Source organism: Sphaerodactylus townsendi, linkage group LG06, assembly GCF_021028975.2.
Source record: "Sphaerodactylus townsendi isolate TG3544 linkage group LG06, MPM_Stown_v2.3, whole genome shotgun sequence".
NCBI classification, from domain to species: domain Eukaryota; kingdom Metazoa; phylum Chordata; class Lepidosauria; order Squamata; family Sphaerodactylidae; genus Sphaerodactylus; species Sphaerodactylus townsendi.
This window is the reverse complement of record NC_059430.1, coordinates 36,501,247-36,789,604: the sequence shown is the minus strand read 5'-3', so window position 1 is coordinate 36,789,604 and position 288,358 is coordinate 36,501,247. Positions and strand designations below refer to the sequence as shown.

The window sequence follows — 288,358 nt, the reverse complement described above, 5'->3', positions numbered from 1 at the left end:
CCCTTACCCACGAAATGAAGATTGTTTGTGCGCTGCGAAGTTTCCTCCCATCCCGTTAATCGAGACTCTTCTCGAAACGTTAAGGCCAAGCGGTAATTCGGGGCAGGAAACGAACTGACGCTAGAGTCACGGTGCTGGAGGCAAAATATCACCGCGCAAGCGAGGGCCACGAGGTTCGGTTAAGGAATTCGAAGCAAAGGCAAGGCGCACGCGACCGAGACGCGTATGAAGGCGAGTGAGATGCAAAAGGAACAAAGGAATGTGCGCGCGCAGCCAGAACGCCCCGTCGCACTCCCATTGGATGGATCAGAATCCTGCGTCACACGCGGCATGGAACTCCTCGCTGTACAGCCTGATCCACTTTCGCTCCACATTTGTTTTCGCTAACTAGGCACCAAATTCTGGGGAAACTACGTTTTCCCCAAAAGTTGCGCACAAGTATCGGCGACAGGAAAAATGTGGAAGACAACGGCTGGAATGTGGCACAAAAGGGGTCGGGCAATAACATTTCGGCTTAAGTGTGTGCGAACAGATGTGTGATACTGCGACGACCTCACATGCCAGATCTGCAACAAACAGTGTGTGCGAAAACGCCCCCAGTCTGTATGGGAAGTAAGCTTTGGATTCTGGGACAAAGAAACAGATAGATTCTGATAGTATTGCGTAAAGCACCTTGGAGGGTTCTATCTGGGGATGTGAGAGCCAGTGTGATCATGTCAAACTAGAATCTGGAAAGACCCAGGTTTGAATCTATGTATCCTTGGAATATCACTGGATGAACTTGGGCTAGTCACACGGTGTCAGCCTAGCTTTTCTTACAAGGGTTATTGTAAGGATATAATGGAGTAGAGGAAAAAGATATAAGATGCTTTGGGTCCTTATTGAGTGCAGCATAAATGCAGTAAATAAATAAAATAAATCAATAATGTAGGGTAGTGGATCTGCAGTTATATACGAGTGACACCACTGCTCATGCAGTTTCAGAATAAATCCCATCACTTCTGTATCAAGTGGGCCACAACCACTGATGCATTCTTATACCTGACAAGCTGCCAGAAAATGCTGTTACAATTTTGCTTTGGTTGATGGAAAATTTCTTTTAAGACTGCTATTTTCATTTCAAACTTAACAATGGATTTGATTTATCCTATTATTTGAATAGTGTGTTCTCCCCATTGCTTACCCCTTCTGATAAAAAAGCAGGTTCAGAAAAAATAAGTTACTTGGAGAATGCACAGGTATGAGCTAGAACAGAGGCAACTTTTCTTTGTAGCCTTGTTCCAAATAAATTACAGCTTTTAACAAAACAAATCCCTGAGTCTTTGCGATAATCTTCGGTTCAGATAGGGCAGAGAGACTGTTATGACTGGATATTTGCACTTCCCCGTCCTTGGCACCACGTAGAAGTAAAACACACACACAGTAACAAAAGAGAACAGTCTTTTCTTCCCCGCCTTATCTTTCTTCAAACAGTCACACGCGTGTATATACCAGGACTTATGCCCCCAGGAGGGCAGGAAATACCGGTAGCTGACTTATCATGGGTCTTGCATTCACATGCTACCTAATCCCCAGTGTATTCAAACGCCCTCAAACTTAAGTGTGCATACAACTGCAACAGCAGAACTATTCTATTATCATGAATCGTAAACAAAGTGACACTACGCCAAACGGACCCCGCTTCCGAAAACTACACTTTTTCACTTTACGACCTGCAGGGGGCGCACGACATCTTTTGTGACAGTTCTAGCGTCGCGGTGTGTTGGCGTCATCGCGGAGAAGCCGGGCCGGAAGCTGCGGGTAGCTTTGTGGGGCGTGATTCCTCAGGTGTCGCCTGACCCTCCTCGGCCGAATCCGTCGCCATCGGGGCCCACCTGGGTCGCACAGGTGAGGCGGGGGCCTCGGGCTAGGCCTGGGACGGAGGAGGCCTCCTTCGCCTCAGTTGTTCTCGTCGCGCCGCTCTGGCCGCCTGGCGGGCCGCCGTCGTTGGGAAGGGAGGCTGGGAGGCTGAAACTAGGCCCGGCTCATGTGAGAATCAGGATCCTAACCTGGCAGGTTTCTGGTCTGTCCCTGTGATCCTCGTCCCGTGGACAACTATGACACGAGTGGACCACCTTATGCAATGCGTGGGCTGTCTGCTCTGCCTTTCTGCACGGATGGTCTTTCTAGGAAATTTCCCCGAGTAGGTCTAAGTGCCCAGGCGGTTTGTACTGAGGCCCTCCCTAAGTAACTCTGCAAACAACTGGTTTCTTTGCGGGGACTCATCTGCTAGTGGCCTACTGACACCATACTCTTCATGCTCTAAAAACTGAGCATCTGTTCACTCTTTGGATCACCATAAAATAGCTACACGGTGTGGAGGCGGGGGGGGGGGGGGGCAGGCGAGTTAGGGCAGTGTTGTAGTTAGAGGCGAGAGTGTGGCCTCATAGTTGGATTCCCAGGCAGCCATGGAAGTTCACTGACTAACACTGGGCCAATCACTATCTCAGCCTAGCCATATTACAAGTGTGGTTGTGGAAATAAAGTGAGAGGGGGTGACTTAAATCACTAATTGCTTAGTATCTAATTAAATGAGGTTGAAAGACTAGTTGGTATTTACCGGGGCATAAGCTTTCACAGATTAAAACCCCATGGGTCCACAACAAAATTCTAGAGTAAAAGCTTATTGTTGAGAAGTCGCAAGACTACTGTCTAAAATGCTGCTCTGGAATTTCAGTTTGGGAGTAATAATTGCAGTGTTGGAATGATATTTTTAATTAGACTTTTTGAGAAGTGTGGAATATTGTCCTTAAATAAACTCCTTTGGCAGCTTGAGGTGTTTTGAGAATGTGGCTGGTTTTGTACCTTTTCAGCCAGAGGTCTGAGATTAATTTTCATATACGGATGTATAGCTAACCCAGTATAAACACTGCATTACTAGAGCAAATTCTGGAGAGTATACCCTGCTCAGGATAAAGATGACAAGAAATTTGTAAATTCATTTTCCATTTCCTGAACTTTCTTTGTTCTGGGATGCTCTGCTTGGGTCCTAGTGCCGACCTAGTTCTGTCCCCAAGACACTTGGACCTAAATGGAGCATTCTAGAACAAAGATAGTCCAGGAAGAGACGGATGGATTCATGAATATCCTGTCATCTTTATCCTGAAAAAGGTATCGCTGTTCAGTATTTTGGTTATTATATCACGTTTGTAGATGTTGAGCAGGTTCTGGTGTAAGGGGAGTGTCCTACTTTTAATGGTAGTCCTAAAAACATTAAATGATACACTGCAACCTCAGTGGTTGAATTTCAGGAATGAAAGTATGACTTGCCAAACAGAAATTGAAAGGTGTATTGGTTCTAGGTTTTACATATTGCAGACTGTTTTACTGCTTTGACCATGCAAATCTAAAATACTGAAAATTGTAAAATATCAAACATTTTCTTCACAACTGTGAAGGCTAGAAAGTTAATCTTTCGTTGATTTGTGAATGGGATTCTAAGGAAGAGATGAAGATTTCCGTACGATTATTTTGAGTATCACAGGTGCTTGGTTTTGCATTTCTCAAAACTCTGATTTGAGTCTGCTGAAGTAACATGTCGCTTCTTTACAGCAAAGATGTTACAAAATAAACATGCAGAAATGAGAAAAATACTTTAATCCCATTATTTCTTTGCAAATCTATGTACACCCTTTTCCTCTTAAGTGCTAAGTTTCAAGAAACTCAATAAATAGAAGATTATTTGGAGTAGAGTAGATCTGCACAAGGAGTTAAGTGTGAGGAGGGAGGGACAGGCAATAAAAATGAAAGTGAAACCTTTTGAGAAGAATATTCCACAATTCTTGGGACTTTTGTATATACAACCTGAGGTTTATCATATTATTCTCCCTTGGAAAAGAAAATCTATAATCACAGCAGGCTGTAAAAGAGACCCGGTTTGGGAATATTTTAATGACGTTTTTCTAAGGTAGACATGTATGCACAATGCGAACACTGCAACAAAGAAACGCAAGGCTTCAAATGAAACTGGACAACACCTTGCAATAAGTTTGTAATCATCCATGTATTTCTAATGTTATAACTAAATTAGTAATTTTTTATATAACTGTAAAACTAGTCCCAAAAAAAGTTTGAGTCCAGTGGTTTCTTTAGGATCAGCAAAGCATGCACACTTCTTCTGATACCAGTCTGAAAATTTATTATAATCTGAAGTTATTCTAAAAATGAAACTTGCCTCTGTTTGTAAATATTAAGATTATACCAGCAAGAATAAGTAATTATGTAGAAAACCATTATTTAAATCTAGTCTTACTGACTAGTGATTTAAATTGTGATTTGAATCAAATTAGATAAATTTAAATCAAATCTACTCTGAAAAGAAGCAGAAGACTTTCCTGTCCTGTTTTTTATTAATTAATTGATTGATTGATTGATTATTTATTTATTTATTTATTTATTGAATTTATAGGCCGCTTCATTCCCGAAGGGATCGAGGCGGCTCACAACATAACTGTTTCCAGAACAGTAAATCAATATAACATAAAATCTAACTCATTAAAATTCAGCAGCAATTAAAACAATAAATACAGATTAAACAACAAGGTTGTGTAAAAACACACACACACAGGTGCCTGGTCTAAAGGCCAAAGGAGAAGGGAGGAGAGGCAGGGCCCAGGATGGAATCAGGGCCCTACCAGGATGGAAAAGGCAGCTTAGTTCCGGTTTCAGTGGGGGGCAATAGAACCGCGGCCAGCCCCTCCAAAAGTGGAATAGCTCCGTCTTACAGGCCCTGCGGAATTCACCAAGGTCCCGCAGGGCCCGGACAGCTGGAGGTAGAGCATTTTAGGAATTACACGTCCTATATCTGCCTCCCAAGAGAGAATAGAGATACAGGGGCACACTTCATTCTCTGCTAACTCCTCATTGTGTGTCTGTCATTTAAGGACACCTTTGAGTATAAAGATTTGATTCCACTGTTTTGGGGTTTTCTCTGTTTCCAAAGTGACTTTTTCCAGCATTCCCATTTCTTTTGACTTTTGTTCTTTGAACAGCAGTATCGGCTGCTCTGTGATTAATGCGCTCTGAATTTCTCTCCCTCCACCTGTTTTTTCTCTAGAGTTGTAGAAGATGGCAAAATTCATGACACCTGTGATTCAGGACAATCCCTCAGGCTGGGGTCCATGTGCTATACCTGAGCAGTTCAAAGATATGCCTTATCAGCCATTCAGTAAAGGAGATCGGCTAGGAAAGGTACTTTGTGTGCTCCTCTTGCTAACTCTGAAGCATTTTTCTACCCAAGATGTGTTTCTGTTCATTCTGCTGCACATTCAGCTAGTCAGTTACTGCACGGCTCTTGGCAATGTCCTCATGAGCTGCAGGAATTCATACCTCAGTTTCTATAGCGCTGTTCACACAGCAGAGATTTAACTGAAACTGAAATTACGCCATATTGCATTTTGCCTAGGATTGCCAGGCCTTGCAGGGGATTGGAAAGGGAACTACATGCATTCACCTCGTCAGCCAACGCATGAGGAATTACCTGATTTCTGTTGTAATGACTATGGAGTTTGGGGAAATTCCTAGAGCATCACTGTTACAGTGACAAGAAATGGTGTTGCTGTATCTGTGCTGTCTCTTCATCTTTTCCTGCTATCCTGCCACTCCACTGAGCAAAATTTGAAGCTTCCTCCAACGGAAGAGCCACTTCAATTAGAGAAAGGTTCTGTGGAATAAGGTACAGGTAATACTTACCAGCAAATGTCCTTTTTAGTTGATACCTGGCTTGTTGACCTCACAGTATGGATGGATAGCTCATGACAAATGGAGTCAGCCTTCTAGAACATTGCATGGCGAGTTAAGGCAGAGGATCTGAACTTTAAGTTACTGTCAAGTGAATTCATTTTAAAATATAAGATCATGTTCTTGTTGGCTCTTGTTAGGGAACAGAACCTCTGGAAATTTTTTACCAGTACTGATTTAAGACATTTCCACAGTTCTGTCCCCCTTCAGGATGTTATGGCAATCTTAGGAGTGGTGCACACATCACTTGGATAGGGATCCTGCTGAAAATGGGACTCTCAGGGTAAATTCTCTATTCTCCCAAGTGCAACATGCAGTCTTGTGGACTGTTTGATGCAAAGAGGGTTGATCAAAGATGTGCAGTAAATACCATTTTGATGTACTGTATCAAAGTGGATAATTTGAGAAATAATTTCACTTTAATGCAGTATATCACAGTGTAGTTAAATAGGATATTTAAAATGCAGATTTAAAAATGATATCAAACAGGTTTACAACCCAGTCGGCAGGTGAGGGGGATGTGCGTGTATGAATTGTGCTACAAGTGCAAGCTTGTTAGATCTGAAGATGACATACCACTGTATACTTCAAATAGTACAAAATGACTTTTGAAAATCCACACACATAATTCCTGAACAGGAATTAGATTTCCCCAAATAGACATCCATTGGAAGGTGCCAGATGCATTTCAACATCTGATTATTATTTTTTTGGTTGAGATAGAGGACCTCGTTTTTATTTAACATTTTCAGCTTGAACTCTTAAGAAGTCAAAAATGCCTTTTCTAAAAGAAGGGCAAAATGTCAGTATTCTGTAGACTCAGCCTCAGTTAGACCCTACTGTCACAGTATGAGCCTTTATGCTGCTGGCAGAGCAGGGCCCCAGAAACTCTTGCTGTGACTGCAGCAATTCCCACAGCAAGTTATGCTGTTGCATTTTACAACTGAGGTTAGGAAGATTGAGGTGTTGATGCCCTCTTAACAGGGGTCTCCTGGCAGGCATAATGTGAACTAGCTTTCTGGGGGAAGGGCTTTATGTTAAAGTTCTGACTGAATAAGCTTGGCACTTGAGCTGGCGTAATAAGTATTCTTAGCCATTCCATTGGAAATCTTGTAGACAGTCACAGACCTATTATTTTTATCTTTCGTTGGCTAGGTTGCAGATTGGACTGGAGCTACTTATCAAGATAAGAGATACACAAGTAAGTATGGTAGTGCTTGCTTTTGTGCGCTGTGCTGCAAGGGGAAGATTCTGTTAAGAGTAAGATGGATAACAGCCTGACAAATATCTGCTGGTTGTGCCAAATGGCCATTCTATCATTTCGTTGTGTAAACACAGATATTGTTGTAGACCTAAACTTTGGCTAGATAGAAATCCAGGGTATGCCTTATCTCAGTTTTGATTTAAAAAATGTAGCTGCCTTTTACTTTCTCTAGCCGTGAACAAAGAAGCTTCCATTTTCATTTTGTGATCATTGGGGATGTTTTGCAAAAAATTACACATTTGTGTTACACCTCTTGCTCTTACAAGATTTGGTTGTGTCACCTCAGGTTGTCAGTACAGGAAAAGAATTACCATTTCAGTCTTAAGAAATCCCAGTCCTGAACAGTGAAATGATTGAAGTAATTGTGTTTCCAGATAAGTATTCATCCCAGTTTGGGGGAGGCAGCCAATATGCTTATTTCCATGAGGAAGATGAGACCAGTTTCCAGCTTGTAGACACAGCAAGGACACAAAAGACTGCTTACCAGAGGAATCGCATGAGGTTTGCACAGGTATGACGGGGTTTGGTCTTTACAGCTGGGGAAATTTCAGTTCCATCTTGTGACCTCTGGAGATATATATGCTAAGCTGAGAACCTGCCTCTTAATGGACAGACTCTCATTAGGATTTGTTGAAGGTTCCCTGCCCGCCCACATTGTTCTGATTTGCCTTGTGTCTCTTATTATGCTTGGGATGACAGAGGAGAGGATTTACAGTGCCTTCCTTAGAATATTTTCTTGACAGTATAACCACTTTGAAAAGGTCTGAGAAGAATTCTGAGTGTACCAATTAATATTGCTCTTTTGGCTGACTAGTTGAAGGGTAATTATGAGATGGTGAACTTGTCACACCTCAGCTTGCTTCCTGTTGATACTGGCCTTTGGAAGGTGATTAAGAGAGCACTCCTAAGCAGGTTTATTCAGAGTCCTACTGAAATCTGTTCAGTGGGGCTTACTAATTGAAAAGTGTTCTTAATGTGGCACTGTAAGGAAACTGTTGAAGGACTGTTGGAGCGTGGGTTTGCTGACACCACAGATTGGTTTGTAATAACAAGGATTGTAACCATGTGAAGTGTATTACTCAAGAGTGGGCTACTCCGCTTTTGTATTGCACAGGCCACATTGTCAAAATCTTGATCCTTTTTCCTCAGTTCTGTTGGGATGCCACAGCTGGCATGTCCCTCTGTGTTTGTCTTGAACAAGGATGTTGACGTTCTCAGCTTACTTTGTTGCCATTTTACTCCCATTCTGACAATGGAAACCCTTTTTATTGCTGTCCTTGATCAAATGCCAAAGTGGGAAAATGCATTCATTTCATGGGGTGATTGAGACTCTGTTGGGGGAAAATGAACACCAGAGAGCTGGGTTGTTTCAGAGGGTAGCTGTGTTGGTCTGCAGTAGAACAGCTAGATTGGTCTCCAGTAGCACTTTAGAGACCCACAGGTATAATCTTGCAAGAATCAAATTCACTTCATCAGATGCAGTACAGGCATCTGGGCTTGATTTTACAGCCCTGAAAGTGGAATGTTGTAGAAAAGGACCTTGCTAACTTTAATTTGCTACATCCCATAGCAGACGCCAATTCATATTAAATGGTTAGATTATCTCAAAATAAATAAGAACATAAGAACAAGCCAGCTGGATCAGACCAAAGTCCATCTAGTCCAGCTCTCTGCTACTCGCAGTGGCCCACCAGGTGCCTTTGGGAGCTCACATGTAGGATGTGAACGCAATGGCCTTCTGCGGCTGTTGCTCCCGATCACCTGGTCTGTTAAGGCATTTGCAATCTCAGATCAAAGAGGATCAAGATTGGTAGCCATAAATCGACTTCTCCTCCATAAATCTGTCCAAGCCCCTTTTAAAGCTATCCAGGTTAGTGGCCATCACTACCTCCTGTGGCAGCATATTCCAAACACCAATCACACGTTGCGTGAAGAAGTGTTTCCTTTTATTAGTCCTAATTCTTCCCCCCAGCCTTTTCAATGAATGCCCCCTGGTTCTAGTATTGTGAGAAAGAGAGAAAAATTATCTCTGTCAACATTTTCTACCCCATGCATAATTTTGTAGACTTCAATCATATCCCCCCTCAGCCGCCTCCTCTCCAAACTAAAGAGTCCCAAACGCTGCAGCCTCTCCTCATAGGGAAGGTGCTCCAGTCCCTCAATCATCCTTGTTGCCCTTCTCTGCACTTTTTCTATCTCCTCAATATCCTTTTTTGAGATCGTGACCAGAACTGGACACAATTACTCCAAGTCTCGGTCGCACCACTGCTTTATATAAGGGCATGACAATCTTTGCAGTTTTATTCTCAATTCCTTTCCTAATTATCCCCAGCATAGAGTTTGCCTTTTTCACAGCTGCCATGCATTGAGTTGACATTCCCATGGAACTATCAACTAAGATGCCTAAATCCCTTTCCTGGTCTGTGACTGATAGCACTGACCCCTGTAGCGTGTATGTGAAGTTTAAATTTTTTGCCCCTATGTGCATCACTTTACATTTTGCTACATTGAACTGCATTTGCCATTTCTGAGCCCACTCACCTAATTTATCAAGGTCCGCTTGGAGCTCTTCGCAATCCTTTGTGGTTCTCACCACCCTACATAATTTGGTATCATCTGCAAACTTGGCCACCAGCTACCCACCCCTACTTCCAGGTCATTTATGAATGGGTTAAAGAGCACTGGTCCCAAAACGGATCCTTGGGGGACACCACTCTGACATCTCTCCATTGTGAGAATTTCCCATTTACACCCACTCTTTGTTTCCTGTTTCTCAACCAGTTTTTAATCCATAGGAGGACTTCCCCTCTTATTCCTTCATTGCTGAGTTTTCTCAACAGTCTCTGGTGAGGAACTTTGTCAAAAGCCTTTTGGAAATCCAAGTAGACAATGTCCACCGGTTCACCCCTGTCCACATGCCTGTTTACACCCTCAAAGAACTCTAGTAAGTTTGTAAGACAGGATTTGCCTCTGCAAAAGCCATGCTGACTCTTTCTCAGCAGGTCTTGCTTTTCTACATGTTTATAATTTTATCTTTAATGATAGATTCTACTAATTTACCAGGAACAGATGTCAAACTGACTGGCCTGTAATTTCCCAGGTCCCCCCTAGATCCTTTCTTAAAGATTGGTGTGACATTGGCCATCTTCCAGTCTTCAGGGATGGAGCCTGATTTCAGGGATAAGTTGCATATTAAAGTGAGAAGATCAGCAATTTCATGCTTGAGCTCTTTAAGAACTCTTGGGTGAATGCAATCTGGGCCAGGGGATTTGGTCACATTTAGTTTATCAATGGCTGCCAGAACTTCTTCCTTGTCTACCACTATCTTCGCTAGTTCCTCGGATTCGCCTCCTAAGAAGCTTGGTTCAGGTGCAGGAATGTTCCTCACCTCCTCTTAGGTGAAGACAGATGCAAAGAATTCATTCAGCTTCTCTGCAATCTCCCTGCCATCTTTTAGCACACCCTTTGTTCCTTTGTCATCTAACGGGCCTACCGCTTCCCTTGCTGGCTTCCTGCTTTTGATGTACTTGAAGAACTGTTTGTTGCTGGTCTTGATGTTCGCAGCCATGCGTTCCTCATAATCCTTTTTTGCCTCCCTTACAGCTAACTTGCTTCTCTTTTGCCACCATTTGTGTTCCCTCTCATATTCTTCATCAGCCAAACTGGACTTCCATTTTCTAAAAGACATTTTCTTTTTTCTGATAATTTCCTCATCCTCTCTTGTTAACCATGGTGGCTTTCTTTTGGACTGGGTGCTGCCTTTTCTAACCTGTGGAACACATTCCAGCTGAGCTTTTATTACTGTGTTTTTAAATAACCTCCAAGCATCCTGGACAGTTTTGACTCTCTTGATTTTCCCTTTCAGCTTCCTGCGCACTATCCCCCTCATCTTTGAGAAATTTCCTTTTCTGAAGGCAAATGTAACTACATTAGTAGTTGCCACTTGTTAGCATGCTGAGATACTGAATCTGACAGCATTGTGGTCGCTGTTCCCTATCGGCTCAACAACACTGACTTCCTGCACCAGGTCCTGGGTCCCACATAGAATTAGATCTAGGATCACCTCTCCCCTGGTTGGTTCCACAACCATCTGCTCTAAGCCACAGTCATTTAGCATATCCAGGAATGCTCTCTCCTTACTATGACCTGAACATGCATTTTTCCAGTTTATATGGGGATAGTTAAAATCACCCATTACCACTACATTTTTGTTTTTGTTGGCCTCTCTAATTTCTTTTTCCATCTCAGAATCCTCTTGTGCACTTTGGTCAGGGGGACGATAATATATTCCTAATATTAAACTGTCCTTCACACCTGGTGAAATCTTATTATAAACCAGTGTCCAGATTACCCACATAGAATCTCTAATTTTCTGGTTTGAGTTGTTTGCCATGTTTAAAGATTTACTCAAGGTTTATTCTTTTTAAAGTTTGTTTTAATTTTCCAGTGTGACAGGAAGGGGAAAATGGGAGGAGGGTTAGGATTATAACTGTACAACTGCACTTTCCTGTAAGTAAGCCCCATTAAATAACTTACTTTTGAGTAGACCTGCTTAGGCTTGCTTTTCAAGGAATTCTTTTATTTTCCCTGACTTTTATTTTCCTGGGTGTCTGCCAACTCTTGCACTTCAGACAATAATTCTAAAATAGATTATGTCATGGCCTCTTGCTTACATTAATACATTTTTCAGAGGAACCTTCGGAGAGACAAGGACCGTCGAAACATGCTTCAGTTCAACCTGCAGACGCTGCCTAAAAGTGCCAAGCAGAAGGAAAGGTGGGTTTGCTGTGCTTGTGAGTGAGAACATGCAGTTTGGACTGAGAACATGCAGTGAGTGAGAACATGCAGTTTGGACTGTTGAGCAGAGCCAGCTTAAACAGATATCTTCTCCCAAAAGAGCTCATTGGTAACCAAGTATTTAGGGGTGCCTGCTGAGATCTATTGTTCATTTTTTATTCTAGAATAGTTCCCAAATCAACTTCAGAGGCAGTCATCTGTCACTACAGTTTTGATTTATGTGGCAGTGCTGGTCATTGAATAGAGTTACGCTCTAGCCTCAAGCCCTTCTAGTGCCAAAAAGATCATCCAATATCCTTCAGTGTCTACAGTGTAGATTCTAAACTCTACTATATGAGAAGGATCTGAAAACACCAGGGCCCTGCTATCTTAATGTTTTCTGTCATTGCAGGGATAGGCTGCGTCTGCAAAAGAAGTTTCAGAAGCAGTTTGGAGTGAGGCAGAAATGGGACCAAAAATCACAGGTAATGTAAACTGCTATATAATCAGGTGAAATTCCTCTCTGCCTGATATTGCACTTAGCCTTGCGAATTTCTTGGGGTGCCACCATCTTGCTTCCTTTCAGCTCCTTCTCCCTTGTTAACAAAGGCTGTGTTGTCTCCTCCTTCCCTTCCACCCACCTGTAATTCCTGTGCCTGCATCGCAGAAGCCTCGTGACTCTTCTGTTGAAGTTCGTAGTGACTGGGAGGTGAAGGAGGAGATGGATTTCCCAAGGCTGATGAAGATGAGATATCTGGAAGTATCAGAACCTCAAGACATGTAAGTCTCTGAGCTGGCTGGTGACTTTGCAGTCCTGGAGTTGACTGTGTTTTAATTTCCACAATGAAATTAACAGTATTCCTGTGTCATCACTAGGACAGAAGCTAGTATCCAATGTCTAGTAATCCTTAACCAGTTTTAGTTGCAGGTCTTTTTCCCCCCTAATCAGTATAACTTTATGTTCTGGACATTTGAAGTGTTAGTTAATGTTACTTTAGGTCTTTCAAGTGTTCATTGTGGGCAGAAAGGACTGAATGATAGGAACAAAAGCTTGGAAACTGGGCCGTAGGCTGAGATTGACACAGTAGGCATGCACACGGAGCCCTGTTCTTTATAGTGTGGCTGCTTGGAGGATGGACCTAGTCCCTCAACCATGATTTAGTCAGCATAAAATCAGAGTGGGGTGGATATGTGCTACCTTGTTAGATTTTGACTGCTGGATTTTTATCTCGCCCTGAGAAGAACATGGTGACATTAAGCATTTTAATGTCATGCCTTGATGTTGTTGAGCTTTTTTTGTTTTGTCTGTGAATTCTCTATTGAGAAGCAAGAACTGGACATTGTTATGGGGTGCTGGAAGACATTGAAATAAGCTGCTTGAGTTATGTGTGAAAGGATAATCAGAACAAGAAACGGGGGAGGCACAAAGTAGGAAATGAAAGAGAGAGATGCTAATACTGGGGAAGTTGTGTATATGTGTTCATGTTTCTGCACCTATCTTGGATCCAAACCTATTAAAGTGTTTAAATAATTGAATTACTGATATATAAATAAATAAAATGGAACGATTGTTGGTTTAAAACAGAAGGGTAAAACAACTTTTAGTCTTGAAAAAATTTACTACAGCTATAAAAAAATAATAGTGATTATTTGATTTATTTTCTGTCTGCTTTTTGGGACTGGCTGCTCTGCTTTTGGCCGTTTCTATTTTCCCTTGACGATTTTTTGTACTTGCAGAGAGTGCTGTGGGGGTCTGGAATACTATGACAAAGGCTTTGACCGCATCACCACAAGAAATGAGAAGACCCTTCGTAGCATCAAGCGCATCTTCCATACTGTAACCACTACCGATGATCCTGTCATCCGCAAGGTTTGCCTCTTGGATCTGTTATACACAGTAGCTGTCTCCTCTTAGAAGGCACTGGTTAAAAGGGGGTGGGTCAGTGCAGCTAGTGCCTGACGCTTTGGTGAGCGAGGAAGCTGTGTCTGTTGCAGACAGAAGCACTCACAACAGCTAAAGTTCAGCCAATAAAAACAGCAAACAGAAATAGAAATGATAAAATGCAAAGCTTAGAAATTAGTGAACCTTGCTTGTGATTGAAAGCTGGTGAAGTACGACAGACATGCCTGGTGCCTGCAAGATTTGCACAGGCACCAGGTGACTCTTGAGTAGGCGTTGCACAATCTGGGCATCTCCACTGTGCAGGCCCGCTCTTGAGTAACCACTGCCTCACCTCTGAAGAAGCATCCGCTGATGCATACCTTAATCGAGAGACAGGTTCCTATGGATGGATTAAGGGAGAAGGTTAAATGTTTGTGGAAAGACTTAGTGACCTGGTATTTCACGTGAACCTCGGAGCAGCCTTCAAGATAAAAGTCTAGTTAAGGAAGGGGTTGTGAAGGTTTCTGAATATTTCTTTCCTGGACTGGAGAAATCATTTTCATTTCAGAGCTCCTCTATTTTCCCTCATTTTATAAATGCCGGAAGATAGAATAATCTTGGAAATGGCAGCTTGGACACAGTTACAACATTCTCTTCTACAGAGGCCAAATGCTGCTTTGATCATTATGTAGCCCCAGGGGGGTGGGGGTGGGGGTGGATTCACATTCTTTTTCAGACTTGGGTGCTGTGTGGTTTCCGGGCTGTATGGTCATGTTCTAGCAGCATTCTCTCCTGACGTTTCGCTTGCATCTGTGGCTGGCATCTGGCTGCATCTGCATCTGTGGCTGGCATCTTCAGAGGATCATGACTTTTTCTGACTGTTCTCTGTTTACAGCTGGCCAAGACTCAGGGAAATGTATTTGCTACCGATGCTATCCTGGCCACACTCATGGCCTGTACCCGTTCGGTGTATTCCTGGGACATCATTGTTCAGCGAGTTGGATCCAAGCTCTTCTTTGACAAGAGAGACAATTCTGATTTTGGTGAGTCTCTAGTGTGGTACAATTGAGCAGTGATGACGGTGGTGCATGGACATTTTGGATTTTGTCTTTATTGACTGAGGGAAATCCTAGTTTAGGAACAAGCGTGGCCTGGAAAAACAGGTTGCTGCGATGTCTGAGCCATATTACTTTATTGTATTGGCTTGGCTCAGAACCCTTGTGATGTTTTGAATGTCCTGATGTTTTCTGCTATGCTGTATCCTCAGATCTCCTAACTGTGAGCGAGACTGCTAATGAGCCACCACAGGATGAAGGCAATTCCTTCAATTCACCCCGCAACCTTGCTATGGAAGCCACCTACATCAACCACAATTTCTCCCAGCAGTGCCTGAGGATGGTAAGAGGAAAGGATGGACTTGAATCATTCGACATTGAGCAAGGATTTGATTGGAGGGGAGCTCCTGTGACTCTTTAGAGCTACTTTCCTGCAAGAGGATCCTCTTTCTTAGCAAGCAGAAATGGGATCATATCTGCTTAAAAGGACTTGCCTTGTTCATAGTCACCTGGAAGTGTTTCTCCAGAAAGGCAAATGATAACAATTTTAATTAAAATAGAGGTCCTCTGGATTTGTTCTGCGAGATTAGTATGCACATTGGGAAATGCAGGAGAAAATATGGGTGAGGTAGTCATAAGGGAAGTGTCTGGCTACTCAAGCTGTGCGAGAAAGGGCTTGGTGATGAAAGAAAGGCTTTATATTTCTTATCCCAAAGATGAATGTTGGGAGACTTCTTATCTGAACCCCAAGTTCTTATGTCATTCATTTGGTAAAATATCTTGCATGGCTTCTTTTACAGGGGAAAGAAAAATACAAATTCCCTAATCCAAATCCATTTGTGGAAGATGACATGGATAAGAATGAGGTGGCTTCTGTTGCATACCGGTAGGTGGTTATTTCTAGCTTGCAAAGAGTTTGGGGTGGGGCCACATTGCCTGTGTGGGGGACTTCCAGGCTCGTTGGAGACTTCATGAACATTCACTGTCGTTGGTATATCTTGTCATGATGATAGAACCTGACCTGGGTTTGAATTAATCGCTGAAGGTAATGCTACTGACCAGTATTCTTGGTGTAGGTATCGAAGGTGGAAGCTGGGAGATGACATAGATCTGATTGTACGTTGTGAACATGATGGAGTGATGACTGGAGCCAATGGAGAAGTGTCATTCATAAACATTAAAACATTGAATGAATGGGATTCAAGGGTGAGGAAAATCCAGAGCTTTAAGTTTTTTATGTCTGTTGTCTGTTTTATAATGTCTTGAGAGCCAGCGTCGTGTAGTGGTTAAGAGCAGGTGTATACTAATCTGGAGAACCGTGTTTGATTCCCCGCTCTGCCACTTGAGCTGTGGAGGCTTATCTGGTGAGCCAGATTAGCTTGTACACTCCAGTACATGCCAACTGGGTGACCTTGGGCTAGTCACAGTTCTTCGGAGCTCTCTCAGCCCCACCCACCTCACCGGGTGTTTGTTGTGAGGGGGGAAGGGAAAGGAGTTTGTAAGCCCCTTTGAGTCTCCTTACAGGACAGAAAGGGGGATATAAATCCAAACTCTTCTCTTCTTGTTGCTAAGTTCAGTGTATGAGACACAAAACCATCTAACTGCTATATCTCTGACTTCTTCACAAGAGCATTTTGTAAGTCATCTGGCTGCTTGCGACTTGTTTGTGCTGACCAGGTTTACATGGTTTTTGCTCTAATTATGTATGGCAGCCAATGTATTTTCCCCTCTCCTCTGAAGGGAGTTGTTTAAAGCACTGACTTCTTCCTCCCATTGGTCTGTGATGGAGGAAGGACCCCAGAGCCCTATTTAAAGAACTCACAGGGTGTTAGTTAGAAACATGGGTTGTCACATCCATATTTGACAGTGAGAACCATTATGAAATCAGTGGAAGAACTTTATGTCTATATCCTGCTTTCCTCCCCAATGAGGATCAAACAGTTGTTCTTCCTCACAACAGCTCTATGAGTTAGGCTGGGCTGAGAGTGAGAGGCCCAAAGTTACGCAGTGAACTTAAATGGCAGAGTGAGAATTTGAACTAGAGTGTCCTAGATCCTAAATGCTAACCACTGCGCCAAACTGAGTGAAATCTTCATAGCTGTACCTACTTTTCCAGCATTGCAATGGAGTTGACTGGCGTCAGAAACTGGACTCTCAGAGAGGGGCTGTGATTGCCACTGAACTGAAAAACAACAGCTACAAACTTGCCCGTTGGACGTGTTGTGCACTGCTGGCTGGATCCGAATACCTAAAACTTGGGTGAGACCAAGAATAAATGTCTTTTGAATATTTTTTGTGTGGTTTGAAGATTGGGTGTGTAAGCCTTTGTCAGGGCACTGAGTGCTAAAATGTAAAGTCAGAATTGCAGCAATGACTTGATACTTCTTCCAAAGAAACAGAAATTTGATTTATTGTATTGGGAAGAGATACTAAATGATCAGCCTCCGAGTGAAAATTTGAAATATTCACAGCACAGGGCATATCTTAAAATGGTGTAAGACTGTCATATAATGGTTGCCTCTGTGAGCAATAGAGACTTGGTTTTTGAAGCTTCACTTGGAGCCTGATGTGCCTAATGAAATATTGGGAACCACATGAGCTATCGTTCAGAGCTATACTCCATTGTCTGTTTGTCAAGTAATGTATAGCTGCTTTGACAGCTTTTATAACAGATATACACAATAGAAACATTGTGGAGAACCTAATAGCTGTTTTTTAAAAAACCTGTTACTAAAAGAGCAATCTAAAACAAGAGGGGGATTCTCCAAAGGTACCAGGTAGCATTGTTTTTATAGGAGATTCTCTGTCTCAAGTGCAAGCGTACGTTGCCATCTTATAGGGCATCGTCAATTAGTCTCCTTGGCCCCATTAGTGCCAGTGTTAATTGGGTCCCTAGTGCTTTGGGGCATGTCTAATGATGTTCATTTATCCTTGCTTACAAGTGCACACAGAGAGCACAAGGTCACAATTGGTATGTTGCCGGTATTGCACACCTCCTTGGAGAAGCACAACATTGCTGAAGTCTCAGCTCCTCTATTTGTGCTGCGTTAGCACAGGAATGCATCGTGCTGCTGCAGGCGTAAATTCGCTGTGTTCAGTGGCTGTTGCATCCATTCATTTTCAAGGCATTCAGTGTGATTTTGTTTTTGTTTTGACAAATCACAGGGTAGGACGTGCTGACTTGAGCATTCTTCCGAGGTTGCTGGATAGTGTAGAATGCAGAGCTATAGCCCTTTTTATCTTCTCACATGAACTAAATCTCATAATTTCTGGGCACAGCTGCTGTATATAATCATAAGGTACTTTGAATTGGTTTCCTGGCTTATAGCTTCCGAAGCTCCAGACTTTGGGAAAGCTGCTGCTTTGGCAGAGTACTCCAGTTATTTTCACATTCGTTCTCGTGATCTGGAAACGACTGGGCACCTTGAATAGAATGAACGGACAGGAATCCATGCTGAGACAAATGATACCAATTAGTCTAAAAGTAAAGGTTGAGTATAGTAGTTGTTACACTAAAACGCACACATAGAATAGCCTCTGGATAGTCAAGACATATAAGCTGTCTTGGAAATCATTCTTAGTGATGGTAAATAAAACAGATATTTCATGTCCTAACCACAAAGAACTGGTTAAGAATGGCAGACTCTAATCTGGAGAACTGGATTCAATTCTCCATTTTTCCACATGAAACTTGGGCCAGGCATAGTTTTCTCAGAACTCTCTCAGCCCACGCAGAGGCAGACAGCGGCAAAACACATCAGAAGGTCTCTTGCCTTGAATGCGCTACGAGGTTGCCATCTCAACTGTGACTTGGCCACACAGTCACAAAGCAGCTGCGTATGTCAGCAGGAAGCTAACACATCCCTACTGTTTTGGGTTGTTTTTCATCAGAAATTTACATTTCAGAAGCACGACCTGATTAATTCAAGAGGAGTGATTTTCAAATAGATGTTTAAAGAATGGGTTTAGCAGTACCCTTTGTATAAGGCTAAGATGGAAGTGACGACTCTCAGAACTAAGCATGGGGGATGAACTGTGAACTTCAGTTAAAACACTTAAATGAATCCCCTGGATATTCTTATTGTCTACCCATATCTGTAGCACTTGACTGTATCACTGCCTTTCCTTACACTCCTTTGGCTGTCCTTCCAGGTATGTGTCCCGCTACCATGTCAAAGACTCCGCGCGGCACGTGATCCTGGGCACACAGCAGTTCAAACCCAATGAATTTGCCAGCCAAATTAATTTAAGCATGGAGAATGCCTGGGGCATCTTGCGCTGTGTTATTGACATCTGCATGAAACTGGATGAGGGCAAGTACCTCATCTTGAAAGACCCAAACAAGCAAGTCATTCGCGTCTACAGTCTGCCTGATGGTACCTTCAGCTCTGATGAAGAGGAGGACGAGGAAGAAGAGGAGGAGGAAGAGGAAGGTTTGTAGAATATTACATTTCAGATGCCTGCTAGCTTGGTCACAGGATAAGAGATAAAGAATGAAACTTAGAAACAGCAGAGTCACGGGAGACTGCTTTTCCCATTCTTTAGTCTCAGCAAGAGTGACCCGATAAAATCATTAAGGAAAACTGCAGTTTTGTCACATCTCATGTAAAAAGAAAAGTCAAAACCATGTGCATATTCATGAGTGACAGTCAGGAACATCTGAAATGGGTTTAATCCCTTTTACTGAACCTGTAAGGGGAAGGGCAGCCTATAAATGAATGTAATGAATAAATATTTAAGAACATAGGAAATCAAAGTAGGAGTTGCTGTTAGAATTGATATGACATGGAGGATTTTCCTCCTCATTCCACTCCGCACTTGCCCTTTTTTGTATTCAGTAGGCGAAGGACATATCCAACGATGTTACTGAAGTTCAGTTTCTGTAGAAAAAAATCTCATATCTTTAAATGTCTGTGCTCTCCTGCCACTGGGCACAGTTAGTAATCTTTGGAGAATTCTATATATGATGAATGTGGAGTATCCTCCTGCCTTTCTCTCCCACCCCTTTTTTTGCTAGATCTTTGAAAATGGGCAGCAGAAAGAGAAGGACTGCGGTTGCTCAAAATAATTGCATGCTCTCTTAAAAAATACTTAGTATGGGCAGTTAACAGAGAAAAAGTTGGAGCATACAGTGGAGATGTGAAAGTCACAGAGTCTGCATCACAGAGAGAAACAGTTATTACCGTGACGTGCCTCTGAAGATGCAAGTCATAGATGGAGACAAAATCTTAACAAAAACTACCAGATTACAGCCACAAAGCCCAAAAAACCCGCAACACCTTCAACAATACATTTAAAGGCAGTTAATCAGGATTTCCTGTTGAGGGTGTACCAGTGTAGCTACAGCTGGAGCTTGAGTACAGTATTCAATAGTGAAAGGATGTGTTGAAGAAACTAATGCTGCCTAATTGTAAAAAGGTAAGTTTATGAGGCCATAGATTTCAGTATATTTTTGGGTAGCATTTGCACACAGACCTTATTGGAGTGTATCAGTTTCTGAAAGATTGTGGCTATGCTTTTCCCTTTTGGATGTTGTTTGCATTGTGGCCTGGCTTGGGATGGAAAGATATGTTCTACTTCAATTTCTCTTTTGTGTTCCAGAGGAAGAGAGCTGAACATTGTGCCAGACATCAAAATGACAGTGAGGAGAAAGCACACTCAAGTCATAGTGTACTCAAGTAGACGGATCAGACCTGAATCTGTGCCTACACTTACTTGCATCCTAAAATAATACAATAAAATCAGTTCTCCTAATGAGTTTTTCCTTTTGTCTAATTGGTAAAGATATTGCCGGGGTGGAGGAGTGGGGTCGACTGATCTGATATAAAGCGTTTCCTTTCCATTTTAAAGTCTGAATTGCATGATACTGCTTTTCCTGGACCTGTATTACTTCAGACTGCAAGTGAGGAATTGCATGAATGTTCACTTGTGGAAGGAAAATATAGAAAACTGCCAGTGCAATGCAGTGGTTAAGAGCAGCAGACTTTAATTGGGAGAACTAGGTTGGATCCTCTATTCCTCCTTCTGGGTGGCCTTGGGCCAGTTCTCTCAGAACTCTTTCAGCCTCACCTACTTCACAAGGTGTCTGTTGTCAGGAGGAGAAGGCGATTGTAAGCTGTTGTGAGACTCCTTACAGATAGAGAAAAGCAGGATACAAATAACCAGTTCTTCATATTGGGTAGCTATGTTAGAATCATTTTCTCTAATGACTTTCTGTGCGCAGAGAGGCTACGAAGTCCCTGACTACAATCTAATGTTTTGGGTAAGAAATCTGCATTGGGTGGTTCATTAATATGTAGGGTGGCTGTGGTCATGCTCACATAATGTAAGTGAAATTGAAAGGGTTTGTAAAATTACCTGCTCTGAAATTTTGTTTGGGAATGTGCCATCATTGCAAAGAAACGTGTAAAGAACCCCTTTCTTTTTGGTCCCCTTCTCATGGCATCCACACCAAAGGCACCATTTCAGATGTAATTTCTGTAGAATCTTCCTTGTGCACTGTTAGCCTCTAGCTGAGATCTCCACTCGTGGGAATTATACGCATTTTCTTCCTACAGCCTCTCCAGGGACTGAATTCAACCATAACATCTTTTCCCCTGCTGACCAATTACAATAAACCTATTAAAAGCTATTATCATCAGTAATATTTTAATGGATGGAGTCTGTCCTCTTCCGTTGCCAAAAGCGTGCCTTGGATGAAGGCCTCGCAAAGGGAGCTGCTCCCTGTCAATGAAATGAATTTTTATGCTGCAGAGCTGGAGGGGCAATTGCTTGAACCTCCGTGTGCTGCTCATTAATGGCCTTGGCAGGCAGACCTGGCTAGATGAGGGTACTGCAGGGTTTTCTCTAATCATATTCCAATAGCTCCCACGTGGCCTTATCTCTTCCCAGCTGCTGCAGAGAGGCATACGTGTGAAGCCTGGTGATCCGTTGGAAGAACTGGGTGTTCCGTTACAAGTGTTTCCACTGTTGAGAGCCTGGAGTCCCACCGAGTTCATTATCATCTTAGATCCTCAAAGTCCTTCACAAAATAATAAACAGCATTGCTTGCCCTGCCACAGCCTCTTTAACAATGCACAGCAGGGAGGCAATGCACCACTGGCTGGTGCATCACTTCTTGCTGCTGTAGCAACAACAGAAGCTGTTCTTTTTTCCCCCTGCTGGGTGAACAAGGACCAACAGTGTGCATCTTGGAGGAATGTGTGTGACTGGTCAGAGTGAATGTGTCTTAGGACGTCCAAAGTAACAGCACCAAATAGCAGGTATTTTAGAGTCATTTTTTTTCCCAGTTAGATCTTGGATTATTTTTGGTTTACGCTGGATTCAGCCAATGAACATGAACAGAGACCCCAGTTTGGATTGTCACTTTGCCATGGAAGATTGCTGGGAGACCCTGGGCCAGTCACTCAGTCTAACTTACCTCACAAGGTGGTTGTTAGGATAAAATAGCAGGAAATGTATGCTGTTTCGAGCAAAGTGAAGTGTAATTGAAGTAAGTAAATTAGCTGTGGTAAATATGGTTAGCAGTTTTGCAGCACAATTCCATGCAAACTTAAGACTATCCCACTAGTTCTCCTTGTGCGTGTATGCATGATTGCAGCGTTAGTACATAAATACATTTTGGTTTTATCTTGTTCCAGCTTGCTAATTCAACATGTTCATGTATGGGATAAACTTTCTGTCGAGAGTGAAGGGTGAAAAAGGCCATGACAATGGATAAAAACACTGGTTAGTGGTGGTGAACTTTTGGCACTCCAGATGTTATGGACTACAATTCCCATCAGCCCCTGCCAGCATGGCCAATTCCTGATGGGAATTGTAGTCCATAACATCTGGGGGCTGATGGGAATTGTAGTCCATAACATCTGGAGTGCCAAAGGTTCGCCACCACGGGCATAAATCTCATTTTAAAAAATCCCCTGAAAAACAGGAGGTAAAAGCAAATTAATTAAATGCTCAAAACAGGATCAAAATGCATTAATCTGTGATCAGATCTATTCAATCGCCAATTAATTTACAAACAAGACACATATGCAAAAATATATCATTTCCTTATTGAATACCCATTATACAATTAGGTAAAATTCTCAAATGCATTATCAAAAGAAATTCAAGAACTTTCTAAGTTCAATGTATAATAAAACATGTAGAAAATACATGTAGAAAACAGATAATGTATTGTTTCACAATGCAAAAATCTTCCAACTGACACATCCCAGTGAATCATAATACGTTTGAAAATTAGATACATTATGCATGAACCTTTTTAATAAATATGTATTCATATATAAAATACCAAATACTTGATCAACATGCAGCTTGATCTGTAGTGTGCGTGTGCTTTATTGTTTTGGGTAATTCACGTTTTTAGAAAGGCCATACACAATATACACACAACATTTTTGCTTAAATAGCAAAAAGTAAAATGAGTTTAAAGATATATAAAATGACCAAGGAACAGCTACCATAGGGATAACAAAAACATGCTGTTAACTGTAAATGAAATGTGAACCACAGAGAGCTTTTTCCAATCATTTAGTCAATAAAAAATGGATAACAGCCTGGTAAGTTGTGACAGCGAGAGATTCAGTGGAATTTCAGCCCATCACTTAGCAGCTAAAGTTGAGAATCAGATCTGTATACTTTTGCATGCCTTCTCCCCACTGCTCTCATAGGTCTCTTGACTAAAACTGGATAAATGATAAATGTTACATCCTAATACACATCCATCCCACTTGAGAACAGATACTTAACACAGTACCAGCTGTATGTTTCGGCTTCTTTGTCATACGGCGCTACTCCTACAATTACAGATGCCAGATTCCAGGTGGGGCCTGGGATTCACCAGAATTACTCATCTCCAGAATACAGACACCAGTACCCTTGGGATGCTTTGGAGTGTGGCCTCTGCGACACTGCACCCCAATGTAGTCCCTGTCCTCCAAATCTCCAGGGGTTTCCCAATCTGGAACTGGCAATCCTAAACCACCAGTGGCCAAGAAGGACCTGGCAACCCGACTTACAATAGATGAATGTTTATTTAATATAGGCATATATTTAGGTTTAATAAGTTCATTAATATGTGCTAGCACATAATTGTATGGAATACTAAAAGGTAGAAGATGTCAAGACACAGACCAAGAACTTTGGAGCTGAACATAGTAAAATAATTCATTCATTCATTCGATTTACTAGACCACTCTCCCCCAAAGGGCTCAGAGCAGTGTACAAGTCAAATAAAACAACAGTGTGCAAAGACCAATCGAATACAACATTAAAATGTATAAAATCAGTTGAAATGGTAGCAGCAATACAATACAGTACATCCCACCCACAATTTAATGGATGGCGTCCGATTCTAACTCTGGGAGGGGACCGGAAGAAGCCAAAGTAAACATGTGGTAAATGGAGCATCAATCACTAGACTACTGTGCCTGTTGCTGTCCTTCTAACCTTGGGGCCATGGAAGAACATATACTTCACTCTTTCACAGTCTTACAAACAATGCTGTAAGGGCAGTATTATCTCCATATTAATCATAAGGAACTCACATAACAATAGCGATTATTAATAACAGTCTTCCACTAGTTACTGCTGCTATTAATGTACTTTCGTAAAATAAGTTTGCATAGTTACAGAAATGGCACAGACTGGATCTCTTGCATTTCAGGGTTTTTTCAGCCACTATTTACAATTTTCTTTGAATCCAAGCACATTCATAATTATACACATCACGTATCTAATCCTGTAGATCTATGAAAGCTTATGCTACATTTGCTAGTGCTCAAAGTGGCACAACATTTTAATTTTTGCTGCAAAAGACTAACCAGAGCTACCCCACTGGAATTTATGTACAGCCTTCACAGCTTTGCTATGCTGCCTTAATATATGTGGGGGAAGATAAATCAAACTGGTTTAGAAATTCTGGTGCAGCGTTTCACGCTGGACTCTGCTTTTGAAGTTTTTGTTGTTGAAAATAGCACTGTGCTGCAGACCTCAAGACACACACACACACACTCGACGTGAAATAGAAACGTAAGTGTTAAAACAGTTGTACTGGGGTTCATAAGCAACTCTGATCCCATTCATGTACGCTTGATCAACTGTGTTGTCGTCACTTGCTGCGGTGAACGGTCTGCACGCTTTTAAAGGTCTGGCATATAAACGTCAAAGTCTGCACCTCTCCAATTTAAATCCCAACTGAGCCTATGGTACACCACTTTCTTCTCTACGCCCAGATACCACCTGTCGATGCACTTCATGCATCAGATTAAGCGAACCCCGTAAAGTCACCGCAACTATCAATTCTTAGAGGTGCCACAACACGCTCCCCTATTTGGAGCTTTCACGTGTGCCAAAGAATGGTTGGGGGCTGTCGCTTTAAGAGCAACGAGCTTCCGCCCTCATCTCAGCACGTGACCAGGGCTCTCTGCGGAAGCGATGGCACCAAGGCGATCACGTGACACGTCTGGCAGCAGAGGCGCGAAGCGGCGGAGCGCTTTTCTTTAGGTCGGCACAGGCCACGCTACCAGAGACTCTCGTTGGTTTGCAGGGTTGCTCACTGGAGGACTGGGGCGGCACAGCTTCTACGGTGCGGGTTCAGCGTGCGCCGCTGCCGCCAAGCCCCAGCTGCTCGTTTCGCAGCGGAGAGCCGCGCCAGGTACGTCAGTGCGTCACGCCGCCGACCGTCACGCGGCTGGTCTCACTCCCTTTTCCCATTGGACGGTAAAAGAGGGTCATTCGATGTCACGCCTGTTTCCCTCCGCGTCGTGACCGATAGAGGGCGCACCGCGATGACAAGGAAGGAGAAAGTTCCCAGTCTCTGACCCCGAGCGGGCTGCAGGTTCAGCTCCTTTTAACATGGCTTCATTTTCCAGCCCAGCCTTTTCTGGTAACGCCCCTTTGGTCCATCCTGACCCCTCTGTCTGGGGGGCAGAAGCAGCATGAAAGGTGCCCCTGTTTTGTCGTCCTGTGTCTGTGTAAAATGATGGCCGTCAATTTCGCATGGTCAAAAACAGAATCTGCAAAATATCGTTTATCCAGGCCACATTGGGTTGATAGCCAAACTGGCCAGTTTCCTGGTATGCTTTCAGTCAAACAAGGTATGCCAGACAGGAGGAAGGTCTTCAGTCGAATATAGGGGGCTCCAGCAAGCGGAAGGTTGTCGTTTTTAGCTTAAATACTTAGGCAAGCAAGTACAAGAAATAATAGCTGTGAAACTAGGGCTTGGAATGTAAAAGGGAAGGTACAATGTGATATTGTGGCCTATGGTCTAGTACTTCAGAATAACAATACCATTCCTCTTTCTTAAAGAATGTCAAGGCTGTTGCTATGGAGATGTGGCCAAGCAGCCCAGCCACCCAGATAAGATGAAAACATAGAAAGTAGGCTGAGAAAAGTTTTAATATATGATGAACAGAAAACTCTGGCCCCCAGAGACTGAGCTAAAAATGGATAAAAGATCTGGCCTCCAGAGACTTAAGCTATGACGAAGAATCACAGCCGTTCAAAGGGCAAGTCTACCTCCTATTAAAAAGCAATGGGTAGGCCTGTCCTCTGTGGAGGGCTGGCTTATGCATGATTGCTTCTTCATGGGAGGTAGACCTGCTCTCTGAACAGTTTCAATTTTTCGATGGTGTCATCGTAGCTACAAAGACACCTCCCTCAAAACAAAACAAAAAAGGAAAAAAACAGCACGTGTATAGGATCACCAGGAAAAACAAACTTTACTCATCGACTTTTTAGAGTGAAATGGCCATTGGATGAGCTGCTAGCAGACAAAACTCCTGGCAACATTTTGCAACTGGCAGCGGCAGCAGATAGGCTCCTGAAGCTGACACAAAATGATGGGTGCTATACTCTTTTCCACTGAAAGATGATAGTAGAATTGAATATTAATCTACCATTTCCTGGACCGTCTTTGTTTAGAATGCTCTGCTTGGGTCCCAGTGCCTATCTAGTTTTGTTCTCCCCCCCTCCCCGGCTCCACTAGGACCCAAGAAGAGCATACTATGATGGTCATCAATTTGGAAGCAACGATCAGGCAAAGGAGATACGGAGGGATGAACCTTCGTTGAGCTGTTAGGGCAATAGTGCTTTGCAATGGGGTGGAGCAATAGGGATCAGTAATTTGTTTGGGTGAACATTTATCAGTCCCTGTTAGCTCCAGGGACAGACAAATGTCAGGGAAGGCCAGGTTTGAATCTCCACACTGCCATGGAAGTTGGATGTTTTCCAGGAGTGGACCTGGCAAGATTCGGATATATATCTTGGAGGAGAGGCAAGATACAGAGTTCCCTGTGTGACATACCAAGATAGGCTAGTACCAGTGAAGTCTCCTCTGGAGTTTTCAGTGGGTTGATCTGACTTTTCCTTTCTTGCCTCTTTGAAGCGCCCTGCAATGAACAGATTTGACTTGTTGTCTCCACCATGCTACCGTCTGTCTCCAAATGTGTGCAAGAACTTCTGCTGACATTTGCCTTCTGTTTGGCCCCTACTTGGGCAGATGACCTTCCAGTGTTTCCTTACCATGACTATTGCATCATTGGGGCTGGTCCCTCAGGGTTGCAAATGGCCTATTTCCTCCAACATGCAGGCCGGGACTACATGATCTTTGAACGTAGCCACATGCCAGGACATTTCTTTGCCTTGTATCCACGCCATCGCAAGCTTATCAGCATCAACAAGTGCTATACAAGCAAAGCCAACCGTGAGTTCAACCTTCGTCATGACTGGAACTCGCTAATCAGCCATGATAGTAGGCTTCTTTTCCGACACTATTCCCCTGACTACTTTCCTGATGCAGATGCCATGGTGTCTTACCTGAAGGACTTTGCTTCCCTGCTAGACCTCCAGGTACGCTACAACACATCAATTACTCACGTGATCCTGGAAAAGGACACAAAGGCATGGAATGGCCACTACTTTATCCTTACTGACCAGAATGCTCAGCTCTATAAATGCAGGTAAGTATCAAAGAAGCCCACCTAACCTGTTATGGTGGCCACATGTTGCAGTAGTTCCAGTCATGATTATGAAATAGTAATTGTCTCAAAGCACAGCTCTTCTTGGTTTTTGTCCTAGTGTAATAACTCTCTATTACACTGAGACAAAAAACAGTAGCTTGAAATGCCTCCTAACTCAAAACCAGAGGCGTAGCGCCAAGGGGAGGGGGTGCGTGACGCACCGGGCTGGTGCCCCTGAGGAGGCATTCCAGGGACGAGGCGTTCCCGGGGCTTGGAGGGGTGCACGCGTGCACCGGGCGCACTTCCCCCTCACTCCGTCCCTGCTCAAAGCTAACGCAGGTTAGTAGACGTTCCATGTAAAATTTTAAAAAGAGTGAGCTGCCACCCACTTAAAAAGTTTCATGATTCTTGGAATATTGGGCCACAGTCAGCTAGAAAGCAGGTAGCTGACCATATTTGACCAATTAATTGGCCAATCCTGTGGTGATGGAAAATGCTGTCAAGTCATTGCTGACTTCCAATGACCTCATAGATTTTCCAGGCAAGAGATACACAGAGACGATTTGCCATTTCGTGCCTCCACATAGGCTGACATACTTCTGAGAGAACTGTGACAGGCCCAACGTCACCCAGTAGGCTTCATGTGGAGGAGTGGGGAATCAAACCTTGTTCTCCAGATTACAGTCCACCATTGTAAACCATTACACCATGCTGGCTCTCATTCCAATCCAAATAATAGATGTTAATAGACCTGATCTTATCAACTTCTTGTAATAGAGAATTCCATAAATTGTGCTGTACACAAAGAGATTCTTACAACCAATTTTCTAACCCCGAGTTCTAATATTATGGAAATGAAAGAAAGATTTGAAGACGCATACTGCTCCATGCATAGTTGTATAAGCCTCTATCATTTTCTTAGTCATTATTTCAAAAACGAAAAGGTCCAAACATTTTTCATGTAGGGAAGGTTCTCCAGTACCTTGATAATGTTGATTGTCCATTTCTGTACTTTTTTGCACTCTGTGAGGTGGAATGGTCAGAACCGTTCAGAACTCCAAATGTGGTTGCACTATATTAAGGCATTATGAAACTGATCACATTATTTCCAGTCTCTTTCCAATACTGAATTAGCCTTTTCTTCCTGCTAATGCACAATGAGATGACATTTGTACAAGCCTGTGTGTAGTTCCATGCGTTGCTAGCTATTTTGTTCCTCCAGATTGTACATTATACTTGTAAGAGTAAAACTACTGAGGACTATCTGAAAGCTAATTTTAAAACTGGCAGCTTATTTTATCCATGACCATAACTTGACTAGTTTTCAGGGGGATCATTCCATATTAAATATATCTGAGATAAACCTCAATTTAAAGAAGAAGAGTTGGATTTGTATCCCCCCTTTCTCTCCTGTAAGGAGACTCAAAGGGGCTTATAAACTCCTTTCCCTTCCCCTCCCCACACAACAAACACCCTGTGAGGTGGGTGGCGCTCACAGCTCCAAAGAACTGTGACTAGGCCAAGGTCACCCAGCTGGCATGTGTTGGAGTGCACAAGCTAATCTAGTTCACCAGATAAGCCTCCACAGCTCAAGTGGCGGAGTGGGGAATCAAACCCGGTTCTCCAGATTAGTGTACACCTGCTCTTAACCACTACACCACACTGGCTCTAAAGTTGCGTGATTCTGTATAATTGACCATAGTGTAGGCAACTGATCTTTTCCTTTGTTGTGTCTGCTGAGCCTGATCTAAATCCTGGTCTTGCCTTGCAGTGTTCTGTTGGTGGCCACAGGGACATGGGTTCCTAACAAAGTAAACTTTCCCGGTTCAGAATATGTCGAGGGCTATGAGTCGGTATCTATTGACCCAAGGGACTTCATTGGCCAGTCAGTATTGATCCTGGGCCGAGGCAACTCTGCCTTTGAAACAGCTGAGAACATTTTGGGAGTCACCAATTTCATACACATGGTGAGCCGCTCTCGGGTTCGCCTCTCTTGGGCTACCCACTATGTTGGAGATCTGAGGTAAGTCTTCTTCAAAGTGAACTGTAAATATATCTAGAGCTGTTTCAAAACTGATGGAAGGGGTGCCCCATATGCCAACAGAGGAGGCAAATGCACCAGCATTGCCCCACACCACCTCCATCAGCCCATTTCTTCCCCTCTATAGGATTAGGCTGTAAATATGAGAAACAAGCAAAATGTCTTACATGGAAACTAATATCAGTACTTGTGGTGGCTGAACTCGGAATTTTTTCACAGTAAATACACATCCAGGGAGAGGCAGCAGCCATTCAGAGGTTTCAGGGGCACATAAATAATGGAGTGTGCAATCATGTGGTCTTCATGCTCTTTTTTGACCTGGAAGTGCTTTCCATTTATAAATCTGTAATGTTGTATTTCTGGCAGTGCAGCCCTTTGCAGAGTTATTCCAATTGATTTTCATGTATTCCTTTGTCTTTTGCTTGTAATAACTCTGCACAGAGATACATGGTCAGTCACTTTATTGTTGTGTGCTCAAGGTATTGTGTAATGATACAGAACAAAAAATAACACTAATTTCACCTGCAGCAGTGAAATTACTAAGGCATTAAAGCCAAAATTAGCAAAATATGGCAACATGATTAAAAAAAACTTCAAGAAATAAAAATGTTTTTTTCATCCATTGGTAAACATACAACAAAGCATCTTCTTGGATCTCATACTGTTTTCAGTGGCAGATATAATGAAGGTCCTGCTCCATCTGCTAGGCACTTTACCTTTCACTTTTAATATTAAGCAGTGCTTCTTTCTGAAGGTGCAAGAGGTTCACGTGTGTTCCTATAAGGAACTGTGAATTTCGACTCGCTTGCTCTATTTTTAGTCGACGCCAGCATGAAAGAACAGTGCATTAAATATCCCTGAGTTGCCAGTTGCTATTGTTGATTCTCTTCCAGAACATGGCAACTTTCCCTTCCCCCACCTTATTCTGGGGTTCCTGATTTTATACACTAAAGTATAAAGGCTGAGGAGCCTTGTTGAACCTTTGGACGTAACTTGAAATGAGTACAGGAAGTGGATTCCAGAACAAAATGGCTACCATAGCAGGAAACATATCTAAAATGAGTGCAACAGGAGCTCAGTACAATTACAAAATTTTGGGAGATTCTACAAAATCTTAGCCAGCTTCAAAACAAGCACCCTCATATTATGGAGGCAGCTATTTCTAATTGAGTGCTCTATGCAGGCCCAAAGATGATGGCTTTTGAGCTCTTATGAATCATCTCCTATTCCAATGAAGTGAAGAAAGCCAGAATCGATCGGGTGTTTGGGGGAAGAAGTATGTGGGCTCCAAGAAATGAATTGGCAAGTGCCACAGTGCCCACAAGCACTAGGTTGGGCATCATTGGTACAAACAGACGGACTTCTAATGTAGGAACTGACTTGCTCTTTCAAAAAATCACTTCCAGCTTTTGTGAATTTGCTACAGCTTTCAACTGAGCTGGTTGTCTGTATTCATCCTCTGTGATGTTTCCAAGTGAGACATCCCAAAAACTAAGTCTCATTCTCTTCTGGTTGTATTTTTACCTCATCCTCATTTAGAGCTATTAACAATGGGCTTTTGGACACATATCAGCTGAAATCTCTGGACGGCCTGTTGGAAGGTGACTTGGAAGACCTGGTTCTTGTCAAGGATAAAAAAGGGAAGCTGCATATCACCCTTCGGTTTTACCTGGAGAACGGCAACAGCAGTGAAGAGTCGGTTACCCTCCCGCAGGATGAACTGGACAACTTTGCCACTCGAGCACCCTACGACCGTGCCATTCGCTGCCTGGGTTGGCAGTTTGACTTCTCCATATTTAACAAGTAAGAGTGATCTGGGACCAAAGTGACAGAGAGGCTAGAGGAGAAGTGAGTGAAACAGTCTCAGCCTATTTAAAATGAGTTTGGGTTTGGATTTTGGCTGAGAAATTTTCAGCCATACCTTGCACTACCGGTATTGATATGTATGCAGCAGTGAGTGGCTAGAGAGCGAGTTGGTAGCTAATCCCTTGGTTCTGTGGTCATGACAGTCAGGTTGTTCTCCATTTCTTGGAGATAATAATTCTCACAATAGGCGGCTACAAGAACTCTACATTGGAAGTTTGGGTTGAACATCGAAACCAGGCTGGCCAGGCATGGGGGGAGTCTCAACGATTCTCTGTTGGATCACAACATAAATAACCACATCATTCTCTTAAATGGCTGCTGGGGGTTTTCTGGGCTGTGTGGCCATGGTCTGGGAGTTTTTGCTTCTAATGCTTCGTCCGCATCTGCAGCTGGCATCTTCTGGAGCATGTCATGATGAGATGTTTCTCTCACCGTGGTACATTCTCTTAAGAGTTCAAACATTGGTAATGTCTGTAAAGAGCTACCTTGTGGCTCAGGCCGTGGTTCTTTTCCATGATAGCATTGCCATCAGCTTCCTATGGAGGATATGTCTGGGTGTGGGATGGAGGAGCTCTTCTCTAAGGACCTGCTCATCACTTCTGATTCATTCTCTGTACCTGCTAGCTTTCCATTTCAACTTTCTGTGTAAGTGTGTTAAAAGCCATCAAGTCACTTATGGCGACCCTATGAATCAGTGTCCTCCTAAACATCCTAGTGTTAACAACCTTGCTCAGTCTTGATTTTGGTACCATTTCTTTTTCCTGTCCAGGTCCGTTGGGCTGATGCGTGCCAAAGGCAATAAGAAAAAATATCCTTTAATCAAGCCCAGCTATGAGGCCAAAGCGACACGAGGTCTCTTTGTATTGGGCACTGCAAGCCACTCGGTTGACTTCCGCAAAGCTGCTGGAGGTTTTATTCACGGGTTCCGATATACAGGTGAGCTTGGAGATGTCAGCTGGCAGTGTGGGAAATGAAAAGTACCAAGCCTGTTGGCAAGACTACTCTGCTATTGAGGTCTGGTTTGCGTTTAGTCATTCCTGTATTCTCCAGTAAGTTAAATGAGCAAGAAAATAACACAAGTAACATTACAGAAAGTGTTAAAGTTTGCTACCTTGCAATTTCCATGCCATATGCAACCATTTTGGGAGTTTTGTTGGCTGGAAGCAGCTGGAGTTTTGCTGCTGTTTGGAAACACATTCACATAAAAGAACTCCATCTCATTAGCTTAATTGCAGAAACATTTTTAATGAATTTATCTGCAGCCATTTCTACCCTGTAACTGTAAATACAACTGTTGGCTTTCTCCAATACCAACATTTATCCTTTTAAGTTAAAAAAAAATAGGATAGACAATGTTAAATTCTAATTGAACATAACTGAATAATAGCTAGATTGCAATCCAGTAGCACTTAAGAGCCAAAGTCCCCTTCCTCAGACCTTATAATGTCTTTCCTCAGTACAGAGAAATATTGTTGGCCTTTTTTCCGAAAGAATCAGACCTTTTCATCCTTTAGCATTAGAGTATCTGTCATTTTCTTCTCTGTTTTACTTTATTTCTCAACTGCCTTTCTAATATTAAGATTATTGGCGCCGTCCCTGGGGCACCTGCCTCGGCAGAGAGGCGATTTCACCAATGTGCAGCCACTGCAGCCCACCCCAGCACTAGGATGCAGCACTGAATGAGGTGCCAGTGTCCCAGTGCCCCTGCTGCAGGTGTAGTTGGGGCGGGCCAGGGGAGGAGCCAACTACTGTCAGCTTCCTCCCAGCTATTTGCGTTGTTATGCCAGCGGCCAGGACTTTAGACTTACAGTACCTAAAAAAGTGTAAGCTCAGTGGGGGCTTCTCAGTGGTGGGGAGGATTTTTTCCTTTGCCAGGCTCCCCCACGCCATTGGGAAGCCCCTATGGGAGTGGAATATTATTATAATCTTCCCAACTGTTTTTTATTTCTGTGAAACAAATGCCTTTCTGCATTTACAGTGTTACACTTTGGCCATGCATTATCCAATTAAGGTATATGTATGACAGCATTCTGACTGAAACTAAAATAAAGTAATACTATTTTTTCTACTCTTAAGTTTTGAAATTTGCTACTGTTAAAGGGTTTTTAGATTAAATTATACTAGGGAAAAAAAATCTGTGTTCTATAACAGTACCACAATGGGTGGTATTTTGTGCTATTTGGATTGAAGATTAACCCTGTTCAGAAATTCTAATTGATTTACTCACATCTGCTGTGGAATAAAGCATTAAATCAGCAAGCAAAATAAAAGAGATCAATCCTAAACAGGTCTGGTTGTAATTTTACTTAGGTCTAATCAGTGGGGCTTTCTCCCAAGAAAGTGTTTGTAGGATTTCATTGTTAAACTTTTATTTAACCCTAGCAATAATTATACAGCTCCTTTGCTGCTAGGGTGTTGGTTGCAGACTCACTGTCTATACCTATCACTTTAAGATCTCTTGGGAAGTAATACAGCAGTAGTTGTACACACCCTTGCCTTCTACTTGCTATGATGTAAAACTACAATTACCTTTCAAAAGGTGAAACCTTGGGTTCTCCCAGAATTACAACTAATCTCTGGACTTGAAGGATCATTTTCCCTCGAGGAAATGGCAGATTTGGAGAGTAGACTGTCTGGCAGAGTCCCCAACCTTTTTGAGCCTTTTGGAATTTGGACATACCGTGGTGGGCAAAGTCACAGAATGGCTGCCACAAAATGATTACCATGAAAGACAGAGCCAGCTACAAAATGGCTACCACAGCTTACCTTTAGTAACACAGTGAAGAGATTTGTGCTGTGGTGGCAGCTGCTAGTAAAGCAGTGATTTAAAAAAACCTGCACAGCCCCACCTGGCCTCATCCACTTCCGAAGAACACTTGGTAGGCACCAGGAAAAGTGCCAGTGGGCATCATGGTACTTATAGGCACAACATTGCGGATTCCTTCTCCAGGATATACCATAGCATCAAGGAGATATGGGAGTCTTAGAATGATTCCTGCTGAGCTCCCTTAACATGCACTTCTTGCAAATCCCCAGGAATTTCCCAAGCTGGAATTGGCAAGATTTGGTAAGGCTGATCCAGAAATTTGCTTGTTTGGCTGGTATCCATTAACTCTGCTAATGACTGCTTCTCATAAGGCAGTTGTAAGCAGAGTGACGTACTTCATTGGCTTCAGTCGCCTTCGAAGGATGTAACTCTGCTTAGGATTGTGCAGTCAGTGTCATTGTGAGGTTTAGATGTCTTGACTCGCAACCCTTCACTCATTTTTTAAAAAAATAGGGCACATCTTTCTTTCCCTCTGCACCATACAGCTCGTGTTGTTCACCGTTTATTAGAAGTGCGCCACCATAGCGTCCCATGGCCGTCCACCACCTACCCCGTTACTCAGCTAACCAACGCCATTGTCAGGCGGGTGAATGAGGCATCCGGGCTCTATCAGATGTTCACAGTGCTGGCAGATGTGATTCTGCTGAAAGAGTGAGTAATTGCCTTCTGGTGCCTTCCTCCCCTGTGGGTTGGGGTAGGGAGTGCCTTACTGCCTGAGGACTAGTGAAAAAGGATTGAATGATACAGGTTTTGCCTTGGTCTGGTTTTATGCTTCAGCAAGGGAGTGTCTTATCTCCCCATCAAATGTCTGCTCAACATTTATAATAAGAAATCATTACCATTTCAGGGCCATTCATCGGCCTGTGGGGATAAAATTAGCCCAGGAGGCAAATGTGGGAATCTGCCATTGGTATACATTGGGAATGCTGGGAATATTGGCCAGTATGTCAGAATACACAGTTTTTGAAGATGTGGAGTCTTCACCAGCGATGTAATAATATAATTATGTCACCTGTGAAACTTTAGTTTTCGGCTCAGACTCTGTGGTTTAATTGTAGAGTTTTGATTAAATACTAGAGCATTGCTGGTAATGTAGTGATGCAACCTCTGGTGTGACTGGGAGTTCCATCAGGATGTGAGGATGCCAGCGATCACTCCTCCCATTCCCCTCATGTTTCTCCTGCCCTCCAGCTGAGGAGTAGCAGGAAGGGCCTGTGAGAGGCAGGACATCTGCTCTCAGTGGAAACATGGCAACTCTAGCTCATATGGTTGTATCCATTCCTGGACTTCATGAGACACTGGCAGATTTTTAAAAAATTTAAATCATGGCTGCCTGTGAAGTACAATAATGAAATGTGTATACTCTTTTCCATCGAAATATCCAAGCAGAATTGTGACTTCATCCACCACATGCTGGACCATCTTTATATTAGAATGCTCTGCTTGGATCCTATGATTACCTAGTTCTGTTAGGTAGGCACTGGGACCCAAACAAAGCATTCTACCAGCATGTAGTAGATGAAGTCAATGGAAGTCAATTAGATCTTTCAATGGAAAAGAGTATAGCAATAAATAATAATATTAAAGTGCCTGTAGGCACTGTATGATAGGGTGGGAGAAGCAGGTGTTGCCCACTTATTGTCTTCATACCTACTTTGTTCTTTGTCTGATATGGGCAGAGGGACATGGAGGTACAGTACAGTGACTTCACAGATTCCTGAGATACAAATTGTCTTCCTTTGTGTGTTTTTTGATTCATGCAGCTTTGTTGTTTCAGCAACGTAATGAGTACACCTGCAAAAACTGTACCCTGGACTGGTGTCTGATTAATGTGATGGTTGTGCCTAGGAATGCCACTAAATTTGAGTACCTGGAGGAGTTTCCAGTCGGAGTGCTGCAAGACCTGGAATGGCGCACAGGGTGGAAAGTTCAGAATGGGCTTTTTGTCGTCATGATGGAGTATGGGAGGAACTTCTCCGGGCCTGACAAGGACGTGTTCTATTATAATCGGGCAGTGGGTGAGGCACAGCATGCTTGGCAGTCCAATTTCCTGCACCCAGTCATATATTACTACAAACGACTTCCGACTGGTAAGCACAGTGATTCTTTTTTCCTCCTCCTCCTCCTCCTCCTCACCAGTGTACTGCTTTTCATAATGTGGTCATCAGAAATGTTAGAACCCTGGAGTTTGGCAAGGAAATATTGGAGATTGAATTTCGAACCTTCAGCATACAAAACAAACATTCTGCCTTTAAACCATGGATCCTCCCTTTTGCACATTTGACAGAACCCTCTGAATTGCACGAGATGTTCTTGCTAAAAGTTTTCATTTTCACAACAAAATATTGCAGGTTGAGTCTCGGGAAAGCAAAGTTTTACACACACACAGGCTAAAAAAACTTGTGAATCGCTTGAAGGGACACTTTTTTTCTGGATAACTATACCTAAACAGGCAAATTCTAATTTTCTGCCTTTCCCCGCCCTCTCCATTGGGTTTTTGCCATGTGTGTATTTCCTCTCTCAGTAATCTGACTTGTCTCACAACAGAGCGTGAAATGAGGCTTTGTCCGCCTGACTGGCCCCTGCCCCGCCCAGACGCCATCCATCACATTGTGGAGGACTTCCTGACTGACTGGACTGCCCAGAATGCCCACATCCTCCCTCTGAGACGCTTCTTGGAGAACTGCCTTGGAATCGACTTGCGCAGGTTCTATGCAGGTAAATTGGAGGGGGCCAGAGGGAATCGGTTGGAGCGAGAGCTCAGAGGCCAGGAGCAGTGGAATGGAAGCAGTCCAATCCAGGCCTGTGGCTTGGGAATGTTAGTGATCTTATCATTACTAGGTCTGCTAAAATGAATAGGCAGCCAGGGGCTAGGCACACAAACTTCCAAGAGACACAGTTTTGTGTTGCTTTCAAACCCAACGCAGGTGATGGACTCCCAAAGTTACATCTGCCGTCCACCACCTGAGGCACCCACAATAGAGACCACCATGGACTTCAAAGTATAATGACTGCATGGTGCAGAAATCTGGTTGAACTGGACATGAGAGCTTTACAGTATCAGACCTGAGGATTCATGGCATTTTGTGTACACTCTACATGAAACATCAATATTTTGAACCAGGATGACTTCGATTTTGCACTGGAGAAAAGGCAGCTTCTGCAATGGGGGAAGGGAGTATGTACATATATAGAAAGGAGACGTACACACACTTGTAGAATGCGCACTTTATTTTGCTGATGCTGTTCCTAAGGAGGGGCAAAGGGCTTGGACTGGCTGTAGTGCTCCATGGTCTCAAGCAGAAGCCTTCCACATCATCTCCTTCCAAATATGTTAACTGGGAAGGCCAAGGATTGAATCTGGGATTCAGCAGCAGACTGTCACGTTAAAAGAGCCAAGGAGCAAGTGGAGCCAAGGGAAAAATAGTGACCACTAGTCATCCTCTATCACTGTCATTGTGACTTAATCTGGATCAGTGGGCCTCTGCAGCACTTGCAGAATGTGCTGGGAGGTTGAGCTTGCTGCAGGGCTGTTGTAACATCTCAGGCTTCACTTGGATCAGGCTGCTTCTGGCTGTCAGCGGCTCACGGGGAACTTGCCTTATAAAAGGTGAGTTCGCCCCACTGAGACATTCTCCATGGAAAGCATGTGCTTGACCGATGAGCCGCAGCCCCTTCTCAGTTTTGTGCCATAATTAAGGAACTTTCAGTCTTCTATAAGCTAACTATATTAGGGTTCCATTGGATTATTGGGGGAATGTTACTGTGCAGTCTGGAAAATTCCTTATTGAAAAAGTTTACAAGGATTGTAATTTTCCCCTCTTTTCCGTAGAGTCCTGTTTCCTCTTTGCGCTGACTCGCCAGAAGTTGCCTGTCTTCTGTGAGCAGGGATACATGAGACAACAAGGGCTGATGGGCAATGAGAGGCTTAGACAGCATGCAGTAGAAGCCGGACTGCTGGAGGACTATGCTGCTGTGGACTCTGTAACAGAGCTGGAATTGGGCAGTGCACAGTTGCATGGCCACCTGTTGGAGGATCGCGTGATACCAAACCATCAACTGCAGAATCTCATGAGCACCAAGGATGAACTTTAGCATTCCTTTGATCAAAATCTACAAAGAACTCTGGTCTTGGTGCTATGCCTAAGATCTGATGAGGAGATCTAAGTTCCAGCGTGCACAGATAGGTCCTTAACTCATCTTTCGTGGGGACTGCGACTTGCCAAAGATTTGCACTGGTCCTTTCACAGTGATGAAGGACAACGTGTTTTACGGGATCAACAAGAGCAGTCACTGGGTAGCACCGAGGCATTCCTTTGCTCACATTCGCTGCCTGCCGATGGTGTTGCATTTCTGTTGCATGAACCAGTCTCTGGTTTATCACACAAGGCAGGAAAAGTCATACTTGCATGACTTGCCAGGGAGTATTATTCTTGATTGCATGTTTTGTGGTTATCTGCAAGGGATGCTGTTTATGGATGCTGTCTGTGTCGTGTTCTTGCATATACTTGCAAATTGGTATGTGCATGAATGTATAAGCAACGTGGTGGAAGTAGCTGGGTGACAGGTGAAAATGCTGGGAACTTCCCAAAGCAGGGAAATGTGAACTGCTGCCTCCATGAGGAACCAGTGACCCTGGATCCCTCCTGTGCCGTGTGGCTCAATTGCACCCACCTCCTTAGGCATTAGTTTGTCCAATGAAAGTGGTTTTCCCACATGCCAGGTAGTCCTTCTCAGGAGGCCCCGATATCCTTACAAAGTATTTATCCTGTTTGCACTGTCCCCCTTTTGGAAAGCGTCCTTAATTTTGTTGAGTCAAAATTTAATCCTTTTTCTTATTGCAATTGTATTTTTTAAAACATCCCTGTTTTGTAGATGAGAAAGGAAGATATCTGCACTTTATTGCACACCTTTCTCACATTTCCTGCAAGTCAGGAGAAGACTGGAAGGAGTTCAAGTACTTGTCTCTGATCTTCCTATCAGGCTATAAGAGGTGGAAGAAAGGGCCTTCAAATCCTCTGTAATCTCTGCACTTGTGCTTCCTTGCTGACACCTTTCCAGCAGCTGATGCCCTAATGCCATCTTAGCTCTCTTGCTCATCTGTAAACGTCTAATCCTTCAATCTCACCTGCCACTTACTCTTGAAAGAGAAGCTGAGAAGAATCTCTTGGGTTAATAGTCCACTAGCAAAAGGGCTGCTGCAAGTCGGAATTTCTCTGGGTTGACAGGTTTAGACAGTCTCTATGACCCTGTGAGAGTTTGGAGACCACCTGATTTGCGTACAGAAGATCCCAGACCCCAGCATCACTAAATAAAACCTCTCAAGGCCTTGGAGAGCTACTGCCAGTCGGAGTAGACAATGCTGGTAAACAGAACAAGGCTCTAATGGTAAATGGGAACTTCATGTGTTTGTTGAAGTTGGGGTTTGTGTGAACCCACAAAAACAGAATCCTCAGAAGGCGCCTGCCACTAATACTTGGCTGTGTCTTTGACATTTGTGGGCTGCCTTGGTCAAAAGTTCAAAGACCTTAAAGACCTCTTAAGCAGTGAGATTTGAATTGCTTGCCTAGAGTAGTCTTTCTGCTGATGATCTCTCTTCTTCTGCCCCCCCATAATTACCCCAAAGAACCTAGTGCTATGAATTGATGATGTGTTGCCTTTAATGATTTTCTTGAACACAAAGATTTTTTGAAAGACTTTGTCCTGTTCCTGCCCTGTGTCTATGTTGCTGCTTCTCCTCAGATGGAAGCCCAGCTGCCTGCCCAGCCTGGATACAGCATTCCATTGCTTTTTCTTAGTGCCTGTCACATTCAGATATTTGCAAGGAGTGTCATGCCTCCATTCAAGATTTTATTTGATTAAGAAATATGATAGACTGTATGCCCAGCACTAATCTGTTTTTCATGGAAAAAACAGGGAATAAATATTTGTGAGTTATTTCTACTGGAAATTTAATTCTCTCAGTGCTTGCAGGATTAAGTACACAGGAGATGAAATTCCAGATCTGTAATGGGATTTAACTACAATTTACACTGCCAAAAGCCAGCACAGAAAAGAAAGAAAACAGCAGTAGCATCTACTGTATATACTCGAGTATAAGTCGACATTTTCAGCACATTTATTGGTATCTATTTTATTTTTGAAATTTACCAGTAGCTGCTGCATTTCCCACCCTAGACTTATACTAAAGTCAATAAGTTTCCCAGTTTTTTGTGGTAAAATAAGGTGCCTCGACTTATACTCGAGTATATACGGTAGTCGCTGTAGCTCAGAAAGCTAGTTACTATTCCAAGCTGACCGCCATAAATGAGCTGGGCCAAGGGTTTGGCTACGAACAATTTAATTGCTGCGGGTATAAATCCACTTCCTTATGAGTGAAAAAATCTCAGGATTGCCTGGGCCCAAGAACTTAAGGAATTAACACTCTCAACTCTCTCGACACAGATCCTTCAACTAGGTCCTCTGGAGGCAAATGGTCAGCACAATCCATCTATGATCAGCCCCATCCCTGTCAATCTTCAACAAGAGAGGAATACTAGCGACCCAATGGTGACTCGAGCTCCCATGAGAAATGGGTGTATTCTGGATGATGCAACAGGAGCCCTAAACAAAATAGAACTTTTAAATTGACAATTTTGATGATATAATGAAATATCACAGGTTGGGCATCCAAGGCCACCGATACTAATTTCATTAATTTTAAAAGCAATTTCACATTCTTTTTTTCCCCAAGAGACCTGGATGATTGATACCTTTGACATTCCAAACTTTTATTCAGTAGTATTAGAGGCAACTCCAAGTTCTAAGGAGGGTAAGCCATCAAGTGGATTGGGAATGTTTATTTCTACTTGTCTGAAGTTACATGGTAAGAGACTACCCAGCTCATTTAAGTGGGCCTTGATAACTTGGTTATCAAGTTATAACTTGGTTATCAAGCTAAGTCGTTCTATTTAAATATCAATAATATTGATATTTATTGATATTCATTTTCCTCCTCATGTCAAGGCCCAGGTGAGATCTAGCCAGAATAAAGTGGAGGGCAATGTTATCCCACCTTATAACAATCTATCCAACTGCTCATTTGACTATAGGTGAGGATTTCAATGCTAAAATGGGACAGAATGATGAAATGTTGATGGAGAAAGGTCAGCTCTGAGAATAGTGAGATTCCTTCCACTTATAGGCAAAGACTTGCTCATGGTATGGCAGTCAACTACTCAGGCGTATGCCTATATCAGGCAGCATCTAAATATAACCAAATAATTTTAAATGGGACTCAACCAGGAGACTACCCAGGCCATTTTACTTTCTGGTCAGGTATTAAGGCATCACACAATTAATTATTTTCTGGTCTTACAAGATGTACAGAATAACATCAAACATTCCACAATCAGTCCGCCAAGTAGAAAGCGATCACTTTCCTCTCATCTTGGAGTACACCATAGGTTGTGATCTCCTGACATATCCTAAGACTGAGCATATAGAGCTGGCGGTAGAAACAAACAGACTGAGACTTAAATGGAATAGCAATATGGAAAAACTGTTTACTAATTGGTTTGAGTCAGAGATGGGTAAGAGAATGCAATCAAAGTTCTTAAAGAACAGGAGAAGGTAGGGTCAATTTTAAATACTTTTGATGTACAAACTCTTAAACCTCTCCATTTGAAAAAGAGTAGAGAAGTTGTTTATCCAAGGACATATAACAAACAATGGTTCGATCAGGATTGTGTGTTAGCAAAAGAAAATCTTCTAAGACTGTTTAATGGCTTCCAAGCTGGTTTGATCCCTCAAACTCAAGTAGAAGGGAAAAGAGCTTATAAATCCCTGATTAGAGCAACAAAAAAAGGTTAGATAGACATAATAAATGGCATGCCCTAATCAGAGTGACAAATTGCAATGATACAGCAGCTTTTTGGAAGCTTTTTCTCAGAATAGTAAATTTAACAGTTTTACTATGGTCCACTTTATTTCAAGGGAGGTCTGCGAGAACTACTTTTGTGACCTCTATAAAGACCAGCGGGCATTAATATGGCACCATTCTTCTTGCCTCCATAGTAGGCTGGGCAGTTGCAATGTCTTTGGTTTTTAATCCTCCCCCCCACCCCGGCCGCCCCCGCCCCCAGTATTAGTTTTTTTAAAATAATCTTCATCAAGCAAGTGGGGAACTGATAATGCTGTTGTATTGCAAATGTATGGCTGTATTCTTAGAATGGCTGTATTCCATATGGCTGTATTCTTAGAATGAACTTTTCAAAATGGTTGCAAGCCCAGGACCTGGTGTCGTGCATTTATTTCACCAGAAGGTTGTGGCTGACCTATATGTTATGTGCTAATCAATAACATATATTTCAATCATGATACAAAATGCTCCCTCCAGTCACTTCTGTGTTGGGTTCTGCTATTCTCCAATAATCATAGTTATGACTTTGGCTGGCTTCTGGCAATAGTGTTTTCAATGCAGTGACATTTAGAGGAGGTTTGCCATTGCCAGCCTTTGCGTGGGCTGAACGAGCTCTAAGAGAACTATGACTGGCTCAAGATCACTCAGTGGGCTGCATGGAGAGGACTAGGGAACTGAATTCTGTTCTCCAGATTAGAGTCCATTGCTCTTGACCGCTACACGGTGCTGGATCTGAATGTGAGTTTAAGAAATGGCAAAACATTAAAATAGGTTTGCTGTTTGAAGGAGTAAGTAGTTCAAAAACACAGCCCTTTCAAGTTTTCTGTCTCTAGAGCGGTGTGGTCTGGAAAATCTAGCTGTTTTGCTTTTTAAATTAATCTCAGATGTTAAACAAGGCCTGCAGCTGTTGGAGAGAGCTGGAGAAAGAATGTTGCCTGCTTCTGAATGTATTCTGAATGCCTTCAGTGGCCTTGCAAAGGCTGTGGAAGAAGTCCTTTCTCTCTTATGATCCATGGAGGAAATAGAATAGAATGGGGAGTTTTGTTCACAAGGCAGCTTACAAAAGTAAAACAGCAAGTAAACAGCAGCTTTAACATCAACAGGAAAACAAGAGTATAGAAATCCAGAGGAGTAACACCAAAAACATAGGGGAGAGCAAAGGACAGAGTGAGAAAACAAGTCCAGCCAAATATAAAACAAATTAGCACAATGAAAACAATTATTGGTGTCAACGCTGAACCACAAATACATGGGAGAAATACAGATGTTTTAGTGCAATGTCTAAAACACGGCAAAGGGCTCCACAGGGTCACTTCCAAAGATGAGGTGCCACAACCTAGAAAGTTCCATCTTCAGTTGTCATTCTTCATTTGGGTAGAATCCCAACTATCAAGATAATCCCAAAATTATGATATTTGGGGAAATTTACACAAAAGCAGTCAGTCTCCATAGTGCCAGCCTAAGTAGAATTACAAATGTCTGAGTCCATTGCAGACTTAGTAGTAACTCTGCTTATGATGACACTGTTAGATGTCTTGGCCCCATGCTGTTTAGAGCTTTAAATGTGAGTATTAGCACTTTGAATTGTGCCTGGAAACAAAAAGACATTGTAGAATACAATTGTGGCAGCAAGGAGACCGGGCTGACTGCCACAAACAGAACAGCTGCACACAATTAGAATTTTAAATGCAATTCTAAATGGAGTTGCACTCTTCTGGATTTAAAAAAAGTGTAACTGTTTACATCACTAGTGCTTATACATGGGACCTAAGGGGCTTACAAACTGGTCTTATGCAGATTTAGAAGTGCCTGAGCCCATTGTTTTAGTGGCCTTAGGCATGTTATGCCCAGTCTCATTTATAAATGGCCTTGAAATTGTGTTGATGTACCTTGGTGCTGAAAATGTCAGTGTGCGAAAAGGAGATGTGCAGTGCATCTGTCCTCATGCAAATAGTTCAACTTTGAAAATAGTTGTGGATTTGAGGGCAGAGAGGTAACTTTAAAAATAAATTTTCAAACATTCTTTTGGTATGGCATGCTACAAACACTATCAAAGTAGCTTACTTGGTATTATATGGCAACATTGTGCAGTCATACACAACAGACCCTCCTCATGAACCTTGAGCTGCTGGTGATAGTGGTGGAATAAAGAGCCATCAAATCACAGCTGGCTCATGGAAACCCCACAGGGTTTTCAAGACAAAAGGTGGTTTGCCATTACCTTCCTCCAAATGTTCCTGGTATTCATTGAAGTCTCCCAGCCAAACACTTAGCTCCTGCTTAACTTTCAAGATCTGATGAGACTAAACTGCTTGGGCCATTCAGTCAGGGAACCATTCAGTCCCCCACCCCACCACAATCAAGTCATATTGGATTCATGGTGATCCTGTAGGGCTTTCACGAGAAGCCGTGTTCAGAAGCCTTGCCTGCTTCTGCATTACACCCTGGTATTCCTTAGAGGCCTCCCATGCAAATACTCTCCAGGGTTGAGGCTGAGAGGGTTTCACTGGCCCAAGGTCACCTACCAGGTTTCCATGGCAGAGTAGGAATTCGAACTTGAGTTTCCCAGATTCTCATCTGACACTTCAACCACTACACCACGCTGGTTCTCAACCACGAGAAACAAAAACTATAGAAGTCCTGTGAGCTTTCTTTACAGCACTCCACCCTCCTTCTAACTGAGATCAAACGACTCAGAGATCTCTACTTGTACCGGTATTCAATGAAGGGCACTTTGACTCGTGAAAACGTACCCCCCACCCCCCGGTCTTTTAGCTACTATTAGACTCGAAGCCAGCTGCTCTACTTCAGACTAACACAACTACCCTTTGAAAAGAGTTACACAACGAGACCCTCCAAGCGCACAGACAAATATAGACCCTCCAAGCGCACAGAGCATATGCACCGGAGACAAATTCCTTGTGTGTCCAATCACACTTGGCCAATAAAGATTCTATTCTATTCTATTCTATTCTATTCTATTCTATATGTAACAGACACTCTGCCTGGGGGCGGGGCCGTGATACCTGCCTTGCTATTGGAGAAATAAATATTAGACCGTGCAGGCGGCCTCCTTCAATAGCCAATCAGCATTCAAGCAGGAGGAAAAAGTTCTCAACGTTCGGGAGCTACTTCGTCTCCCATCTACAAGCATTCGGAAAACGCTTCCGTTCGCCTCCGACCGAAAGGCGTCTTCCCTAGCCAATCAGCTCCCAGAGTTCTCAAGGACTTCCTCTCGCTTGCCATTCATTGATTCGGCGTTTACGAAGAGACGTTCCTCCAACCAATCAGCGCCCAGGCTGCTCCAGCCGCCTCATTCCCTTGCGCGTGCCACTCTTCAGGGGGCCTGAGAGGTGAGAGGGGGAGGGAGGTCGGTCTTGTGGGTCGCTCGCCGGCCTTTCTCGCGGATCCGGCGGGTGGGGGAGGCTCGTGGTAAGAATGAGATATAAGGGGGTGTGGGTAGAGTCCGCGAACAAGACATTTTGGCGGACTAGCACAAAAGTGTAACATAGAGGCTGCCGACCGAATTCCGTGGCATGCCAGTGGGGGAAACCAAACTGGTCTTAATCTGAAATCGGTTTTTTTAGATTGGGGAATATGCAAGTGCGATACTTTGTGCATGCGCAGAGTATCTTAGCCTGCCATTAAATAACTGCAATCACCTGCTGCGCAGTTTTTAAAATCTGCAGCCTTGAAATCTGCTCGCTGATTTATGCTGGCAGGCTTCCTGTCTGCAAGGTTTAGCTCGTGAAACTTTTCTCATTACTTTTAACTTTATGCCAGAAAATAATATTTACAACGTTATAAAAGCGGTAATAATAATAAATGCTGTGACAAATATTTGTTGTTGTAACGATCAGTCAGGAAAGTAAAAGGGGTAACCCTGCCTGCAGTCTAATTTTTTTCTGTCTCTTATCAAAGTAGAGGTTAAAGGCAATAGAGCCTCAATGGAAAAAAATGCAACCTTGTTAAGGAATAAAGGTGACTTGGAAGGACAATATCCTTTATTGGTACTCTTCGATGCGTACAGTTTCTTGGGGGTGGGGTCCATATTGTGTGTATTTTTTCACTAAAGAATATTTACCTAATGCCCCTTGTTTGAATAACACTATATTGTTTGCATTCCTTAAAAAAATATCATGATTTTGTTAGTGGTGTAGTATATACGAAGCTTTGAAATTGTAAGATCTTAGTATTTTCAAATCTTAATTGTATGGAAATGTGAGAGTGATATTTAAATGTGAAAAAGTGTGTTCTGGACTTCATGAGGATATGTCAGTTTAAAAGGGCTGCATTCAAAGTGTTTTGGTAAGACATTTTTTGCTGGATCCCATGCAAGTGGCATTTGTTTACTTATCACTGTGATGACACCCAATTATCCTGCAGGTGTCTGTTTATTTATCACATCTTTGCCCTGCCTTATAAGGCTGTTTGTTTATTTTGTACATTTTTGCTCTGCCTTTCCTTCAAGGAGCTTATTGTGGTATACTCTCCACTTCTGTTTTGTTGTTACAATACCCCCATGAGAAAGGTTAGTAGTCTCTGGGCACTTTCACACATGCAGAATAATGCACTTTCAATTCACAATTGTTTGCAAGTAGATTTTGCTGTTTCGCACAGTAAAATGCAGCTGCAAAGTGGATTGAAAGTGCATTATTCTGCATGTGCAAAAGTGCCCTCTGAGATGTAAAATTTCTGGGAATTTTGAAACCGTGTAAGGCACTTTGTGGGGACTGACACATATGCAATACTTACTGTCCTGTAAAACTTAAATTTATTTTTCCGAACTAAATAAAAGCACCATTAATAACTTAGCAAAAAAATGTACTGTGGCATATGTATGGAGTTTTAAAGTATAAACATTTTAATCTTTTGTATGAACAACTCAGATATGCCCAATACTTGACAGAGCGCTTGCAAACTGTTGCTCTGTGTGTTTCCTTAGAAACGTGTCTTGCTTTTTTTGCCAATTGAGAAGTAGGAAAAAATAAAAATTGAGAGTAGAAAATGAATTTTGAAGCGAACAAAACAGGTTCTGTCATTTGGGTAGAAACACTCTTAATATAGTCACAGTAGCCGGGACTGCCAGCATATTTGAATATCATGTTATTTATAATATGAAAATAACTGAATTTTTAAATAATATATTGTCATTAAAGACAGCATATTACCAGCCTAGTATAGAGCTGACAGGCAGGCTTGTCCACAGGGCTTTTCTGTGGTGCAGGAAGCCCAAAAAAGTTTAACCCCCCCCACACACACACACACACCTCTCTCCCATAAAAGACAATTAAAATATGTCACATGTATCTCCACTGGCACACGGGGCTGATCGGGCACTGGTGCCCAACTAAGGTTGGTCCCGCGCCCCCTGACCACGCGATGGAGAATGTTTCTGGGTCAGGTGGCCATGTAGGTTGCCCTCTGCCCATGGAATTAGCACTTGTGCTGGCGTAAGGATGTGCCAGCTCCAGAGGGAATTTGATCTCCCCTTTGGATTGGGATGTAAATCATTTAAGACATAGCATATTAAATGTTGCAAATACTGTTTACATTTAAACAATAAAAATACTCTTGAATGTATTATACAGTTAATATTAGGCTCATACAATGCTATAGATTGACTTCTATAAAATAATAAAAATTTCCTGTTTGCCATTAAAAAAAACCTCATTCATTTTAAAGTGCAAAAAATGCAACGTTCCCCAAAATTTCCCAATTTTTCCACTGGTTAATTTGAGAATTTATTCAGACCTTTTCATACTGTTCATTTTGAATGTGAAAAACTTTTTCTTATGAAGCATTTCATTCATTCAAAAAAGGAAAGAGTTCACGGGAGTTCTTATTTCCAAACTTTCTGCTGTAGAAAGTTTAAAAAAAACCATTGGGGAAGATTATTTTGGGTATCACAGATGCTTGGTTTTGTAGTTCTAATAACTATGAATTTGTGTCAGCAGAGATAACATACCTCTTTTCATTAAAATACCTTAATTCCATTGTTACTGTTCAAATCTATGTCACAGAATCTACCCCTTAACTTTTAAGGGCTAAATTTCCAAAAATTCAATGAATAGAAGATTGTTTGAAGTGGAACAGATCTTCACAAGGAGCTAAGTGAAAAGAGGGGGGGGGGGGGCAAGCAATAAAAATGAAAGTGAAACCTTTTGAGCCGAATACAAGAATACTTGGAATCAATGTGTGTATAGCCTGAGGTTTATCATACTATTATCTCTCTGGATGAGAAAATCTATAAAGGCAGCGGACCGCAAAAGATACCCAATTTAGACATATTTTAATTAAGTTCCTCTATCTATTGGTAAGGCAGCCATGCGTGCAAAATGCAAACACGTCAATGAAGAAAGCCAAGACCTACTGGCCTGAATAAAACTGGAGATAGTTCACAATAATTTCATAAATATTGTGTATTTCTAATTATATTTCTGTGCATTTCTAATTGTATAAACAAATCAACTTTGATATAACTAAAACTAATCCACGAAGTTATTATTTTAAAAATGAAACCGTCATCTGTTAAGATTATACTAGCAAGAATGCGTCTTTATGTAGACAACCACGATTTAAATAAAGGCTTACTTAGTGATTTGAACTGTGATTCGAAGCATTTAGATCGATTTCATTTTAATCAAATGCACTCTGTATTGAAGTATTCCAGTTTGTTGGCTGGAGCCTGAACATTAAAGAATAAGGGTTATTCTTTTAAGATAAGAAACTTGCAATGCTATCCTACGCAGAGTTACACCCTTTTAAGTCTGTTGAAATCCTATTTAGGGTTGTGTTGTTGGTCTATCAGCTGGAGTGACCGGATTAGGCAGGGCAGAAAGGACTCACTGGTTGGAAGCTGGGCCGTGTAAAGGGGGAAGGGGCAGAAGCAGCACAGGAGAGTCAGGAATAGAGGGCAAGTGACCCTGAGTTTTAAAGTCTCTGTCTTCAGAGCTGGGGAAATGTCTAACTGTTATTTAGATCCGGCAACCTGGAGTGAGGTTGAGTCAAAGTGGAAAGAGAACTTTGTTTGGAATCCATGGAATAGGTTAGGTTATAACTCTGTTGGCAAGGCCCATCTGCCTTATTTGTGTACAGTGCCTAGACAAGGGCTGCCCCAGTGCCTGCCATATGCCAGGAATATTGGAAAGCAGCAATAAGTGTATAGTGGTGCATGGCAAAACTCTGTTGACACAGTGAAGAGCAGCCTATAAGGGGGATAGCAACGTGAGCTATGAAGCTTAAAGTGAACTACAATGGATAGAGGAACAGGGAGCCCTAGCCCAACTGAAAATGGAATGATGCAGTAGCAGAGTAATAGCTAAACTAGAAGTGAAATGTACAAACCAGGGTAGGAGGGTTGTAAGTATTCCCACTTTTGCATTTGTCCCCTGATGGCAATTTCTTGTGTGCCCCCTTTTCCTTTTTGCAGATGGCCCAGAAACTCCTCAGGCCACTACGGTCTGTCCCTCTCAAGCATCTCTCTGTGCCACTTTGGTCTCCGCCTTCGTCGCTCCTCTCCAGGGTGTCCGCTGTGCCATGCCATACCTGCTTGTGCAGTTCCTTTCCTGCTACTGCTGTACCTGCTGCAACTTCTAGGACATTTTCTACTACTCAGGTCTTCAGAAACACCTTTAATGTCCAGGATGGGGATGACTTCCAAGACAGAGTTTTGAAGAGTCAGAAGCCAGTGGTGGTAGACTTTCATGCGCAGTGAGTAGGAAATGTGCTTATGGGTATGCGCATGAGCTGGACGGAGCTGCTTTTTGAAGAGCCACAGAAGCCCAATTCTACTTGGGATCGGGGGGGGGGGGTTTCCTGCATTCTCCTTTGTGCTGCTTGCCAAACTGAAACTGGTGTGTGCATTGTTTGCCTAATTTCAGAGCAATGCATACAGCATTCCATAAATATGTAGCTCCAGAATGAAGCAATGAACACTGTCCCTGAGGGCCATTTCTTTTCAGAAAAGAGGTGTGGAGGGACAGAAGGTTGTGGGGCATAAATCTCTCCTGCTCCCCGTGCTGCTGCCCCAAGCACAGTTGGGCCCCTGCAGCTCTAAATAGCAGTTCTCCACAGCTCCAGTTTGATTGCGGGGCAAGTGAGTCCTGATTGATTAGAAGTCTCAACATCTAAATTAAACCTTTGTTGTTTTCCTAGCACTGACCTTATGTGATGCCCTGGTCAAGCCGCTGAGAGACTGGGGTGACATTCATAGAATCATAGATTTGGAAGGGGCCATACAGGCCATCTAGCCCAACCCCCTGATCAGTGCAGGATCAGCCTAGAGAGAATCCCTGGCAAGTGTTTGTCCAGTGCTGCTTAAAGATTGCCTGAGAGGGGGAGTTCACCGCCTCCTTAGGGGTCTGATTCCACTGTGGTGCAGCTCTTTCTGTAAATTTTTTCCTAATATCCAATCAGAACCTTTCCCTCTGTAAGTTATACCCATTATTGCAAGTCCAAGTTCACACTAGTCTGTCCCTCCATCCATTTTGAAGAAGTTGGCCACTGTTGTGCTTGTGTTTATATGGGGTTTTTATTTTTGAGGTTGCTGCTCCTAAAGACAGATGTCGCCAGACATGAGTTCTTAATTGCCCCTTACTGTGATAACCAGGATTTTTCCTGTTTTAGTGGAGCTTGGCCAAGGGGTTTCTTTGAAAAAAATATCTGCTTCAGGGTTAGATTATGGCTGCCCAATGTACACAGCTCCATCATTCCCCAAGTGGCCTTTTATTTATGGCTCAACAATCCTGGCCTAAAACAAGGTTACAATTCAGATCACATGAGATAGTGGTGATGTCCACTTTTCATACTACAGTATAGCAATAAATTCATTTTAAAATGCTGATACACAGTGAGGATGAGTGCCATGTAATTACTTTTTTTTTTTAAGTATTTTCCTTTTGGATTACCTCTGAGTGACTGGGACAGATTCACCTGCATGCCTCATACAGAGGGGAAAACAAATCTGTTAGAACCTCTTCAAGGCTAATGAACACAAAAACAAATCCTAGTAGTTAGGGCTAGTGCAACTTTGGCTTCATCTGGCAGATTTCAGGTAAGGCATGAGGGACTCTATGCAGTTTCCTAAATCTGAAAGTTTTATCACTAGAAGAAGACATAGAGTTTGGATTTATACCCCCCCCCCCTTTTCTCTCCCGTAAGGAGACTGAAAGGAGCTTACAAACTCCTTTCCCTTCCTCTCCTCACAACAGACACCTTGGGAGGTAGGTGGGGCTGAGAGAGTTCCAAAGAACTGTGACTAGCCTAAGGTCACCCAGCAGGCTTCGTGTGTAGGAGTGGAGAAACAACTCCAGTTCACCAAATAAGTGTCTGTGGCTCAGGTGGAGGAGTGAGTCAAACACAGTTCTTCAAATTAAAGTCTACCTGCTCTTAAGAAGAGGAGGAGTAGTTTGGATTTATACACCACCTTTCTCTCCTTTAAGGAGACTCAAGGCAGCTTACAGACGCCTTTCTCTTCCTTATCCAACAACAGGCAGCTTGTGAGGTAGGTGGGACTGAGAGAGTTCTGAATGAACTCTGACTAGCCCAAGTTCACCCAGCAGGAAGGTAGGAGTAGGGAAACACTGGTTACCAGATAAGAGTCCGCTGCTCATGTGGAGGAGTGGGGAATCAAACCAGGTTCTCCAGATAGGAGTCCACTGTTCTTAACTACTACATCACGCTGGCTTAGACTTCCACTCTGCTAGTAAGTGAAGAGAAGCACGCTGAAAACCTAAGGTATTGTTTAGGGTTATTCCTAACCACTTGGGAGGGAAAGCCCAGAAAAAGTTATTAGCCGAGCCCTTATTAAAATAGGCTATTTGTTGGATGACAAGGGATAGCTTTTTTCTTCCACTTCTGAATCTAAGAGGAAAGAAATCTCAACGGGCAGATTGCCATATAACTGTCTTGAATGTTTCTTGTTTGTAGGTCTCAGGACAGCAATAAAAAGATTAACGAGATGTACCAAAACTGCAAAGTACTTTTAAAAGCCCGTAGTATTTCAACTCCCATCATTCAGGTCCATGTAATGGGAGTGGCGGGGTATTAAATCTAAATCTAATAAAATAAAAGTAACTATTTTAAAGAACTGTGTCAATTAAAAAAATATATTCATGGGGAATACATTCAGGGTACAAATACTGAAATGAAAATAAAATGCTCACTAATAATAATCTGACAAATTCTGTATATGAATTTTGGGGATCCCATCAAAGTATGCACATTACCTTTAACTCTTTCGCTTACCATATTTTTGTAATGTAGCTTTTCAACTCTGAACAGACTCTCCAACTCTGCTGCTTGACTGCATCTTCCTTACCCAGTTGTGTCAAATGCTTTGCAATCAGAGTAGAAAGAGTAATTTGGAAATTAGGTCCGTAAGTCATATTCCAGCATTCCATTAATGAATGACAGACAGGTTTTGTTGTATTTTATGCAGTTATTGCCTGATTGATGGCTGTCAAATCCAAGTGTTGGTTATGATATAACTAGATCTACTTCATAGCAATACAGGATCACTGCAAAATCATTCTTAGCCACTTGACCTTTGGAGTCAAACAGTGTTAACTTGACTGAACTGTGCCTTTTGTTCATATCTGCATCGAGCACTTAAATCAAACTAGATTTTTTAACCTCTTTCCGTTGCTAGCAAAGGGAAGAATGAAATGGAGATTGCATGTGGGTGGTTCCCTGTGGGAACAGTGGGAGCTGATTTCCTCCGTATCTTCACTCAGAATCGGTTTATTCTCACTTAAAGAAGTTAGCTACAAAGATTAGATTCATGGAAGGATAGGTCTATCAGTGGCTACTAGCCATGGTGCAGAAAGTGAACCTTTATAGTCAGAGACAACAAAGCTCTGAAACTCCACACTAGGAGGGAGAGCCTTGGCCTCTCGGACCTGTTTATTGGCCTCTTGGGCAACTGGTTGGTTGCTGTGTGAGCCAGGATGCTGGTCTAGATGGACTACTGGTCTAATTGGACCTTACCTTTGGCAATGTAGTAGCTGCCCATTGGCTCATGTGGCCACAAGCTGTTAACTTACCCAGGTACCAACTATGGTTGAGCCAGATCAGGAAGTCCCATCCTACACTGATATTGTACCACTTGATGTGGTTGCTGGCATGGCAAGCAAGCCGCCTGTGCCTTTTATCTGGTACTTCCATACGTTGCTACTGTGTGATGAAGCCTCACCTAGCCATGTAGAGCCGAACTGGTCTACAGCAGCTACGTAATTGTGTGAGCTGGGCCTAAAGCCACTTGGCTAGGAGGAAAGAACATCTTGTTGCGGGAAGCTCTGAATCAAAACAATCAGCTTGCAAATAGACAAGGATGCAGTTTTTCTGATACTCATGTTAAAAAGTGCCTCTGTGAAGATTGAGCACTTGCTGTGGACACGGAAGACCCTTTACCCTTGATGTTTCTCCTACACAGATGTATAATTGGGGGCGGGGGGAGAGAGCTGTCTGGAGCCCCTTGGGGATAGGGCGGTATAAAAGTCTAATAAATAAATAAAAATAAATAAATATATTGCCCTGGATGAAGAGAACTGAGGCTTGGCCAGGTTCAAATCCCCACTCTACCAGGGAAGCTTACTGGATGAGTTTGGGCCCATCACACACACACTCAGCCTAACCTGTTTCACATGGTTGTTGGGAAGATAAAATGGAGGTGATAACAATGCAAGCTGCTTTAGGTCTTCATTGGGAAGAAAGGCAGGGTATAAGTGAAGTAAATAAATTGGAGTGTTTCTGCAGACAGAAGGATTTCTGCCTCTGGAACAGAACCCCCCCCCACACACACACACACACTGTAGCCCAAAGTGCTCCCTGAAATGCTGTACTTGGGAGATGGGGGACCCTACTCCATGTATCTCTACCTCCAGTGAATCCAAGCCCAAGACTGTCTTTTGCCAATTGTAAACTTGTTGGAAAGGCTTGTAACTGAGAGTTTTGCCTCTGGCAAAATAAATAGGTGTGAGTTGTAGAAGAAGAAGAGAAGAGTTGGATTTATATCCCCCCTTTATCTACTGTAAGGAGACTCAAAGGGGCTTAAAAACTCCTTTCCCTTACCCCTTACAACAAACACCCAGTGAGGTAATTGGGGCTGAGAGAATTCTAAAGAACTGTGACTAGTCCAGGGTCACCCAGCAGGAATGTAGGAGTGCGGAAACACATCTGGTTCACCAGATAAGCCTCTGCCACTCAGCTAGAGGTGTGGGGAATCAAATCCAGTTCTCCAGATTAGAGGGACCCTGCTCTTAACCACTACACCATGCTGTAGATTTATCTGAAATGTTCTAAAGAGCTCAGTATTGTTGATATCCAGTGTTCCAATCAGAGGCGTATCAGAGGGAAATGGTGCCCAGAGACAACCCCTTACTGGGCATTCCTGCCCCCCTCCCCGCACTCGGGGGTGTGGATTGGGGTGCCAAGCTCTGCCGGCCTGCACGGAGGGTGGGGGCGGGGCCACCTGCTGCCAAGCCCTGCCCCTGGCCTCCATGCAGGCCGGCAGGACCTGGGGAGGGCAAAAGCCAGCCTGCACGGAGGGCGGGGTGAGGCTGCTGCCGAGCGCCCCCCCCCCCCCCGCCCCCGGCCTCTGTACAGACTGAGCCCCACTGCAAAAGCCAGCCTGCTGAGGGGCAGGACTCGATGGTGGCGCCTGGGGTTATGGGTGACCCCATGTCCCCATAGGCCATACACCTCTGGATCAGATGAGGTGAACAGGTTTTAGATCTTCTCCTAGTTTGGTTCCCATTACTGGGTAATTGCCAAACATGAATAGTGGATTATGTAACTTCCCCTTGCTTGTTTCATTCAAAACTCCTTGGATTATTTTGTTCAGCACTTTCATATTTGGTTTGTAATATGAATGTAAAATTTACATTAATTAGACTACATGTTGGATTTAAAGGTAGCTGTATCTGAAAACAATGCTCATTTGATTTCTGTCTCAGATTAATAAAATTCACACAAGGTGCAAATAACACTAAAGAGGCGCAAACATAGCTTTTGGGGGCTATGTGTAGAAGTGCCACTGGTAGTCTGTAAATTCAAGCTTAGAAATGCTCTTGAAGCATCCTCTCACTGCAGGTGTTCAAAGCTCAGAGGTTTTCTTAGTGGTTTAACATTTAGTTCACACTTGAAGGGAATGAGGAAATGCTCAGGGTCTTGAGAACACCTCTTTGCCTGCTGCTTTTTCCTGGCTGAACACTGGTGTTCTTTCCTTCCCTCGGAGGTGGTGTGGCCCCTGCAAGATCCTAGGGCCCAGACTAGAAAAGATGGTGGCAAAGCAGAAGGGCAAAGTACTGATGGCAAAAGTGGACATTGACGACCACACAGATCTAGCCCTTGAATATGAGGTATGTGCCCCTAATACCCGTGTGGCTGTGTGAATGAATGCAAGCACGATGAATTCTTGTTTACATAACAGAAATATTGCACTTTTCCTAAAGGTGTCCATGGTGGCATACAGGTACCGGGTAGAATTGTAACTGCTGTCAGTGACATTAAGATTTATCAATATGAATATTGTGTTTGTGTGTGTTAAGTGCCCTCAAGTTGTTTCCAGCTTACGGTGATGCTAAGAATTAACAACCTTGAAAACATCCTATCGTTAACAGACTTGCTCATTCACAAAGTGGGGGCTGAGGAAAAGAAGAATAAAGTAAACAAAAACAAAGGCCCAGAAGTTGTGGATTCGAAGTATTTATTCTGAAGGCCCGACTGAAACAGTCTTGACCATCCTGCCGAACACTACCTGGATAAACTGGGTGCACTGCCCATGAAGGGGTACTCCAGAACTCTGGGGCACCTACTAACAAGACTTTGTGCTTTGAAAAAGATCAGTCTTGCCTTGTGACCTGCAGCAGGGCCTGCCCAGTTGACTTGAAGTTTTTAGATTTTATAGCAGCAGACATTCCCAGAGATTCAGGGAACACTGGCTTAGAGATGTAAAAACTAGGGAAAAACTGGAAAAATTTCGGCCGGGGGGGGGGGGGGGGGTGTTTCTGTCTCACGTAAAGCGTGAGCCCAGAAGGGACAAGATCCTTTTTTACAGTGGGAGGGAGAAAGAGAAGGTGAGACGAGGAAATTTAATACAGGAGTAGAGACGATGGGGCAGGGATGGGTTATTTGGCAGCAGACACCCAGGGGTGGACCAGGAAAGGCTTTCAGAAGGGATAAAGATAATCCCTGAGTGATTTTATCGGTCCGTCTATCTTGATATTCATTGCATTGGGAATTGAGCTGAACAAGGAAGGGCTTGGGGAGGAGGCAGCACAGGAGGGTCATGGATGGATCAGAAGACTGAAAGAATTTGAAGAGTTAAGAATTTCCTGGGGGAATATGTGCAAGAGTGCTCATGCTCTTTAAGAGAACTTCTCATTTGCAAAGCTATTTCCATGCATAAACCAGAAATTCACTTTTCAAAAAGAATGGTAACGTGTTTTTTGGGAAATCTCTTCTTAATCTGTTACTTGATTCATTGTATAGAACAGGGGTCTGCAACCTGCGACTCTCCAGATGTTCATGGACTGCAAATCCCATCAGCCCCTGCCAGCATGGCCCATGCCAGCAGAGCCGCAGGTTGCAGACCCCTGGTATAGAAAATTGCAAAGCCCATTAGTCTTTGCAACTAGTCTGTGGTTTTATGTGGAGCCCAAGACCAGCAAAATTAATTTTCATTGTCTGATCCTGAAGCATAACATGATAAGGGAAGGAGCAAAATTAGAGTGAAAGTTTTGTTTAAAAAAAACCTCACCTTACAAGAGAGTCCTTAGCTCGGTGATAGAGGACCTGTTATAAGGTATGTATCAAGGTACCATACCAGATTTGTTCTCTGCTAAACAAACAAAAACATCCAGTGTAGCAGGAACTGCACAAGCCAAGATCTTTAAAGCCATTCCTGGTCGAGAGTTGGCTGTACTGGATCAATGTTCTATCTGTCTGCCTCTCTTTTTCTCTCTCTCACACGCCCTGCCTTATATTGGATCAGACCATCTGCCCATCAGTGTCAGTATTCTCTACGTAGGTTAGAAGTAGCTCTCCAGAATCTCCGGCTGAAGTCTTTCATTTCTTAGTATCTTACTCTTGGGGTACTTCCACACATGCAGAATAATGCACTTTCAATCCACTCTGCAGCTAGATTGTGCAAAATAGCAAAATCCACTTGCAAACTACTGTGGAATTGCATTGAAAGTGGATTGAAATTGCATTATTCTGCATGTGCGAAAGTGCTCATCGTGAAGATGACATGGATTGAACTTGGGACCTTCTGCACACCAATCAGATGCTCTGTCATTTAGCCATGGCTGCTTCTCCAAAATAACCTAGAAGACATTCCACACGTAGCTTCCTTTTCTGAATCAGACCGTTCATCCATCAAAGTCAGTGTCTACTCAGACTGGCTGTGGGTCTCCAGAGTCTCGGGCAGAGATCTTGTGCATCACCTACCACCTGGTGCTTTTAACTGGAGATGCCAGGGGTTAAATGTGGAACCTTCTGCACGTTAAGCAGATGCACTATCACTGACCCACAGCCTCTCCCCGAATCCTTTGCATGGAGCTATGAACTGGACCTACAGGTCAAATCTTGCTGCTTTCATGGACTCTCGGGTCTTAAGGCCAGCCATACTCTTATCTTTGGTTCCATATTTCAAATATGGAATCGGTAACTCTGACCTTTTTTGCAGGGTGGTTTGTTAGCAAGGACTGTAACAATATATGATGTATGTGAAGTGCTTTAGACCAGTGGTTCTCAACCTGTGGGTCGTGACCCCTTTGGGGGTTGAACAACCCTTTCACAAGGGGTCACCTAAGACTCTCTGCATCAGTGTTCTCCATCTGTAAAATGGATAAATGTTAGGGTTGGGGGTCACCACAACATGAGGAACTATATTAAAAGGTCGCGGCATTAGGAAGGTTGAGAACCACTGCTTTAGACTATTCTAAGTGATTGTGGACTTACTCAGAGCAGGTTTGAAGAAAGGGGGGGGGGTTTACCGTTTACGTCTGCACCATTTTCCAGATTCACATTGCACAGCTACACCAAAGCTGATGATGGGGGGGGGGTGCTTTAGGGAAAATCGCTGATAGCAGAAGGCCGTTTTTTTAAATGAAGAAAACAGCATGGAGGGGGAAATTGTACACCTCTACCCCTTTCCAGGGTCTGCTGTGCTTCGTCCCGAAAGTAGCTTGGTGCAGCAGAAGGCCTCTGCTTGTGGTGGTCTTCATCGCAAGCCATTTGGTTTTCCCTGTGACCTTTTAAAAAAGGCTCTCTTCCTAGCCCTGTGGATTCCCTGCTGTTTGCCAGTAAACCCCCCCTCTGCTCAGCCTCCTCAGCCTTTTCCCCTCCCTCTGTTTACAAGGCATTGGCTGACTTCTCAGCCAGAACATTTCACAACTTCTTTGCAGTGGAGATGGAAAGAGAGCAAGAGACCCCCTCTGTGAGCTTTGGAATGCCTGCGCATTCTTTCGCACAAGCCCTGGCCTGCCCCTGGCTCCACACTGTCCCAGCGGAGCCTTCGTTCCCGATGCATTTTCTGGTCAGGGGAGGGAAGGCATCCTTCACAGGAACTCTTCCCAGAGCTCATCATCCCTCAGCCAGGATTTTATTTTCTGATTCTCAAGTAGGCTGGGCATCTATTTTTATATCCGGCTTCTCTCTCCAGGGGGGACCCAGAATGGTGTACATTGTTCTCCCCTCCATTTTGTCCTCACAACGGCCCTGTGAAATAGATTCATCTGAGAGAATGAGTAGCCCAAGGCTACTCAGCAAATATCTGTGGCAGAGTATGGATTTGAACCCAGGTCTCCAGAACCTCATGTGAAGTTTTAACTGTTATACTATATTCAGATTTGGATGTCTTGGGCCTTGGTTCTGCTGCTCTTCCCGCTTTTGTTGGTGGAAGGCCTGTTGTCTGGCCCTCCTGGGGGCATATAGCTCCTGGGATCAATTATTCCATTTGTTCACATGAATGACCCAAGTCTCTCCCTTTCCCTTCAGGCCGGGGCCTCTCCCTGCTATGTGACTCTTGCTGTGGTGGCCAGAAAGGCAGGAAGTGGGGCCTGCCTGAGCCTGCAGCCACTATTTTGAACTCTTTGGTGCTCGCTTTGGCTTGTGGCTACCATTCCTGTTATTCCAGCTGAGCTGAAGTTGCTTCAGAAGTGACCCTTCTCTTTCTGCTGCTGATGCACAGACTGAATTGTGGGTGGGAAAAAATTAAGGAGACTGCTGCTTCCTTTTCCCATAGCCCCGTGGTGGCAAACCTTTGGCACTCCAGATGTTATGGACTACAATTCCCATTTGGCCATGCTGGCAGGGGCTGATGGGAATTGTAGTCCGTAACACCTGGAGTGCCAAAGGTTCGCCACCACTGCCATAGCCCCTGTTTGTCACCTTGGCAGCACAACCTGCACAAATCTTGAGTGGAATAAACCACCACCATCTTCAGGCACGTGGAAGGATATGCCATCCTCTTTTGCCATCCCAGTAACAAAAATCACCTAGTGCATTTGCTCTGTTTATGCCAGTGGTTTCTCAATGTGTCACTCGTGAGCCTCGTGGTGCCTGTGTATGAGTTTCCTAATGGCCCTTTGATCCTTGGGAGGGAAAAATCCAGATTGCCTTGAATGGAAAACAAAAAATGGGAGCTTCAGATTACTCTGTACCAGTTATCTGCCTGTCAGAGCACTGACCTCCTCCTGGACAATTGTGTCACTTCTGTACACCCTGTACTTGACCACAGGTATTCACTTTATGTCTCTGGGCTTGGCAACCTCGTTCTGGGTAAAAAACCCCTCTTTTCTATGACAGAGTTAGCAGCTGAGCCATCAATCAAGTGCAGTGCGTAGTACAAATGACTGGAGCCAAGTAATTCAATCAAGGAAAGGTATATTATTGTAGTTGCATATATACAGAATAAACTGACAGAGCCTCCAGCTTGGGATCTGTCCTCAGCAAAGGACATCAGACCATTGATATCTACTACACTTATACAGTTCTATAACCAATGACTGATGCATGGACAGAGCATGTGACTATTTAACCATTTAACAAGCAATTAAATGAACCTGCAGCATCAGCTGGTTCAGTAGTTTCTGCCAGGCAGCTGTTATATTACCAAGTCCTGACATTTTAAAGAAACATGGGGCAGACTGTAAAGTAAAAAGGGAATCCTGCCCCCATCGGTTGCCATTTTGTGGTGATTCTGCCTCAATGGCAGACATTTTGTAATGGGTATGTGCTCCCTGTTCTCAAAATCTAAAGCACCTACAGGCTCAAAAAGGCCAGGGACTCCAGTTGTATTCCCTCTTCTTTTATAAGTCTTTGGGGCATTTGAGAAAGGTTTGAAGTAGACGGAGATCAGTTTGATGTAAAGCAGCTATCAATCTCTCCCTACTCTAGGAAACCATGAAGTTGTGAATAGCAAAGTGATTCAGCAGTTGTGCTATTCAGTACTAACCTGAAGTCACCTTGCTGTGTCATGGAATTCCTGTATGGCTTAGGTCTATCTTTTACTGCTTGATTTTTTTTTACGTTCCAGTCATGAGGGAAGGGAGAGCAGATGCCAAACCCTTAATCTTGATACTAATAAATTCTATCCCACACTCTCCCGTAAGCGTGTGTTCTTATGAATATTCAAGTTTTCCTCACCTCACCCCAAAGTGGAGAACGTGTTGAGGGCTTTCAGTGATGTTTTCTAACTGACCTCTAGAGGGCACTGAAGATCATCAAAGTCTGTTGATCCTTCCCTTCCTGGATAAAGAATGGGATTCCGTGTGCTGAGGGATTGCCTGTATTGGCCAGCAGAGTGGAAAGGGTGTGGCCAGTTAAAACAGCCCTTTGCTTCTGGAACGGCCTGATCTGGAAGGGCTGTCCATGGGGTGGGTTTGCATGAGGTAAATTGCTGATGGCAGCAAGAGGAGACGCAGCTGGGGAGCATGTTTGACGAGAAGGTGCATTCCAGGGATGGACAGCATTCAAGATAAGGATGAGGCATGACCCAATGGCTAAGCTGCCTAAAGATAAGGGCGCCAGAGGCACTGTGGAATGTGTTGGCCTGTTCCGAAATATTTACTAACTCCTCTCATCATTCTCTTGACTTTAAAGGGGCTTGCCCTCATGTGGCCTGTAATTTGTGCTTTTTGTTTTAGTCTTCCAGTGTTAAACCCTGCAGCGTGTGTGTGAACTGATTCTGAGCCTGATTGTGTGTTTGTCTCTTGAGTCCTGTTCCTTCTGCTCTGCTCTGATCCTCGTTCGCCATTTTATCCTTAGACAAAACAAAATAGAAACCACAGTACCAGGTAACAGTTGGTAGAGCAATACAATGAATACCCAGATAAGGTATGGAAGGACCTGGCAGAATGCTACAGGGGTAAACATTTAGGGCCCAGCTTCTGACATTTATCTTTGTCGCGCTACCAGATACCTTACTAAGTATCTGGTAGCGCAGTACTACCAGTTCTGTGTACTAAGTGGTTGCATAGGCAGCTGCAGAAAGGTGGGTCAGCGGGAGCTTGTGTCCTGCAGATTTCTTTGTTGCTCCCCATGATAAGCAGAATTAATTAAACAAAATAAGGGAGGGGCTGTGGTTCAGCGGTAGAAAATCTGCACAGTTTGCAGAAGGTGCCAAGTTTAATCGCTGGCATCTCCAATTAAAAGGATCTGGGCAATAGGTGATGTGAAATACTTCTGCCCGAGAACCCAGAAATCTGCTGCCAGTCAAAGTAGATGTGTCAGACCTTGACAAACCACAGCTCTGACTCAGTAGTGTGTTCAGCTAAATTGCTAACTTGTCTGGCCTCTTCTTTCTGGCAGAAGTCATTGATGCCCTCCTGATATTGTGGACCCCCACCCCCCTAGGGACAGGCTTGGAGTTGGTGGGTGGGGTTGGGGGGGGTCTGCAGTGAGAAAAGTACATCAACAAAGATTGTCCTCCTGCTGTTCCACGAATATAACAGGAGCTTAGAGTCTAGTCAGTGTGTGCGTAAGAGGCCATATGTTCAAGTAAAGGCCCTTGAAATGCAAGAACTGTGGCTCAGGGGTAGATTTTAAAGAAACATGGGGCAGACTGTAAAGTAAAAAGGGAATCCTGCCTCCATCGGTTGCTTTGTAAAGGCAAGGCCCCATGTTCAGTCCCTGGCACCGTCAGTTAAAGCATCTTGGATAGCAGACTTTGTTCTGCCAGATACCCTGGAGAATTGCTTGTAGGTAATACTGAATGATGGTTTGACTCAGTAAAAAGCAGCTGTATATATTGCTGCTTTTCTTTCTTGATGCGTCTGTGGATCTTGACAGCTCTCACATTTCATTGATTTCCACCTTCAGCCATTTTCTCTGTAAATGCACCTTTACGGAAAAATAAAATCTATTACCGGCATCTGCAGGAAGAGGATGTTGCTGTGTATGAGCTTGATGGTGAATGCACGCCAGAAATCAATGACTGGGAGCCCAGAGCAAGCAGCGTGAATGTTTTAGAACTGTCATTTCCAGCCATGCAATTAAGCTCTGCATTGCTTTGCTCCTGAGCAATTGCGGGAGGAGGGTGTGGCTAATGCTGGCTTAATATTATGGTCACTGGTAACAAATAACCACACAGCCGCAAGCTTCCTTGTAGTAAGCTTTTAAGCAGCTATAGAGTGTGTCCTAGCTGCCTTTCCCCACCCGTGACCATTTCTTGGAGAAATGGCAACACAGAGTGAAACATGCAGATTTCTTCGGATCTTTTTAACAGGCACCTAAAATTTCTGTTACTGGAAAACCACAAATGGTTTAGAAGGTGGACAGTTTTGGGCTTATAGGAAGAAAACAACAGCATTTTCTCTCTCGTTCGTTTCTTAGCCTTGTTATGTTCAGAGGTGTGTATATTCATAAAGTTGCATTGACTTAAGCTACCTTAGGCCTTGATGAAAAAACTGTGCCACGTGGTCCTCTAAAACCAAGCTAGCCATTATTTTCACTGGGTTTTCCAAAGATGTATTTGAACTTCAGGATCCAAGGTGCTTGAATTGTGCAGTGGCAGCTCCCTTTCCCATCATGTAAACACCTCCCTGCCATTTAATGTGACAGACATTTTTTAAAAAAACCTCTCAGAGATATGAACAATGCTGCTAAACTTCCTGCCAGCTCTCCAGTGGGGGATGGGAGGCTTAATCATTCACTTCTTTAACAAGTCTGTAGCTTTTTTAAATGTTTGCTTTTGCTGTTCCTTTTGATATGCTGTTCACAGGTCACCTGAACTCAACCGTTGTTTCTTTTGTGTCCTTGTCTTTTAAGGTTTCGGCTGTGCCTACAGTCTTGGCTCTGAAGAATGGCAGTGTGGTGGATAAATTTGTGGGGATCAAGGATGAGGATCAGCTGGAAGCCTTCCTCAAGAAACTCATTGGGCCTTGAGCAAGAAGGGCAGCAGTTACTGAGGCCTCTTGCATTTTGTCCTTCTTGTGTGATTGCTTGGAGGGGGGTGTGGGCTGGAGGGGAGTGGGCAATAACTTCTTCTCCCCTCCTGCTCGGTGGGGGGTGGGGGGCAGCAACACTCCCAAGAGGTTCTGAATTTGTTGGGAAGGCTGGTCCCTTGGTGGTGGAGGTACGGCCCACTGCTTATTATCCACTAGCCAGTGGCAAGAAAGGCAGGACTCCTGCTGAAGGAGAGAAGTCTTCTTATCCACCCTAGTTCTGGCTACAATCAACGTAGTTAATCGTTGCTGCCTATGAGAAGGGGGCAGATCTTGAACAAAATTCTGCCATCTTGCATTATCTCTCAGATGTTTGTCCTGACCTGAGCGTGGTACTGGCTGAGGTGAAATCACCTGCCTGGGGTCTTGTTTAAACTGGGCTGCAACACCTAGCTGCTTCAGGCAGCTAGAAGGCTAGTCCAGATGAGAGGCCAGGTAAATGCTAATAGCATCCATGAGCAAGTGCTTTTGCCCCGTGTTTCAGTCAGGTCTGTATTCTCTGTCTACAGGAAGTTTTAAATCAGTTTGTTGTTCTTGGTATGCTACCCAGCCCCCGTGTCTTTTCCCCCTGTCCCAGAGTGCTGCTGTTTATTTACAGAATGAAGAGAAACATGATTTGGATTTATTTGTAGATCTGCAATAAAGACTGCTGTAGTTCTTTCTGTTCTTTCTGTAGAGAATACCTTATTTGCTATGTAGGATATATTTTGGGATGCTTTAGGATGGATTGACGCTAATCTGGAGAACTGGGTTTGTTTCCCCACTCTTCCACATGAAGCTTGCTGAGTGACCTTTGGCCAGTCACAGTCCTCTCAGAACTCTCTCAGTTCCATCTGCTTCACAAGGTGCTTGTAATGGTGGGGGGAGAGGGGGTGATTGTAAGCTGCTTTAAGACTCCCTATGGTAGAGAAAAATAGGGTATTAGAACCTACTCTTCTCCATTCTGGGAGGCTCTAGATGTCATTCGTTAGCTAGGACATACTGCAGTCACCTATCAAAATGGTACCCCTGAGCCATGGTTAAAAAAAAAACAACTACTCCCAACAATTGGCAATTGTAACAGCGTTGTAAAATCTGCTTCCTGAGGTGTCTAATGCTAAGGGCTGGCTCTGTGCACCAGACCTTTTAAACCATCAAAAAGAAATACTTGTCAATGCCATACGCATAATTTATTTTTGGAACTCTAGTAAGGGATGGTGTTTTGACCAATAGTATAACCATGGGGAGAAACCTGCTGTGTAAGTCTGTTGAAAGAACAGCCATGTCTGTGAAGCGGGAGGCAAAAGGTATGCACCTTTTCCTTGGGAATATCCCTAGTAGGACAGGATGTGGAACCATGAGACTGGGCCGCGGTGGTTTAGCGGTGCCTTGTGCATTAACATGTTTCACATAAAACAAAGGGATTTGCTACTGTAGTGATGCCTTCCTGAAAGCATGCGAATGGCCGTTATTGGAGAGACTGGGCTCTTGGATAAAAATAATTATTCTAATAAAGATGTCTTAACATCTGCATGTCATGGGTCCAAGCAAATTCTTTCCTGTCGTTCTCCAAACCTAGAGCAGTGATGTCTCAGGATTTGGGACATGTGTTTTCTAGAACAGTTGGGGCCTGTAGGGAGAGCACTTGCAGGCATGGGAAAGGAGCACGGTGCTGTGGTTTTCAGAACTGAAATTCAGTGTAATTACCATTGGCTAAGCACTTCAGGAGGAAGGCAGCCAAGAGGAACCACAGCCTGTTCTTCCTTTGTCAGATGGTTTAGCGCTGGATATGCCATTTCAAGTTTTATTTGATCTTAACAAAGGAGTCATATTCTAAGCTATAAGCCTACAGGGGAGTAAAAAAAATGATGTCACACAGCAGGACTGGTCAACACATACCTTTGGCCCTTAAGTGGTGTAACCTTTCGACTGTGACAGTGGAGTTATTTATTCTTGCTTGTAATTTAATGCAGCCCCTCCCAGCTGCTACTGTTCTTTTGCCTGTTCCTTGGATCTACTTCCTTTCAAGCACGTTGTGGCCAGCGCCTGCTTCCTTAACATGGCTAGCCTCTCCACCTGCCACACCCATTTCTCTCTCTTTTTGGTGGGGGATTTGTTGCAGAGTTTACTCCCCCCCCCCCCCACTTCTAGTCACAGCAGACGATTTTGCAGCAACTCTAACTAGTCTCTTTCCTGCAACCATAATTGCCCAGACAGCAACATTCTTGCCAGATTTACCAAGCCAGGGTGCTTGTTGGACCTATATGGCTGCAGGAAATGGAACCAGGAAGAGGGAGGAGGCTGTCCTCTTCTCACATATTTTGGCTCAGTCTCTATTTGCTGTAGAGCTTTGCTGTTGAGGATTACATTGCTTTTGGAAGAGATTTTGAACCTAGTGTTTGTGGTGTTAAGGTTTCCTTGATGCATTGTGAAAGAACAAGACTTTTTCATTCTTCTGTCTTCCCTTCTTAGGTTCCCCAGCCAATGGTAGTCATCTACAGGAACTCAGAAATAGTGCCTGTTTCTTTAATGGCTGGTTAGCAGCATTCCTCAACTCACACCTCTTCTCCAGTTGCCTTCTGTCTTCTGGAGCAAATAGAGCTTCTTGTGTTCCCTCCACTAAACCGTCAGGGAAAATGGAATAACGGGGATGGAGCATGAAAAGGCAAAGTTGCCTTCTTGGTTGCAGCTATTAGTCAATTAAAGTCATAGACATGATCTCTGAGTAGCAACCTGGCAAATCCTTTCTGGTGGCTCTAAGTATTTTTAACTGATGGTTCTCATGATGTGGAAAAGGTGTCTTGGTGCTTGTTTTCTTCTCCGCTTGCTACATTTTCAGCATATTTTCAAACAGTTCTCTGTAACAATGAGGGATAGAAGCTTAGTGTTTCATGGTGTACCTTTCAGCACTGGAATCCCAGTTCTTTGCTTGCTCTGTGCCCCTTTGGAACAGGCATGTTTCCTGTCTGGAGCAAAGTGAGGCATTGTCAGCAACAGGCAGGAAAATGGGAGGGGAATAGTCCTGGTATGCTTCGGCAGTGGTTAACTTTCATGCCCTACCATAAACACCCGAACAGGAAAAAACAGCTGCAGGCGCTATGACTTTGCATTGTGTATTTAAGAGCCTGCATACATGGGCTGTTTTATCGCTTCCTCTCAAGGCTCTGGGGTCTGGGTGGTATTGTGTGCTATCAGACAAGCCAAAGATTTACTGGCAAACCTTAATAGATGCATGCCACAGTTGGCACTTCTTTTATATAGTAAGCTGAGGGGCCTGAGAATTTTGGGGGAGAAGGAAAAAGGCGACAGTTCCACAGGCGTCTGGTCCAAAAGCCCTTATAGCTTCTTTAAAAACTGCAGTGGTTTAGCAGTGCCTTGTGTGTTAACATGCTTCACATCTTCAAAGCCTGTCTCAAGGCTTTGGGAAACTCTGGAATCCTGAATTTAAATGCCTCCTCCCCCAAAAAAATGCAAGGACAAAAAGTGCAGCAAGCTTTGCCTTTTAGTTTCCCACTCTTTTTGCTGTGGTGGTGGACCTTGCTGATTCTGGAGAGAGAGAGAGAAGGAGAGAAGGAAAGCCCCCTTGGAACTGTAGGTTGATTAGACATGTCCACCCCCCGCCTCAAAGTAATATGGAAAGTTGTTCTACAGCATTACCTTTTTCTCTGAGTCATTGCAGTGGGCCTGCTTTGTCTGTTTGGGACGCCATGTATTCTGTTCTTGTTTTAATGAAAACTGCAGCATTGTCTAACGACAAAGAGGCTCTGCTCTGCTTCAGAGGTTACAGTTCACATATCATTGCACCACTGGCTTCAAAAACCTCATTCCTAAAATAGCTGAAACAAAACGTTCCTGTCTTGTCTTTCCATTCCTCATTTACCCTCAGGTAATAAGTGGTTGTCCTGGCCTGGCTGGCTTAGGCTGGTTCAGTCCAGTCAGATCTCAGAAGCTAAACAGGGTCGACCCTGGTTAGTATTTGCATGGGAGACCACCAAGGAAGTCCAGAGTTCCTACACAGAAACAAGCAAGGGCAAACCACCTCTGTCTCTTACCTTGCAAACTCTATGAGGGGTCCTGATAAGGCAGGTGTTGTTTGGCAGCACTTTACACACAGTAAGTGACTGGCTATGGCCAAGAGAGGGTAATCCAGATGCTTGGAGGAGTGAAATCTTATAGTCTATTCTAGCCCACATGCCTGCTTTCTTTTGCCTTTTCTCTTCCATTGCCCTGCTGTGGTTTCTTCTGTGAAGAACTGCTTACACGCAAAATGCCGTACAACCTAGTAGGTACAGAAGGTTTTGTGCCTAGTTGTTAGGGGATCATGGGCAGTGTCTTACACCCCAGTGAAATTTCAGGTTGGAAACTGTTCCAGCACTGTGTTTGTAAACCATTAGTTTAAAGACAATATAAGCTAAAATAAGCCTTTGTTTCCATAGGGCTTATTTGTGATCATCAAGAATTCAGATTACTATGTAACATGCTACGATAAAATTTAGCAGGTGGACTGTTGACTAGAGTAATTTGGTAAAAATGTCCGCCATTATTGTTATGTCACTACAGAACTAAAGAATTTTGTAACTGAGTTTTCATAGTAACCAAATCAGTATATTTCTCTAGTTGCAGTCTTTTGCTTGGAGAGTCCACAGGGTTCAGCCAAAGTGCTTTGATGCAGTGTGGTCACAAACACACTCCTGTGGAAAGTAAACTGTCCATTTGCCTTGTGGCCCTCTAGAAAGGGCCATGTGTTTTTGCCATGTGTTTAACAATTTAATATTTGGTCATGGGTTAGTGTGTTTTTCTTTATGTGACCTGATGGCACCATCTCTAGTGGCAGTAGAGCTGCTTGGCACACAGTGGCCCCTTCCGTACATGCAGAATAATGCACTTCCAATACACTTTCACAGTTGTTTGCAGGTGGATTTTGCTATTTTGCACAGTAAAATCCAGCTGCAAAGTGGATTGAAAGAAGGGGTCAATGAAATTCATGCTGTCAGTGTTTCTCAGTAAGAAATAATGGCTTTAGACTTGTGTAACTTTTCACATTAGTGATTGGGCATGTATCTATTTTGCTTTATCTGCACATCCTGGGAATCCCAGTTTGGCTGTAATTTCCCAATGTGTGTATACCTGTAAACCCATCACAATGCTCACTATTATAGTATTTTCCACCAAAAGAAATGTGTGGTCAGTAGTGGTGCCATGGAAGAGAGAGAGCAGCATACTTCCACAGTAGAAAATAGTCCTGAATGACTATGAGCATAGCAGAAGTGGTGGGTGAGCAAGTGTTGAGTTGAGGGGGGAGGAGGCAGGTAGGCAGGAATAGTGGCAAGGAACCAAGCAGTGAGTTGGGGCAGTGGATCGGGGAATGGTTAGGCTGTTGCCAGGCCCAGTGGGAAAGCAGCTTGCCACCACTGTCTCACCAGACGTGGTTTGATGTTTGCAGTGTTAATGGGAGGGGGAGAATGGGGAAGCTGTTACAAGGCACTAGGACCCAATGGGAGCATTCAAGATGCAGGAAGTGACAGCGGATGAATTCAAAATTTTACTTAGATCCTTCGCTGGAAAAGAGTATAGGTATTTAAAATGTTACCTGTCTTGTTCTGCAGCTCATTCATAGAGGCAAGTTCACTTTTGCCTCTCCAAAGGTAAAGTGTCTCCTATGTTCCAGCCTCCTGAGATTTTCTAGTACAAGTCCCATTCATGTTTACAAGGTGGTAATGCGCACTGATCATTCCCAAGTAGAAACCCATAGGAACGTCTGCAAGAGCTTCTCCAGTATTGTCTTAGAGCAGAAAGGATTTGCAGTCTTCTCTTATGTCTGATTTGAGCATGATGCTGATGAGGCAGAAGGAATTGTCTGCTTGACTTTACATGTGCTCAGAGTCTTATTTAAACTGGGCTGCTACCAGTGCAGATCAACTGTGTTTAGGAAAACCAGCCGCGCAGTATCTGCCCAGGCCATGAATTTCTTATGGGCTAACTAAGCACACATAACTGCTTTGAGCAGGCTTCAGTCCAATTTAAACAAGGCTGTGGCTACACGCAAAACCACACAGCTAAGTTCGTTTACCTTGCCATCATCATGTTTACATGGGTCTTCCATGCTGCACTGGGGGTATTGGTTGGTCCTGGTAAAAGGTATTATTCTACATGATTATCATAACCTGCATTGATCTGCTCTAACGTTGAGCTCTGTGCCATCTGCTGCCGCCAAGCCCATGTGGACTTTGGAGGCAGCGGGGGTGCAGAGCTGAATGCTGAATGTGGCCTGGCTGAGTGCACGTGGACTTCACAGGCAGCCGCCACCAAAGGTATTTTAAGCATTTTTTTTTTTTTAGTTTAGCTTTGCCGAATGCACACCCCAAGTTCCCAGAAAAAAGCCAGTGTGGGGATTCACCTTTTTTCAGGTTTTTCAAATGGTTCTGGACTGTTAAACCCAAACCCCCCAAAATACAGGAGGGGAAATGATGCATACCCCTAGGACCGGGCCCTGAAGATGGCTTAGCCACATGTTCTTCTCAAGCAGTAATGAGATGTGCATATTGTTTTTAACAGCACATCTGCAGGGGCATGTCTCGAAATGCTTATCTAACTTGGTTATTTTTTAATCTGGATTTTTAACAAGGTCACGTTGCCTCACAGAGATCCTCCTTCGTCCCATGCCAAGCTTCACAAGCTTAAAATTACGTTGATCAGGAAAAGGTTGCAACCATTATAAACCTTCCTGCAAAAATATTTTTTTAAAGAAAATATTGCTGATGTAATTAAGACTAGTTTAAAGCCAGAGTTTCCAGAAGTAATCACCTGGAGCAGTGATTGAAGAGTGGCAGGGAGAGAGACCAACTGGTTATGAGGGGGAGATATCTGGTGCTAATATTTAAATATTGGAATGCTGCTCTTGTTGCTAGCAGTGTTTAGGAGATAGGAACAGGAACTATTTATTTCACAACCTTTAAATGTTGTAGTGAGTGAAGCCAACTGGCCGATGCTTGTGAAATGCTTTTGAAATAGGAGTATTCTGTAGAAATTAGTAGTGCCTTTGAATAGTTTGTTGGCTTGTGAATCTTTCCTACAGCAATCTTATACAGTGTTGAGGAGGGGGAGGAATCCACTGTCAGATTTTTCATATAAAATCTTGTACCGGTAATTTAGCAGCAAACCCCAAGTAATCACGTTGCACCAGGAACAAAATCACTGGGAGCTTTTTCGTGTATTTGAACTAATATACTTCATTTATTATAGGAACACCATTTTTTGATAGAGTAAATATAGTTTCCTAAACTAGTCTAACTAACTAGGATGGAGGGAGATACAGGACTTGCATCCTGCCATCATTGCAAGATGGAAAAGAGGGCATGTGTGTAAGTTGAGGTGCAAAAAGGGGGAAGGAGGCGTTTCCCTGAGAGTAGCAATCTTCAACTCAAAGGGATAGTGTCAGAGCAGTAGAGAAAAGATGTCCAGTGCCTTGACACTGCCAGCACTCTGACTCTCTGGTCAAGTCCCTCTCTGAAGTCTGATGTGATGAGACAGTGCAAAGTCCTTCACTTCCAACATCTAGCATCTCCCTGTGAGACTGTGACTAAGACTAAATAAAATGCTCTTTGCAAGAGGCTGACTTGGGGTTAATGCAGAGAAACATCCCCGCCCCCCCTTTGCTACGTGGAGAAACTTGTCTGAAAGATGAAAATGCATTTCAACAGAGGCAGGGCAAGTAACCACATCCTCCTCTCTGAGGCTGAAATATTCCGCTTCAGTGTTAACTCTGCAGGGAACAAAGTAGATTAACTAGAACGTAAACTATGCCACATTATTTTAAAAATCAGAAACACGGTAGAAAAGCCCTTGTCCTTCAGCCTATTGATTGCAGGAAGTCCTGCAGGTGTCTGGTTTAATAGCTGCTGAAACAAGAACCACCATTGTTCAGTGTTCATAATCGTACCGTTTTGCTACTGGGCAGGAAACCCCCAAGAAGTCTGCTGTTTAGTTCTCCATATTTTTTTCCCCTTTTCTGGGATAACAGCCACCAGGCACTCGCCTTATCTCAGCACCATTTGCATATGGGCATAATTTAAATTTTATTTGCAGTTTGGGTAGAAGTCATAAGCTCACAGTGTTGTTTTCCAGCTGGGATTAGGGTAATGAAGCAAGGGGTGAGTGGCATTGAAGGAAATTAGTGTCTATGAGTGACAGCTGCATGGACTATGGGAAAGGGCCCAACTGGAATAAATTGTTGAGGTGGGAAAGATGGGTGAGGGGCCCTTTAGAACCCTGCGCCCTCCCAATTTGGTAAGTCAAAGAGATGACATTTTTAAATATACTGAGGTATGACATTTTAATTAAATATCAACTTAAGCTGTGGTAGAGTCTCATTGATGAGGAACAGCAAACACTTTGACAGTTTAAAAACCACCTCAGAACAGTTTTGAAAAACATTCTACATACAAACCTCTAGATGGCTTGCAGCACAACTGAAATTTCAGTTTCAGGATAATGCAGGTCCACAGAAGACGCCCTTGTGGTGTGTTCAGTGTGTGCACGGCTATTTAGGCTGCTTCCATACCAAAATGCTTCTGTGACTTTTTCTTGGTTATTGCCTCATGGTTTCCTTTACAAATTCTCTGTGAACTGTGTGAATTATTTCTTGCTGGGTGCTTTTGTACAGTATACCCTGTAAGATTTTATTTCTTTTGTTTAAGGTAATACCAGATAAGATTCTCTTTACAGAGCTTTCAAACAGTTGTGCTTTCTTTGGAATTAGTACGCACATGGCCCTGGCTAGCCTGATCTCATCAGATCTTGGAAGCTAAGCAAGGTTGTATTTTACGGGAGACCACCAAGGAATTTCAAGGTTAGTCCACAGAGACAGGTAGTGGCAAACCATCTCTGAAAATCTATAGAGTCACTATAAGTTGGCTGTTGACTGATGGCGAAAAAAGCACGCGCTTGAGACCCTGCTTTGGATTGAAAGAGTGAAACGGGGTTAAGCCATTTCCCTATATTGTCTTCTTGACCTGAAATACTCTTGTTCAGTTTCTGTCTTTCCTGTTGGTGCAATAAAAATGTGGGGGTAGCCATGTTAATATGTTACAGCAAAACTTTATCTGAATAGATTTGGTCCATTTATGCTCTCTGCTGTTGCGTTGGAGCTTATGGTGAAGTGGGTTTAGTTCGTTAGCTGTTTGTATTTCTCTATACGATTCTGGTAACCACTTCCATGAAGTCCTTGGAAATTACACTGCCCTCCACAAATCATACCGACTTCCCTGTCTGTTCCTGAAGCTGCACAGAACAAGTCTGTGCATTTTTATTTGTTTAGACCAGGGTAGGGAACCTGCGGCTCTCCAGATGTTCAGGAACTACAATTCCCATCAGCCTCTGTCAGCATGACCAATTGGCCATGCTGGTAGGGGCTGATGGGAATTGTAGTTCCTGAACATCTGGAGAGCCGCAGGTTCCCTACCCCTGGTTTAGACATTTATACCCTGCTTTTCTCCCCAACGGGCACAACAAAGCAGCTCACAACATCGTTCTTTTCTCCTCCATTTTATCCTTAACAAGCACATCAGGTAGATCAGGCTGAGAGGGAGCAAGAGTGACCATGCCCAGTGAGGATTTGAACCTGGATCTCCCAGATCCTAATCTGACACTCTAGTCCAGGGGTTTCCAACTAATTTGTTATGAGGTCTGGATGTGACTTGGTTGGGCTGGGCCCCATGGGAGGGGTGGCTGTATTGGCTGCCTGGACTCCAGCAGGCTCGCCAGCCCAGATCAGCACTGGGGGGGAGGGGTGGCTGCCTCAGCTACTGACCCCACAGCAGGCTCACCTGGCCAAATCAAGGCCCCTTGAGAGGGCTTATCATACTTGTGTGCCAGCTGAGGCAACCCCCCTTCCCAATCTGGCCTGGTGAGATCGGGAACAAGGGGAGGGTTGCCTCAGCTAGCTCACAGGCCTGATAAGCCCTGAATCCAGCCCCTGGGCCACCCTTGCACTAGTCACTGCTTTGCACTGGCTCAGCAGGGGCAAGGCATAAGGTGCACAACACTAGCACAATTACAAGAGCTTGCCCTTTATTACTGCCTGCCTGCTGAGTTAGTGGGGAGTCCTGGGAAAGCTAGCAGTAGAGGAAGTAGGTGGCAGGCACTTAAGACCACCCCCACCCCCAACTGAAGGCAATGGGAGTGTTTTAACTTATGCCATTTTCAGGTATCACTGAGATTGTTTGATTCCAGCTTACTATCTCCTGTCTTTCCACTGAACTACACTGCCACAAATCTCATTCAGTTATCTCAATACGTTTAGGCTTTGGAGGGTTCTATTCTAAAATCAAGACAAGCTCCAACCATATTGTACCCCGTCTGGCATGTACGATTTAATTGGCTTGTTGGAGGAAATGACATCACAACTATGCATGGCTGGTCAGTCTTGTGCCTCCAGAATCTGCATGAAGTTCCTACATTTTTGCAACATTCTTGCCTGGATAGTTGTACCAGATCCCTTCAAAGAATGTCTATTTTTCCAAGGCACTCCTCAAATATGTATAGAAGTAGCAACTGCAAACTTTGCAGTGGGAGGAAGAGCTCTGACAGACTGGGGGAACCAAGAGACCCTGCAAAGGAGGTCTTTGCTCAAGTGTACAGACTGACTCAATAGCAAGTATGGGGTGGGGGTGGAAGCTTCCTCCTCCTCCTCCTCCTCTTCTAGTTTGAGTTGTTTTGCTGCCCTTTAGGATGGGGGAGGGAAGAAAAGGACAGGAAGTCCTCTTTGCTCACAGCTCACTAATTAGACAGGAATGTTATCTCAATCTCAGATGTTTATGCTGACATCCTCCTAAAACTGCTACTGAAAAATACTGAAGAGTTGAATGCCCTTTCTTCTTAAAATAATAAAAAGGCTCTGGGGAGAGGCAGGAAAATATCTTCCTTGGGATGAAGTGAAGGGAATGCAGCCCCTGGACAATTGTTAGACCAGAGAACTAAATCAGACGAACTCTGTGGTTCTCGCACTCTTTCCACCAGCAGCCATTTTTGGAGGTTCAAGCCTTCTATCCCGAGTCTTGGCTGCAACTATTATAAAAAGTCCCAGCCACACAGCAGTTGGATGCCCAATCCATAGTGTTCTGTTGGTTGTGTGGGCAGGTATAGGCAGTGGTTAGAGCGGTTACATTATGAGGCTAGAATCGGGGATGACCCATGTTCAAATCCTCATTCTGCCATAGAAGCTTTTTTTTGCTATTGCAACTGAACTCCCAAGTGTCAGAGATCAGTTCACCTGCAGAAAATGGCCCCTTTGGAAGGTGGACTCTATCTGACATTATACCCCATCGAAGTCCCTTCCCTCCTGAGGCTCCACCTCCCACCCCCAAATCTCCTGATATTTCAAAATCCAGAGCTGGCAATCCCTATCTTTTGGTGAAGCTGGAACAGTCACTATCAGGCAAAGACCCCTCTTCAAATGGGGTTGCCAGATTCCAGGTGAGAGCTAGAGATCTCCAAGAATTACAACCGATTTCCAGACTACAGAGAGCAGTTCCTCGGGAGAATATGACTGCTTTGGAGGGTAGACTGCATGGAATTAGACCCCCTTGGCTTCACCCCAAATCTCCCAAGAATTTCCCAGCCCAGATTCTGCAACCCTATTCTCAGGGGGGTGGTTGTGAGGATAAAATGGCGACCAGGAAAACAATGTTGTAAGCCACTTTGGGACCTCAGTGAGGAGGAAAGCAAGATATAACTAAGCATCTAAATATGGGTCGGCCTTGACATCTCACCGTGGGGTGGAAAAAGTGTAGGGATGGGCTTACCGAGAATCAGTTGCTTTTCTCAACAGTATATGATGGAAGGAGTGATGTGATTCTGCCTCTCGCCTCCCTTACTGTGTTAGTTAAAAATAAGTGGGAACCGTTTGTGGTTTAACATTTTGATTCAGGAGAAAAAATGTCCAAGGCTGCATTTTAGGGCTGGGTTGGGGACTAAAAGGTCAGGTCATGGCTGTACTGCTGTTGTTCCCGCTGCTGCTACAAGAAATAATAAAAATTGTCCCTTCTGAGTGTGATGTGTTTGGTGGATTGGTAGGTTGCAACCTCCTGTTAGAGAATTTTTTTTAAAAAACCCACCAATTACAAGTGTTTTATTTATCAACTTGTGCTGAAAATGCTGGAATGCAAAGCAGAGACAATGGGGTGGCTGTTACTCTATAGCAGGGCCCCCCAACATCTTTGAATCTGTGGACACTTTTGAAATTCTGACACCGGGTGGGCGCAACAACGCAATGACTGCTGCAAGAGGTGGAGCTGCATGCAGGAAGTGCAGGGCAGAAATGGGATAATCTAAAAAAATACTTCGGGAAAGATGTGTGAAAGAGAATACAACCATCACTGGTAGCAGCTGAAGTGTTACTTTAATCTGTAAGCCAGTCAGACCTCCAGTGGCCAATCAGAATCTTTGCTGGGCAACAGCCCTACATAGCCACACCCACTTTCTAAGACCCCTTGGTGGGCACCTCATGGGGACCCCTGCTCTACAACATGTATTGGCATGGGTTTGAACACTACAAAGGTCCTGGATTCCTTTTCTCGTAGTAATGTCATTTTAGAAATATTTGGTTAGCCTATTACTCATTTATTTTTCTTTCATGCTTTCAAAGGCTATGTATTGCAGCTGTGAGACTGCAGCAGCAATGTCTGGTCCTCTCTGGGAAACAAAGGCTGTGATGTCTGTCTTTTCTCCCTGCTAACTGGAAGAGCTGTAAACCTTTATATGCTGTGAGCCTGATAGCCCGATTGCAAGGTTGCTGGAGCATAATCATAACTGGCAGATGAGTAATATAGAAGCTCCTTGACTCGGTCTAAGCTTGAATCCACAGAGAAACAAAGGGAAATTGGACCCACGGGCTGCCCAGCTGCAGACTTGCCTGAGAAGAGGTAACATATACAAAGTCATACAGGCATTCATCCTTGCATAGCTAGGAAATGTGCATCCACACAGCTGGGAACAGCCGTTGTGGGAGGTAAATGGAGGCAGCAGCATGAAGGAGCCATAAGCCTGTTCTACTGAACTAGGAGCTGGACTGGACTAGCAGTTACCAGCTGAGCACTTACACTGTTTTGTTTGACAGAGCTTCCCTGGGGGTGTCAGCGACTGCAACAACTAAAGGCGAGACACTGGACTTTTATTCCAAGAATATGGAAGCAGATCTGATGTGATGTGATTCATGCTCAGAGCTCTGATTGACTGACAAGAGTTCAGGAAGGAATTTCACGATGAGTAAAATTGTCATATTACCTAACTGTTGTTTCTTAAAATGTAAATTGTATTGGAGATAGGAAAATAATATTTGCATAATCATTGCTAGTTATGATACAAACATCTTGGGCTTCCATAAATTAGTACTGGACATAGAGATGTAATAGCCCTTTTCAAACTGCAATTACTATGACCAATATCGTGCAACATTAAACTCCTCCTTTTTTCAAGAGTGTTCCAAAAGTGACCATTTATATTAATTAGGTTGTATGATTGTTGCATTTCTTCTGTCAGCTCATGTAAATCAGTGGTCTTTAACCTCTCCAGACTCACAGAGCATGGGGCTCATTAAACCACAAGCATGTGACAGGAAGGTATCTATTATCAGAGACATGACAGGAAGAGGTGGGGTCTGAGTTAAGGCTGACCCATTGGTGTTGATGCTGGGACCTTGGGCAGCAGACCAAGAGAGATCGCGAGAAAACACAAACTGAGCATTGGAAGGAATATCTTAGTGAGGAATAAGGCAAAGTTTGGAGCTGTGGAGGAATCATCTTACTCAGTTAATGATTTTACTTCACAGTTCTGTTGCTTTGCTGGTCCACGTGCATTCAAAGAAAGATAGGCAGCATAGCAATCTTGCTTTCTACCTATGTGTCCTGGTAGCATGTCACACACGGAGCCCCTCGGCGCGCGCAAAAATGCGCGCGCAAAAATGGCACCTCCACAGGGGCTCCTGGCCCAGCTGCTAGGGCTCTGTGATCCATGTGAACAGCCTGATTCCGAAGTTGAAAAAACACTGATGTGACTGGATTTATTCTTCTCTTGTTGGTCCCTGAGGTGCTAAGGCACTTGAATCTAACTGTTCTACTGGAGACCAACACTGCTACCCTTTATAGGGGATGACGCTCTTGATACTCAGAGATGCTTCCAAATATTTATTTTTGCATTTGTGTCTAATGTTTTCTCAGAGCAGCTCAGGGCTGCATACATGGTCCTCCACCGCTCCATTTTATCTTATGACACTCCTATGTAGTTGGTCAGGCTGAGAGAATGACTGGCCCAGGGTGGCTCCATGAGCTTCAAGGCAGAACGAAAATAATAATCTGGGTCTCCCTGATCTTTAAGCCTGGCATCCAAACACCTATATCACACATGAATAAGAGCAAACTGGAATCTGAAACACACATTTTCAAGTGAGAGGCTGCAAGTAGCTGTGTTAGTCCAAAACAAAATCCAGAAAACAAACTGAAACACAATAATTTTTATGAGGAACAACCAAAATGATTCAAAGCAAGCTTTCCCAAAACTTAGTCAAGCTGGATATTAAGCAAAACAAAAAAGGTGATGCAAGAAAAGCATATATTTCAGACCATGGAATGGAAGTGCTTTGTCTGTATCCGTTCCTACATTCATTCTATGGGAAGCAGGCAAAGAGGCCTCTTAATGCCATGGATTTTGTTGTCCCTTTTATAAAAAACGTCAAGCCTGATGAAGTGTTCTGAAAAACTCAGAAATTTGCATACTGTGTTGTGTCCTTTGGGTTGGTCCTAACAAAAGCCATGCGGTACTTTTTATTTTTGGATTTTATTAAGGAATAAGTCCCACTGAACAAAACTGAATTATTAACCTAGGTTGCCGGCTTCTGAACCATCCCCTACAGCTTTGTCTTTAACAGCAATGTGATCTGCTGTGACCATCAGGACTTGGATCCATGTCCATTAAGTTTTATCTGCTTATTTCTGAATATCAAAATTGCATTTATTTGGCACAGGGCAGACCAAGACTTTTTTTTTCTGGCCAATGTTATCGCTGACCTACTGCTAGGAGAGTACAATTTACCCAACCTGGTCTGTGAGGTGGGGTTTTTTTTCCCTTCCGATAAGGGACTTCTTGGCTCACAGTTCCTCCTGGTTGAAGATGCCATTGAGCACGTGCAGAATACCTTTTCCCTCCAGGCTCAATAACCACAGTCAACTCGTACATGTTTGGAATGCAATTAGAAAGATTTCCAGATCACATTTCGCTGTTGAGAAAAGAGCATTATCTCCATTAAATAAGGGCCCAAGTCGAGGCAAAAGAAACGACTGTTTGACGGGCGCAGCCCTGCCCTCAGGCAGGCCTAAGTGGAAGAGAAGTGCCGCTTTCTTTTGTGTGATAATTTCCGGTGCAAACCAAATCTCTGGCGAAAGAGGTTCTGGTGCAACCCTGGCTTCCCGTGCGAAAAGTGTGGCACCCTCGGGAGTCAGCAGCCCGAGAGAATCATTCTTTCGCGGCTTGGGAGAGACGGGGGTGGGTGGCGCGGAGGCCCTCCTCTTTGTCGGCCTCTCAGACTCAGCGGCATCCAGCGAGGGGGTTTTCCAGGAAAGGTCATCGGGTTTGCAGCAGACCGGTGAGACGAGACGGCGCATTGCTGTCCCAGCCCTTCAGATACTCCGCCCCGCAGGACTCTGGTGCCCATATAAGGCTGCGATTGTCTCAAAAGACCCAGAAACGGTGGCGATGTTGTCATCACCTGCCTGTTTGCTGCCCCGTCGCTGAATTTGCTCAGGGCACCTCTCCAACCAAGCCAGATCCTTCCTGCCTGGCAGTTAGCAATTCCACGCTGTCCCGCCCCTGCTGAGAGCAATTCCCGAAATGGTGGGTTTCTGCATGTCTACCCTGGAGGAGATACACACACGTGCTCGCACCGGCATGACTCCTCCAGGCTTTCAACTGGGAAAACTCATCATCCCAAAGCGTTCGCGAAGCCACGTGATCTATAGCGCAGGGCCTTTTTGTTTGCTACGACCAGGATCCAAAATATCACAGAATAATGAGTGCAAGAATTCTAGTTTCCCAAGCGACATGTTAGGTAACAGAAACGTTGGGTGGGTAGGAAAAAAAAGGTGCTTTCAGGGCATGTTGGAAAAGCTTGAAAGCCTGCAACTTTCTTTAAGATCCGGCCTCCAAAACAAATAATTCCAAGGTGAGATTCTTGCCCTTCCCCCTCTACAAGTGTTGCCAAAAAAAACTCTGATAACTATCTTGGTTTATGCAAAACAATATGATATGAGGCTGTTCTTTAAAACATCAGACTTGAATCAAAAGCCCAATCTCTGGCATTTTGGAAAGCATAGATGTGTATCTACAGTCTCTTTCAAAGTAGAAATGTTCCTTCTTCCAAATGCCTTATTAGCTAAATTTGTTGGGGGTGCTCTCCATTTTGCTGCATGGTAGACTTGTGCATTGTAGTCGCTCTCATAGTAGAGTGAGTGTGGGGTAGTGGTCAGGATGCCAGAGTGAGATTGGGGAGATCTGGGCTCAAGTCCCCACTCAGCCATGAAAGTCACCTTTGGCTGTCAAGTCTAAACCTACCTCAGAGGACTGTGAAAATAAAATGAAGATGCAGTGAATAACTTTGAACTCTAAGCTCCTTGGAGGAAGGGTGAGATCAAAATAATATGTGAGTGAAGGGCACAGAGAAGTAGACAGGGCCCTTTCCAGGCCTATTTTGATTAGGGCCATGCCTGGTTGGGAAATTCCTGGATATTTTGTGATAAAGTCTGAGGAGGACTGGGTTGGGGAAAGGGAGAGGCCTCAGTGGATGTAATACCATAGAGTCCATTCTCCAAAGCAACCATTTTCTCCCGGGGGACAGATCTCTATTGTCTGGAGTTGGGTCTCTTCCAGCTGTATGATTCTAAGAAATAATGTGGGGAGGATAATAAGGGAAAATTGAGGTGTCCTCCCACCCACAAATCCTTGAGGTTTCCCTACCATGCAAGCGGGCCTGTTCCAGTGGCTCACACCGCACAACTGGACCATGGTGTCCCTAGGTAGTCTGCTGGGAAAGGCAGAGAGGGAACGCTTAAGACAAAGAAACAGATAAAGGAAGTTGGCTCTTAGGTGTGAAGGAGTTAGGGTTGCCAACTCCAGGATAGGGAATTCAAAAAAATTTGGGAGCTGTGTAGGGTGGAATTTTAGGAGGAAGGACATTAGAAGGATATAATACATAGACTCCATCCTCCAAAGCTGCCATAACCGCTTGAGGCCCAGCCAGGGCAAGCGCTGGAAGCTACTCCTCGGATTGGGTCTCAGATGCCACTGATGCTGTGGCCAGGCTCCAAGATCAGTGGTTGAGTCTGGACTTGTGCTGGCTCAGCAATGGAGGGAGGGGGGAGATAGGATTCCATCCCGCAAGGAGGCTCTCTTGTGCATATAAGTGGAACAATAAATAAATAAATAAAAATATATATTCTTGCACTGTGATCATCATTACTTATGAAATGTGGGAAATGTAAAATGCTTCGTTATGCGAGCACACCTACTGCATGACTGAAGCAATTACAATACAAAGGTCACATGAAGACCCAGTTGGCAACGTGATCCTAGAGAAGCAGAGAAATAGGACATGGCATCCCATCTCTCTCCAAATGAATCACGTATTTGCATTTCAGTTACTTCTCAAAAGGCATCCAACACAGAATTGAGAACGTTTAGGTTGTAACGACATAAAAAATACAGGCATGTAACTGAAGAAAGTAGTTTAAGCTCCAAGTTCTTTATCTAATGATTTCTAGTTTGGAAGTCGCTACATCAAACGGGAGAAAAAAGGATAGCTGTGATGGACCTGCCAAACTATCTTTACCTTTGGCTCAGTTAAAATGCTGGAAGCAAGCTTTTGATTCACAAAGAGCTATTGTTAGACTGGACAGTTAAGAAAATGAAACAAAAATGACATACTTGTGTGCCAAGTTATGGGTTCATCCAGTTTTGCCCAGCTAGCCCCATTTCAGTATGGGCATATTTTTCAGAATCTAGTCAAGAGGAAAGGAGCTGAATTAGATTACAATTAGATTACACTAAGGTTTTAAATGATGTTTCACAAGTGTCCTCCAAGGCAAAGCTATACAGGGCACATTCATTTTGGAAATATAACAACTAGGCATGAGGCATGTCTGTAATCTTCAGAATATTTTGGAATGCACAGAGCCTTGGGGAGCCTGAAAAATAGGAAGTGTTTTGTGTAGAAAGGGTGTCCCTTGATTATCTGCTTCTAGCTCCTCCCCCCTTTTCTGCAAGTCTTGGATTGTGATTTCTGCACTTGCTGGGAAGAATTGTAGTTAGTTTGGTTGTTTGCTGGCACCCTCTACAATTTTATGCCAAGCAGTGAAGTCATTCTGTTAACAACTGGGAGTTTCTTTTGCTGGGGCAAAGCACAAGGGACGCTCCCTTCTCAGCAGGATCTCCTTGAAGCTTGATATACCTGCAGGCAGGCTGAGTAACTATGCAGAGAAGCAGGAAGATAAAGGGAACATGTTACCATCAAGCAGGATCTAAACACAGGCTACATAATCAGATAAGCAGAGGGGAAAGGAAGAAAGAAAGAACTGGTTTCAGTCGCTCCTGGTTTTTATTTTCAGTTGAGATAGTTCTCTCCAGTACTGAGGCACTGGATCTAGGTTTCAAACCTTGTTCAGGTGTTCCTTGTATCTCTTACAGTGCAAGCCTATGCATGTTTACTCAGAAGCGAGTTCCAGTTTATTCAATGAAGAAAGCGTTATTAGATATTGCAGGCTGTAATTCTAGAAACACTTCCCTAGGAATAAGCCCCATTGAATCACATGGGACTTACTACTGAGTAGATCCGTTTGCCCTGGCACGGCTGGCCCAAGCTCACCAGATCTTGAAAGCTAAGCAGGGTCAACCCTCGTTAGCGCTTGAGTGGGAGATCACCAAGGAAGTCCAGGGTTGTTAAGCAGAGGCAGGCAATTGGCCAACCACCTCTGTTAGTCTTCTGCCTTGAAAACCCAATGGGGTTGCTATTAATCGGCTGCAGCTTGATAGCACTTTCCACCCCCTACCAGATCTGTTTATGATTGCTCCCACAATTGCTTATACCCAAAGGTCAAAGCTAAGATAGCATCAGTTTCTGCCTTAAAGGTGATATGCAGATATATGATATAATTTTCCTAATTATCATTCACAAGCAGAACGTGATCCTCTAGTTATAAAACTGATTTGTTTTCAATTGGAAAGGTAGAAACTGTTCTGCAATGGATGGATTCCCATGACAACAGGAGAATTGCCAGATCATCAGAAGAGTAACTGTCAACAGAAGAAAGGATTCCTAGCCTACACTGCTTAATTGGAATTCTGAGGGGTTCATTTATTTTGGTTATCATCACTTTAACTCCACAGCCTAATTAGCACTCTGAAAGGAACGTTTTGTTTAAAAGTCTGCTGTACATGAGGGAAGTATTTTGCAGGACAGGACACACTGACTTGCCTAATTAGCCTATATAAAAGGCACCCTTTTCTTAAAGTTTGCTTTACCCATGTGAAGCATGGAGATACTTCTCCAAGGCTGGTATCCTGCACACCTTATAACTCACCAAGCCAAAGGTTTGCTAACTCTGAGATGGGAAAATCCTGGAGTTTGGGTAGAGACGTACTGGACAGAAAGGGCACCCAGGGCAACATCTGCTCCCGGGGAGCAGCGCTCGGCGGTGGGCACCACAGCAGCGGGCCAGTCCAAGCCAGCCGCCGCCAAGCCCCTGCCCTTCCTGCCCTCCCTGCAGGCAGGCTCCTGCCTCCCTGGAGAAGGAAAATTGGAGGAAGGTAGACCCATACCTCGAGCTAATTGGAAGAGCTAAAGATATAATAGCTAGAAATCAAAAAATGAAAACTCCTTTTGTATATCCACTTTAAAGCCTTTTGTACAGCCACTTTAAAGCCAGACTTTTGTGTGCTTTTAATGGATGAGGAGCTTTGACCACCTTTAGAGGCCGTAACACTAATTTGGCTCTACCTTTTCAGGTTTCAGCCATATGATCAGCTTGTAAGATTTCCAGATAAGGAATCTCCATAAAGATTTGAAATCTACAAAAAAAGACATGGCAAATTATAACTTGACAAGGGAGGCAAGGGTCCTGAAGTAGAAAGGCACATAAAGACCATTTTCAAGATGAAGAGTTTGGATTTATACCCTGCCTTTCTCTCATGTAAGGAGACTCAGGGTAGCTCGCAAGCTCCTTTCCCTTCCTCTCCCCACAAGAGACATCTTGTGAGGTAGGTTGGGTTGAGAGAGTTCTGAATGAACTGTGACTAGCCCAAGGTCACTCAGCAGGGATGTAGGAGTGGAAAACAAATATGGTTCAAAGATGTCAAATGTAATAATAATTAAGTGCTGGTGAACCACTCATGGTGACCTCCAACAGGGTTTTCAAAGCAAGAGATGAGCAGAGGTGGTTTACCATTGCCTTCCTCCACATAGCAGCCTTAGCTTTCCTCAGTAGACTCCCATCAAAGCAAGGGGAGAGGTCACCTTCTATATGTATTTATGTACAGTAGTGCAGAACATTTCCATTAGAGCTGAAGTTAATAACACCATGGCTTGTCCTCTTTGTACACAAACATCAATCATAAAAAGGCAAGGCATAATACAATGATGTACGAATGTTCCGGATGGTATCAGGAAGAAACTGATGAGGCCTATAGATAGGTGCTGGGGCTCGTAAATAGGAACTAATGTGGTGATCAAAGAGAGGTAACGTGCCAGCACAATGAACCAAACTGGTGGTGGAAAGGAGCCACAGAAAACTGCATCCCTTGTTCCGGATTGATCAAGGAGAGAGGGGAGGTCACAAGTTGAAAGCCACGTAATTCTATATTTGGTGTCTTCTGTTTTGACAAATGTCTTTCTAGGATGCTAACAGTGTTAGCGTTGCTCCGCCTGTTCATGGAATAATTGAAACAGTCATTTGTCCCCCTGAGCTTCTATTCTTCTTCCGCCTCACCCGTTGTGACAAAGCTTTCGCCTCTAATGATGATAGTCTCAGTTGGAACGTCTGCACCCCTGGCTTTGATTGGGAGGAGGCTGGCATGGCAACATAGCACAGTCTGTGCCCAGAGCTGTGCTGAAGGATTCATTAACCTGGTGAGTAATCACTGAAGCTTTGCAGAAGTCCCATCTTTCTTTGGCAGATGCTACAGAACAGTGCAGGGGCCTAAGCATTTCGCAGTGCAACCCTATGCAGTTATCTCAGCCTTAATTAACGGTTTTAGACTCAAGGAACTCACATAGGATTGTACTTTCAATATCATAGTTCAAAACTTAGGGGTGCTATTCCAAGAAGATGACAATTATTCACTGATTTAAGATATTTGATAGCTTTGCAGCTAGGGTTGCCAGCTTTGGGTTGTGAACTTTTTCAAGATTTGAGGGAAGAGCCTGGAGAGGGCAGGGTTTGGGGAGGAGAGTAACAACAGCAGTGTATAATACCACAGAGCCTACTTTCCATAGCGGCCATTTTGTCTGGAGAACTGATCTGATGGGGTAGAAAATGTTGACAGAGGGACATTTTTCTCTCTTTCTTACAATACTAGAACCAGGGGGCATTCATTGAAAATGCTGGGGGGAAGAATTAGGACTAATAAAAGGAAACACTTCTTCATACAACGTGTGATTGGTGTTTGGAATATGCTGCCACAGGAGGTAATGATGGCCACTAACCTGGATAGCTTTAAAAAGGGCTTGGACAGATTTATGGAGGAGAAGTCGATCTATGGCTGCCAATCTTGATCCTCCTTGATCTCAGATTGCAAATGCCTTAGCAGACCAGGTACTCAGGAGCAGCAGCAGCAGAAGGCCATTGCTTTCATATCCTGCATGGGAGCTCCCAAAGGCACTTGGTGGGCCACTGCGATTAGCAGAGTGCTGGACAAGATGGACTCTGGTCTGATCCAGCAGGCTAGTTCTTATGTTCTTATGATCTCTGTTACCTGGAGGGCAGTTGTAATTCCAGGAGATTATCAGGCTCCACCCAGAGCATTTATGGCTTGTATTATCAAACTACCTATAAGGCCTTGCAGGGTTAAAGATTTGCAACGGTTGTGTGCTATTGTGATGACGCTTCAACTTCACTGTCATTCATGGGGAAGATTTGTTTCATTTTTGTGATCTGGCTGTAGTCAAGGCTAGGCTGATCTCGTCAGGTCTTGGCTGCTATACAGGATTGGTCCTGGTCAGTATTTCGATGAGAACCACCAAAGAATATCCACAGAGGCAAGCAATGGCAAAAACAGCTCTGAATATATTTTGCCTTGAAACCCTACAGGGTAATCAGAAGTCAGCTAAGACCTGATGGGGAGAGGGAGTGAAAAAGGATTTCACTGTAGAGGAATTCTTTGTTTTTAACTAGCATGTGATTGTAACTTGAATTCATCTTGATTTATTCTTGTATCATTTATTTTTGTAGATTTAAATATATTATCACATATTTGGGATTATCCTTCGGTAATATTTGTTTTAAAAAACCCTTATCTCAAACACCTGCTAATTATTTAGATGAATGTGAAAGAGGAAACAAAAAGCAGCTTGGGAGTTTTGACCTGATAAATGGAATTTAGAGTTACAACAATGGACTTTTGCCGAGACTGGCAGACTGAATCTGTAAGAAAACTTGGAAATAGTCTCCTTTTTCAAGAAACTCTGGGCATTTTCCCACTTACCTTCTGCCCCGCACTACTGTAGGCAAGTCCCCCGGCACTCCCCATTACAGGGGCAGCGACAATGCAGCTGCCCCAACGCTGCTGCTGTCGCGCCCCCTCAGTGCGTGACATTCCTGGTGCCTTTTGAAACAGATCCCGAGCGCGCGTCAGAAATGACGCGCACTGGGAGTAACACGCAGCAACCACTCACCCAGGTAAGTGGGGAAACGACCTCTGTGAACTGGGGTGTAAAGTTGTTCAGTTCTCAGACTTTACCAAGCTATACCCTTTTCTACCAAAAGATCTAAGTTTGGTCAGTCATGCTGCAGCGGAGGTGTGAAAGTACCATGTTTCCGCAGGTTAAAATAGTCCCAAATGTCTATGAGCATTAAAGGATCAATTTTAAGTGTAGCCTTGGTCAAAACCATAATTCTGTTCACTATTAAACATGGTAGTTTGCTAAAAGAGCATTTATATTACCTTGAATGACTATTGGCGAGACTTGCTTCCCCCCTCACCTTAGAGCCCTTACTTTCGTTTTTGTAGTGCCTGCCACTTTGAGTCAGTGTTAGAGCATCCATGCTGCCACTGTAACCCCCATGCCCAGAATGGGTTGGCCCAGAATGGGTTGACCCAGTAAGGGGGTGGAGACTCAGAGCAGCAGAAAGGCTGAAAGAGCTCTTTGCAGAAGACAAGGGTACCAGACTCGGACCTTGATTTCTATAAGCCCTTAACACCTTGTTAAGGTAATTGCAATATTGTTGGGAACCACTGGGAAGGTAGTTGTTGTTTTTGCTATGTTGTAAATGTTGGAGTTTATTGTTTCAGGGTTTTCTTTTGTGGTTGTAATGGGTGAGAGTTCTCCTGGAGACCTTCATCATGTTGCAACCTGTTCATCAAGCCCTTGGAGTCTTCAGGAGCCAGCCAACTTGCAAAGAAGAATTTGGACTTGGCAATATCAGTAGACTGTAAATAGAAGGACTTGAAATGCAACCTGAACAGGACCTTGAATTGTAACGTTAAATGTTGATGTTTTAAAAGTGTTAATTGTAAAGAAAAGTAAACCATTTTGTTGTTTAAAAATTGTTGTTGCAACTCATTCCAAGTACTGCCCCACAGAACCCACAAGCTGAGGTTACACCACCACCATTTTAAGAATGTTCCCAGGAGTTTCCCTTCTTGCAGCCCTTGTTTTGTTCCCCTTTTCCATTCAGATGCATTTTTAAAAACAATTGCCCTTACCACTTTGTAGGTGTTTGAGGATAAACCCTGGGAGAGGCACACAAAGTCCTATCTTATTTTTCTGCCTTCCTCCCCCACCGTAGAGCTCTTACTTTCTTTTTGTAGTGCCCACCATTTTGATTCAGTTTCAGGAGCCTCTGTTCTGCTGCCGCCATTTTACTAATGTTCCCAGGAGTTTTCCTGGTTGCAGGTCATCCAATGGCCATTTCAATGTAAAAAGTAGGTGAATAACATTTGTTTTTCCTGACAATCCTGCACACGTTTCCCCCTCCCCCTTTTTTTTTTGAATGAGAGAAGCTATGTCTACTACTGGTATTACACATCTGCACATTGGTGGGGATTAAATGTCTGTCCTTAATGTACATTCACAATATATTTTGCATTTGTAGATGTAGTACAAATCTAAAGCATGTTTGGGTATGCAAAGAATCTTTCAACTGAGGATGATATTTTGCAGTTCAAGGTTTTCAAAGAAAGGCATATAATTACCACACCAACACTCCGCCTCCAGTGAGGGAACTCTTAGTATAGAGCAAGAGCAAGGATAGTTGAACAAATTGTAACTATACTCTGTCCCAAACCTGGCTGAAACTATATACAGCCAGAGTGGTGTAATGGTTAGAGAGCTTGACTAGGATTGGAGACCCATGTTTGAATCCCCACTCTGCCGGGTGACTTTGGGCCAGTCATATACTCTCAGCCTCACCTGCCTCAGACTATTGTTGTGAAGAAAAAATGGAGGAGAAGAGTACAATGCAAACTGCTTTGGGTCTCCAGTGGGGAGAAAGGCAGAGTAGAAATTGGGTGGCTCTTCAGAGGCAAAATGGAAGGTAAGAAATCAAAATAGACTGTTTTGTCTAGTTGGGTGGAATCTCCTGTAGGGGACAATGATGGAATTCTAGGTTCTAAATATATTCCAAAATATAAAAAGTGTATTATTCATAGGCACATTAATCATACATTAAAAGACATCAAACATGGAGACAATATTGAAAGACATACGAACAGAAAGCATATTGAACAGGAGGTTGTTCTATGTGATAATAATTTCCATTGTGAGAAAAAGGCTCCCACAATGCAAAGGGGCATCTAGTGTGGCCATACTCTTAGAGCCAAACATGGTGAACAGGACCTGTCTTGGTTTCTCAGTTCCATGTGCTCAACAGCAGTGATTGGAAATCTATCAGCTTCCCAAAGCCACCCCAGCACTGAAGACTGCACTGATTATAGTTATAATTAGACTTTATGTAATAAATGTGTCAGAGCCCCAGACTTGTCCGATAAACAAATAGGTACTTTGAAAGCAGAATTCTTGTTTATTGATTACAAGCATAGAAAAGCTGATGATTTCTTATTGTCAGGATAGAATAAAACAGGCAAAGCATTATACCCCCACAGTAGTAATGACATTCCCACGCATGCACTCTTCTCCACCTTTGGGTGGGAAGGCACATTTACATACATTCCTCGGACAGTGAAAAACAGGGAGAATCAGACATTCAAAACTTACACACACACACACACGTCCCAGCTGCAGAAGCCGCTACAGAGCGAGATAAGAGACAGACTGGTACAAGCTGGAATCAGTGCAAACAATTCCCAAGGCTGCCCTCTAAGAGTGACCCCAAATGAAATATGGCAGGGCCCTGGTTAATGTGTTATAGGGCCATGACAAAATGTTGACGAAAATCAGAAAGATGGTCAAAAGTGCTACTTCAGGTAAAGGACAAGTGACCTGGATTTACAAAAATAGCTTCAGGGTTCCTTTCTTAGTCACTTGTGCCGAATCACTGTGAGCAAAAGGAGGAGCCTTGTATTTGTTTGCCCCTCCCCCAAAGATTACAAAAATAGTTCTGATATAATATTCGTTGCCTATTCTCTTGGATTAGGATTATAGTCCTCAGTGGCACACCCCACTAAACTTCTGGATGCTGACACAAAGCTTTGGCAAATTCCTCATTCCTGGCTTCTCTGGGTACATTGGAAAGTTCCAGACTGCATCTTATTTTTGTCCTCAGCCAAGACAGTGGAATGGAAACCACAATCTATATTTAAGCAAATATTTGGCTTTGTGTGACTGCTGCCTAAACCCAAGGTAAACATCAAAGAATGGAAACAGAGAAGAAATTGGTTGTTGGCAATCTAAGAAACCGGAGGTACTGTATTGAATGGCTGCCATGTACATAGGTATAATAAGCATAAGCATTTTTATTGTCATTGTGCACGCACAACGAAATTTACAACAAGATTTACAACATAGATTTTTTATGGGGGGAGTTGAGGGGGCCACACCCCCACCCGCCCCTGGGGCATGGCCATGCCTTCCCAAGTCCCGGCCCACCCTCAGTGGTTATAAAAGCAGACTCCCCTGCCCTGCCCTCCCCCTGCCCCCAACCAGCTGGGCTCCCAGCAGGCAGCCCCTTCTGCCCCCCTTCTGGGTAGAGGCATAGCTAGGGAAAATGGAGCCCAGTAAAAAAACTCAGTTTTGCCCCCCCCCCCCTCTCGGGCAGCCGCTGTGATGCTGGAATCCACACCCAAACAGCATCACTTTCTATTGTGTTTAAACTAGAGAGCCCAAGTTCTCCACTGAATCACCTTGAAGGTTAAAACAACATTCTCCCCCACCCTGAAACAGCATCACTTTCAATGTTTAAACTGGGGACCTCAGATTCCCCCTTTAAATCCATGCCGAAGGGGATGGATTTAAAGGGAGAATCTGGGGAAATTTGGGGGTTGCCTGCTGTCAGGGGTGCAATTGTTAAGCTGGCAGCACCAAACCTTCAGGGTATCTTTAGGAGACTCTCCTGATGATACCACCCAGGTTTGGTGAAGTTTGGTTCAGGGGGTCCAAAGTTGTGGACCCTCAAAGGTGTAGCCCCCATCTTCTATTAGCTCCCATTGGAAACAATGGGGGATGGGGCATCCCCTTTGGAAGTCCATAAATTTGAACCCCCTGGATCAAACTTTACAAACTCTGGGTGGTATCAGTAAGAGACACTGTTGCCTCCCAGGTTTGGTGACATTTGGTTCAGGGGGTCCAAAGTATGGGCTCTCAAAGTTGTAGCCTCCAACTTCTATTATCTCCCATTGGAAACAATAGAGGATGGGGGCACCCCCTTTGGAAGTCCATAATTTTGGACCCTCTGAACCAAACCTCACCAAACCTGGGTAGTATCGTCAGGAGAGTCTCCCAAAAAATCTCTGAAATTTTGGTGCTGCTAGCCTAAAAACAGTGCCCCTTGCAGGCCAAAAACCGGGAAAAAAAAACACAAATGGGGGCGGAGCTTCAGACATGTAATGCGGGGTTTGAACCCGAGAAACACTCCCCCCCATTACCTACGTCTTTGATGGCTGCCACTTTATTTTCCTTCTGTGGGAACTTTGGTACTGACCTTGTCTCTGGATCTCACAGAACAGTTCCAATTAGTCTCTACTTGACTTTTTAAATTAGCAACCGAGGAATAAAGGGACTGAGACTGAAAAGCAAATATTGCCTAACCAGTAAAGTTACCCAGAGTGATGAAGGTGGTGGTGGGGGAAACACACCAGGAGTTCAGCAAATCTGAATAAGCTGTTTCAGAGCAGGAACAGTTTTCCTCCCAAAGATCCATGTGATGGCTCAGGTTGCCAAAATGACGGGGGGATGGGGTGCCATATGAGAGGAGGTGACAGGTGTGACTTACATTTATCATTACTACCCAGATTTGGTCCCACCATGGAGCTACACGAGAGAAGGTGTGTAATCCCTCCTTACTGCAGCCATTGCTGCCTGGCTTCAACAGACTGCAAAGATTCTTTGTTCTGGGATTTCTAGGAGTGGCATGAAAGGAAGAATGCTCCTCTTGTGCTACTGCTGCTGTGTAGCTTCAACTTCATCCATCTTGCAACTGCTCATCAACAGCATAAGTTGGCTACCCTAGGGGTAGCAAAATGTTTGAAGTTAGTCCGGTCTCTCTGCCATGAATTTGGGGGCAAGTTAGGTTTTTTTTAACTGGAAGGCTGAGGATTGGTGTAGTAGACAGGGAATTGGTGCCAGGCTTAAAGTTCTACCTCTGCTTGTGTGTTCATTGGGTGGCTTTTGGAAAGTTGCCTTTTCTCTGCTTCAACGTCCCATCTGTAAAGTAGAAACAATCTGCAATCTGCTACACAGAGCTGTTACCAGGGCAAACTGAAATATTAAAATTCTGACTACATGTAGCCCATTCTTATGCATGTTTATTCAGAATAAATCTTGCTGATTTAAATCATGGCACTATATCAGAAAGCCAGTGTAGAGATTCAAGTGCTGGACATAGATTGGGGAGATCAGCATTCACATCTCTGCTCAAACAAGTACTGCAGTTGTAATAGAATGCAGCATTATACGTACGGCCAGCTGACTTAAGTTTCTTGACAAGCTTATGACTTCCAGACTTCATCACTTAGGGGGAAAAAGCATTTCAAATGTTTTAAAGAATTCAGTTAAGTAGAAATGTACTAAATGACTGGAGCCACTTCACCAGACAAAACCCAGAAACATTTACAGCTGCCAGTTCCTAGCCTTAAAGGATGAAATAATTATTTTCACTACCATTTACTTAATACTTTGGTACTATATAATATATTATAAGCAGCCTCCATTGTCTCCCAAATAAATACAAGCCCCCGTCCCTAATAACCTACAGTCAGTGAAGTTGGTTAGAAACAAGCTAACCAGACCAGTTTCTGTCCCTTTAACAAAAGTTTGATTTGCAGAAAACACCAGGTGAAGCTTTTCTCTAGCACCTGCTAATTGATGTGGAGCAAGCTTCCCTTAAAGGGACAGCTGCAGGGTCTGGTTCAAATGCTGGCTTCAGAGGAGTAAGAAGAAAGTGAGGGTAAGCAAGGGAGGTGTTAAAGGAAGCTATAGAATTAGAATGGCAGCACGCAAGTAATTAATGTATTGGTTTTAGGCAGTGATTAAAAACTTGCATCTAGCAGTCAACTTAAAATCACAGAGTTGGTTCACAGAAGCATATATGTCCCTCTATAGCTGCAACATCAAGAGATGACTAAGATGTGTGAACATCAAGCATATAAAACTAGAGGCAGAATGTTCACATCATTTTATTTAACTTAAAACACAATGCTCTTCAATGAAATCACCTTGTATGTTAATTGTTTCGTGTACATAAAAACAAGAAAGGTAAATGCATGTGTGAACAGGATTGCCAACAGGCCTACAGAAAATGTCCTGGTTCTTTAATAGAGACTTATTGTGTGGAAATGAGCACCTGAAACATTTCATGGCTTGGAGGCAAATAAAATGATCTAAGTCAATTGAAATCAACTACTGGTAATTCAGAAGAAACTTTGTTTAGGATTCACTGAACAGCCATGACTTCTTTTAGCAGATGAAGTTAAATGGTTTTACCTTTAGGAAGAGCACACTGCCCTGACCTAGACAGCCTTGGCTTGTCCAATTTTGTCAGAGCTTGGAAGTTAAGCAGCATAGCCCTGGTTAGTATTTTGATGAGAGACTACAAAGGAGTACCAGAGTTGCTACACAGAGGCAGGAAACAGAAAGCTACCTCTGAATGTATCTTGCCTTGAAAACCCTATAGGGTCGCTGTAAGTCAGTTGTGACTTGAAGGCAGAAGAAAGAAAAAGCACAGCATGGTGTTTCACTTGCTTTGAGTTCTTCAGTAATGTAGAAATCAACGACGAAATGTCAATGCAATGCAGCAACATTAAGAGGAAAAGGAACTAGGGAGAAACCAGCCAAGATAACCCACAAGTCTTCCTTTTTGTGTCCACACCCTATTGAACTTGAGTTAGTTACTATGGTGATCAGCACATTAAAAATCTATTGAGGAGATCAGATGGTGAATGTGCTCTGAAATATTTCCATCAGTGTGTTAAATTAGGTGTGTGATGTCTCTTGCCTGTGTCATATAGCTGTAATTCCATCAGATCTGAAGAAATTAATAGGTAATTTTCAAGCTGGGTGGAAGGAAAATGTATGTCAATTGTACAAGACAAGTATCTTGTCAGCAGCTGCACTTAAATACAACATGCACCAAACAGGCAACTTTCATACATCACAATAAACTATGGCTTTTGTAACAAACTATTTTGTCTGCCAAATCTAAATAGCAAAATTTCATTCGTGCATAAGCCCTGTTTCTTCCCTCACTTCCCGAATGGGTTCATCCTCCTCTAGTGTTGCTTCTGTGGAGAGGGAGAGAATTGCTACTCAGTTGTAAATTCAGATATTGCACCAAAGAACCAACTACAAGCTCTCATGATCTGAAATCCTGGTTTGGTCTGAACAAACTAACTCCAGCTTGAATGCAGATGCTTCAAGAAATAACTACCTATGGTTTGATTGGACTGTGTTTTACATACTGTGGCTTATTTTGACATCTGGATTAAGCATGCTTTACAGATGGACCTGCTCGTGTGTGTAAAGTGCCATCAAGTTGCAGCCAACTCATGGCAGCCCAGTAGGGTTTTCAAGGCAAGAGATGTTCAGAGGTGATTTGCCATTGCCTTCCTCTCCACGGTGACCCGGGTATTCCATCCAGGTGCTAGCCAGGACTGAAACTGCTTAGCTTCTGAGATCTGATGAGATTGGGCTAGCCTATACTATCCAGGTCAGGGCATGTAAAATGAGACAGGAAACTAATTTTGACATCCCTGTTTCAAATCCCATTTCTTAAACAGTCAACAGTTCAAAACAGAACCAAAGATGAAATACTCTTGCCATGACCCTGTTGTAATGTTTGCTTGCTGCTGTGCTTGAAGAAGAAAAACCACAAAGTCACTGTGGTTAGCGTTTAGCAACATATTACAAAGGTTTGCTCTTTTCCCATTCTTTTGACAAGTAAGAATCTTGCAAAAATAAAGCATATTTTTGATATCTTTCTTTGGTGTAAAAAACTGATTTGGTATGTTTATGTGCAAAAACTATAAGGATCCATGAACATCGTCATTGTGGAAGCTAGAGAGTTTTGCACTACAGCAATGCCATGTTTTTGCAAAATAATCTGAGTGTGCCAGCATGGTGATTAGATCTGTGGCCTGAAGAGTGCCGCTCTCTCTTTAAAAAAAAATTGAAATCATGCCCCAAATCTTGACTTATACAAAAACACCCGATTTTTATTGGCAATGTTTAAGGATTCATGCTTTGACTAATGTTTTTGTTCCTGTGGAGCCATGAAGAGCTTCATCTGTGACCTTCACAGTCTAGCCTGTAGATATAGACACAGACAATTATCTTGTGGTGGGTTTCAGTGCTCTGCCTATAAAAATAATACAAACATAGGTATATCCATTTAAGCTCTATAATTTATTCTCACTCAGTGCAACCCTGAGCAGAGTTACACTCTTTCAAGTCCCTTGACATCCTGTTTAGGATTGCAGACTCCTTCATAAATTTAATCCTGCTAGAAACAGAATGCTGATTTAAAGAACCTTAGTCTCAGCGAAGGCCAAGGCAATTCTTGAGCCTGACTACATGAATGAAAGAGGTTAAAATCAATGATAAAGAGTCTCAAATAATTTTAATCAAAGACAACTAAGCATTCCTAATTAAGGAATTACCCTATCTTTGAACTGCCTTAAGGCTTTCCTAACTTAAAGGGGTAAGCGGGTAAATATAACGCCTGATTCCTATGCAGGGAAGGTGAATCCGGCTGAAAATGGATGGCTCAGACTCCTTCCTTCCCTTCATTTCCCCCCACCAAGTCCCTCCAAGCCACGCCTCAGGCAGTCAGTACAACGTTCAAGATAGGCCTACAAAGAGCCCTATCCATGTTCTGTTGATTGATTGGTCGCTTCCCCTGTCAATCCACGATTTTCCCCGGCAGAAGGCCCATTGAGGCGTTCGTTTCTATAAGCAGGGGAGGGGTTAATAGAAAAGCGGGGGCTGGAGCGTCAGTTGAGGAGCTTATTAAGGGGGGGAAGCTTTACGCCTCCTCGATAGAACCGCCCTCCTTATAAATTGCCATTGGGGGAAAGGGGACCTCAGTCAGCACAAACTAGTGTTTCTATTGGCTGACCGTACAGCGAAAGGGTGTTACCGTCCTTAGCCGCGGCCGCTCCCTCCCGGCTTGAAACCTCGCTGTTGCCGGTGAGTTGGAGGCGTTGGAGCTGGAACAGCGCGGCGGGTGGGGCGCCGGGACTTCTGCTCTCTGGGTGTGAAGGTGCCGGTTACCGAGTTGCTTCCCCCCACCGTGAGGAACAGGAGCCGCGGTAGCGGCTGTACTTCCACAGGCTTTGGCCAGACTCAGGTGAAGTCCCTGCCCGGGGTGGGTGGGGGACGGGAAACGTAAAACTGACGCTTGGTTCTCAGTTTGGCGCCGGCGGGATGAGGTTCATTGGGGCGCGGGCGGGTGTGGTTTGATTTCTGCCTTCCTTTGCCAGGCGGGTTGTGGCCCAGGAAGGACCTTTGCCACCTATTCAGCCATCCGCTGTTGGGCAAGAGGGGAGGCTGCGGGTGAAGGGTGGGGACTATTTTGCAAGGGCAAAGGCATTTCTGTGCTGGGGGCCACTTCAACATGTCTCCTTTTCCTCTTGGTCCCCCAGTGTTATATTTCTTTTTCCTGCCTCCCCCTCCCTTCGTTTTCTGTTTGCAAAAAATAAAGCATGCCCAGCCTTATGCATGTTTACTGAGAAGTCCTGCTTAAGTGGACTTCTTCCCATATAAGCGTGCATAGGATCGTAGCTTAAAAAGAGCAGCCTGAGAGAGGGAGAGCAAGCAGCTGAGCTGTTGTGCTTCTCTTCCTTTTCTCCGATGCGGTCTGCAATTGACTTGTTCTTGCTGGTCCTCTTGCTGCTTTGGAAATCTGTGAACATGGGTCTCCTCCCCCCCCCCCCCAGCCTCATTTTTTTCCCCAGAGCCCCTTTCCCTGGAAGTAACGGGCTTGGCAGCTGTCAGGACTCCCGCCTGAGTCACAGGCTGGCAGTCCTGCTGCAGACCTTGCAATGGGCTTGGCTTCCACCCTCCCAGCTCGACTTCCTCATTCAGTTGGCTCTGCATGAGCCAAGCCGCCAAAGGGGGGGAGGAGGAGGAGGAGGAGGAGGGAGGGTGGGAGGGACAGGGCAAGATCAAGCTTGCAGAACGGTCTCTTGTAGCACCTATCGCTCCCCTCTTATCCGCCAAACTCACTTTCCCTTGCCAGCCTTTGCTTTTCCTCCATGACAATATAATATGCCTCTTGTTGCTTATAGTCAGTCGAGTTTCCTCCTCTGATTTCAAACTGTGAGCCTGCAGGGGCACTTTCCCCATGCTGCCAGCCTCAGTGGCGGGTGCCGGGCATCCACATCAGAAGGGGGAGGGTATCGGTTGTGGCCTTGCTGCTCCTTGTGTCTTGCAAGCGCTGTGCTGCTAGGCTGTGTGGAGGGTGATGCGTTCTGTTGATTGTAATGGAGCAGTGTTTAAAAAGCACAGAATCCGTTTTTCTTGTTCCTGATTCTTGATTGTGGTCATAATTTTCAGTCTCTTTTTTGCCATTTAGGGTTAGAACATCCTCAGAGTCTTCACGTTGTGACAGTTGTCTGCCTGTCACGCCCTCCCTGTTTCCATACAACTCTTTTTAGTTTCAAGATTGTAATGCAGGAAGGAAGCTGTTCAAGGCTGAGGTTCCCTCCTTCCTGCAATGGTCTGCCTTTCTCTCCAGCACTCAGAATAGTCCTTATTTTCCTTCTCTGCTCTTTGATATGTGCCCTTGTTTGCACATCTAAATTAGCGTAGACATTCTTCCCAAAGAAGCTTCCTTTTTGAAGGCTTCCTTGACTGTTTTGCGGATTGGAGCATCTTTCCTGTGCCTTCCTGTTTGGGAACTGTAAGGTGAAATATAATGCCATGCAGGTTTGACTTGCTGACATACCTGAGAAATATGCCATTCCAACTGCATTCAGGATTTTGTGGAATTGTCTGACTCAGACTTAGAGGAATGACTTGTGGAACTTGCCCTGTGGACCACCCATAAGGGCCCCTTATCTAAAGTCTTTGAGAGGGGCAGGTCCATAGTTCTTGCCAAAGTTGGAAATTGTTGATGTGTGGCCCTCTGGCTTGGGATTCTTCCTGAACCTTCTTGTTTGAACTGGTAGCATTTTGAGCTGTGTTGGTATTATAGTTTTAAAAGTTTGTGCTTGTATTTCTGTAGAGGCCCATTTTTCCACATAAAGTCATGCAGAACTTTCTGAACTGTTTTGGGTTAACGCATAGTCCCAACTGTTGAGGTTAAATGCAGCTCCCCCCCCCCTCCCCACATAGGTGTGTCAGAAACTTCCTAAGTAACAACTGTGTACTCAGTTACTCCTTCTAGAAAGTTGCGTTTTGTCTTAGTCATCAGGTGAAAAATGTCTGTGGATTACTTATCGCTGTCTCTGTAGTGGAAAGTGCAAACCTTTGAACAGGCTAATGCTGACTGACTCATAGGCTGTGTCTGAAGATGGGGCCCAAGACTTGTGTGCCCAATTGAAATGAAATAGCATTTTAGTAGTTCACTGGATTGGTTGGATGGTTTGGGGGCCGTAACATGCCATTTGAACTGTTTTAGGGGTATTTTAATATATGGCAGAAGTTAGCATTAGCTGACTTGTTTCTTTTGGGGTTATGAGAAGTAGTATTGGGCAGGTGAATGTAACTTAGGAACTTCCTGCTACAGGGCAATCCCAAATGTTCTTCTGGATCCATGACTGGTAGTAGGGGCACTTGCACGCATGGCCTTCCTACTACTTCATTCACCATCTAAGACCATTGCTCAAAAAGTGGTCTGGCCACAGTGATCTATGCTCTGATCATTTCCAGGCAAAAGCGCTGTATTGTTTTCTAGGAGCCGCTTCCTTGGAAAATGGCTCAGAAGCTTTGGTTAGCGTAACATGCGGCAGCCAGGCTACTGTCAGAGGTTGGCTGTAGAGATTGTATCACCCTTGTAGTGAGAGATCTGTACTGATTATCCATCTATTTCCAGGCACAATTCAAAGTGCTGATTCTTACCTTTAAATTTCTAAATTGCTGGGGCCAGGGTAATTGAAGAACCCTCTCTTCCCACACTGTCCAATCCACCGCTCAAGCCCTGCTTTGTGTGCTTGCCTTTGGACGTGAAGCAGGTGGTGACTAAAGACATTTTCTGTGGTGGCCCCTTGCCCTTGAAATTGCCTCCGCTTTGAGGCTTGTGTGACACCTACTTGCTTTTAGGCATTAGGCTAAAAAAAATGTTTTTACCCCAGGCTTTTACTTAGAGGTGTATCTTTTCAGATTTTCAGTGGTTGTCTTCTGATTTATGGCTAGCTTTTATGCTACTTATGTCTAATAACTTGGTTTTTTAATGGCATGAGGTTTTGTTATTTCGTGGTTTTTAATTGCAAGCTGCTCCAAGTAGGATTCTGAAGAAATATTCTAAGTAAATAAATAATTCAAGGCCCTATTGTGGGAGCCACATGTAAGGTTTTCATCTACAACCAACAGCTCTTTGAGACTATGAAGGACCCAGAAGGACTTGCACATGCAGGCTCCACAGGGCAGTGTACACATAGCTTCCATTGTGGCAGCGGCCGTGCACTGGGTCATTTATGGGCAGTAGAAAACCACTGCAAGCATTCAGTTTAACAACATGTTTGAATCCCTTGCCGGACATCCTGATAGCAGTTAAATTGGTATGAGAGGGGGCAGGGAGAACATCTTTCCGATTTGCCCTTGGCATATTAAGGCCTGTTCACTAACTGGCATAAATTGTGTATAAACTGGTGTTGATTACCAATATTTTTGGATTAGTGAAAACTGGGGAAATAGGCAAAGGATTTGTCTGATAATGCTATTCCCTCTTCCATCCATGAGATGTTACTCAACGTAAAAGGTACTGTCTGTAGTTAAACACCACAAAAGCTGTACAGATAGATGTTTAAGTCTTCACAGAAAATTATAGAGCATAATTTTTGAACCAGAAGCAGCTGGTAAGCGCACATTCCTTGTCCTGGATAGCCCAGTCTCTATGTAGTAACTTTGGATTTCCTTGATGGTCTTACATATAAAAGGCGTGTCATCACAGCTGACTCATGACTACCCCGTGTATATAATTTCCCCTGGAAGGGGTGGGTGGGGGTTGTGTGTGTACATACACACATCTATTCCATCCACTTAACTTGATGTTTTAGCTTTAGTTCAGAGGTTTTTCACCTCTTTTTTAAATTGCTAGTAGCTGTAATGAGAGCACCTGGGCAGCATGTGACCAAAATGAGGGAGGGAAACTAAGTTGCAGTGTAAAAATTGCAGCAAAAACATAGTGTTGATGCAGCATAAATACAGATTTGTTTGCTTTGTGCATCCCCTTCTTTTCCCCTCCCCTTCTGTTTGCTCCTTTCCTTTTAAGGATATCATTCAGATATGACCCCCATAAGGGTCACATAATTGTTTAAATTACAGCAATACTTGGCATCTCTTAAATGTTGTATTGCACAATGCAGTTAGATTCTAGCTAAGAGAGAGCCTTAGAAACATACTGGAAAACTCCTTTGTGCTTAGTTATATTTTATTTTTCTGGGTGGTTACCTCCTTTTTGTAACTGTGCAGGACCATGTCTCAGTGGCTTTCTGCCACCAGTGTAGCTTGGTAAGCAGTGTGGCTTGATGCAGGTGATTGTTTCAACTCTGATAGAAGGTCCTGGGTAAGACTTGAGTGCCTCCTGTACTTGTGGAAAGCACTTCTGTCCATGCATGGAGGAGAGGCACTTTTTGTGTTTAGTAGGTAATGACAGCCTGTTGTGTCTTATATGGGGGCCCTCTGACCTTGGGAGGGGGGAAGTAGATGCTTGTTAAATGGTGCATTTTAACCCCTCACCAGAACGCCTATCTGGATGAATTTGCATACTGGCCATCAAAACTGTCCTCTCCTTCTGCAGGCCATAGTAATCCTTCTGGTTTCTGGAAGCTCCCACTGGATGAGAGTTCTGAGTTCTTCCTCCAGTTATAGGAAGGGAGTGCTTGCATTCCTGTGAGCTGTGTGTGTCTAATTTGCTGTGTGTACTTAAACACCACAAAAGTGGTCAGGTATGTCAGAAGCATTCAGGCATGAAAACATTTTGCTTGGGGGCTGGCATTTGTGTTGCTGCAGCGGGCAAAGTGCTATGTTTTTTGGAAGTACTAGTAAATGACATATTTCCGAATAATGGCCAACTTTGAGTGAATCCATTTAGAATAAAGTTGGTGTGATGCAGGTAAAGGGTGCATGCTTGGAACATGGCATCATTTGAATTTCCATTGGTAGGAAGCTTCTGACTTAAAACTTTTTAGTTAGTCTGCCATCTGAATTGGCCTTTTTCATCTATTTAGGTATGAGATTGGGGACTCCCCCCATTTGCACTGGTACCCTCTTGTGCAAGGCCTAAACCAATTGAAATCTCTTGGGGAAGTACTGGCACTTCCAACTGTAGTTAGTCATATGTGATAAGGAGATCTTGTGACTAATAAACTCTTCCTTGGAGAACACTGTACTTTGTCAGAGAACCTGTGATGTAATCCTAAAAGGCAGATATAAAAGAGAAATTCATACAACATAAATGCCGTGCACAGTCACCTTTATCTGCCTGAAAGGCAGCTTCAAGCCAGAGGATCCTGTGTGTACATGGGTCACGAGCAGAACTCTGGAACTTAGTTGGGAAATTATATGAATATAATTTAAAAGGACATGACTTCCATAGATAGAATAATAACTGGGACAATTCTTTGTATGAACAGCTCAAAGAGAGCCTACGTCTAGTAGTCCAGTGTTCATATGCAAACTCTTCCAATTATGGATGTATTCTTACATTGCCTTGTCCAGTGATACTTTTGGGAGCATGTCCGTGGTTTCTTACATACTAGTCCTTCATATTGATTTGCATAGCACTACTGTGGCATTTTTACAGAATTGTATTCACTCTGCAACATGTGCCACAGCCTGACTTTCACTCTTAAACTCTTTATTGTTGCTACTTCCTTTATATTTTGAAGGAATTATAGAAGTCGCACATTCCTTTTTTCATGCAAGCATGATTGACAAGATGGTATAAGAGACAGTCTGTTTAATGCTGCTAGTGCGTGTCGAGAAAAGTTGAAGGCAGCAGGAAAAGAGGATGACCCAACTTGAGATGAATTGACTTTATAAAGGAAGCCACTCCCCGCAGTTTGCAAGACTTGAGCTAGGCTGTTAACAATAGGATGTTTTGGAGGGCATTGATTCATAGGGTCGCTATGAGTCAGTACCACCTTGACTCATTTATAAATACATAACATGCATGCATTGTACATAAGGAGGAGCCAAGGGATCCAGATGATCCAAAGTCCTGAACTTGGGCAAACACTCAGCAGGGTTTTTAAAAACTTAAATTGGCTTGCCAACATTAGTCTGTCCCTTCAGTGCCCCCCTGTCCTGCCTTGCATATCAGAAACTCCCACTTAGAAGGTTCCAAGATACTTATAATTTTGTGGTATTCTAGTTGTAGTTGTTTAGTGTTCCAGTTTAAGTTAGTGCCTTGGTTGTTGTGACTAAGGAAACATTACAATCCTATCATGTTTAAATATCACTTTTAGAAACAAAGGTGAAATTGCCTACTGTGTGTAGATCCGCATAACAGAAAAGCTTCCATGTTGAAGCGAGTACCGATCTTAATAATTTTCAGTAGTCTACAAACCCTTCTTAAAAGTTTCAAGAAGAGTTTGGATTTATACCCTGCTTTTCTCAACTGTAAGGAGTCTCAAAGTGGCTTGCAAACGCCTTCCCATCCTCTCTCCACAACAGACACCCTGTGAGGCAGGTGGGGCTAAGAGAGTTCTGAGAGACCTGTGAGTGGCCCAAGGTCACCCAGCAGGCATCATGTGTAGGAGTGGGGAAATGGAATCCAGTTCACCAGATAAGAGTCTGCTCCTCATGTGGAGGAGTGGGGCATCAAACCCAATTCTTTGGATTAGAGTTCACTGCTCTTAACCGCTATACCACACTGGCTCTCAGTGAGCTTCTGTTCACTAAGATACATTGGTACAACTCTACCCAAGGAAAGATCCTCTGTGATTCTGCTGTCGTTGTAACAAGCCACCACTTTGCCCAACTGAGGTCTGTACTGGTACACCAGATCCTCTGAAGATGCCAGGCACAGAAGCAGGTGAAACGTTAGGAGAAAATACTACTGGAACACAGCTATACAATCTGGCAAATTCACAACATCCTTCTAATTAACTGTGTTAGTGACTTGGATCAGTAAAACCCTGATGGGTATGTGAGAGAAGGGTTATATCACCTGTTTTCCTCTCGTACTATGGCCCTGTTCCAGACAGGGGCCCTGCAATAGTTCTTTCCATTAAAAAAAGATGCAGCGATGAAGTCTTTGGGCATCTTTTCTGATTTGATCCTGGATTCCAAAGGCAGCATCTTACTGTTTTGACTTGCAAGTAAAGTCTGTTAAAAGCGGGTATTTCTTCCAAATGTATTTGATTGAACTTGTGATAGCTAAACATCGTTAAATGAGAAGTAAACTGTTTCAAGTAAACAGAGTAGAGCAAACTTGCCTTAAGAAATGTTTATTGCTTTTTAAGTTGGGTAAATACAGCTCTTGTTAGCAAGAACTAAAGGTTTATTAGGCCTAACAGTGCATATTTTTGTTAGGTCGTGAGGTACAGGAACACTAAGTTTTTGCTTGATGCTGCTGTTGGTGTTAAACAAATGAACTATTTCCTTTGGATGTTGAGCTGAGACGGGTGTTTTTCTGTGTTAGCAGTTTCCTGTTTGTTCTACTTGAGGCTCAGCCTGATCAGTCACTACTAGCGTATCTGATCTATACATTTTTAGCCCCCTCTTCTTGTTATGTTCTCCCTTCCCTTGATTTACCCTCACAACAGCCCTGTGAGGCAGATGAGGCTGAGAATGACTGGCCCAAGTAGGGCTTTGAATTCATATCTGTGCAGTCCTGGGCTGACACTAACTGCCATAAATGTGGACTTTCTGAGTTTGGCTGATCGTTCCCTTCAGCTTCTCTTTTTGAGGGCTTTTTTCTTGGCAGGGCTTCAGTACTGTATGTTTTCTTGACTCTGGGACAAGCTGTTGAGGAGAGGGGCGTGGCTAGCTAGGTGTACGTTCAGCTTTCTCATCTGCGGGTCCTTTTACCCAACCTCCCCTATTCTTAATGAGGCAATTATGCATTTAAACACAAAATTGCTGCCATTTGCCTTTAGTGTGGCCCTCAGACACTCTACTCTGAAACTCTCATTAGTGGTGAGTATGTCGTAGTTTAACCTCTAATAAACTCTGTGGGAGGGGGTGGGATATCTTGCTTTCCATTCAGCCTAGAAAAGCAACCACCCCAAGTAGCTTAGTTAAGTGAGCCTTGATGATTCCCATTCTAGTTTATTTCAGTTGAAGGGCATTGCTGAAGTTAGATTCGCTGGGCTGCATTGTGGGGCTTTTATTCCTGTGCTCGTGCAGCATAATTTGAGGCTGTACAGCTGAGAGTTAAGGATTTATGTGCAGAAAAAGAATGTATTTTTGTTTCCCTGGCACTGCTGTAGTAGAGGAGAAGGCTTTTTTCCCCTGCAGTCCTAAAGTTACTTGGGACTTGTCTGTTTGTTCTCTCTTGAGTTACGAAAACACTATAAAATTGCAGTCGCAGGAACTTCCATGGCTCTTAAGCCTGTGTAAATTTACCCCACCATTCTTTAGATAATGGTTTTCCTAATCTCTTGAGTAATAGCATGCTTGATGCTTGCAAAAAGGAATATAACTTTTGAAAGGAAGTGGTAAAACAGTTTGTGAAGCCTGTAGGACTTTCCTTTTGTGGTTCTGTACAGTGAACAGTTTTTAGCCAAGGAATAGCCCATGGATGGGGAGGGGAGAGCATAGCTTGATGGCTCACTAAAAGCTTACTTTTTAGAGCACTTCATGTGGGTGCTGCTGCTTACTGTCTGCCTGGAAGTGTGGCTATTGGTGTATAGAGCCTCCACTGGATAGCTGGTAGTTGGGTGCTCAAGTTTTATTCAGAGCTCCAAGCCACATCTTGTTACACTTCCTGTTGGAATAGAGTGCGGGAAATGGATGAGTAGGTACCTGAGTTACAGCGTGCTGGTAAAACTTTACACAAAGGCACACTTAGGCTGGAATTTGGAGGACTTCCTGATCTACAGATGCTTTATACAATAGCTTCCTGTTTAAGATGCTGTGTGACAATTTGCTGAGCTCTTGTAGTTGCTGTTGCTTATTGCTATCTATTGCTAGACTTGATAAGTGTTGACAATGGTTAGTTCTCAAGAGATTGTCTTTGTGCTATGAAATAAGTTGCTGCTTAATTTTAAGCTTGCCAGACCTAATAAAACAAATTGTGAAACAGGAAATGGTGAGAAGCCTCTGCACAGTATCAAAAGGCAATGGTGTAGCTAGCACATCATGGGGAATCTTGCAGTGATGACCAATTTATGTCCACTGTGGTCAGGATAAATACAAGATCTGTATTTTAATTTCGGTATCTATTTTTTTTAAACGGGCTGTTGAGGAACTTGCAGTGGGGAAGACCTATCTGTGATTAATACTCATTGGCCAGAATATTGGAAATGGAAGGCCAGCACTAGTAAAATTCCCAAACTTTGCAGCATGACAGCAGCAATCTTGTATTTTCAAATAGGGATCATCGTTGAACAGCAGAAGATAACAATGTGAGTGGTTTCAAGTGGAGAAGTAATGGAAGAGTTATGGCAGTCTTCAGCTGTGTTTCTGTACTGAGCTTTAGAGATCAGAAACAAACTTTGTACATAGGAACTAGTGAGTATTGGGAAGGGGGGCCAGCAATAGGAAAGGTGGTCCCAATACTCCCTCCTCCCCAAAACTGCTTCTCTACTAGGAAACTTGACTTCTTGACTTCTGACTGGTGGCAACCTGCCTTTGGAGGTTCTGAGCCTAGAAGCATTGTAATGGTTTGTGCTTTGGAATGCTTAAATTAAAGGAGGAATTTAGTGGGAAAGTTACTGACTTAAAAGATTCAGAAGACCATAGTTTGAGAGATCATGACCACAGTGTGGGAGAAATGAACTTGATTCTCACCAGAAAAGAGAGTGGGATACTAAAGTCGAGCAAATACTCAACCTTTCCCCCTTTGGGAGTCCTTGTAGTCACCTGTGGAGCAAGGAGGGCAAGTATTGTCATATGATCTGTTTTGTACTGTGCTTTGAGGGTATTGTTGGCAATGTTTTATGCTGAGCTTTCAAAACCAGTGAGGACAGGAACTCTTGAGCAATGTCTTGTGCCTGTCTTGAAGATCCTCTTGCTTGGGGAGACATGGTGAACTCTAAACCAAACACTTTGAGCAGCAGGGATGGGCTAGCCTCTCCTAACACACTGTTGTCCTCTTAAAGTGAGATTGCTCTATTGAGTGGTCATAAAGAATGTGTTCTCCCTCTGGAATGTTTTCCTTGTGGGCATACTGTCTCTTGACTCTGCTGAGAAGGCATATATTGGACAAGTGGTAATAGGAAACAAAAGTTGCCAAGCATGCTATATTAGATTTGAAGTTTGGAATATCTTATTCCAAGTTAAATGCTGGGAAACTGCCAGTTGAGCTTAAGTGTGCTAATGATGGAGTCTGACACAAACAGCTACCTCCAGAGCACGAGAATATTTCCATGCATCAGTTCCTTACTCTAAGTGGAGCTAATTATTATCAGCCTTACTTTTGAGTGCAGTGTGTCCTGGGCCTAACTCTGCAATTGACATGTTATAGCAGGGTTGGCCAGCTGCTTTTCTATTCTCTTGCCCTTCCTTCAAACTGGACTTTCATGATATGATCTCTGTAGCAATGCAGTATCCAGCCCATTGCAGTTGTGGCAGTAAGCCTCATCAGCAGAGGGAACACAGAAGTAGTATGTGCCTTCAAACCACAACCCCTGGGAAGGGGGTGATACAGATCTTGAAGAGACACTTTCTTAAATGCAATGTTGAACTAATGTTTCCTCAAAACTAAGTCCCAGTAATACAAACCCAGCTTGATTGAATAATAATGGAGAGATCAAATGGGCAAACAATGGGCTACGCTGATGTCACGTTTTGTCAGAGCTGCTTCCTTAAGTTCCTCCTATTATATTGTAAATTAATCATTTGAAATTCTAAATACTGACAGCATAAGAGAAATGTAGTACATATACATACCCTTAATATACATCATCATTTTGAAATACAGAGTCTCTCTTCCAGATTGGTATATAGTTTCTTAACAGCTTCCTGTAATAGCTTCCTGTAATAATTCATAACCATCATGCATATATTAAAGCAAATAATGCATAATCTCAAAATATAATAATGTACTCACCAAAACTTATCCTAAAGGAAGTGTGAAACAAGCTAAAATACTCAAAGTATATAGCCGTTTCCGCACGGCCACGCTCAGGGGGAGCATCGGCGTATACAGGACCATTCGCATGAATGGTCCCGGTTGGGGCGGGGAAGACGGTGCAGCGCTGCGCTGTCGCCTGAACGTCTTACCGTCCCTCCGACCTTCCGGCGCGTCGCCCAGGCCAGGGGACACGCCCCCTGCCCTGCGCGACAGCTCTGGAGTCGCAGGGCAGGGGGGGGGTGTCCCCCAGGCCTGGACAACACGCCAGAAGGTCGGAGGGATGGTAAGGTGTTCAGGAAAAGGGGGGATGGCGGCTGTGTGAACCCCTTCCCCAGGGACGCTGTTTTTAGCGTCCCTGGGTCGCTGTATTCTGCCCATGTGGAAACAGCCTATGTCTCTGTGTTGTGTTTTGAAACACAGAATACAGTTCATATTAAATTCATTCTTAAGGCCACCTGGAAATACAGTATTTAGGTTGAAATTTTACATTCTTGCTGAAGCAAACTTCTCTGAATATTACTATAGTTGTATGGGGGTGTGAGCTTTTTCAGTAATGGAAAATCGAAAATTATATTCAGAGCGTCCAACATCAATAAAATGTTCAACTGCAATTCTGTTTTTATTGTTGACCTTTATTCAATTATCCTCTGCTTTACTTTCCTCATGGCCTGTCTGATGCAAAGTAAATCATATTTGCATATGACGATGCACTGTAATAAAAAAACAGGCATATTGTTTCCAGCGTACTGGGGTGTGACCATCTACCTGTTACTGGATATAGAAAAACTCTCTTAGAGACAGGTGGGTCCACACAGACACGATGCAAAGCAAGCAGACAATTCAACAGGTGAAGGGTTTTTTAAATGTGGTTCATGCACAGTTTGCTGCCAGGTAAGAGAAATATAAGCTTTCAAGTGGCAGGAACCCTTTTTTGAGGAAAAAAAATCCAACAGGAAAAAATACAGTGTACGTATGTTTTGTGACTAGCCCAAAATCACCCAGCAGCCTTCATGTAGAGAAATGGGGAAACAAGCCCAGTTCACCAGGTTAGAGTCCACTACTCCTGTGGAGGAATGAGGAATCAAACTTTGTTCTCCAGATGGTAGTCCACCTGTCCTTAATCACTGCACCATTTTGACTCTGAATGTCAAGCAGCCATGTTTCCTTTCTGCACTTTTACCAATGTCAGTGGAGTCTCTCAAAGAGCGGCATCAGCTATAGAAACCCTTTACAAGCAGTTCTCAGGCTTCATGTTGAGAGAGCAAGTGTCTGGGTGCGTTGCTTCCAAGGATGAGCGATCCAGTTTCTTTGCAGAATCGGAGCTGGCCCAATGAATTGGGCTTTATAGCTTTCAGTTCATGGTTATATAGTGCATTTCAACCACCTCACACCTTGCTTTACCTATGCACCGCTCCTGCAAGTTAGGCAGCATCTGCTGTGTAATTACATCTCATGGCTATTTTCCCCCCTGTTGTCAGTTTGAACAAGCCTTGCCCAGGCAGCCTGGGAAAAAGTCCTGTCAGCAGAACTAAGACTGGCTCTAGCAAATCACTTCTAAAAGCAGCATACTCTGTAGTAAGGCCTCACCCAATCAAAGGGGCAGACTCCTGAGGGGGCTCAGTAGTATTCAAGCAAGTTTCAGTCTGTGGGATTCAAGTGTTCAAAAATAGTGTTGGGGGGGGGACACCTGACCTCTTTCCTTGAACAGGTTTTTGTAGAGCTGCAACTGAAATGGTTATCTTTCCATTCCCTAGAGCATCTTGTGCAGTGAGTTACTTATCAGTGATAACATATCAGGCTCTAACAACAAATGTGAGCTTTAGTATTCCTTGCTCTTTAAGCAGAGTAGCCTTAAGTGCTCTGCTTGTTCTGATCACTTTCAGACAAAATTCCTTGTTAAAGAGGTCTTATGTTTAATATGCTGACCTGGTTGAGCAGTTGCAGAGTCACAAAAGCAGTCTGATGTCTGCTGATAAAGTAAACAGTGGGTGGGTGGGGGGAGTAAATAGTTTTGATGAAAAAGAAATTGCAGGCAGAAAACAAAGTTTTCCAGATGATCCTAAATCTTAGAGGGAGCTTTGTTTTTGTTTTTAGCCTTCTGCTCTTGACGGTCAGCAAAGAGATGGATTTCTGATGCCAAAGGCATGGGGGAAAGCAGTGAAGTTTGTTCCCCCCTACAGAACCTAAAGTTAGAGGCTATATGCAGAACCTTTAATAATTGGGATTCTCTAAAAGGTAGCATGCCACTTATTGTAGTGTACACACATTTGCCCACATTCAGTTAGAATAGCTTTTCAGAATAACCTCCCATTCTAATCTTCTGGGTTCCCCAGCATGTGAAAACCACAATGCAGTAGCAAGCAGACAGTGAACTGGAGGTCGCCTGGCATTGGCTGTGAACTTGGTAGGTGGTGTGACCACTTCCTAAAAACCTGGGGTGTACATCAGTGCAGCAGTTCAGGGTGGCACCTTAGGCCCTAGGCACCTTAGAGGAAGGGTGAGATTTTTAAAAATGCACTTGATTACTTTATGGATGTTTATCTTCCCCCAGCAGAGGCTACCTGTGGTCTCAAAGCCTACCAGGAGTTTAAAAGAATGGTTAGGGGAAAGTGTTGGTAGGGGAATGCCTATCTTGATTGTACTTAGTCCTCTGCTGTGTAGGGATTCTGTGGGGACCCAGTTCTGAGCTGTTACTGTGACATATAGTTGGGTCCTCAGGAACCTGTTCTTCCTCAGCATCACTGTATTTAGTACGTCAGAAGAGTAAATTTGGGCTCCCCCATATGCAGCATCTAGTTTCCAGACACCAGCTGCTAAGTGCAGGGCATATTTCTCAGGTTTTGTTCTATTTAACTTCCCTCACACATTTTGTTCTGGTAACTTAAAGGCAGTTTACTGCCCTTTGCCTTCACAGTTTGCCAGGATTTCCCATCTCTTGTTACTTGAAGGCATAGCAGCGATGGTGGGACATGAGTGAGGGGCTGTCTAGGATCTGGTGTTTTAGAGACTGAGCCAGCCATGAAGCACATTATTTGTGCTCTCTGAATTTTAGATGTTGAATAAAATGCTGGGGGGTGGGTGGGATGTTTTTCAGATAGAAGATTTTAGTTCCTGGAAAATTAATTATTTTATAGGTTAGTGTATTTGTAGCTCACTTGCACCAAATGATGTTCTGCAGATCATAGCTGAAAGCATGTTGGGATGTATGTAATAAGACCCAATGGCTAAGATCCACTTGCATCTCTGCTTAGATGACCATGGAACTGGTAAAGCCTTAATGTTTGCTGTAGCATAATGGCCAAAAACAGTATTAGGAAGAAGATTCTTTAAAAATTAACCATAACTTTGTAATAATTTAACCTTCCTAAAAGCTAGTCCAGGGGTCTGCAACCTTTGGCTCGCCAGATGTTCATGGACTACAATTGGCCATGCTGGCAGGGGCTGATGGGATTTGTAGTCCATGAACATCTGGAGAGCTGCAGGTTGCAGACCCCTGAACTAGTCTAAGTCAGAATGTTGATCATAGCACTGCAAAAATACAGTGACAGATTACTTTACATTATGTCTCTACCCCAAATCCAAGCCACAGAGGCTGCATTTGTGCATGGTCTAAATTGAAGATGAGAGAGCAAGCCTTTATTGGCATAGACAACAGTACAACAATAATAAAAACGGATTAAAAAGCATATACAATACAGGAAATAAATGCTAGGTCGAAGGAAATCTACTGGCATTTAGTAATTTCCAGGAGAAAGTCTGCCACTATCATACAGAGAGAAGGATCAGGATTGTCCAACAAGTAGTGTAATCTAATTAAAGTGGGGAGATCGGGTAAATGTAAAGGAGTAAGATTCACATACTTGGATCTGATTTCCTTGAATCTGATACAGTGTAGTAATTGGTGGGCCAGAGATTCAACTGAGCCATCATTACATGGGCACAATCTTTTAGCCTTTTCTTGCTTATTAAATCTGCCATGTAACAAGGCAGAAGGCATAACATTAAACCTGGTGAGCTTTGTGGCTCTCTTTTGAACAGGGTTTATTAAGCAATACAGGTAGTGTGCCAAGTGGCCCCGTTCAAATGGGAGAGAAAAATACAGGGGGAGCACGTTTTCTTGGCTGCGGTGATTAGGGTAGAGAACTCTCTATCCAATAGTTGCTGGTCTAAATTGTTACACTACTTCAACCCACAAGGAAACATGAAGAATGTAGCACTTCTCAGGGAGAAGGGAACGGAACTGTGTGCACTCTTCCTTCAAGCTGCTTTTAGATATTAGTAGTAACTGAAATGAAAAGCGTGGATGGTGTAATGACAGAAGTCCCAGATGGAAATAACTCAGCTATAAATGAAGTTGTGAAGAGCCAGTGTGGGCAAGTGCCAGGGAACAATCTCTCCCAAATTACTATTATAGCAAAGGCTCCAGAAACCCCCGTTGCACTTTTTGTGTGTGTTTCCTTCTCCCACATCAAAAGATGGCTACCTGCCCAGCACCCTTAATTTTCAAGCATGACTTCATATGCTGAGACTGTAATTACCAGATCAGGTCCAGGAAGAAGCTGGATTCAGCACAGTGGAAGCGAACCTACCTCCTCAGCAGTGTTGTATTGTTCAAATCCTCTTCTACTCACTTAAAGTATCTTCCTGTAGGGTAGGAAATGTCAAGTAAGTTGCGTTACTAGGCGTAGAACGTACTGCTTGGAGAATGACTCTCTGCTTGTGGTATCCAGAGGCACTCTGTGCAGTCTGAGATCTTCTAAGGTATCTCTGCTTTCAATTAAAGCCTCATCTGAAGGTATTGATCAGCAGAAATGTTCAGAAAATGTGCTATTAACAAAACATCACTCAAATCTGTTAACAAAACATCACTCAAATGGACCACTTTTTAAAATTTTTCATGCTAAGCAGGGTGATTGAATTCAAACCTTTCCTGAATTCATGCTTAAGAACTGACAAACTTGATGTCAAATTTCAGTTGTAGCAAGGATGAAAATAGTGTAGTGATCATGGTAGTGATGCAAAGTAGCTTTCCGGTGCAATCCTAGGCAGTTACGTACTTCTTTACATCCATGAATTTAGGAAGAATGTAGCTGTTTAGGACCACTGTCAAGCCCCTCCCCCCATATCAAGTCACAGCTGACCTAAGTGACCCTGTATAATTTTCAAGGCAAGAAACGAGCAGAGGTGGTTTGCTGTTACCTGCCTCTCTGTTGCAACCCTGTCTTCTGAGATCTGATGAGATCAGGCTAACCTGGGCTACCCTGATCAGGGCTTCAAATCCATTAGCCCATCCCCCCCCCCCCCCCAGCTGTTGAACAGCCCTCTTTTTTCTGGTGTTATCAAACAAACTTTGTTAGCATTTCTTCAGACTTTCTCAGTTAGTTACATTTCATAGTTGATAGCACGGAAAGAAATGTGATCGGCTTAAGACACTTCTCGTATGCTGCTTTATGAGGATATGGTAGCTTGTATCATACTTTTTTGTGACCCTGTTGCTACAAGGTCTGCTTCAGTACAAGGAAACCAAGGTTGATCCTATCTAGTCTGAATAGTAATTCTAAATTTTTATTAGTTTAACATTGAGGATGGAAAGCATTACAAAGTTGCAGCTAAGTAACCCTGTAAGGTTTTCAAAGCAAGAAATGTTCAGAGGTGGTTTGTCGTTACCTGTCTTGTCTTTGCATAGTGACCCTGGACTTCCTTGGAGGTCTCCCATCTGACCTTCCTTTGCTTCTGAGATCTGATAAGATGGGTTAGCCAAGACCATCCAGGTCAGGGCAATGTAACGTTACCCCCAAATATAGTATGTATTTCTGTTAACAGTTGTTAACTTCATCTTAATAGTTTTGTATTAAAACTTTTTAAAAAAACAGCATTAGTACTTAAATTACCTGATGAAAGTAATGAAGAACTAAGCCTTTAGAAAAAAATCTTTAGCAAAGCTAATACAAGCATTATTAATCAGTATATAAATCGTATTGTATTCTCAAATAATTCTGGCCAAGGAATTGCCCTCTCCTGAATCATATTTATGCATATTTATGTTAACAATATCCCTTTTCACTCTCAATCTCAGCAATAGGTCAGTTTCAGACAGCTTGGAATGGAGCAGTAGGCCATACTTCCCAATGGTGTTTCAGTCTTTTGCCTGTATTAAGTGAATTATCACTGTGAACATGATCATGGAACTGCCTTGAACAAAGGTAGGGCATTGGTCTGTCAAGACCACTATTGTCTGTTCTACCTGGCAATGGCTCTCCAAGGTCTCACGAAGAGGTCTTTAATGTCCCTTCTTACCGCATCCGTTTAATTGGTGGTACCCAGGTTTGAACCTCAAACTGTCTACATGCAAAGCAGATGTCCTACAGAATTGGTTCCTAGGATCCGGGACGCTATTCTGAGATGTTTGCTTAGGTCATGCAGAATACCAGCCCTGGTTTGTTTGGATTGTCATCACTGTCTGCTCATCACATGCGTAATTCACAGTCCCTTGTAACTGTTTATTGTTAGAAGTGGATGGTGAGCAATTCTTGTGGTTAGTGTCAGGGGTGAGGGGAGAACTTTGAGAGTTCCTTGGGAACCACAAAACACCCTGCAGCATAATTTGAGAATCAGACAAAATGGATCCAGCTTAATTGCAGCCCCCTTCTCTTCTTGTTTGAGACTGCAGGATCTTATGGGGAGGTATACGAGTATGCAGGTAGTTTCAGAGTTCTTTGCTACACAGTTTGCAGACTGTGAAGAGCAAGTGTCCAGTTTACATGGGAAGCATGAATTGTACTGGTTCACTGGAGGAAAAAAGTCAAGGATGACAAGGCTGCTGGCATGGATACATCCTTGATGGAAAAGACTCTTACCAGCTCCCTCCCTGGAAGTGTAACGTGCAAGGTCATACCTGTAAGACTGGCTGGGCAGAACTAGGCTGGCATGCGGCTGACGCTCCTTGATGTAGGTCAGGGGTTCCTTGCTGTTAAAGGTAGCTGGTGTTGGTAGAAGGGGCGAAGGAGGGGAATTTCCCAGAATGCCACACCTCTTAGAAGTCTTCTGAGTAATTCCTTTTTTCCTCTTAAGAGCATGAATAATTATAACTGCATGTCTTCTAAGCAGAAAGGGGCCTCAGGGAATACAAATATTTTAGGCTGACTATAGAGCTCCTTTAGTCTAGTTACTTTCAGTTTCATCATTTCCTGAAAAACCTAATTCGGCGGGATGCTCTCATTCTCTGCTCAATTATGGCCAAAAAAGGCAAGCAGTTAGATTCTTGGAAGCTGCATTTGCAGGAAGCTGGGTAGAGGAAGTTTTGGCTGCAGCTGTTGTCCTGCCAGTCTTGACAATCTTTCGAACACAATGAACAGAAGTTTGTTTCCTGCACTCTCCCTTCACTTGCTTGAGTGCCAAACTTCAGCCATCAAATTGCTGGTTCTCTGTTAGACCAGAGACCTATAGCTTAATGCTGTATCACTGGAAATACTTGCCCTAGCTAGAAGTCCCAAACCATTGCCTTGCTTGCTTGATGGCTTCAGTTTTATTATAAATCATAAGTGCTGGAGCTAGTTCTTGCTGTCCAGTAGGAAGAGCTGGCAGTTTTTTGATGCTTGGTGCAACACTAATGCACTTTGCAGCAGTTGGGTATTGGCTCTTGCAGCGGCACTGCAGATTTGTACTGGGGGCTTCTGAATGGTTCTCTCCCTACCCTTATTTCTTCCCTTGAGAATCACAAGTGACTCCCCTAAGAGCCATCTACTCTTCTTCCTTAATTCCTCACAACAGGCCTGGCCTGGGTTTCCTGCCATCCCGAGCACCTTGCTGATGATTAAGAGTTGTCATGTGGAACTGGGGTTGCCTGCTCTAAGTTGTGACTTGCAGGTATAATGAAAACATGGAGCTCCTTTCTCAATGGGGGAGAAGTCCTGCTGAGGCTTGGGGCCTGTTGGTACAAATAACTGCAGATCACTAACCTTTTTACACTACTTTTCATACCTTGTTCTCAAATAGAGAGATCAATCAGAGGACCTGTATGGACTCTTATGGCAGGGGAACCCCATGTCTCCCTCTGTATCTTCTTGGCAGCTTTGACTTTGACTTTCCTCTCCTCTTGAAGTTCTCAAGTGCTCTCTTTGACCTGCCCTCTGACCTTGCCATTTTGGGCTTGTACAGCAACACAAAATGCCACCCAATTTTTGTGGCTTTTATGTTTTCCTGGGTTTTCAACCCTTTTCAAAAATTTTTAGAGGTTTCCTGGGTTTGCAAAACCATCTTCTCTTGCTGTTATATGGAGTCTTTTATCTGTACGCTAGGGCCACCATGGGAATTGGTGGCATGATGTAGGAAAATAGCAGTAATCTGACAATGAGTGTTCAGCTACCAAACAATCACTGATTCAGTGAGTGCTTTATTTTACTACTGCCTGTGTTTGGGGGGTTTGTGAAACTGAAAATTTCCTTAAGGTAAAATGTATGTCCTTCTCAGTGTGTAAATTGTTTATTTAAGTGCCCTTTTAATTGAGGGGAACCAATTGTTGCTGTGTAAGTTGCCCCCAAACATTAGAAGAATGCCCTTTTGAGTTTGTGCTCTGCAGGATGGACTGTGCAAGGTGAAGGTTTGGGTAACAACCCTGACTGTTTCTCTTAAGCTCATTGCTTGTTTGCAAAACACTTTGCAAAACATCTTCTGTCTGTACCTCACAGTGGCTGACCTGCAGAAAGGCAGTAGTACATAGTGCTGGGAAGGGACTCTGATTATTTTCTCAATCCCAAAAACTTCAGAGATTGATTCTTTATGTAGCTTACTTATCTAAACTGTTCTTGCTTCTGTTTTCTCTAATTCCGTGAGCGTGGAATGCTTTCAATGAAATCTGATTGTTAAGTAATGTTAAATGTAATAATGATGCTTGTGATTTTAAGGGATTTTAATGTCTACAGTTATAATTTGTATGTAATATTTATTGTATTGTTTGCTGTTGTACACTGCCCAGAGCCCCTTGGGGATTGAGCAGTCTGTGAAATATAATAAATAATAATAATATTGTAGATTTGTTGGCAGTTAAACCTATGCAAAGTCTAGATGGCTCTAATGTCATGCCAGTGGTATTAATGAGAACAATTCTTTTTTTACAGGTCCTTGGTTATAAACCACCATGGCTCAGAGAGATGCTGACAGATACCTCTATGTGGACAGAAACCTCATCAATAATCCTCTGGCTCAGGCTGACTGGGCAGCCAAAAAGCTGGTGTGGGTTCCATCAGAGAAAAATGGGTTTGAACCAGCTAGCTTGAAGGAAGAAGCGGGAGATGAAGCAATTGTTGAGCTTGCTGAAAATGGGAAAAAAGTGAGAGTAAACAAAGATGACATCCAAAAGATGAACCCCCCCAAGTTCTCTAAAGTAGAAGACATGGCAGAACTGACCTGCTTGAATGAGGCCTCTGTGCTACACAATCTGAAGGAGCGATATTACTCAGGGCTCATTTACGTAAGTAATACATTTCTCTGCTTGATTTAGGGTCCATTTAGGTGTTACATAATACTCTAGGATGTACCTTACATTGCAGTATTTTATTGCCAACTGATTGTTACCACTCAGTTTTCTTTTTTAATCGAGACTTTGAGGTATGTAGTAGATTACTGGATTGCAGTAATTGCATGTTTTTCATGTGTTTTATTTTGACATGCTCTTTAGAAAAGGCATTAGGGATCATAAACAAGATTTATGAACCAAAATCCAACCTTCTTGTGACATAATTCACTTGTCTCTTAGATACATGCCTTCTACTGAAGGAAACACTAATATCAAGCTGGCCCTACACTCTTTGAGATCTAGCTTCCAACATGTGCCACTATAAAAATACATCCCAAGTAGGTGGTTTGGATTTTACTCTTTTCTGATCAGTCCTCACCAAAGAAACAAGTATACCAGACTGCTTGTTCAAGCTGATGGTTGGATGGAAAGCATTAAGGCAGTGGTTCTCAACCTTCCTTATGCTGCGACCCTTTAATATAGTTCCTCATGAAGTGGTGACCCCCAACCCTAACATTTATCCATTTTACAGATGGAGAACCACTGCATTAAGGCATTGTGTGTTTTCTGGTCGACGACCCACTGGTTCATAGGCTGATTCTATGCAGGCAACTCGAGTCTATGGAACCTGTTTCAGTTGCCTGTGCCACTGTCTGCATGGTGGGTGTAGGGCCAGCCAGATCGCTGAGATCTCGGAGGCAGGAGGCACCATGGTTCATACAGAAATGCTATGTTTCCGTGTGAACCACACACCCGATAATCCCTACACCTACCTGCATGGCACGGAGGCTGCATAATCGAGTATCCACTCTTAATGGTGGTCACCTGGGGAATTCACCATAATGGTGGACGGAAGGAGGGAGGATTGAATGCTTCCTGCTTGCTGTACTTTGCACAAACAAGCAGGAAGTGTTTGCAACCTGGGTTAAAGAAAAAAGTCGCTAATTGAGCTATTGCCATTTAACCCAGGTTCTGACTGATAAAGCAGGTTAGAGACCCCCCTCCCAATGCTTTTAAAAGGGCCGCAACCAATTTTACTTAGCCCGTGTAAATCACCCACAGAAGGTTGAAATATACTAATTAGGCTGGCTCTGTGATAAAGCTGTTTTTATTAAACCGATCTTTTATCCTGTATAAAAGGAGATGACGGGATCTTTACCTCCTTGAATTATTTTTATGCTACTCTGGATATATTGTAGGTTTTGTCTGTTTTTGTTAACTGGTATGCTGTCTTGTATAGTTCATAACAGGATGAGTTGTAAATAAAATGAAAAGATTGCATGAAGTAAGGGGGAGATGTGGGATGGATATTGTCTTATTTAGCAGTATACAGTATAGTTTGCAGCCCAATTTCAAGTTGTCCAGGCCACCTGGGGTTCCCTGACTTCCCCTAAAGAACAGAAATCACCCAGAGCTGTAGCCCCAGAAAAATCATGACTTCTCCATGGCTCTATGGAGCATCTACAGTCACCATGTTAAATGGTAAGTCTGTGTGGATATCACAGACTCCTTGTTCTCAGTATCAACTAAGGTTACAATAATGAATCTTCAAAGGTCCATGTGACTTTTGATGATGATGTTGCTTACACTTTGCCTCTGTGTTTGCATGCGCCCATCGTGTTTGGGGAGGCCATTATCTTAATTCCATGCAGTTAATTTAGTGAAATTTTGTGCCACTTGCTCTGTACTGAGAAATCCTCATGCCACCCCTCCCTCCCTCCCCTCCCTTGCATGCCACCCCTCCCTCCCCTTCCCTTGCATGCCTCCCCTCCCTCCTCCCTTCCCTTGCATGCCTCCCCTCCTTCTCCCCCTGCTAGGGTGGGTGGGCCATGTCCAGATGTCAGGCCCCCTCCCTCCCCTCCCTTGCATGCTACACCCTCCCTCCCTTCCCTTGCATGCCTCCTCCCCCCCTTCCCTTTGCATGCTCTCCCTCCTCCGCTAGGGTGAAAGATTGGGCCATGTCCAGATGTCAGGCCCCCTCCCTCCCCCTTGCATGCCACCCCTCCCTCCCTCTTCCCTTTGCATGCTTCCTCCCTCCCTCCCCCTTCCCTTGCATGCCTCCCCTCCCTCTCCCTCTGCTAGGGTGGGTGGGCCATGTCCAGATGTCAGGCCCCCTCCCTCCCCTCCCTTGCATGCCACCCCTCCCTCCCCTTCCCTTGCATGCTTCCCCTCCCTCCCCCCTTCCCTTGCATGCCTCCCCTCCCTCTCCCTCCGCTAGGGTGGGTGGGCCATGTCCAGATGCCGGGCCCCCTCCCTCCCCTCCCTTGCATGCCACCCCTCCCTCCCTCCCCTTCTCCTGGAGGTGTAGACCATCTTGGATGGGTGCTTTCTTGCCCTTTAACCGGGAGGCAGGAAATGACTTTTTTTAAACTTCCTGTCTGGTCTTCATCCTCCATTTCGTCAGTATTCTTTCCTGCCTGATCGGGAGTGCAAGGATCTCTGGTCGCTCCTTGGAAACTTTTATTCCTTTTGCCTTAATCCTGTCTTTTCTGTAGTCTGTGAGAGTTATGCTTTTGTCTACCCATACCCTTCCCCTTCCTTGTTGTATGAGGAATAGTTTAGGAGTAAAAAAACAGGGCTAGTTTCACTTTCGGTTCCACAGCACCTTGGTGCCCTTTTTACTCCAGCCATTCAAGATGGCGAACGAATCCCTTCTCCCCAGAAAGGGAGACGTTCGCTAGGGCGGGCCAGAGGGCACCCGAGCCTCAGTAGCCATGAGTCTTTCTTCCCCCTCCAGCAGCAGCGGGGACTGGCTTGGAGGAGGGAGGGCAGCGGAGCCCGTTCAGAGGCGGCCGCTGGGTCGACAGAGAACGGGACGAAGAGACTCACCCCCCCTCCTAAAAAAGGCGCGGGGGAAGAAAAAGCAGCAGGTGAACTCAGACGCTTCTGAGTGCCTGCCCACGGAACGCTGCGGCCAGGCGCCCGGGCCGGAACGCATGGGCAGCGTCGCTCCAGAGCGCCTCCCCTCCAGAGCGAGACCCGCCCTAGCAGGAAGCAGCAACTCTACCGTGATAAGCTTCTCTCCTCCTCCCCCTGATATTGGGAGTCAACCCTGGCTGACTCACAGGCAAGAGCGTTCCGGGTCCCGAGGGGAGTGTTCAATCCTCCAGTGCATGCAGACCCACTCTGGAGGGCAGGGGGGGCAGAGGATTTTTTTAGCAGGTGGCAGGGATTTACCCCCCAGGAATTTGTTCCCAGCTCCTCTCAAGCACCGGTTCTGCAGCTTTTGAAAAAATCTTCTGCCAGGTCTAGACAGTCAGAAGCCGGTAGTAGTAGATGCAGAAATAGATCCCAGACCTCCTCATCAGCCCTCGCACAGGCACCACCATTCAGAGTCTGGGAACCCTCTCTCACCTTCCCAGGAGAGAGCAGTGCCAGTGGGGGGGAAGGAAGAGGAGATCCCAAAAAAACCTTTCTGACTTAGAAGAGATTAATGTTGAAACCCCAGAGCAATCACATAGATTTTTCAAAGTGGATGACCTGGCCTCCCTACTTTCCAAAGCCATTGCTGCCTTGGAATTGCAAGATTCAGAAAACGCCTTAGATCCTCCAGGCACTAATACCTCCACAAAACAAAATATAAAGGGCAGACCTAAAGGTAGCCAAACATATTTTCTATCTGATAATGATGGCCCAGTTAGTTTTCCAGTCCCTGAGCTTTTTGAAAATCGCATCAGAAAAGAATGGGACAATCCATCATCCAGCAAGGGCTTACCAGCGATTGCTAAGAAATTGTATGTCATGCCTGAATTATAGCTTTAATAGAATGCTACTTGAATACCCCTGGTAGATGCACCCATGGTGGGTCTACAAACCTGCCGGGATTAGTGAATAAAGAAGGAGATGGTTCCCCTCGGGACCCCATAGATAAGAGAGCTGATGCAGCCCTTAGAATCTCATGAGTGGATGACAGCTAACATCAGAGCACTGGTGGCCTCTTAGGTTACTGGCTAGGGCCTTCCTAGCATGGCTAAAAAGACTCATGGACATGATTCCACCTGAACAAGCAGGCACCAGGGAAGGCCTGCAACACATCCTCCTCACAAATTCCTTTATAGTGGATGCAACCCTGGATGCGATGTCCTATGCAGCAAAGAGCAATCGCATAACTTCAACTGTTGCCAGAAAAAATTCATGGCTTCGTTAGCAGCAGAAGCAGATCAACATTCTAAAATAGTGGTAGCAGGTTACTCTTTTTTTTTCAGGGAGAAGCGCCTCTTTGGTCAGGAGCTTCGACCAAATTCTGGATTCGAAGGAAAAGACAAAAGAAAGACTCTGCCAAAAGATTTGTTAGAAACCACCTCCCCAGCATGTTCGTCCAGATCATTCTTCCGTACTCAGAGGACTCTGCCTAGATTCAACAAAGACACTAAACGATCTACCTGGGATAGCAGGAAGACCACTTGGCAAAATCAGTCCTTTCGGGGCAGATCTTCCTTTCGACCCACAGGTAGAGGAGGAAAGTTTGCAAATTCCGAAAAAAACGAACAGAGCATGACTATCACACCATTCCGATAGGGGGACGTCTTCAGTTATTTCAGACAGCCTGGCAGGGAAGTCATGTGGATCGTTGGACTCAAGACGTGATATCTCAAGGCTACATCAGGCTATTCAGGCTATATCAGGCTATATCAGGCTATATCAGGCTACATCAAGGCTATTTTTCTTTTATGTACACTGAGAGCATATGCACCGGAGACAAATTCCTTGTGTGTCCAATCACACTTGGCCAATAAAGATTCTATTCTATTCTACATAATAGAATTCAACCAAATCCCAAAATCCAGGTTCATTCCATCATGCCTCAAACCAGATTCGATCAAAGCACATCGCACCAAGATGGCCATTCAACATCTATTGGACATTCAGGCTATAGAGGAAGTCCCAACCCACGACAGAAAGACGGGAGTTTACTCACACTTTTTTGTCGTTCCCAAAAAGAATGGTGACTGGTGTGCCATACTGAACCTGAGATATCTCAACAAACATATAAAACTCCGACGATTCTGAATGGAAACCATCAGAACGATAGCAGAGGCATTGAGACATCGAGACCTACTGACTTCCCTGGACCTCAGCAAAGCATACCTACACATCCCTATCCACCTTGCTCGCTGCATAGGTTCCTGAGATTAGCCTTCCAACACCAACGGCAGTTCAAAGCGTTACCCTTTGGGCTATGCGGCGCGAGAGTTTTCTCAAAAGTGCTACTGGCTCCTATTATTGTTCCTTAGTCTGAGAGGCATGCACCTACACCCCTACCTCGGCGACATTCTTATTACGATTGAGATCCCAGAGAGGAAGCCGTCAGGGACCTTTCTCTGGTGATGGAAGTGCCGGAACAACATGTGGGTTTGTGATCAACAAGGAAAAGAGCTCCTTGATCCCCAAGATGGAGATGATGGAACTGCCGGGAGCACTTGATTTCAACATCAAAGAACTCCTTCTTCATTCCCAACAAAAAGATCACCAAGATACAACGAACAGTGGCATCAGTGATTCGCAGCTCCAAGTTCTCTCTTCTTCAATTGACCAGTCTTCTCGGCCTAATGATCTCTACCATCGATCTTCTACAATGGGCCCAACTGCATGCAAGGCCTCTACAAGCCTTTCTCCGTCCTTATCAGAACGCCGTCATAGTAAAACACGACAAAACCCTAGTCATACCACAAACATTGAAGACAGAACTCTCTTGGTGGATGGTCAGAGAACACCTGACCCAGGGAAAAGTGTATCGCCAGAAAGGGCTGAACTATTGCTCAGATGCGAGTCTACTGGGGTGGGGAGCCACCCTCGATGGCAAAATCATTCAAGGCAAATGGTCTCACCAAGAATCATCACAACCAATCAACATATTGGAGATAAGAGCAATCAGACTGGGGCTGCTGAGCTTCAAGAGTATACTGAAACAACGTCATGTGGTCATCTGGACAGACAACATCTCAGCAAAGACCTACCTCAATCACCAGGGAGGATCGAGATCTCCAAAAGCCTGCATCAAGAAGTCAACCAAGATTCTCAAATGGTAGGAAACCAACATTCTCTCCATTCAAAGCTGAATCATTGCAGAAGGGCAAGTTGAGCGTCCAAAGCCGGACTGGCTCGAATAAGCACAACAGTTCAAGGCGCCGAATGGAAACTGGATCCCAGGATCTTCCAACAGATCTGCCAGAAATTAGGGACCCCGTCCTTAGACCTCTTTGCCAACAAAGACCGTCGTGAGATCTTTAAATATGTCACCGAGGTTCTTCGACCCGAAGGCCTTCATAGCGGGCGCATTAACTGCATTATTTAGCGCTTGTGATGTATACGTTCCCCCCAGGTCCGAGTGATCCCCAAAACTGCTCTGACGGATCATGGCATCTCGAGCATCGATCATCCTGAAGTAGCTCAAAGCGTGGCCAAGAAGACCATAGTTTTCTGTCATTCAACAACCGCCATGAAACCAGCCTTCCGTCTGCGCCCGGCATTTCGCACTTGCTCACTCAAGGACCGCAAGCAAGACATCCGGACTCCAGAATGGTTTCCGCGATTGACCGCATGGTTACGGTTGAACGGGAAAAAACTGGCAAAACAAGCGAGATATTCAGTTAAAGTAGACTGAAACCTTAATGGCCTCGCCAAGCGACCGGCAACCATCTTGGATCTATAATGCTTCCTGGAAGGTTTTTTTGTACAGTGGGCATCAAAACATCGATGTTGACCCGACTTCACTCCAAAATAACTTCGATTCTCGGAAGATTTCTACAAGAAGGGTCTCTTGAATTAGGTCTGAGGAGTGCTACCCTGCGATGTCAAATAGCGGCGCACTATCCCACGATCTGGCCCAAGATCCGCAGGTGTTCCAGCATCCATCGTTACCCAGATGTAGTAAGATTCTAAAAAGGGCGTATCCCAAATACAACCACTCAGTGAATCCTCATATCCCTCCTGGAAGCTACATACGGTGCTAGCGGCTCTCCACCAAGCCCCCCCTTTGAGCTTCGATACAAAACCATCCACCTTATAAGTGGTTAGAGAATGAAAACGTTATTCCTTTGTAGCCATCACATGCGACCCAGGAGTATCAGAATTGGAGAGCCTTATCAGTGAATCCCAATTTCCTGCGTTGTTCCATCCAGATAGGGTGGTGTCACTACGCACAGACCCGATCTTCAGACCAAAGGCCAGCTCCAGCTTCCATCTTAAACAGGAAATTGTTATCCCTAATTTCTGCCCGGTAAGACACACTCACCCTACAGAAGAGATTGTGGCACAACTCCTGGATGCACGCAGAGGCGGTAAAAGCTTTCATTATTCGCAAGACCGAGAAACACTGTGAACCAGTCGGACAGTCTGTTCATCAACATTTCACCCCCAAATATAGGACACCAGATGTCCAGCAGCATCTATAAGCTCTACGCTCAAAGCATGTATAATAGAGGTAACACACAAAGTGACAAATTTACTCAGGGTAATTCTCACGGCATCACAGCTCATTCCATTAGATGTTCGTCTGTCTAATGCATGGCCTTTCGGAATCGAAGCTTCCGTAGAAGACATTTGTAAAGCAGCGATATGGTCTTCTCCTTCTACCTTCATAAAACATTACAAACTCCAATCCTGGACCTCAGCAGAATCCGCCTTTGAAAGGAGGGTTCTGGAGCATTATCCTGGATGATCATATCTAGCCCCCTCCTGTTTTTGGAGGACACTGCTATAGGAGGTCCCATCTAAGATGGTCTACACACCTCCAGGAGAAGCGGACCATTGGATACTCTACTCGGGAAGGGTCCTTCTCCTGGGGTTATGTAGGACCATCTTAGCCCTCCCTTTAGACATATCATTCAGTGGTGCTTACACGTCCTCTTTAACGGGGAATAGGGCAGGTGAGAGGTGTAACTGTATATACGTTGAAGCAAGCTACAGATTACATTAATTCCACTCGTTTGGTGGTACTGTTCTGTGTTGTTTATGTTTTTGTTATCATGTTCTACGATCAGTAGCTATGCCAAATGGATACTGACGAAATGGAGGATGAAGACCAGACAGGAAGTTTAAAAAAGTCATTTCCTGCCTCCCTGTTAAAGGGCAAGAAAGCACCCATCCAAGATGGTCTACAACCCCCAGGAGAAGGACCCTTCCCAGTAAGTATCCAATGGTCCGTTCCCTTGCATGCCAGCCCTCACCCCCTCCTCTCCCTCCCTCCCCTTCAGCCCCTGACATTACCAGTCAATCAGCTTGTGTACAAGAGTTGTGCACAAGAGTTGTGAGATGGTCAAATATTTAATTATACTCCATTAGAGATCGAATTTTCTAGACTCAACCCTTCTATTCCTTATTTTATAACTTCGGTGTGATGATTGAGCATGGTTAGCATGATGTGCTGTTGCTTCAGCAATTAAAAGTATACAAACAGAGAGCTGGAAGAAGAAGAGTCCCTACAGTAGCTGTTAGTTTCCTGTCACTAGCCAGCTTCCCTGCATCTTAACTGGGCTTAAAAGAAACGTTGGTAATTAGCTTTCTCCTGAGCTGCTTGGGAAGACTGTTAGAGAACCCATTCTATGTGCAATACAAGCACCTTCCCTGTGCCAGTGAATGTATGTAGACTTTGGACCACTGTATGGAACAGGGTTGCATTGGTTGTATCTGGCCATCGGAGCCTCTTACATCCTTTATCTGGATCTTGTGCTTGCACCTGGGACTTATGCACCCAGGCTATATGACCTGTACACCCTGATTTGTAATGTACAAGTCATGCACTTAATGCCTCTTTATACTTTTGCTCCATGTGTGTGTGAAGCCCTTTGCAAATACAACATCCCCATGGAAAGCACAGTCCATACTATATGTTGCACACAGCAGCTTAGTGCTCTTCAGACATTTGAAGATCTGGTACGATAACAGGAACATGGTCACCTGTCACCTTTTATGAATTTAGTAGCCCATCTTTCTTTGTTCAAGTGAGTCCAGTCTAGCAGATTTATCACCCCCTATCCTATCTTGCAGAGTGTCTTCTGTTGCATACATGCTGATACTTGCCCACCTGATAACTTGGGACATCCATTCCTTAATTGTCCCTTTCTTCAGACATTGTTGCAGAAAAAATATTGCCCGTTTCAACCTCTGGAGTGCACACAGACGTAACTTTGACAAACTGCTCACTTTCCATTCATGGACAAATTTGCCCTCCCAGAGCACGGGAGGAGGGTTGTGGCAGTCTTGCTAGATTATGGGTATTAATCAGCTTCACAGCATAACACCAGCATGCACAGGAGTATGGAAGGAAACAGTGTACTCTGCTGTGTCAGAAAATTACTTGTGTCTTTACTACAAGCATATGCCTAAGCTGCCTATGACTGGTGCTGGGCTTTGACTCACCTTTCACACATGTTGATTTTCACATGGCAAAGTTAAACTTTATTAATACAGCCTTTCCAGTTTGAGAGGGCTGTTCTTGCCAGAGTCTGTAATTTTGGCATAAGACTCTGCTAGTTAGTTTTACACAGTTTTGTCACTTGATAGATTTGTTAGATCGAAACACTTGGCTTTGTCGGTCTAGTAAGCCTGAAATTTTAAAGAACATTTAAACTGCTAATTCTGAGCTAATCTGCAAAATTTGTATGCAGCACGCTGGCATTAATTGGTTTTAATATTGTTGAGTCAAATGAGCCATTCTCAACTTCTCACACCATGAAGACCTATTTTAATGTTGGTTGGGTATGGAGAAGCCATCTAACAGCACAGTCCAGATCCCGGAGATGGCTGGGGAGGCGCTCCTATCATTCTGCCCCACCGCCTCTCGAGGGCTTTCAGGTGGCATGGGGAGGCAGAAGAAACAATAAGCCTCTCTGGCCACCCGAAAGCCCTGCAGAGGGGAAAATGGAGTTATGCCACCCTTTTGGGTCACCCTTTTGGGGGGGCATAAGTCCGCCCTCTTCACTGCTGGCGTTCCGGGGGTGAAAGCCTGGTGGGAGCTGACTAGTGTTGACTCAGCCTCTGGAAGTGGCAGCCAGGGGCAAGTTGGGAACTGTGGAACTCTGAGCCACCTGCCCATCTCCCTATTTGTTCTACTTATTCTTCTCAGCCACCCTGAGCCCAATTCTGGTTGGAAATGGACAGGGTAGAATCTCAATAAAATAAATTACACTAGCCGGGAGAACAAATACACATCATATGGCCGTTCTTCCCCTCTCCCCCTCCCCATTGGGTGGCCCCTCTTGAGAATTATTACTTGAGTTTTGCTTGCTACATGTGGGTGCATCTTATCTGCACAAGACTACTACTTCAATAATTCCATAGATAATGCCCCATGTCCTTCAACTATCTGCTTAGTTTTCCTGATGACAGATATTTGAAGGTACTTAACAGGCTTCAGAGTCATTCCATATAAATGTTTAGGGGTATAATTCTGTTCTGATTTGAGAAACTGATCCGTCATTTTACGATTTAAACACACACTTCTTCAACACTGGTGATCTCAACCTGGACCTCCCAATATGAAACAGGCTTCATCTTAGCGATGGCTAGAAGAACCTAATAGAATACCAGGCTTTTTACTTGGAGTGAATGCTTATCCCCCTGCCATTAATACATGAATGTGAGGGACCAGGGGATCAGACTTGAAGAAAACTTGAACATTGGATGGGGCCAATAAGTAGAAACTGAATAATAATTGAGCAATAAGAAATCAGATTGTATTTCCAGTCTGAAATGCAGTTGGATCGACGATGGGAAAGCAGTGGGGAACTGATTGTAGCTCTCTCATGTTTTCATTTCCATGTGCATTAAAAAACTAATTCATGGAGCAGTTACACCATGGGAACTGACTGCCCGAGTTGCCCACACTCTTCACCACATTCTCTGCTGCTTCTCCCTCTGCTCACTCCTCACTTCCTCCTTGATGTTCTGACTTCAAAAAGTTTCTAAAACAACCTTGTTCCCTCTTTTTCCTGAGCCCCTTGGGGGAGGGTGGTATATAAATTGAATGAATAAATTGAACAAACAAATGTCTGTTAGACAAGAATTATAATAACCTCTTCCCCGTTAAGGCAGCCACCCACTATTAAATTGACCTCGTGTGTAACTTTGCTTTTCCTTTTTTGTTTTTCTTTGTATCGTGTCTCATTAAGGGTAGTCCTTTCAAAGGTGTCCTTTTCTTCTGGGTAGCATGGGAGTTGAAAGAAATGCTGGGCTTAGTGCAACAGGACCTCAATGCCAACCTCTTCTGTGGGTTATTTATTTATAATGTCTATGCCGCCTCTCCAGAGAACCTGCTGAAGGTGACTTTGCATTCAGAGTCTTGGCTCATCGCTTCCATTTACTATCCATTACTGAATGGACTTGTGCATCCCAAATCTATCTCTATAGGTCTCAGTTAGCAATCCCTGTAAGTGACTTGCTTTTCAACAAGAGAGTTCAGCTGAAATTTAGCATCTCATTGATAGGGTGAATGTTTTGCTGTAACAGCCCTGAGAAGAAATCTTTGGGGCTGTTGCTATAGCGAGTGCTTAGTCTGCAGTTCTCCAGATGCTTGAAGAGATGCAAATCTCCTTGCAAGCCATAGACTGCTTTCACATGCTTTTTCATAAGGTTGCAGCTTACAAGATGGAGCTTCTTTGAAATAGGATGAGGTCTTCTGAAATTGGAAGTTGATCCCGATAGTGTTCTTAATTTTGGTTCAAGCTGCTCACTATGCATAGGCCTCTAATTTTTGTTGAAGTTCCAAATTCTTTTAAAAAACATTACTTTCTATTGGTTTTCTTTCCTATACTCTTCCCTTTTCCCCGATTGGGAAGGGCACTCAAAAGAGGCTCGCAGAGTCTCCTCTCTGCTTTACCTGCACAACTCTTTGAAGTGGGTCAGGTTGCGTGTTTCCCTGATCCCAATCAAGCATTCTAGCTCTGTACCACGCTGGCCCTTTATTACATTTTCTGGAGCCTTTAAATGTGCACAGAAGTTGACAGGACTGCATCACTCTTTTTTTCTGGTGCTTTGATCCTTGCTGGGAATAGCAGTATTACCTGTGCAGCAAATATAGATACACAGGTCTCAAGGGCATCCTGGCTGGCTGCATGTGCAGATCTGTCACCTATTTATTACTAATTCAGAGGGCAATTTTGGCACACAAGAGCATGGGGGAGTGGAATTCAGATTCCCATGTATATCTGGCAGCTGAATCTATGAATTTTAGTATAGTCATCGAAACTCTTCTTCATTGCTAGATCCATAGCTCTTGTCAGGCACAGAGGGCAAGTGATCTGAAAAGGCTTGTGGCAAGATGGAGGAATGGGGGGGGGGGCCTCTGCACCGCAGACAGTGTTGCCAAGATGAAATGTGTCTCAACTTGGCACATTCAGAGTAAATGTGGCTTGATTGAGGGGTACTGAGATATAACTTCACCCTCCTTTTGACTACTATGAAGTCCATGCATCATTAGAGAAGAGGCCTTGCTTGAATTGTCGAAGAAGAGTGAGGGTTAGCAGCTTCTATACATTTTGTCTGGTTGCCAAGGCCTTAGAGAAGTAAGTAGCTACAGAGGTGAACTTAATTCTTCCTTGCTGTTGGCCTTAATGATTTCTCCTCATTGCCAATTCACCCCTTATTTAGAGGGAAAATATGAATATTGTGGTTAATAGTGTTCTAATTCTGGGCTAGCTAGTACTGAATCCAGTCTGTGCTTGATATGTAAGAGTTACGCTCTGGAGTCGATGCCTGGTGTGGTGCAGTGGTTGTAATTTTGATGAAAATTGGGGACACCCAGCTGTAGGAGTCTAACCTCCTTCACAGGAGTCCAGTGACATTTCCCCCCCAACAAAATTTATACCAGCATAACACTTGAGACAGAGCTCGATCTGGAAGTATTGTTGGGTTCTTCTGGTTTATTTCGCTGCTGCTGACTAGCATGGTTACCCATCTGGAACTACCTTGCAGGGTCACTGTGAAGATAAAGTAGAAAAAGGGAGAACTGCATATGCCGCCCTGAGCTCCTTGGGGCAACGATAGGACAGAAATATTGGTTGTGGTTTGTACTGCTGTTCAGCTAAGGGGATATCTTGGATCCTTTACAGAAGAAGGGTGGAAGGAATAATAGAGATGAAAAGAATAGCCATTGGGTTGGATCCTGACCAAATATTCTAGTGGCAAAATGGAATTCCCTGCCACCATTGCAGACCACCAATCTCCCAAGAAATGCTGCTCCCAAGGAACCCTAACAGATGACATGAAGCATCTGCATTGCAGTGGGAAGGGTAGCTGATAGAAGTTATTACTTTCATCAGGGTCCAACTCATTGTTGCGAGTCTTTCCTGCTACTTTATCTGGAATTACTGCACTAGAAGGAACTGAAAAAATCTAGCATTCACATTTAAATCTTCCTATAGTTGTGTTTTTTCTGCCTCATTTTCATAATAACTTATAAATTCATTTTAAAAAATTATCTTTGACAGGCTGCAGCAAGCCTTGAAAATATGTGAATGTTCTTAAGAAAATCTTGATAGCCCAGTGGTGGTATTTACCAGGCTTCATGGTGCTTGGAAAGGATGCTTCAATAGTTAGTGGCGTCCCCCCCGCCCCAAGCTGTTGTGATAAAGTTTTCAAAACAAACTATGTGCACATTTGCTTAAGCAGTTTGCCACATTGTTCATTCTTAATTGACAGAATGGACTTGATCTATTTTACCTCAGGGTTTATAACCCTGGGTTGGAGTGTTATCCGGTTTTCCTGTGTTCTGACTTGTGCTAACATGTAAGCTGCGTGTGCAAGAAAATAGGCTATTGCTTTTTTCTATTTGTATCTTAATGTCAAATGAAGTAGAAGAGTTGGATTAATATCCCCCCTTTCTCTCCTGCAAGGAGCCTCAAAGGGGCTTACAAACACCTTTCCCTTCCCCCTCACAACACCCCTGTGAAGTAGGTGGGGCTGAGAGCTCCAAAGAACTGTGACTAGCCCAAGGTCACCAAGCTGGTGTGTGTTGGAGTATACAGGCTAATCTGAATTCCCCAGATAAGCCTGCACAGCTCAAGCGGCAAAGTGGAGAATCAAACCCGGTTCCTCCAGATTAGAGTGCACCTGCTCTTAACCACTATGTCACTGTTGCTCCTGCATTCTCCTTTGTGTGTTGTTGAGCTGGGGACTTAGATCCTTTGCATTCATCTTCATAGTAAGTTTCTAAGTCAAATGCACTTTCTAGTCTTCTGGAAGATGAATAGCCACATTTCATGTAGTAAGTGGCTAGTTTAAATGTCTGGTAATGGAGGGCAATTTATGGTAGTCTTTTAAATGCATTTCCTCTAGACGAATGTATCTATCCTAGGTGTAATCGTTTTTATTTGGAGATGGAGAGGGAGTAAAGATTTACTGTTAGCTGCATGAAAGAAATGACAAAACCTCACATAATTCTTCATGACATTAATTTTGCAGACTTACTCAGGCCTCTTCTGTGTTGTCATAAATCCCTACAAGAACTTGCCTATCTATTCAGAGGAGATTGTGGAAATGTACAAAGGCAAAAAGAGGCACGAGATGCCTCCTCACATCTACGCCATCACAGACACCGCCTACAGGAGCATGATGCAAGGTAAGTACAAGCCATGTCATTTAAAAAAAGAAAGGCAGGCTCTGGCCATGAAGGTTGCTGTGTCAAATGAGTAGACTAATCTTTCAGAATCATTTTGCTTCCCTAAAATGGCACCAAATAAACCTAAAAAGCCTGAGAAGGGCTCGTGTGGGGATTGAGGTCTGGTTGGAAGAAAACATTACAACAGTCTTCTGACCTCTCGCAGGCCACATTCTTATTTTTCTTTGAGTCCTGCTTAATCCGTGGGGGAGGTTTGATGCCGACGTCGGTGGAATGGGAGGAATCTGCACCAAGCACAGAAGATGAAAGTTCTCCGCTAGAGACGGGTTGGGATTAGCTTTTTGTGCCTTAGACTCTATTCAGAGCCTAACAGGCAGGAAATCTTCCCTGGTGCTGAGCCCTCTTAAAAGATGCACAGTCAGCCCAGTGACTCTGATTCTCTGTATGAGGTGTGCTTGTTTCCTGGAGCTGACGGAGCAGAAGGTGTTGCTTGTTAATTGGTTAGATTCCAGCATTTGGTTTAAGGCATTCTAATTGTCAGCCTGTGTAGGAGGAGGAGAAGTTGATTGCTTTCATTCTATGTATCCGGCTTAAACTAATACCAAAATTGCTCCAACCTTTTTGTGAATGCGGCTAGTCGCCCCCGCCCCCCGCCTTTCCTTAGAACTGGCAACTTGCTGGCAGCCTAGTGGAGCTGTTCTTTAATGAAGAAACTCACCGTTTCAGAATCCATAAACTGATGCAGGGCGGAGGGAGGGTGCACAAGTTTTGTATAGCACAGCCGTGTTTCTGGCTTTGCTAGAACTTCAGGTGAAGTAGGTTGCTCACTTGGCTTGCCGTGTTACGGCACAATCACTTCATAGAAGGCTGGAATATTTACAGCGAGCTTTGGTGGTGACCCACAGCAGTTTCCTCATTCTTCTCCCCCACCCCCCCACCCCAATAGAACTGCTGTTCCAGTGTGGAAATAATATACAGTAGCGGCGTAATGTCCTCCTGTGCAGGTTTTGAATAAATTCAATACACTCGCATATGTTTTAAAATCCATTAAATCCTGAACATGTAGTAAAACATTCCTTGAATAGTTCAGACCCCACCGATGTAAGCCCTGTCGTCTGCTTCTTCTCTGTCGTGGAATAAGCCAGCGGGTGGGGGGAGGGTAACTCCAGAGCAAGGCAGAGAAAAGCCATGTTGGGGCTTGGGGGGAATATTAATTGAATGGTCATTTTCTTTGTGCCCTCAGGGTTCTGGAACTTAAAACCTAAGTTACTGTTTTCTCCTCGAGTACCTTAAACATTACAAAGCTTGCATATGAACATTTTAATAAATGTAAGAAGTTGAGGCCAGAAATGTTCTGTGTGCTTCTCAATCCAGCCTGGGCTGCTCATAGTAGCATTCCACGCGCTCCGCTCGTTTTTGCTGCTCCTCTGTGTTGACCTGGTTCACAAAGTGAATTGCTTAATGGGACATTGTTTTGTAAGGAGCTATCAATGACCCTTGACTTTAGTATAAATTTGTCTGCAGTTCTCATACTTGAGGTAGGGAAGTTTGTCTCTGCTTGCCTCTGAAGTATGTCAACTTTTCAGTGACACCAACGACTAGTTGTCTTGCCTGTGTATTAGAAATTACTCTGCACATTTTTCCTCGAAATGTAATGTTCTTGGACTGGTCCCTCTTTTCTAATGTAATGTTATTCCTGTGTAGCTAGCATAAGTCAACTTGATGGTATGTGAAGTGTTGCCTTGACTATTCATGAAGAAAGGGAACCTTGAAATAAAAAACAATCACCCCATAGTTGCAAATTTTGGGAAATATCTGTATAATGGCACTTCATTGTGGTGTAGTTTTGATTGTGATGAAATACAATTCATATTCAATGGTCATGTTAACCTTGTTCTTCTCAATCTGCTGTCTACATTGGCAATATGTCCTCTTATGTCAGGGTATGCTTATGTCTTATGTCAGGGTATGCTTCACAGGGTCAGCTGTGCTTCTTGGGAGGTGTGGGTAGGGTTTGTTCAAGGGTGAAAGTAGGCTAGTAAGAAAGTGTCAAAGTAATGCCTCCCATCTTTTGTTTTAAGGTCTTGCTCTCTTGGGGGTGGGGAATGACTATACCAGTAAGAAATCCAAGTTATTTTCATCCCTGGGTTCATTTGACTGTAGCTTTTCTCTACATTGTAAGACCTTCCCAAGAGTCTGAAAACAAACATAATTGGGTCTTCCTTCTAAACAAAACCTGTGCAGAAAACTCATGCTGAAAACTAAGCCGCAATCTAAAAACCCCAACCTTACAGTGTTACCACAGATCAGGTGGAAAGGAGCTTACCTGAGTTACTGTGTTCTTCCTGTAGGCTACACCTGCAAGGAAGAAGATTAATACAGATAAAGTCAACATACCCTGCAGCCATTATGGGAATTAGTGTGAGGGTTTCAGTAGGCATATTTTTTATTGCTTTGAGTGTTAACAGAAGTTTGTGTCTTTGAAGAGGTGAATTGTGTATTAACATTGGGTTATGCATATTCGGTAGACAAAATCAACTGCTTTTCCACCTGCTTTGGCTTGGATGTGATCTAAAGAGATTGAGTAGATACCAACCTGCTGATAGGAACTGAATTCTTGCAGCATTCTTTTCATATATTTTTCCAGTTCACTGGAACGACAACCGTAGTGGTGTTCTCAGACACACATGTTGATACAATGGTTTACAGAAGTATGGCCTTTTAAACGGGTTTGCTTTTCTAAATAAGTACCTCCAACAGAACATGGAATGAGTTCTTAAAATTGTTCTGCATTGTCTTAGCATAGTGGGAGGAGGTGGTATGAAAAACAGTTTTCATTTGTTAGTGGCAAAGGCCATTTGACAAGAACAGATTCCAGCATCCATTTTGCTACTCACTGTAAGTACTACTGAATGTGAAGAACACTTATCCTAAAGCTCTCAAAGGTTTCCTCTGCAGTGATATGCAGCTAGCAGGGTAAGGCTTCTGCAATTCTCCTTTGCCTTGTATGTGCACACTTACGTTGTCCTTAAAGCATCTTGGCCTCTGCTATAAAGTTTTGGATGCAAAAAATAATCCGGAAGATTAATGTGATATTCATTGGTTCTGCTTTTCTAATATACAAATGAACCAGAGACTTTCCTTTTTCAGTCTTATGGGCTATGGACTGACAGTTTGAAAAAAGGCATGGAATTTTGTTTTTATATGTGACATTGGCAGTGAGAATCTTATATGTGTAAAAATTGAAAATCTCATCTGTACCTACAATAGAAGAATTGGCTTGTGAATACAGTGGAGTTCGCTGAGATGCCAAGCTTAATTCATTGATTAGAGAAAAGAACTTACCGATACCTAAGTTTATTGATAACTGGAAAGCCCTGATAGCGTTTGTGCTTAAAACAGTAAAAATGGATATAAGTGAATTCTATTTAATTTGTGCTAATAATTAAGGGTAAACCGAATTATAATTTCATAGGGAGCAAGTGGCAAATTGTTAACTGTGTATTTGTTGCAGAGAAAATTGGGAGCCCTCCCTGTCCTTGTTACAATATAGCATTTCTATATATTCTTAGATTCTTATTGTGTTTGTCTCTCAAAAAGTTTTAATTTAAAAAAGAAAAGCAAAACTGATGCATATCAAACTAAAAAGGCATCCTGATCCCAGCACAGTTTATTGACTCAGATTTCTACAAACCAGCCCTCAAAACTTTATTCTGCTTTACTAGTTCCTTCATCTCTGTTCAGTACTCTTGACACCTGTTATCCGGACACGAGGGAGGTCAAGGATGAAATGTCCAATGCCTGCAGATTGCAGTTTCACTTGGAAAGTTGCTCCCAGATAGAGAGAAGGAATTGGAGCTTCCTGATAAGGAAAGAGTATGTTTTTTCCAGTGTGGTGGTAAGGTAGAAGATTTCTGGGAAGCATTTTGTCTGAAGGAACTCTCAGTAGTGTGTCCTAGTCCCTTCCATTCTCCCTTCATAACTTCTATCCTCCTTCAATGGCTGCCATCTCTGTCTCTAGTACAGTTATGGGTCCTCACTGAATCTGATAAAGTGCAGAGTATCTGGCTGACCTGAGAGCGCCGTCTTTCTCTGTGGTTAGGAAGCCAGCTTTGACTGACCAGCTGTAGGTCGCCTGCATTGATGAAACAGCTACAAACAGGAATCAAACCTTTTTGCCATTTAGCTGTACTTCCTCTTGGCTGGAGAGATGACGTCACCGTTGTGAGTGCTCTGCTCTCCTTTTATGGCGCTAAGCAGTTGCTCATGCAGAGTTGCTCATGCAGAGGAAGTGGGTGATAGAGGCTTGGTTAGGATGTTCTGTAACTGAGTTTGTGTCGCCCTCGACTGCATATTGTGTGTGCTTCCCTCCCCCACCATTTAAAATCAGATCTTCTTCAGAATTCCTTCTCTTACGGTGGTACCTGAGAGGATTGCTAGGCTCCAGGAAGCTCAAATGCCTATGTTTGAGAGGACTCTAATAAACGGATGTGGTCTGGCATTGGCATTTGCATAAGAAAGCTGAGAAGTGCAGCAGATTTGGCTGGTGGGACCCTGATAGATCTATGTTAAAGTTTAAGGAGCTTATTCCAAATACTCCTAAATTACTGTGCTGGTGAAATGGGCTTGAATCACCATCAGCCGGTTACTGAACATATCGGTACCCCCTCAAAAAGCTTTCAAGCCAGCACATTTCACAACAGTCCTCTTTGTTTGCCGTGGTAAGAACAAACCCCAGCTCACGTTGCTACTTCTTCAGAATAAGTAGGAACTGGAGTTCCTTAAAATGCTGTGTTTGCTTCTTGAATCTGTGCATGCCCAAGACAAGTCTTGCAAGTGCTTTGAAAGGGGTTGGCAAGGCTCACAGGCAACAGTGTTCTATTTACTGCTCTTTGATTTGGAATTGCTGCTATAATTACACTAATGGGTTACCTATTCAAGATGCAGTTGAGAGATGTAACTCTGGGCATGTAAAGCAGATGTACATTCCTGTCAATGACTTTTTAATTGCTTTCTATAATAAGCACTTGAGGATGCATATATTGCTCCCTCCTGCCCCAAAAACTCAGGTTAGAAGTCTGGCACTCTAGCCAGGTGCTGAAGGTAGTCTGACTCTGCTACCGGCTAGTTTAGCCTGTGGAAATGGGTGCCTCTGATCTTGTTATTTGAACAGTAATCCTGTCTGTGACACAAAGGGGCTAGGTGAGAAAGGAACATGTAATATTGTAGAATGCCTAGCTGTGTGTAAGGGAGGGGAAGCATCAGACAACTGCCCCCCACTCACGCCTCATTAGATGGGTATGTGTTTGGGGACGGGGGATCTGATTGTTGAGCAACAGGAAGTAAGATGCCATGCAGATTTCTCAATTGTCAGAGCAGAGAAGAATTCCAGCTATCTCAGGGATGAGTGCTGTGCTGGGAAAATCCCCCCCCCCCCCATTCCAAAAAGACTGTTTCCTTTTATGGTAATGTCTGCCTGCTGCCATGTGTCTTGCCTATACTTGCAGGTACATTCCTCCCAGCTTAAAGAGGTGACTCACAGTCTTGCAGCAGGAAAATTGGGGGGGGGGGGGCGACGACAATAAAGTGCTGAAAAGTGGTGCCATGCTTGAAAGCTTTTGGCAATGGAGATTCTTGGACTATGTCTCTGCTAATGGATAAGAAGAAGCCCCGTGATGTGGAGGGGGAAGCTGCAGTATTGCAGTCCAAGCTCTGCTCATAATTTGCATTCAATCCTAACAGAAGTCTGTTTCAAGTAGCCAGCTGCAGGTTGACTCAGCCTTCCATCCTTACAAGGTTGAAGCTGGTAAAAGACATAAAGAGGCTAGGCAAGAAAGTATCTAGTTTACTGGGAGAAAAGAGCAGACGACTGGGGAAGGTAATTACCCTGTAAACATAGTCTGCCTAGCAAATGTCAGGATGTGACATTACTCCATGGGTCAGTAATGATCTAGTGCTTGCACAGAGGCCTACCTTTGCCTTTATCTAACGCAGGGGTAGGGAACCTTTAACACTCAAAGAGCCATTTGGACCCGTTTTCCATGGGAAAAGAAAACACTTGGAGCCGCAAATAATTTTTGACATTTAAAATAAAGATAACACTATATATATAGGGTTTTTTAAACCTTTTACTCCACTCATTCTGAGAAGCACATGGATGCACCCGCCCTGCTGCCTGCAGGGCGGGCAAGGATGGGGCCAGCGGCTCGGCCTTGCCGGCCGCCGGGAAAGCACCCGCCCCACTCGAACAAGGCGGGCGAGAGGGGAAACCCGCGGCGCTGCCCAGCCAGCCGCGGGCAATTGGTGCGCCCGCCCTGCTGCCTGCAGGGCGGGCAAGGATGAAGCCGGCGGCTCGGCCTTGCCGGCCACCGGGAAAATACCCTTATCCAATAGGGCGAGCAAGAGGGAAAGCCCGCATAGCGGCCCAACCAATGAGCGCAATTGATGCTTTGCTCCCTGCTGCCTGCCGGGCGGGCAAGGATGAAGCTCAGCTCGTGGAGCCGCAGTGCAAGGGCAGAAGAGCCGCATGTGGCTCTCGAGCCGCAGGTTCCCTACCCCTGATCTAACGGCTAAGATCCTGTCAAGATTGAGGCATTTTTCCCCAGGGAAGCTTGTGCTGACTCATGGCTGCTGACTCATGTTTTCTCGGGCTTATGCGGAGCCTTTTCTGCCCTACGAAGGACAGCTCCTCCTGCAGGCTGAAGGAAGCGCATGGGACCAAATGCTGGACGTCTGGCTCAAATGGCAGTCTGCCAACAAAGGATTTTTTCTCCTCCCATATAACATTATCTGCAATCTGGTTCAAACTTCCTACGTAATTCTTTCTATTTTAAGAAAACAGTGATGTATAATAGTTCCTCAGCTCCTGTACTCTGGAAGAGTCCTGATGTTTCAGAGAAATAGTAACCTTCCTGAGATTTGGCTACATAACGTGGAACTACCCAGTTGTGTCTGTGCTGTTGAATACATCTCCTGGGGCTATGTGCAAATGAATCATTACTTAGTCCCCTGATCCTCCCTCTAAACGCCCAGTCATGCAAAAGCCTTCTGGCACGTGTCTTTGTGATCCATTGCCTGATGGGAGACCTTGATTGACATGGCTTTCTGAATGATTCAGGGGTGCAAAAACCTGCCCCCTTCCAGGCACGTTGAGCAAATCAAAGAAAATATTAACATAACGGCAATACCCATAGCTGGATATTAATTGCTTGGTATGCGCGGTATCAGTAGTGAAACAGTATTACATACATGCATGGCTTTCCATTGCTAACTATGAGCCCTATTTCTTCTTTGGCTTGACTTTTCATCCTAATTGTAGCAATAAAATGCCCACGGCTTAATGCTACAAAGATGGATCTTGATTACTCTGGTGGTGGTGGTTTTCAAATTTGGCTTAATTCTCCCTTACAGAAATAGAAGCTCAAAAGTGAGTGGCAGTGCTGTCCACAGGGGCTTTTGGAAGACTTTGTATATTTAGGGAATGGGGTGGCACTGAACATGGGCAGGATTTCTGGATTGCCTGTCCAGGATACTCTGTTCTTTCTGTGATCTGAAGCGACCAGAGATGTTGCAGGCTGTTCATCCCTCTCCTCTGTGCTGAACCTATTATCAGCTAGTAGAATCCAGATTTGGGTGTACAGGGTTATTTATACATGAGCTTTCTGTCATGAAGCTAATAACTGTGCTTCTAGTTAGTGATTAGGAATGAAAAGTGACTTCAGCTTCCCCTGTGTGAAAAGGCAGCATAAAAATGTTTCAAATACGAAAATATCTGACCCTTCGCTTTCTGCTTAATTTTCAGATCGGGAGGACCAGTCCATTCTCTGCACGTAAGTGTTTGCCTAATTTTTCAGTTGCTGATTAAAGGTGCTTGCAGTTAAAATATTGCGCAAGTTAAGTTGATGCATAGGAGCACTTGCACTGTGAGACCCACTCTCAAGAAACTGTAGTGCTTTCAATGGCATTGACAGGGTTTTTCACAAGTTTACCTCCCTCAGGGGAAAGATTGGTAGCAGGTAACGTGTAGCAGTCATGGCCTCCTGGTAGAAATGTTCCTTCAAGGGAAAGTTGCTGGAGAACTGGGAGCTAACAACCTGGATGTGGGCAGTTTGACTGGTAGTAGCCTTGTTCCCTATGGTAGCACGAGATTTGGGGTAATGTGTTGACCAGATTCCCAAAATAGCAACTTGGGAGAAAAAACTACCCAGTTTTCTGTACAGGAAAAAATCTGGAGCTATGTGCAAATGAATATACACATGGATGTGTACTTAGTAGGTTTTATTTTTTGCAGAGGTGAATCAGGAGCTGGTAAGACAGAGAATACTAAGAAAGTCATTCAGTATCTGGCTCATGTTGCTTCATCACATAAGTCCAAAAAGGATCAAGTAAGTACTGAATTCTTGCTGAAGACTTCTGTGTATACAAGTTAACCTCTAATGCGAGACTCTTTAGATAACAAAGTATCAATTTGTGCTAGTATGAATGGTCATAAAATCATGGGTACACCATCTCTTGTGGTTAATAACCTTCCTAATCTGCTCTCACCTAATTTAGGGGGAGTTTTGGTAGACTTAAAATTAAGTCTACATTGACTTTGTTCTTACCTGCTTAAAGGTTTGAGGATGCTGCAGCCTTTAATAGGAGGATGCCACCTGCCTTCTAATAGTGTTAGTGCAAAACCCTTTCATTATCCCTGCTCATGCAGTTGTGACCATTTTTTTGTCATTTGAGATTGAACACTTTCCTTATTGCTAGAGTTTTCTGTTCTGTTTTGTTTGTATGGATGGCAGCTCTAGGAGACCTCTGCTATGCCTTTTGCACTGAGGAGTGTCTAAGTATTCTGACTTATTTTTTCCCCCTTTCTCTTGATGGATTATGTCCGAACTCACCAGTTGGGACTCCATAGGTGAGCTGCACGTTTACTGCACGTTATGCACCAAGAATGCGTGTGTTGCTCCATTGTGACTTTTTTCTGGCAGCAGCTTTTCACTTCCACCAGTGTCACTTTCTGCAGTAGAACTATTGTGTAAACCAGTTCACAGTTTGACTTGCACCAGGGTCTTGTTTTTAAAAGATTTTTTAATATTGGACGTTCTTCCCATTTTGCTCACTTCCAGTCTATGCTTGTTGGACCTTGCTTTAGATCTGTTGTGAGGAATTTCTCAAGCACTTTTCAGTGAGGCACAGTGACACATCTCTGGAATGGTAAATGGCATCTGGTATCCTGCTGTTCTGGCCAGATAGAGTTGGTTGGCGTTCTCCAGGCCTTCCAGCCCACCCAGCACATTAGTACTAGCTGTGGGTGCAGGATTCTGGGAAAGGTCAAGAAGCAATTGCCTTTACACATGCTGTATGTTCCAACTCAGAGCCTTTTCCACAGATAAACACATGGGAAAATTTGAGCTATCTTCGTCAGCTTTTATAATGAAACCCAGATGGCAAGTGTATTCCCTGTCTCTAGATAAGATCTTGATTTTGGTACTTTAAGACACTGGCATGCTGTGTCTATAAGTTAAAAGCACTCAACTATATAGATAGTCTGTGCATGGTGTGTCTGTGTGTGTGCACACATTCTAATGAGTGGTTTGGAAAAGTAAGCAAACATAGAGCTTTTCTGTATGCCAAAACTTGAGAGCATTTTCCATGAACGGCCAGTGGCTATATTTAGAAACATTTCAGTGTTCATATTTCATGATCTTATGACCCAGGGAACTGAATGTAGTTGTTTCCCCCCCTTGTGTGTAACAACTTTGGGTCATCTCAGCACCCTTTCACTTTTGGTTAGAAGTCAGGTTAAAGAACAGGAAGTTCCCAAGGAGCTTTCCAGAAAACTTAAAAAGTCCAGCTGTCTCTATAGTAAAGTTGCTGGGAATGGCACTTTTTTCTGGGTGTGCTGCATTCTTCCTGTGCATCTATAATTTGTGAAGTAGCTTCTTGAGATGGCCACCCAGCCTCTAGAGAAGGGGCTTCTCAAGAGCAATAATAGATTGGGGAGGCCAGTCTCTGTTCTTTACGTTAGACATTCATAGGGTCTTATGCCAAATTCTCTGGCTACTAAAGAGGCTTCCAAAGCCTCCAGGGGTGGAGGGTAAGAGAAGTGACAAAAAGTATTTGGCATTCCTGAAATTTGCTAGTTGCCCTGACCTGGATGGCTTAGGCTAACCCGATCTTGTCTGACCTCTGAAGCTAAGTGGGGTTGACCTTGATGGGTACTGAATGGGAAACCAAAGAATTCCAGGGTTGCTGCATAGAGGCAGGCAATGGCAAATGACCTCTGGACATCTCTTGCCATGATAACCCCATGGGTTTTCCTAAGTCGGCTGCAACTTGATGATGCTCTCCATCACAGCCAACATTTGTTGGCAACAGTGAGCTTGCCTTGATGAAAAAGAGCATCCATTTTCCCCGGAGGAGGAGGGCATTTTCTATTGGGTGATTCCCACCACTCAGGCAGGTTTAACTCTTCAACTTCCTGCCTCTGGTGGAATTCACTCCCTGCATAGTTTCTTTCCTGCCTCATAGAAGAAGAAAAAGAAGAGTTGGATTTATATCCCCCCCTCACAACAAACACCCTGTGAGGTAGGTGGGACTGAGAATGCTCAGAAGAACTGTGACTAGCCCAAGATCACCCAGCTGGCATGTGTTAGAGTGTACAGGCTAATCTGATTTCCCCAGATAAGCCTGCACAGCTCAAGCGGCAGAGCGGGGAATCAAATTCAGTTCCTCCAGATTAGAATACACCTGCTCTTAACCACTACACCACTGCTGTTCCAGGACAAAGCAGCAGTCAGTTGCCTGTCTTACCTTTTTCCCTGCTAGGTTCAATTCATTCTCTTTATCTGTTCTTATCCTTACTCTTCTTTTTCTTCATTACTTTTACTCTCATTCTGTCTCTTTAACTTGCCCTCCTCACACTACATCCGGCTCTTTATCAAGAGCTCCAAAGGTGTCCATTCAGCTTTGTCTTGACTTTGGGCCAAGGAGCAGTGATTGCAGGAAAGAAAACTCCACATGGAGGTGCTCCACTCTGACAACGAGTTTATTGGCTTCTCCCTCTGAAGCAGGAGGACATCTTGTATGAGTGATTCCCACCCCTTTGCTCAGAGAGGCAGGACTTAATTCTTCACTTTCTGCCTCCTTGCTGGCAATTAGCCACTTCCAGTTTCTTTTCTTTTTTAAAAAAATATTGTTTTGTTTTTCCACAAAACATGACAAAAGTGGAAAAAATAAATTTGGAAAAGAAAAAGGAGAAAAAAGTGTTGCATAGATCTGCAATAATACTGATCAATATATTGAAAGAAACTTAATGCCATTTCTAGTTTCTTTCCTTCCTCGGACAGGGAGAGCAGCTACAGCAGTAGACACTTGTTTCCTATAAACTATCTTCTCTTTGACTCTTTTCTCAACTTGAATTCTAGTCTTTACCCTACTTTTGCATTAACTAATTCAATTTTCTCTTCTACAGCCTCAGTTTGGGTAGCTAGGGGGAAGAGATCTTTCCTGCCACTAGCAGTGAAAAAACTATTTCCACCAAAATTCAGCACAGAGAGGCAGAGATGGATTCCTCTCAGAATGAGCTAGGAGCTCCCCTGATGGATGCTGTCCAGTACATTCATGGCAGTGGCAGCATAACTCTCCTAGGAACCAGCATTCTGGTCTAAACAGAGGCTGGGAGCAGAGCAGTGGGACACTGCCTTGGGAGGTCCCAAGCAAAATGTTCTCCTGCCTCAGAGAGAGAACGGCCATTCTGGTCTTAAAAGGTTCTTCTCCTCTGAGGTCAGGAGGACATCTTGGCCCTCATGTCATCACACATAATTGTGACATTCTCCTCACATTCCAATAACATAAGAACCTGAAAGATGCTAGACATTATAACTTTCCTATTATCCTGTCTTAGCATATATACATATTTTGCTTGGTCTAAGTTCTGCTAGTTAAGAAATTAAAAAGTCGAGTTCCATTGCTATCGGAAGAACTGAATGTAGAAGTGGGTGATTCCCAGCAAGGAGATAGGAAGTGAAGACATTTTGCCTCTCTGAGCAGAGGGGTGGGAATCACCCACACAAGATGTCCTCTTGACCTCAGGGGCGAAGGACCTTTCATGGTAAATATTCAATGGCCCGATCTGTTTTATTGGTTATTTGAAACCGATAATTAAAACTGCCTTCAGTCATCTTGTGCCCCCCTTCCTTCTAAGCAGCTCTTCAGCTGACTTTTTAGAAGGGATGTTTGTATTGAAGCTCTTTCAGGATGATGACAGAAGACCGGCGGTGGTGGTGTCCCTGGGGGTTTTTTTCCCTAGAGGAGATTGCTTTGGAGTTGCTGTGTGGGAAGATTTTGAGGATGCTTGATGTGCAATCTTTTAAAACTATGAAAGGCCAAGAGGTCTGTATGCCCCCACCCGCACTGAGACTAAAAGAACAGAAGCTGAGACTGTAACAGCGTGCAAGAGCAGCTCAGGGCATTTTAAAGATGCATTGAGATGATTTTTTTTCTGAATTCATGTGGGTGCAGCAGCAAAAGTTGAACAGCCCAACCCTGGGGTCATTGGCTGCCACGTGAAGGAAGTGGAAGAGCAGAGCTGCCTCTTGCGCTTCTTGCCAGGCAAACAACCAACGTAGTTTGTAGTTTTGCCAAAATTCTACTGCTTCCTGTTAAGACATTTGATGCATGGAGCATCCACTGGAGGGAGTCATTTCTGGTTGGGTTCTGGCCCTTTTGCAGGAACCTTAGAATAATATTTTAAAATTAGGCTGTCCGTCACTCTGAAAATTCTGCATACAGCCACATTAAGAACAACCAGAGTCTAATTGTCGCCCGATATTGTTTACTTTAGCAATTAGATGAAGCTAAAGTTTAGCAAAAGCAGCATCTCCTTTAGCAAAATATAATCAAATGGACTAGTTAAACATTAATGCTCAGTGAACATTTTGCATAGGAAGTATAAGTTGCTATTAAAGGTAGGCTTTCATATTTATAGATGGAGGCTGTGGGATGTTCTGTTCTCCCTGGTGGTGTCAGCGTGAAGAGATTAGGAGCAAGATTCTGGCTGTTGCCCTTGCTATTGAACTTCCAGGTAGGAGATCCCAGGCTGTTTGAGCACGGGGTCTCCCTTTAAAGACTCGAAGCCCATTAGAGCTTCATTGAATAGGCAATAATTTCGGAAGGAGCCGTAAGCCACATGTTAAAAAAGGTGTGATATTCACTTTGGAGTTGCAGTGGATATCACAACATGAACCTGTGAGAAGCTGTGAGCTCTTTTAATCTGGTTGTTTGGCAGCCAATTGCTGCTTCAGATGGCTCACTGGCTAGCTTTTTCAAGAGGTTACAAGTGCCTGTGTGTTTTCGACTACAGCTCACATCTCTTGCCAATTCTCTTGGTCATTCTTGAAGTGTGAAAGGTACGGTGACATGAATGCTGGCTGCATACGACACTCTGGGCAACCAGTGCCCTCATGGCTGTATTGTTAAGCCAAATGCTGGATGGTGGCATTGAGATATTTCGGCTGTGGCTGTTTTCCTCTAAAACACGCCCTTTCTTCAGATCTTGACCTTGCATTGAAGTTGTAAAGTTTCTGCTTGTGACATCACTCGTTGCCATGGTAGCCGATTGCAGTCACAAACAAAGGATTAGGACTCCACTGCAGGATCAAACGGGAGAATCTGGGGAGGGGAGAGAAGGGCAGGGGCTGTTGTACCACACATACATGCGAAACAGCCAGGAAACGCTACATTGCTGACAAAATAAACTTTTAAAAAGAGCATACTGGAGATTTTTGCTGATGGGGTGGTCTTTGATAGATTGCAGCTGTCCCTGCTTGTATCATTCTCATGGCACAACAGGCCTCTGTGACATGAAGAAACTTGATTATGATTTGTCGAAGGCTTTCACGGCTGGATTCAGTTGGTTTTGGTGGGTTTTCCGGGCTGTATGGCTGTGGTCTGGTAGATCTTGTTCCTAATGTTTCGCCTCCATCTGTGGCTGGCATCTTCAGAGGTGTATCACATAGGGAAGTGTGTAACAAGATCTGCCAGACCACGGCCACACAGCCCGGAAAAAGAGAAGACAATCATAATCAACTGGTTGTTGGAAAACCCACAACAACCAGTTGATTATGATTGTCTTCTTTTTTGAGTGCATCTTGAGACCAGTAGAACTTTGTGCTGTTTTCGTGTTGCTTTTTTAAGCCTGACCCCATTACGCTTTTCTAGTGGCGATCCCTTTGTTGCACTAGAAGTACAGGAAGAGCAATATGTGACCAATGTCATAAGGCCCTGCTCCTCCTGAAAGACGTGGGGCAAGTATGTCTCGTGGAAAGTTTTAGCAGGTAATGTGTTGTATACGGACTTAAAGAATTGTAGATGAGTGCTACAGTGATATGTGCGGAGGGCACAGTTTGCCAACCCCCATCCTCATTTCTCCCAGCATAACAGCTGATCTCCATACAGCAGAGATCAATTCCCCTGAAGAAAATGGAGGCTGGGCAATATGACGTCACATCCTTTCTGAGCTCCTTCCTCTCCCCAGGTTCCACCCTCAAGTCTCTGGGAATTTCCCAGTTCTGATTTTGCAGCCCTGTCTGTTCCTGGTGAAGATGTCCAGGCCATCTTTTAATAAACCAGTGAATTAAAGTTGGAGGCCTCTGTTGCTTGTGGAACTTTTTACATTCCCCGTAAAGTTTTTAGAGAAGCACATCGAACAGCAGTGGAAATGGTAGCTTCCAAAGTGATCTCTGCTCTTTGAATCCTCTTGTTTGCATTCCTCCTTGCAAGTGGGAAAGTCCTCCTTTGTTTGCACCACAGGTTTTGTTTTGCTCATGCTGCAAGGGTTTTTTGGCAGCTTTTCATAGAACAACTGCAGTGGCTTACTGCTTGAGGTGGAAACATATGATGCAAGTTTTAGCCACTTCCTGGGTCACCATAAGCAAACCACTCTTCCCTTGCCTCCTTGTGATATGAGAACAATACTGACATGCTTTATGAGGTTGTTATAAACATCAAAGCACACGTGAAGAACATGGAGTACTTTAAAGGTTGTGTAAAACGTTAACAGCAGTGGAACAAAGGCCTTCCTCTTGTACTGCGTTTCCATCAGATGGGTAAGACCAGTCAGAACTGTCAAGTTCACACCACGCTTATTTCGCTTCCACAGTGTGCTTGTGTGTCTGTAGCCACTGGCACACTCTCTGCCTGCCTAGGCGAGGTCAGCTGCAAGCCACTTTAGGAAATGATCTTTGTCTCAATGAATCAAGTCGTGTGATTCTTCTGATCGTTCAGTGAAGGCTTCTGGTCACTGAGTGAAAGCAAGTTCAATTTTTTTTCTCTGGACCTATTAGCTCCAATGGTTCTTTATGTGATTAACAAATCCATCTTTAGAAGAAAGGCTATCTCCACAACTGTGGTGGAAGAGAAAAGCAGGAGTTAACATGATGCTTAGCCAGTAGCTGAAGTTCTCTAGACACATGACTTGACAATTCTTGGCTGTGTCATCTGTCGGTTTCTTTACTCCCAGGGGGAGCTCGAAAGGCAGCTTCTTCAGGCCAACCCCATCCTGGAAGCCTTTGGGAATGCCAAAACAGTCAAAAATGATAACTCGTCAAGATTTGTGAGTATCAATCTTATTATAATTGAATAATTCCGGGGAGGGGGGGTTAAATCTGCATTGTCTGGTGTTGCTGGGGACTGAAATGTTCGTTGAGCTGTTTTAACAAATTAACAAATCTGGAAGTGAGATGCAGAAAGTGATGCAGCCTAAGCCCTTGTTCTTTGCTGTTCGTCGAAATGCATTTGGTTCAAGAGTCTGTCTATGCTGTTAAAGGGTCAGTCGACAGCAAGTTCCTTTTTATCTGCAGATGCTCATCTGTAGAATGAACAATTTTTGTTGTCATTTGGAAGACTGAAGGTGTGCTTTCATTTCTGTTTTGGCTAACAAACGTGGTGGTTTTGTTCCCTTAGGGAAAATTTATCAGAATCAACTTTGATGTGAATGGCTACATTGTCGGAGCAAATATCGAGACCTGTATCCTTTGCCAATGTACAGGAGAACCTGAGCAAATTGGGCAAGAAAAAGGGAGGCCATAAAACGTGTGCAGACCTGCAAGCAGTCACTGTGGCTTAGGGAAGAGGCTGTCCTTGAAAGACGTGACTTAAGTAACAGTCTTCTTTGAGCAAGAGGCTTGCAATTTTCGATGGGTGTGGGCGGCTAAGTTCCTAATTGTCGTTGTGCATTTCCAGATATAAATGAGAGCTTTTTTTCTCTTCCTGTGGCTGGCATTCTGAAATATTTGTGATGCAATTCAACATTGCTGCCCACTGTGAAAGCTGTATCTTAAGAGTCCTGTGGGTGGGATTGCTGAGAGCCATGCTGTCTGCCTATGGAAGAATGTCAAAATACAGTAGAGCAGTATCTGAACTTCCACTCATGCTTGCTGCTCTCTGCTTGAAGTGCAAGCAAGATATTTATGTTCTGTACTGCTGAAATGATGTATACTTAACCTCATGCTAAAACTTGATCGGTGGCGTGGTCTTAGTGGAGATGTTTGCAGTAGGCTTGAAGAGATCTGGGTTCAGGTCTCCCCAATGCTATGAAATTTACTGAGTGCCCTTGGACCAGTTACAGTCTGTTTACCTTGAAGGAGAATATAATTAAGGAAGGAGAATTTTGAACACCACCCTCAACTGCTTGGGAGAAGGGTAGAGTAAACATGGATCGATAAGCTTCTTTGCACATTTTGAATGACTGAGTATCTCTTTTGCTGGGGTGGGGGGAATGCAGTTAGTATGGTGATACAAGATGAGAATAAAATGGGCAGCAGCTGGGAGAACATGCAGGGTGTAGCAGCTCTCTTTTCGAATCCTGGAATCTTTTGCAAAAAATCACTCCTCCCACTGGCATTAATGCATCTGCTGGAGGGGAGAAAGTGAAAATTTTTAGAAGTCTGGTATTAGCTTTTATGCTCATCAGGTTTTGTGTAGAGATGAGTATCCTGGATAGTTTTTTCCCGTAACTTGTGTAAAGATCTGTTGGAGAAATCTCGAGCTATTCGCCAGGCCAAAGAAGAGCGGACATTCCACATCTTCTACTACTTGTTGACCGGAGCAGGAGAACACCTGAAGAGTGAGTCCTGAGCGCATATGTGGCTAGGTTTATCTTTTGGGTCCAGATGTTTGCGTACTACATAGCCCTGGCTCAGTACGGCCAGCCTGGTTTTATCCTAACCTTTTAAACCCTTCACATCATTTCCATCTGCCCTAATAATCTTGCCGGTCTTGTTGATCTTGTATGTGAAGCTGCCCCTTCCTTAACTGCATGGATACTTCTTGTTAGATTAGGCAGTGAGATGCATCTGGTTGGGTAATGATGTGAGGAATTTGCTGTCAAACTGGAAACTACTTAAGTTACGAGCCGATTCTGACTGTGTTCGAAGGGAAGGGAGAGGTATAGTTCTTTGGTTATGCCCCACTGTTGCATGACTTTTGGTAGAACAATGTTCCAATCTCTAGTCCCATGTTCCAATCTCTAGTTAAGGAGTGAAAATAAACCAGTTGAAAGCCTTGGGCAGGTGGGCACTAGTTTCCTGTAGAATATGTGACTTAACATTTTAGAACTGCCTGTTCCTGGAAGCTAGAACACTTGTCCTGGGGTTTGCTAGAGGAGTAGTTTATAAATAAGGCTATTTTTAAAAAATCCATTCAGGATTGTTATTTTTTTCAGGTTTAAATTTCTATCTAAGTTGCCAGACTTGTCATGGAGGCTACCAAAGTTAGACTTCCTGCCTGGGGGGTTTACCTTAAGCCAGTGGTTTCTCACATTTTCAAGTATGAGGACCGCTTTTTAATATCCAAAAATTTGATGGATACCCCCTTCTCATTTGATTGTAGTTGTACTACTAGTACTGGTTGATTGAGAAAATGCATGAAGATCAAAATAGCAATGCTCAGTCCACATCCAGATTTGGAGACCCCTTGTAATAACTCTGTGTTCTCCCTCCCGCCCTTGGGTTTCTGACCTGCAAGTTGGGGACCATTGCCTTAAACTGTGTCTGCAATAATTAGTTAAACTTTCTGTTTCTTTAAAGATGACTTGCTGTTGGAGCCATATAACAAATATCGCTTCCTTTCCAACGGACATGTTACAATTCCGGGTCAGCAGGACAAGGACATGTTTCAAGAGACCATGGAAGCTATGAGGATCATGGGCATTCCAGATGATGAACAGATGGGTATGAAACTGCTAGAGTGCTGTTAATATGGGGAAAAATATTTGTTGCTTGTCTGTCTTGGAATTTCAATCTAAAGTGTGGATTACAAGTAGTAAAGTCCATTATACAAACGAGTACAATGTGCTGTTGACATTTCTTGGTGTGTTAACAATGCCCGCTGAGGGGACCCTCCTCTCCTGCCTCTCCTCCCCCCTTGACCCTGCAATTTACCAGAGATAACAAAAACCTAGCCTAATTATTTAGTGGAGAAAAGCTTACTTACAGATTCACCCCCACACACAGACAGGCTCTCCTAGCTTTGCACACGCGCCCGTGCACACACACTCTTTCCCTCCCTCTCTCTGCCTCTCACATTTTGCAAAGGGACTTCCCTTTCTCATCTCTCCCTACCCCCCTTCCACACGCATGCAGACAGGCTCCCATAACTTTGTAAACAAGCTGTTCTGGCTCAGCTGCAGATTGGCAGAGTTTGACCGATGATCCCAGGCAGGAAATACTTCAAAGTTCACCACAGGGACCTAGTCCTGATAGGGAGAAGCAAATTGTGCAGGGATGAGGGGAGTACAGCTTCCTCCTGCACATCTCTCCCCCCCCCCTTTTAAGGCTTTCCATCCCCAGGGAGAAGCACACTGAGGGTGGAGCAGGAGAATATGGCTTTCTAAGGCAAGAGCTGCTGGGAAGTGTAGTCCTTGCCCTTCTGGGGAGAGCTGGAATCTGAGCCCTCCCAGATGGCTGTGGATTATACTTCCCAGAAGCCCTCACCTTTTCCGGCTCATCATCAGGAACACTCTGCTCAGTTATATAATAAAAAGATTGGTAGTGGCCTATCTGAATTCAGTTTTATTTTGGTCAGCACAGTAACTTCACTTTTTTTCTTGAAGGAAGCAATTTCAAAACTATATTCCTGTTCTGAATTGTCTCCTTTTAAAAGATGCTGCCTACTTGTCATGATAACAGTGTTTTTAACTTCCCTGCTGTGGTTTGGTGGTTAGCCACTTGCTCTGTGTCTTGCCAAGTGGATAAGAAGCTCACGGGCACTGCCTCTCTCCTGCTCACCAACTGTCTTTGTGTAGGTTGGTGCCTTTGAATTTGGAGTTAGTCATTCTATCAAATATCATGTATCATAGCCATTTGGGAATATCTCTGATCCACTTTTGTGGCCATCAGTGTGTTCTGTGGTGGTAAATTCCACAGTTTAATTGCTTGTTGAGGAAAGAAGAATTTCCTCTTCTGTGTGGACCTATTGCCAGCAAACTTCGTGGAGTGCTCCAAAGTTCTAGTATTCTGGAGAAAAAGCTCTCTGTCCTCTCTCTTTCTCATGTGTAATTGTCTAAACCTCTCTCTCATACCCTCTCAGCTGTGCTTTTTCTGGACTGAAACGTCCTACACCCTTTGGCCTTTCTTCAGAGAAAAAGTCTGCCAACGCCTTAATCACGCTGGCTGCCTTCTTGTATGGTTTTTCCAGCTTTGTAATATTTTTTGGAGAGAGGGTGACACAGAACCATACCCAGCTGTTGAAATGCAGATTCATCATATATCTGTACAGGGATATTTTGATATTGGCAGTTCTGTTTTCAGTCCCTTTGCTAATAATTCCTAGCATAGTGTTTGCTTCTTTAACCACATACTCAGTCCATGTTTTCATTCCATTACAACCCCAGTGTCTCCCTTTTTCAGGCTCAACCAGCTCAATATTACATATATTTGAAGTGAGGATTTTTTGTTCCAGAGTGCATTACTTTGTTTGATCAACAGTGAATTTCATTTGTCTAATGCATAGGTGCCAAACTTGCAACCCTCCCAATGTTATGGACTACAACCCTCCCATCATCCACTGCCAACATCATGCTGGCAGGGGATGATGAGAACTGTAGTCCATAACATCAGGAAGGCTGCGAGTTTGACACCTGTGGTCTAATGGCTGCCCACACCCAATTCAGAGAGACCTTCCTGCAGTTCTCCACACTCTGCCACGCTTTTCAGCATCCTGAATAATTTGGCAGCATCCACAACCTTCGCCACCAGACTGCTGACTCTCCATCTCCTCAGTTCCAAATAATTTATGAGCAAGTTAAATAGCTCTGATCCCTGTGGGACCCTTCTACTCACTGCCTCCACTGTGAGAACTGTCCATTTATACCTACTCTGTCCCAGTCAACCAGTCCTCTTATCCCATGACTGCTAAGCGTATTGAGGTAACCTCGTGGAAGGCCAGGTACATAATGTCCGCTGGGTCCCCCTTATCCACATGTTTGTTAGTGTTCTCAAAGAATTCCAAAGATTGGTGAGGCAGGACTTTTTTGCAGACACCATGCTCATTTTTACCTCAGGAAGCTTTGTTCTTCTGTGTGCTTAATATTCTGCCTTTAATTACAGTTCATACTAATTTGCCTGCCTACCTGATTTGTAATTTTCAGGATCCCCTCCAAGGCCCCTTTTAAAAATCAGTGTAACATTTGTTACTTTCTGATCCTCCGTTATGTAAGTAACACCCACCCCTCCCCCGTTACTCCACTTGCCAATTTGGCTAAATCCACCACTGTAAAAGTGAATGAATGTTCAAAATAGGAATATCAAGGTGGTCCACTCAGTAACTGATAAAACAGCACTGAAGTGCCTCTGCTTCCCAACTTCAGCTGCAAAGGCTGTTGAATATACTCCATTAATAAGCACATGAACAAAAATATCTGGGAGCCAGCTGGTCTGAAAGTCTGGTTAGGCTAAACGATTTAAACATTTTGAACAGTTTCTATTTAAAAAGGGATAATAAACTTAACCTTATGGCTAGAAGGTTGTTTCAACTGATTTGGCAAACAAACGGTGGGAATGTCTGGCATTTCCTTCACTTGTGGAATAGCTAACCGAGACAGTTCTGAACATGCAAGTTGAGCTTGAGATGCTGAGTGAGAGACTCTTGCATATGAGATGACTTGAAGATCTAGATTGCCCTTAGATATGGATCTTGCTTCACCACAGGGGTTGATAGCTGTGGTGCCAATCTTGGAGCTTCTAATGTAATGCCTGAAGGCTCCAGGATGCTGATTCATCCTTAAGAGCAAGCGTCTAGCCCCCTCGTGTGTAAGGAGGTCATTGCACTGCTCTGTGAAATTGCAGAATTGTTTTTTTTCCAGGTGACAGTTTCTTAGTATGTGTAACACACTGGAGAGACAGTGGTATAGTGGTGAAGAGCAGTGGACTCTAACCTGGAGAACTGGGTTTGATTTTCCACTCCTCCACATGAGTGGTGAACTCTTATCTGGTGAACTGGATTTGTTTCCCTGCTGCTACGCCTGAAGTCTGCTGGGTAACCTTAGGCTAAATGCATGTTGTTCAAAACTCCTCAGTCCCACCTACCTCATGGCCTGTCTGTTGTGAGGAGAGGAAGGGAAATAGAGTTTGTGAGCCTCCTTGAGACTCTTTACTGGAGAGAAAGGCAGGATATAAATCCCAAACACTTCATCTTCAGAGTCTCTAAGTTATCCCTAATAAGTCAGGAGTTCACCACTTCCCCTTTCCAGGTACATAGACCAGTGCTTTCATTAAGGTGGGCGTCATCAGACTTCATATGTCCACTGAGAGGAGACTGCCTTGACTGTGAATGTCTCTAGTATCTGTTGTTAATGTGTTATTGTGCTCATGTGGTAACGCCCACTGTTAAAACACCCACTGCTGCAAAAGACCATCATGCCTGCACAGCACGAGGAGTACTGCTTGCCGTTGCATGAGGCAACGAACTTGTTTGAACTTCAGCAGCCATGTGAGAGGGGCCAAATGGGGTAGCTGAATAACCCTGGAGTGCAGGCCATTCCCAGTTCTAATGGCATCCGTTTTAATGTTAGGCAAGAGCTGGTAAAATCAGTCTGAATTGTGTGCTCTATGGTATGGAGTATGAAACTAAGTATTGTGGAAGCGGTAGCTGCTCATTCTATTTCTTGCCTTGGAGTACAATGAGCTCGGTAAGAATAAATTGCTCCTTGTGCAATATACGCATGCCATTTCTTTAGCAGTCGCTGTTGTGTAGTGAAACCAACAGAAGTCTGTGGCCTGATATCTGGTCACCTTGTTTTTCTTTCAGGTCTCCTAAAAGTTATCTCTGGTGTTCTTCAGCTTGGCAACATTGTCTTCAAGAAGGAGCGTAACACAGACCAGGCCTCCATGCCAGACAACACAGGTAAAGTAGTGCTTGTAGCTATGAGCTGTAATGCAAGGCTTCTCCGTCCCCCAAAGAGCCCTGAGACTTTTGCAGGAGGAAATCGATTAGAGGCTGCCGTATGACATGTATGCACGTGATGGAGACAGAACTGAGTGCTGAGTGCTGGAATGTTGATTCAGCCTCCCTCTGGTGGAAACTGAAGACCAACGGCTTGTCTTCTTGAGACCTCTCAAGCCAATCAGTGCCTGTGCCTCCTCATGACAGATATATTTCAGAATGAAAAGATAAGAATCACTGGAAAAGACAATAACGCTAGGAAAAGTGGAAGGCAGCAAGAAAAGGGAAGATCCAACATGAGATGGATCTATTCAATAAAGAAAGCAACCGCTCTCAGTCTACAAGACCAGAGCAAGTCTGTTAACGATAGGACGTTTTGGAGAATATAGATTCCTTAGAGTCACCATGAGTGAGAAGTGACTTGATGGCACTAACACACATGTCTGGTTTCACCCACGCACAAATATATTGGCTCATCCCCTGATTAATTGTAGCCACTTTTTGAGTAGGTGTTTTCGTGTGCCAAGCAGCTGAATGAGGGAATTACCAGAACTTGGGTCAAGAAGTGTTTAGAACATGAAAGTTGCTGTTTGTGGAGCATGCCCTTCCTCCCAGGTTGGGTCTGAAACAAATGTAGGTGGTGTTAGTTTAAATATCACCTTTGGACTCTAATTTCAGGTGTGAAATTCTTGGCTTCTGGCCTTTGAACTGGGTCAGATGGTTAAGTGCATTGAATTGACTGACACCAATGTTCCAAACGTTTCAAGCCAAAAGGGATTAGTAACTTTTGATTCATATCTGGCTGAATCTAAAACTTGATATGTGATATCTCTTTGCTTGAGCATTAAAATCTAAGACATGTGAATGTATAATGCATGTAACTCAACTATAAAAGGGCACAGTTGTTCCTATCTGCCCTGGGAAGGTATGTACTTAAGGAGATTGACTGAACACTGGAATGCAGGAAATTGTGAAAACCTAATTGGAAGACTCTTTGGATGGAGGAGGCTTTTATTAAAGTGACAAAGTCAGAGCTTAAAATGTCTCAAATACATGTAACACAGATCACTTTGCTTGCTTGAGTTTCTTGCCAGCAAAAGTAGCCAAGGATGGGTACCATCTCCTCTCAGAACCTGGAATCCCTTAGTTCAGTATTCCTGTATGTCATTTGGTGATCACCAGTATGTTTCTTTGCAACATGACAAAGCTAAATTAATGGTGTTTTCAGCCGTTCCCGCTGCCTCAGGTGTGCTGTTTGTTGAAAAGCCATTGAGCTTAATTACCGGACTTTCTGGGAGAGATGCTGACTTGCATTTCACACTGAAAATGGAGCCAATGAAAATGTAAAACGCTTCCTTTTGCTCTTGTCTTCTGTTGCAGCTGCTCAGAAAGTTTCTCATCTTCTGGGTATCAACGTGACAGATTTCACCAGAGGAATTCTCACCCCTCGCATCAAAGTAGGGAGGGACTATGTCCAAAAGGCTCAAACTAAAGAGCAGGTGTGTAAAAGTTTGTATTTATTCTCCACTTTTCTTCCTCCACAGAATTTAAGGCAGCTTAGATAGGGCTCCCAAGAGTTTCTTCTCCAACTGGTAATGTGCTTAGCTTCATCTGTGTTGCTGCATCTCATGCCTTTCAAACATATCCCGGACCTCACAGAATGAAAACAAATAAGCTGTTCCTTGCAGAAGTGATGGGCTGCAGCAACCTGTAAAGGTTTTAAGATTAGGCAAACAGCATATGGGCATCGTCCTGGAACCTGATGGTGTTAAGAGGTGCATGATGACAAATTACATCTTTAAAGACTGAGTTGCCAGCTAGTCTTGACTAGCGTATTATGGCAAGCTGCTAGTTCCATATGGCTGCAAAACACAGAGTAGCAGTTGTTAGGTTACTAAGTTATCTTGGGAATTGTCTGGGTACCTGCCAAGAAACGAGGCATGCTGTCGGTATGTCCCCCAACAATGCTCTGTATTCATAATGCTTTCTCTGTGAGGAAAACTTTTTGAGATGAAAGTGAGAATTTTCTTGGTGTTCCCCAAAAGTCTTCATCCTCCTTTTCTTAAGCCAATTCTAGAATGAGAGAAACTCAGCATATTCCTTCTGGACCAAAGGGAATGTGTCTGTCCCTGCTTGAGGCCCATCTAGGCATACTGGATGGCTCCTTGTATCACTCTGTAAATGAGAACATACGGGTTTAAGGATTGATAACTAGACAATAATCCATATCCCCAGCCTTAGATTTCATGGTATGTTAGTGTGTTCTGTGACATCTGGTAGGGATTTTGCATGTGACTTCCCCTCTCATTTTCAGGCTGACTTTGCCATTGAGGCACTGGCTAAAGCCACATACGAACGCATGTTCCGTTGGCTAGTGATGCGCATCAACAAGGCACTAGATAAGACAAAGAGACAAGGAGCATCGTTCATAGGAATCCTTGACATTGCTGGCTTTGAAATCTTTGAGGTAAGTAAAATTATTTTACTTCATTTATACCCCACTCTTCTCCCCAGTGGGGACCCAGAGTGTCTTACAATATTCTGTCCTCACAACAGCCCCGTGAGGTAGATTAAGATGAGATTTTGTTACTGGCCTGTGGTAGAGTGGGGATTTGAGCATGGGTCTCTCTCACTCTAACCACTGTACCACACTGGCTTTCCTTAAAGAGCATCTAATTCCAGCATGTTTTGACTGGAGTCTTTGGGAGACTTCACTGAATTTTTCTTAATCAGATCAAAGTAGATTTCATAATAATTCAGATTATGTAACCAGGTTTTCTCTTTCTAGACATCTTTTCATAGTGTTCCATTCTCCATAATATTACAAAGCACGTTGAAATTATTGGGCTTGAGCTCAACCTGGGTCTTCCCAGCAGTAACACTGTTCTGATCACTACTAGTTATATGTCACAATGCATGCTTGCATTTTTCCCATGATAGCCCTTGGCAGCCCTCTATTCCCATTTATTTTAATAAAGAGGGCAAAGAAAGGGTTTCTGTGTTTGGCTGGAGGTCCAGCGTGATAAATGGAGTATTGGACCTGGGTTCAAGTCCCAGTTTAGCCATATAATGAGCAATATAATGTAAAGGCCTCAGGCCAAGCCAATGGTATCAGCTTTGTCAATTTCACTTCTGTGGTGGTCCCTTGTTAATTTTCTCTTGCTAAAGCATCTTCCATTCTTCATTTCACTAGCTCTTAACTATTGATACATTGTATATTTGCCTTAACCTGAAATCCCTCAATCAGAATGAAATTGACAAAGCTAATACAATTGACCTGGCTTGTGTCTGTCCCCTCAGGATACATTGCTAATGCGATAAGATAATTTTTTTTAAAAAAAATCCTTTTGGTAAGAGAGGAAGAGATGAAGAATAAAATGACTGAAGGAGAGGGTTGTTCTTCTGTGTCATGGATGACACCCCACCACCACTAGGAGTAATACATTTCCAACAGTAATATGTGGAAGAAATGCAACTGAAGAGACAAGGGGGAATATGATATGGTGTGTGTGTGTGAGGATGAGGTATATGGAATTATTGAACAGAAAACTTTTCAAAGACGAAAAGGTTGATCACTGGGAAAATCAGTGGTAAGCTGTACATGTACAGAGTCATAATTTCAAGATAAGAGAAGGGGAAACTGAGGTTGCAAAACAAATTGCTGCTAAAAACGGCTTCACAAATGTTTAACCCTTTGGGGGTCAGCAATCCCTTGGTCCTTTGTTCTAAAGGTTGTTTTTTATTTCCTAATAGCTGAATTCATTTGAGCAGTTGTGTATTAACTACACAAATGAGAAGCTGCAGCAACTCTTCAACCACACCATGTTCATCTTGGAGCAAGAGGAATACCAGCGTGAGGGCATAGAATGGAACTTCATCGACTTTGGCCTGGACTTGCAGCCCTGCATTGATCTTATAGAAAAACCAGTGAGTTATTACTCTATTCTGACTAAGTAGCAGAGGATAGCTACAGTGCTGAGCTAAGCTGATTGTGCATCCTTTTTTTTAAGTGTACATTAAGCACCTGTGAACTAATTGCAGGGAAAGTGGGGTACAACTGGGGTGGCTGCAAAAACCAGTCCTAAATTGGTAGGTTGTATCCTACCAGCTGTCCTGCTCAATCCCACCTACTCCATCCCACAGGGCTTTTGTTCACCAGGCCTTACAAGCCCTGGCATAATCTTCCTTCTGGTGAGAAGGGGCTTGTTCCTCTTTCATCAGCAGAGAAGCTGGAAGCATCCATTGTGCTGAAACTGGTGTGTAAAAGAACAAGCATTCAGGACTAGGGCACTGAGAGACTGCTGCCTCTGGCTCTGGGTCTGCTTCATTTCCACCATTACTGGCATAGAAGTTTAAGGCCTGTTGAACTTGATTTCAAGTAATCATAGTTAAACTATGCCCAAGAACCAGAGTGCTTTCTGAGACATCAAGGTTTCTTCAAGGTTTCTTTTGGCAAAAGAAGAGAGGCTCCACAGTTGCTTTACAACTAAGTGCCATTCCTTGACCGCCTGAAAGGAGACAAATTGGCTGCTTGCTTTGCTGCCCTTCAGTAACTGCTACTGCTGTGGATCTGTCTGAGTTGTTAGCTTGACTTACAAATGGCATCAGCAAATGTTGAAGGTGCAGGTGAGGCAACATCCAGAGCTAACTCCTTTTTGAAGAAGCACCATAGTTTTACCAGGCTCTGCTCCACAAGACCATAGCAAAAATGGCCTCAAATTGGGCAACAGGGATTCTCATATCCACCTATTGACCAAAAAGATTTTGATTGCCCACTCTACTCAGACTATCACAATGTCCCCTCCCTACAACTGAGTGGCTAATCCAGATGTAGTTCAGGGTCTAAATTAGGTTGCAGATGTTTTAATAGCACCACACAAGCCTTCCACACATAGATCTTATGCTGAGAAGTGAGCATGTCTTGTGCAGTGGGTTCAGTCTGAAGGTCTACCTCCCGACACTTGGTTCTTACATGATTTTTATTTTTTGTTATGATCTTGCCACTAAAGTACATCTGGCTGCCATCTCTGCATTTATTGTTTGTTGGTTCTCACGCTGTGTTTAAGCCCCTGATTCTGATAGATTTTTTAAAGCCTCCTGTGTTACAGCCTCTTCCTCTTCAGCGTTTGTCCTTGGTTTTATTACAAATTACGCATAAACCCTTTGAGCCACTGGCAAAGTTTGAATTGTTTTCCATATCTTCAAGTTTGATTTTCTAGTAGCTATCATCTCAGTTAAAAGAGCTGGTTATTGGCTCTATGGGTTAGTTCCCTTTCACGAAGTTCCACCCCAATAAGGTAGTGCTACAACCTAGCTTGGAATTTAGACCCAAGGCAGTTCTGCCGCCCCATATGTCCTGGTTTTTCCTCAAATTCTCAGTAGTCATCTGAAAAATAACAGGTAAAATAATGTCCTTGAACTCCATCTACTGTATGTCAGAAGGGCACTCCTTTTTATTTAAAACATACAAGTTTGTTTAGGCAATACAAACGTTTGCTTGTTTTAGAGGGCCTAAAAATTGAAAAGTTGCTTCCTTGCAGACTATTTCTAGGTTGGTGTTTTCTACAATTTGTGACGTATGCCAGTGCTAAATTGGATGGTCCACTCTACATTAAGGCTCATTCCATCAAGGCACAAACCTGTTCAGCTGCTTTCCTTACCAAGGTTAATCTTCAGGATACCTGCAAAGCAGCCACCTGGTGCACTTTATCCGTGTTCCTATGACACTACTCCATTGATGTTGGTTCCAAGAGATACAGCTGTTAGCTGAGAATTTTTACAGTCATTGTTTCAGTGACAAACCTCACACCCACTTTTGTGGTAAGTGAGCTTGCTACTCTCCCCTGTGGGACTGCACCGAAGGCACAACAATGAAAACAAAGAAGCAGTTACCTATAACTGCTGTTCATCGAGTGTCTTCTATGCAGGCACACATCCATCCTTCCTTTCCCAGTTGTGGGCTTCTGTTTGTCTCACGGATGCTTTCTATGGTGGCGAAGGGAGAACTGAAGGAGGAGTGCTCTACCTGCCTCCATCACATGACTGTTTGGGCAGGAAACAAGCCCGTTCTTGGTTCCAGACGGAGGGAGGTAGGAGTGCTCCAAACTCTCTGAAGCTTTTAGAAACCTTCCAGCTCGTTTTTCACAGCCAACCTATGCCTGTGCAGTCCCATGCTTTTCTGCCCAGAAGACACTTGATAAACAGCTACAGGTAAGTGCAACCTTGTTCTTCTTGCTTCTGAAGCATTTAACTTGGCAGACGTTCTGATGTCTGGCTGTTTTGTACTCAGGCCGGTCCCCCAGGCATATTGGCCCTGCTGGATGAAGAGTGCTGGTTTCCAAAGGCTACCGATAAAAGCTTCGTAGAAAAGGTGGTTCAGGAGCAAGGCAGTCACCCTAAATTCCAGAAGCCAAAGCAGCTAAAAGACAAAGCCGACTTCTGCATTATGCACTATGCTGGCAAGGTAAGTGTGCAGGATTGCAGCATGAATGTTAAAAAAGTATGCAACTAAATTGTCAGAAAACAATCCAAGCCTCTAAAATCTAGTGACTGGGGACTTTTTCCAGATTAGCAGAATAAGTTGCTGTCTACTCTTCTGTCCCATAGCAGGAAAACAAGCAGGTTGCTACCATAGTGGTCTAACTATAGACTTTGATGGGAAGATGAGCCTGCCGATGTTTTTCCATAAATCAGCTGTGACTCAATGGCCCCACATACAACCAGCTAGCATTTTGGGCTCTCTGGGTAATTTGCATAGACTTTGCCTTTAGGAGTCTACTTGAAAAGGACAGTAATTCTGGATAGCAGGCCCTCCTCCGAGGCCTTTTTTAATACAGGTACAAGGTGCAAGTTAATATCAGATCCTTTGAATATGTATATTAACACCAAACCAGATCAGATGAAGGGAGATTTATGACTAGATTTAGCTCAGATCAATCCCATAGTGATACAAATTCTGTCCTGACCTCAAGTTTTTGTTTGTCCCACGGGATCAGATATTCCCTTTGATTCAAACAGCAGCTCTAAGAAGTGGGGTGGAACATAATTAGCATTGGGTTGAATGAAAGGGAAATGGTTAAAACCTGCATTAGCCCTGCAGCCCTGCCTCCTACCACCCCTCCCTGCTGCACTTCTCTTGTTTGGCAAGAAAACATAGCAGCAGCTTTGTAGTAAATTCTTTCCTGTACCTTGCCTAGTTTGCCCCCCAGTCAGTACCTTTCACATCCTGCATTCATTACTAATTTCTTTTCCAGGTTGATTACAAAGCCGATGAGTGGCTCATGAAGAACATGGATCCTCTGAATGATAACATTGCTACCCTCCTGCACCAGTCCTCTGATAAATTTGTGTCCGAACTGTGGAAAGATGGTATGGAATGAGATTCCTTATCTATTTTGAAAGCTCATAATAGCTGTATTGATGTCTTAGGATAATAGATATCTGCCGATTCCTCTCCAAGCTTTTAAAATAATACTGATCAATATGATCTAAACTTTGCAGTTGTGTAATGTTTCTTCTTTATATATAGGAGAACTCTTTCCTACTGCTGAAGTAGTGTCTCTTTCTGAATGGCCTTTTTAAAGCAGGATCCCAGAATAAAATTCAAAGTGGTGTGGCCAATGTATTCGGCACATCCAACCCTCCAAGGAATTTTTTTTACTTGCTCCAGCATTCTTGCATTCTAGGTTATCTGTTGCTTTGAATCTTACTGTGTCTTTTGTCTTGGGTTTTTCTTTGACGTCTCTGTTGCAGAGATGCAGAACGTTCAGAGAGCCTATTTCTATCAACACTTTCCTATTCTTCATCTAGAACCAGGTGACTGAGAAACCCGGCTGTTGTGTAGTGTGTGATTCCTTCTAGAGCCATGCAAGAAATGCTTCCATTAATTCTTATCTTCCCCTCTTATTGTTCCTGCTTGTCTGTCTCACTCAGCTCCTCTGCTTTTATGCTCGTAGATCATTAGGATTAGGAAAAAAAAGATTTTTAACCAAAGTGTGGTCACATAGGTACATCAGCAAGCTGTTTATAGATGGTACTGGTTTAAGGACTCATGAGAATAGCTTTCCCTTTTCCAAATGTCCAGTGCCATCTTAGAAATATGAACCCAGTGGAAGTGGTTTCTGAATTTAGGTCTAAAATAAGGACTAAGTCCTAAGTATTACTGCTGTTGTTGGCCAGAAGGACCACATGTGGCTACAGCATGACTGTGTTGTACATAAAGGAATAGGGTCTCCAATGGCTAAAGACAGAGGTCCTCTTCATCGGCAAGAAAATGCAGCTGATCATCTTGTAAACTTTTGTTCTTATTTCCCAGCCTAGTTGCGGATATTTATTAAGCCATTTTAAGAATATTTTCCCGTTAGTCACTATCTTTGAGAATCCTTTCTTCTCTCATTCAGAAGCACCACTTCCATCTCTAAAGTAGTCTTGACTTCAGTGAATAGCTACTTTTGGGAAGAGAAGCAGCATCCTAATTCTTGGCCATATAACTGATCATCATCTTATCTCTTTGACCCTAGTTTAGCCCTGCAGGTTGAAGCGTGAGTACCTCATGTCTTTTGAAAAACCTTGGAATGATTCAAGGTAGTTATAGTCCAAGAGAGAGTTGCTGGCTTGGCTGCTATTAGGCGACTGGCTGGTCAGATTTTGTAACCTATTTCAAACAGCTAATTGGCCTTTTGCACTGGTGAGTTGCCATATATCAACACCGAGCTCCCTTTGCATTGTGTCGTTAACAAGAGAAACTGTTTCAACTAAAATGCAGTCATCCTGAGTCACTTGGGAGAAGCTTCATAAACTGTAGTGTCTGGAATAAACCAGACTCTTTGGAGTGTGCAAGGGAGGCGATTCTCCTTTTGGCTTGGCATGGAAATGACCTGATGGTGCGAGGAAAAATAAGGATATCTCTTTGAACCAGTTTAAGGATGTTTACTGCACTTGCACTGCAAAATGGGTTTTGAGATCATATTGGGTTCATTGTTCTACGCCAGGCTTGAGCAAACAGATTTTTAAAAGGTGGCTCAATCAGCATCATCTCTGCAAATATGCCAGTGACAGGACCTCTGTTGGATAGTCAGCTACTCTAGTCATGACTCGGATGATTCCATCACTTCTGCCAGTGGCATGTGAGGAAAAATCTCAGGTTGAATTTATAGGAACTAGCTTAAGAGAAGAAGGCATCTTCCTGGTTGGCAGGCAAAACATGAGAATGAATCTTGGCTGAATCAGAAGAGTTGTGCCAGTTCCACTTTTCTCTTTGGCATAGAAATTGTTGTTTGAGCTGCCAGTTTGGATCTGTCGGGCATGGGATGGATCCTAGCCATAGTCTGCTTTTCTTCCCGTTTCTGTTGTTGTCCCAATACATTTGAACAAATTGGACTTCTGCATCTGTATAGCAATGAAGCAAATGGATCCTGCCAACTCCTCTCATTATCCTGCTCTTTCCGGACATGTGTTATGCATTGTCCTCTGTAGCCTGTATGGAAAAAAAAAACCTAACCATTTTTTGTGATCCCTCTAGTTGACCGCATAGTTGGGCTGGATCAAGTGGCTGGCATGTCGGATACAGCGCTGCCCGGAGCCTTTAAGACCCGGAAGGGCATGTTCCGAACAGTGGGACAGCTGTACAAAGAACAGCTGGCCAAGCTGATGGCTACCTTGAGGAACACGAACCCCAACTTCGTCCGTTGCATCATCCCCAACCATGAAAAGAAGGTAGGTCCAGTCAATTGCGCATCAACATAGTACGGTGCAATTCCTGTGCCCTGGAAATGACTTAAAGATGAATCTGGAGATCAAATAAAGAGCAGGTTTTTTTAACCATACACTGCTTGTGGTATTCAAAAGCACTCTTGTTTTGGGCACAAAGTCTTTGACTTGAAGAAGCTTGTGAAGATGTTTCTAAAAGGTCAAAATGACTTCTGTGCAAGGATCCCGGAATAAGTAGCTGTTTGTCTTCCTCAGGCTGGGAAACTGGATCCACACCTAGTCTTGGATCAGCTTCGTTGCAATGGAGTACTGGAGGGAATTCGTATTTGCAGACAAGGTTTCCCCAACAGAGTGGTCTTCCAGGAGTTCAGACAAAGGTAAAGCCAGGCAATGACTTCTGTCTGTTCTGAATGTGCAGCTATGGTTCTCTTAGCCAGGCAAAGGCAGTAAACATCCATGCTTAGTATGTGGCTTAATTGACCAAAAGGAAAAAAAACTTTTGCCAACTGCCACGTTGAAAAATTCCAAGTTCCTATTCAGGAATGAGGTTTACAGAGCTTTATTCTCCCTTGAATGGCAGCCAAGGTCCCACTTTCAAAGTAGCCTTCTGACAAACCCCGTCCAAACCACACTCTTGTTTTCACAGGTAGAACTCCTGTATGGCCTGCAGCCTCTGCCCACGTGTTGAGGCTGGGTTTGACAGTAGTAGTTGTGACTGGCTGACTCAAAATCAGCCGAAATGCACAAGGAACTCCCTTGCTGGCAGAGAGGGCAAAGGTGCTGGTGATCAGGTGCCCCACAGCTCTGCAGTGGCAAAATCTGAAAGTCAGCGCTGCCACGAAGCATCGCAGGCATCTAATTGGATGATGGGGGGCATTGGGGTATTGCCAGGTTGAGCCAACAATTCTCCTTCCACCTGGCCTTTAGGGCTAAGAATGCTGTGGCAAGGGCTTAGAACATAACCACCTGAAAGGTGGTCGGGAGCAACAGTCCATGTGCTCGGGAGCAACAGCCGCAGAATGCTATTGCTTTCACATCCTGCATGTGAGCTCCCAAAGGCACTTGGTGGGCCACTGCGAGTAGCAGAGAGCTGGACTAGATGGACTCTGGTCTGATCCAGCTGGCTTGTTCTTATGTTCTTATGTTCTTAAAGGGTGGCATAACTCCATTAAGCCCTATAGATGGCTTCTAGGTGACCAGGATGGTACATTCTTTTAGTCACCTCCCTGTGCCACCTGAAAGTTCTCTGGAGATGGCGTGGCAGCATGGAACAGGGCCATCCCCGACTGCTGCAGGATCAAGATTGGGCTGTCAAGAGTTTTTACTCAATTTGTTTTCTTCCAGATATGAGATCCTGACTCCAAGTGCCATTCCCAAAGGGTTCATGGATGGAAAGCAAGCCTGTGTGCTGATGGTAAGTCTTTGCTGCAGTGTGGGAAGTGAATAGGAGAGGCAAATTCGAGGTTGAGCATCCTTAAGCCTGAATTATAATGTAAAGGTGGCCCTATTCACTGCAGTAGCTGGGATTTGTGCTCACCAAGCTCTTTGGATGGCAGCAGCTCCCAGAATGCATATTTCAAAGTCTATCTTTACGATGCGTTGTAGAAACCCTTCTGCACAGCTAATAAATCCCCTTTTTGAGTGTCAGGTAGAAACGAAACTGAAAAGGTTCCACCGGCTTGAAACATTCTTGAATTGTCTCTTAATGAGTTAGTCCCTGATCCAGTTTGGGTGGGTTATTCTTTGCAACAGTTTCTCATCTTTTTTCACGATGATGTGATTATGCAGCTGTAACCATGAAAAACCAAAGGAGAAAAATGACCACCTCCTTTGACTATGAAGTTGCCCAGCCTTTCTCTTCTTCCCCTTCCCTCCTGGAGTGGAAACTGACTGATTCAGAAATGCCAAAGGCACAATAACTAACTGGAAACAGTTAATATCCCAGTGTGAGTGGATGAAAATGAAGGGGAAACTTGCCCTGGAAAGCCTCAGTAATACAATGTGTTCACAATGGCTGATTACGCACAAGGCATCTGCTGAGCAATGGGGGAAAATGTGCATTGCCACAAGATTCCTTGAACGGACGTATTTCCTAAGCCCTGCTTTCACTTTTTATTCTCCCCATGGCATGTGAGACTACTTCTAGCACAGATTTAATTTTACTTCACAGCCAAATTGGGTAGATTTGCCCATTTGTCCTGGACCTCTTCCCTCCACCCGCAGCCAGCATGTCTAGTCTCCCCCTCAACTCCCTCATGCCTCGTTGCAATCTTTCCCCTCACCCTCCTCCCTGTTGTCAGCTCCTTCCCTCTTCTCTAAATGCTCGTATCAACATATCGAAATCAAGCAGGGTCTCTTTCTGGCTCCATCCTACCGCCCCCACTTTGCTTTTGCCCTCCCCAGTGATCAGGAGGGCATTTTTAAAACTTTCTTTCAGACAAGCTTCTATTTTAAAAACAAGACCCTCTCTCTTGCAGCAGTGAGAGAGTGAGTGTGACTGTGGGTGTGTGTGTAGGGAAAGGGAGGGGAAGAGAATATTAGCAAGATCTGTGCCTTTAAGGCTGTTGATGGGCGAAGTTAAGAGAAGGCTGGTTGAGACTTCAGAAGCAGCTGCACGGCAGGCACTGGACTGCCTCCTTGCATGTAAACAGAGAAATGCGAGGAGAGCCCTCTGCAAATCCTCTGCGCAGAGAAGAGTTCCTTGGTAAGCATTCTCTGTGTAATTGGCCAATGATGTCATCTGGATTTTCTGGGTTTTTTTAGTTATGTCTGTAGATTAAATAGCTCATCTGGACATAACCCCTGGGGAAGATGAGAGTAGCTCTGATTTCTCTAAAAAGGGTTCTTTTGGTTGTGTAACATGTATGGTGTTAATATGGATGTATTTATATGTGAAGCAATAAATACTGATGTTTCAATAAACATCTTTTTCTTCCCTACAGATTAAAGCCTTAGAGCTGGATCCAAATCTTTACCGAATTGGACAGAGTAAAGTATTTTTCCGAGCAGGTGTCCTTGCTCACCTTGAGGAAGAAAGAGACTTGAAAATCACAGATGTTATTATTGGGTTCCAAGCCTGCTGCAGAGGCTACTTGGCTAGAAAGTATGTATAACATAAAAGCCAATCTGAAATCAAGTGGCAAATTACTGGCATTCTGAGTTTGTGATAACCTCAGTTGGCTCTTGCTTTTATACTTTCAGTTACAGTATAAAATGTGATTTATGAAATATATGTGCACACCAGTTGGAGTATTTGAGCCCCTGCATTTTGACCTTGGACTCATTATACCTAACTGAAAAGTTGCTTTAAAATCAAAGCAAAATGCCATTCTACTGAAGTGGCAGCTTCTGGATTTCTGCAATGGCTATTACAGATACCAGGGAATAAAGGATCAGAATTTTATTACGCAGAATTCCAGGTAGCATTTGCATCATATACCAGCCACAGACTATTAAGGGAATTAGCCTGTGCTAGCAAGTATGGAGCAGGGGATGATGCTGTCAAGTCACACAGCTGACTTATGGCAACCCCTTATGGGATTTTCAAGCGAGAGACTACCAGAGGGGGTTTGCCATTGCCTTCCTCTGCATAGCAACCCTGGTATTCTTTGGTAGTCTCCCATTCAAGTATTAACCAGGGCTGGACCCTGCTTAGTTTCCGAGATCTGATGAGTTTGGTCTAGCGTGGATCATCCAGGTCACGGCAAAGAAATACTAGCAGAGTGAAAATATTACCAGGCTGAGTGGAGGATCTTTTGGGGATAGAAGTAAAATGAAAGTTTTGGTATGAAAGGACTGAAAGGGTCTCTAGTTCTTTTCTGACTCTAATTTTTTATTGGTTTCACCCTACCTACCACAGGGCTTTTGCCAAGCGCCAGCAGCAGCTAACTGCAATGAAGGTTCTTCAGAGGAATTGTGCTGCATACCTGAAGCTTCGCAACTGGCAGTGGTGGAGACTTTTTACCAAGGTACTGACGGAGGGGAAGGGGTGAGTGGTTGAGCTTCAGCACTCTTTAGAGTCCCTTACAATTGATGGACAGAATGGTGTAAATCTCTGCTTCGGATAGCATTGTAGGCCACATTCCCAATCATGTGCTACAGCTGTGTGTGGAGGAAAACATATGCTATGGCACTGTTGGTGACTGGGACAAACCAGTGGTTTCCAAACACCACTGGCTTTGTTTGCTGGGGAACTCTTTGTCCTGCGCAAAGTTTCAGAAGCCACACTAATATATGAGTCTAACCTCTTCTCCTGGAACTGATTTCCCACAGGTCAAGCCTTTGTTGCAAGTAAGCAGGCAAGAGGAGGAGATGCTGGCCAAGGAAGAAGAACTGATAAAAGTCAAAGAAAGACAGCTGGCTACAGAGAACAGGCTCAGCGAAATGGAAACGATCCAGAGCCAGGTGAAAAGATGCGGCTGTTCTTTCTGCCTGTTGAGTCATCTGTTTGTACAGGCTTAAAATATGGAAGTTTTAACTGATTTCTCTGTGTACTAGACACATCCCAGAGGGAAGGGCACATTTTAGATCAAAGCCTATAAAGCGGAATGCTGTAGACCAGTGGTTCTCAAACTCTCTGTAGTTTTCGGAACTTCCAAAGTACCTTCACCCTACTTTTCCTCACTTCAACATAAAGGGTATGAATGTTGCATCAGCTAATAATGAATACGTTTATAGGTTATTTCTGGGATTTAAAATTAATAAATATATAGAATTTCTGTGCAATGCTGTCAATTTCATGACTGTTTCCCACATTACAGCAATGGCAAACTACCCCACAAAAGAGGCTTGCTTGTGAAATCACTGCTTGCAGTGGTACCCCAGGGTCAGACACTTCTGAAGGGGAAACTTTACGTTCCCACGTTTCCCTGAGGCAAACGCAGATTTGCAATCAAGTCTCTTTCCCAGCACATTGTGTTCCTTCTGCTTTGTCACCCTCACCGGCAGTGATGTGAAGGCCTAAATGGAGAATAAAAGAAAATTGGGGGACTCCTGTAGGGGTTTTGTAAAAAAAAAAAATCTCATTGAAAAAAGTAAAAATTTGGAAGAAAGCTAACACTTCCTGTGAAATTCGTGAAATTACATCATTTTACTCATTTAAAATAGGCGGTATGAAGATGTGTAGTATGATCTACAGCAGTAGAGCATGATCTTTCACTAACATTAAAGTGTTACGGAGTATAATTCAGTATTCAAATGTGGTTTTAGTTCTGTTGTGACTACTTTTGTCTGTGTAATTTGTTTAATGCAAAATTTGTAGGTTCTATTTGCAAACCCGCCCCTCTACCCTCCACCTTCAAATGACAAAAAATAGATTCATGTGCTAAGGTTGCATCGGGTAAAGTAGGCTGCAACTCTCCATGGTAATGGGATCCTTACAAGCTTTCCTTGTTAAAAAGAAAGAAAAGACAGCATTTATAAATGTGGCAAATAAGACAGCATCCTATTATGAACTAGTTTAACACTTTGTTAAACTAGTTTAACACTAGTTTAACACTTTGTGTTAAACTTGTAAAATACATTAAATTAGTAAAACACATTATAGGTTTCATAAGGGAATAAATATTGCATATAATAGATACCACCCCCTACACACACACCGTCTGTCCCATTTCTGTATCATTCTAAAATTGCTCCACAACTCTAAAATTTCTGGAAATTTTGCATCCTTCCTTGTGAAACACTTGTGAGCTTATCAGAACCAGTTTTGGATTCAAACCCACAGTTTGAGAACCATTGTCTATTTAACGTAATAGTTTATACAAGCTCCGGTATGGTACACATGGCTTTTCGATGTTTGGCCTTTATTTCTTAGATTTATATCCCGCCATATCATTGGAAACTCAAAGCGGCTTACAATAGTTAGTAGTGGGAAGCACAGGTTGTCTCTCCCCACTTAAAACAGCCTATGGAATGTAGGGAGCACAGAACTTTTTATTATGGCTGATGCACCATCTTGGCAGTTTCACATCAATGTGTAAGGCAATGGGCTTGTTTTGTGTAGCTGGCAGCAGAGAAGATGCAGCTCCAGGAGCAGTTGCAAGCAGAGATAGAGCTCTGTGCTGAAGCTGAGGAGATCAGAGCCCGCCTGACAGCAAAGAAACAGGAGCTAGAGGAGATCTGCCACGATTTGGAGGCCAGAGTGGAGGAGGAGGAGGAACGATGCCAGCACCTGCAAATTGAGAAGAAGAAAATGCATCAGAACATTCAGGTAATGAATGCGTGCGTGCACGCGCACCTTTATTTGACATCAGGTGGGCAAACCACATGAAGGCGCAGAGGGTTCGTGGTGGGAAGAACTAAAAGGTGACAGCGTGCCATCAAGTCGCAGCTGACTTATGGCAGCCCTGTGATGCTCCTCCTCTTGGGATTTTCTAAACAATCAGCAGAGGTCAGCCCAACAGCCCCAGTCTTCCCTGGCAGTCTCTCATTCAAATACTGACTGTGGCAAACCCTGATGAGATTGGGCCAGTCTGGGTTATTACGGATGCTACAAGGAGGAGGTAGGTTGGTTTCACGCCCAGCTTTTCTCTACAGTAAGGAGTTTAAAAACAGCTTACAAACTCCTTCCCTTCTCACCCCCTTCCCCCCCTCTTGAGAGGTAGGTGGGACTGAGTGAGTTTTGAGAGAGCTATGACTAGCCCAAGATGTCCCATTAGGCTGCATGCGGAAGAGTCCGAAATCAAACCTGGTTCTCCCTGTCAGAGTCCACTGCTCATAACCATTACACTGCACTGGAAGAACTGAAAGGGGTGACCCAACTTGGCATTGTTGACTTTGGTGTCCTCATATAAAGTGTGGACTTAATGTAGTTTGCTGTGTCCATTAGGAGCTTGACTAGATGTCAGTGCTGTGTGTGGCTCGTGATCCTTTGAAAGGCTCGGTTAGAATCTAACGCTTGCCTGCCTTCCCTTATGCCCTGCAGGAGCTGGAAGAGCAGCTGGAGGAAGAGGAAAGTGCAAGGCAAAAGTTACAGCTGGAGAAGGTGACCACTGAAGCAAAGCTGAAGAAACTGGAGGAAGATTTGATTGTGGTAGAAGATCAGAACTGCAAACTGGCCAAGGTAAGCCGGGGACAGCATTCACGCATGGCGAGATGTAGAAAGGGAGGAAACAGACACCATAACATCCTAGATGAACAGCTGCTCTTGCACTTTGGACTTGGTTTTCTGGGTTTGTTTGTTTTTTAAATGCAACTATTTGTAAGAGTTAATATTCAGAAGCCTGGAGACTTTTCCTAGATCCGTCATGTCAGCCTCTGTTATAAGAATGTGTGGTTGTGGTCCAAAGAAATGCTCTGGGGCAGATGATCCAAGAAACAATGCTTTTACTAGTTCCTGTAAGGAAGTCTTGGCGATGCAGTTAAATTCTCATAAGCACCTTGGAGTGAAGGGGACAGGATTAAGCAGTATGCATTTGATACTGAAGTGCTCCTGCCTTGTAGCTCAGGTGATTGGATTGAGGCAGAAGGAATCCTGCTGGAATGAAAAGGCACAGGTTAATGTCAGAATAGTGGTGCTTGGCGAAAGCTGGAGTGGCCAGGCAGAACCACTTCAACAGAAAAATTTGATTAAAGTTAAAATGACTGAGAAGTACACTTAACTCCTTTGAGACCAGAGAATCACATCAGATTCTGCTGCCTCTGGTACAACCTGGTTGAAGTCTGACTTTTGCCAGTTCCTTTCATTCTTGAGGAATTTGCTGGGTGCTAGGAAGACCTTCCAAAGAAAGGGGATTGGTAGGCAGGAAGATCTCTAGTTAGACTGCTTATTCCTTGTTGTCTTACACAAGTGCGATTGTCTGCTCCAAAGAAATCACTTTTCCCTCAACCACATACAGTGTCACCAGTAACTCTCATAGTTGGAGTGAATACAATCTACATTTTTAAGAACAATTTTCCAGTTACCAAACAACATCTCAAATGCAGTAATGCATGTAGAGATGGAATGGTTGCAGTTCAGACAAAACGATGGGTTGCTACTTGATGCTTTTTTTGCCAGAGCAGGTTAACCCATTTAACTCTTATAGATTCATGTGTTGCACTTTGGTGAAAAGCACTGTCACAAGTTAAGTTACTATTGTCTCTTCCATCAAACTGCCTTGGCTTTGGACTATGCTAGGGCTAAGACATTCATCAAATTAAGGGCTATGGAGGTCAAAAGGTAGCATGGCCTTAACAGGATATTAGATCCCCATTTTGATAAGTCCTTGCTCAACAAGCTGACCTTGATGCCTTATCTTTTTAACATCATCCAATTCTGAGTACAGAAGAGCTTCTGCTCTTCAATGCTATAATGCTCTACCCTTTTCATATATTGAAGGGAAATATTCCAGGTCCCCAGTTGAAGATCCCAATTGAAGATCAGACTTGTATCTGCCAAAATGGGAGCATAGAAACATCAAAACACATTCTATTTGAGTGCAAGATGTGTGATCATGTACAGAAGGGCCCATTGGCACCAGTTCTTATGGACTGCCCTCTCAAGTCAGAGAAAACGTAGATTGAAACAATTATCAGATGTGAATTGGGAGCTAACCTATAACCTAGCAATCAGGATTAGATAGAACTGGACCAAGATACTCTGACATAATAGTCCTAGAGTAAAGCTAGATTTCTCTTCATTGTTGTGGTATCACTTATCCTATTTAAAGTTTATATTTTAATGGATTTGTAGTGGTATTTTAATGCTGTAGATATATTTTATGTATTAAGCTTATAGCATACTTAATTATCTGTACTTATTTTGGTCAATGACCTTAAATAATAAATTCTGTTCTATTCTCTGTGCAATTTTCAATTTCTAGTGGGTTCTAGTGTAAACTAGATGGTGGGTCTAAAAGTTTCACTCTGAAACTTTGAGATACTCAGCTATCTCTCAGAAGACCCACAATGTCTTGTATGAAGGTATTTGCATACAAGTCAAATTCAAGGGTCTTGTAGTATTCTGGGCTTTGGATGGCTTTTTTAACCCTTGTGACTTGCAAATTAGGTTGTGCTTCAGTTAATTTCGCAAACTTCTTTCTGACGAACAGTTGTGTATAAACAGAAGGGGAAACTGACATGGCTGCAAGTACAATGCCACACAAATTTGACAGTCCGTGTTTTGGGTTTCCTCAGGAGAAGAAACTGCTGGAAGAAAGGATTGCAGAATTCACCACCAACTTAACAGAGGAAGAAGAAAAGTCAAAAAGTTTAGCTAAACTTAAGAACAAGCATGAGGCAATGATAACAGAGTTGGAAGGTAGGGGAAGAACTGGGTGAAGTGGGGGGCTTACTGGTTTGCTCCAGCATGTCCCTCAGGATTTCTCATTTGTGTGTGAGATTTGTTGAATCTCTGACTGCATTAGGGATCAGGCCCCAAGGGGTTAATACCAGTGGAGCTGCAGTGGGCTTGTATGAGAGATATTGATTGGTCTGATAGAATCGTTCAGTGGCTGGATGGCTGAAGGTTATGCATCTTGTCAGCTGTGCCTCAGTCTAAATTAACCGGGGGAGAATCTCTAACAGACCAATGGAGAAGAGAAGCTGGTTCCGTTTCTCCTCTTGCTGTGGGAATATATCTGCCGCTGTATTTTCAGTGGTGTTTGAATACTGGGGTTAGTATGCCACACAAATCTTGGAGTTACCTCCTCATGTTACTAGTAATGTTAGTGTAAGGAATTTTGCTTCATTTGAATGACTCCCTTCCCTCCCATTGGGGACAGCTTCAGCATTGGGCTCTAATGCCTGTGTGGGGGGTGTTTTGCAGCCTTGTGGAGTGGGCACTGACTGTGGTTTTATGGTGGATAATGAATGGGGCTCAGGGGATCAGTGGAGGTTGAAGAATTTGGGGGTTTCTCCTTTCTCTGACACGAATACTGGAACTCAGAGCTGCTAATTTGGCCCACCGCTGTTGTCACTCTAAATGTGCACATTTTGGCTGCTCTAAACTTTCCCATGAAAAACCAGCATCTTAAAGAGCCCGTGGTACCCACTGCTGACCCAGCTGTGTCCTGTCCTTCAGAGCGGCTGCGACGGGAAGAGAAGCAACGGCAAGAGCTGGAGAAGACTCGCCGGAAACTGGAGGGGGACTCCACAGATCTGCACGATCAGATTGCCGAACTGCAGGCTCAAATAGCAGAGCTCAAAATGCAACTGGCGAAGAAAGAGGAGGAGCTTCAAGCGGCTTTGGCTAGGTGAGTGAGGTCAGGAAGGTGGGTAGGGAGGTCCTATTCTGGAAATTAGACAGCTGTGTTGTTTCTTCTCTTTCCAGTGAAGAACTGGGATATCATTTGAAATGATTGAAGGACCTAGATATTTAGGCCCTTCCTTCTGAAATTCTGACCAATCCCTTGTGCTTGTGTTTACTGCAAAAGCTAGTTGAGTTGAAGATGAACTTTTGACTAGAATGTTCAGCAGTGAGAGCAAGTCTGTAGCAGTAACGCAGACAGCTGTCTTACACTGCAGACCATGCCGGGAATCCCATGTAATTAGGTTATTTTCTGCCATCATAAACCTTTCACTCTAGACTTTGTTTGGTGAGAGAGATTTGAGACTGGGCATAAACAGAGCACCAATGTTTATCAGGGCAGCTGTCAGCACTCGACCTCCGAACAACTTTTGTGTGGATAGATGGCCAGCTTATGGTTCATGGAACTTAATATTTTGTGTACAACCCATGGATGTCTCCTTCTGTCAGGGTGGAAGAGGAGTCTGCTCAGAAAAACATGGCTCTGAAGAAGATCCGTGAGCTGGAGTCTCAACTAACAGAGTTACAGGAAGATCTGGAATCTGAGCGGGCAGCCAGGAATAAAGCGGAGAAGCAGAAACGGGATCTGGGTGAAGAGCTTGAAGCTCTTAAGACTGAGCTAGAGGACACGCTGGACTCAACTGCTGCACAGCAGGAACTCAGGTAACCACAATACCTGGAGCCTACTGGAAAACTAAGCCAGTTCTGTCTCAATAAAAGTTAGGAAAATGAGAGGACAGAGTTAATTTTAAGATGCAGTCTCCACTTAGCATCTGTCAAAAGTGAGTATTGCCTTGGAGTGGAAACCCTTAAATTGTCTACTCCTGGGTCTGAAGAGACTTGATAAAAACATGTAAGTATTTCCTTGACAGCTCTCTGTTCAAGCTCTGAGGTTTGAGCTAGTTTCTGCCATTGACAGTTTGGAATCAATCCCCACAGACTTGTGTTTGGGTTAGCTGCAGATAATAACAGTGTTCCAAGTTGCTGGCAGATAAATCCACCTGCTACCTAAAGGGAAATACCTTTTTTTTAAATAGGTCAAAACGTGAGCAAGAAGTGACTCTTCTGAAGAGGACTCTAGACGATGAGGCAAAGACCCACGAGGCACAGTTCCAGGAGATGAGACAGAAACATGCTCAGGCTATAGAGGAGCTGGCGGAGCAGTTGGAACAAACCAAGCGGGTACGTTCTGCACCAAAAATGGGCTGAACCCCTTGCAAGGACTCTTTAACGAGGGAACCATGTTTGAGGTGTCTGTTATGGGGATGGGTGAAGGATTGCAGGCAGATCACATGCTTAACCCCCCCCCCCCCAAAAAAAACACCATTTACTTACAACATGATCAGAATTCAGAGGCCAAAAAGATGTTCTAGCTTAGGAAGGCCATCTCCATGGGCTTCGTTTAGAACATGGTAGGGGACAACTAATTTTCAGAGGATCACAGCTAACTGACCAGCTGATACTTGTGAAAAATTTCCAGTTGGTATAGATGAACTTTTAAAATAGTAACTGGCAACTATGTAGCATACTTCCACATCACTTTATAGACATTCAGTGTGAATGTACACAGAGCTTGTATCTGATTCATAATAGTTCTTTTCTCTCAGATACTCCTTTGGAAAACTCACTTATTGACTCCGTCCCCAGTAATGTTCGGGGTTCTGTACCTATATGGAAGATATGTCTTCTGAAATAATGTGCTCATTAACTGATTAGTGCAGCTGCTACTTCCAGAGCTAAAGCTTTTGCTCTCTGTCTTTTCCTTAAGGTGAAAGTGAACCTTGAGAAGGCCAAGCATGCCTTGGAGAGTGAACGTGCTGAACTCTCCAATGAGGTGAAGGTCTTGCTGCAAGCCAAAGGAGACTCTGAACATAAAAGGAAGAAGGCTGACACCCAGCTGCAAGAGCTGCAAGTGAAATTTGCAGAGGGTGAACGGGTGCGGACCGAGCTGGCAGAGAGAGTCAACAAACTGCAGGTGCGAGACTGGAATTTTCCTTTCCTGCTGTAGCAGGTAAATGGCAATAGGGCTTGGCCACGGGAGAAGGAAGAGCCGCGTGGCTCTTAATGGTGTGTGCAGTTCTTGCTGAGAACGAACACGTGGACAAGGGCTAGTATAGCTCAAGTGGATGGAAGGGTATGATGTTTGAATTGGGCACATCCTCAGTCAGAAGCGAGACACCCTCTCCAGTGGCCATCTCTGCCCAGCTTACATGTGCCTTGAGTCTTGGTGAACAAAGCAAACCATAAATTACAAAAATAGATAGAAATGAGTAAGAAGAGCTTGTTTTGCTGGGGACTCTTCTGCTGCTGGTTGTGCCAGCTTATGCCAAGCAGGTAGACAGAGTACTGCTAAACAAATAGTTTTTCAAGAGGTGAGGGGGTGGGTGCTTAAGTCTACCCTACTCTATGCTACTAGGGGAGTCTTAACTATGCTGCAAAGGACCACCATGAGGAGTTGCTTGTGCAGAGTTTCTCTCCTGTTCTGTGAAGAGGCAGCATCCAGTGTTGGGCCGTGACCCCTTTTTACTTGAACATCTGTTGAAACTGTTTTGCTTGGCACTCTTTCAGGTTGAGCTGGACAATGTCACCGGCCTTCTGAACCAGTCTGACAGCAAGACAATCAAACTAGCCAAAGATTTCTCCACGTTGGAATCACAGCTGCAAGATGCACAGGTAAGGCTTTCGAGGAGCTGTCACCTTTGTTTTTCTCATTGACTTGCTCATTGTCGGATTTAAAGCAATGCCCGCTTGCTTGACAGTGACAGACTTGTTACATTGGCAAAGGAGGAATATGTGGTGCTAAGCGATGTGTGAACAAATCCAAACTTGTGGTCTGCAGGGCCTGGCCTGTTTTCCCAACAGGTTCATTATGTTTGGCTTTAGAGGTGCCACAAGTTTGAGAGGACATCTGGGGACCATGATGGTTTTCAGAGGGGTAAGGGAAGACTGCCACAGAAAGTGTATTGATTCTGCTTGCTCTGCTTAGTAATGAATACTAATCCCAGATGAGGTCTACTGTTAGATTTCTCTCCTTAGTGTTTTTTGGGTTTACAACCACTTTCTCATTTAAGATAACCAAAGCGCTGCACCCTCACTAGTATTTTGCTTTCTTATGTACAAGACTAATCTTAAAAGGCCCACTCCAGAGGGAACTTTGGGGAATTTAGGTAGTTTTGCGTAGCTTTGCCGAGCGAGAAAGGCATTTGACAGAACAGTAGATGTGAAGTATGGAGAACCGCTGAGCAGAGTGACTCATGAGCCTAAAGTGCTAATTGTTCAATATGATGGTGCTTACAGGAGTTGCTTCAGGAGGAAACACGCCAGAAACTGAGCCTCAGTACCAAGCTGAAACAGATGGAGGATGAGAAGAACGGCTTCAGAGAGCAGCTAGAAGAGGAGGAGGAGACAAAGAGGAACTTGGAGAAACAGATTTCTGCCCTTCAGTTCCAGGTATTCTTTCCTTTTGAGTCTGTCCAAATCTGGCTGCAGTGTGGCATGCTCGGAAACATTGGCATGGTACCAGCTTTCCTGAAAAAGTTCTGAATACGAATTGCTTGTTTTGAGATGGGTTCATAGAATCATAGAGTTGGAAGAGACCCCAAGGGCCATCAACCCCCTGCAATGCAGGGACACACAATCAGAGCACTCCTGACAGATTGCCATCCAGCTTCTCTTTAAAAACCTCCAGAGGAGACTCCACCATATTCCGAGGTAGTTCATTCCACTGTCAAACAGCCCTTGCTGTCAGGAAGTTTTTCCTGATGTTTAGGTGGAATTTCTTTTCCTTCACCTTGAACCCATTACTCCTGGTCCTAGTCTCTGGAGCAGTAGAAAACCAACATGACATCCCTTCAAATATCTAAACAGGCTATCATGTCACCTCTTAACCTTCTCTTCACCAAACTAAACATACCCAGCTCCCTAAGTCTCTCTTCGTAGGGCATGGATTCCAGACCTTTGGTTGCCCTCCGGTTGTAAGTAACCTGGAAAGTTCTGTCCATTGACTCTCCCTCCCTCGCTTATGTTTGAACCCTGCCATTGCGCTTTACTGTATTTGTATTGTTTTAGTAACATGCTTTTACGGCTAGGTTTGTTTTTTATGGTTGATTTGTTTTAATATATATATATATTGGCAAGGTTTTTATGTATAACTTTGATCTATGTATAATTTTGGTTTCTCTGACATGGCATTTGTAAATGTGCTTTGTTTTTTTGTTCTGGTCGTGGATTGTAAAAATAAACAATTGAATCTTGCTGTTAGTAGGGTGATCGTGTCTCTGCTCCAGAAGACCACATGAAGTTCTTCCTCCAGACATTTGTTGTTGTCAGTCCTTTTAACATTCAGTTTCTTCCTTCCAAAAACATACATGTTGCTTCACTAAATACCTGATTTGAAAAATGCCGAGCTCTATCCTGTCAACTTGCCCGCTTACTCCTCCTTGTGTCCTGTAGGTAGCAGAAGCGAAGAAGAAGATGGACGAGGGCCTAGGCTGCCTAGAGTCCGTGGAGGAAGCCAAGAAGAAGCTGCAGAAAGACTTGGAGGCCTTGAGCCAGCGGTATGAGGAAAAGGCAGCTGCCTACGACAAGCTGGAAAAAACAAAGACCCGGCTGCAGCAAGAACTGGACGACATAACCGTGGATTTGGATCATCAGCGGCAGATAGTCTCCAACCTGGAGAAAAAGCAGAAGAAGTTTGATCAGGTACGCTCACTTGCAGACTCACAAATGGGGTCATCCCTCACTCCCTTTCTGCTCCTCACTCACTAGCATCTATCCAGTAAAGGAGCAGAAACGTTTGTATAGTGGACCTGCTACTGTTTGTCCCATAATTGAGATATTAGATTGAGGCAAATGGGGGAAACCAAATTTTTTGCCAGTGAATTATCCCACCATCACTTTGCCTGCTTTCACTGGATTTTGTTTGCAAATAGCAGGATCTTGTGCAGTGGAACAGACTATTGGATTTGGAATCTAAGGGCCTGGGAATTCAGTTTACTTCCTGTCAAGAATCTGGAATTAGTAGCAGAGTTTTGATACGCTGGGAAGCCCTGATGTAGTGACATGGGGCAATAGTTCAATTCTTTCCTTGGGATTCTGATAGCCTGCTGATTTTCTTTTCTAGCTGCTGGCAGAGGAGAAAACTATCTCTGCAAAATATGCCGAGGAACGGGACCGCGCTGAAGCAGAAGCCCGGGAGAAGGAAACAAAGGCGCTCTCCTTGGCCAGAGCTCTCGAGGAAGCCATAGAGCAGAAAGCAGAGCTGGAGCGGGTCAATAAGCAGTTCCGCACAGAGATGGAAGATCTAATGAGTTCGAAGGATGATGTTGGCAAGAGTGTGAGTGGACAGTTGTCTAGGACTTGGCATTTGCTCCATCAGTCGGGTGGACTCAAGAGGGAAGGAAACTGGGAGGTGCCCGAAATGGGGATGCCACCTAAAATTGGCTTACTGTGCACTTGCAATAAGGCGCAGAAAATTAATTTCATGTCAATAGCGTCTAATGTTCTGAAATGCCTTTTGCGAGAAACTGTGTTGTGTTGAGCCTTACATCAAACATCTTAAGCGAAGGTGCTAGCATGTCGGTATACACAGCTTGGTAGAGCATTCTTTATAGGGAAATCTGAGATTTGAAGTATATCATCAACCTCAATTCTGAAGGAGTAAAATTCTACTGATAGGCCAAAGATGTCACCAGATTTTATCTGATTTGTGCCAGTGACATTGGTGAAATATCAATTAGTTGTTGTACGCTAAAATGGTCCATCCACAAATTTGCAAATGGACTGAATCCAGAGTTTAGATGTTAGGGATTCCCAGATGAGCTAATTCTCTTTTGAAGGATTACTTAAAGGGAGTTGTGCGGAAAAGGATAAGGGTATTGGAAGCAGCTTGCAAGTTGAAAATAAATTATTTGTATTCCTATCTCAGTGCCCTATTAGCATATGCCATGTTTTGGTCTGTTAATTTCTTAAATCTCTTCAAAGTGTCTGTGGGAGAAACTGACTTTTTTTTAAAATTTGACAGGTCCATGAGTTGGAGAAATCTAAACGAGCTTTGGAGCAGCAGATGGAGGAGATGAAGACTCAACTAGAAGAGCTAGAAGATGAGCTGCAGGCCACAGAAGATGCCAAGCTGCGTTTAGAAGTGAACCAGCAAGCCATGAAGGCACAGTTTGAGCGGGACCTCCAAGCCCGCGATGAGCAGAATGAAGAGAAGAGGAAGCAGCTGATGAGACAGGTAACATTTTGGAAAGGAAGGCCTTAAGTTGGGAGGACTGAGATGATTGAGCCACCTGTATGGTGGTAATGAAGCTCTTCCTCCTCTGTCTCTTCTGTATACCTGGATAGAAGGGAGGATGAACTGTGCTTGGGGTTAAACCTCTTATACTTCCTCTCTCTCTCTTTTTAAATAGGTTCGAGAGATGGAGGTGGAATTGGAAGATGAGAGGAAGCAGCGTTCTATTGCCGTGGCTGCCAGAAAGAAGCTGGAAATGGACCTCAAGGACTTGGAGGCTCATATCGACTCTGCCAATAAAAACCGGGATGAAGCCATCAAACAGCTCCGGAAGTTGCAGGTGAGCGTCCGAGTTGTTCTGCCCAAGGATGTGGGAGGGGGGCAGCTATTAACATTGCAACCACTACGACACACCAGAAAATCTCACTTGCTACTTTGAATAAGAACAATTATTTGGCATTCTTCTACTGGGACAAAACCCCTGTTTTTCATTAAAAGGCTCTTGGGTAGAGAGCCTTGCTTAGAGAGCCACGGTCAGTTGGGGTGGGTAGAAATAGGTTAGGTGGAGAAGGTAGTTTTCATGGGTTGTTTGTCTTCTAGGCTCAAATGAAGGATTACATGCGGGAGCTGGATGACACACGTGCCGCTAGAGAAGAAATTCTGACCCAAGCCAAGGAGAATGAGAAGAAGTTGAAGAGCATGGAAGCAGAAATGATCCAAATGCAGGAGGTAACAAATTCCAGAACACTAAAGCAAAGCACATCTATTTTGCTCTGAAGTATGCCATGGGTCACAGGAGTTGGGAAGGAACAGGCTGTCTTTGGGGAAAGGGTTGGAGGGAGTGGGTATTGGGTGGGAGGGCGACACACATCATTTCCACTTGATGTCAGCACTCTTCGGTGGAATCAGCTCCGGCATCAGCTGTTGCCGGAGGCAAACTATTTTTGTTTCTGCCAGGTTCAGACTGTAGCTCACCCTTGAAGTGCTTCTCTTGAACTTCTGGCTCCAGAACTGCCTCTATGGGTCAGCTTCAGTCCTCTTCTTTTCCAGCTCCCTTTTCTTTTTCTGGAGCAGCAGTGGTGTAGTGGTTAAGAGCAGGTGTACTCCAGCTCTAATCTGGAGGAACCAGGTTTGATTCCCTGCTCTGCTGCTTGAACTGTGGAGGCTTATCCAGGGAATTCAGATTAGCCTGTGCACTCCAACACACGCCAGCTGGGTGACCTTGGGCTAGTCACAGTTCTTCGGAGCTCTCTCAGCCCCACCTACCGTTTGTTGTGGGGGTGGGGTGGGTCGGAAAGGAGTTTGTAAGCCCCTTTGAGTCTCCTTACAGGAGAGAAAGGGGGGATATAAATCCAACTCTTCTTCAGTTTCCTTTCGAAGGAGCCCAATGTATTGGTATGACTTGAAGTACACAAATGCAGTTGGTTTGAAAACCATGGTGTAGTTCAATTAAAAACAGGTACAGCCCAATACTGTGTTCTTGTTGTGGGTGGGGTGGGGGCTTTGGGGCTTTTTTATTTGCAAACCACCTTGAGCCACAAAGAAGGGAAGGATATCAGTGTTTTTAAATAAAACTTTGTGTACTGCAGAATCCTGCGATTCTTTGGCTTGACTAACGCCTACATCCTGTGCACTTCACAGTATTGCAAATGACCTTGATGAGTGACTGGTGATTATTGTGGTGCCAAAGAGTGGTATTCCTCTGCTCACACAAACTGCTTTGTGATTGTGGCTGGCTGAGATTGGAGAGGCTTCCTGTACTCCAGATATGCTTTGCGAGATTGCAGACATTGCCCCCTGTCCTCCATAATTTGGCAGGTGACCCATCTCTGCACTGAATTTGAATCTGAGCTGGAGTCTTAGAGTGCCTCTTACTCTTGATTTCAGGAACTTGCTGCTGCAGAGCGTGCCAAGCGCCAGGCTCAGCAAGAGAGAGACGAGCTCGCTGACGAGATTGCCAACAGCAGTGGCAAGGGGTGAGTAACTGCACGTCTCCCTTCATCTAGCAAATCCAGCAAATGTTAACAGCCTGTCTGATAAGTGTTTTTTGTGAGAGTGACCTTTATTGGTATGCTCACTGTGTATGCGCTTTCCTTATTAGTGCTCTGGCTCTGGAGGAGAAGCGCCGTCTGGAGGCTCGGATAGCTCAGCTGGAGGAAGAATTGGACGAAGAGCAGAGCAATACAGAGTTGATAAATGACCGGTTCAAGAAAGCAAATTTGCAGGTGAGCGTTTGGGAGCTTCATCTGGCAAACAGACCCACAATTCCTCAAAATCACTATCCCTGTACCATTCCAAAAGTTTTTTTAATACACACACACACGCACGCACACACGCACACACGCACACACACACACACTTCTCACTTTAAGTATCAGAACTTCAAGTCCCAGTTAAGCTCACATTGGAAAGCATGTGCTTACATTTATAAGTCTTATTCCATTCCCAGCATCACCAGGTAAGCATGGATAAGGTACTGGGGCAGGACCTTGTGTGTAAGACCTAAGAGAGTCATTGCCAGTTCCGGCAGATGATACTGGGCTAGAAGGACTAACAGGCGAACTCAGTTCACGACAGAATCCCCATATGTTATGGGATGGGAAGGCAGAACGGTCATGTTGAATTGCAGCTTCATCTTAGCTAGCAGCACCACAGATTTTTCATATATGAGAAAAACTAGTGGGATTTTACACATGTTAAAATGTGGTTTTATTATCTCCTGTGTATTTGGTGTTCTCTGGGGGGGAGGGGGGGGTCTCCAGCTACTAGCTGTTGCAGTGTTCTCTGAAAAACTGGCATTGCCTACAAAAACTGCAGTCTCCCTATTTATGCCCAAAGGGTCAATTCAAATTGCACGGCTTGAGCTGGGAGGCTGCTTAAACAAAGTCAAGCTGCAAAGTCGCCAACACCAATAGATACTGTGTACAAAGCAGTAAAACACAACGGAAGCCACCCTATCCACCCTATTGAGGCTACTTACACAAATATACAAGATAATGGTGGAAGTGTTTTAATAAAGTGCAAAATAGTTCCCCAAAATACAAAGCACGATAACAGTTGTGTTACTGGTTGACATCTTATTGCTGATATAGAGAGACCGCTGTTGTTGTGTTTGTGTGTGTATACACACACAAGCTATTGCGTTTTGTATTTTGGGGCACGATTTTGCACTTTATTTATTAAAATACTTTCACTGTTACCTTATATATTTGTGTAAGCAGCCTGGTTACGGTGGTTCCTGTTGCTTTTTACTTCTCATACAAAGTGCTCTGACTTGATTTTTCATAATATGTGCACTTCTACTTATCTTCGCCAGATCGACCAGATGAATACCGACTTGAATGCAGAGCGTAGTAACGCCCAGAAGAATGAAAATGCTCGCCAGCAGCTTGAGCGCCAGAACAAGGAACTGAAGGCCAAACTGCAGGAAATGGAGAGTGCTGTGAAGTCTAAATATAAGTCTTCCATCACTGCTCTGGAGGCAAAGATAGCACAGCTGGAAGAGCAGTTGGATGCTGAGACAAAGTAGGTGTTAACGGTGACCTGCTGCTTATTTGCACTTTAGCTGCCTCTTGGAAGGTTGTAAATAGGGGTCCTGGCCCTTCCTATTTATTCAGCTTTTTAAATTAAGGGAAGGGACAAGATGGGTAAAAGGAACTGAAGCATTTTTGGACTTGACTATTTTGCCTGGACTACCAAGGCCGCTTCAAATCAAAGTCTTAACAAGTAGTACTGCTGGAGAACAGGAAATCAATTACTGCATCGTTGTCCCATGGACTCTGAGAGGTTTCAGATGTAGACATTACTGAATGAACTGATTTGTGGTAATTTAGCTTGGCAATTCTTTTATATTTTGACAAAGCTGAACTTTCAACAAGTTATTTCGAAGCAAGTGACTCTGCATTAGTGCCCGGGGTTCCACGAAACGTTTGATTGCTTGGATTAGTTAGGTCCTTTTCTGTAGCTCCTCTCCATCTCTCAGTATTTTACAGAAGGCACTGTCGAAAAAAAAATCTCAGTGACGCTCACAGCAACTGCACCATTTCAAGTAACTTGTAGCTCTGTAATGTACCACTTGTATTTTCTTCAGACTGCTTAGGTTTGGCACTTACTGTACTGTGTGTGTGACCCTGAAATTAGTATTGATACCTATGATCTGATTCTTCAATCTGTCAAGCTGGGACTCTCTTGCTCTTCTGCTTTCCATACATTGCTTTCTCTGGGTATCTAATCTCTGAACCAGATGCTTGGCGGTTGAGGATCCCTTCCTTCGATGGGACACTGACATGCCCTTTCTTTACAGAGAGCGCCAGGCTGCCAGCAAGCAGGTCCGCCGTACTGAGAAGAAGCTGAAGGATGTCCTCCTGCAGGTGGAGGATGAGAGGCGTAACGCTGAGCAGTACAAGGATCAGGTACCTGTGTGGCATTGAGAGGTGGATCTAGGTGATAGGGTGATCATAGGCTGTCTGTGCATGGCATGAAAACTGTTGTTAGATTTCTAAAGGCAGATTTGTGGGAAGTTTGTTATGGAGAATCCTTGTGTTGCATCGGAAGAGTAAGCTTCCTGACTAGCATAACAGCGTGGAACTTTAAATCTGTGTCCAGGAAGCTAGTTTTCCAGAAGCAGACATTCTGGTTCCCTCGGATGCCTCCCTCCTACTGCAGAGTCACTTGGGGAGTCACTGATTCATGTTTATACGTCAAAAGAACAGGGCTATGACAGCTCTTCTTTTTTACTCTCTGCAGGCAGACAAAGTGAACGTGCGCTTGAAGCAGCTTAAACGCCAGCTGGAGGAGGCAGAGGAGGAGGCACAGCGATCCAACGCGGCACGTAGGAAGCTGCAGCGGGAGCTGGAGGATGCCACTGAAACTGCTGATGCCATGAATAGAGAGGTCAGCTCCCTCAAGAGCAAACTCAGGTAAGAAGGAGACTAGGCTTCCCCTGTGAACATCTCTAGGCCACGTCCGCATTCAGGTCCTGGGTGTTCAAAGTACATGGCAATCTATTTAGTGCCCTGCTTGATTTCCCACTGTCTTCTCCCCAAACAGGCGAGGTGACTTGCCATTTGTTCCACGCCGGATTGCCAGGAAGGGCCCAGGGGAGGTGTCAGATGATGAAGTGGATGGCAAAGCAGATGCTGGCGATACCAAAGCTACTGAATAGAGCGACTTCTTGATCTGAGTTGCACGTGATGGAGTGGCCCGCCTTCCCTTTGTCCCGCGGACTTCTGCACACCCTTCTAAAACCTGCCAGGGACAGTGGCGCATGTCTGTCACCCTGTTTCCTGGAATATCTGGAGCCATTGGACATTAACATCATTTCACCCAACTTCCAATCTTGTACTGAATGCCAAAGAGTTGTGACTCTGCTGTTTGATCAGAGTCTGGGAGCTACAGATGCCTGTAGCGTAGTCCTTATCATGGCTGCTGGCAAATTTTACATAATTGGGGGGGTGGGGGACTGGTGGGGAAAGAGACTCCTTCTGTTGCTGTAAAATCAACTATTTTTCTTCCATTAATTAGGTCGATAGATGCAGGGTCCACCCCTTTCTCCCCTTCCTCTTGTTTGCTTTTGGCAATCATGCTCAGCGACCTCACACTTTTGTCCTCTCCTGTCTGCCCAGTTTGCCAGTTTGGGAGTAATGTTATTAGGAGGGGATGGATATCCTCGAAGTGTTCATGCTCCCAAAAATTGTTGGGTAGAGAGCAGGGGAACAGAACTCCTCCTGGATGATCCCTTCTGTTGGCCAGTGGCTGGACAGACCTGAAACACAGCGGTGTCTGTCTAGCGTGTCTGGCTTGTGTCTTGAGGTAGGGTGGACCAGTAGTTAGCGACAGGCCACGGAAGCGGGAAGCTTTCATGTGCTCGTTGGAGAATCTCTTTGGGACCAAATATATTTAATGGTAACCAACAGAATCTAGTGGATTTGACTGGAGTGTGGGCAAGGAAGTCCTTTATTGTCCTGTCCTGGCCTCTCGCTCTGTAATCAGGGGATGGGTTTAGTTATTCTGCACAGTGACTAAGAGTATATTAAAAGAAGAAGAAAACCTTTTTAATCTGCACAGATTATATGTTTGAAGGCCTTTGTATCTTTCGTTTATAGTCAGAAAAATAAAGGTCTTTATCACTGCCTTTCTAAGGGGACTGCGGTTATATAGATAGTCTTTACTTTTCTACACTGTACACTGGTTGCTGGATTTACCTGTATACTTAACCATATTGTATATGCTGCATTTAGACTTCTGAGCAAATGACAAATTAAAATATGAAGCTCTATACTGTGTGGTTAACGCTCTCATTTGGGGAGCTTCCTGTCCAAGTTGCTGTCACCAATAAATTTGCAAAACTTTTTTTATATAATAAGTGCCTTAGCATGTGCCGCAGCTGTGTCTCCACTACAGCCAGTAATGGATTACCGGTGCTCCACTGATAACAATAAAGATTATCCATGTGCTTCAGTCTTCTGTGTGTCCTTATAAGGATGTTCCATATTCCTGAGTGCAATGGAAGAGACAGGAAAGTTGCTGCCTTGGGCACAGTGAGGTTGCCTGTTAAACACAGGTAAGTTGGCTATTAATGTCTAAGGCACCTGGAAGCCTTGTGGCTTATTTTAGAGTTGATTAGAAGCACCATCTAGTAATTGCAGGTGGCTATGGCATAAATGTTCTCAGAATGCTGGGAATGCAGTGATCCGGGAAAGCTTAGTCTGTGAAATAATAGCAGGGTCACATCAGCCATCTTTAGAGAAGAGGAGGAGGAGGAGAAGTTTGGATTTATACCCCGCCTTCCTCTCCCCACAACAGATACCTTGTGAGATAGGTGGGGTTGAGAGAGTTCCAAAGAACTGGGAATAGGCCAAGGTCACCCAGCAGGAATATAGGAGTGGGAAAACACACCTGGTTCACCAGATAAGCCTCTGCCACTCAGGTGGAGGAGTGGGAAATTAAACCCGGTTCTCCAGATTAGAATCCACCTGCTCTTAACCGCTTTTCCACGCTGGCTGTTGTGTTTAGTGTCTGAAAGTACAGAAAAACATCCTCCAAATGAGTAACTCCCCTCAAAATACACCTGCCTGTGGAAAGTTTGCTGTTGTGGGGAGCTAGTCTACTCTATCCTTATTCCAGTATGCTTATTTTCTATGAGCAGGAAGTGTCTGAGGGGAGCATTCAGTCATGAAATATCCTGCCTGTACACTAAATTAGTAGTCCTGGGTGGGTTCTGTTAAAAAATCTGCTTAGCCTATGAACCTGTGCTCCGAGTAGGATCAACACTCAGGTTTTTGCTCTTGTTGGAATACATCTTCTGGTCTGGAAGAACTGCCAGATAGTTTATGTATCTTTCACCAGCAGATGGTGATAGAGATTTGACACTGAATGCGGTAGTTTGCATTCTGAAATTCTGTACGTGTATTCAATGCAGTGGAATTAAATAGCATCAATTGCTAAGTTCAGTGCCTTCCATTTAACACTAGGTGGCACATGGAAGTGTGTCTGCCAGGGACCAATCTGATGATGGCTATGTCTTTATTTTAACAGACAAATAGATTGCAAATCAAGAATTGATAATCGATATTTCAAAATGGCAGCTTGCAATACCCTGAAGGCCTTTGCTATGGTTTATTAGTGGCGGACGTCTCTCAGAAGCTTCTCTTAAAAACTGTCAGAGCACTACCAATGGCCTTCGTGTGCCTACTTTGTACAGTTGCTGAAGTTAAAGGCTGTACCGAAGCAGTCCAGCTTGGAGAAAAGGCCAGGGATGCCCAGTACCTCAACAGGAAAAAGTGATCTGCAGGGTGATAAGCTTAATACATAGAAGTTTATAGCTGCAATTGCACAGTGGGTTGGATCATTTCTTCAGCTTCAGAACTCTGGAACGATGGCTTATATTTTAAACATTCCTCCTAGGCCTGATAACTGTAGGTGGCAAATGAGTTGGGAAAAATTTTCCAGGTACCAGGAATAATTCTCTACATTTACCCTTATTGAATTCTGCACAACCTTATTGAATTCTGCACAACCTACTTTACCACCAAAAATAGATTTCTTGATGCCTACTTTTGTTAAATATCCAGATCATGGCTAGTCTAGTCTTGCAGCATCCTATATCAAGTGCCAAAGCAGCTATTCCAAGTAGTCTTTGCTGTGTCCCGTGTCCTTGTAGATTCCTAAAAGTTTGCTTGACCAGCATAGACAAAAACAGGAATTGATGGAATCTGAAAAGAAGTTCATAAGCTGTGTGTTGATTACTGGAGAACAAGTCTGGCTCCAGGGAATAACAGCTACATAATCCGTGGGACTGGAATTGGGGCAGGAGCCAGAATGAATGGCTCTTGACCATTTGGCAGCACCAGGTATGAACAATCCCACAAGTTTCACATTAGCTGCTTGCTCTCCATCAGAGTTGCATCTCCAAGAGGAGTTGATTTTTGAGTCTGAGGTTCTATCCCATCGGGCATCGTCGAAGCCGCCTGTAGTCTAAGGGGGGCTAAATTCAAAACCGGGGGGGGGGGGATATTTTAAGTCCACTCCATCCCTCTTAATAATGTATGGAAGTAAGCTGGCTTTTGGTGACCTTAAGCCAATCTAGTCTGCCCAATTATGTCACGGAATGTCCAGCAGTGCCTTGCTCAAAAATTAAGTGCTTAATTAAGGCTTCGTATTCAAAAGGAAGCCTGAAGTGATGGCTCTGTCTCTAAAGTGAATCTACTTCTACCAAGGGTTACCTTTTTCATTCAATGCATAGGTGGTGAGAAGGGAAGTAATGTATTGGGGGGGGGGGGTGGCTTTGTCCTTTTTCCCCAAAGAAAGGTTTTATGACAGTGCCTTCTTTTTATGGGTACAGTTAGAACTTCCCAGTGCATTAATGCTGATGTGGCCAAGAGGATGCTTGGTAATGCCTGTCCCCTGAATGAAATACTTTGTATTGTCTGTTTTTAAAACTTAACAAAAGCAATTATTTTTTTTTAATCTAGTTGCTTACCATATGATAATGTTACAAATGTGCTTAGAAATAAGCTCGGGTGCTTCGAAATGAGCTTAAAACATTATTTTTATTGGTGACTTGCTGTGTTCGGCAATAGCCTGATGGTAGTAAACTGATCAGAATCTCATCTGTCTAAACTAGAAAGCAGACTGGGCATGGATTTGACATTTCCAGGGGCTTTGGATGAACATCTAACAATACTCGACTCCACTAGCAATGCAAACTACATGTTTGGTGGTTTTATGGTACTTGCTTTTGTGACACCTGGTGGGCCACTGCGAGTAGCAGAGAGCTGGACTAGATGGACTTTGGTCTGATCCAGCTGGCTTGTTCTTATGTTCTTATGTTCTTATGACAGGGATGCAACTGGATCTGTTGCCAAGGCTTCATGGATATCCAGCATCTAATTGAATCATAAACAGCATAAATGAATGCTGTGCACTCAGGAACAAACACTGAAGCCAAGTCTTTCTTGCGCCCTCTCCACGCTGTCTTGTATTCTGAAGGCAATTAATTTGTAATTCTATCTGAATGCATATATAGAAATCTTTCAAGCTGTCCCCATCTGCACACATAATTCAGCATTCAATAATTGGACTAAGACAAAGCTATTTATTAACCAAGGCTGACACTCAACCCCATCTGTATCAAAAGGCAGAGGAAAGCAAGTTTCTCACTCGTGCAGGATTTCTCCCTTTCCGTGATCTGAGTTTTCCTCCTGTTGTGGTTCTAAGTTAACTCTGCCCCCACTCTGAAGTTTCCAGAAGGTTCAATTGTTGAGAGTGAAAAAGGTTCCTCTATTAATATCTCTTTTTACTCACCAAATAAAGGAGAAAAAAACCCATTGTGTAAATCAGGGATGTCCAACTCTGGCGCTTTGGCCATGCCAGCAGGGGCTGATGGGAATTGTAGTCCAGTTGGACGCTCCTGGTGTAAATAGAAACTATACCTTTATGAAAGACAGAGTGTATGTACATCTTGCCTGTAGGAGCTCTGTGGCACAGAGTGATAAGCTGCAGTCCAAACTCTGTTCATGACCTGAGCTCAATGCCAACCAGTTTTGGGGAGCCGTCTCAAGGCTGACTTTAAGGTCAGCAAAATGAGCACCCAGCTTGCTGAGTATAAAGTGTAGACAACTGGGCAGTGGTAAACCACCCTGTAAACCTTCCTAATGCGGCAACCCTTTAATACAGTTCCTCATGTTGTAGTGACTCCCAACCCTAACATTTATTCATTTTACAGATGGGGAACACTGATGCAGAGAGTCTTAGGCGACCCCTGTGAAAGGGTCGTTCGGCCCCCAAAGGGGTTGTGACCCACAGGTTGAGAACCGCTGCTGTAAACACAATCTGCCTTGTGATGTCACTCTGCCTATGTGATGACAAGTCAGTAGTGACCGCATACTTGCTCTGGAGACCACTTTTCCCTTTATGTCCTGCATATCCTGCTCTATTAGTGGTCTAAAGTTTTGCATGGCTGATAGTGACTATGCAGAAGTAGGAATACTTATATCTTTTGTGGAAGTGCAGCCCTGAGGAACAGTCTTTTTTCAAGTGTGGAAAAAACGGGTGTAGTTTTATATGGACATTTTCCTGGCCAGTTGTAGAATTTTCACTGTAACAGCTCACAGGGAATATCTATCTTGGCACTGGTGTTTGAGAGCTCTAAAGATTGTCATTGAAACACTACTTCTCAGTTGGAGCTTTACAGATATACACATTACTCTTATTCTGCGGACTAGCAGTAAAGCCCATTGTACAAACACACAACAGGCTCTAGAAAACTGTTGGTGGCTTAACAGCATCCTGCCTTTCATCTCTCCACACACACACCCAGCCCTGGCACCATGTCACCAGCTCCCTCTTCCTCCTGGATCCTGCACTGGTATGTAAGGATTAATGGTGGCCACCAGGGGAGTGACCTCTCCTGCCTTCCCCCCACCCCTCAGCCCCATGTCACCAGCTCCCTCCTTTTACTCTTCCTGGAGGCCTGTATTGCCACACAAAAATGAGTGATGCAGCTAAGGCTGCCAGCAGTTGCAACCTTCCCATTGGGAACAACCAACACCTGTGCCTGCTCCTCCTCAGGTATCTGCAGACACTATAGTGACTGTAATTATTCTGCAGTGGGGGAGAAGGGTGAGCATGTGAGAGAGTAACTGCCACATTTTGCTGTTTTGTTTGTCTTGCTTATTGCCCCTTTCGGTGTAAGCCCACCCCCAAGCCAAGTGTGTGTGGCAACTGGCTGGGAGCGAGTTGTTGCCACCATGGCCAGCTTTTTATATAATAGGATGGGTGAACTGTAGGTCACTACAGTTATGCAGAGACAAGTCAAAGTGTGCCACAAGGTACACAATTACCTGACAAGCGTACCTCTAGTATATGTATACTGCATTCAGACTTGTGCTGCCACCGAAGTACACAAATACTCTCAGAAATTGCTAAAGCCCCAAATCCTGTACAAAGCAGCACTGCTGGGGCTCCACAGCAGGTTCGTGCCTGAAGTAAGATATCAACTGTGGCCATTCGCCATTTCAGTGCCTAACCTAAGAGCCTATGACATCATGAATATTATTAGGTTCATTTTTAATAGCTATACTGCTCATAAATAAGCTTTGAACCACATGAAAAAGGAGTGTAGAAATAGCTTTAAATATTTGTTCACTAAACTACCAGCCACTCACTCCATATACGGAATACTGAGATGCTTGTTAGATGTTGCTGGAGACTGCTTTTTCTTTTTTGGTGCTAAAGAGCAATTCATCACAGAGGGAATGTGTCCAATCCCATAACGCCATATAGTAAAAAAAGATATGTGTTGAGTTCAGGGCGGATGCAAGTTGCCAGATTCATTCCCTACTTTCTGAAAAACCCTGAAATGGCTTTGAAAGAGTAGCATGTTCTGGTTCCTCAGTTGCTGCAGCAAAGGCTATCATCAAAGTATGTTTTTAGAGGCAGGTCTAGATGGTCTCACGAAAGCCCCTTTACCTGAGCTAGAAAGTTTCCAGCTTGAGTAGAAGAGCAAGGATAACCACCTTGTAGTACAAAATGAGAAGAAAAATCTTCTTAGCCTCTGTCCTCCTCCTCTGCAAAAAAACTATGAAAATTGCAGTTTGTCAATGAATTGCTAAAAATGGAAGCAAGATAACACTACTTTCAGTTGTAGACCAACACAATGAAAAGACATTCCTAGTTTTTGTACAAACTTACTGAGTAGCCACCATCTTCAGCTAGCTCTACCCCAATCTTCAGAAGACAGGGAAATTAATTTGGGGTGTCTTGTCTGTGACTAGGACAAGTAGATTTGGAGGAGATTGGATCAAGCCAGCTCTTCTGTTGGTGAAAAGGGAAGCAGGTGATTCCTTCTGACCAACTTAAACAGGCTATGCTAAGGACCACGGGACCCGCACAGACAAAAGCCGTGTACAGTGAGGGCTGTAGTAAAGAGCGGTACTAGATAAGATTATGAGAAAATTTAATGGTGATCACTGAAGCAGCGTTGGCCTCAGGTCCAAGGCTGTAGTGCTAGGTCCCTATTCTCAAATAAAGGAAGGGGATGGGAAATCTCTTGTTGCCTGAACTAGGTAATTTTAAAAAATACTGTGTAGATGTGCTCTCTGGTGCTAAAGACTTTGTCACATGGCCTTCAAAGACAGAGCGGGCCCACCTCACATATGTAAATTCAAAATCCAGTTGCCATGGATCAAAAGAACATGCCAACAAGTTGCAGCTGACTCAATAGTGACCCTCGTATGCAGGTGTGCAGCCAAGAGATGAACAGAGGTCGTTTGCCTTCTTCTGCACAGCAGTTCATGTCCTACTTGGTGGTCTCCCATCCAAAAACAAACTGTGGTCAACTTTGCTTACCTTTCAATCTCATTAGAGCTGGGCTATTCAGGTTGTTTGGGCTGGGTAAGCCACTCAATACGGTACCTGTAAGACAGTGGTTCTCAACTTGGGGGTCATGACCCCTTTGGGGGTCGAATGACCCTTTCACAGGGGTCGCCTGAGACTCTCTGCATCAGTGTTCTCCATCTGTAAAAAGGATAAATGTTTGAGTTGGGGGTCACCACAACATGAGGAACTGTATTAAAGGGTCCTGGCATTAGGAAGGTTGAGAACCACTGCTGTAAGAGAAAGACAGAATTGTGTGATACTCCCAACAATCATAATCCCTAGTAATGGTGGCTTAAGAAGAAGTTTGGATTTATACCCCACCTTTTCCTCCTGTAGGAGACTCAAGGTGGCTTACAAACTCCTTTTCCCTTCCTCTCCCCACAACAGACACCTTGTGAGGTAGATGGGGCTGAGAGAGTTCTAAGAGAACTGTGATTAACCCTAGGGCACCCAGCAGGAATGTAGGAGTATGGAAACACATCTGGTTCACCAGATAAGCCTCCACCACTCAGGTGGAGGAGTGGGGAATCAAACCCAGTTCTCCAGATTAGAATCCCTCTGCTCTTAACCACTACACCACATTGGCTGGATGAAGGACCACCCAGGGAGATGACTGTGACACAAGTGTAATCCATATACCCACAACTCCCCTCCCCATAATAGTTGTGCTTGGACAAAGAAAACAAAAAGCAATCTCCTGAAACCAAATGTGCTCTGCACATGGGTAGTAGTTAATATGTGGCCCATTGTCCTTGAAGTGTCATAAGTATTCCCTGTTAGGTAATGGGATTTAATAAAGAACACAGGAACAATTGTTTGACCTTGATATTTCAGTAGACAGAAATTGTATGTATGGTCCTTCTGGGAGAGTGCCATTCTACGTAGGACTGAAAGACATTTTAAAAGGAAATAAAAAAGCTTCCCTGTCTGGCGGTTCTTGGCAACAGCTCTGCAGTTTGGACATAATGTCTGGATACAAAAGTATGCGAGTGCCAATCAAATGTTACAGGGTAGTTAGAATTCAGAACATAACGCTGGATAACTTTATTTCCACGACCGTTGTTTAAACTAAAGAATCAACTTTCAGGTTTCATAGAACTGAACACTACTTAGGTTCTGTATGGCATCGCTTTTAGCAAAGTGGGGAATCAAACCTGGTTCCTCCAGATTAGAGTACACCTGCTCTCAACCACTATGCCACTGCTACTCCTAGGTAGGCAATAGGATCCAAGCAGAGCTTTCTACAACAAAGTAGGTCAAGGAAAGGACAGATTAATATGCAATTCTACTGTCATCTTTTGGTGGGAAAGAGTATACCTCCTGCCCAGTTTAATTATTTAGGATACTTCTGTCTTTAACAGCCTTGTCAGAGAGGCCCCAAATTATTAGAAATCCAGACCTTAGCTGTGAGGCATTTGTGAGCTTTTCATGGACAAGATTTTATCACTCCACCAGGACTTCCCGACCCATTTGGATGAAGTTGGTGAACCGGGGCTCTTGGCTGTCTTCAGGTCCTAAGTTGGATTAATTCAGCCTTCTCTCCCAGTATAATGTTGACAGAGTCCTGAAATTTGTATTGTCTACCACATGCCCCTTGGATTCATACCAATCTTGGCTGGTGAAAGTCAGTGTAGATGCACTGAAGACCATTATAGGAAACATTATCAGTCTGTCATTACATTCCAGGACCTTCTCTGGAGGGCTGAAAGAGGCTATAGTGAGACCACTCTTGTAAAATCTATACTTAGATCCAACATCCTTCCAACTACCACCCAATGTCCCACTTTTATTCCTGCTTAAGGTAGCTGATAGAGCGACTAAGGAACAGCTACAGCTCCACACTGGCCATGGGATGGAGATGGCCCTGGTTGCCTTCACAGATGACCACTGAAGGCAACTGGACCGAGGTGGGTCGGAGCTGTTGTTGCTTGGCTTGACAGCAGTGTTCAACTTGGTCAATCATGATCTTATCGATTCAGGAATTCTTGGGACAGCCTTACAGTGGCTGTGCTCCTTTCTCCAAGGTTGGGAGCAAAGGTAGCAATTATGGAATCCTGCAAGGGGCAATCTTCTTCCCAATATTATTTAATATTTATACGTGCGCCCTCTTGCCAAGCTGATCCAGAGCTTTGGGCTGGGATGTCATCAGTATGCTGAGGACACTGAGCTATATCAATTGATGGATGGTTGACTGGATACTCTTCTGAATATTCTGGCCAGATGTCTGAAGACCGATGAAATGGTTGAAAAGAAGCTGGCTGAAGTGAATTCCATCGAAGACGAAGGTCCTGAGGCTAGGATGGGGAGGCTTAGATGGGGGAGGTCAAGTTCTGACCCTTGAGAGTGTAGTTAATGCCTATGCTACCTGTCAATAATCCAAATATGATTCTTGATGCCTCCTTATCTGTGAAGGCTCAAGTCACAAATGTTGCCTGAATGGCTTTTACCATCTCTGCCAGGCAAGGCTACCAATCCCAACCTGACCTGGCCACAGTGATCCACGCAATGGTCACCTCTAGGCTGGACTATTGCAACTCGCTCTGTGGAGGGCTGTTCTTAGGCTTGCTCTGGAAACTCTCACTGGTACAAAATGAAACAGCACAGATTTTTATAGGGACCTCATTCCGCCAGCTGCATTGGTTTTGGATGGATAACTGAATCAGGTCCAAGGTTTTGGCACTAACCTTCAAAACCCTAAACGGTCTAGGGCATAGGTGTCAAACTTGCGGCCCTTCAGATGTTATGGACTACAGTTCCCATCATCCCCTGCCAGCATCATCCTGGCAGGGTATGATGGGAACTGTAGCCCATAACATCTGGAGGGCCGGAAGTTTGACACCTGTGGTGTAGGGCTATTGGACTGTCTCTCTCTCAGTACCAGAGCATCATGCTTAGCTAACAACAATTTGCTGGGGGTCCCTGGCCAGAAAGATATCTGGCTGGCCTTACCCAGGACCATGGTGGTTTCAGCCCTGGTGTCGTAGACTGGCACTCACCAATCATGATCAGAGGCAGTTCACATGGGATCCAGCAGTTGAATGGAACAGGATGAAGCACCAAATACAGAGGCGTATAGTAAAGCCAAGTCCAAAACCAAAAAGAAAGAAGGGGCTATTTCACTTTCCTCCTTCTCCCCACTGCAACTTTATGACCCCTGTTAATCACATTAGTCTTTACAGGTCCCATAACACCAACTTTCTGGAGGTTGGAAGGGACCTATGGAGCAAGGGGAGATTCACAGTGCTTCCGCTGACAGTATTCAGGAAAAAACTTGTGGCTTCAGTCATTTACTCTGAAGCAGTCCTACTGGCAACGGTTTCTGAGTGAAATTTTAAACACTGACATCTTCAAAATTACTCAATTCTGAGATTTTAACAAGTGAGCTGTCTAACATTTTATGGCAAGACAACCACTGATAATTAAAGATGTGGAACAGGCAGATCAAGCATAAAAATCACAGCTGACACATTTCCTGCCTTAGGGTGCATAGCAACCAAGGCTTGATAGCCCTATAAAGAACATAGACGAATGCTATGAAACCCAAATGCCACTGCCAAAATTATGTATTTCCATTTGTTACTCATGCATCTCATGTGGCAGTAAACTGACTTTGACCACACAGGAAATAGTGGCGTCATTATGGCAACTCATCAAACAAGTTATGGATTTTACCGTACACACCACAACACACTTTTTTTCTCATTCCCTAGAATGGCAAAATTCAGGAAAAGATCTTGTCTGGAGTTTTCAGGCCAAAGATAGATCTGTTTGTGTTTAAGCTTGTTGGATCAGAGACAGAAGCGCCACATCACTGGTTGTATGACTGCTTGCGTATCACATCACAAATACAGTGGTGCTGTATTTTTGCATTTTAAATATTCTATTTTTAACCGTTTTCTAGCAAAAGTGTTCATAGTATGCTTTCCTTCAAGCTCTTAGCAATTACAGGTCATTGTGTGTACTCACGCGACTTCTAAATTGAGTACTGCAAACATGCTTATAACAACAAAAATGGCACAGAATGCCTGTAAACAGGAATTACACAAATCAGCATTTCCTTGTGCAGTCAGGGCCTGTCCAGGTAATATGTTTAATGCAAATATTTTTAATGCTATTACTCAGTTGTTTCATGGGATCCAGACACCTATTCTAGGTGCTGTGCTTCTCCCGACAGTACTGTCACAGGCAGTTCCTGTCCATGGATCCAGCTTGGACTGGTCACAGGATCAAGTTGGTCCAATGGCAGTGGCCTCCAAAGGCTCAGCTCAGGATGACAGCATTGGCTGAAAAGACCCGTGTAAGCCAGGGCAAGGCTATGACAACCAAGCAACCTCAAAGACAAGCAAATTCCATCTTTTAATTTTTTTTATTTTATTTTGCATACTGCTTTTCTTCCCAATGGGGACATAAAGCGACTCACATAATTAATCAGGGTTGGCCAACCTATGGTGCTCCAGATGTTCATGGATTACAATTCCCATCAGCCCCTGCCAGCATGGCCAATTGGCAGGGGCTGATGGGAATCGTAGTCCATGAACATCTGGAGCACCATAGGTTGGTCACCCGTCATAAATAAATTCCTTTTCCACTTTATCCTCACAACAACCCCATGAGGCAGGTAAGGCTGAGAGTGCACAACTGACCCAGGATAACTAAGCAAGATTCCACAACAGAGAGGTGATTTGAATCTGGGTCTCAAAGATCCCAAAGTGACACATGAGCACATTGGGTCTCACCTCATCTGAAGATACAGGTGAGGAGAGATGAGCAGGATGCAGGCCAAGAGACTGAGTTCAGTTCCAGATTGTTAGGAGTGGCAAGGAAGAGAAACAGGCCCAGGGAGGTTTTGTTAGCCCAGGCGACAGGGCCTCTGAGAAACAAAACCCCTGCTCAGACAAAGAATAGTCTTGAAATGAGCAAGGGTCAATTGCTTACCTTGGGTCATGCAAGTGTGGCTGTATCCTGTTGGGTCAGCATTGGTCATCAAAACTCCAGCAGACTGCCAGAGGCAAGATCCTCAATTAGCTCCTCAATATCCCTGTCAGCATGAAAGCATTCAAATATGCAATTTTACATCTGTAGCATGAATTGCTGCAGTTCATAGCGTTTCTGCACATCTGAGTCAGGTTTTATCATTAGTTTGGATCAGGGGTCTACTGTCTACGAACAGGCAGTTTGTGAGCTACCAGTAGCTTGCCAGCTGCATGCTAAGCAATAAATTGTGAAAAGATCTGCTCTAGGCTTTTAAATAAGTGTTTGTTTTATAGGATCTTTTTCTATGCACTTCTTAGCTAGTAACCTCAATTTTGGTGCTCTTCCTATACTCCTTTCAGGATAAAGATGACAGGAGATTTGTGAATTCATCCACCATTTCCTGGACTGTCTCTGCTCTGGAATTCTCCCCTTGAGACCTAGTGCCTATCTAGTTCTGTCCCGAAGGACAGAACTATAGTCCATGTTCTATTTGTAGAACAATGCAGAAGCTGGTAACATGCCTGCATGTGGGGGTATAGCACAGGATATTTTTCATGACTCAGAAGTAGATATCATTAAAGAAAGGTTGGTGATGTCTGGTTTTGATGCTGTTGGCATCAGAACTATAATCTCCTTACAGTTCTGGCCTTACACAAGAACAGGAATTTTTTTTTTGTATGCTAGCCATCAGTTTATGAAAAAAAAAACAGAATAAAAATTCGACTGCTGCATTTTGAGCTACTACTCTTTGGCTGATTCCGCATGGGCCAAAAACAGTGGTGTGAAAACAGTATAAACCCTTTTATACCATTTTAAACCCTTTTAGACCATTTTCACACCATTTTCACACCGCTGTTTTTGGCCCATGCGGAATCAGCCTCAGTGGAGGGCATTTTCCTATTCTCTATACACAACTTTTTTCCTTCATCATGGGCCATCAGTTTTCAAGTAGGTCTTAAAAGCCAGTGTGGTGTAGTGGTTAAGAACAGGTGGACTCTAATCCGGAGAATTGGGTTTGATTTCCTACTCCTTCACATGAGTGACAGACTGTTAACTAGTGAAGCAGATTTGTTCCACACCCCTACAATCCTGCTGGGTGACCTTGGGCTAGCTACAGTTGTCTCCACTCTCTCAGCCCCACCTACCTCACAAGGTGTCTGTTGTGGGGAGAGGAAGGGGTGTATAAATCCAAGGCTCCTTACAGGAAATAAAGGGGTGTATAAATCCAAACCTCCTCCTTCTAAAAGTGAGCCTATCTCTATCGCAAATGTGGCTGTTTTTTTCTGCCCATCCCCTTGTGAATGAATGCAGAATTCTTGTATTGTTTACTGAGTTTCTCACAATGATCTAGAGAAATCCTGGCTTCTGGCCAAAACCAAAAGACCAGTTGGATGTACAGAAGACACAGCCGCCAACCCGCCGTGTGTCCACCATCTGGAAATGTCACAATGACAGATCTATTCACTTTCCTGATAAGGCCCTGCTCCGGATCTTCCATCCATCAAGGTCCCCTTCAGTATTGACAGACACGTTTCCTCCTCTCAATGGTTGATTTTGCATGGGCCACAAACAGCAGTGTGAAAACAGTATAAACCCTTCTACACCGTTTTAAACCGTTTTATACCATTTTCACACCGTTTTTACACTGCTGTTTTTGGCCCATGCGGAATCAGCCATTGAGAGGAGGAAACGTGTCTGTCAATACTGAAGGGGACCTTGATGGATGGAAGATCCCGAGCAGGGCCTTATCAGGAAAGTGAATAGATCTGTCCAGCACAATTCGCTGCACAATTGCGAGTTTTGCTGCGTGTTCGTCTTCTTTTGCACACCCTGTGAAGAAGTCGAAGCCCTCCAGGCTGTTTTCCCAGGCAGCTTCAACCGCGGCGGCGTGCACAGAGGGAATAAAGGAGGGAATGCCTGAAAGAATGTGCTGTCGGGCTTCAATGCAGCCAGGAGCTTGGGAGCAGGCACTTCTAGGGCGGGAAGCCTCAATCCCCCTCCGCTTATTTTAGAAACTCCGAGCACAGACCATCTTTTCCTTGCAATCACTAAGCGTGGCTGTATTATTGTACCGGCGACGAGCCCTCGAGGGCAGCGCGTCCGAGGCAGCCACGTTTAATACGAGAGGGGCCCCTCGCGGTTCCTAACGACGGTCGCTCGACCCTTTCAGAGGCACCGACTCCAAACAGGGAGGTTCGGGCAGTGGGCGGGGCCCTCCGCTTCCCCTCCCCGGAGAAAAATTGCTTCCCTCGGGCAATCCACTCCCACCCACGCCCAGGCGGCCTCTACGTCTCCCCCAGAGGCCCCTTGGCCCCGCCCCCTTTGTCGCCGTTCCCTCTCGCCAACCCCAGGCCCGTTCCGAAGATTGCCGAGGAGAGGGGTCGCGTCGTCCTCCACTCTTCTACGGCGTTTCCGGAGATTGCCGAGGCGCTTCGGCCTTTTCCCCCTGTCTCCGGCGGCTGCCTCTGCCTCCTCCTCGGTTCTTTTCGGCGGCCCGAGTCAGTACCGAAGCCTCCCCGCCGGGCTTGGGCCATTGGCCGTTCCCTTTGCCTCGTCGGGCGGACCGGGCTTCGGCTGGGCCTCGCGGGCTTCTCGCGACCGGTCGAGGCCGAATAGTGAGGCCAGGCGGGCGGCTGCGGCTCCCCCAGCGGAAGCGGGGCGGCCGGGGGTCCGGCTCGGATGGCGGAGGGCATCCAGCAACAGCAGCAGCAGCAGCTCTTGCCCGGCGGCGGACTCGCCCCTCGAGGGGTCAAGCGGGAGCCCGAGCTGGAGCCGCCCATGCCCGGAGGCGACGGGGCCGAGAGCGGCCAGAGCAAGAGGCTGCGCACCGAGGCGGAGGCGGACGGAGGCGGCGGCATGCAGGTAGCGGCGGGGCCCCGGGGCACCCTCGGGCCTGCTTGCAGGGCGTCCGGGCTGGATGGGAGGATGCTGCCGGCCGGGCCAGGTCCTCTCTGGGCTTCGCATGCACGGCTCTGGCAGGCAGATGCATCATTGGCGGATCTCGGAGCAGAAACAGACAGAAGAGGATTCCGCACAGCATATTTATAACGCATTGCAATAGTTATACACGATCAGAGTTCATTTATAACGATTGCAACGCGTTACAAATATACTGTGCGGAATCCACCAGAGAGAGGCCGTCTGTTTCTGTTGACATTTTGCATACCGCCTTTCCGCCAGGAGCACAAGGCGACATGCATCAACCCGTCCTTCTCCCGTTTTATACTTCGCTCCATTTAAGTTCAGAGGCAGTGTAACCAAGACTGCACGCACTGCTTCAGGCGTTGCAAAAATCCCTGCGTAGAAAAGCAGTTTGGGGGGAAACGGGGAATGAAGTGACAAATGACTGAACTTTTTTTTTGGCCATTGCCTCTGCACGTGCTGGGAAGCCATCCTTGGACTTAAAAGAGGAGAGTTGGCAAAGGTTTTAGAAAGGGGTGAAAGATGATAAGGGACAGCATCCACGTGAGAGCTTGCTGTACCCGCTTGTAAGCAGAGGAAGTGTCTTTTTAAATAGTGGATTTTAAAAATTGTTGGTTCCTCAAGAAAGTTTGTGAGATCCTTTACAGTGAAATGTTTGCCCGTGAAGTTGTTTCAGTCTTATTTGCTCCTGTGTCTGAATGAGACAGTGTTAGATTTGTTTTATATATGGGGGCAATCAAAGTGACTCATGCTGTTCTTGGTGGGGGAGGCTCGCTCATAAAAATGATAGACTGGATCTGTTCACACTTGTGACTCTCCTAGATCAGCTAGTGTGTTTCTTACCCAAGATGTAAATACAGCTGTTAAAGGGCTACTGATATTTAATCCTCACCTATCCACATTTATTCATTCATTTTTACAAAATGTATACCTTGCCTTTCTGCCCACATAAGGCCTACATGGCATATATGCTGAAAAGGTGGCAACTTGAAGGGAAACAAGAATGGACAGAAATAAGACAAGTGTGAACTATGTCCTTAATGCACTGAATACTATCACATACAAATCTTATAGAATAGGATCTCCTGTGATGACAGTACACTCTTGTCTAAGAACAAATCCTCATGTACTTCTGGAAGATCATGTCATTTGGCCCATAGAAACAACTGTGGAACTGTTTGGTATTGGGACAGTGCTGTGAGCAAGAGGATGTAGCTTTCTTACTGGTACTGTTTCCTGGATCAAGAATACACTTCCAGGTAAAATGTTTGTTAAAAAGCTAGGCATGGTTTGGGTATCTGTCTTTTCCCCCCGGGGCTTAATGTAGCTAGGGAGGCAGCTTGATTAAGGAAATGACATAGGAATCCCCTTTTGCAGCTCCAGAGCCTTGATGGAGTCCCTCCTTCATCCAGCTGCCATTTAGGCCTAAATGACTTATCTGGAGTTTCAGTCACAGAACTGAACTTTTGCATGTCAGTTAGCCTAAAAAAATCACTTTTGCAAGCATTGATTCTGCAACTGAAAGGAAAAGAGCCATTACCTTGAACTTCTGGAAGTCTCCTGAAAGATGTTGGCCTGAAATGTAAAAATCTGTCATGAAATTTTGGTATCAGTTGTAAGTAATTTGTGATGCTCTTAGGAAAGGGAGATTCATTATGGTCTGCTGAGTTGTGGTTCTGCAGGACATAGTCCTTTATAATGAAGACCATCTCTTAGAGGGCAAATGTTTATTTCAGAGTCTAGTAAATCAGTTTAGTGCATGAAAGTGTAAAGTTTTCCCTTTCTTAGCTGTGGTTGGGGAAACAGTTTGGTGTGTTTACAGCATTCTTTTTGTCATTGCAAGCAGTGGTTGCTCCCATGTATGAGGCTGTAAATTGCAATTATTGGCATTTTTTAAGCCCAGGTAGAAGAAGAAATAATGATCTGAAGTTGGTTTCAGGTAGCCGGCTCAAGGTTGACTCAACCTTCCATCCTTCTGAGGTCAGTAAAATGGTTCCCAGCTTGCTGGAGGTAAAGTGTAGGCAACTGGGGAAGAAAATGGCAAACCATTCCATTAACATAGTCTACTTAGTAAACATTGTGATGTGACATCACCCTATGAGTCAGTAATTACTCAGTACTTGCACAGGGGTCTATTTTCATCTTTTTAATCTACCTGAAGCACCAAGCCTCTTATCAAATGTTTCTTTCCAGGGCAATGGGATTCCGACTGTCTCACCTTGAGCTGATTTTTTCTTGGGATGTTTTTATTCACCACAATGATTTGAAAAGCTGGTGGGATGCTTACTCATATAAATCTAGGTGAGGGTAAACACCAGGCTACTGTCCTTCCTAAGGAGCAGATTCTCTTATTAGAAATAATTTCAACTGACTATTTCAAGTGACGAGGTTTCAGCATTTCTCAGCCAGTGAAAAAGTACAACTGTTTTTCATAATGATTGTCCAGATGCTATCAGTAACATTAAAGTACTTCTTTAATGAAGCATTCCCTTTCTAGGAACAAAACCTGGAAATGACCCGCTCAGTGATTTTTGCCCAGCTCCTTTACCTGTGGTAATTGTTCCTGGTACAACCCTCTGGAAAAAAACTTCTTGGTATGGACATGCTCCATCAAAGATGCAAGGCAAACCAAGTTTGGGATTTTTAGTATACAAGGAATTTGGCTGTTGAAAAAAATAAGGAATGTATGAAATATGTAAAGGGTATTGCATTCTTTAGCTTTCCTGCCCTTGCAGATAGTACATGAAACAGATCACTTGTAGTCTAACTCCCAAACTGGATTTTGGGGATAATGACTGGTGACAAGCCCAAACTCAGTTTGTTTGTTAAAGATCTCACTACAGATATGATGTGAGTTCAAATGGATCTAGTATGTGTGAGTATAATAAACTAGGGAATACTTCATCCAGATGCAAGCTTTTCACTGGTAGCATCTTTTCCCCTCTCAAACTGCTAGATGTCCTCTTCTCGTGTTGTATTCTAGACTACGTCACAGAGTGGCAACCTGCCAGAACAGATTTGAAGTGGAAGACGTCAGTGCAGTTTTTCAGTTACTAGTTTATATATTTCAAACTGATAACTGTTCTTGCTTATTTTTGCAGTTGTGTTTCTTGATGACGCCAATACAGAGCTGTAGCGAGTAGAGGGGATTCTTGAGAATTATTCTGGAGTTGCTGATGCAGCAGGATAGAAAGAGTGTTGTCTCTTACTGTCACCCTTTGTTTCTAGAAGCATTTGTACAACATTTGTTCCAACGAATTGAATTTTCTTCTCTGGTTGTATGGAATACTGAATCTATTTGAATTCTCATGTGTTAGATGGTAACTGTTTTTAATATCTGTAATTGCTGCTCATGCCTCCTTGTGTTCTTTAAAGTTATGAGCAAGGGGAAAAAAACAAACTACACTAAAACTATATTTACTAACTGAAATATATTGTGTTGCTGAGCTTTGCCAGGGCAAATAAGTGGGTGGCCTCAAAGCTTGCTACTGTTTCTGACACTGAATGTGCTCCTGCTTTTTGAAAACAGTGTGATTTATTCATCTCAGTTTGCTGTTTTCTGCTGAAACTTCTGAGTGCCTGTATAGCTTTTGTTGGTGGTTCAAATTGGCAAGACACAGGCTTGCTGAGACAAAGTAACACAGCAGCTCTCTGGAATTTGGTACTTTTTGTGTGCTATTGTCTGCTCATGTGCAGTTATTAATAGTTTTTTAACATAATTTGTTTTTGAGATTTGTTTATAATAGAGGTCTTTTGAATCTGCATTGGACACTTCAGTGAGAGGGCTTAATGTTAAAGTTTGCTTGGTGGATCATGAAGTGTTATGTCACAGACATTTAAGGCATAAATAAGCTTGCGCATATAGTAGAGTGGGAAAAATTATCATTACTGACGGAGTTCACAGAGAATTTGCAAATTCATTGATGAATGCCTTATATTGTATACATTATTTTTACTTTGTATGGAATATTCTATGGTTCATGTGTAATGACAAACCATGATTTTTTAAGGTGTGAGTGAGCCTCACAGACACTGAAACTCTGGCTTTCTCTCCCCCTCCCCCTCCTTTCTCCTCTCATATGAAACTCAACAAGTGATCATTTTTGCTTTTGCAGCAAACTAGGACTGGACCACAAATTACAGGCTAACAAGTTTTTATTTTTGTGTACAATTTTGAGGACTAGGTGTTAGATATGCTTATTTTATTACATTTATCTTGTCTTTCCTTCAGAGCAGCATGAATTATTTTTCCTTCCTTATTCCTCCTCTAGTTCCACTAAAGGTGCTAATCTACAATACTCCTGTTTGTTTTTGCTCCTTCTGTCTGTCTATAGGACGCCCTTTCCCTTGTGGCCTCAGGGGGTCTTCTAATGTTAAACAATAACACAGCTACTCATCTGAAATTTGTAAACTGACACATTCACTTCCTTCTGAATAAAGATTCCAAAATCATGATTTAATCTAGAACTGGGAACTTGGTTTATAAGGAGGAAAACAAATAGTACTATGTAGTTCAAGGGGGAAAGCAATCTGTAGTTTGTGTTTGCCACAAAAATGATTAAGGATGTGATCTTAAGGACTTTCATGGAAGTAAGCCCCACTGAATCAAATGGGACTGACTTCTGAGTAGAGTTGCATAGGAGTCCTCTTACTTGAAAGCTACATGCAAGGAGAAATATTAGAGCATTTTTACATATATTGCAGAGGTAATCATGTGTATGTTAAGGAAAGCTAGACTGAGGCAAAGGGCTTGTTTCATAACTTTGTACTAATCTATATTTTATGCAGAGTTTTCTGATGTTTGCTGCCTTGGGTAATATATATAGGAACATGTTTACGAGAATGCAGATAGGTTCATGTAAACACCACCCTCAAGAATTTCAGATTTAAAAGAAAAGCACTATTCAACAACCACAGGAAAATGTTCTGAATTTTTTAAATGTAGTACCAAAAATAGAAAACATTAGGTTGCATGTAGCCAAGAAGAAGAAGAAGAAGAAGAGTTTGGATTTGTATCCCCCCTTTTTCTCCTGCAGGAGACTCAAAGGGGCTTACAATCTCCTTGCCCTTCCCCCCTCACAACAAACACCCTGTGAGGTAGGTGGGGCTGAGAGAGCTCCGAGAAGCTGTGACTAGCCCAAGGTCACCCAGCTGGCGTGTGTGGGAGTGCACAGGCTAATCTGAATTCCCCAGATAAGCCTCCACAACTCAAGCGGCAGAGCTGGGAATCAAACCCGGTTCCTCCAGATCAGAGTGCACCTGCTCTTAGCCACTACTCTTAGCCACTACGCCACTGCTGCTCCAGAAAAAGAAAAGGAAGCTGGAAGAGAAGAGGACTGAAGCTGACCCATAGAGGCAGTTCTGGAGCCAGAAGCTCAAGAGAAGCACTTCAAGGGTGAGCTACAGTCTGAACCTGGCAGTCCTAAGCACACTTACCTAGGAGCAAGAACCCTTGATCATAACAGGGCCTACTTCTGAGTAGATGTTCCTAGGATTATGGCTTTAGTCAGTTATAATATGATGGTGTAGCTGTTATCAGAGAATCTGTTCACTGAAGGTGGTATATCATTGATGGTATGAGGTATAGTTCAGTTCCTTACTTAGTCCTTAGGTAGAATAGAGGTGACAAATCCTTCCTTATCACTCCCCTCTTGGATGCACACCTTAACAGGATCAGTGAAGCAGAGAACAACACTGTAAGGAGGCCAAACTCCCAGCAGAGTCTCTCAAAGCACAGTGGTCACACCGAGACACCAAATTAAGATGCATCGGTCCCCTTTGGAAATCAGCAACCATGTCAGCTGAAGAGAATAGACAGTTCCGATGGTGATGGATGAATCATGGAATGGTAGCTACTAGCGGCAGTGGTAGTGAAAAGTGATCCTGGCAGAGGATCTTTTGTAGACTACATCAGAGCCACTGCAGCTAACCCTGGTTAGCCCTGCACAGAAGCCGGCAATGGTAAACCCTATGGTGAGATATGATATGACATGCTGTTATTATTATTATTATTATTATTTATTCAATTTCTATACCACCCGATCCCCAAAGGGCTCTGGGCGGTGAACAACATAATATATAAACAATAAAAAGGAGCAAATCCAGTAAAATACAAACATAGGCTCCGTCAATAAAACATCTTAAAATACATAAAAACAGCGGCTAACAATTAGCAAATTAAACAAGAGGCGTCCAGGCTCAATTTAAAAACCCACCCCAAGAAGGGGGGGACGGCAGGCCCCTCAATATGAGGAGCTCTGTTGTACCAGTGCCAAAGCAGGAGCAGTGGGGGGGGGCACCATATCAGCGGCTGGACACTCCAAAGGCCCGGTGGAACAACACAGTCTTACAGGCCCTGCGGAACTCACCAAGGTCCCGCAGGGCCCGGACAGTTGGTGGGAGGGTGTTCCACCAGGCCAGGGCCAGCGCTGTGAAAGTCCTGGCCTGTGTGGAGGCCAGCCGCATCATTGAGGGGCCGGGGACCACCAGCAAATTGGCCTCTGCTGAACGCAGAGGCCGAGTAGGGACATATGGGGTGATGCGGTCCCGAAGGTACGAGAGTCCCAGACCGCGTAATGTCTTGAAGGTCAGAATCCACACCTTGAAGATGATTCGGAATTCAAACGGGAGCCAATGCAGCTGGCGCAACACTTATATTCTACCTATGGTAGGGAACTGAACTATATCTCATGCCATTTATGGCACACCATCCTTGGTAATCAGATAATCTGATAATAACTATACCATCTGAGTCATTACTAAACATAGGCTTAGAAATGTTGTCATATCTACCTACTATAATGCATGGAAAAGTATATTGATGAGCAAAGAGGCTCATGTGGTAGAAGAGTGGTGTTACATCCATATGCATTCCATCCTGATTTATGCCAACTCCGGTAGTAACACAGGCAAAATACTGTGTGGTATGAACATAGGCGAGTCGATCAGTACTTGCTGGCAGACACACTTCTGGTAACTTGAAATATGGAACTCCTGCCACTGCAAATCAAAGTGTCTTTGTTCTCTAGATATTGCATTAGCTTCCTGACCCTATGTCTATATTCACTGTAAAGGTTACAGGGCTTGCTGTTTTTGCAGTGATTTCTAATACACTGTTGTCACATGTTAGATTGTCATTGATGTGTGGAGGCAACTTGTAAAATTACAGTAACTCAATCGCTGATATTCATTTTGCCATAAAATGTGACTTGTAGATACGAATTACTGTACACTCAGGGCATAGAGGAGGTTGGAAAGCAGTCATTTATTATCAGAACCCCGATTGAGGATGTGTGTGCAGCGTATGCCTGTACACTTCTTATTTGACATTCGTTATTCATTATCCCTACCAGCAGCAGCTTTATGCAGTTTGGGTTTCATTATCTAATCCATCTCTGATCAGCCTGGATAAATCCTGTTTGGCCAGTCCTGATCTTGTTAGTGGGGTGGCATAAAGCTGCTTGAGCTGGGATTGGGACAAATCCGATCATGGCCGCGATGTGAATCTGGGGCTTGCTTCTCTTAGCCGGGGAGGAGAAGGCAAAGCAGAGGCTGGAACATGATGTCTGACCTCAATGATTCCCCTACCCCCTGCTGTGTTAAGTGGCAGATGTGATGCATTAATACTGAGAAGGATTGGGTGTTTTCATTAAGGACCCATTCATACATTTAGTAATCCTCCTGCTTCATTTCTCCTATTGTGAAGCAGCGCTATTGTGGTGCTCTGTCCATGGATAGGTTAGTTTTGCATTGTCATGCTGCATGTTCTGTACACACACATACTGGGGTTTCATTCCTCATTTATATACCATATAATACACCATAGAGTATTTTGGTTTGAATGCACAAACTGCTGTGCTCAGAGCAGCATTCCTGCGTACCAGTCAAAGACAAGGAAAAGGTAGCAGTATTTTATTTGAAAACACGATTGGATTTCTGTAGTGTCACCAGAACCCATGCTTTCTTTGTCTGTTGCATTCAGGGCAGTCAGTGCGATGAATAACACAGAGATGTATGTCCATATTATATTGAGAAATCAGCTTTTCCTAAGGAGCTGAGAGCTCTTCAGAGTTTTGGTTTGTTTATTTAAAACATTTTATTCTGCCTTTCCATCTATTCATGGTCCACCAGAAAGTGAACATAACAAAAAATTGGAACAAAATACAGTTATATTTTAAAATTCAGTTAGAAACGTGTATACGACATTAGAAGAAGACCAAAAACTGTTATTGGGGGTTGCCAGATGGAACAAAAAGATCTTCACCTGCTGGCAAAAGACACCAATAGAGCATGAAAAGACAAATCTCACTGGGGTGGAAGTTTCAAAATGTTGAAGCCACAATGGAGAAGGCCCTTTCTCAGATTTTCTTATTCACCTAGCCTCAGTTGGCAGGCAACCCTAATAGAACCTCCAAGGATGACTGGAGTTAACAGGCAGGTAGATGTGGGAGTTTGTGGTACTTAAGGTATGTCGGTCCCAGGCCATATAGGGTTTTAAAGGTCAATACCAGCACCTTGAATTGAGCCTGGGAGCAAATTGGAATCTGGTGTCGGTGGATCAAGACTGGAATGATATGGTCCCTGTGATTTGTTCCATGGAGTACTTTGGCTGCAGCATTTTGTACCAACTGTAGTTCTGGGCAGTCTTCAAGAGTCACCCCAAGTACAGCACATTGTAGTAATCTAGATGTTACTACTGCATGCCCTATAGTGGCAAGATCTTTTCTGCTAAGGAAGGGGCACAGCTGGGCTTCATTTATTTCATTGGTATCCTACTTTTTCTCACCGCTGGTACATCAGAGCAGCTTACATTGTTCTCCATTTTATCTTCATGGTTCTCCTGTGAGGTAGGTTAGACTGAGTCCGTAACTGGTCCAAGATCACCAAGCAAGCTTCCGTGGCAGAGTGGGGATTCAAACCTGGGTCTCTCAGATCTTAGGCTCATTCCGCACATGCAGAATAATGCACTTTCAAACTGCTTTCAGTGCTCTTTGAAGCTGTGCAGAATAGCAAAATCCACTTGCAAACAGTTGTGAAAGTGGTTTGAAAATGCATTATTTTGCCTGTGCGGAAGGGGCCTTAGACCAGCAGGTTTCCACTACATTCTTTGCTCTTTGTGGGTGTGTCTGAAGTTATAGTTTATGCCTGCTACCAACAGGATTTACTGTATCTTTGACTTCATTGCTAATTTATTACTACAGCTTGCTGCTGTACTGTCCTACCTGTCACAAGGATCCATTCTATGCTAGCACGTTTCAACTTCATTTTGAAGTGCTTTTTTTCTGTTCTCTCTTCCTGAAAAGTTTCCAAAGGCTTCCCAAAGAATTGCTTCAATGAGGAAAAGGCTCAGTGTATTCATTAACAAATGAGTGGGGAGTTTTTGGGGTATGTCCACAGTTGCAAAACTAAACACAGCTGCTTGTTGAAAGGTGAAGGTTGTGGATGGGTTCAGGGAAGAGCTTTGAGCTGGCCATGTCCAGTGCTATGAGTGGTGTCAGATTTCACACCATAATGAAGAATGCTGTAACCGGTTGTACCAGTTTTTTGCCAGTTGTATCTGGTTTTTTTGTGAGCATACATAGTTCCTATATATGTTTGTGTGAGTGCATGTATGCTCAAGTACCCCTGAGCGACTGGATAAATCCACAGAATTGTATTTCCTGGAATCAACTACTTCCCTTCACAGTAGTAATAGAATTCCAAAGTACCTGGAGTTTTTGGCAAGGACTACAGGAGGGGGGATCAAGAATAGAAGCAAGAGAGGGGTTACACGGCCCTTGGAATAGTATCCACGAGGGCAGATTGCTGTTGAAGATTACGCACACTACCCACTGCCTATATTTCTGATGTTTGAAACAGGTAGCACTTAAACATTTTCAGCTTTATTTCTGCAATGTCAAAGTCCAGAAGACTATATATATTTTAAATTAACTCTCAGAATCAGAATGGCATGGTCAAAATGGCAAATTCACTGAGTTGTTTGCATCCTCCATATAAACTGGATGAACATCTAGGAAAGCAGTATCAGACCCTTTAAAAAGGAATAAAAGCACAGGTCTGGATGAAAGCTGTGTTTACAGAGCGTGTGCAGCTTAGCATTTCTTGCTTCAGTTGTTTGTTCAACTGGTCATCTTGCTGAGAGAATCAGAAGAGCATATTTTGAAATTATCCCATGGGTATAACCGTGATAGCTACATGTACTGTTTATGAGGTGAAAAAAGCATTTTATGGCAAAAACCCACAAAAACATGCATAATAATCTTTCCTGACTGAATGTTATTGCACTGTGCTTATTTCTCTAGAATAATTTGATATGCCTGTCATCACTAAAACCTGAGATGCTTTTGAAAGCTTTTCCCATGTGTGAAAGACTTACAGAAGCACACTTTGATTATAATTGGTGGAGAAGAAGAGAACTGTTTTTCCATTTATCTGAGCTTTTAGAAAAACGGAAAATTCACCTCAGTCCCTGAAATATGTATGTTACTTTTTGCTGTAAGCTAAATTGTTAAAAAGTGTCCTTTTTTGGCCATCAGTTCATGCCTGTCTTAGGGCAATCCCTGGTGGGGTTTTCAGTGCCAGAGATGTTGAGAAGTGGTTTGCCAATGCCTGCGTCCAACTTGCAACCCTGATATTCCTTGGTGGTCTGAGATAGTTTTTCTTTGTTATAGTAAAAACGATTTTAACATGTTCTTTTTTATGATGTTCTGGAATAATATATCAAAATCAAATGATCCTCTAAAAATAAACAAACGTGCCTTTACTGATTTAAATTTGCTCTTACCATTACTCTAAATAAACTAAAGATTCAGTTGATTAATTTGCAGTTTAAAATGTACAGTTCCTTTACACACTAAATTGTAAGTTAATTTTGATCCAGTCAATAATTAGTTTAAGGCAAAAATATGGCCTGTTTAAGTCTCTAAAGACTTTAATAAAATGCAATAATATATCTCCTCATTTTAGCATTCCAATCTACATTTCTCTGTCTCTTTTTGTTTCAGTGCTCATTTTAAGATTCTGTTTCAGAAACATCTGTCATTCACACTTCCATTTGCAGTACTAGTACAATACTAGTAGTACTACTATTATCATGAATAATCTGTGGATTTGACAGTTTTAGCTTTCTGCATTCACTATTTCCCAACATCTGTGGCTGAAGTTATGCTCAGACTTTTATCTCAACCTTTCACCCTCACCATTCATAAAACAATCCCTGGCAAATTTGCATAACACTGACAGTGGTAGTATGAGAAATGCTGGTAAATGATTAGCAATCTTAAAAAGGGAACTCTCTTGTTGATTCAGCCATTGGACGGATTTATGCTGTTTTGTCTAATCTAAATTGTTAAAAGGGGTGTCTGAACATTTGACACAATTGAGCCCTAATAGAAATCCATGTCTTGGTTTTTAAACTGTGGTTAGCTTGTGGAATGAGGGCTTGGCTATCATCATCATTCAAATACTGGCTTGCCTCAGAAATGGCACCTTCATTCTCTTTCCCCTACAAATACCTGGTTGGCATCCTGATTTGGGATGAGGGCAGTTCTAGACAACAGGCCAGGACATCTTCACTTGTACCTTGTGTGGAACTGTAGTTGATTCAAAATGTTTATGTACATGGACTCAACACAGATGTGGCTAATGAACCTGCTTCAAGGTATAGTTTCAGATAGTTGTTTGACAATGATTAGGCTAACCATAGTTTACTTAAAATCCAAGTTTTTGTGTGATGACTGAGCCAACACTTTGGACAGACATTTACAAATTGGGGGAGTGTATATTTTGAGAAAGTCTGGCAGTCTTTTAATCTCCCTCCTTCAAATACTAGTTAGTTACACCTTGTGTTGTACGCATAACAGTCTCCTTTGAGTGATTGCCTCTAAGGGATCAGAAAAGCATCCAGCAATGAAGTGAGTGGGCCAATTAGAGGCAACTAGTTCCAGTTCGATGGAGCATTTTGTTGAGCTGCATTTTATAGTTCCATTGAAGTCACTCTGAAGTGTAGTTGTCATGAAACAGTTCTTCAACTCAAGGATTAGAGCCACTTGGTTGAATTCTTGGGTTTAACTTACTCCCCCAATCCCTTTTCATCCTGTTTTTCCCCCTTTAAAAAGTAAATAAAATCATTTCTAGATTCAAGACAAATACTCTGTTACTCTTGAAGCCGTACCAAATTTGTAGCTTTAAAAGTGTTCTGGGTTCAAATTGTATTATCTCATTGTGAGCCCATTAGTAGGCTTCGAATGCAAGTTTGCTAATGGTTCTGATCTTCCCTTATTTATCTGTATCCAGGTATTTATTCTCTGCCTTTATCTTAGAAAGATAGTTCTACCTATTTAATAATTCAATTAAATATTGACCTGTAGCATTTTTGTGGGATGTCACTTGATAGTGGTCCAATATTTTGCAGTGTTTGCTCCTTCTCATTGGGAAATTTTCCTAAATATTTAGGGACAAATTCCACTTGAGTGTGTGGTTTGAATTAAGCAGATGATCAGCATCTGGTTGGCTATACCTAGTGGATTGGATTGTACCAAAATGGCGATAGTATATCGAGTGATATTTGTGTGGTCTAACCATATGTCCAAGCATAGCTCTAGTGATGCTGGAATGCACTTCATACACTTTAAAATTCTCAGTGCAAAAAGTTTTAGGCTTTGATGTAGATATTGATATAACTTGATAGCCCAAAGGGGAGAGGTGGTGTAAAGATCTAAATAAGTAAATAAATAGAAACTTGTTTTCATATCTAGGATGATCAGGAACTACATGTCTGGGTATTTTTCTGGGTGTTGCGGGCAGAATAATAGTGGTTCCATTTTGATTGTTTGCAAATATTCAAATTCTTTGTGTTTTCTCCCTACTTAGGGAAGGGATATTGCAAGAAATAATTGGGAGACTTCTTCTGTGGATGGCGATTAAAATAATACCACCCATCCCCATTATGACTGTCTAAGTTTCTCAAGGCCCTCGCCTGTAGTATATTTAGTGATGTACTATAAAAAGCAAAGGGAAATGGCTGGGGCCATTTCCCTCCTTCAGTGTATGATCAAATTCCTTTCTGAATGCTAACAGAAGAGAACTAAATAAACAACCTTACGTAATGTTTCTCTGTAATATCAACATATTCTTTCTCCCTAGAGGCTTTTGAGGTCCTGAGATCTGGACCCAGCTCAGATTCCTCCTTAAAGCCAGAGATGCAGACACTTTTCTGCCATCTGCTTATTTTAGAAGGCTTTTGCCAATAAATAAAGTAATTACTACCATCAGGAGGTATGCCCAGAAGTGCAGCCCCACCAAGGTCTCATTTAGACTTAATTTAGTACCATGTGGGATGGTAGGAGACTGTAGCTGGAATAGTAGGCATATCATTTGGTGTCTGTGGTTGTTATTTTCTCTCCCAGAGGGCAGGGGGCTTTCCTACTGTTAGTGATGCCTACTTCTGAGAAAAAAATGGAAACATGGAAAGTATTTTAGCTTGTAGCTCCAAGGCTTTACTTTTTCATTTTTTTCCTTCTAAGTTTGTTGTTGGTTCAGCCAGACTTTTGAAATGAGGACCAGAATATAGGAACACATTTATGAACTTGGAATTTCTTGAAATATGAGGGAGAGCCATGTCATTAAGCAGAAAAGAAAACCGTTAGTGCATATTTTTCTCCTTCAGATCAGTATGTATGGATTCTTTTTGTGCCTGCTGTCTTTCTGTTCTAAACTTTTAGATGCGATTTGAGAATTGTAAGGATCCAAGAGTCGATCTCAATGACCATTATTAGTTCTGGGCTGGAGTATTGGACTTTTGAAATCAAGTGTCTTATAGTTCTTCCAAAACTTTGGGTTTAGATTTAACCAAAAAAGGCTTCCATGTACTGTTCCTAACTGTTTGGTTTGTGAACACAAGTTGATTTTCCAGTAGGAAATTCTGGAGAACCCTGAAAAAAATTCTATGAAATATTTTTATTTGAAATGAAAGATAAATTTTTTAAGACAAATTTTTACTCATTCGTAGCTCTTCCACTTTTTCCAGTAGATATAAGAGGGGGCACTACAGAAACTCATTTGAATTTTGTTTTTGTTTGGAATGAGGAGAATGCTTTTTACAACCAAGTTTTATTTACTAAAAATGTATAAGCTTGAGAAAGCCTGAAAACTCTCCCCTCCCCCATTTTTCCATTAGAAAACTGAAACACTTGGGGATCCCTGAAAAAATTCACATGAAACAGATATTTATTTATTTATTTTAAAAACTCTACCCCACCCATCTTTGAACAAACAGGGCTCAGAGCGACAATACAACAATAAAAACAATATACAATTAAACAACAATAAATAGTCTAAAAATACCACAAAATACAACATTGACAAAGTAAAAGATGGTGACTTAAAAACTGATATCCCACAGGAGGCCAATGATGGTAAATGTCAACCTGGCTGGACCCCTCGGAATGCCTGGTGGAATAGTTCCGTCTTGCAGGCCCTGCGGAAATGATTCAAATCCCGCAGGGCCCTGATCTCATTCGGGAGCTTATTCCACCAGGTTGGGGCCAGGACAGAATAAGCCCTGGCCCTTGTAGAACATGAAGTTCTAATCTAACCAAGCTGGATCCTAATAATACTAATGTATTAGTAAGAAATCCCTGACCTGGGCGGCCCAGGCTAGCCTGATCTTGTCGAAGGCTTTCATGGCCGGAATCACTGGGGTGCTGTGTGGTTTCTGGGCTGTATGGCCGTGTTCTAGCAGCATTCTCTCCTGACGTTTCGCCTGCATCTGTGGCTGGCATCTTCAGAGGATCTGAATCAGGATCAGATCCTCTGAAACAGATCCTCTGAAGATTCCAGCCACAGATGCAGGCGAAATGTCAGGAGAGAATGCTCCTGGAACACGGCCATACAGCCCAGAAACCACACAACACCCCAGTGATTCCGGCCGTGAAAGCCTTCGACAAGATCAGGCTAGCCTGCTAGAACACGGCCATACATCCTGGAAACCACACAGCACCCTAGCCTGATCTTGTCAGATCTCAGAAGCTAAGCAAGGTTGGCCTTGGTTAGTACTTAGATGGCAGACCACCAAGGAATACCACTGTCACTATGCAGTGGAAGGCAATGGCAAACCACCTCTGTTGCATTCTTTCTTTGAAAACGCTACTGGATTTCTATGAGTTAGCTGCAACTTGACAGCAGTTTACACACATTAGTAAGAAACTTTTTGGAAGACTTACTAATGTGGTGTCTTTTTTTTTTAACAGCAAGTCTGCCTGCAGGAGCATCTGCATACATCCTTTCTGAAATGTGGCTATTTAGAGAAATTATATGTGACCTTTCTAGAAAACTGTTTGCTATCATTTACAGGTAAAAACAATACCATAAAATCATAAGAACAACAATATAAATTATCGTATTGAAAGAAAGCCATGGACATAAAAACATCATCACATTCTTCATGGTAAGCACAGTGGTCAGTGTGCCAGCTGTTGTGTGTTCTTAGTCTGTTTCTCAAGCAGAAGATTTGTTTTTCTGCTGCCCCAAGGCTAGCGAGCATTAATGCTAGGAATTTGTTGTCACCCTTCAACAAATGGCTTGCAGTATATAGTGATCTGAAATATGTGGGACGAAGAAGAGTGCCTGTGACTTCCTGAGAGAAAGAAATAGGACAGAAAAGCTGTTGGATATTTGCTTAGATGACTTCTAATATAGATTGTAAAATCATAGAACTGGAAGAGATCACAAGGGCCATCCAGTCTAACCCCTGCTGTGCATGAATACACAATCAAAGCACTTCCAACAGAAGGCCTCTGTTTAAAAGCCTCCAAAGAAGGAGACTCCACCACCCTCCGAGGCAGCATATTCCACTGTTGAACAGCCCTTACCATCAGGAAGTCCTTTCTAATTTTAGGTGGAATCTCTTTTCCTGTAGTTTGAATCCATTACTCCATGTCCTAGTTGCTGGAGCAGCAGAAAACAAGCTTGCTCCATCTTCAACACGACATCCCTTCAAATATTTAAACCAGGCTATCATGTCCTGTGCGGTTAAGTTCTGTTCCTTGTTAATTCACCACTGTATGGCTGATTCTAAAACTTATTTCTGAGGTTAGCAGATTAAGATTTTAAACTTGGAATTTTAAATAGGATGTTAATTCACTCCCCACCCCACCCCTCAATTTGGATCCTTGTAGCTTCAGCTAAGAAGTATCCACTACATTCTGCTGGGTTGTTCAGTTCTGGAGTAAAAGTTGTTGAGATTTTTCTCAAAAACATCTAGTCCCAGTCAAGGAAAGTTATTTCATTTATGCCCTTTCTATCCAGTAGGACCCAAAATGGCCTACTTTGTTCTGTTTGCCTCCATTTTACCCTCACAACAGCCCTTTGAGGTAAATGCTGAGAGTATCTGTGACTGGATCAGAATTAACCAGATAACTTCCATAGTTGAGTGGGATTTAAACTTGGGTCACCCAAGAACTGTAGTCTGACACTCTAACCGATGAGTCTCCAACATGGTGCTCACATGTGCCACATTTCCTGGCATCTGCCATGTGGTTATAGGACATGGGCGGGGCCAGGTGACTTCTGCACAGCAAGTCTTCTTGTTGGGCATTGGAAACCTGATTAGCTGTGCAGATCCAGATTAAAATAATATTGTTTCAGTGGCAGCTATAACCACAGTGTTGGCTTCATTCTCTCTCACTTCTCCCTAGGGTATTTTTTAAAAATTACACCTTTGTTCCTCTCTACTTGGGCTTCCTTTGTGTGTATCCCTGTCTCCTGTGGCTGCCATTTTGTGATTTCACCCACCACTCACTGCCAAAGTGCCAAAGATGTCAGCATGCTCCGAAAGGTTCTAGAAACGCCTGCTCTAATCACTACTTATTATACCGCTTTGGATAAGCTTCAGATATTGACTCTTCCCAGTATTTGGGCCATTCTAACAACACATCCTCAAATCTAGTTTTGTGTGCTGCTTGTGTATTCTGTGCTTTGCTGAAGGATCTAACTCAAGCAGTGGATTTATGTAGGCATGGATTGTATCGGGTGAATCAACATTTTTGCCTCCTTGTGAATAAGTGGAAGGAATGTGGACTGCTTTGTTTGAGACAGTGCTTGAAAATGTTTATCTTTCGAGTGTTGAGTAGTAAAGGAATTTTTCTTAGAATCACCATTTTGTGTTTACTGCATACATGCATTGTCCGCCCTGACTGACCTGCGACTTAAGAATACACGTAGTAGCGTGAGCTCATGATGTCGGCTTCGTGTGTCCCCATATCGCTTTCAAAGACCCTGTTTTTTTGGCATACACACTTGTAAAATAGTGACCCAAGAATCTCAGCTCTTTTAATTTTCTATCACTGCTCCATGTGTAGGAAAGGGAAGAAAATATTTGCTCTTCCATAGCTGCCTTGTTTGCCTTTGAATGTTAAACCTCTAACCTTGCTGTTGATGGCAGTGTCTCTCCCCGCCGCCCCCCCCCCAACCGCCCCCCAATCTGTAGTGCTGTCACTGCAGGCATGCATGTGCTGTCCTTGAAAAAAGCAGATTGGATTTATTAAAATCATTGCCCGTTGCCATGGCAGCCGTTGTTACCATAGGCTAATGGGAAAAGGCAATTACTGCCACACATCCAGAGGAGGTTTCCAAGAGGGAGGGGGGTGGTGTATCCTGCTCTGATTAGCTGTAAGACTGATAGACCGGCTGTCACGCAGAGCGTGGTGTCGGGGGTGGGAACGAGGTTAGACATGTCATTTTCTAATATGATTTGGTCTGCAGTGTCATATTTTTTCCAGTTTGTGGGCAAATCCAAATTGGAAGATTTCTGTCCATCTCTTGTAAAATGGGATGCCGTTCGTTTTAGGTTTGAGCACATATTCTCTGTAGGGAAAACAAGAAAACCCACCTAATTTGCCATAAGAACCTCGCTGCTTGACAAACAGAAAACTTGCTTGAACAAATGTTGCTGCCTTCCAATTCTTGCTGTTAGGTCTCCTCTCTTGGGTGCTATAGTATTTAAAGCAGGGGAGTCAAACATGCTGCCAGGGGGTGAGATGCAGCCCCTTGATGGGGCTTATCAGGCTTGCAAGCCAGCTGAGAAGCCCCCCACCCCTCATGATCAGGAGCAAGAGGGGTTGCCTCAGCTGGCTCACGGGCATGATATACCCCCTCAAGGCAGCCATCCCACCCTGCTGCAGGCTTGCCAGTTTAGGCACCCCCTCCCCCCAATGCCAAGGCAGCTGCCCCCCCACCCCGGCTTGGCACGACCAAATCACATTTATGTCATATCTGGCCCTTGTAACAAATGAGCTCGACACCCTGATATTAGAGCATGGTGTGGTTGTTAATGAACACTTGTTCGCTTCATCTTAATTAATCAGATGGTAAATTGCAAGATCTGAGGTCAGGGAAATATATTTTGGGCAGTTTAGCATGTTGCTGATAGCAGCTTTCTCTTTTCTGACACACATCTTGGTTTTTGGCATAGTATTTTGCCACTCTGTGTACAAAGGAGGATGCTTTTTTAGTTCAGACATGAGGCCCTTGGCTCTCTGATGGTGAAAAAGATCCTGCCATTTCACTTTAGATGCTTTTTAAAAAAAAGCAAACACAAGACCAACAGAATATCCCTTCACATCACCATGGAAATTCATACCTTGGATTTATACCCAGCAAGTCGATAAACACTTATCTGATAGATGTCATGAAAATGATAGGAATGAATTCTGAGAACGTTTCTCTGTAGAAAGCAGACCGTTGTGAGGAGACTTGCAAGATTGTTTTACGATCTTTATCCCAGTGATTTGCTTTCAAATGTGCTGGAGTCCATTCTTTTGGATGTGAAGAAGCAGTAGATGGTTATCACTCCATGTGAAGTCTGTTGCCTTTTGCTGAACCCAATCATGCCCCTCTCAACATCGGTGATTAGGGAAGGGGCTCAGTGGTAGAGTGGGTGCTTTGATTGCGAACAGTCCCAAGATCAATCCCAGCCACCCCTAACCAAGAGTCTTGGGTAGCTGATGTCCCTCTCGGCCTAAGACTCTGTGAAGCTGCTGCAAGTCAGAGAAAACCTACCCTGATGGAGTGACTTAGTATATTGTCGATGTGTATATGATTCATAGCACAGTCCTAAGGAGAATGACTCCATTTTAAGCGCATTGAACCAAATGGGCTTAGACTGAACTAACTCTCTTTAGGATTGCACTATCAAAGACCTAAAAGGTGTGGACTACGTTTGCAGATTATCTGTGTTATGTTACAGTTTTAAAGAAGGCCAAGGGGGTATCAGGACAGGGTCACGTTTCTCCAGAGGCTCGCCTCCTGTTATTGCCTGCAGACATCACCAGCTGGCCTCGAAATTATCAGGGGAAGATGTTCTGAGCACTTTGATCCCCTCTCCTCCTGACCCCCTCACTTTCAGCCTGACACTGACCCCCACCTCCCCCTAACCTGCATTAAACATCTGCCGGTAATCTGTTGCAGCAGCAGCAATATTTATCTAAACAATGGCTACCTCACAGCCCCAGACAGATATCCTTTTATATGGGAAGATTAAAATACTTTTACTCTTTCCTGTACCTCAAATGCCCACTGTATAAATGTGTAAAGTTCCTTAGGATGTTTTTTGCTACTATAAAAACAGAAAATACCTGAACAAGGTGGGTAAGGTCCCTTTCACAGGTTTGATTTCACAAAGACTTACTTGTGGCTTCATAAGGCAATTTAGAGCCCTGTTCCAAGGAACTGTAACCTAAATCCTCTCAGGCCTTGGAGGTATGTTTGTTGTGTGACAGATACCTGTGTTCGAGTCGCATTGCCTTTCAGAATGTTATTTGTGAAGAATCTAAAGATGGGGAGTGGACATTTAATTTAGTCTCTTTCCATCGCTATCTTCATCAGTTCTCTCACCTTACACATTCCAGACAGAAACTGGAGAAGGATTATTTGTGTGTGTGTGTGTGTGTGTGTGTGTGTGTGTGTTGTGGACATAAGAAGGTGCAGAAGAGTGATTGTTCGTTGTACTCAGACTAGGATAGAAACAGGAAAAAATAGAGCACTGGCACAGCCTTAGTGTCAGCCTGGTTTTATATACTCATCAATGAATCATTAAGTTGAATTGTCACTGTGGGTGTAATGTGTGTGAAGAATCCCTGTCCAGAGGATATGTGGGTAGCCAACATTAGCTCAGCATGTAAGGATCAAGTACTCAATTTTCCATTCTGTTAGAAATGGTGATGTTCGTGTATATTCATGCCCTAGTTGAAAGGACATGGTTTTGAGGTGTGGTGGTAATCTGCGTATTTTGCAGTTGCACACTAAATCGGGGTGGATGGGTGGAGAAAAAGACTTTGTAAACTCCTTTGTATATTACAGTTATTAATAGGTGAAGGAGAGAAAGTCGAGTAGATCGTGTGCTGAGGACTGGAGTATGTGGAAATCAACATTGAGTTTTAAAAACTGTTTAGAATCATTATAGATATGGATGAATCAGAGGAACCCAGAGGACAGGATCACATCAGCTGTAAACGTCTGTTCTGAAATCTATTGAATAAGGGAATTGAAAAGAGGAAACAAATTCAATATTCTGTTAAAAACAATAAAATCTGTTAAATTTTGCCATATCTAAAGGATCATTTGGATAGGAAAGAAATTTCAAGGTTGTATAAATGTTAATAAGGTTTGATCTTGGATTACAAGAGTAATTAATATAATGTACATAAGTCAGCTGTGGCTTGACAGCATTTTCTACCGCCACTGCCACAATACACTTAATATATCCATATCTTGCCATTCTTTGTAGTGAAAAAGATAAAGTGGGAATTTTTTTTAGAATCTTGTTCCTGAAATAGTGTGAACTGGTTTAGCATGTTTACTGGGACTTATATTGGGGGGGGTGGGGGGGGGGTGGGATCAGAAAATGTTTCATGTTAATTTTATGTCCCAAAAGCAATAAATAGTTGATTAGAAGGGGATGAAACAAATCAAATATGGTTTAAATGTTATATTCATATAAATTTTAATCTTTTAAGTGAGCATTATTTTTATTGTAATAATACTTGTAAATATTCAGTACCTTAAGGTGCTGTAAACTTTTGATGTACTACTTTTAGCATTCCTGAAGAACTGTGTATGGTAAGCATCTGTTTCAACAGAATTTAAACTCTTCTCCAACTCTTGCTGGAATAACTCAGTTTTACTGTCACTGTGTTTGGCATCATTTTGATTACTTGGGAGTGCCATGTTTGTTTTGTGGTTACAACATCCTTTCTGCCATGTGAAACAAAACATATACATGAGAAGTTTAGCTTTAGTTTTGATTTTGACCTGCACAGGCAGTCAGGTGACTTGATAACTTGATTTTTTTTTAAAAAAAAAAATGGGGCTATCACTGGGCTTGATAAATCCCAGGCACTAGATTGAGGTGCCTAGTATTTTTGGCAATGATTTATTATAATGTGTCATGGCAGTCCTCAACAGAAGTACAAAGTTTATGTATCTGTTCCCTTCAGAACATTTTATTGTATGTCATAAAGTGCATGTACGTGCAGTTTTTGTCACTGGTTATTTGTTAACTTTATGCCATTTGGTGGTGGTAAAATGGAAATTCTTAACCAGTTGCTTTCTATACTGACTTCCAGTATTCAATTAAATTTAGTTTATTCAAGCTCAATATTAAATAAAATGATCAGAAACTGGAGAGAAGTTAGAATAGGGTTACTGGTTAGCTTTTTGTTGTGATGGCAACCAGAATCACATCATATTTATTTACACTGTGCAACACTTGTCTTTAATAAAATTAAGAGAAACTGGAGAGATTGGATTTTATAGTAACAGTTTCTAGAAAATATGGTAATTAAAATATAAAATGCTGAAGACTGAAACATGAATCTGGATACTAAATTTGGGTGCTTTTTCCCAGAATCTGTTGTGGCCTGATCTATTTTAAGTATTTGTGGTTCCCCCCTGCCCCCATTTACATATTATAGAGACACCACCAGAAAAACATTAAATACAACTCTGAAATTACCAGGTTGTCTTAATACAGCATTAGCAATCGTATCCATTCATTGTCATAACGTTGCTGAAACAATAAGTTTTTACAAATGAAAAACATTCTGCAAATAAATAAATAACTGGAAACGTTTCTAGAAATTTTCCACCTCAGATCTCTGGTGGCAACATTGAAAATGATGATAAACTACAGTTATGACTAATTCACAGAAACAGGAGATGACGTGGTACAGTCATTCCTGAATTGGACCGCTGCAGATGGAAGATCATGTGATTAAATGCTTCCTCATGGGAAAAAAAATCCTGCACTTATTGAAGTATAGTATCAAAGAGAAGATTAGGTTAGGAATCCTGTTTCTTCACCTAATTTTCTATGTATGGAGCATTCTTTTCCTTGTTTTTAATATGGTGAAATATTGAGACATGTGGTTAAGCCTCAAACTCCCTCAAACACTTGTTCATGTGGTTAAGCCTCCACTCCCTCAAAGTTGGGGTGTCTATGTAATTTGCATTACTAGCACTGCAGGGTTATTGTCAGAGTTGACAAGAATGCTGTGGAAATCTCCAGTGTTTTCAGCTACTGCATATTTAAAATGTACCTCATCTTTTCAACACACACACCAAAAGTTGAGGCATTCCCTTTACAGCTCAAAGCTGTAAAGGTTGTTATAGTCATATTTTATATGAACCATCAACAGCCTGGACAAATCTGTGCAGATCTGTGTTTCACCTCCAAAACATAGGAAACAGTATCAACCCGTACTCAGAAAGTTTCTCGGTAACAATATTTTGTTGGGCCATGCTGTCTAATGATGGTCTACTGATCATTTCAACTCTGTTTCCATTTATCGTCTAAACTTGTTAATTTTTAAAATCACATTCATCAAAATGAATCCAACAGACACAGTTGACATAGGCAGAGGCGTAGCTGAGCCAGAGTGTGCTCAGTGCGCACTCTATGTTTTCTGCCCCCTTCTCCACAGCGCCCTGCCCCCCACCCCCACTACCTTACTTCAGTCTGGAAAAGCGGCCTGTTCCCTTCAGGCTGAAAGCAGCCTGGTGGGAACTACACTTCCCATGAGACCCTGGGGCTCGCAAGGTCTCCTGGGAAGTGTAGTTTCCACCAGGCCGTTTTCATCCTGAAGGGAAAAGGCCACTTCTCCAGCCTGCACTGTTTCACGAAGGTAAGTGTGTGGAGGGGGGGGGGGCGGGGGTGATTTTCCGCCCACTCCAGGCCCACGCCCGGTGCAACGCGCACCCCCTGGCCCCCTGGTAGCTCCACCTCTGGACACAGGTGTTGCTGCCGCCAGTGTAGGTAGTACTTTCTATAGAAGGGGACATTTGTATGTGTTGGAACAACTGTTCCCAACTTACAGCAAGTTTTATCTGGTGCCCAACATTTTAATAAAAAATTTTTTATGGCTCCTCAAGCAGTTCTCTCATCAGTCCTCATCACCCTGTGCTGCATAGAGGCCTCCATAACTATAGTGTCCTCCAAACAATACAGTGAGATCCTTATCAACTCAATTGTAAAAGCAGATTTATCAAACATATTCTTATAGTCTATGTATGGCCTATACAAGTCTTAAAGGCAACTGATTCTATAGCACCCTGTTCGTTGGCATTCAAAAGGCCCTGAGCCAAATGCACTGTCTGCATAAGCTTACCAACAGGATAAGTAACACCATCCTTGGGGCCATTTTGGATTAGAAAAATAGCTCAGGGGAAAGGCTGCAGCCCCTTGCCCCTTTAGCTGTCATCCTGCTGTGGGGAATTCATTATTTAAAATGTCAATCTTGGCTTTTAGATGGCAATTGGAGGGGCTTGTTCTCTGTCCATTCTAAGGACTTGTGAATCCCTTGAAGTAGACTTGTGGAACCTGAGTTTCCAGGATCCCAGCCGTAAAATGCTAGGGCAGAATTCTGTTCAGAAGTTCACCAAGTATCATCTCTTGTTCAGGAACCTTGAATTCATGCTACACATCAAGAATCCATACTGCATACCAGGGAAATTCTATTGCAGTTTTAGCATATGTATCTGAAGTTGAACAGCTGTTTTTGGAACCATTGACTTGGATTCTTATTTTTTTTTTATCATTTTCAACCTTTTCCAAGTCCTTTTCCATTCATTAAGTAAATGTATCCAAAATTGTGGTACATCTCTGAATGCTGCTAGATTTATGTGAGAATCTTTTCTCCTAGAGTGGCAGCACTTCTATTCTGTTTTCTTAGCATCAAGAAAAGGCCTTGCATATGTACTCACTCCTTCTGGCTGCATTGTTTGATTGATAGGATTTCATATTGTGTTACTGACAGGTTCTTTATGATCACTTGTCGTACCATTCATTCTTATGAGTGATGAAGATTTATTATTTTGTTTAAGAAATTCAAGACCACCAATCTTATGGTTTTTAAATTTTCTGAAAAGCAGTGAAGAAGTCTTAAAAGAAAAATATAGTGTTATCACAAACCTGAAATCACTCAGTTTTCTCAAAAACTTCTTTGTAGTGGCTCAGCCTTTTCTCATGACTAGCAGTATATTCTATGTGTATGATTATGCATTTTCAACCTCACAAGAATTACAAGACCAGCAACTTTGCTTGCAACAGCTATTACACTGTGAAATTATTAAATTTTCAGCTGTCTAGAACATCTGCTGTAATTTTTATTTGACATATTTTAAATGGTAAATGTTAGTAAAATTTGCAGGGTTTCTTAAAGCACCAAATCTTGTCAAGCATTTTTATATTTTTTTCACTGCTCTTAACACATTGAAGTTTAATCTGTGTGCAGTACCAATTAGATAAAGCAAATTTCGCTGCATTTTCTGTTGCAGTCTATTTTCTACAAACTTTTCCAGTTCATTTAAATGGTTTCTAAGTATTCTGTATTGGTGGTATTTCAATGCAAAAGGACCACATAAGAAACACATGATCTCTCCCTCTCTCTCTCTCTCTCTCTCTCTCTCTCTCTCTCTCTCTCTCTCTCTCTCTCTCTCTCTCTCTCATTACATCATTTGAAACTGTTGTGAGATCTTTATTCTACAGAAGAACGGCTGATAAACTGTTCATAGCTGATAAAAATGGATCTTCTAGAAATCTAGGGACTGGACTAGATGTAGGAGTATCCTTAGATTGTGAATGGTGTGACCAGGACAGCCACAAATCTCTAGAAGACAGGGTTCCCACTATGAACTATTCTAATCTAATCTGGGCCTCTCTTAGCCTTTATTGACCATTTGACTATTATTGAGACCTCATAGCCTTTTCCATTCTGATGAAAAGAAGTGGAGCTGGTTATCATTATGGTCTTGATGGCAGCTTAACCCAAAATCTTGGAACTCTCACTCAGTAGTTTCATGTAGATGTTTATATGGGAGACTTCTGTGGAACTTTGCTGGATAAATCCTTCAGAGAAAAAGGATAATTCCAACACTTCCTGGGAACTTGCTGCATTGCAGGAATGGAGCAGGTCCACCGTATCTCAGAACCCACTTGGGTTAATGATACTGAAAGCTGCCAAGAAATCGAAGGGAGCTGACACAACTTGCATTTATTGTCTCCTGGCTCATATATACAACGAGGGGCGTACAAAGGAGTTCTTTTCATTTCTATCTATAGAACGCTTTGCATTTTGCCCTGCTTAGAGTATCGTACAAAATATCCCACCCTCATTTTATCCTTCTGTCAGTCCCCATTAGGTAGCTTCGGTCTGAGAGATTGACTGACTTGGGCCAACCAGTCAAAAGTAAGTCACATTGATTCCAAAATAAATTCCATTCAAAATAGGTTGGGCAACCTTAAATATAACAAGACTTTTCCTTGGGAGATTTTCATTGATCCTTTCAAAAAAACTCTAAAACCAGAATATTTTTTGCAGTGTTGCAAGTTCCAATTGCTACCATACTTCACCATAGTTTGAATGAAGTCGGTAAATGTTGGGTCTTGGCTATCCTTGATAATGCTTGTAAGAGAATCGGAGGATCTAAATTATTTACTTCTCAGCCTGCTATTCATATTAAGTTTCCACTGTAGCTTTGGGGCATTTTGCCAGACCATGGCACGATTGATTTCATTCCTTCCTTGGGAACAGTGTTCGTTTGCCTCTTGGGAATAGTGGAAGATAGGTTTATCAGTTTAATGACTGCTTCCCAATATTTATTCTTAGCTCTCAGCTTTGATAAATGTTACTTGTAATTAATTGAGAGTACCACTTTCTACCTTTTTTTTTGTACTTGCTGGTCTTCCCAGACAGTAGAGCCAAACGTTCTTGGACTATCTGATAACACTTATGTAGTTACAATGTTAGCTTGAAAGGTATTTGTCAGATGGGGGAGTATTCGGTTGGATAGATTTAGGTTTTTATCCTACCCCTTCCCAGAGCTGTATTCCACGACCTAGGCTGGAGCATGCACTGAGGTAGGAATTCTTGTTTCAAATAGTATTTTTCCTTCTACCCTGTGAAAAAGCTACTTTGGAACCTTGTCAGATGGGCTCTCGTGCAGCAGCCATAACACATATTGTCACTTGTTCTTTGCAGCTTACCACCTGGAGTAGTGGCCTTGTTACAAAATCTAAGAATATCTGTGTCAGGTGAAGAAAGTAAATGTTGCCTATTGTGCATCCAGCTTGAATACGATTGACACGAGTTGCTGCAGATAACGTTTGGGGAGTATTTCAGATTGCTTAGCAGTGTGGTACTCTACAGGCCACCTTGTGTGACTGAGTAGACTGAGTAATGTTTAGAACAGGGAGAAGTTTGTAGTCATTTAATAGTGGGTCAACAAGGTGTAGGGATTAAGAGCGGTGGACTCTAATCTGGAGACCCGGGTTCAATTCTCTACTCCTCCACATGAAGCCTACTGGGTGACCTTGGGCTAATCACAGTTTGCTCAGAACTCTCTCAGCCTATATAGAGGCAGCAATGGCAAACCATCTCTGAATGTCTTGCCTTGAAACCCTATGGGATTGCCGAATGTCCGCTGTGACTTGATGGCACAGAGTTTTTCTCTCTCCCTCTTACACACACACGTTGCAATCTTAACACTTCCATGGTAGTAAGCCCATTGCATAAAAGAGGACCTAATTCTGTGTAGTCATAATTAAGATTATTCCCTGTGTCTCTTTCTGTCACAATAATGCCTATGGCACTTTTGGCACTAGTGAAAAACAAGGGAAGTATGAGACACCGCTCTGCTTATGAAACTAGATCTGATTTCTAAGGCTTTACTGGTATGATCTGTCAGTATAGAAGGGTTCATCCCATGTGCTTGTTAATCATTGATTTTCTGAAATCATCTGACATAAAAGCGATAGCAACAATAATTACTGACTCAGAATAAAGATTAAACTAAAAGCTGATGGAATTAAAACCACTTTTCCCTTGGAAATTTCTATGCCTGCAAGCTGCACTTAACAGAATCACAAATATATTAAAACATGTTGAGATTTTTTTTGAATAATTGATTTCTACTCTAGTTCTCCAAAATGTTAATCCTGATTATTTTAAAATTCTAGTAAGCAATAGCCATGAACCTGTTAGCCTTGATTTTTTGTTTATCCCTAGATACTTGCTAGTGGAAATAGGAAAAAAAGGCCTTTGCAGGTTTGGTGCCAGAAGCATAACATGAATTGCATGGTTTGAGTTTGTGACTTCGAAGAGCCTAGTAATATCGATAAGTCTGGAATCAGTGGGTTGCAGTCATTGGCAGAGTGCGCCAGTTTTCTGCTGTTCTACCAAGGTAAAGAGATATTATTAAGGCTTCCAGTAGAGGCAGAAGGAGGACCTGCTTCATCTAGGCGTCATTCAGTGTGACAGACAATGGGCTGTGGGAAGCCCTGCATAGGAGTTGTCACTGGACCTAGAAAGGTCTGATGGGGCTCTTTGTACAAATTATTTAATACTTTTAAACTGCCTCGGTAAGGATAAATAGCTATAGTTGCACACAGAGTTGCTGATTGGAATAATTTTTTCTGAAAATACTAGCAAAAGTTGTAGGCAGAGAGTTGTAGGCAATACAGGCTGTTTTCTGTTCAAAGTTGGGTTCCCTCTGGGAAGCTTGCGATTGCTGAAGCTGTGAATTATTTTAACAAGAAATGAACTATTGTCTTTGTAGTTACAATCGACTACAAATCATTTTTATAATCAGAACTCCCCTTATATTTAGATTTTGTTTGAGCTTGAGCACTTTGTAGAGCAGTGACATCCGTAGGTTTGGATCACAGCACTGTGCATTTCGACATCTGCAAGAACCCTGATGTACAGATGTGTTCCCACACCCTCGTGTGAGACAGACTCATGTAAGAAATAAATAAAATATGCCAGTGCTAAAGTTTATAGCTGAAGCCTCTATTTCCCCCAAAGCAGATTCCCTCTCCACAAAAGAGGATTTTCCTGGGAACACAGCAGCAGTTGTCAGCACTGGCTTCAATAATGTTCACCACTGTATCCATCTGTGAATTTTTAAAGCCCAGATATTTTCCATGGTGTTATGTGGGAATGAGAGTGTACCAATTTATCTCTGAAAATCCTTAGAGAATTGGCAACATCAGTTTCTTCTGGGGCTCCTCTAGTTGGGGACCTGGCAACAAACTCCCAAGTTCTGATGGTTTTAATTGATTATACTGGCCATTTTCTCTTAGGTCAGTGGTTCTCAACCTGGGGGTCGGGACCCCTTTGGGGGTCGAACGACCCTTTCACAGGGGCCGCGTAAGACTCTGCATCAGTGTTCTCCATCTGTAAAATGGATAAATGTTAGGGTTGGGGGTCACCACAACATGAGGAACTGTATTAAAGGGTCGCGGCATTAGGAAGGTTGAGAACCACTGTCTTAGGTGCACTTGGCTTTACCACTAATTACCCATGAAACCCTAAAAGAGAGTTTGTTGCAATCGTGGCTACTGCTGACAGAACTTTATTCTGTATCATTTGCTGCTTTGCTTTGGTAGTTTTGTATTCATGCTGCATTTCTCTAGTTGATCTCATCTTAAGCATAAAGTATGTGAGAAATATTTGAAAATGCACAGTTGGTCTGACTGGTGTGTACTTGTGGGATGGAAAGGAAGAGAAACAATTAGTGTGACTGAGGGAGAGAAAATGGCTTTCTTCCACGATCATTATGAAATACTTTCTTTTTCTTTTCCAAATGCAACTGCTGGAACTGGTTGTTTTTTTTTAAGGGAGAAATAGTGTGGAGGGAGAAAGGTTTTTAAATTCTTTCTTTTTTTGCCTTTTCTGCTGATGAAAAGCCACCTCCCCCAAACTGCTTTTACTCCAGCAGAGGAAAATTTATGGGTAGCCATGTTTTCCCCCAGGGGGTGGTAGCAAGAGGCTCAGCAGTGACTTTTTCATCTGGAGAAGCAGAGGAAGAAAGAATTCAAAAGCCAAAAAACGTCATTTTTGCTGCTGCTGCTGCTGCTGCTGCTGCTGCTGCTGCTGCTGCTGCTGCTGCTGCTGCTGCTGCTGCTGCTGCTGCTGCTGCTGCTGCTGCTGCTGCAGCAGCACTCGGTTAAGGAAAAGGAATCTCCTAAAATTATCACAGAGGAAAACATAATGTATAGTTGGCATCTGAGAAGGAAGGGAAAAAAAAGAGGAGCTGAACGGTGCAAGAAAATGGATTGGACTGGTTTACTTTATTTCTCAGCACATTTTTGAACGACCATAGTTGAACTCAGGGGAAACTTAAAATCATATGCAGTTAAGAAAACTGCTATCCAGTCAGGCTATAGAATTTAAAGTGCTGTATGTACGCTTCTACTGAAATCCATATCAATAGGTTGTAAAGGATTTTTTTAAAGTCTTTGCCAGAGCTATTAGGTACCTTTGACCTTGTGAATTGTACAAATGTGTGTACCGTCGATGTAAAAGCAATATCATACCCAGTTCTAAATCATAACATGGCACTCATAACTGAATGTCTGGTGGAATGGCATGTTGTTAATTACATGAAATAGTATGTGATCACAGAAGAAAATTGTATCTAAGTGACTGGGTAATGTACCATATTGCCAAGTTGATGACTGTATTTTTAAGCCCGAGACTCTTGGTTTGTAGATGGAAAAACTGTAGTGTCCATGTTAAGTGGAAGAAATAAGTAAGTTGAAATAAAGTTCAGCCTGTTAGTCTCGTGAATCAAATGCTTGGCTCTCCTTACAAAGAACTCTTAACATCCAGTAAAAAAGACGCAATACTGGGGTTTTGGTTAGCATTTTGTTTGGCTGTTGTTGCTACGATGATTCCTAACTGTTCTAATTCAGTAAGAGCTCTACTGTAAACTTCTCTTCATCTAATTGAAGAGACATATGTATGTAACCCAGTGAAGTTGTGTATGCTTGTGCATGTGCTGCTTTTTTATTGCAAAAAGCTAGTCTCCATAAATCTTTCCAAGATGAAATATGCTACCCTGAATCTTGAAGGCTAATGAACTAGTAACATTTTGATTCTTGGAGTAGGGAAAGATTTTTTAAAAACTCCATGAAGCAATTAAATCTTCAGGTGTGTTTGAATTTTTCAATCTTTCCTTAAAAAACTACAAAAGAGGCTGCATAGATAGTCATCTTACTTTTAAAAAAACAGAAAAGTTGTGTGCAATTTTCCGCCCTTCCCTTTGTGTTTGTAATCTCATGACCACCCTTGTGAACTGAGAGGGCTGTTGTACCACCGGAGCAGTACAGGGTTTGTTTTTCTCTCACAGAGTCCTTTGTTTTGAGCTGCAAGGAGAGCAGCTTTCCAGGAGGGAAATGAAGTGGGCCAGGCGTAGTGGCCTTAAGAGAATTAGTGGTTTCTGGGGAAGGGACTGCTAGCTGTTTGGTTTTAACTGATTCCAGATGTTGCTGATGGAGCACAAAGCTTGCCAGTGTATGTAGGGTGGTGCTGACCAAGTGGGCCTCCCGAGTGTTTCCTGTGTGGCCCCACGATCATAGAAAACCTAATCAAAGCCAGACATTGCTGCAGGAACTCTCTCGAAGCCTTTCCTTCTTTTCCCCAAATATATTGGTTTTCTTGGCAGGATTTTAGTCTAGTTCTTTATTGTTTATGAGTGTTCTGTTTGGGGGCTTACCGCTTCTACAGAGAGAACAAAATAAAGCAATTTATTTCAAATGGTTCAGTTGTGATGTTGTGATCACAGTAAGGTTCAGTTTGTAGATCATTTGAGAGAGAAGCACCCCCCCCCCTTTTTCTAACAAAATGAAACTGAGGTGCCTTTTATAGGCTTTAGGAGCTATTTATTTACAAGTAGTTCCTGCTGAACTGAGCAAGCCTGTACATGAGTGCATCAGGCATAGAAGGATTGGATCATGTGATACCTTGGCCCCAGTCACTTCTGTGGGAGAGATCCATGTGATGGGGCAAGTCATTGAAATGTTCCAGAGAGCACCACATGGATGAGTGTCTATCTCAAAGCTGGGGATGGGGTGGGGAGGGTGCTTGAAGGGTACCTAAATAGTCTGTTTAATTTAGCCCAAGTTAACTGTCAAATGTTTAAATTTTTGTAGTCTTTGTGAGGAAAAAGTCCTAAGGAATGGGAGTGGAGGCAGGCAGGCAGGGCAAATGCAGAGAAAACACAGAAACAGCAATAACTTGTGCCAGAGTTTTTAAGGCTATATCTGCAGTCTTTGGAGAAGATACAATGCTCCTGTTTGGTTTTCTACATGGAGACTCTGTATTCCTGTTCTTTGCCATGTGATTGCCTTTCCTTCTTTGCTGCTCTAAGAGGCTGATTGCTACTGTCATTTATGCTATTTTTTGGTTCCAGTTTCATCTGTAAACCTACTACAATCCCGATATGATCTGTGGAAAGGGGATCTCTTTGTTAATTTGCCTCTCAACTTGCCTTTTATTGAGCTCATTTAGAAAGGAGAAAATGACAGTCTAGCCCTAATCGTCTGCCAAAAATATTTGTTTGCTTGGTTGAATGAATGAGTGTCATGCTTTCGCAATTCAACTTCACTTTGATATATACCAAAAGATGGCTTCAGAATAGCCTTGAGGGGAGGTTATGCATTTTTAAGTTACCTATTCAGGTACTTGCTTGTCCCCCACCCTCTTTCAAATTATTTATTAAACTACTATAATCTTGGTTTTTGGAAGTAGAATATTTTAAAGTGGCTTTAGAGTAAAAGTAAAGTAAAAACAACCAGCATTAATAAAAGAGCAAACAGTTGTTTTTTTTAAACAGTGGATTCACAGAGCACTGCCACATTAAGGCTTTCTTGGGCATACAGCTAGTTAAATAAACTCATTTTTCAGTTTTTCCTAAAGCAAAAAGAAATTTGAGGGGAGAGATGTAAAAAATTAAGACGTGTGCGACAACAACTGTTAGGGTAGATGTGTAGTGTGTTTGTAATACTGTAACATTCAACGCAATGTCTTCTTCTTTTTTGCTATGTGATGCCCAGCCATTCTCACAATGCCAAGAAATGACAAAATGTCTGAAATATAACATCCATTTTTCAAGTCAGAAGCTTGCATTGTAAGCCAAAGACCAAAGTATTTCCGCCCTGATTTTGTATTACATTGCCTGATGATAAAAACCATCTGTTTCTTTCTGTTTTTCTTTATCTTACCATTATTTCTTAGGAGCTATGTATGTATGACATGCTTTGCCTGGTAAACTGTTCCAAATTACTGTAATTCTGATATGAGCCGAAAGCTATTTCTGTTCATCTATTTCTCCTGGGTTTTTCCCTATCTCATTAGATAGCAGAAGTGCTAACACTGGGATTCCATTTTGTAAATTGAAAATAAATCTAGTCATTTCTTTTATTGTTTTAATCTGCTCTTTCTCTTTTAAACAGCTCTGGTCTCTTTGGAATTTTTCGGGTATAGTTGATGTGTATCTGGTATTTAAAGCCTTAGGACACAACTACTCGATTGCATTATATAGCATGTATTATGTTTCTTTAAAATGTGTGCTTATTTTTTACACCTGTATTTATTTAAAACTGTACTAAGAAATGGGTGGATTCAGGAGTTCAAAGGCCAGAGTCCTTTCGTGTGTGTTCAGCTATGAAACTGTTTATATTTTTTATTTGTAGACAGCCATTAAACATTATTACAAGATTCCATGGTACAACTATCTAAATTTACTCTAAATTTTTATATATATATATAAAAATAAACACCCAGGAGGACCAGAGGTTGCCATGGAGATTAGAACAGTGTGCAATAGGAGAGCAGCATAGTTTAGAATTCCAGGAAGGAAGAGGGAGTGATGTCATCAGATCTCCGTATACTACTGGCATATTTGTCAGAAATAGAAATGTAGAATCCCTAGAAATGTAAAATATAAGGAATGAGTTGAGAGAAAATGGTGGAGAGTGAAATTAAAGGGGTTTAGAAATCACGTTAAATGTAATTTTAAGCCTTGGGATAAATTAGGAAGTTAGATTGTGCTTTTTATATAATGTGGATATTGCTTAATTTCATGATTTACAAAAGACTGAGATAAAGAAGATTTGGTGTTGGGCTTGAGGTTTTCATTTTTTTTGTTAACAAGATAAAAAGGATCTGGATAATTCTGACAGCCATGTTTGAGTGGAAAGTTGTATAGTTTTATGTAGGTAGAAGTTGTTACGTTTGCTATTTTTGTCTTTATTCCCATCTATTTTCTGGATGTAGATTAGGGTGGCTGGATCATTACTTCTCCTGGAGGCCATCTTGCATGGGTCTTCCTCATCCTTGGATAGGGAGGCAGGAACTCCAAAAATTTCAACTTCCTGTCCTCGCTTCACCTCCAGCTGGAACTTCAGTATTGTTCAAAGATTTTATAAAAACTATTTTAAAAAATTATTCCAAAAATATTTTTCTTCATAGGTCCTAAGGAAATTCTGTGGGAATAGCATTCAACAGATACTTCAAGTGACACTGGCCAGCATTCAAAATCTGTACTCAGTGTTCTCCTGGAGGCGATCTCGGGCATCTTGGATTGGGTGATTTCCAACCTATACTCAGGGAGGCAGGACTAAATGATGTCACTTCCTGTAGAGGCTGGAATCCATCTTAGATCCCCAGTATTACTTCCTGCCTAGCAGGGAGCGCAGTGCTTGTGAGAGGGCTCCAAGCTACTTGTATTTCTCTACCTTATTTCTACCTTATTTCTACCTTATTTCTCTCAGTTTACTTCTATTCTCACGTGTGTTCTGTGTGTCTGTTTCTGTCGGCTCCTGTCCTCTTGTGAATCAGCCTGTCAGTTTGTGAATCAGCCTGTCAGTTTTTTCCAACTGTCAGTTTTTCCCACCTTAACGGGCCACCTTAAAATGGCCGCCCATGGAATCTACGCTCGCTCCTTCTCACCCCCGCCTGAGTCTTTTGGCAAGACCAGCGGCAGAGGGCACCGGGCAGCAACCCGAAGGCATCAGAAGAGCAACAGTCAGGAGTCCTCGGCTGAGGCTCCGTCCACTTCTTCTTCTGCCGCATCGAAGGCGGCGGCGGCGGCGGCGGCGGCTTCGGCGCCCCCGCAGGAGATGGCGCAGGCCGGAAAGAACAAAGCCCCTGCCGCCAAGAAATCGCGCCTAGAGCCCTCCCGGGCTATGCCAAGGCGCAGGAGCACCAGCGTCCCAGTCCGGGCCGCGGAAGGTGTAGCTCCGCACTCCCCCCCACACTCCCAATTTTTAAGTGTTAGCCACCCCAGCGGCGGTGGCGCGGGGGAGCGTTGCGGGACCCAGGAGCGAGCGGATGATCAAACGGCCTCCCGGCAGTCTCCTCATAGATCTTCGCAACTCAGGCAAGATCAGAGGGGCCCAGTGGGGGAGTCCCCAGCGCGAACCTGCTCCAACCCTTTCAGACCCTGCATCCTGGGCTAGCATGCCTGCTCCCGAGCTAATGAGTATGTTCAGGGCTGCAATGAGGGAAGAGATCTCCCTCCATGACAAGAAAAAAGAAAGTAGACGCAGAGGGAGACGCAGGTCCCGTTCTAGGAGGGGTGGTAGACGCAGACGTTCATCTAGCTCTTCTTCCAATCCCCTTAATGAATATGGGGAGGAGGAATTCAGTGAGGTGGAAGTGGGACATTCCTCAGAGCATTTCTCTGAAGGGGAGGAGGACATCGCTGAACCAAAAGAAAAACTTATCAGATTTTTTAGAAAGGAGGATTTAGCCTTGATTATGTCAAAAACTATTTCCACTTTAGAACTCCAGGAGGGGGGATTCCAGCAGAGGCCGCTGAGGACCCTGAGGAGATCTCCCCATCCCTCCAAAGAAGGGAGAACAGTTAAAGGTGTCCCTAAAGGGGCACACAAAAAGAAATTTTCCCCCCCAAGACGGAGGATGTCCCAGGAAGCTTCTTTTTTCCACTCACCCGAAGTACTTTGAAAAGAGATTTAAAAAAAAAGCAATGGAGTGAATCTGGAGGCTGAGTGTAATGAGTTGCCCGATCACATCTCCCAAGAGTCTATATATACCTTGTCTTCGAACACATACATAACATCATTAAAACTCCCTAATTGATGCACCTGTGGTTGCCCTCCCAATCTGGTGGATTAGTCACCAAGGACAGGGGAGGGTTCCCTTTAAGGGAGATGCCGCCAGACCGCCAGGGCTTCGGCGTTTTCCTGAAAAGGATTCATGACAGACTTTGCCCATACCATTAGGGCTCTAGCCCCTTCTTCCACCATGGCCCGAGCCTCCACATCCTTTGGCTTCTCGAGGCTTCTTACAATGATCCCCTCCTCGGCTAACAAGGCCTCCAGAGAGGGTTTAGAGAGAGTACTCACAGCAGTTTCGTACTGAGGCAGATTCCACCTTTGATTCTTCTCCTGTTAGTCTCCCGCCAAGACATTGGCAGCCCTTTGGGGAGTAGTGGTTTGGAGACAGGCCTGGTTTGAGAGCCTGGACCGCATGGACTTCCTCCACTCAAAACAGGTGGTAGTGTCTACTTTCACGATTATCATGGTTCCAGGCTCTTTGGCTTAAAGATTTAGACAGCTGTGTTGAGGTTAGGAGACTAAGGGAAACAAGAAATCTATGCCTAGGTAATGCGTTAGGGCCAGACCAGGGCTCCTCCCACTCTACAGAACCTTACACTTCATTTCGCGACTCAGCGCACACTGTAATCGGAACTCCCAGAGATGGCCAGAAAGTGGTTTTCTCCAACAACCTCAATAACAGCAACACTACTCGCTTTTTGCGTAGAAGAGGATTCTCCTGGCAGCTCGCTTTAGATCCCAACTACTCTAGACAAAACCAATAGAGGTGGCAAACCTTTCCAACTACTGAGCTTCGACCGCCCAGGTCTTTGACTACACTCCGCGTTTCCAGTAGTGGGTGGTGCGTCTGCAATTTTTCAACACCCGGTGGGTGGGCGAATGCACTATATCGACCGCTGGACAAAGGAGAGTCGTCACACACGGCTATCTCCTAGAATTTTTCAACCTTTCCAAGATCCAAATTCCGGACCTACCCCCCCCCCCAATGCAATCCAGACCAAACTAAAAGAGAACACAGCAAGCCATTCTCCATCTTACTGAAGTATTCGAGGGCGATCGAACCCGTACCCATCCTCCAGAGCCGTTCTTGCGGTGTTTACTCACATTTCTTTACAGTACCCAAAAAAGAACTGGCGACTGGCGTGCCATCCACAATGAACTTGCGATGCGTGAACAGATTCATGCGCTCTACGCCATTTCAAGATGGAAACCTTGAGGATCCCATAGTGGAGGCTCTTCGCCCGAGGCAATTACTTAACATCTCTCGACCTGACCCGAGGAAGCATATCTTCACGTCCCCATCAACTCCACTTCCACAGATGTTTCCCCAGGTTCACGTCACAGTCGGAACACTACCAGAACAAGGCTCTCCCCTTCGGGCTGGCCACAGCCCGAGCAGTGTTCTCAAAGCTCCTTCTGGCACCTATGCATGGCTCTTCTTCGGGAACAAGTGTCTTCATATCCACCCATACTTGGGCGACATCCTGATTCGGGTCCGGGTCCAGAACACAAGCCGCTTCGAGACCTGGATGTGCGTCCTGACTACCCTTCGTCACTCACGGGTTTTATAGGTCAACTTTGCAAAAGAGTTCCCTGATTCCAGCCACCCGAATGGAACATCTGCGGGGCGACCTCATAGACTTACAGAAAGTACACAATCGCCTTCTCTTCATTCCGTGGTCCAAAATTCTCTCTCCAAAGATCCAGAGGTTGGTAGCGTAGTCTTCCTCCCAGCCAGGAGAGAGAGCTTCCTTCTTCCAGCTAGCCAGACTGATGGGTCTCTTTTCATCTCTGTTATTGCTCGATACGTTGCAGTGGGGGGGGAGGGTTCCATGCGCGCCCCCTTCAACTTAGTTTCTCCAGCCTCACCAATACCGGATCATGAGGAAGGAAGACAGGTCACTCCAGATCACAGATCAGTTCACACAGCTACCAGTCTTAAGCTGAGTGGTCTCATCAGAAAAAAACCTTTCCAAAGGGAAAGTCTTCATCTACCCTCATCGAATGCAGTTGTTCACAGACGCGAGTCTTGCCAGCGGATGGGGGGAGGCATCCTTGGAGGACAATATAGCGCATTGCTAAGGTCTCTGGGCGATGACCCAAACCACGTCTGCCCATCAACTTCTTAGAGTTCGCCGAGCTATTCTCTTAGGCGCTTCAGGCCTTCCAGCCTCAGATCCAGGGCTGTCATCTTTTGGTCCGAACCCGACAAATATCATGTGGCAAAAGGCCCATCTAAACAATCAGGCCGGGTCCAGATCCCTCGCCTTCATCTACAGGCAGTAGAGATACTGACATGGGCGAAACATCTCCTATCGCTGTCGGCAGAGCACATACAGGGGAGATCTCAACGCCTTCAGAAGCGGACTGGCTAAGCCGCCAATCGGTGAAAGCGAGGAAGCAGAGTGGAAGCTCCCATCCGACGATCTTCAACTGATCACTCCAAACCCCTCGGGTTGTCCCAGAATCCGTCGATCTCTTTGCCTCCGCTCAAAATGCACTAACTTCCTCGATTTTTCACCAGATAACTTTTCTATTCCCCGGTAGCACTAGCAGTAGATGCACTGGCCCGGCCTCCGTGGGCCGTAGGGAGCTCCTCTTATGCCTATCCACCTCCACCCTAGTCATCCCGGAAAGCTCATAAGGAAGGTCTGGTCAGAGAAAGCCAGCGTAATTCCTGAAGTAGCACCATGGTGGCTCCAGGCGCACCATGGTTCTCCCCTGCAATCCTTCAATATGGCAACTTCCGGCGCCCCTGAGGCTGCCTCTACGCCCGTGGACATGCTCTCTCAGGGACCCGTGGTCCATCCCAACCCCAAAAGTGAGTTTTGTTCCTGACCGGCTTGGCTGAAGCGGGGAAGGCCCCTAACCAAAAAAGGTTATTCGGCCAGGTCATCAATACAATCATCAGCTGTCCCGCAGACCATCAACCTCTCCAGAATCTATAACTCTTTCGATGGAGGACCTTCCTCTCTCCTGGGCTCAAGAGGTCCGGATGTCGACCCACTGAGGCCTTCTGTCCCTCTTGGGTTTTACAGTTTCTCCAGGTGGGATTCGGGAAGGCGCCTTAAGTGCTACTCTTCGCCAGACAGCTGGCGAAGCGCTCACGACTGTTTGGCCCAAAAGGTTCATGGACTTCACCACTGTCCAGGCACCCAGATATACTTTTAGATTCCTCAAAGGGGTCTCTACAAAAACAACCTCCGATAGTCCATGTCCGGTTCCCTTCCATGGAGACTTAACATCGCAGGCTCCTGCAGCTACCTCACCAAACCGCCCTTCGAGCACATCCGTTCCGTGCATCTGAAATGGGTTCGCATGAAACTTCTCTTTCTGATTGCCATCACTACAGCCAGAAGAATTTCAGAGTTGCAGGCCCTATCCGTCAACTCCCAGCTCTGCATCTTTCACAAGGACAGAGTAGTCATGAGGGCTGGATCCCACCTTTGTTCCAAAAGTTGCTTCCAGGTTCCACATGAAGCAGGAGGTGATCATCCCCACCTTTTGTCCAAGTCCTTCACATCCCAAAAGAAATCCTTTGGCACACCTTAGATGTCCGTAGGGCCAAGACATTTATCATCAGAACAGAGAATATCAGACGGACTGAATCCCTATTCATAAACGTTACCATGCCTAATCTGGGAGCTCAGATGTCCAAGGCTGCCAAACTCAGTTACACTCTCAGAATGTGCATTACCGAGGGCATATAAAGCATCTCACATACCTGTGCTCTAAGCGGCATCACGGCTCATTCCGACTCGGAGTGCCGCGAACTAACGCTGTAAGCATTCAGATCTACAGGTTTGGAGTTTCCTCTGGAGCAGGGTAGGGAACTCTGCGGCTCTCCGAGAATCTATGCTCAGATGTTCGAACTACAATTCCCATCAGCCTCTGTCAGCATGGGCTAATTGGGCCATGCTGCTGGTAGGGGCTGATGGGGAATTGTAGTTCCTTCTGAACATCTGGAGAGCCGCAGAGGTTCCTACTACCCCTGCTCTGGAAGGATGTGTGTAGGGCGCCACCTGGTCCTCTTTCATCCTCCTTTTTTATCAGACATTACAGGTTATGCCTCCATGGCGCAAGCATAACTTGAGAACCGCTTTTTTGGAACTAGAGTGCTTTCGGAACATATATTTCGGGAGACTAACATTCCCACTCCATTTCGGGACACTGGGCTCTGCCGGAAAGTGTCTCCAATCCAAGATGCTCTCCGAAGATCGCCTCCAGGAGAACGGTAACATTGGTACTTACCCTGAAGGGGACCTTCTCCCTGGTAGGCGATGAGGAGGCATCTTGCCCCTCACTGTGCGCACTTTCTATGCAGTCTCCAAAAATTAATCATTCCTTTCGTTTATTATTATGATCTATGGATCGGGGTAGTTAGTTATAAAATACTTGGAGTTCCTCACGTTTTGATGTTTGTTTTCAATGTTATTCTTCGTTATTTCCTGTTCTACTTCTTAAGATAATAGAGTTTTTTTCTCTCACTGCTGAGTCAACGGAATACTGGGGATCTAAGATGGATTCCAGCCTCTACAGGAAGTGACATCATTTAGTCCTGCCTCCCTGAGTATAGGTTGGAAATCACCCAATCCAAGATGCCCTCATCGCCTACCAGGAGAAGGTCCCTTCAGGGTAAGTACCAATGTACCGTTCTTTGTATTCATAGGGGTTTTAGCCAGTAATTTTAGCAATTGCCCCAGGAAAATTCTCTGACGGTTGGGGGTCCACCGGAACAGCATATGATGAGGTCTGAAGGACTGCCACTGAGAGGAAAAATTAGCCGTAAGTGCTGTGGATCCTGACTGTGTTTATAAAACAAATATATTCTGTAGGATGGCAAACCTCATGTTCCTTTTTGTTGGACATCTATGTGCAAGAGGTTTGAGCTGTCAAAAAGTTGCTGAGTGGAGATAAAAAATTTCCTGCAAAGTTGATGGAGTTGGGTACATTAGATGTTTTTCACAAAAGACCCCAAAATATATGGAGCTCCCTGTGGGGTCTTTAAGTATCTTTCTCTTGTAGAGTTTCAGGACTTCTGTGGCTCGATCTCAATTACTGTCTTTACGCTGTCACATCTTGCCTCTCAGATGGAGGATGTATGTGTAGCTATCCTCCTTTAATGGTTCCATTAGGAGAAGATTCATGGAAGGAAAGGTGCTGAGCTGTTCTGTGCTGAGAGTCAGGTAGAGAATTGGATCAATAGCTCTGTGTAAGACTGTCATTCTTAGATCCTTACTGTTTACCTATTTTATAGCTAAAGATGGAACCATCCCATCTGGCCAATAGTAGTGAATGAAAGATGTGTAAAGTATCATTTTGTTGCCATTTCTTTATCTTTCACATCTCTCCTCTTTGTTGACGCCATTGTTCATCTTATTCCATATATGCATGCACCTTGCAGAAACATAAGCATTGATTATTTGAAATGCATACAGTTAATATTAAAAAAAACCTGTTCTAGTTTCTTGGAAGGCTGGTTTCTCTTTATTGCTGCTTCAGGTTTTCTCCACTGGTGTTAAAATAGAGTATAACTGCAGACTGGTGACCAGCTGCCGATGCCGTTTTTTGACACCATGTTGCATTTGCGGCAGATTAGATGTCTAGAGAAAAATGCATTCTGGAGCTGATAGTCTAACCGTACTCTGCTGTATTATTGATAGTAAATATATAAAAAACTAAGCAAAGGCCCCTTCCTAGTTCTTTAGCTCCTGATGCTGGTGCAGCACATCAGCCATCAGCACTGAATAAAGGTGTCCAATGTGAGGAAAGCATTCAGGTAAAAGATGGGAGTGGAAAGGAGCTGGCTTCCAGGATAGCAACAGCTTTGGCTCTGGCTCCTACCTTTTGCACATCAACAGCATCTCTGTCTCCTTCACCACATCGGTGACAAGACAGAAGAGTGGCACACCGCAAGAGACAAAAGCAGCTGCATGATGCAGATGAGGTGCAGCTGAGAAACAGATGGGAAGAAGACAAGCTGAGAAGGAGGAGCCTTCTTATCTGAACATCCTACAAGTACAAGTGTTCATGGATGCCAGCCTTTTGGGGTGGGTTGCCAACAATCAACCTGTCCAGAAGCCCAATTCTGAAGCCAAACTGTTGATCAACATTCTAGAGACTCATGCCGTACTCCTGGCCATCAAACACTTTGTTCCAATCATCAAAGGACAACATGTACTGATTTGAATGGACAGTGTATCAGCGAAGCTGTACGGAACAGTCAAGGGGGAATCCAGATCTTCAAAGCTATTCTCAGAGGTGTCCAAGATTCTGAGATGGGATGAAGCCCATCCTAATTTCTGTATAAGCAGAACATATCAAAAGTTCTCTGAATATTCGAGTAGATTGGTTAAACTGTCTGTCGGTCCAGGGGGCAGGATGGTTTCTGAAGACCTCTCTGTTCTGATTGATACTTCACATCTGGGGGTTCTGATTCTAGACCTATTTTACAACATAGAAAACCATCAAGTGGACGGGTTCGTGTATCGATATTTCCATCCCAAAGCGGAAGCCACATATGTTCTCACATCAACATGGCTCAAGGGTCTTCTGTATCCTCCCCCCCCCCATTTTGATCTTGCCCAAACTACTTCACAAGATAAGGGAACAGAGCACTGAGGTGATTGTTGTAACACCATACTGGACCTGCTGTTTCTGGTTCTCCATTCTGAGGGAGATGGCAGTGGCCCTCCATTGGAACTTCTGCTAGAGTGGGATATGGTAAGGCAGTGTCCGTTAGTTCATCATCAGCTGGAGTGGTTTTACTTGACCACTTGGAGGTAGACTGTCACAGATTCCTAAATCTGGAATATCCTTTTTAAGTAGTTGACACCCTGATGGCATTGAGACATCCCTCCACAATACGCATCTACAACACTACCTGGAAGGCATTCGTATGGTGGTGCCAGAGGAGAGGGATTGCAGCACCAAAACCCCAATTGTCGTCTGTGCTTGCCTTCTTACAAGATTGCCATACTTTGGGTCTACCGAGCTCCACCCTGAGAAGACAAATAGCCGCACTGTCCATGGTACTGCTTCATTTCAAAGGCTTACTGCTTTTGCATGTTGTCAGTTTTCTAAAAGAGGTCACAACCATCATTTGCTGATGCGGAGTTTGCACAGCGTGCACACCTTTCTGTCGGCACTCACCAAGTCACTCTTCAAGCCTATCCAGCTGATCCCATTAAAATGGATCCACATGAAAACACTGTTTTTAGTGGCTGTCACCTCAGCACGTCAAGTTTTGGAACTGTGTGCCTTGTCAACCAAGCAGGAGTTTTGTTCCTTCTGTAGGGACAAAGTAGTGATGAGAACTGGCCCTACCGTTAAACCTAAAATAGCCTCCAAATTTCACATCAGTGAAGAAATCTGTTTACCAACTTTCTGTCCCAATCCTTCTCATCCCAAAGAAAGATTATGGCACAACCTTGATGTGACAAGGGCAGTCAACGCCTTTCTTTTCATATCAATCAGTCCACCAAATCAGGACACTAAGTGGGCAACACTGCTTTGAGAGGTTCCAGACAAGGTGTCCTCCTGCCTCAATGGAAGAACAGGCAGTTGGATACTCACAGTGAAGGACGGCCATCGTTTTGGTCCCCTTACCTTTTAATCTTTCTGGTTTTCACACTTTATGCTGTTTATACTGTTATACTTGGGAAAGGTTAGGTTGTAGTTGCTTTCTTGTGCCCTGCCTCCCTGTACAAAGGGGTGGGAATCCTGTTCTCACCCTGGTAGGACCTTTCATGGAGAGGATCCAATGGCCTGTTTTCTGGCTTTTCTGGCTGAATACTTCATACCATTTTAGGACTCACTATTGGGCATTAAAACGGGTTATTTGCCCCCATCATATATGTGTGTTCTTGGATCCATCATACACCCCCACTTGGTTCTGTGGGTTTCCCCAAGCTTTTAGAAATGAAGGTTATTTCCCTCTTCAGCTCTGCTTTCATGGACATCATATTCGGGACTGGTAAATAACACCCCATCTCCTAAAACTATTCTTCTTTTTCCTTATTACCTTACCTGTTGTATGCATTTTTGTGTATTTACCCCTCCGCCTCTCTTTTTCTCAAATAAAGTTCTTCCAGTTAAATATCACTTTGGTTTACTTAGAGTTTCTCTGGGACAGACACCATAAACATTGATCTTTCGATCTTGGTCAGCCCCTCTCGCGTAGTTTCTCGCTAAGTCTCCAAGTTCACCCCCAAGCACTCAGTGAGACCACCTACTTAGAGTAACAATGGGATAAATTAAATTAGTTCTATCCATGCTGAATTATTTGTAGTGAAATGCATATTCCTATCTTCATCCAAATGCACATTTCAGTATACACTGGGATGTATATATGGCATATCCTTTGGAAAGTATTACCGTGCAAATGAGCAGTGTCCATTCTCAGATGTGAATTAAGTTCCCGATTCAGCAGGTTGTGCAAGCATAGCACATATTCATTCCACAGATATTAATTGGATCTGGGAGGAAAATGTGGGTGACTGTGGAACTGAGGCTAATGGAAAAAGTTCTTCTCTTGCCATGCTTGCCTCCTGTGGGGTTGGAGTAAAGAAAAAAAGAAAGAAGGGCAAAAAACAAAGGTCGGAGCAAAGTGTGTATCTTGCAGACAGTTTAGGCAGATCTACAGATAATACAAAATCACATTTGTATGATAGATTTGATATCCCTGTGTCCGTATTCCTGCACCCTTTCCCCCTCCTAAATTGTAGAATTTAGGTATACAGAGATGCCCTTTAGCAGTAAGCAAAACAATGTCATATTCCATAGCGATTTGATTTGATATTGTTGGTGAGGGCACTCTAACTAAATTTCTCAGTAAATGGCTGCCTCTGCATTCTTGTAATAAGAAGAGAAATCTAATTCAGCATTGGCAGAAATGAGACATGAGGGAATTGAAGTTATCTCTGGAGGTATCTCACCGGGCTACTTGACTGTGGCTGGAGAGAAACCTGGCTTCTTAAGAACTTTGGGGGGAGGGAGGGGAAAGATCCTGAAAAATGTTAAGAACTGTGAATGGTTAATGCCTCTTTTAGACCCTTCTCTTCCATAAAACATTCCATACAGGCGCGTAATGAAGAGGATTTTTCTCAGTGTTGTGACTTCTGCTTTCTTTATCGAGATCCCCTTCTGTTTAACAGGGATTTTCTCTGCATTTTAGTTTAACAGGATTGTTTTGCAGCAGTCCTAGGTGTTTAACTCTTTATAATAGTTTCTCATCCTGTGTCCTTTCATTTTCAACAATAGCAACTCCTGGAGAAAATAACTGCTTCACGAGAGGCAGCAGCAAGTTACTGAACTGTAAAATTAGCAGCACCAGAGCCTTCTTGGGGAAACGTCACAATTGCTTGTCCTCCCCACCCATCCCTGTAAAGAGTGAGATTCAATTAGAGGTACAGTATGAAAGGCAAGAAAGTTAGAAAGAGCGTCGAGCACTCTTTTATCTTTTGGCTTTTATGCAGCTATCATATTTTAACGCTTGTCCTTAATTGCCTTCTCCTTTTAATGCTCAAACAAAACGAGTTTTTGTCTCCAGCCACTTCTTCTCTAAGAATATTTTAGGGACCTTCAAATGTCTTTAAGATGTAAAATGAACAAGTCACTTTGGTGTCAGGCAATGCATGCTAATGTGAAACAGCTACCGTGTCCAGATACCATTAGAGTCTGACCCTGATGCTCAATTTAGAAACCACTGGGTTGATGTTTTAGCATTCCAGAGTGCCTCTGTGGGCTCTTGTACTTCCTTCTTTCCCTTCAAGTTCCTGCACTGCAGTTAGTCTTGATGCCTAGATTGGGCTAACTGTGAGTAGTGCCCAGATAATTCTCAATCTCTCTTTGGTGACTTGGTGAATTCTCTGTTAACAGAAAGCTGTAGTAGTTATAGTTGTATCTGAGTATTTGCTGTGTCATTTTAAAAAGCCTTTTTCTTTGCAAATTTAATATGTGTTCCAGCCCTACGAGTATTTGCAGCAATGTAGAATAATCTGTATTGAACTAAACTGCCATCTTGGTGGCTCTTATGAGGAGAGAAAGGTGAGGTATATATTTGTAAAATACAATAATAAATGCAAAAATTCAGAATGCTCTTGTGTAAGAACATGAGTTGTCACAGTTGTCAAAATTACCTTGATGTGTCAACGGTCTCATGCCTCCTTTTCGTTATCTTTTATACAAGATTATTTTCTACAAATGTGATTAGAAGTAAATGTAGTTCTCGCAAATAGTAACATAAACGTTTCCGGGCTGGGCCACTTTAGGCTACAGATGAGGGCCCTCATGCTTGAATATTGCTTCCTACAAAGAGATCCTCTGTGTGCATAACACTGGTGTTCCTGGGACGATGCTGCACTTAGAAGTCCTTTCCTTGACTGCTAGTGCAGAGATGACAGTCAGACATCTTGAAGTAATACATCACAAGGGCAGATATCCCCCTGTTTTGCTGACTAGGAGAAGTGGATTGTAAAAACTAAATGGGAACTATTTCTAAAATATGAAGGAAAAAACAAGATTTTAGTTATGTCCGTTTGATTATTTGCAAAAGTGATTTTTTTGGGAGGGGGAGTGACATTTACATATACAATAGCACCCTATAGAAAGCAGATGGAAGACTGAGAGAACCCTTTGGAAAGTATAGCGTACTATAATGATTTCTTTTTTCCCTAGTTTGCAGTGTGAAAGTGTATTCATTCCTAAATTGGATTAGCAAGGCATATCAATTCAGTTGACTTGTTATCCCTGCAAATCATCAAATTTTGCAGAAAGGAGCAAATTATATTTATTTATTTCCTGCTCCCTCCCACTCAAGTGGGCTCAGGGCAGCTAACAACAATCATTACAAACAACAAGTTATAAAAAATTCTAATCTATAATTTAAAATTTCAGATATATGAGATGGAGTGAGGTATCACTTTAGTTATTGCCTGCTTTTGTTTAATAAATAATGCAGATAAAATAATTTATGTAGCACTTCCCCAATCCCAAGCACTGTAGAATTTTGAATTATTCTAATAACAACCCTGTAAGGAAGGTAACTCTCATTTTAAAAAAAGAAAGGAAGGTTCTGCTTATACTATGTGTAAATAAGAACCACCATTTTCTAAAGCAAATCAGATTTTTAAATAATTGATGATGCTCAAGAAAAAAGGAGCATGTTCCCTGCTTTTCTGTCAGATCATCATGGATCTTACTTTCAACTGTCTTGGAAATAAAAACTCTTTTCCTTCATATTTATAATAAAACTGTTCATTTCTATTTTTTTTTTCAGAATGAGCCTCTGACATCCAGTTATCATGGGTACCCAGCGAGAGACAGTCAGGTAAGTGTAATTTCAGTAGTTCTGGTATAAATTCTTCACTATTGTTCTGCAGTGGTAGCTGTCACCGTATAATAATGTTCAATGTAGGTTTGTGTCTTTACTCCTGTATGGAGTGCTGGGTGGGGTGGTAGGCAGAATGGCTGACCCAGCCACATGGGGAAGGCTCCAGACTTCCCTGCAGCATTCTTGGGATGTCCTCTGTGGTGCATTGTCCAATACCATGAGCCTATAAAGCTTTGTGAATTTGCAAGAAAAGGCAACTGCAACTCTAAGTAGGTCTACTGAGAGGTAAGTCTCCTGTTATTCAATGGGGCTTACTCCCAGAAAAGTATCCCTAGGGTTGCAAAATTAGTTGCTGAATCTTTCAACAAACAGGGAGACCTGTATCTTGGAGAAGGTCATGGAAGAACAACCCTTGCAGTTTATTCCTGTGCGAGTCTTTAATAATCTACTTTAGCAAAGTTGCTCGACTGCCTACTGGAACTTTGCTGCTCAGACGTCTGCTGTTTTTGACAATGAGGCAGAAGGGATATTGGCAGATCATTGGTAGCTCAAAATGTTGCAACTGAAAGGTAGAGGCTTTCTCTGTTGGCCTGCTTGGTCTTTGAGCTGGTCGCGGACTCAAAACCCCAAGATGGAAGCTGCAGTGGTGCACAAGTGTCCATTTAGGAAGCTCAGAGGGAAGTGCATTGGGAGAAGAAATTCCCACCAAGGCTGAAGGCAACTTCATGTCTGTAGCAGAACAAACTGCCTCTCTATGAAGTGTGAAGCAATCTGAGAACTGAGCTTCTTCAGACAAACTCTCTCTTAATGTTTTAATGCTGTGGGAGTGTGAGCTTTGTTTGAAACATAGGATGCTGTCTTGATAGTCCACCACCTGTAGACAGACACTGTGCCTATGATTTGCATGACATAACTTGCATCTACAAATACACATATTCCTGTCCGATAATAGTGGACTATAGGGATTTCATTTTGGCAGCAGATGTGTTGCAGGTGGATTGGTTGCTTTGTCTGTGATTAAATCATGATGAACTCAATGTCCATGACTGGATCTGCTGGGAAACAGGTCCCAGGGCATGGAAGAGGAGGGATTGTCAACAGATTTGATCGACCAAAGCCGCTGCCTCTTAGACACTGAAGGCTCCCCTGCAAGATGTTTGGGAAGAAGAATTGCATAATGATTTACAGTTTCAAAAGGTGCAAGCTCAAGACCCCATACTGGAAAGATTGTGCTACGTAACTCTGGTAAGTCAGGTTAGATAGTGGGTCACTAGAAGACCACTCAGCCTTCAGAAAGATCATTTGAATGCCTAGAAGAAACAGAAAAGTTTATCCAAAGTTTGAGATGTTGTAGATTAGTACTTGGAGTTCCAGGGTAATAAGCAAGATGTTCCAGAGGTCTCAACATTTATGCATAGGATGGTAATCAAGGATGTCGCAGGTTTTTTCCCCCAGCCATCACTGAGAACTACAAGCATTCACATCTTACAAAATAATGTAAGCCTACAATATGCAGGGAACAAGGGAGGGGAAAAGATTTCTATTCAGAGGGTCTTCCAGAACACGGAAAGTTAACAAATCTAGGAGAATGTTAAATCTTGATCCTTTCCCCCAACCAGGCAGTGCTTTAAGCAGACAGGACATTTGTTAGGTGCCATTTGGTCATGCAGACTTCATCACCCTGGTAGACTACAAAGATAGCTGTACTACATCTATTTCATGAATGAACCCTTGAAGAAATAGATCTTCATGACCCAAAGTATAATATGTCTATTTAAAAGACCTGCAGTAAAGCCCATTGTACATACAAATATAATGGGCTCTAGAAAACTACTGCTGGAGTAACATCATCCACCAAGGAGCGAATTCCTCTTGCCTTTCCTCCCCTTTGGCCCCATGATACCAGCTCACTCCTCATCCTTTTTCCATACAGCTGCATCAGCTCACAAGGGTTAATAATGGCCACCCAGAGGGCGACCCTTCCTGCCTCCCGTCAGCCCTGCATCACCAGGTCTCTCCTCCTTCTCCTTCTCCTCCTCTTCCCAGATGCCTTCTCCTCTTCCTAGATACCTGTATCACCAAGCAACAGTTAATGGCAAGGTTGCAGCTACCGGCAGTCACAACCCTCTCATGGGAGCAGCCAATGCCTTCACCTGTTCCTCCTCAGGCAGCTTGTTTTGTTTGTGTAGTTTTTTACTCATTCTGTGTTAAGCCCTGCTCTAAGCACTATGTGCATGGTGATTGACTGGAAGTGAGTCATGCATGGCGATTGGTTGGAAGGGTGTCTTTGCCATCACAGCTAGCCCTTTATATAATAGGATGTCCAAAATTGTTCAGGCTTACAAAGCACATCCTGTGAAAGATGTATTAAATACCCCCAAGTCTGCTCTTTGAAATCTACCTAGAACAAATTAACAGTGCCTCTCTACCGAAATTCACTATGCAGCAGGACAGTCAATGGCATTTCACTATCATACCTTTTAAACTTCAGTAACCAACATGATTCTTAACGTGACCTGCTACGATGAAGGAAGATATAATGCCACCCAGGACATAGCAGCAATCAGAAGTATGGGGGACTCCTCTGTGTATTTATCTGTTGTAGCTATAAACTGGCTGCGTGGGCAAGAACCTTTGACCTCGGAAATTCTGTTTCCTAAACCACAATAATTAGCCTAGTTAATTTCTGTGACATCTATTACCAAGAATAACTCTTTGTAAGAATTTACAACATTGCATGTTCCCAGCTTAATAACTCTGTCACTGTATTGAGGTGTATAATGACCTAAGTCACTCACTGTAGAAAACTCCATGCACAATTTATATTTATAGCTAGCATTTTAATACCATGGCTACAGTTTTATTGCCAAGCCCATCTTTCCCGAAACCTTTCATTTGTTATTTGCTCTTTCCTGAAGTCAGCAACATCAGCATTCTACACGTCTTCACAGAAGAATTATTTTGGGAACACACGCTCATTTTTCATAAGTATTGCCTAATTGGCACCTGATTACTCCTAATATCAGTGTCTCCTGTGGTATTTATAAGGTAACCAAGGGGGAAATGAAGCATGAAAACTTACCAGCTGAAGTTTTGTTTTCCCAGGAATAATACAAGTGAGCATGAGGCAGTAGTAAGTTCTGTGCCTGTGCATACTTCAAAACCAAGTTTATTTTTAAACTCTGTTTGTTCCTCTTTGATCTACTTTATTTAGAAATATTTCTTTTGGGTCTGATTTTCGACTGCCCTTGAGGGGCTTTTAGTCCATTTTGGCTCTGAGGAGGATTCATTTCAGGATTGACTTTCATTAATGAGGTTTCAAAGCTTTTCACTAATCTCATTGGGAGCTGCTAAATCTGATGGGATAGAGATAGCCATATGTAATCTGTCACTGGGTCCCACGCTTCATGGGTGGACTGCAGTGTCCAGGGCTTTGTTAAATTCTGCATTGAAAGGAAATTGGTAGCTGCCTATTTTGAAGCATCCCTTTCTTCCTGTTGTAATCAAGCTGGCGGTAAGATGTTTAGCAGAAAGTACATCTGTTATATTAGACTGCTTCCTGCTTGCCAAATGAAAGCACATCTTTGCGAATGTATGTACTTATTCCTAAGTGAATTTATTTCAACACACAGTCATTCACCACCTGATGTGCAATATCTTTCTCTTAATATTGCCAGCGTAGCATAATAGTTAAAAGAGTCAGCCCAGGGACTGGTTGACCTGGGTTGAATTCATTGCTCTGCCATGGAAGTCCTCTAGATGACCTTGTGCCAGTCGCTCTCTCAGCCTAACCTAACCTACCTTTGAGGAGAAATGCATTGTATAAATATGCAAATAAATATTTTGTGGCTGCTCTTGTTTACACATTAAAGGAGATTAAGAGACTTTCAGAGACTGTTTAGATAGTTTAAGTAATTCTATTCTTGTTAATGACTGTGCTGTTGATAATGTATGTTTGCCATGATGAATTTACGTGTAGCACATTTAAAAATGTAAGAGTTGTGTTGTTTTTGCTCCTGGTTGTTGATTTGACATGAAAACTTGCCTTATCATGTATGCTCATGACAGTATATACATCCCCCCAGCCCGGTTTCTGCCTTCATATTAACTCTTCTTTAACCATTCCTATCTCACCACAGACCAAATGCTTTCAAGTAATGTGTTAAATTTTCAACAAAAAATCTTTCTCCATTCTCTCACCTCAGATATATATATCAACACACACAGCCTCATTCTCTTTCTTGATGTAGTATTTTCTTTCTCATCATACATAATATACCATATGCACAAAATGTGTGAGATGCACAGGTTATTGTTCCTATGTTTCTGATGGCAAACAGGCTGTTTGAGAATTACAGTGTTGAGGGGGCTGACAGATTTTCTTTGGTTCTAGGAGCCAATTCAAAAATTAAGGAGTCAGACCCATTTTTTTCCCAGTCTTTGAAGTTTTGTATTGAGAATATTCTGTCTCTGAGCTGAAGGACACCTTTTCTGGGTAATTCCCACCATTGACCTAGGAGGCAGAACTGGTTGTTTTGTTTCCTGTATCCTGTGGACATTACCTAGAATCTTTCAGTTCTGTTTCTCTCAGGGGAGATGAGTAGCTGGTGGCTACATAGATATTTTCTATATTTCTTCTATACTTTCTGTCCTTTAGTCTTCTCTAACTGTGTTTAAAGTGTTTTTTTCTTCTACTGACATTCTGTTGGCTTCCCTTCTCCTGCCTTGCATAGCTCTTGTCCACACCCTTCTCTACCTTTCCCCTTTGCCTTCTCACCTGTGTGTTTGTGGAGCAGGAGAGCTTGTAGTCATGTTGCTTTGCTCTTTCTGGCACCTCCTCAGAGTTGATCTAGTGTAGGTCTACCCTAAATTAGATGATGAGAGAGAGAGGTTACTTTCTTTTCAGAAGATGAGAATGTTGCACTGGAGGCGGTGGCAGAAACTGCGAGCACAGATGACCAGGCGGGCATGACCCAAGTAAGGATGCACTGACTTCGGCAAGGTGGGGAGTGACACCATCTCTCCTCAACCCAAAGCATACCAAAATGTCGTGCAAAGGCAAAATGACCTCCGTGGCATCACAGCTGGAGTTAAAAGGGGGAATCAGGCTGTTAAGCTTCCCTGGGAACTTTGTCTGTAACCTGTCAGAAGACATCGGACCAAGACTCACAGAACAGTAACTTGGATACCATGTCCCTTGATTCCCCCACAGACCTGACTCACTTTATTAAATCTACCACTTGAGAGGAGTTTGTGGTCCTGTTAAAAAAGGCTACCCCGATTCTCACCAGGGCTGCCAGATCTGGGTCCTCTGGCCACTCTACCCCTAACAGCCCTACCAGGAGGGAAGAGGGGCATTTTTCTTATCTCACTAAGGCTGCCAAAAATATACAGGATTAGTCTCCTAAGAGTCTCTGGACATTCCTCCGGTAGCGAGGAATCTAGGGAAGAGGGGATATTTTTGTCTAAAGACGAGGACATTGGGGAGGATGAAGTTCGGACATCTGAGCCTGTGACAAGGTTTTTCCAGTTCAGAAGACTATCCATATTTACGATCCAGAACCTTAATGACCCTGGATCTTTAAAAATCTGACACTGGGGATAACAGTGCTAAACTAGACCTCAGGTCCACTCATGTAGGTAAAAGGGAATTTTTCCCTGATGTTAATCCCACCAAAAAAAGTTCTCCCTTTTCTCAGGACTTTTGAAGAACTGCTTAAGGCTGAATGGGCCAAACCTATGGTCAACAAACAATTTTCTGGGTTGACAAAAAAGTTGTATGCACTGTCTTCTTAAACTTCTGAGATTCTTCAGCTGTCAATCATTGACCGCACTCCAGGCACCAGGCCTGGTGTCAGAAGATGGAAAGGGACATCTCAAAGACAGCATAGATAAGAAGGTGGAGCAGAGTGCCAGGAGGGCTCATGATGTCAAGGCCTTGCTTGCATTTGCATGCTACAGCATCAGTGCTATCCAGAATAGCTATCATGTGGACACATCAGCTAATTCAGCTACTTCAACCAGATGATAAGCAATTGCTAGAGGGTGCCAATAGATTACTAAAAGCTGTTTCCTTTAAAGCACATGCAACTCTTGACTATGCTGTTTGCTAGCAGGGGCATTTCAGCTAACATGGCCAACAGGAGGCGCCACTGGCTCAGAGCTTGGCAGGCAGATTTCAAGTCCAAGGTCATCCTCTCCTGTTACCCTTTTTAAGGGGACAAACTCTTTGGGAGGCCTCTGGATCACATTCTGGTGGAGGCATGCAACAAGACTTAAGCGGTACCCAAATACAGGACAAGAGGTCTCAGTTCTCTTCCCTTCATTCCTAGCATGCCTTGCCACTATTCTGGCAGGACTACCACAGAAGCTCATGGAAGACATCCAGGCAATCAACAAACCAAACTCAGTACTCCAAACAATTTCTAGGGAAATCAGACCATTCACCAGGACTCCAAGTCCAACAAGGCATGACTGACTGGAGGCCCTGGTGGGACTTGCCTTTCTTGAACAGTTGGTCTCTTTCAAAGGTGGATGCTGGGCTTTAGAAGTGGTAAGCAGAGGCCATGCCATCAAATTTATGTCAATCCCACATGATCATTTTCTGATTTTACCAGTTGCACTCAACCCAGAAAAAAAAGACTAAAAATGTTCATGCTATTCAGCATCACCTCATAATGCTGGAATCTCATGAGGAACCTGGTAAGCGATAAAGACTGTTCCTGTTCATGATCAGGGCAAGGGGGTGTACTCCCTGTTCTTCACTGTCCCCAAAAGAAATGGGGACTGTCATGCAGTCTTGGACCTGAAATTCTTGAATTGCTTCATAGGTCTCAGACATTTTTGAGTGGAGACTTTCAGGTCCATATGTGGCTCTCTGTAGCTCAACAAGTGTTTGACATCATTCTGTCCAAGGCATACCTGCATATCCTGATATTTCAGAGTCATCGATGGTTCCTGAGATTTTGCATGAATGACCAACACTTCCAATACAAGGTGATGCCATTCAGCTTGTGCATGGCTCCCCATGTTTTTTTTGAAGCTGCTTATCAATCTGGTAGTTTTTCTTTGGGCACAGGGCATTCATGTCCATCCATATTTGGACGATCTTCTGATTCAATCTCAGTCATTCCAACAAATGCAGCTCAACACGCAACTGACCCTAAGGTGCCTAGAACAACACAGATTCTTAGTCAATCTCTCAAAATGCTGCTTGCAGCTGGTCCAGTCTTTAGAACATCTGGGAGTAGGCATCAATACAGTCCAGGAAGCCCTGCTTGTGACAGGTCAAAAGGCCAGAAAAGTCAAGTCAATAGTTCAGTTGATGATCTCAAGTCACACTTCAACCTTTCAAGCCTCATGGGGCTACTCATCTCAAATCTGGAGTGGGCTCTTCACAAAGAGGCATTCCTGAAGAGAGTGCAGCATTGGGGAGCCCCTGAAACAGACCTCTTTGTGTCACGGTCGAACCATTAACTTCCCAGGTTCTTCATGAGATTCCAGCATTATCATGTCAAAACGATGGATTCTCTGATGTCGGATTGGCCTCCGGGGCATCTGCACACTTTCCCCCTGATCCCAGTGCTACCCAAGCTCCTCAGAAAATTCATCCAGCAGCAAGTAATTTTATGGCACCATTCTGGCCATTCCAGCCTTGGTTTTTGCTAATCCAGCAGCTTGCAACAGCTGCTACACTGAAGCTTCCATTCAGAGGGGACCTCCTGCTTCAGGGTACTTTTCTCCATTACATCACTCTGCTTGGGAGGCTGAACAGCAATGACTGGTGGACTAGATCTTAGTACCAAAGTTGCCAAAACCATCTTCGCATCTATATCCAAATCCACTACTAGGATCTAGTTCCTGCCTTCCAGGTCAGTGCTGGGAATTACCCAGGTAAGAAAAGATGCCCTCTGATGCTCAGAGGAGAAGGAACTTTCACAGGTGAGAACCAATGGTTATTTTCTAATTATTGCTATCACAAAACTGGTTCAGTTTCTGATAATTTATTAAAGTTATGTCAAAAGTTTGGTGTTATGTAAATAAATATTGGGATCACAACAACAAAAAGCAAACTATCTCCAATTTCCCAGAATTTCATTACTGCTTTAAAAAGCTCCATTTAATTGAATGGAGTATAGAAATTTACTTAAGAAATGATTTCATTTACTGCCACTGGCTGCTATAACTTTAACATATAATCAAAGACATTCGTATGTTTTGTACAGTTTTAACTGTTCCTAATAAAAGGTATTATATGAATTGTGTTCTTGATTTTGGAGTTTTCTTTTGGGCCAAGACTTTTGTAAGCAACTTTTTTTCTATTTTGGAAATATCCAAAGTTAGCCAGGAAAAAGAGGGATGTGTCAACTGGAGGGGAAAGGGAATAGCAAGAGACCAAACTTAGTTTCAACATGAGGTAAAACTATCCAGTTCAGCTTCAATGAACTTTATACCTCATGTGTCATCTTAAATTTATCTCCAGTGTCAGTATAATGGTTAGTATAACCAACTAATTCCTTTGCTATCCAGCTGCAAGGGATATCCCGTGTTATTTGGTCTTAGAAAGCTAATGGGGACAGATGCTGATCATTGTGCTTTCAGTGGTGAGAAACTATCAATTCCTTTGTTATTTGCTCTGAAAAAGCCAAGGTACGACTTTATACTAGTGTTTTGGGCCAATCCCTGGGGAGTGAGGAGTCCTTAGAGGAAGAGCTAGGCAAGTAGAGCTCAGGCCAGCTTGAACTCCAACAGGGCAGGAAGGGTGGGTGGGTAAGCTCAGGCCAGCCAGAATGCCAGTATAGTGGAACTGAACAGACAGCTAGCCAGGCCTCAGAGTGTGAAGCAGCCGCAAAATCACTTAGATTCACTGACTCTGCACCCGGTGGCGTAACACCAAGGCGGCGGGGGGTGACACACTGGCCGCACACCAGTGCTGGGGCATGGCGGGGGCATGCAGGGGCGTGGGGCGCACGCTTGCCCCAGCCCCAGTTTCCCCTCGCTACGGCTCTGCCTGCACCTGCTGAGGTTTCTTGGGCAATTAGTTCATCTGGGCCAGCTGATTGATGCAGACAGTGTTGTAGGAGGAAACTACAGGCTAAAAGGTGGCGGGGGCATTTGCTGGCTCAGTGGCAGTGCCTGTTTGAGCAGGAGGGAGAAAATGTTCACAGGTTGAGGATTAGTCTCCTGTGAGGACCTGTAGTAGGTCTGCTTGGGAGGCAAAACCGTGCTGTCTTACTGACGCCCACCTTTGTTAGTCCTTGCAGACTCTGACTCCTGGACCAGACCAACTTGACTACGACATTGAATATTGGACTCTCAGCTTTGTCTCACTCTTCCCAGCTATTTGGTTTCTCTGAGACTTGGGACTTTATCTGAACTGTGTAGGATTCTAAGCAGTTTGCTGTCTGCCTCTGTTGTTCACAGCTGGCCAGGAGGCAAAACGCTGACACAAGCTTTCTGGACCCTAAGTCAGCATAGTTAGCATCATTTCAAATCTGTATCTGCTCAGCATGATATATTGGAGTTTGCATGAGAAGGTCTTAAGGTTGTGGCCTCTGACATAGGCTGAGTCTTGTACTTCCTCTGTGGCTCGGCAAGATCCAATACGTTCATTGCTGAAAATACCAGGCAACATGGTGGCATAGTGCCTGGCATTTATTGAACTCTGTAGTGTTGTAAGGACATTCCCATAAACATAAGGGTGGGGCAGCTACCCTTCTGGTTGTAGGTCCTAAAGATTAAATCCACATTGATTATTTTCTATAGTGTTCTGTAAAGTATGAAATAGCAGTTCAAGTCTTTCTTAAATATGAGAGAAAACACTTGAAGATGGTTTATATTGATTCATTAAATTCTATTGGTCTGTTCATTTAAAAAAATGGTACTGTTTCATGTTTGTTGGTATTTTTTAAATGCCCTTTGTTATTAAGAAAGTATACTTGCTCCTGATGTCAGTTAAAAACCATGACTGTCCAAGGGCTTGTCACCAATTGGGTTATGATTATATCTGATTTAAAGCATTTTTTAAAGTAGATACTATCCTAGGCACCCAGCTTCTTCATTGTTTTCTCGTTGTTTGTGAAAATTTTAAAGATAACTCTTGGCAAAAATGAACAAGAACTTGGCAAAAAATGAACAAGAGGCCCAGTTTTCAGTAGATGGCTGCGGCAAGAATAGAGCTAAAGCAGAATCACCCTTTGAGATTCATTTTATTTAACCCTTTGCTTTGCACCATGGAATTAATGGCTGCCCTTGTTTCTATGTGTTGTTCATTCCTCTACGATGTAAGCTTGAACTTCATACATCTTTGCCTTCTGTTGTAAAGTCAAAACACCCTCTAGTGGAGAAAATGTATTTCTGATGCAAAATAAACAGCATGACCTACAACACCATAGTACAGAAGTATGCTATATAAAAATTTTTATCAAGCACAATGTGAGATGATAACTTAAGCAAGTCCTTCAGATGTTCTTCAGTTAGCATTAATTTCCCTTACTAGGTTGATAGCTGCTCTGAACCTGCGATGGCAGGGAGAGTGGGTTACAAATCCAGTAAATGACATGAGATGATTACAGCGTATTCTAAAGGAATGCTGTTTGCTGTTTATAACATGTGGCACAGAGCACGGCTTTCATTTTGATAGAAAATGATTGTGGGTAAGAACACCATCATCTGTGGAATTTGTTACAATAAGCTTCTCGTATTTTGGTCCTAAAAAGGCCACTCTGTAATTTTTTTAACCCCTGTTTTCTACCATTCTGGTAAACATTCAGTTTAATCTGTATCGCAGTCAATTGTTTGTAAGTTCACCGTAAATAGAAACACATCGAATTGCAGGAACCAAGACGAGGAATCCTTAATCTAGTTGTCCTGTAAGACAGCCTTGATTCATGTCTTTTTTTTCTTTATCAGAATGACAAACCTGAATCCATTTATAACAAAACAGAAGACATGAGTCCAGTGAATACACCTCTGAATGTCATAGAAATATTTTTAAAAGCATCCTTTTTAATAGAGAAATTAAAGGATTTAATAAAAACTTATCACCATCAGACTGACAGGGTAGGTGTAGGCCAGGACACTTAAGCCATGGAAAGTGCTCCCAGTGCTGTGTTTGATCACTTCTTTTTATATGTTGTTGTTGACCTTTGGGAAATGGCTTCATTTATTGCAAGCACTTTAAATGCCTTACACACTCTATGAACATCTCTAGACCAAATGATTTGAAGCCAACCCTCAGATGGTATGTATAGTTGATTACAGCATCCTACAGTTGCCCAATTTTCAGTTCAAATGCTCACCACACCTGGAAGGTGTACATATTGATGAGTAAAAACAGCACAACTTTGGGAAGCTGGGTCCTATGCTTATTTATGGCCAGGAAAAAATATGTCTGCATTGAATATATGCTATAACCTTTCCAACATAAAGATCTCAGGAGATGTGAGAATTAATCCTTGACATCTTCCTGGACCTTCTTTGTGGTGGAATGCTCTTCCGGGGTCCTAGTGCCTGCCCCCCCTTTTCTGATTCTCTTTTAGGTTAGAAAATCTTATTTAAGCACTGCTTTCGTTAAAACCGTTAATGCCTGTGCTGTTAATCATCAAATTTTTGAAAAAAAATCATTTATATTGCCCCAGATGGCTATTAGCAAGACTTGTCTTTTTGTAAAGTTGGGCCCACCATTTTGTTTCCTTAAGAAAGATTCTCTAATGCTAAAAGAGAATCTGCACTATTTTCAGCAGTAGAAACATGCTGCTTTGACTTCTGCTGCAGAACACAGCCCGCACTTTGATCTGTAGGTTGGAAAGAGTATAAGTATTGGAACAAATTTTGTGATTGTGACCATTCTTTTCCATAAGAGGGCACTCATTGCCCAGGAATTGCTAAAAGGCCTTGGGAAACAGATTCAGTGCTGCAATAGTTGTCTGCATGGTTTCGGTGGAGGGGGGCAGGGAGAGGAATCAAGACTTGTGCTACTATGGTAAAGACAACATCCTTCCTCTGGCTGTTTCCATTTTCTAAAAGCAAACTGTTATACTTCCTGGCAGTTGGTGGAAGCCTGGAATATGTGGATAATATCTGTGGGTGGATGGCAGTGGGAATAAGGAATGGAATGTGACAGTTTATGTGAAATGGTAGCAATTGAATTGGAAGTGAGCACTAATAAATAAGAGCGATAGCATGTAATAAATATCTTCTGCTGCTTTTTTAGGAGGTAAGTAGATATGGATGTAGTAGCTGAAAAAGAAAGGGAAAAAATTACAGACTACTTGTTTTCAAGCAGCAACCCAATCTTTCAAGAACAACTTATGTTTAAAACTGTATTATTTGAATGATTTGTGCTTTTCCATTTCAGTACATTCTAGAAAATTTTTCTTCTTTAAAAATATACTTTATTGAGGAGTGACATTGTTAGATGCACCCTGTTGTGATGCTGTTTTATTTTAGGGCAGTTCACTGATTTATAATGGGAGAAGGGAAGGCAGCTGGAATTGAGGGGAAAAAAGGCTTTTCCCTTTGTGCCTAGGTTCTCTTCTGTGGCTACCTCTGATATGGGTTTGGTTGCCTTACAAACAGTCGAGGTTGCAAGGAAGAGAAGAAATTGCTCCTGCAACCTCGTCTAGCAGTCTAAAAATAATTGTTTCAGTCTAAATTATGGCATTAATAGACTTGAGAATGAGTCTTTTGTTGCAAATGCCGTAGTTGTAATGCTAAAGGGATCTTGCATGTGTTTGTCCAGGTGTCTGGCAGCTGGTAAGGAGGAGGGGTATCTTCATGATAGTTGTAGCTTCCTGTCTGATCCTTGTCTAATATGATACTCAAGGGAAATGAGCAATGTCTCCTGTGCTTTCTTTGACTAAAACAAATATGTGATACCGATAGTCTCCTTTGTTGCATGGTTGTCTTATGTGACTTGGTGCCTAAAATGTCATCTACCATACTTAAAAGGGTCCTCTCATTTGTTTGAGAATACTGGAAACTTGTTTGGGGAAATATTAGCTGGTCCTTCCCCTCCCCCCCCCCCCCCCCCAATTTTCATGTGTTTGTGATTTCTCTCATAAGAACATAAGAACATAAGAACAAGCCAGCTGGATCAGACCAAAGTCCATCTAGTCCAGCTCTCTGCTACTCGCAGTGGCCCACCAGGTGCCTTTGGGAGCTCACATGTAGGATGTGAACGCAGTAATGGCCTTCTGTGAAACTGTTGCTCCCAATCACCCTGGTCTATTAAGTGGCATTTGCAATCTCAGATCAAAGGAGGATCAAGATTCGGTAGGCCATAAATGGACTTCTCCTCCATAAATCTGTCCAAGCCCCTTTTGAAGCTAGCCAGGTTAGTGGCCATCACTCACCTCCTGTGGTGGCATATTCCAAAATACACCAATCACACGTTGCGTGAAGAAGTGGTTTTCCTTTGCTATTAGATCCTAATTCTTCCCCAGCATTTTCAATGAATGCCCCCCCCTGAAGTTCCTGAAGTATGTGTGAGAGAGAGAGAAAAATTTCTCTGTCAGCATTTTCTATCCCATGCATAATTTGCTGCAGACTTCAATCATATCCCCCCCCCTCAGCCGCCTCCTCTCCAAACTAAAAGAGTCCCAAAGCGCTGCAGCCTCTCCTCATAGGGAAGGGTGCTCCAGTCCCTCAATCATCCTTGTTGTCCCTTCTCTGCGCTTTTTTTTTCTTTTCTATCTCCCTCACATATCCTCTTTGAGATGCGGGGCACCAGGGAACTGGACACGAGTACTCCAAGTCGCAAGGTCGCACTACCTGACTTTATATATAAGGGCATGACAATCTTTGCAGTTTTATTCTCAGATTCCTTTCCTGAAATTATCCCCAGCATAGAGTTTGCCTTTTTTACAGCTGCCATTGCATTGGAGTTGGCATTCCCATGGAACTATCAACTAAGGCGACTAAATCCCTTTCCTGGTCTGTGACTGATAGCTTTTAACTGGACCCCTAGAAGCGTGTATGTGGGGATTTGGACTTTTTTGCCCCTATGTGCACTCCACCTCTTGCATTTTGCTACATTGGAACTGCATTTGCCATTTCACTCTGTTTCCACTCACCTAATTTATCAAGGTCCGCTTTGGAGCTCTTCGCAATCCTTTGTGGTCTCTCACCACCCTACATAATTTGGTATCATCTGCAAACTTGGCCACTTGCACGCTTACTCACCCCCCACTTCAGGTCATTTTATGAATGAGTTAAAGAGCACTGGTCCCAAAAAGCGGATCCTTGGGGGGACACCACTCCCTGACATCTCTCTCCATTGTGAGAACTTCCCACTTTACACCCACTCTTTGTTTCCCTGTTTCTCAACCAGTTTTGAGATCCATAGGAGTGGGACTTCCCTCCTTATTCCTTACATTGCTGAGCTTTCTCAAACAGTCTCCTGGTGAGGAACTTTGTCAAAAGCCTTTTGGAAATCCAAGTAGACAATGTCCACCTGTTCACCCCCTGTCCATGCCTGGCTTCATGTCCCTCAAAAGATCTCCTGAAGGTAAGGATTTGTAAAGACAGGATTTGCCTCTGCAAAAGCCATGCTGACTCTTTCTCAGCAGGTCTTGCTTTTCTTGCCATAGTTTTATAATTTTATCTTTAATGATAGACTCGACTAATTTAAGAGGAACAGATGTCAAGCTGGCTGACCTGTAATATCCCAGGTCCCCGCTAGCTCCTTTCTTAAAGATTGGTGTGACATTGGCCATCTTCCAGTCAATGTATGGTTCTGATTTCAGGGATAAGTTGCATATTAAAGTGAGAAGGATCAGCAATTTCATGCTTGGAGCTCTTTAAGAACTCTTGGGTGAATGCAATCTGGGCCAGGGGATTTGGTGACATTTAGTTTATCAATGGCTGCCAGAACTTCTTCCTTGTCTACCACTATCTTCGCTAGTTCCTCGGATTCCTACCTCCTAAGAAGCTTGGTTCAGGTGCAGGAATGTTCCTCACCTCCTCTTGGGGTGAAGACAGATGCAAAGAAATTCCATTCAGCTTCTCTGCAATCTCCCTGCCATCTTTTAGCACTTTTACCCTGCTTGTTCCTTTGTCATCTAACGGGCCTACCGCTTCCCTAGCTGGCTTCCTGCTTTTGATGTACTTGAAGAACTGTTTGTTGCTGGTCTTGATGTTCGCAGCCATGCGTTCCTCATGATCCTTTTTTGCCTCCCTTACAGCTAACTTGCTTCTCTTTTGCCACCATTTGTGTTCCCTCTCATATTCTTCAGGGAAAGAAATAGTCCTGTTGAGTGTCCTAACGGTATTTCCTTCTGTCTCACTTAAGCAGCTACACACATTCTGTGTAGCTGGGTCCCAAGGAAGACGGATACACAGTAGTTCTAAAGGTCAGGAGGGAGTTCATGGAACAATATTTTACATTTGAGCCACCCAGTAATACCGTACCTTTGTTCTCCCTTGGGATTTGGACCATGATCTATGTTATTCCATCTCTCTCTGAACATAACAGTTTCTGTGAAACCACTTGAATCTTGCATTTCCTCACACTGGCCAAGTTAGATAACATATCTACGGAGAAGATATTTGTACAAAAAAATGTCAGAGTTTTAAAATGCTCCGAGGATGAGAAGTAAATGAGTATGGTTTTAAATTAAACTCTTAATGTACCTTCTCTACCAGTTTATCCAGTACATTCCACCACCACCCCCTGCCAGATGCTGATGTGGGCATCAGCATTTCCACTGGCCATTCTCTGTGTTCACATGGCATTTGTGTTCATCTTGCATATAGTTAGTATATTGAGACTTTCAATTTCTACCTCTAGAATTATTTGGCGTGCTGTTTTCTTCTGTGTAGTGGCTGTTTACATTAGGTTCACATGTGATGCAGCTTTGATTAATGTCACATGTCTACTTCCACACTGGAACACATTGTATGGGTGCTGCAATTTCTGAATAAATTGAGACTATCTAGCTTCCTCTGTGTCTATAGTGCTTAAAACGACAAGTATGAAGATATTTTTCATTCTGTGAAGGTGACTTTGCATATCACAAAGTAAACAGACCTTTTTGGGGGGCAGACTTTTCTGTTTAATCAACTAGAGATTCTACTTCTGTAGAACAGTTGTGTTAGATGAAGACAAGAACTTCAGAACAAGCTGGTTACCCTCCATAGGAATGCAGTACTAACGGCAGCTGATGGGATATGACTTCTCATTCATCTTTACATATTAGCAGGCTATACTAAAATGTCAACTTTTCCCTTTCAGTGAAGGTGGTCTGCAAATAGTTATCTGAGTTCAGAACTGGGAGCCCCCAAACTGCTGGCCCAGTGAATCATCATTAATTAATCCTAGTGGTTAAGAGCAGCAGACTCTAACCTAAAGAACTGGGTTCGATTTCCCGCTCTTCCACATGAGTGATAAGATCCTTCATCCAGTCCATGTCAATAACCTGATCAGCATATTCTTGACCAAATGAAGTTTCTGAACATTATTTGAACAGAGTTTTTGAACACACAGTGTATTATGGTCATCTGACCTGGATTTGATCAAAGCATGGGTCACTGTGGCCAGATCATGCTTTGGAGGGAAGGGCCACAGCTGGTATTTCAACAGGAGGTGTGGGTCATGGAGGAGATCTTAGCCTCCAACCATAAACCAGGATCTAGAAGCATTCACAAGCTACAAATCTGTTCCTTCAGGGAGAGTGCAGTCCTTCAGAACAGGCTAACTCAACAGCTCTTGAGTGTCATTGACCAACACAGCCTCAGTCTATTGCCTACTCTAGTTATCTGTTCAGGAGTTCCACAGACACTGACTCAGCTGTTAAAGAGAAATAGAATTGAGTGTCATCTGCATATTGATGGCGCCTAATTTCAAATCCCCAGACAATCTCTCCCAGTTGTTTCATTTTGACGTTAAATAGCTCTGGGGAAGGATAGATGTGATAAATGCCACAGGGCTGATCAAAAGTTCCCCAGCATTATCTTCTGGAATCAGTCAGCTAAGTAAGAGTGGAACTACCAAAACATGATATTGCCTACTTCCAACATAGTCAGCTTCTCCAGAAATACACCATCGTTGCTAGAATTGAAAGCCATCAGCAGGAACACACTGCCCTGTCACCAATCAAGGCCGTTTCCATCCCAGACCCTAACTTGAATCAGATTGACATGGGCCTTGATAATATTTCTCATCTGCTTGAAGCTAAGTAGTTACCACCTGCTCAAGCACCTTGCCCAGGAATGGAGTATTGGCCACCAAGTAATAGCTGTTGAGGCCATTTTAGTCTAGGCTCACCTTTGGGAGGGGGTCTCATAACTCCTTCTTCCAGCACTGATTTGGAACCCTTCTAAAGAGAGGGACTTGCTACCTGGGTCTGCTACCTGAGTCTGCTCACCCAGCCCAGTCAGTCTTGACACCAACAGCCATGAAGCACAGGAGGTAGAGTCTCGATGTGGGCTGTGTCCTTCTAAGAGTCATATTCACTTCATCTGACCTCATCAACAGGAATTAATCTATGATGCAACTAGGACCAGACTGTGCTCCAACAGCATCTTGAGATTTAACTGTATCAATTGTGGCATCCAGGTCGCAGTGGATGTGAACAATTTTATTTGCAAAGCTCATCACAAAAGAGTCACAGTGGCAGGGCATGTTTTCCAGGTCCACTTCCTCAGTGACTTGGGATAAAAGCCCTCTTACAGTGTGGAGAAGCTCCACTGGATGGGATTGCATGGATGCAGTGATGGCATATAGTGAGCCTGCTTCACCATGACCACCACAGAGTGATAGTACATTCTCAGTAGTTGCTCACATTCACTTTCAGTTTTCCTTCAGCTGCAATCCAACTATCTGCCCAATTATTTCACTGCCCCAACCTCTTCAGTAATGCAAGGGACCTTCCAGGCTCTGCAGAAGCAACGGGGACTCTTGGACAGTTTTGCTCATCTCTGTATTCCAGGGACTCTCTGACGCCTGGCAGTCTGGTCTGCCTTTATCCATACAGGTTAAAGGGGAAGGGAGATTCTTATAACAGATCTTATTGTTGTTTCCCAGTGCTTCCATTTTTCATGTCCCACTCCTTAAGCCACAAATGAAGTTGGGCCAGTGGAAGGGCAAGGGGAAAAGCAGGAAATAATTCTGATTTTCTCACCATTCCAGCATTTACTCCTTGTTTGTGAAACCCCAAACCCTCGTTTCCCCCCTTCATTGCTTTTTTTCACTTGAGAGCTAAAACAGTTCCTGTTGTTCCTTCCTTTCCTTTGCCCAGTAAGCACCCTTTGCATAGAGGGATTTTCTGCTCTGAAGGAGTGGTAGTTCTACCTTTCTGTCCGCAAAAGGATGAATTCAGAGAGGAGGTGATGCAAACTCTCTAGAAGATCTATATCTTTTGGCGGCTGCCTGTAGGGTCCTAATGATGATTCAGTAGCTGTTACCCGGATCATAGGCTTAGAATCTTACTCAGCTGCAGGCAGTTATGATCTTGCTCTTACCTATAGAGGAAATCTGTGCTGAAGGCTTTTGCTTATTTAAAGTGTCAGCTGTGCCTTTTGACTTGGCAAGCGTAATTTGGGAAATTCAAAAGAGTCGTGTATTTTCTCAAAAGCATCATGATACCTCTGCTTTGCCTGCAGTTGCACTTTGTTCAGAAGCCCCCTAAAATTGTAGCCTGGCTTTAGCAGGAGGGAGATCCGTTGGAATAAATTGTTTAATCCAGATTGAGAAGGCTCTATTCGTAATAGTTTACACTTTATTCTGGGCACTGTTTCAATGAGATGAGGTGGTGGAAGTGAATTTATGTTCCATAGAGATGGTAATCTGTGGTGGTAATTCTATGGCATGGTAAAAGCAATTTTCTTAGTTGCTCACTTTAATTGTATGCTGGATTGTGTGCTGTAAGAAATCTATAATTAGAGGATAAAGCTTTCTTTCCAACCAAGGTCAGAGGCTGTTTTCTCCCAGCCCCCATGTATAAAGCAACTGACAGACTGGCAGTGCAGTCCAGAAGTATGGGAGTGAAAGCACTATGGAAGCAGTGCAGCGCTGGGGCAAGTACTGTAAGCACCGTCATAAGGCGCATTTATGCTGTCACTGGGGAGTGCAATGAAGTGGCTGTAGTGTGGCACAGCTGTAGCAGTGGTGCAGACCCAACTCAGTAGCTTTCACAGCCCCAAATGGGGCATATCTGACAGTTGGCTACCTGAGCACTTTTGACCCAGGAGTGCTCACTTTCTCTGGCCCAAATTTATGTCTTCCAAAACCATGGCGCAAGCCCAAAGCCCCCACCCCCAATCAGCACATCCCCACCTGCATGGTGTCAAACTGGTCTGGATGTCAACTAGGTCCCTTGCCAACGGCGAGCCCACAGACACTGGCCAAGCCCCCTACCCAGGGTGCAGTTTTGCTAGACTGGGCAATTAAAAGACAGATCCAGAACCTGGCAAATCCCACAAGGTAGGGTTCACAGCATGGGGGGCTGTCTGGCAGCCTCTGGCTGAGGGGACTTAGAACCAGAGGGGAGGCAGCTAGGGGACGGCTAGAGCACAGGGAGAGCAGCTTCCACAACAGGACTAGCAGTAGGGTAAGAAACCCACCTGGGAGAGCCAAATCCACACACTCTATGGTTGAGTCTATCACCCAGGATTCATTGCAGGTACAACAGCTCCAGAGCCAGGACCTGAGGGGGCAGCCATGCTGTCAAAAGTAAACCGCCGCAGTGAACTCTTCCCCCCACCTTTCCAATCCCACATCCCTCTGCCATAGTTTGTCAGTCCTTGCAGCCCAGGGGGGACCACAGCCTGTCAGAGCCAGATGCAACCAACTGACCTCATCAGCAAGAGATCGAGTTGTGGTGGCATATTGGGGGACGGGAAGTGGAAAGTCTGCATGGCTGTTCCTCTGCTCCGTCAGCCATACAGCTTTGCCATTGGAGATGGCGTGAGGAAGCTGGGGCAAGCAAGAGCACTCCCACAGGCCCAGGACGCTGATGTTCCAAAGATAGCCTTCATCTTTGTTTATAAGGAGCTGCACCCACTGTGAGAGGATGTAACAAAAGACCCACCAGTGGCCATAGGTGGTTTCCCCAGAACCAGGTCAGAGGAGCACCCATCCTAACAGCAAGGCCAGAGGGGTTGGTCCTGTGATGTCAGTGCAGCAGACCTTACCCTGAAAGGCAGACAACTGGACCTGTGGGACAACCTGGGTGATCTGGCATGTGCACACGAGGGAGCTCCTGGCCTCCCTTTGTGCCCCCACACACTGTCTTCCTTCCTGTAGACAGCACTGAGAAGCTATCCGATGGTGCAGAGCAGGATGTGACCCTCAACCTCTAATGCCACCCACAGGTGGACCAGCGTAACCAGCCACCCAACCAAATGAAGCAGTCCCAGTCAAACAGCCCCTCCTGTTGGACATCAGGAGACCTGACCCCTTCTCCCTCCACAGCGATCAGAAGTCAGTGAGGCCTCAGGGGAGCTGGAGGCAGACACAAATGGTGAATGCGTCCATTCTTACTGTCCCCTCCTGAACAAAGTTTAGCTGTAGGTGGCAATGATGTGTCAGCCTCTCAGGAGTAGACAGCTGCCAGGAGGGTGGTGGGGTTGTGGACAGACCACTCTGTGACGTTCCTCACTGCCTTTTGTGTTCTGTGGCACAGCTACCTGCTTAGGAGGTAGCTCTCCTGCACTGTTCCTTGCCATTGTGCAGGCCCTCCCCCCCCCCCCCGATTCTGTTGCTAATGATCACTTGAGCAGATGCCATACTGCTATCTATCAAAAATATTTTTGTGACCTGTGTCTTCCTCTGCCTCTCTCTTCAGCAGTGCAGCCAATCATACGGAAGTGACTTTGGTTGCTGTCACCTCCCACACAGAAGTTAGGTGTTTACTTCTTGGTTCAATTTTAGCAGACATCTCAGCTTTTAACTCATGGGAGCCTGTATGGTGATGAGATGCTTTCTGTTGCAGGGGAAGCATTAAGCTGCGGTCACACTACTCTGGAGTGTAGCGTTGAGGAGAGAAGGCAAACAGAGCAGGAGCTCCAGGGAGAAGAAGAAGAAACTGCCTGTATTTCTTAGCCTTTTCTCTTTCTTTGCTTTCTGTAAACAGCAGAGAAACCTGGGGTATTCGTTTGACTAGTTTTTGCTGTTGTTTTTAATAGGGAGCCATTTATAAGTGTCCTATCTTGACAGAGCCATTTTCTGGTGATATTTTTCACATACATTGGATAATTGCTACTCCCTTGTGTGTGTGTGGGGTGGGGGTGGGGATGTGTTTTATCTAATTTATCCTTTCTTTATAAAAATATCTATTTCCCAGAACCCAAACAACAGTATTATATGCCTGAAAAATACCGTTTGCCCCCCAGGAGCTTTTGCTGTACGGAACGTGGCTGTGCCGCTGTCACGGGTCACTTACTGAATGCGCATGTCACTGTTAATGAAAAGTGACACGATTTCTTTTATTGCTTTATTTATTTAATAGTTGGAAGCCGTGATTCTTTTCCATTTCAGAAACCTCGAGTTTAACAATCCATATTTATTGCTATTTGTTACATTTGCACCCCAGCTTTCTTCCATTAAAGAATGATGGCCTGACCAGTCCTGCTCAGCTGCAGCAAGACTGTATCATGTGCCCTTTAACCATTCACTGGGACACAGTGCCATACTATTCAAAGGAGAAAGAATAGTTAAAAGAAGGTTGGGGCAGAGGCCTTTTTTCGGACATAGTGTAGTTCCCCAAAAGGGTTGCAGTTTTGCAATCAAAACCTTCTCACATGAGGACTGTGCGACTAAAGATGAACATGTCTAAATCGAGTCTGAGTTGCTTTGGGTCGTTGTGGTTAGTGTGAACATGGAATTCTTCTGCCTTGGTTTTAAGTCATAACCAATCCCACGAGATTTCTAATCCTGCTCTTTGGAGGGAAATGTAATCAGACTGTCAACTGCTTCTACAATGACTTCATTTCGGTAAGATGACAATCAAGCCTGAAATTATTGGTTCTAGCATTAATGTCTGCCTCCATCTGAATTTCCCATGACAGCTCTTGGACATCTCCCATCCTGGGTATATCACAAGCATAAGAAGGCATTCACAATCATGCACTTGAGCTTTGACCACATTATATTTCATAGGACTGGAGTCCCTAATCTTGTCGAAAGAGTGAGCCGTACTGGATATTGAGAATACTGAGAAAGTATCATGGGAACCACTAAAAATGGCTGTCATGAAACTTAGGACCAATCACAAAATATTATAAGGATCTAAGCCAAGCATTGTCCTCTAATGAAGAAATCTACTTCATAATATGTTTTCCCTTCTCATGCCTCCTGGGCTGTCCTGGAGCACCACCTCCTCTGAGGGGGTGGACGAAGGTTAGGACTAGTTCTTGGGGAAGAAATGCTGCTTGGTTTCATTTTCCAAAGGAAAGAAAGGTTTGGTCCCTGCATGGACTCAGGGAGAGGAGAAATAAGAAAGTTTGCATCTGTGGCCAAACTTAGGGTATGTGGCTATGATCTATACCTGTCAAAGATGAGCTCAGTCAGCTGGTAGGGAGTGACTTGAAGCTCCTTGCTTGTTTTTTTGCTTCATTCAGGATCCTTCGGATTTTAGTCCACAGGTTCGAGAATCAAGTGGGAGTCAGAAAACATTGCTACAAGCACTGTTATGAATAATATGTGTATCGTAGACCTCCCCATGTTGGGGATTGTTGCCAGAGAACGCAAGAGCTTCTTTTACAATTAGAACTGTGCACTTCTGAGAGTGATTTGAAGTCTACAAGTTTACCTATGACAACTGATGTGCTATAGCTTATGTGTGCAGAATGTACACTTTGGCTAAGCACATTTGTGGTACAATTGTGGTAGGTTGGATTTTGTAAAGGCTGCTGGTGGTAAGGATTACAGAGTGGCACAAAAGCCAGTGCAAACATCCCATATTTCTTAATAATGTTTTGGAGATCAGACTTCTGGCTCTCACACTCTCTTCTACTGGGGGAGGGAAGACGTCTTGCTTGAGATATGTTCGTCATTACTTGCAGGGAGGCAGGGACCAATCAGAATTCTTTCGCCGCCCCTTCCTGTGTGGGTCTTCAGCCTCTCTTTCCTCAGTTTTTGTTCCTGCCTTGCAGGGTGTGCAACGTTGCAACTAGGCTCCACTCGCGCTCCTGTTTTACGTGTGTCAGTGAGTCAATTGCCTACCCAAAACAACCCTTTGTGTATGTGTGTGTTGTCTTCCAATTGTCAGTAGTGCCTTAGTGGGAGTGGGAGACAAGAGCAGAATGAGCACTAGGTCTTCAGGCTCATTCACTCCCCCGAGGGAGTCCTTTTCGAGCTCAGCAGCAGAAAGGACCAGGGGAGCAAAGAAACAAACGGAGCGTTTCTCCCCAGAAAGGAGAGCAACGCAAGAGACTTATGCGGCAGGGCGCGAGGAGGGACCTCCCGCGCCCAAGAAGAAGAAATCCACGCCGCATGGGAGCTGCGCGCCTCCCAAGGGCGCTGCCTCAGCGGCCGGCTCCCCGCCGAGCACTTCCTACCCTTCGCGGGACCGGGAGCGCTCGGCTGACGGATCGGAGGACCGGGAGGAGGATGGCACGACGGACGCGCCAAGGCAAGATCCCGGCCCCGATCAGTACAATGGGAGTGGGGCTGGATCGACGCCACAGACGGGCAATGGCACCTCGTTAGCCCCCAGCCCGGGCCCCTCCCACAGGGACGAAGCAGTTCCCGCCAATTCGGCACTCTCAGCCTGGCAAACAGCTCCCCCTACTGCATTTGCGGAGCTATTGCGGGCTGAAATTGAAAAAGTCTTAACGGCCAGGGAACAACAGGAAACTCAGCAGAGGGGTTCTTATGGCCAACGCCCCCGCAATTCTCCTATCCCAAACGCCTCCAGGGGAAATAGTTTAGGATCTCACAGGAACCCCACAGCATTCCCTGATGAGGAAGAGGGTTCAGATAGAGAAGAGGGGGAAGAAGTAGACAGATTCTCAGAAGGGGAAGAATCCTCAGATGAGGCATCTGACCAATCCACCAAATTATTTAAAAATGAGGATTTATCTATGCTAATCAATAAGACGGTCTCAGCCTTGGACCTGAAGGACAAGGAAGACGCAGAGGACCCAGTAGACCCTTTAGGGGAGGGCACCTCTTCCAAAACCATAAAGGGCTTCCCAAAAGGGAAGGAAAGTTACTTCCCAAAAGACTCGGAAAAAGAAAAATTCTTTCCTGTGCCAGAATTCTATGTTAGGCGCATTAGAAAGGAATGGCTTAATCCGGCAGGCAGGAAGGCACTGCCTACCACTTTTAAAAAGACATACCTATTACCCCCACCATTCCATTCCATGCTAAAAAGTCCTCCCGTGGATTCACCAGTGGCAAACTTACACACGGGGGGTCTGGTGAACAAGGAGGGAGAGGGATCCATTAAGGACCCTCTAGACCGCAGGTCCGAAGCGGCCTTGCGCAGGTCTCATGACTGGTTGGCGGCAATACTTAAATCCTTAACACCTGCCTCCACGGTATCCAGGGCAGCCATGGAATGGCTCAAAAGAATCCTAGAGAGGCTCCCAGCCGACGAAGCGGCACTGAGAGAGGGAGTCGAGAGAGTTCTCATTGCAAACGCTTTCATAGCGGATGCAACCATGGATGCCATTATACTAACGGCTAGGACAATGGCTTCCAACATGGTAGCAAGACGCAATGCCTGGCTCAGACCGTGGCAAGCAGACACACAATCTAAGCATGTAGTAGCAGCATATTCCTATTTTGGAGAAGCAATATTTGGAAAAGAATTGGATCAGGTGCTCATCGAAACCAAAGATAAAAAGAAGGCTATGCCCAAATTTGTTAAGCCAGAGAGAAATCAAACGTTCCAAAAAACAACATTTCGATCCAATAGAACTCTGCCTAGGTTTTCTAGAGAAAACCAACGCACAAGCTGGCACACTCAGGGCCCACCTCAAAACCAAGGCTCCTTTCGGAACAAGTCAAACTTTCGTTCCTTCAACAAGCAAAACAAGAACTTCAAGCCAGAACGTAATAAACAATGACGCCGTGGACCATCCAGTGGGGGGTCGCCTTGCAAAGTTCAGCCATCAGTGGCAGGGCGATCAGGTGGACAAATGGGTACAACAAGCAGTCCAAAACGGCTACACGATAGAACTAAGAACTATACCAAGATCCCACTTTGTCCAATCCCCACTGTCAAAAGACCCAAGGAAAGCAAAAATTACCCTTCAAGCGATAGAACACCTAACTCAAATTCAGGCGATAGAACCTGTTCCAGTGCAGGAGAAATCATTAGGGATCTATTCGCACTTTTTTACAGTACCCAAAAAATCGGGGGACTACAGAGCAGTTTTGAATCTGAGACACCTCAACAAATTCGTAAAAACACCAAAGTTCAAAATGGAAACTCTAAGATCCATATCGCTTGCCCTACACCACGGAGACTTCCTCACATCACTGGATCTGAAAGAAGCGTACCTACATGTCATGATCCACCCATCCCACAGAAGGTTCCTCAGATTTGCGGTGGGAGGAAAGCACTTACAGTACAGGGCTTTGCCGTTTGGTTTAACAACCGCACCAAGAACGTTCTCAAAAATCCTTCTAGCCCCCATTGTCCGGCTCAGGCAACAGGGGGTACACATTTACCCCTATCTAGACGACCTGCTAGTCAGATCCAAATCATTCCAGCAGGGAGTCAAGGACATAGAAACAGTGCAGCAAGTCTTACAACAGCATGGTTTCCTCATAAACAAAGAAAAAAGCTCCCTTTCTCCAGCGCCACGGTTAGATCACTTAGGGGCCACGATAGACACCTTAGCAGACGCCCTATTCATTCCACAGGAAAAGATTGCAAAGATCGAACAGGCAACCAGGAAGGTAATTTCATCACGCCAACACTCGCTACTACAATTAGCAAGTCTCCTAGGACTATTCATATCAGTGATAGACTTGTCACAATGGGCACGATTTCACGCACGTCCGCTGCAGCTATTCCTGAGACAGTTCCAGATGGACATCATTCGGAAGAAAGACAGGAGGATAATTCTCCCTACAGTGGTCAAAACCAGTCTAAAGTGGTGGCTGAAACGGAGCAACCTCAACAAAGGGAAGGTTTATCTTCACCAATGCAGACCACAGGTTTTCACCGACGCCAGCCTCACGGGATGGGGAGCCACCCTAGGCGAGCAGTTTGTTCAACAGATCTGGGCACCGCAGGAATCCAGGCTGCCCATAAACCTGCTAGAAACAAGAACAATATTCCTAGCACTGAAACACTTCAGAGCAAAGCTCAGGGACAAACACGTGATTGTAAGAACAGACAATGTCACGGCAAAAATGTACATAAACAATCAAGGAGGATCAAGGTCAAAGCAACTACATCAGGAAGCAGCAAAGATCCTCCAGTGGGCGGAAAAGAACCTGTTGTCCCTGGAAGCACAACACATCAAAGGAAAGATGAACATAAAAGCAGACTGGTTGAGCAGACAACAAATCCAGGAAGGAGAGTGGCAGCTCAATCCTCGAGTATTCCAAAAGATCACAGACACCCTAGGCCATCCGGCGGTGGACCTGTTTGCCTCCCCAAACAACACTCAAGTGGAATCATTCATGACCAGGTTCTACAGCAGCAGAGCAATGGGCACAGATGCATTGACGACACCGTGGCCCCCGGGCCTGATGTATGCATTCCCTCCATTTCCACTGATCCCCAGGGTGCTGAGGAAAATAAGACAAGAAAGAGCGACGGTGATTCTCATAGCGCCAAACTGGCCCAGGAGACCCTGGTTCTCTTCGATTCAAGAAATGAAAATAGCAACCCCCATGCACCTGGAACCGGAACCCGACCTGCTATTACAGGGCCCGATCAGTTTCCCAGATCCAGAATGGCTGCAACTGACCGCGTGGCTTGTGAGAGGAGACGACTGATGCGAAAAGGATTTTCCACCAAGGTAACAAACACTATCTTGGCAGCACGCAAAAGATCCACAAATAACATATACAATTCTTCCTGGAGGGCATTTGTTAAATGGAGCGAAGCCCATGAGGTAAACCCTGAACGCCCATCACTGCAGAACATCTTGGAGTTCCTGCAAAGGGGATTCGACCTAGGACTCAAGAGCTCCACCTTAAAAAGACAACTGGCAGCGATAGCAACAGTGTGCCCCTCCATCAATGGCACGTCCATCACTACACAAAAAGACATTATGAGCTTTCTGAGAGGGGTCAAGCTATCTCAACCACCGACAATACATAGATTCCCGTCCTGGAAACTCCACACTGTGTTGACGGCCCTCACTAGACATCCATTCGAACCGATTCAGAACACGAATCTTAAGTGGGTGAGGATGAAGGCGCTACTCTTAGTCGCCATCACATCCGCAAGAAGAGTATCGGAACTGCAAGCATTGTCTGCAAATTCTAAGTTGTGCATCTTTCACAAAGATAGAGTTACCCTGAGACCAGACCCAGCATTTATACCCAAGGTGAACTCTTCTTTCCATAGGAGACAAGACATCACGATCCCTAATTTCATGCCGAATCCTAAACACCCAAAGGAACTGTTATGGCATACTCTAGATGTTAGAAGAGCATTAAAAGCTTTTCTAATAAGATCTGAACAAATTAGGAAGTCGGAAACATTATTCATAAACATCCATCCGCCCAAGGTGGGACTCCCTATGTCTAAGGCAGCCATCAGCTCTACCTTGAAGGCTGCTATCATCGAGGCATACAAAGCCAATGGCCTTACAAGTCCAACGGGAGTCTCAGCGCACTCAATCAGGAGTGCAGCAACCAACGCAGCACTGAGAAACCGTGCTTCAGTGGAGGAGATATGCAAAGCAGCAACCTGGTCTTCAATCTCCTCCTTTGTAAGACATTACAAACTCAACTCGATTGCGGACACAGAAGTGGCCTTTGGCAAGAGAGTTCTGGAAACAATCATCGGAGATTAAAGAGACCCACCCTAATTGGGGACACCGCTCGGGGAGGTCCCAAGCAAGACGTCTTCCCTCCCCCAGTAGAAGAGTCCATTGGATACTTACGTGAAGGGCTTTTCTACTGGAGGGAAGGGAAGACGTCTTGGCCCTCCCTGGTCTCTATTTCTTTCCGATGAGGTGTTTTAACATTAGGTCCTAACAGTAGTTATATATAGGAAAGGGTAGGATGGAGCCGACCTTTAATATAGTTGTTGTTGTGTTCAATGTTGGAATTGTTACGTTACCCCTGTTATATGTTGAGTGAAAAGTTTAGTGGGTCTCATTCCTACTGCGATGTCAGACGGGATACTGAGGAAAGAGAGGCTGAAGACCCACACAGGAAGGGGCGGCGAAAGAATTCTGATTGGTCCCTGCCTCCCTGCAAGTAATGACGAACATATCTCAAGCAAGACGTCTTCCCTTCCCTCCAGTAGAAAAGCCCTTCACGTAAGTATCCAATGGACTCTTCTCACTCTGCCTTTCCTGTTCGTCCTTTTTTATTTCTTCATTCTTAATCATGATGTAATATCATGACTGAAAACCAGTATGGTGTAATGGTTAAGATGTCAGACAAGGACCTGAGTTTCCAAGTTTCAAATCCCCACTTGTGCCCATGGAAGTTGGCTGGGTAACCTTGGGCCAGATGCACATTCTCAGCCTTGACCCTGGCTAGTATTTGGATGGGAGACCTTCAAGAATACCAAGGTCATGATGAGGAGGCAGACAATAACAAACCACCTCCAAATGTCTTTTGCCTTAAAAACCCAATGGGGTTGCCACAAGTCAGCTGCGACTTGCTGGGAAAACATATTATGTTTGTCCAGGTCAACAGTGTGTCCAACGAATGTGTAAAGCTGATCTACAGACTATAGGAAAAATTAGTCATGGTTAGCGATAACTTTGGTGTCGACCAACATCTACACCACATTTATTGCTAACCACGATTAATTTTACTCATAGTTTACTTCATTCTCCTGGAGGCGAGGCTCGGGCATCCTGATTGGGTGATTCCTAGCTCATTCTCAGGGAGGCAGGACCTATTTTTGTTGTCACTTCCTGAGGAGGGCTTAATCACCCTTCCTGGATCCAGTATTGTTCCTGCCTAGATAGGGAGTGTAGGGCTTGTCCAGTGCTCCAAGCCCCTCAGGCAAACAAACTTTTTTCCTTCTCAGTCTGTCTACTCCTGTCTTCTCGTCAGTAAGTGTAAGTGTTGTACTGTTCCCCCCCCCCTTCAGCCCAAATCCTCAAGGGAGAGACTAATTCCCGCATAGGCCTAATGGCCTCCCTGCGTTCTTTTTCTCCGCCGCGAGAGGCCTTTGGAAGGTCCGCGGCAGAAGGGACCCGCGCTGCCACCCGTTCCGGGATGCAACGACGTGGCTCCACCGACGCCGCCACGGGGTCTTGCTCCCAAGCCCCGAACTCAGCCACAACCGAGGAAAACCCATCGGCGCCTTTACCCCCGCCTCCCCCGGAGCGGAAAAAAGGCGCGAAAACGAAAGCGGCCCCAGGCGCAAAAGCGGCCCCGGCCAAGCGGCAAAAGCGGCTGGAGACGGAGGCCCTCGTCTCCACACAGAGCACCAGCGCCCTTACTCAGGATGCGCCTGGCGAAGCTCTGCAACTTCCCCCGCACCCCCCCGCCCCGAGCCAAATGGAGGAGTCAGGCAGAGAGCGTTCCTGCTCCTCTGCAGAGGGCGGGGGCGGGGAGGACTCAACCAACCAAGAGGGAACCAACGACTCTGACTCAGACCGGCCCAGCAGATCTCGGCCCAGGCAAAGGGGGGGGGGACATCCCTCTAGAACTGTTTCTCTCACAGATATGAGTTCCTGGGCCAATGCCTCTCCAGAACTCCTTATGGAACTCTTTACAAAAAAGATGAGACAGGAAATTTTAGATCACGATAAGAAAAAACAGAAACAACAGCAGAAACAAAAAAGCGCCAGTAGAGGGCGCCAGAGATCCACTCATAGGGATAGACACAGGCGAACACAACATTCCAGCTCTTCTTCTAGGTCCATCAGCCCTCTCCCCTCCTCCTCTAATTATAGAGACCCGCTCAACATAAATGAGGACAGTAGTGACGGGGAAGGGTTAGAGCCACTAGAGCATTTCTCAGAGAGTGAGGAAACTCCCGCTGAACCTAACGATTCATGTAAAAGATTTTTCAAACAGGAAGACCTGCCTGCCATGATAACCAAGACTATCTCGGCACTCCAACTACACGATGAGCCAGACGCGGAGGACCCCTCCGCCCCAGCCGGATCCAAAAAGCCAGTAAAAGGCGTACCCAAAGGAAGGAAAGAAATCTTTCCACATTCTGAGGAGACCCCTCGGGCCTTTCCTCTCCCAGAATACTTCGAAAAGAGGATGAAAAAAGAATGGCTCCATTTGGATGTCAACAAGAGCTACCCATCACTTCTCAAAAAACTTTACGTACTCCCAGACCACGTACATGCCACCATACAAACCCCCTTAGTGGATGCCCCGGTACTGGCAGTCCAGTCAGGAGGCCTAGTCACCAAAGACGGTGAGGGCACCCTAAAAGACCCCTTTGATAAAAAAGGGGAGGTTACACTCAAGAGGATGCACGATCGATTAGCCATAATTCTTAGGACGCTCGCATCCTCTGCCACCATGGCTAGAGCCGCCATCATATGGGCCAGACGAATCCTTGCCATCATTCCCCCAGAACACATAGGAATTAGGGAAGGCATGGAGAGAATGCTATCAGCAGTCTCCTTTTGGGCTGACTCCAATCTGGACGCCTTCACCCTAACTTCCAGAGTCCTAGCCCTAGGGGTAGTTGTAAGGAGACAAGCCTGGCTCAAGGCCTGGCAAGCGGATTTGCACTCAAAACTCGTAGTCTCCACCCATGACTATCATGGATCCAGACTCTTCGGCAAGGATCTAGATGCTGTCCTGGTTGAGACCAAGGGAAATAGAAAGACTATGCCAAAATATGTCAGAGCAGACCAGGGATCCCTCCATAAGTCCTACACCACATTTAGGTCACAGCGCACCCTGGCGCGCACACCCAGGGATGGCCGGCGATGGTCTAACTCTTATACCTCACGCAGGCGTCCCAACAACAACCATAACAACAGCAACTTGAATAACAACCAGTCCTCCTTTCGTGCCTCCAACTTCAGACCAGGTAGAGGAGCCAAATCCTTCCAACCTGACCGCCCAAACCGATCCTGACAGAGCCAAGCCCCCGGTCGGCGCCCGACTGCAAAGATTCCACCGGAGCTGGTTGGGCCCCAATGTCGACCTATGGCCCCAAGAGGTGGTCACCACTGGCTACCTAATAGAATTCTTCAGAATTCCAAAACCCAGATTTCAAGCCTTCCCCACCTTGCGAAATCTTCAAAAAAGGCTCAGGACACAACAGGCAATCCAACACCTCCTTCGGATCCAAGCCATCGAGCCGGTGCCTCAGTTGGAACACTTTTGCGGAGTCTACTCCCATTTCTTGACTGTTCCAAAAAGAAACGGGGAGTGGCGAGCCATCCTAAACCTGAGGTACGTCAACAGGGCTATCCGGCTACGTCGCTTCAAGATGGAAACCCTCAGGTCCATTGTGGAAAACCTCCGACCCGGAGATCATCTAACATCACTGGATCTCACCGAGGCCTATCTTCACGTGCCCATCAACCCTCGACACCGCTGCTTCCTGAGGTTTGCAGTAGAGGATCAACATTTCCAGTACCGGGCTCTTCCCTTTGGACTCGCCACGGCCCCAAGAGTTTTCACAAAGGTCCTTCTCGCACCCATCACTGCCCTAAGGGAACAGGGCATTCACGTCCACCCCTACCTGGATGACATCCTCATTCGCTCAACTTCCAGGGAACGGGTGGGGGTGGACGTGGACCTCGTGATGAGAACGCTGTCTTCGTACGGTTTCTTGGTCAACTTGCAAAAAAGTTCGCTGACCCCAAAGACACGCATGGAACACCTGGGAGCCACGATCGACACCTGTGCCAACGCTCTCTTCATACCACACTCAAAGGCCCTCAAAATCCAAAGGCTAGCGACATCTTTCATCAAGGCCAGGAGAGTAGCCTTGCTACAACTAGCAAAGCTGATGGGCCTCTTCATCTCCATCATAGATATGCTCCAGTGGGCACGCTTCCATGCATGAACACTCCAGAGGTTCCTGAGACCGTATCAGTGGGACATCATGCAGAAGAAAGAGAAAACAGTAATCCTCTCGACACAAGTCAAACACAGCCTCATCTGGTGGTCCCAACTCAAGAACTTGTCCACAGGCAAGGTGTATCTTCAAGACAACAAAGTGCAGATATTCACAGATGCCAGCCTTCGGGGATGGGGAGCCTCCCTCAGAGACCAGGTAGCCCAGGGCCTATGGAGTCCCGCTCAAGCACGTCTTCCCATCAACCTCCTGGAGATGGTGGCCATTCGACTTGCGCTTCAACACTTTCAACACCACGTCCACGGTCACCACGTCCTGGTCAGGACAGACAATGTGGCAGCCAAGGCTCACCTCAACAATCAAGGGGGATCGAGGTCCGCCCAGCTACATCGAGAATCTGTCAACATTCTGACCTGGGCAGAGAGACACCTCAGATCGCTCTCAGCAGAACATATCAGCGGGCACCTCAATGTCGAGGCCGACTGGCTGAGTCGCCAAACCATCTCGGAAGCCGAATGGAGACTACACCCGTCAATCTTCCTGCAAATATGCCAGCAATTCGGGACGCCCCAGGTAGACCTGTTCGCATCACAACAAAATCATCAACTACCGACGTTCCTGACCAGATACCACCATCCCAGCGCAGCGGCCACGGACGCCCTGACCACCTCATGGCCTTCGGGCCTGATGTATGCCTTCCCACCGGTACCCGTCCTTCCCAAGCTCCTGAGAAAGATCTGGAAGGAGAAGGCAGAGGTCATACTGGTAGCCCCATGGTGGCCAAGAAGACCATGGTTTTCGTCCATTCTACAACTGTCTGTTGCGCCTCCACTTCGTCTCCCAACACCTCCAGACATGCTATCACAAGGGCCAATCTTCCATCAGAACCCAGAATGGTTCTGCCTCACCGCATGGCACTTGAACGGGGCACTAGAGAGGAAGGGATACTCCCAGAAGGTGATTAACACCATCATTGCCGCCCGTCGTCCATCCACTCTCCGCATCTATGACTCTTCGTGGAGATCCTTCACCAAGTGGGCAAATAAGAACCACACCGATCCCATTCGCCCCAAGGTCTCCCAAGTCCTAACGTTCCTACAAGAGGGAGCCGATAAAGGCCTCAGAAGCGCTACTCTCAAAAGACAGATAGCCGCCCTATCCACGGTCTGGATACGTCTACAAGGTGTCACTGCCTCTCGACACCCAGACATCCTCAAATTCCTAAAAGGAGTGCGCCAGACCCAACCTCCGGTAATTCATCGCTTCCCCTCGTGGAAACTAAACACCGCGCTCAACGCACTAACAAAACATCCATTCGAACCCATTCAGACGGTGCCCCTGAGATGTCTCAGGATGAAACTTCTTTTCCTAATAGCCATCACCTCAGCAAGAAGGGTCTCGGAGCTCCGGGCTCTGTCTATAAACTCTCAACTCTGCATTTTCCACAAAAACAAAGTGGTACTGCGGCTAGACCCAACTTTTATCCCAAAAGTGGGATCCTCTTTTCACCTTAGACAAGAAATTACGCTTCCGTCATTCTTTCCCAAGCCAAAACACCCAAAGGAGATCCTCTGGCACACTTTAGACGTCAGAAGAACTCTCAAGGCATACATTATTCGCACAGAGGACATCAGAAAGACCGAGTCCCTATTCATCAACGTCTCAGCTCCCAACTCCGGAGCCCAGATGTCCAGAGCTGCCATCAGCTCAAACATCAGAACCTGCATCACCGAAGCCTACAAATCGTCCAACATTCCGGTTCCTCCAGGAATTACGGCACACTCCACCAGAAGCGCCGCAGCAAACGCCGCGTTCAGACGTCAAATTCCGATAGAGGACATCTGCAAAGCAGCTACATGGTCCTCCGCGACGTCATTCGTCAAGCACTATAGACTACAATCCAAGGCCGACAACGACACGGCTTTCGGCCACCGAGTGTTAGAACACATATTCGGTGAATGATCCCACCCGTTAGGGACACTGCTCTGGGAGGTCCCAATCAGGATGCCCGAGCCTCGCCTCCAGGAGAACGGTCCATTGGTAGACTTACCCTGAAGGGGCCTTCTCCTGGACGGCGACGAGGGCATCCTGGCCCTCCCAACAAGATCAATTCACCGCAACAGTACTAAAGAATAATGAGCGCTCACGCAACCACACACTAGTCTATTAGACAAAATAGTTAGGAGCACATGTTTTAGGCTTGTTGCCTCAGTTATCAGACGTTATATGTTGTTACTTCCTAATGTTTTCCTTTTCATAAATGTTTGAGATCTTGCACTATACTACTCCGTTACTCCAAATACTGGATCCAGGAAGGGTGATTAAGCCCTCCTCAGGAAGTGACAACAAAAATAGGTCCTGCCTCCCTGAGAATGAGCTAGGAATCACCCAATCAGGATGCCCTCGTCGCCGTCCAGGAGAAGGCCCCTTCAGGGTAAGTCTACCAATGGACCGTTACGTTTGATGCTTGCAACTGTTCATCATAGCTAAGAGATATGGAGCATTATGTGAGCATCCACCAAAAGCTGAGAGTCTTCCATTCATTCCATTCGATTTATTAATGTATGCAGACCAATTGGTTATAAGCAAATAAAAGAGATACACAATACATTATTATACCTTCAGTGTTTACATTATAGGATATTGTTATTAAATGTTATAGACAAAAATTTTACCACTCTAAGTGTCACTTGAGGGTCGATGTCAGCTAACAACTGTGAAGTGTTAGAATTGACATATAAAAATTAAAACAAATACCTAATACCTCTGGTTAGAAGTGTTTCTGTAGGCAGACACTGTCTTAACTGCAATGTATATTTACTGAACTAATATCTTATTATTAATTGCTGTATTTGTTTGAAGTATGGCTGTGTTTCTTTTGATATTGTTCCTTCCCAGTAAATCTTATCTGTAAATGTAAACTCTTAGGGTCAGAGGAATCCGTTTTTCCTGGCAAGTTGCTCTATAATGTGCCATAACAATGATATTATTATTATTCCTAAGTATATTTACTAAAAGAGTGTTTTGTTTTTCCATATTTCAGTAGTCTACTGAGCAAGTGAAGCAAGGGATTGAGGTACAGTTAGAACTGAAGAACATAATTCTTGCCTCTTTTGGCCTCTATATCCCAGAGCTTATAAAATGCGTTATGATAACCTTTACAGTTGAACGTAGCATATAAAAATGACGTGAGTTCAGCCCTGTGTGACCTAAAGATATGGAATCTGTTTGATTGAAAAGGGAATTGCCAGATGTAGAAAGTTGTCTTCGAGGCTTAGCTTTACTTTGTATAGGCTGCAAGAAGATTTTTATGTGTTTCTTCCTAGAAAATACTTATCATTCATAGTTTTATCTTTTGCGAGACTGGTGCTTGTTGTGAACCCAAATTGTGGAGTTAGTATGCAGACGACCAGGAGTGGATGCCAAATCTAATTTCGTTATTTACTACATTTTTGCTAAAAGAATTTCAAGATCTGCAGGGTTTCTTTCTCACCTGATGGGATAGATCAGGCATTCAGCTAATCTATGAAGCTACAAGGTAAGAATTGCTGTTATAGCATATTGAGAAATAATGCGCTGTGGATTCAGATGTCAAATTCATACTGTTTTCATTACTATTAGACGAATGCCACAGAAATCATATAATCAGAGTGATACAAAGTCACTTGGCTTCATTGATTGACTTACACTGGGTATCAAAACATGGTAAAATACTTTTCCAACTGATAAGATTTTGTAATTTCTTTTTATCAATATAGTTCAAGATATTCTAGTTAATTGTGACATTATATATACCTCTCTCCTAAAGCAACATTATATATACCTCTCTCCTAAAGCTTGAGAAACAAAATCTGTCTTGGAATGCCTCTAACAGATGGAAGCTGTGTGTCCAATAGTATGAGGGAAAGTATGTATTTGCCCGATTTTCCCTTTTGTCCACTTCAGGAACCAGGAGTGAAAGCCAGGAACATATATGTGCTTGCTGAATCAAAACTATATTGGTTTAAATTCCAGTTTCAAGGCCAGACTCTCAGCATCTCTGCCACAGACATTTGAAGATATATCTGGCTTCAGTGGACTTAGAAGGGTATAATTCTGTTTAGGATTGCATTGATATTTCTCAAAGCCTTTGCCATTTGATTGCGGAAGTGCTGAGAATCTGTCACAGTGGGTGTTATAAGCAATTACTGTTAATACGGCTGTTTGCATTCTTCACCTTAGTCAACCAAAATTGAATTTAATATCCAAAAGCTGCATGTAAATAGATGACCAAGTCTGATGTAGGAGTATGAATCAGTTCAACGATTGGATTACTGAGGAATTCCATGGTGGAATTAATTTATCTGTAGTACTCCCTCCTCAGTCCCTGCATGCGTCTCTTAATATGAGACTGTAGAGTTGTCGAATATTGAATATGTCTAGTTATATTTTTGTGATTAAATAGTGTCATAAAGAGAAGAAATAAGAGTTGTGAATGCAGCGATCATCATTTGTTCCTGTTTTAAGCTACCTTGGATAATTTATGGAGAGGTGTCAAATAATCTAAATAAATACACCAAATTAAAAGTTGAGAAATTAGTAGTTTTGTCTAGGTCTTACCTCTCAGTGTGTTGATCAAGAGAGAACACTAATTTGTTACCCCAGTATGGTATCCATTTGTCTCATTTATATTTTGCACTTTTTTGTGTTCACCAGCTTCTTTGTAGAGGAGAGGAGCAAGGAGGACTAAAGAGTACATATGTACAGTCAACCCAACAGAAGTATGCCCTTTTGGAGTTACAAGTGAAATCAGACATACCTTGGCATAATAAGAAACTACCTTCTCCCACCATCATGACAAAATGAGAAGGCTAAATGAAGCCCCCCCCCCCCCAATTTGCCAGGAATAGATAAATTGTGCAATACTTCATATGTTAAAGAAGATTGAACAGTTCCATCATGGAACTTTATATTTGGTTTGAAGTATAGGAAACCAGAAATTAAGGCAATGAACACAGCCCTGGACAATGAAACAGCACAGCTCCTTAAAATGCGAGGCTCACCATTGGCCATTACAGTCATGGATTTTCTGGCTTTAAATATACTTCAGAGGAAGTCTGTGCCTGGCTGTATCAGTTAAGAATGCTGATAGTAGTGCAGAAGATTCCAGAAAGAAGCAGCATGAGATGGAGGAGTTGAAGGTATTGGTTTGGTTCAGACATAATGCAGAATCATGATTTATTTTACCTGTGCCTAGTTTATAAATGGAATATTAGCCTTTCTGTAAATGTTCCTTATACTTATGGGTAAGAAGACCATCTTGATTGATGGATGATCCCTTTCAATGGGATTTGAAAAATGATAATTCTCCAGCTTCCTGTCTGTGTGGAGGAAGGTCACTCCTTCTTGAGACCTCTGCATCTGATTTAAACAGATTAGAACAAACAGTGCTTTTAACTCTCCCTGCAAAACAAGTAACTGGAACTGAGCATCAACGCATAATGCCTCAGAGATAGAATGTAAAGGCCTAGAGGAACATATAGAAACATTTAAGGGTGGAGGAGAGATTTCTTTCAACTTTATTCCAGATAATTTTTTAAAAATTTCCAGTGGAAAAATTAAGGGAAAGAATTCATATGAAACATATGGTGTTTTGGAATAATTGCTCAAAATGCAAAGAATGAAGTTTTAAAGTAAAATACATTTTCAACGAATTTATTGTATGTACTGTAGATACATTCACATTTTTTTCAAGAATGGTTCCGTTGTTAAAACGTGATCAGTTTTGTCCACAATTCACATGCTGTAATGATGATAACGAGCCAGTGTGATGTAGTGGTTAAGAGCCACAAATTCTAATGTGGAGAAACTGGTTCGATTGCCCACTCCTCCATATGAAACCTGAGTGCCCTTGGGCTTTGGGCCAGCCACAGTTCTCTCAGAACTCTGCCAGCCCATGGAGGTTGCATGGAGGCAGACAATGGCAAAACCACCTCTGAACGTCTCTTGCCTTGAAAACCTTATGGGGTCGCTATAAGTCAGCTGTTGCTTGATGGCCCTTTCCACCACCACTGATAAGAGACCATTGAAATCTGGCTGCTGTGGCTATTCTGGGCTGCATGGCTGTGGCCCGGTGGTCTTACCATGACATGCTTCTAAAGATACCAGCCACAGATGTGGGCAAAACATTAGGAGCTACAACCACCAGACCACAGCCATGCATCCTGGAAAACCACATCAGCCAAATGATTCTGGCCATGAAAGCTTTTGACAGCTTTGTGTTACAAAGTTTAACTTAATAACAAAATATGCTCCTAGTGCTGCAGTGACGGTACAACTCTCTTACCATTAAGCCATAAACTTTAATTTGTTTACTACAAAACTTATTTTTATTTGTAACTTTTATTTTTTCCTAACTCAGAGGGCACAAACTAAGATGAATATGGTAAGGTAGCATAGGATGTAGCAGTCTGCAGTACTCTTGCATGTTGGATGTTATTGTATTTACATTTTTACTTATAAAAAATTGACTGAAAATGTACACAGAACAGTGTAATCTTATTTAGGATTGGGCTGTTAGGCATTTATACTTCTAAATTCCATAGATACGCTAAATCCTGCAATTTTATATGCTCAGCAAGTTATATATTATGTCATCTATCAAATGAAGATAGGGTCTTCAGAACCAGAAGATGTGTGAATACCTTCCTGCCAGTAAAGTAGGTTTGTTTACTTTATAAATATGTATTATGGAGGTGATGTTCCTCATTCAACCTTCCATGGATCTCACTCTAATGCATAGAGTTTGAGTTGTGTCTGCTAGAAAGAATACATACTACATCTGGCTGTGTCTTTTTGTATCTTTATTTTCCCTGACGAGTTTCTCTTTGTCATCAAAAGCATAATTTGTAGTTCTTTGTGGATGTTTAAAATGAAACAGAAATATCCTGTGGGCTTGAATTTATTGTAACCTACCAGAATAATAGAGTTTACTAATAGATAGCCCCTAGTGCATAGGGTCTTTAGAGCTCTCATCCTGTGGGTCAGTGATGTCACAATACTAAATATATGTTTTTTTGAATTTTTTTTTCCACTTGGTTGGAAAATCCATTTTCAGTTTGTTTCTTTTTACGTTATAAGAAATGAAAAATATGAGGTAGTATAGTAATTCTAAAAGATATCAAAATGTCTACTGTACATCTTAGTGAGTAATATGTGGATATTTTGTAAGATTGATCATAATGGCAAGATTGGATTTGTAAAATATTACTTGGCCAGTGCAATCCAGAGCCCTTGGCGAGTGGTGTTCCTAAGCATAGAGAATGTGAGGCATGCATCATTACCAGTTGCCCTCAGTGCTCTTCCCCCACTCTCCTCTTGGGGTTCCACGTTGGACTGGGAGGGGTTGGCCTCAGAATGGGTCACAGAGAAGGCCTTTTTTCTTTCTGACCCTGGCTGGAGATTCCCCAGTATGATATAGAGTCTCCTCTACCATATTCCTATCCAGTCATGCTCCTCTCAGCTTCCTTTATGGGGGTTTCTCCCCCCCCCCCCCAATCCATCCCAGCCATCCGGCAGCCTGGTCCTGGCTCCGAGCCCTCCCCGTCCTGCTCCTGCCTAACTCCATCACCTCCCTCACACTCTGCCTCAAGGATTCCCTCACATGCTGAGGCCTAGCTGCTTTGGGGTAGGTTCTGCCTGCCTTCTTCTCCTGCAGCATCACCCAGGTGTACTTCACTGCTGGGTGATGGACCCCTTCTGTGGCCTGCCACCTCTGAGAAGATGATTCCATTCAAAAGTACCTGTATGTGCGACTGCATATCCAATTGTTGGGTGGCAGCTTGTCTTAGATTTAAAACACAAGAACTGAACCAAATGTGACAAAAATGTATTTTGAATTCTGGGCAAGTCATGCTGTAGTACTGAAGAACTTCTCATTCTGAGACCAAAATCATTTGACAAGTTATTTGACACAGCTTGCTAAGAGTCTTCATCTATTTCAAGTTATGCCTCTTCATTGGATCCATCCTAATATAAAGGTGGAAACATTGCACTTTTTGCATGGACAACCATGTTTTCCCAGAGTACAGTTAGAGTTCCCTTTTGCGCATGTACAGTTAATTTTACTCTAGCTTATTAGAGATTGCACATGTGATTAGTTTATATGTTTATTCTTACTAGTTGTTTGTTTATTGAAATGATTAATGATAATACGGGCATCTGGGAGGCCCAGACAAAGCCTGTTAGATTTTTACATATTTGCCATGTGAAGCCTTGCAATTAAAATCACTTCGGGCCTTGAAGAGGTAGGCAAACTGGTTTCTCCAGTTTGCTGGGGTAATGGAATTAGTGAGATGAGGTGACATTTGTCCTATGGGCGTCTGGGGATGGGGTTGACATGATGCCAGAAAAGGGCTTGTTAGATCTTGTCTTCTCAGTCCTGCTGACTATCTCTAGAAGAATGCCCCTTTAAAAAAATAGAATAAATAAAGCTTATTTTCCAGTACTCCTGTTGGAACTGGCTTAGGATTTGAATGAAACTTGCTTCAGTCAGTGACGGGGGGCAAAGCCCGGGCTGCTGGGAACTGAATACTTTCTGTGGAATTTTAAGCACCACTGCTTCATTTTTTCAGTATTAACAGTTGGTTTTTTTCAGAAAACAAAATGGGAAGCTTTTTTTGTTTTGTTTACTCCTCTCTTCATATCACTATGTGTTTTTCCTAACATCTCCCTTGGTAGCTCGAGGGAATATTGCTGAGACTATCCTCTTAGCTCTCAGGCTCTTGTGGTTTGCTTGGTGCCCTAACCCAGTGAGTTGTGTATTCACAAATACTTGCCCGTATTGAACTAAAGAGCTTTTATAGGGTGACTGGTGCAGGCTAAGCTGGCAGACAGTTCTGTGTGTTCCAAGTTCTTTTATGAGGGACCAAGACTTGGAAAGTATTTGAGGAGAAGGTTTTAACTTCTTTGACCTTGGAAAGCAAGGTTTTGATTCACATTTCAAAGAAGCTTTCTTTTAAAGTACTCT

The 288,358-nt window shown here is 43.7% G+C and overlaps 5 protein-coding genes across 10 annotated transcripts; all 5 read left to right on the top strand.

Annotated features, from left to right (window-relative positions):
• Window positions 1-1,747: 1,747 nt before the first annotated feature.
• On the top strand, window positions 1,748-20,509 carry EIF3D (eukaryotic translation initiation factor 3 subunit D). The gene is made up of 15 exons (XM_048501380.1): window positions 1,748-1,887; window positions 5,096-5,229; window positions 6,934-6,979; window positions 7,417-7,553; window positions 11,733-11,818; window positions 12,231-12,303; window positions 12,486-12,598; window positions 13,556-13,688; window positions 14,596-14,743; window positions 14,968-15,098; window positions 15,556-15,641; window positions 15,832-15,961; window positions 16,872-17,014; window positions 18,908-19,188; window positions 20,357-20,509. Exons 2-15 carry the CDS (start codon window positions 5,107-5,109, stop codon window positions 20,368-20,370), a joined length of 1,644 nt encoding a protein of 547 aa, XP_048357337.1. The 5' UTR covers window positions 1,748-1,887; window positions 5,096-5,106; the 3' UTR covers window positions 20,371-20,509.
• Window positions 20,510-25,200: 4,691 nt separating this feature from the next.
• On the top strand, window positions 25,201-40,391 carry FOXRED2 (FAD dependent oxidoreductase domain containing 2). 4 transcript variants are annotated; one of them, XM_048501334.1, is made up of 9 exons: window positions 25,201-25,415; window positions 27,351-27,720; window positions 29,492-29,743; window positions 31,301-31,564; window positions 32,397-32,563; window positions 34,940-35,105; window positions 36,303-36,544; window positions 37,002-37,172; window positions 38,287-40,391. In XM_048501334.1, the coding sequence occupies exons 2-9, from the start codon at window positions 27,362-27,364 to the stop codon at window positions 38,547-38,549; spliced, it is 1,884 nt and encodes a 627-aa protein (XP_048357291.1). In that variant the 5' UTR covers window positions 25,201-25,415; window positions 27,351-27,361; the 3' UTR covers window positions 38,550-40,391. The 4 variants fall into 4 exon arrangements, with proteins under 4 accessions (XP_048357291.1, XP_048357288.1, XP_048357290.1 ...); XM_048501331.1 differs by having other exon boundaries at window positions 27,147-27,720; XM_048501333.1 differs by lacking the exon at window positions 25,201-25,415 and adding an exon at window positions 25,480-25,598 and having other exon boundaries at window positions 27,147-27,720.
• Window positions 40,392-45,576: 5,185 nt separating this feature from the next.
• On the top strand, window positions 45,577-64,472 carry TXN2 (thioredoxin 2). Of its 2 annotated transcripts, none has more exons than XM_048502145.1 (4): window positions 45,577-45,707; window positions 49,787-50,067; window positions 55,592-55,715; window positions 63,631-64,472. In XM_048502145.1, the coding sequence occupies exons 2-4, from the start codon at window positions 49,787-49,789 to the stop codon at window positions 63,745-63,747; spliced, it is 522 nt and encodes a 173-aa protein (XP_048358102.1). In that variant the 5' UTR covers window positions 45,577-45,707; the 3' UTR covers window positions 63,748-64,472. The 2 variants fall into 2 exon arrangements, with proteins under 2 accessions (XP_048358102.1, XP_048358103.1); XM_048502146.1 differs by lacking the exon at window positions 45,577-45,707 and adding an exon at window positions 45,714-45,786.
• Window positions 64,473-95,784: 31,312 nt separating this feature from the next.
• On the top strand, window positions 95,785-186,177 carry MYH9 (myosin heavy chain 9). 2 transcript variants are annotated; one of them, XM_048499694.1, is made up of 42 exons: window positions 95,785-95,995; window positions 116,170-116,522; window positions 130,968-131,124; window positions 138,926-138,953; window positions 139,415-139,508; window positions 146,636-146,728; window positions 147,079-147,142; window positions 148,142-148,240; window positions 149,202-149,345; window positions 153,421-153,516; window positions 154,936-155,054; window positions 155,870-156,022; window positions 157,309-157,482; window positions 159,845-160,018; window positions 160,809-160,923; window positions 161,308-161,370; window positions 163,076-163,269; window positions 163,519-163,640; window positions 164,608-164,677; window positions 166,206-166,366; window positions 167,123-167,231; window positions 167,536-167,667; window positions 169,268-169,474; window positions 170,189-170,326; window positions 172,381-172,504; window positions 173,267-173,438; window positions 173,942-174,154; window positions 174,529-174,673; window positions 175,260-175,466; window positions 176,060-176,164; window positions 176,789-176,941; window positions 177,944-178,192; window positions 178,614-178,826; window positions 179,514-179,726; window positions 179,902-180,063; window positions 180,324-180,452; window positions 181,611-181,699; window positions 181,825-181,948; window positions 183,040-183,248; window positions 184,027-184,135; window positions 184,470-184,642; window positions 184,773-186,177. In XM_048499694.1, the coding sequence occupies exons 2-42, from the start codon at window positions 116,190-116,192 to the stop codon at window positions 184,885-184,887; spliced, it is 5,943 nt and encodes a 1,980-aa protein (XP_048355651.1). In that variant the 5' UTR covers window positions 95,785-95,995; window positions 116,170-116,189; the 3' UTR covers window positions 184,888-186,177. The 2 variants fall into 2 exon arrangements, with proteins under 2 accessions (XP_048355651.1, XP_048355652.1); XM_048499695.1 differs by lacking the exon at window positions 161,308-161,370.
• Window positions 186,178-199,919: 13,742 nt separating this feature from the next.
• Window positions 199,920-266,918, top strand: LOC125434783 (RNA binding protein fox-1 homolog 2-like). The gene is made up of 3 exons (XM_048500481.1): window positions 199,920-200,438; window positions 247,193-247,247; window positions 266,886-266,918. The coding sequence occupies exons 1-3, from the start codon at window positions 200,256-200,258 to the stop codon at window positions 266,894-266,896; spliced, it is 249 nt and encodes an 82-aa protein (XP_048356438.1). The 5' UTR covers window positions 199,920-200,255; the 3' UTR covers window positions 266,897-266,918.
• Window positions 266,919-288,358: the final 21,440 nt, after the last annotated feature.

Excerpts from the sequence above, each read along its gene's own strand:
- EIF3D (XM_048501380.1), top strand. The coding sequence starts at position 5,107 with ATGGCAAAATTCATGACACCTGTGATTCAGGACAATCCCTCAGGCTGG. Across the intron at positions 6,980-7,416 it reads TCAAGATAAGAGATACACAA|ATAAGTATTCATCCCAGTTT; the intron begins GTAAGTATGGTA and ends TTGTGTTTCCAG. Across the intron at positions 15,642-15,831 it reads GTGGCTTCTGTTGCATACCG|GTATCGAAGGTGGAAGCTGG; the intron begins GTAGGTGGTTAT and ends TTCTTGGTGTAG.
- FOXRED2 (XM_048501331.1), top strand. The coding sequence starts at position 27,185 with ATGCTACCGTCTGTCTCCAAATGTGTGCAAGAACTTCTGCTGACATTT. Across the intron at positions 32,564-34,939 it reads TCACGGGTTCCGATATACAG|CTCGTGTTGTTCACCGTTTA; the intron begins GTGAGCTTGGAG and ends TGCACCATACAG. Across the intron at positions 36,545-37,001 it reads CTACAAACGACTTCCGACTG|AGCGTGAAATGAGGCTTTGT; the intron begins GTAAGCACAGTG and ends GTCTCACAACAG.
- TXN2 (XM_048502145.1), top strand. The coding sequence starts at position 49,787 with ATGGCCCAGAAACTCCTCAGGCCACTACGGTCTGTCCCTCTCAAGCAT. Across the intron at positions 50,068-55,591 it reads GTGGTAGACTTTCATGCGCA|GTGGTGTGGCCCCTGCAAGA; the intron begins GTGAGTAGGAAA and ends CTTCCCTCGGAG. Across the intron at positions 55,716-63,630 it reads ATCTAGCCCTTGAATATGAG|GTTTCGGCTGTGCCTACAGT; the intron begins GTATGTGCCCCT and ends TTGTCTTTTAAG.
- MYH9 (XM_048499694.1), top strand. The coding sequence starts at position 116,190 with ATGGCTCAGAGAGATGCTGACAGATACCTCTATGTGGACAGAAACCTC. Across the intron at positions 138,954-139,414 it reads GACCAGTCCATTCTCTGCAC|AGGTGAATCAGGAGCTGGTA; the intron begins GTAAGTGTTTGC and ends TATTTTTTGCAG. Across the intron at positions 172,505-173,266 it reads AATGATAACAGAGTTGGAAG|AGCGGCTGCGACGGGAAGAG; the intron begins GTAGGGGAAGAA and ends CCTGTCCTTCAG.
- LOC125434783 (XM_048500481.1), top strand. The coding sequence starts at position 200,256 with ATGGCGGAGGGCATCCAGCAACAGCAGCAGCAGCAGCTCTTGCCCGGC. Across the intron at positions 200,439-247,192 it reads ACGGAGGCGGCGGCATGCAG|AATGAGCCTCTGACATCCAG; the intron begins GTAGCGGCGGGG and ends TTTTTTTTTCAG.